Source organism: Podarcis tiliguerta (genome assembly GCF_965153285.1).
Source record: "Podarcis tiliguerta genome assembly, chromosome: 11".
NCBI classification, from domain to species: Eukaryota; Metazoa; Chordata; class Lepidosauria; order Squamata; family Lacertidae; genus Podarcis; species Podarcis tiliguerta.
Genome location: NC_139544.1, coordinates 22,976,395 through 23,226,753, shown reverse-complemented (window position 1 = coordinate 23,226,753; position 250,359 = coordinate 22,976,395). Strand labels below are relative to the sequence as shown.

General features: G+C 41.0%; 1 protein-coding gene across 1 annotated transcript; it reads right to left on the bottom strand.

Annotated features, from left to right (window-relative positions):
* Window positions 1–61,464: 61,464 nt before the first annotated feature.
* On the bottom strand, window positions 61,465–206,701 carry FBXL17 (F-box and leucine rich repeat protein 17). Its single transcript, XM_083404002.1, has 9 exons — window positions 205,574–206,701; window positions 203,402–203,524; window positions 202,469–202,726; window positions 200,325–200,456; window positions 162,059–162,166; window positions 158,241–158,371; window positions 116,924–117,000; window positions 76,181–76,323; window positions 61,465–64,361 (listed from the first exon to the last, which is right to left on the bottom strand). Exons 1-9 carry the CDS (start codon window positions 206,423–206,425, stop codon window positions 64,224–64,226), a joined length of 1,962 nt encoding a protein of 653 aa, XP_083260128.1. The 5' UTR covers window positions 206,426–206,701; the 3' UTR covers window positions 61,465–64,223.
* Window positions 206,702–250,359: the final 43,658 nt, after the last annotated feature.

Here is a 250,359-nt window from a genome sequence, read left to right as displayed (position 1 = left end):
TCCTCCTCCATTGGTCCATCTGTGCGCCTGCCTTCCTGCCTCTCTCTCCCCATTGGCTGCTTTCCCTTCTGCGTCTTCCCTCCCCCTTTCCCTTCTCCTGTAACTCTGGCCTGCTCTCTCCACCTTTCTTACCTCTGAGCCCCACTCGGTGTCCCACATACTTCTAAAAGTGCTGCTGGCAAACTGGGGAGGGGGCTCCACACAGCTGTTGCAATGGCCCATGCCATTGGCTGGATTTCTCCACTGTGGTGCCCAGAGGAGCCTGCCCACCTCACCCAGCCACCCCGAGTGGCAGAGGGGCAGCCTGGGGAAGATGCAGACAGGCTAACAGGCTCCTGATCACAGTGGAGAGGTGCAATTTTTGCACTCCCTGGGCTTGCACCCTTGGTGGGTTAGCCAAGCTAACCAATGCCTAGCTATAACCCTGACTGGATCCTAACCCACCCCTGCATTGGATTTGGTATTATAATTGCTCTGCTTAAAGATCCTTTTTGCACCGTTAGCTATCAGTTCTCTCTCACTCAGTCAGTAGCAAACAATCTAAGTCACATGTGACATGATCAGATAACCCCATACTTCGCTGGATTGATTTTATTGATTTTGTTTGCAAGGCTCCATGTGCAATTGTTGCCTTCCCTTTTCCTTAATAAGATTCCTTGAGTTTTGACATTCAGCTTCATTGGTCTTAAAAGTCATTTTTCTGGCATTTTCCACTAGCATCTTGCCCACTAATGCTACTCTTCCTGATATACAAATGTTTCATACAATTTTGTTAAGGTCTGTGCCCATTAGGCTTTGGAAACGTAAATCTAAAGCTGTTCTCACTTTTAGTATTTTCCTAGATCTGGGCAGATTAGGGTGTGGCAGCTGATTCATCTTGTCTAGGGGCAGCCTATCACAATCCTTTTAAAGGGTTGCGGGACTCTGGTACAAAAAGGGGATCTGCCAGTACAGAAAAGTCTCACAAGCCTTCCAGTCAAGGTACAGCAAATTTGCCGCCTGGCCATGTTCTGCCCCAGAAGGAAATGGCAACTCTCCACTCCTAGGGCTGCAATATGTCCAGATTTTCCTGGACATTGGCAGGATTCCAAAGGTGGAATTGGCATGGGGGGAAGGGGATTTCTGAAAGGTGGTGCTTTATCCCGGATCTTGGGCAAGTCAATCTTTTGGGTGTTCCCTTAAAAAAGCTCAACAACTTTCAGGGTATCCTGGTCTTTACTCTTTGAAATATAGCAACCCTATCAATCCTGAATTTACCAAATTAAATATGAGACAGTGGCTAAAGTGCTGAGCAAGCTACCTTCAATCTCCACTCAACCAGGAAGTTCACATGGGTAAAGTCATTGATCTTACGGTTGAACCTACCTCACAGGAAGCTAGTGAGACTGAAATTCTGCTTTGGGAGAAGGTTAAAAGGTAAAGGGACCCCTGACCATTAGGTCCAGTCGTGACCGACTCTGGGGTTGTGGCGCTCATCTTGCTTTATTGGCCGAGGAAGCCGGCGTTCAGCTTCCGGGTCATGCGGTCAGCATGACTAAGCCGCTTCTGGCAAACCAGAGTAGCGCACGGAAATGCCGTTTACCTTCCCGCCGGAGCGGTACCTATTTATCTACTTGCACTTTTGTGCTTTCGAACTGCTAGGTTGGCAGGAGCAGGGACCAAGCAACGGGAGCTCACCCCGCCGCGGGGATTCGAACCGCTGACCTTCTGATCGGCAAGTCCTAGGCTCTGTGGTTTAACCCACAGTGCCACCCATGTCCCTATTGGGAGAAGGTTGGGATATAATAATTATAACCCAGTTTAGATGAATCAGGAGTAAATGGGATGGGAGCAATCCATCAACCATCCACATTAATGAAAAATATCCTCACTATAACTGGCTTCATCTGACAACATCTTACCATGCACATCCTCCTTCCTAATACAGGAGGGTTTGTTTGTGCAGAATATGTATTGTAACAATGGTGGGAAAAGGTACAATACCTCTCACTTAAATCCTGAAGCTAAACATTGCAGGTGATGGCACCCTGCCATTGTATTCTTTCGGAGACAAATGAAAGAGACACGACAAGGCTTGATTGGCACAGTGCAAATTGTCCAAAAGGGCAAATGGCAGTTTGTTGGCATCACCCGTCAGGTGACTCAGTGCCACACAAAACTTTGCAGGACAAAAGAGATTGGCCCACTTCAGCCCCTGATAAACTTATCCTACTAGATGTTTGGTTCCCACCACCCCCACCTTTCCTCACATAAAGCTTACTACAATACTTTCTCCCACAATTACATATTCCTCATTCATTTTAAAATGCCCACATTTTCCAGACTGTACCTGACTTGCATCTCTGTAACAGTCTGCGGAGGAAAATTACTTTCAGTAAATGTCAGTACGGAATGTCTGGTTGATTCTGCAGTGTAACATTTTGTCTCTGCTAAGCCAATTTTTTTAAAAAATGTTTGATGCTGGAAACAATTTAGATCATATTATGCTGAAAACAAGTTCAGGGGCAAGTCAAATGCCACTTAGACCAGAGTTGGCCTTACTGTCAACATCTAAACCAGGGGTAGGACACTTCAGGCCTGTGGGGTGAATGCAGCACTCTAGATTGCTCTGCCTGACCCCCCTGGACTCTCCCCTGGCCACCCCACCTCAGTGACCCCACTCCACCCCCTCCTCAACTGCTTCTGGATATGTCCTTGAACTATGATAATACTTCTTGCTTGCCAGGAGGAAAGATGGAGACGTGTGTAGGAGTAGAAACTTGTAGAAACTTCTGGCTTTGACATGCATGGAATGTAGTCTCCTTGTACCAAGCTAAGAGTCACAATTGCCCACGCTTGCCTCTGGCCTCATGTGCTTTTTGGCCATCTCTGGCATGGGGCCTCCAGAAGGTTGTCCATGAGAACATACAGCCCTTGGGGCAGTAGAGGTTCTCTACCTTGATCAGGGCTTTAAAAATAGTGGGAGGACTGATCTGCAGCCAAATCACAAATGCATGATTGCTAGAGAGTCACAAATGTGGGACTCTATGATGTCATGTAAATAAAACATTGTCTCCTACTCATCAAAAGCCACCCAACATTTTCCAGCTTGGTAACATTTTGTAGATTGTGTAAGAGCCTCATCTGGTTCCCACTGGGCACTTCAGTAAAAGGGTTCAGACTGTTACAATTATCCTCTTCAACTGCTACTTAGAGTGTAGAATTCCTACTGTATAAAACCATGCAATTGTGTGTGTTTACTTTATTTAAAAAATCACTAAGTGGTTTACATAAAATAGCATAAAACATTCATTAAGAATAGTGATAGGCATTAGAAACAGCAGACATAATACAACTATCAAAATACAGATAAATCAAAAATTTTATTAACAAATGTACATAATAAAATCACAGGTCTGGTTAGGCTACCATAAACAAAAGAGTTTTCAAGTGGGCTCTCTTGCCATAGGAGAATAGTCTTCATTATTTCAGCGCTTATTGAGGCTGGGAATTACATTTACACTGAATCAGAGTAATGTCTTATCTAAGCCCACCCCGGCAGTACTGCTTCAGGATTTGGGGCACAGACTTTCCTCCAATAAGTTTCTTCACTGTCACAGCAGGCAGGAAGCCAAAAACACACTCAGATTTAAAGCAGACACAATGCATCCTTCACTTATTTGGCTCAGAGATTCGTTAGCTGGAGATTGCAGGGCTGATATGACATTTATTTGGTTATTTAAACTGCAGGTGTGAGATCATTTGCTTGTCTTTGGAAGGGGAAAGAAGTATCATATTATCTCACTATCCTCTCAGTCTGTTTCCCATCATTCTGGCACAAGGGGTTTAGGGCTGTAGAGGTGCTGCGTTTAGGGTCTCACATTTATATGGCTGCCGCACTTAGGTTTTGCAAGCAAATGTCAATTCCATTATATAACGTTTGCCTTGACATTTGCTTGCTCGCCCAGCAAGGGAGATGTGTGCAGAGGCAGCTTCTGAACATGGATTCCTTTGCTGGATTTGGAATCATGTATGCCATCTGAACATGGATATTCATCGGGGTGGCATCTCTGCATTGCAATGAAGCTGAAGAGACAGGGCATCCAATATGGCATTGAAAGGCCAAGTGAGGGATAGAGGAAAGCCACAACATTTAGAGCTCCTGAGTTTAGGGGGGACGGAATAAGTAAGATGGAACACAGAAGTTTATTATTAAAATTATATATAGTGTAAAGGCCATGGATAGAGAGTAGCATTTTTCTCCCTCAAAAAATTGAAAGGAAAGGTCAAGTGAAGCTGACTTACAGGAGATTCAGAAGAGACAAAAGTAAGTCCGTCACCACACAGCTCGTAGTTAAGGAATTTTCTGCCAGAAGCTGTAATGGCTGTTAGTTTAAATGGCTTTGAAACTAATGGAGGATGAGTCTATTAATGGTTGTAAGTCATGTTCTGCTACCTACAGATTGAGAGGCAGCATTCCTCTGAATTAGCAGTTGCTGTGAAACAACAGTGGGAGAAAGGACCATTGACTACTATTGGATAAAGGCTCCTGGGCGAGATAGGCCTTTGGTCTAACCCTGAGTCACTTCTAGTATGTTTTTATGACATTCAGCAATAATAACACAATAACAGAATTACATACATGTTGTTGTTGTTGTTGTTGTTGTTAAAGAATACTACAGTTGTACCTTGGATCCTGAAAGCTTTGTGAGTCAAACGCTTTGGCTCCCGAATGCCCCTTGCTGCTTCCACGACTTCTGATTGGCTGCAGGAGCTTCCTGCAGCCAACTGGAAGCCTCACCTTGGTTTCCGAATGTTTTGGAGGTTGAGTGGATTTCCGGAACAGATTCCGTTTGACTTCCAAGGTACCACTGTATAATTGCCCAACAGGTCCAGACCAAAGATCTAACTTGACACCTTCTCTAGCTCTTCTTTGGCCAGACAGATGCTTTTGGGGTGCACACAACAACAATGTTCCCCTGTGGATTGGTCTGGTAATCTGCTTTTGACTCAGGACACAGGAATCATATAGACAAATCTATACTGTAAATCTAGGCTACAATTCTATACCCGATTACCTCAGAATAAGCCCCATTGAAATCAGTGGGTCTTACTGAGGAATAGGCGTGTGTATGATGGCACTGTAATTCTTTTTACAGGCAATCTAACCCCATAGATACATCATATCATTACATATATTTTGGGGGGGGAAGGGAATTCCAGAAGTTAATTATGTATCGTATAGAGAACTATTTCCTTTTGTCATCCTGATCCTTCTGCCAATCAATTTAATTGGATGACCTCAAGTTCTAGTATTTTGAAAGAAGGGAGCGAGAAATTTCTCATCTCTTGAGCTTTCTTTCTAGGGAAGATGCCCTGATCATTTTAGTTGTCCTTTTCCTGTATCTTTCTTAGTGGGGAACTGAGCATCTCAGAGGATTCTAAATGCGGTTTTACTCTAGCTTAATATAATGACCTTACACTGCTTTCCCTTTTCATTTTAATTCACCCAATACTTTGCAACACGGACAGCACAAACTTAGGCATCTCTACTTGGAAGCAAGTACTACTGTTTTAAATGGTGCTTCCTCTAAGATAAGTGTGTTTAGGCTTAAAGCCTTAGGTGGCAATCTCATGAATACTGCATGGAATAATTATATGATGTTATATCATATAAGCTGCCCACAAACAAATTGGAATAAACACTGACTTTATCTGGGATAGCCAACATTATCTACCCCCTGAAACAAATCAGGATAAATGCTCAATAAACAGGTCATTTGAAAGTGACCAATGTTCCTCGACAACTCACAAGGGGAAAGGGGGCAGGATATTAAAAAAGGTAAAGGACCCCTGGACGGTTAAGTCCAGTCAAAGGCGACTATGGGGTTGTGGCACTTGCTTTCAGGCTGAGGGAGCTGGGGTTTGTCCACAGAAAGCTTTCCGGGTCATGTGGCCAGCATGACCAAACCATTTCTGGTGCAATGGAACACTGTGATGGAAACCAGAGCGCGCAGAAATGCTGTTTACCTTCCTGCCGCAGTGGTACCTATTTATCTACTTGCACTGGCATGCTTTCGAACTGCTAGGTTGGCAGGATCTGGAACAAAGCAATGGGGGCTCACCCCATTGTGGGGATTCGAACTGCCGACTTTCTGATGATGATAATGAAGAAGAAGAGTTTGGATTTGATATCCCACTTTACCACCAACCTAAGGAGTCTCAAAGCGGCTAATAATCTCCTTCCCTGCCCCCCCACAACAAACACTCTGTGAGGTGAGTGAGGCTGAGAGACTTCAAAGAAGTGTGACTAGCCCAAGGTCACCCAGCAGCTGCATGTGGAGGAGCAGGGAAGCGAACCCAGTTCACCAGATTACGGGTCCACTGCTCTTAACCACTACACCACACTGGCTCTCAGCAAGCCCAAGAGGCTCAGTGGGTTAGACAACAGCGCCACCTGTATCCCATATACTTTTATAAATCCATGAAGATGAGAAGCTGAGGCAAGAGCAAGGGCTCTCCCACAAATGCAGAATCCACCCCACATCCTTAGAGACCAAGAGAACATAAGAAGAGCCTGCTGGATCAGACCAACAGCCCAGAATTCTGTTCTCACAGTGGCTGAAACCAGCAAGCAGGCTTCAGGCACAAGAGCCCTCTTCCCTCCTGTGGTTTCCAGCAACTGCCATTCAGAAGCATATCTGTCTCCAACTGTGGAGCCAGAGCACAGCCATTCCCTCTCCTCCATGACTTTGTCTAATCCTCTCTTAAAATTGTTGGCCTGCACTGCCTCCTGTGGGAACAAGATCCAAAATTTAACTATTTGTTGCCTGAAGCACTTTCTTTTGTCTGTCCGGAATCTTGCAGCACCTCAGCTTCATTAAAAGTAAAGGGTAAAGGGGACCCCTGACCATTAGGTCCAGTCGTGACCGACTCTGGGGTTACGGCGCTCATCTCGCTTTACTGGCCGAGGGAGCCGGCATAAAGCTTCCGGCTCATGTGGCCAGCATGACAAAGCTGCTTTTGGTGAACCAGAGCAGCACACGGAAACGCTGTTTACCTTCCAGCTGGAGCGGTACCTATTTATCTACTTGCACTGGCGTGCTTTTGAACTGCTAGGTTGGCAGGAGCAGGGACCGAGCAACGGGAGCTCACGCTGTCACGGGGATTCAAACCGCCGACCTTCTGCATGGCAAGTACTAGGCTCGGTGGTTTAACCCACAGCGCCATCCGTGTCCCTTTAAGCTTCATTGGATGCCCACAAATTCTAGAATTATGAGAGAGGGAGGAAAATTTTTCTCTACCCATTCTCCCTACGCTGCGTATAATTTCATAAGCTTCTATCATGCCCCCGCTTACTCACCTTTTCTCTAAAAAGTCCTGACTGCTGCAATCTTTCTTTATGCCTCCCCACCCCCTTGTATGGATGCAGTTTCAAGCAAACTACAGTTGCTTTAAATGTATGGTGCGCACACAGCCCTACTTGTGTGTTTCCCTCCCCAGCTTTGCATGCACTGAATATGGGAGCAGCCCTGCCTGTGTAGCAACCATGTTATCCCCACACCGGCATAATATAAATATGGGATTACTCTTCCTATGGCTGGATTGGTGCAGGGCTTTGTTTTAGTGCCGTCTATATTTCGTCCTAAATAGTTTTAAAATGCTGTCGCCTGCCACGAGGCTTCAGAGATAAAGCAGGTTAAAAGTGGAACGGAAATAAATCAAAGCCCCAGCTCAGACAATGCAGAGCTTGTAAAGCCTATCTGGGGAATAATATATGGCCAATTTTAAAAACCTCTTTGGGCAATTTTGTTCAAATAGCAGTGTCATGGGCAACTCTGCAAAGAGGTCATAAACACTTCTTGTAATTGCAGCCCTCATCGGAAGGAGGCAATTAGGCACGCAGATAAATGGGGCAAGTAAAGAAAATGCACGCTGGATCAGCTTTCTTGCACAAGTGACTGTATGCTTTGCTTTCCTATTTGCTCTTGAAACATTTGCTCTACAGAAGAGAGGCGAGACCTCAAGTCCAGGGATCTAAGAAGAAGAAGAAGAAGAGTTTGGATTTGATATCCCGCTTTATCACTACCCTAAGGAGTCTCAAAGCGGCCAACAATCTCCTTTTCCCTTCCTCCCCCACAACAAACACTCTGTGAGGTGAGTGAGGCTGAGAGACTTCAGAGAAGTGTGACTAGCCCAAGGTCACCCAGCAGCTGCATGTGGAGGAGCAGGGAAGCGAACCCAGTTTACCAGATTACGAGGCTACCGCTCTTAACCACTACACCACACTGGCTCTCCTGGTCTTTGGTTCTCTTCCCAGGTCCCACCCTTCACTGGTCCTGCTTCAGATCCCAAGTGGTTTTGCCCAACTGGAATACAACTCTCATAATGCTTCTTGCTTGCCTAGATAGAACCTAAGCAGAGGTGTGTGTGTGTGTGTGTGCGTGCGTGTGTGCGTGTGTACGTACATACATACATATGTAGAAAGCCTTCTAGCTTATTATACAAAGATGCAATTTGTATTTATTGCTTCATCCAATTGTTATATTTTGATGTATTATTACAGTTTGTGCAGTTCATGTTGATCAGATGAAGGACAGGCTTCATTGGCACCCATCTGCCTCAAGAGATAATGGAGTGACCTCTCTTGGACGCAAGCCTGGACAGGGTGTATGGAGGTCCTGGGCTGTCCAGATGACAAGACTCACCCTCCTCAGCCTTGCTAACGTAGTCCAAAGGAAAGCAGAGCAATACGATGGGGGGAGGGGGGACAACAACAGCCCTGTCCATTTTTCCTTGTTTATATTTTCACTGTGAGGTCATGGCCTTCTCTGCTGATGAAATTTGAGGGCGCTGACCACAGCTGTGGAAATGAGGTGTCAAATTAAAGCACACGCCATAAGGATTTGCATGCAAATAGTGCGGGTGGGGAGAAAATAAAGGACAAATTCCTAAAGTGAGCACAAGCTAGCTATTACCTATCAGTCCAGGAACCTCCCAAGCTATTAGATTGTCATGGAAATCACAACGGCAGAGAGGACAGGTTACTGAAACAAACACATGTTAATTCTAGGCATCCCTATTTGTATGAAAGCTTGAGCATACCAAGGTGAGGAAATGGGTTAGGATGAGTTACATAGCTGATGAGTTGGCTGACAGACAGGATTCAATAAAGGAGGAAAATATTGAGGTCTGGTCTATAGGTCACATGGACCAAAGTGGGAACAAGACGGCAGCCATTTTTTAATGTATATACAACCACACAGGAAACAATGTGCATTCATTTCCTGAATCATGTCAAGAAGTGTTTTTACCCGAGGTGATGGAGGTACCATTCCAAGCTGCTTTGAAGTTTATAAAAAACCAAGAAAGAGACAGCAAGACCTCAGTTCACCACATGCTGGCAGGGCTGATGGAAATTGGAATTCAACAACATCTGGGGGGCACAAGGTTGGGGAAGGCTGACTTTCCCTGGGACAGAAATAATGCTTAACCTGCATCATATCTGCATTATTGGGTACAGAAAGAGTCTCGCCAGAACACACACAGAGAATTCGTAGCTAATGTCTCCTACCAAGCTTAAATGAGAGGAGAAAATGGGAGAACTAAACAACAAAAGTTGAAATTCAAAGTCAGTTTTCAGACTCCCGTAATGACCAGAGACAACGTGACACTGGAAAGCAAAAATAAAAAGGCCATCTTCTAAAATGGCACCAGGTGAATATAATGTCAGAGTTTCTATGCACCTTTTAACTTGACTTTTCTTACAGAAGGAAGTTTGCTACTGCTGTGGAACTGAAGGTTCCTAACTGTAAGGAAAGTTAAAGAAGCGGATTAAAAACTCCTTTAAGATCTACTATTAGGAATAGAGGAATAATAATAGTAGTAATAATAATAATAATAATAATAATAATAATAATAATAATAATATAAAAAAATAAAATAAAAAAAAATCTCTAGGCAGCAGCCAGTACTAAAGATTTCAGAAAAGGGATTGTTGGAACCATGTTTTTTAAATTGGCTGCTTGAAACCCCAGGGGTGCAAAGCATTCAGAAGTGATTATCTCGGATTCTGTGAGAAGTTTGCCTTTTGGACATATTGGAGGGCAAAGGGCAAGGAGAACAGCTCTGATCCGATGTACCATGCTTGAAACATTCAGTGTCAGGGGTTAAAGGTTGGGATCTAGCCAGATTAAAAAAAGGGAAAGAAAAGCAACAATAGAAGATAAAGGAAAGTTTCTCTCAACACTAGAGAACCAATTTAAACCGTCAGTTTACCAACATAGTTTGCCAAGTATTGAATATAACAAAACAAACAATTTCTGCAGAGACCAGGGTTTTTTTTCTTCTAATCATGTAACATTCAATAACCGAAACCCTATATTGCTTTTTTTAAAAAAAGTTTTAAAAATACCTTCTTTATGCATTAATGATGGACCAACTGCACTGTGGCATGCAGTGAAGGAAACTGAGAGGACCACAATTAAATGGGTTATTTGAAGCATCATGCTAATTGCCATTCATATATAAACCAATATGTACCAAATAATATTAAGGATTGCCTACATGAAATATCTCCCAATGTAATCAATGAGGCTTTGGCGTTGGAAGTTTGAGGACAAGGGAGAGATCAAATACTGCATTAACCTGCAGATTCTGTATTTAAATGAAGCTAACTCCCATTTCCAGTTTAATTATAATTCCTTTTTTTAAAAAAATCATTGACTAGAAAGGTGCCCAGTTAATTGGACGGCAGTGTGTGTGTGTGTGTGTGTGTGTGTGTGTGTGTGTGTAAAAAACCTAATTACTGTTTGTGCTTGGGAACTATCTTTCCTCCCCAAATTTAATCAAACTCTTAGGATTAATCAATGAATGTTTCTTTAATCAAGCAACAGTCCTACTTACGCTTCTTTTGAGGAGATGTGTTTAATCACAAGACCCACTAGCCTCTCTTCAAAAGAACATGATGACTGGCCCCACTCCCATTTCCACACACCCAGATACCATTGCCACTATACCTCCAGACGTTTATGTTTCGGGAAGAAGGTCTAAACACAGAAGCTATGTGTGTTCAGGTGAACACATGTAGCCTTCTCCGTGTAACCAGGAGCCCAAATCATGCAGAAACCCCGGTAACACGGAGAAACCTACACCCATTCAACTCAATGCATTTTGGTTCGGGGTGGCATAATTTGTTAGCATGCTTCTTTTCCACAGTCGATTGTGCCCAAAGCAGCTTGCAATAAACATCAACTTATCATCAAAATTACAACATCACATTCCAAAAAAACCAGCATGTTACAAAACATTGGCAATCTCAAGGAGGGGAAAATCAACAATTCAGCAAACATAGCATAAATATGTAAAAGTCTGGGTGGATCCATCAGGGATGGGGATTTGGGTCCCTGCTTATTGTGGTCCCCCCCCCCCATGTTATGGCCATGTGTGGAAAGTGACCTCTGAAAAGGGCTAGTATAGTCTTCTGCACCATGAGTTCTGCTACCTCAGAGTTAGCTGTGGCCATCCAGATGTTGCAATTCCAAACATCCCTTACCATCAGTCCTGTTGGATGGGGGCGATGGGATTGAGAGTCACCTGAAGGGCCACAGATGCCTCAATCCTGAAGGAGAGTCTCCACCCCCATTGTTCAGCCCAGACATTTAGGTCCAGTTGCAAAGCGGCTCCTTCATTGTGAGGTTACAGGGAAACAGGCAGAGGACCTGCCCTGTGGAATGCCCTCCTGTCAGATGTCAAGGAAATAAACAACGATCTGACTTTTAGAAGACATCTGAAGGCAGCCCTGTATAGGGAACTTTTTGATGTTTGATGTTTTACTGTGTTTGGTGTTTTAATTTGTTGCAAGCTGCCCAGAGTGGCTGGGGAAACCCAGTCAGATGGGCGGAATATAAATAACATTATTATTATTATTATTATTATTATTATTATTATTATTCCTGCTGTCCCTCATCATAATGGGGAAAGGGGAGCAAACATGTTCCTTCCATCAGATAATCATGGCAGCAGCTAAAATGCAGTTATTGTGGCAAAACGTCTCAGCACGTGAGACTGTTGTGGGCGCACAGTTTGTATTTTCCTAATACCATTGCATCTTAGTTTTGCCATACATTACTTCTTCAAGTACACTCAGAGAATGTGTATTGGCTTCTGCTATTCACACTATATTCCCTCCCCTCCCTTTTTTTTTATAGGTAGAATCATTCTATATTCTCTTTGGGAAAGATTCAATTTGGGATGAAAAAGAACAGTGATCTTGGTGCTCACTCAAATGGCAACTCACCCAATTAAGCACTTGGGTTGAGTCGGACTATGAATATATTATATATACAGCCAGGAAAGGATGTTCCAGTTGCTATCAATCACTTTCTGTTTCAAGGTATCCTTGCCAAGACATGCCTGTCTCAAAAACGCTGCTTTTCACTTTCAGAGTTGTACAAAAAGCACCATTTGTTCTGTTATGACAATCCTGCGCTGGCCTTTGTATGCTTCTTGGTTGACATTTAGCACAACCAGTCCTTGCAAATCGCATGGCACCTGTGAAAAAATCATTAGGGGTGCCAATTTTTTCATGAGTCTCTGCTTCTTTGCCTTCGATAGCAGCCTGATCTGAAGACGTAGCAAACAATAATGCTTAGCTCCATACTACCTGCTGATTCCTGCAAATCGGAAATCACTTGTTAAAAGCTGTCAGGAGCAAGCGAGACAGGCTGGTGTGGGTTTTTTCCCCCCTGGCCGACTGACAATCTTACAAATTGCACAGATCCCCTGTATAGTCATGTAACTGTTTGGGGGACTAGTTAACATAGGCAGCGTCCTGCCGGATTGGACCAACAGCCAATGCAATCCAGTTTTCATTTTCTAAGCTTAACTTGTCAGATATTCCTTGGAAACTCACAGCTAGGGTGCAACTGTGAAGCTGATGGCGTTATCTGATTGTTGGTGCCTAGCATTTCATAATCCATGTTGGCAGAACATGAGACTCTTAAACTCAGAGTCGTGGGTTTGAGGCCCATGTTGGGCAAAAGATTACTCAACAAACACACAAGACGTAACCAGCTGTGTTCTTAGATAAATAAGGTAGACTATTCATTGTATCAGGGATGTGGGTGGTGCTGTGGGTTAAACCACAGAGCCTAGGACTTGCCGATCAGAAGGTTGGCGGTTCTAATCCCTGCAACGGGGTGAGCTCCCGTTGCTCGGTCCCTGCTCCTGCCAACCTAGCAGTTCGAAAGCACGTCAAAGTGCAAGTAGATAAATAGGTACCGCTCCGGCGGGAAGGTAAACGGCATTTCCGTGCGCTGCTCTGGTTCGCCAGAAGCGGCTTAGTCATGCTGGCCACATGACCGGAACCTGTATGCCGGCTCCCTCGGCCAATAAAGTGAGACGAGCGTCGCAACCCCAGAGTCGGCCACAACTGGATCTAATGGTCAGGGCTCCTTTACCTTATTCATTGTATCAAATCATAAATTTCAACAGAAGTAACTCATAAAGTTCCACAAACAAACAAAGCAGGAGACCAAGTGGATCAGACCATTCTCTTGCCATTTCATGCATAAGGTCCATCCGTGTAATAGTGTCTATTCCTCCTGTCTGTTCATAAGGTCCAAACAATCCACATGAAAGGTTGTTACAATTCCACAGAATCCTTTCACAGAGTCTAAAGACAAGGATTTCTGGAATATCAGCCTTGTTTCACCGTCCTGGGCTTCATCAGTAGTTAAAGCTCATACGTGATATTACAGGACAGTGGGCCTTATGGCATAGTAATAGCTTACGTGACCATAGGTTTGTTTGTTTGTTGTTTTGCTAGGGCAAAAGATCACTGCATTGCAGGGGGTTGGATGAGATGAACCTCTACGATTCTATGAACATGGAGGCTTTGTGCTGAAAACCCACCCCCATGGTGCCGTCCAAATGCAGGAAGAGTACTGTTGGTGCGCACACGTACACATTCACACAAATATACACTGTGCGATATCTTTATCCCTCCCTCCAAAACTGTTTCCCCCTTGTTTTAGAGCAGACTGCACAACACAAAATGCGGGGAGCTTCCACCTGCCCTTAATGCCCATAATGGGGGGTGGGGAGGGAAGGACCCTGGCTCCAGGTTCAATCCAAAGCATCTCTATGTACAGCTGAGCAAGACTTCAGTCTGAAACCCTGTAGGAGCTCTGTCAGTCAGAGTAAACAGTACTGAACTAGACTGGCCCATGATCTGACGCGATACAAGGCAGCTGACTCTGAACGCTTAAAAAAGAATACGAAAACACCCTCTTCCACTGTTCCTCTTCGAAGAAACAGAAAGGGATACATATATAATCCCTGTAGTAAGATTGCAGTTTATCAGACCGCCCCCACGCCCCACCCTTCTGTGTTAAGGACACTCCCGTGAAAATGATTCATTCACGCAAGGACTTTTATGATAGTGCCGAGGTTCAAGTTTTCAGCTTTTAACATTCTCGCTCTGTGCATACTGATCGCATTACCTCTGGGAAAGCTCTTATTAATCTCGGTGTCAGAGCTGTTTCAACAAATCTACTGTAATAATGAAAAGTCATCTTATCACATTTTCCTCTCAGTAAATTTACTATTCTTTGATAAGGTTGCAAACAACTGGTAAGTAATTGATCTGTAATTAGTGTGGCAACTGCGCAAGATAGACTGCGCTGGGATTTCCTCATTTATCTGCCTAGTGCTGTGCGTTCTGCTCGGCAATAAATTATTCAGCCTCTCCTTTAAATACAAACGGTTTCATGCAGCCCCCGTTATTTAAGGCACTTTCTGAAGGTGGGAATGCCATTTAAATTTCTGATTATCTGTCACCAATGGAATTCTTGTAGGAGAGATCATTTTTCACACCCGACTTGCCATGCACTTACTTAGCATGCCATTCCCTGCCTGATTCTTTGAATGGAAGACTAAGAGGGTCTCTTTGATCTGTTCCTGGCTTGCCCCATTTATCACTTGGCTGCACTAAGCTTCTTGATAAATGTCATTTCTTGGAGCTCAGCTCTTCCAGAGCTACCCCGGCTAAGGAGGCACCACCACAATACAGGATAGTATCGCCGCATTGTCAACAGAGAGTTTTCCATTACTTAAAAAAAGCTCTATCAGCCATGATAGTTTATAAGAATATGCTATGTGCCAAAGCTCAAAGAATGGCCCTTTGACCTGATATTTTCACAACTTGGGACTTTGATCACTAGACAGTTGGCCTTTTTCAGTACTCAGAACAACTCCTTGATAGATATTTAAGGAATGACTTGAGGCCATCGGACAAGTCACGCAATGCCCAGGAGAAAAAGCACTGCCAACCTTGTGGGAATACCCCACGCTAATGCTTCATAAGGTTTAGGGAGGCAACAGGTGCTAGCTAGAGGAAGATCTACTACTTCCTTCGGGCAATGGAAGCCAGTATTTCCCATCAAGTAGCAGCTGTTCACTGTCAACAGCTGATTCACAGGGACACACGCCACTGGTATGTCCTCACAGGCGCTGTGAGAAAGGTGGCCTAGGATGTTTTTAGCAGGCGAGTCTGAATTCTATTTTTCATTTCCCAATGTCCACAATGCAAATTTAAAACCTGCGTAGGCTGCAACACTGGGTCAGTTAAAAATGAGTGGTCAACTGTTTTCCACCCTGGGTGAAAAATATTTGCACCAAAGGTTCAAAGACTCTGAAAGTGCCACATATGTATGTGTTTTGTGTTTAAGGGGAAGGGTGCGGAATGGGCAGAAATAAGCTATGACAGGCACATCCAACAGGTAGATTGTGATCCACTGGTAGATCACTGGCAGATCACTGGTTCCCCCCAAAGAAGCTCAACAAGTTTGGCTCCCCTAAAAAAAAAAATGGGGCTTTCCTCCCCCCTTAAAAAAAGCTCAACAACTTTGACTTGATCGCAGTCTCTTGGGAGTTGGCCACCTCTGAATTATGAAAATCACTTTTAGGATATTGTGGGGTACATATAAATAGAAGTGTGTGTGTTTTTGAGAGTGAGGGAGAGGTTTAAAAAGCATGCCATGTAGGAATATTCTAGGCTTATTCACACACGGCATTGAACACAGGTACAAACTGTCTCTGCGCATGGGCAAGTGTTTGTGTGGAAGAATATGCACTTGTTTATTTGCACAGTTCAGCTTTTGTGTGCACAGACTGTACACCTGTCGAATGGAAGATGTGAACAGCCATTATAAAATGGGACAAGGGGGGTCTGGAGAATCATGAAGCCAAAGGGTACAACATTATTAATGAGGCCTATGAGAACAAGCAAAATGTAGACTGGCAGGAAAATTGACAGAGCTGAGGGAATATGAGAAAGGAAAGTTGGGTTTTCGTTTGCACAATTCTTTCTTCTTGAGTGATGACAGTTCATTTACAGGAGTAGCATTTCTAGCGTTACTCGGTTCCTTCTTGCAATATTCTCTTTTTCACCTGACCAAAATCATTTTGCGTCTGTTGCAAGTATTGGCATTCTTCTCCCTTTTCCAGTTCATTATTGGTAAATGTAATATGTGTGGGTTACACTTTGGTATCCTGTGGTGAGCACCACTGTCAACCACAGATTAAGATAGCCATGTTTCCCCCCACCCCCTGTATTGGCTTCTTGCATTCCTGAGTGCATGAAGATAGTTATTTATTAATATATCATGTTCTTTGTTTGGATATCACACTCATATATGTATCCGGGAAGAAAATGCAAATCTTTCTCCCAGTTTGAGCTCCTTTCACAAGTGTCATATTAAAAAAAACTAAAACTGTTAAAAGCGGCTTTTAAAAATGCATTAAAAATTAAACAACACCATAAAAGCAAAATTTAAAATGCTGCAGTGCAGTATAAGCAGATAATAAAACAGCAGAATGCAGCAGATTAGCAGATTTAAGAGTCACACATGAAAAGTGAGCTAAATTGTAGGAGATATTGGAAATGTCTGAAAAGATGGAGCCTAGCAGATCTCTATGGAAGTGGCATTCCACAGTCTTGGTAACGTGTGCATTTGATTTCACCAAAGGATGGGGCAGAGAACAGGGCCCCTAAAGCCAGTGATTAAATTGTGGACAGGCTCATATGAGAGTAGATTGTGCATGAAAATGGCGGGAAGGGGCAGTTCTTCCCTCCCTCAGATGAACTGTAATATGCAGTTCCTCAGCTTGCATTTACAAAAAAGAAGAAGTGTACATTTCTAGCATTTGTAGAACCTGAGATATGACACAAAATGTGCAGGTACTATTCTTGTTTTTTTGTGAGAAACTAGCCCGCTGCTCCCCTTTTCACTATTTTACATCCCGTGACAATGGGAGACAAAGTAGAGATGCGCTCCAATCTTCAGATCCCGGACAACGTTATGAGTTCTACCTTTTGGACTAGTTGAAGTGTCCTGTCATTGCAACTGGGAGGGGATAACTGATGCCTAGCCTGTTTTCTCCAGAAATTATCTCCTCTGGCAAACCAACCACAGCTGGTAAAAGCCACTTCACACAACTGCTGCTGCTTGAGAATCCAAGAAAAGCACTTGATCAATGAGCACCCACAGACTACATACCTGCTCCTTTATGACATGTGCAATCCCATCTAGAACAAGCTGTATAACCACTCTCAGAACACTAGAATTCCTAACCACAGTATCTCTGGATTAAGGTTCCATTTGGTCACCTGTATGCAACCCTGAACTGAAGCCAGGCACGGTTTTGTCACTGCTACTGCTTCCCTGGGACCACGTGGAAGAACTGAATGTCATTAGCATACTGATGAAATGGGAGTAGCATTCATCATTTCATGTTTTGAACGTGAACCAGCTTGGCCAGAATGAGAAGCAGATGTGCTTGTACTGCGTCAGATTTCAGGTACAAAACCCAAGGAGTCAAGATGCAAAAATAAGAATGTGGGGGACACCTGTTTAACAGTCCATTGGTGCACTGTGGAACAGAAGCATGGGGCAGGGTGGAGTTTAATTTATCAGGTCTTATTATTCTGTGTGGTGGTGTTGAAAGCACAGGCACAATCCCAAAACCAACAACTGGAGAGACTCTTAACACACACATCCCTGTGCTAATGGTGTGTGTGTGTGTGTGTGTGTGTGTGTGAGAGAGAGAGAGAGAGAGAGAGAGAGAGAGAAATGAAACCTGAATGATATGCACAGCAAATCAGTTATTAGGCCAAAGATGCTTAGAATGTGAAATTAAATGGGGGTGGGGGGAAGCTTTGAGGTCTAAATAGTTCGATCTGCTTTGCCCTTTGCTGTTTTCCCATTAGATTTAGCTGAATTTGGCGCATTTCAGATCTGATTGCATGGAATATCTACCCTTCTCTGGCTCCTTTGGTGTTGCTTGTTCAGAATTGCATATCAAAGTCAAACAGCTGTAGAACCTCATTAATCGGCACAAATGGGAAATGGCAAAAGGAATCCCAGGGTGCTTAATGAATGACTGATATGTGGTGTTTGTGTGTGTTTGTGTGTGTGTGTGTGTGTGTGTGTGTGTGTAGGGAATCCCTCCATATGAGCCAACAGGAGAGCGATGAGCATCACCGCCTGCCACAGAAAAAACAATGGCACTGGGAGCGAGATACCTTTGTTAATCCTAGACAACTTCTTGTGGCTAACCAGACTGGGCAGAACTATGAAAGCATCATTCAGACCATGCATAAAACCACCAAATGGAGTCAAAGCAGGCTCTGTTCCCTTTTCTTCAATGGCATTTAAGAACAAGCAGCCATTCTCCAAATTCTTTATTATATAACGTTTAAAGATTGGAAAAGCCTAAGTGGCTGCACTAGCCTTGGCTGCTATCTATTGCTAACACTTTCACAAACCACTTTTCCTGCAGAGAGCTCTGGTTCTGTTCCTACCCATTTTATCTTCACAACAGCCTTATGAGCTAGGTTCCACTGAGAGAGACTGTGACTCGCCCAAGTAGACCCAGAGGGTTTCATGAATGAGCAGGGATGTGAACCCTGGTCTCCCAACACTGTAACCCCTAAACCACACTGCCTTAGCTTTCTGTTAGTAGTCAGGTTGTGGGGGCAACTCTTGTGCTTCTCTACTAAGCACAAGTTGGTGGGGTATGGGCTTTTTCATTTTTTGGGGGGGTACAATTCTCAGCTAAGTTTACTGGCTTGCGCTTGAATATATTCAGCATTCCTGCTACATAGAGAGAAGAAAGAAAACAGAGTATTTTGAAGAACATTTGCTATGCTTACTTGTTTATACCTCATAACTGCCTTGGCGATGTAATTCCATATCTAACCATCACTCCCACCTTTTTTTCTTGGCTGTTGTTTTTTAGAGCAGGCAATGGGATTTGTGTTTTTTTGGAATCCACTGTTTGCAGTAATTGTGTATGGAACTAGTGGAGAAGCCAGGAATGTAGGTGTTCTTGAGGAATAACAATATACAGTTTTAAACATTGTGGGGTGGTGGGGGGATATGCACTTCTCCTTAAATGGCATCCCCTGGGTTTATATATTTAGATGTGTGGTGCTGTGGAGCTAGCAAGTGGGATTTGAGACTAAACAGAGCAGGATGAGTCAAGATTTTCCTTCACTTTTACCAGAACTTCTGCAGCTGCTTTTACTGTAAGTTCTTTCGGTGGCGATTAATTTTTGAAGGCTCACTCACACATCCAAGACATCACTTGATGCTGCAGTCAACAAGGAATGAACACAAGCATGAAAAATGGCCTTTGGACAAATGGAGTTGTGTTCAGTGTGGACATGGCATTGGCAAGGCAAATTGTCTACTATTATCTCGTGAGAGAGAGAGAGAGAGAGAGAGAGAGAGAGAGGACAACATGCTTTCAACCATCTTTGTGGACAAAGAAGTAGATATAGCCCCTCAGCTGTTAATCTTTTCAGCATGGGGATCCAGTTGCCAAGAAAGCTATGAGGTCATGGCTAGGGCTGGGAGATATCAGCTTTTCAACATCACTATGTACTGTGATACATCGTGATGTTGAAAAGCAGAGGGAGGAACGATCTGCATTGGCCCCAGCCCTGTGAGGTACTGGGGTGAAAATGCCATCACTCCTGAGGGAGCTGAAGTTTTGTCCAGACTTCAACTTTAGCAGAAGTCAAGGTTTGTTCTTGGCTTACCACTCATGGCTTGTTTGGGGAACCAAACCATCAACCTGATATTGGACAACACAACAGGCCAATCCACAGCTTATTTCCCAGTGGCAGCCATGTTTTTATTTTATTTTATTTTATTGCATTACATACCTACACTCTGCTTGTTCATGTTAAACCATTGTTTATTTTAACTATACTTTAATATGTGTGAGCTAGGTCATTAAAGCAAAGAAAATGTGGACACAGTGGCATAGCATGGATTGCCAGTGCCCGGAGCTGTGCAGAGGGGTGGAAGACAGGAAGGGAAACAGAGTATACATGTGCATTCAACTGCCTAATGGGGTCCACGCCACCCAGGAGATTGCAGCCACAGAGATAAGAAAAGAAGAGCTGTTCCGTTGTCTGAAGAGGTAACTTCCTGGATTGCATAGAGAAGCAGTTTCAATGGAGCTCAACAATGGAAGCGCGCAACTGTAATGAGGCAACACCATGTGTTGAAATTTTGCTCCCCTAACAATTTTGCACCTGTGCCCCCTCCTCACACTACGCCACTGAGTCGACAGGCATCCAATAGCTGTTACAAAAGCATAAAGCAAGTGCAAAAGCGTCAGTCAGCAGCTGGTTCACACACCTGAGCAAAGGGGCATATAGCCAATCACTGGATTATTGTGATAAGGGTGGTTTTCAGGATAAGCATGGTGGGCGTCTTCCATTTCTGGGTTCTCCAAGTGAACCCAAAGTACAGCAGGTTGGCTTCCACAGCCACAGCCTTCTTAGCGGTTACATCCCAATTGTAGGATGCGCTCCGCACAATAGCTTTCCTGGCAGCTACCTTTTCACTCTATCTCATCTGCTTTACCTTGACTAGGTTTTTTGTTTTATGTTGCTCCTAGTTATTTTATTGTTTCTAATAGAGTATTTTGTTTTGATGTATCTGATCTGTTTTAATCTTGTAAACTGGAATGCTTTCGAAGCATTCAAAATAAACCATGTTATGTCTTGATATAGAAGGCTCAGGTACAGATTGCTAGGCTTAAAACTAGACCGTGTGGATGCTGAGGGGTTCTAAGAGCGCAAGAAATAACATTTCCCTTAACTTTTCTCCTCTATAATAAAACTTTCCCAGTTCTCTTCTACTGTACCTCGCATTCTAAGTGCTTCATCATTCCCCCCGAATCCTCTCCAAGGCTTCTTAATTTGTGTCAACCGAACTGAACATGATGGTCCAACAGAGACCTAAACAGCGTTGCGTGGAATGGTGGCATTATTTACTCCCCATTACATCGATGCAATTTTTCTGCTAATTTATCCCCAAATGGTGTGTGCCTCCCCCCCACTCCCCTTTGCAATGCCATTAAACAATTCAGACGCAACTGTCACATCTACTTTCAAGGAAAGATAATAGGCATTGAAATGTGCATGAAAGTAAAACAAGTTTTTGTATGTTGGGAGGACTGAGAATTGGTAATTAAGGGGTTTCTTTGTGTCTAAGTCCCTAACTTAAATCAAGCTCAGAATAGTAGTTACTAAGATTTGTTAGTCCGTGTTATCTGGGGGTTCTATTATCAAAAAGACAAAAAACAAAAATCCCAACCCATTTGTTTGGAGATCTAAACAGATAGATTAAGGGCTGGAAGAGCAGGGAGCTTCCACAGAGGATGCTGCCAGTCAACGGAAATGAATGTTAGACAGTGGTAACCGGCTTGCATTCTCCGCAGAAAAATACTGAATGAGCAGCATTCCCTAGTAGAGAATTTGTAGGCAAATTCCAATGACAACGATATCAGAGTTTATTTTTCATGTTTTATATCAGCTTAAGGGCTACCATATGTCCAGATTTTCCTGGGATTTCAAAGGAAGAATTAATGTTTGGGGGGGCTGAACAACTTTTGGGGTGTCCTGGTTTTTACTTTTTAAAATATGGCAACCCTACATCAGCTCTCCCCCTCCAAACAATATAACCAAGGTTCCTCATTGAGAAGATCAAGAAATGGCAAACATCTCTGAAAGATGGTTTGCATCCACCTCTGCTGACATTCTCCTGCAATGTGTGGCCAAAGGAATGTATTTAACATTTTCTGGAGCACTCTCTTGGTTCATGCAGGGCGAGAGTGAGACTTCACAGGTCTGCCAGGATTTCATGCATAGCTGTCAACTTTTTTCCTTTTTTTAAGGGAAATTCCCTTATTCCAAATAGGATTCCTTGCAAGAAAAGGGAAAACTTGACAGCTATGATCTCATGTGAACCTGTGCAGAATATGCCACAGAATCCTCTGCGTAGCAGTTTCACCTATCACAAAACCTGTATCATTCCTATGGGGCCTTTTTGTAAACCAAACCATGAAGAATTACATATTTTTCAGTACAGACCTCTGCCTCCAGCTAGCCATAAAGTCAAATGTAAGACCCTAGATGTGAGAGGCCTTCCTCTTCATTCTGGTCATAGCAACACCATACATTTAAAGCAGATGGCTTTCCCCAAAGAATTCTGGGAATTGCAGACCTGGCAGGGGGAGGGTTTGCAAACTACAGTCCCCAGAATATTTTGCAGAAAGCCATGTGCTTTAAAGGTATGGTGGGGAACCGGTGTCTGAAAAACAACAACAACACTAGATTGAGCATAATAAGTGAGCGATCCATTTTGATCAGCCTAGGGGTTTATTTCATTGGGTATCAGTTAACTGAGCTGAGTTTCGTTTCCATTAATATTGCAATATATTATGCTGTAGGAAACATTTTCTTCTTAGAAATGTAGGCTAGATCTATGCGCTATTATGTGACACCACAGTATAATACCAAAGTGGCAACTGGCAGATAATAAGCTTGGTTTAAGTCCCATGGACTACAAGCTTGGTAAGTCCCATGGACTGCAAGAAGATCAAACGCATCCATTCTTAAGGAAATTAGCCCTGAGTGCTCACTGGAAGGACAGATCATGAAGCTGAGGCTCTAATACTTTGGCCACCTCATGAGAAGACTCCCTGGAAAAGACCCTGATGTTGGGAAAGATGGAGGGCACAAGGAGAAGGGGACGACAGAAGACGAGATGGTTGGACAGTGTTCTTGAAGCTACAAACATGAGTCTGACCAAACCGCGGGAGACAGTGGAAGACAGAAGTGCCTGGCGTGCTCTGGTCCATGGGGTCACGAAGAGTCGGACATGACTAAACGACTAAACAACAACAACAAGCTTGGTTTCTTAGCATTTTAGTAGGCTTCTCGTAGCCCAGAAAAGTTGTAAGGAAGGTGTGGTGAAGGTTTGGCACAAAGTTTCAATTTACAGTTGTTAGGGCTGAGATATAGGCAGCTGTTACAGTAGAATCAGGGGCCAGATATCAGAAATCATGCACTAGGACCCAGCGGTTATGCCAAGAGATCACAGATGATCGATTCAGAACCAAGGAAACACTGGAAAGCCTGGAAAGCCCCCCAAAAGAAATCAATCCTTCATACAATTGATTTAATCATGTGTTCACAGGTAACAAAAGATGTGCTTTATAACCTATCCACCACCCCATAATGCACATGCGGTGATAGAATGGAGTCTAAAGCAGAAAATGTTGTCTGAGGAAGCCACACCAGGGTTGATAACCGAGCACAAATCAAAGCTGATTACATTAGATACAGAAGAGACAAGTAAGAGGGGATTGCAGCGAAAAGCAGCAAACATACAGGCCAGCTATTTAAGTGAGAGAGAGAAATGAAGTCAAATTCAATGACCTTTATTTTCATTAGCTCTAAATCTGATGCCCGGACAGTGGAATGCACTAATCTCACCACCACCAAAATCAAGAAAGGCATAAAATCTTCCCAGGCCGGTGAAGCTAAATACAGCCAGCCTTCCATTTAATCTTCCCCTCCCACAGTTCCTTTCCAAATAAAACTCCAAATCGCCTGATGCTTTGTCAAGGACTAATAAATGAACAAGAAACTTGCAATTCAGTAAAGCACTTAAAAATGCGAATACTTCTGACAGAAAGAGAAGTTCACTCAGCAGAGAATTGTGAAACACTGGGGGATACTTTTTCATATTAACAAAAAGAAGCACTTTCCCTCCATATAAATATTTGCTTTATTGGAAAGCTTCTCAGTTCATTGTTACACCATTTGATATCCCCCCGCTGAGTGATATGGGACTATTATTAGAAAACATAGCAGCAAGGGGATTTAACAGAGTTCCAGCACTAAAAGGTCTGCTTCCATTTTGTGAATGCATAATTATGAGTACTGTTGGTTGTCTTCTTAAATTTTCACACATAGGGTACTAATTTACACTCATATCGCACCTTCCATGCGAGTATCTCAAGATACTTTGCATGTATTAATAACCTGCATCCAATGGTGAGCTTGTCTATTTAGCCCTATTTTATAAAAATGGAAATTCAGTATAGAAATGTATACGGTAGATTACTCTGAATGATGCCTGCTCTGTAAGGCCTAGAAATCTTGACTCTTCCCCTCAAGCCAAGTGCAATGATCTACTAACAGTTGTTTCATGAACTACTAGTAGATGAGATAAATGTAGCAAATGCTTCACAATTTGCTTCTCTGTTAATCTAGCTTGTCTGTTTTCTGACCACCTGGTATCACAGATGGGGGAGTTTCCATGCCAGCAGCTCTGGGTACCAAAAGTGTGTGGCCCTCAGGAACTGCATTTACTGCCTGAGGCGAATCAGCAAAAGGCATCCCTATCCAGTCAAGAACTGTGCATAGAACCCAACGCCAGACAAATTACTGAGGAACTCGAGACAGATGAAAACCCCATCCAGAGACCTTCTCTGGCTATCTTGTACCTGTATTGTTGGAAGCAGTAGGCCTCTGAATACCCGTTCCTGGTATCCATCATACAGGCTGGACACTGAGGTCCATTTCTGAGGGCCTTCTGGCGGTTCCCTCACTGCAAGGTATCCAGGGAACCAGGCAGAGGACCTTCTCAGTAGTGGTGCCTACCCTGTGGAATGCCCTCCCAAACAGATAAACAACTACTGTATTTTACTTTTAGAAGACATCTGAAGGCAACCTTCTTCAGGGAAGTTTTTAAAGTTTGATGTTTTACAGTGTTTTTAATAATTTGTTGGGAGCCATCCAGAGAGGCTTGGGCAACCCAGTCAGATGGGCTGCAAGTTGTTGTTCCTAGAAACTGCAAGTAGGGAAAATGCTGTTGGACTCAGATTCTGCTTGTGGGCTTCTCATGGGCATCAGATTGGCCACTGTGAGAACAGGATGCTAGACAAGATAGGCTTTTAGCCTGATTTAGTAGGCTCTTATGTTCTTATGCCACATCACATATGTCCAGTTGTTAATCTGCAGTTCTACTCAAGACATTCAGTCTATACCCAGCACTGATTACTGCTGAACAACATAATACAGTCACAAAGCTGCACACAAGAGCCCTTCTTCAGATTCCTTTAAAAAAATCCATGATGTGCACTCCACTCATTTCAGAGGCTCAAGCTTAATGCTGCTGCAGCCTTGCTTATTACTGAAGCACACTTAATGATCCTGCCCCCTTAGCAAGGAATGCATTCAGCAATCACAGACTGAAACAGTGAGAATTTGAAGACTCTACGGAAAATAACAATGCAATTCTATCCAATGTCTATCAGAAGCAAGTCCTCAAGTTCAATGAGACTTACTTCTAAGTAAGTGGGTGTAGGACTGCAAGCTAATGGGGCCTTTTGCTATTTTTATGAGTGCCCTAGAGAGCTCAGCTCAGGATCTGAGCTGCCCAGAATCAGGACCAAGCAATAGAGGTTAAAGGAAAGCATTGTCTCCCTTAAAATGGCACTTTCTGTTGTGAAAAATGACCTTCACCAAAACCCAGTGCAGCTCTGCTTTTAACCACCTTATCTAGTAGATATTTCTTCCCAAAGTGGTCCTGTACTGTAACACCTAAATTCTATCATGTCCTGTGTTAAAAAGCTCTGATTCTGATGAACCTGTGATATATCTCTGATCTGACCACATAGGAAAACTTCTAAGAAATGTCAATGATATGAAAACTATTGGCAATGGGGTAGTGTTTTCACTGTGCTAGAAATTAAGATTGTAATTTTTACTGTTAGCTTTGGTGTATTCTAATACATGTCTACTCAGAAGCAGTCCCCATTCAGTTCAATGGGGCTTATTCCCAGATAAAGTTGTTTCAGTATGTTTTAGGTTTTAATGAGTCTCAGTAATGCCCAGTTGTCTCTGAAGAATGGTAATAATGAAATTGTTGTTTCTTACCTTGTGTGTTAAGAGATGCAGCTTTGCGCATTAATTGTAGCTATTGTGCCAATATATATTTGAGGGGGGAGCTGCATATATTTCCCGGGATATAGATACTTTGAGTGTGAGCAGATAGTGGCTAGATTCCAAAAGGATGTCAGAAAAATATGTCACAACAGGCTTGCCATCAATGACTTATTGTCAGGACCGCAACATGCTTCCCCTTGTATAAAGATATATTGAGTAGGGGAGGAATACAATAGTCTCTTAAGAGGTGAGTGAAATTGAATGATCCAGCAGAGCTACTGACAAAGGGAGCATGTAAGAAAGCAGCAGACATGGCTTGGTATTTTCTCATGCCACTGTGAGATCTCAGCATGAGATTTCTGATTTTCAGGATAACAGTAGATCAGAACTCATGCACAATGGAAAACGGTTGCTCAAGAATAAGCCTGTAATATCAAAAACACGGATAGGCTTCAGAATAAATTCAAACGTTTAACTGTTTGTCACCAAGAGGCAAAGTAATCAACAACAACATATGGTTTAAAATTGAATAGGTATTACTCATCATCTGTCTTAAGGGCATCTCCAGATATCATTTTTATTGCGTATTCATTATGATTTGTCCTCATGATGTTATTGGGGCAGTCACACACAATCCCATTTTCAATACTGTTTGTGCCTGCAAAATTTTGGGGACTGAGATTGCAGTGCTTCACTGCAGTGCATATCCCATAACTTCCTAGTAAAATCCCATACCTTTTATGCCACAAATGTTCTGTTTTATTGTTGTCCTTTTTTTGCCCTCTGGATAGCAATAATGTAGTAGCTGTTGTAATACACTGTGAGACACTATCCTAGGATGAGCTGGCTCCAAGCCAGGTAAGGTGGGAAAAGTCCTGCCCCCTCCTTCCTGGAAAGCAGCATCAATTAGTGTCACCATGACAATATAGTTCACTTTTTAAGATGTTGATGAAGATAGTTAATTGACCAGCTAAAGTCATTATCTTATAAAGAGACTGGTGTGACTGGTTCAGCAGGTTCTTCTATTAGATTCATGGATACAGATACACAGATAAACATCATATAGAAAGGCAGGCCTGGAAGGGATCCACCAACATTGTCCAGACCTCACACACCCCTGTCAATCATCAACATTGGGATTCTAGTGGATATTAAGCCCCATAATGTGCTACTGGCTTTTACTGTTTCCCCAGCCCACCCTACCAATTCACAACTTTCCTTGGGGTATGAATACCATAAAGTCTGATTGATTTTCAAGCATTTCCACACTCAGATTTACTATTTTATGATATCTCATTAGTGGCTTTTACAGCTAAGATGTTTGCTTAACCTTCTTCCCACATGGTGTTAAATCCATGCTGTTTTAATAGCTGCAAGTTACAAAATCAGATCACTCTTTCGGAATATTTATATGTGAGGTAAGATGATCCAATTTGCCAGCAAGTGAGGTTGCAGTGCCTTGTTAAGTCACTCATTTTGATGTTTACTTCTTCTAGAATTGCTCCCAGGGAGTAGATCTCCTTTGCCCCAAACAGATCCTGAATTTGCACTCCATAAACTGCTTCACCCTCTCCACCAGTGATTGCTTGGGAGTAAAGAGATTCATTTCTGATTCTCTTTACACTTTCACTCTTTTGGAGGTCAGTTTATTTGGACTGAACTTTTTGCATACTGGAACTTTTGCCAATCTGATGCATTCCATACGCTTTGGATTACAACTCCATGGGTCTCATGTAGCATTGCAGTGGTAACTCAGGTTACATACTCTTCAGGTTACAGACTCCGCTAACCCAGAAATAGTACCTCGGATTAAGAACTTTGCTTCATGATGAGAACAGAAATTGTGCTCTGGTGGCACGGCAGCAGCAGGAGGCCCCATTAGCTAAAGTGGTGCTTCAGGTTAAGAACAGTTTCAGGTTAAGAATGGACCTCTGGAACGAATTAAGTTCTTAACCCAAGGTACCATCTGGGTAGCATCAGCATGGCAATGCCTGGCATATTGTATAAATGACAACCACATCATAAAACCATCCATATCTTTCCTGGGCTCTTAAGAAGATCTGACCTATAAGTTTTTGTATGGCAAAGATCCATACTTTCTAGTAGCATCCTACAGAGTGATCTATATTGATATAGGGCTCCAGTGCCTTGCTGTGGCAACTTCTCCTCCAGTTGTCAAATGGAAGGAGGATGACTAGACTCACCAGGAGCTCTCCAAGGTGTTGATGTGGTTTCCTCAACTTGTGAGCTCTGTGACTATATTCCTGATGCAATTATCCCTGCTGCGATTGTAGAGTGGAGCAAGTACCCACTGTGACTACACCTGATGTGACTGTTGCTACTATGACTATATCTTATGTGATGTGAACTGCTGAGTTTCTCCTCGAGTCCTGGAGCCTTTCAAATGAGGATACCAAGATCATTTCTGATCTTCCTCTTTCCTTATTCTTCTGCATCTGCTCTGCCTCCTCACCACACATAAAGTTGGTTTTGGCTTACAACTTTGTAAATTTTGGGTTACTTTTCGAAATTTTCAGTTAATTTATTATACACGCTGCCCGACACTTGGTTTTCTTGGGCTAATCATTCAGGATGATCAGTTGCTAGTTCATCACTGGGAGCAAATGGCATGCTCCAGTTTCATTTCCGGGAGTATCAACGTTCCCAGCTGAAAGGTTTCAACCAAACTAAGTGTCAGAGAAACAGCCCAATATAGTCCTTTTAGCCAGAAATCCTTGTTCCCTCAATTTTTTTTAACATGCAGTTTGAAGACATGGAGATCTACCTTGGAGCCTACCATATGCGTTGGCCTCGTTCCAAGCTGAGGACCCTCTGCAGCAGCTTTGAGAAGAAAATTACATTAGATTTCCCAACCACAGCTCACCCACATAACTTCTAGTTAGGTCCCAATATATCTCAGTCTTGTTTCCTTATGATGCCAGTCACAGAAATAGTTCACCCATCCATGGAACCTTAACTACAATGGTACCTCGGGTTACGTACGCTTCAGGTTACATACGCTTCAGGTTACAGACTCCGCTAACCCAGAAATAGTACCTCAGGTTAAAAACTTTGCTTCAGGATGAGAACAGAAATTGTGCTCTGGCGGCACGGCAGCAGCGGGAGGCCCCATTAGCTAAAGTTAAGAACTTCAGGTTAAGAACAGTTTCAGGTTAAGAATGGACCTCCGGAATGAATTAAGTACTTAACCCGAGGTACCACTGTACACAGTAGGATGCTATATCTCACTATTTTATTTATATGCTACGTTTGCACACACAATCATGCTAAAAGTGGCTTACAACAAAGCAAACAGCAACGCCTCTCAAAATCAAAGCAAGAAATATTTCATGTCAGGCATAATAAAACATCCACACAATAGCAAATATAACAATATACAAAAATTTCAACCAGCAAGGCATTAGCAACAACACACCTCCTGTCAATAGCAAAAGCAACAAGAAACCTTCACAGTACCACTTTTGTCTGAGAAACACCCCTCCCATTACGTTGCTCACAGTGCCCCTCCTGTAGTAACTTCTTACGACACCTCCAAAGGCAGCAGGTGGGACAGCTGGAAAAACCCTTCCATGATGTTGCTTCCCTTATAGATGGGCTTTTTCTAGAGCCCGCTTTGAGACAATGCCCTCAGCAGTGCTGCACGGCAAATTCACGCGGGTACCAATGCATGCACGTCTCTGCCCCTGTATGTCTAATAAGGTAGAATCTCTCACACACATCCTTCTATTTTGCAAATTTTATAGTGAAGAACGAGTTCAATTTATTTTCCCGCTTTTATCAAAATTTATACCCCTACAACATTATTTGGAATCCTCCCCCGAAATTTTACGAAAATACCTTCTGGAAGATTCCTCAAGCTCAATATCATATGAGGTGGCCAAATTCTGCACTTTGGTAATCAGGAAACGTAAATCTCTTCTGTTGAATGGCACAATGCGAAGTTCCCTTGTGTAATCCTTTTTTTTTTCCCCTGATGCCATTGTTGAATTCTCTTTGTCTGATCTTATGATGTTTAGTGTTACTGGCTTTTGCCGCAATAAAACTTGAACTGAAACTTGAACTGATGTTGCTTCCATACATTCAACTGTGTGAATGCATCCTGTCCACTTGGAAGCCAAAGAGTTGGGTTCCTGGAATGCTTGGAAAAGGGGTCCCTGGGCATCTGCTCTGCTTGCAGAAGGTTCCTGGTTCAATCCTCAGCATCTCTCGGCAGAGCTGGTAAAGGCTCCTGCCTGAAAACCTGGAGTGCTGCTGTCAGTGAGTGTAGACAATACTAAGCTATATGGAACAGTGGTCTGGCTGACTGGCAGCTTCTTATGGGGTCCAAAACCAGATGTTGTGAACTAGACATGGCTAGGGAGTTTTGCATGTTTTCAATTCTGCTGGAAGAATTGTGAAGATTTAAAGCTGATGTGGAAGGTAAGACTAAAGCAAAAATATTCCTGGTGAACTGAGGAGCTGAGTGATTGAAACCTATCCAGATGTGCATATTTAGATAGGATCTGCCTTGCATCACAGAGGCTGTAAATAGCCCCCACAGGGGCACTGCCAGAAGGCTGAAGTGTTTACAAGACTCCAGATATTTTCACCAAGTTCATCATTCCTGTTGCCACAACTGCTGCTGTTATTGCGGGATGCGCTCGTTAAAGCCTGAAAATAATTTTGTTTCTGGATCTTTTTGCTATCGCAGACAGTTCCTGAGAGGGGAAATGGGTGTGGAGCAACATGATTTTTAATGTAGGCTTATTACACGCCGTTATACTGCCAAGTCAGAAGAGTCCTGAAAGGTATGTTTATAAATTGCTAATGGTTTCTCTGCTGAGCTGCAAACAGCAACTTCTCACTGAAGCATTTAGTAACAGGCACAACTCAGGAGAGGAGGAATACACGAGGGAAGTGAAACCCTTCACTTCTTTCAGGAGTGTTTGGCCTTTAAGTTTCCAAGCAAAGAAGCAGTTCAGGTAGGCTAGAAGGAAAATCACTGCAGCAATTGCTTTGGGCATGAAGAGTGAGAGAAACAGCTCTCTCTTCCCATCAAACCCTAGTGAAAGTGAGGCTTCCCTGTACTTCGTGGATTGTGGAGTATTGCTTTCCTTGACATCCCTACGCAGGATGTTTACCTCAATGATGGCTTTTCTTGCTGTGCTAGCATGGTTTTGTGGTGCATGCTCTAGTTATCTCCCGCTTGGACTACTGCAATGCACTCTACGTGGGGCTACCTTTGAAGGTGACCCGGAAACTACAACTAATCCAGAACGCAGCAGATAGACTGGTGACTGTGAGTGGCCGCCGAGACCACATAACACTGGTCTTGAAAGACCTACATTGGCTCCCAGTACATTTCCAAGCACAATTCAAAGTGTTGGTGCTAACCTTTAAAACCCTAAACGACCTCGGTCCAGTATATCTGAAGAAGCGTCTCCACCCCCATCGTTCTACCCGGACACTAAGGTCCAGCGCCGAGGGCCTTCTGGTGGTTCCCTCACTGCGAGAAGCCAAGTTACAGGGAACCAGGCAGAGGGCCTTCTCGGTAGTGGCGCCCTCCTTGTGGAACACCCTCCCATCAGATGTCAAAGAGAACAACAACTACCAGACTTTTAGAAGACATCTGAAGACAGCCCTCTTTAGGGAAGCTTTTAATGTTTGATGTATTACAGTATTTTAATATTTTTTTGGAAGCCACCCAGAGTGGTTGGGGAGGCCCGGCCAGATGGGTGGGGTATAAATAAATTATTATTATTATTATTATTATTATTATTATTATTATTATTATTATTAAACTCACAACCAGGCTGCTTCAGACACAATGCTAAACCATAGTTTAGCAGTATGAGAAGAAGCCAAGCCACTTCCCGCCCCGAGGAGGCATGTGGAAACTTTAACTTGCATTATTAAATAATTCTGTGGAAGTCTGAACCCAGACTAACTATGGTTAATCTTTACTATGGTTAATGGAAACAATAAAATGTGAAGCCTTAGTTTATGAAGCTGGTGTTTTTTCGGACCACACTTTCCAGGCTTGTGCCCCAGGGAGGTCACTTTGGTGTCGCTGACATGGTGGTTTGACTCACCCCTGGAGGTGCACTGCATTGTCTCTAGAGAAAAATGGGTGTCAACAAAAAAATGAGGTTAACTACCAATTAGTGCCATCATTTAGGATGACACTCTAGACTGCAGTTAACAGAAAACAGAAGCAAAAACTTCCCAATCTCTTCCTTGCAATCACACTGGAGGAGAAGAGGTTGTGGGTGGGCAATTAATCCCAAGAGAGGCTAGGCTCATTCTCCTTAAAGCTAAACACTAAATATTGTACAGTGGTACCTCGGGTTACAAACACCTCAGATTACAAACACTTCGGGTTACATACTCCGCTAACCCAGAAGTAGTACGTCAGGTTAAGAACTTTACCTCAGGATGAGAACAGAAATTGCATGGCGGCAGCGTGGCGGCAGTGGGAGGCCCCATTAGCTAAAGTGATACCTCAGGTTAAGAACGGTTTCAGGTTACGTTCGTAACCAGAGGTACCACTGTATAGCATTATGTCTGACCCTCAGTCAGTTGTATCTTGACTGGGCAGAAATCCTCTCTGGTAGCTAGACCATAATGGAGGTACAGTCAGAGTATTGACTCCTTTTCACCCTCATTTAGTATAAATACTATTCATTTAGTACCAATATTTCCCACCTTCCTTCCAAAGAGCTCAATGTGGTTCACAAAGTTCTCTTCCCTTTTTATCCTCATAACATACTGTGAGGTATGCCAAGCTGAGCAAGAGAGAGAGAGAGAGAGAGGCCCAAGTTCATCCAGCAAGTTTCATGAATAGTGTGTCCAACTCTCTAACCACGCCACCCCACTGGCTGTTATGACTTATCATATGGTGGGCTGGAAGGATTGTATAGCATCACCATCGAGCTTTTCTTAGACTGTGTTTAGATGTTACAAATCAATGCCACCAGTGATCTACATTGTCCCATTTGATAGATACAGCCTATTTGGGTGCTTCAGTGGGCAACCTGTTTAGAAAAGTCACACTAGGCACCCCTTTGGGACATCTTAAGGGGGGAAACGATCAAGGAGACTGCACAGGCTCAGTTTTGCAATGACTGTTTGTACCTCCGTGTAAGATTAACTACCATCTGCTATAGCAAAGAATCTTGGAGCACCTTAAAGATCAACAAATTTATTATAATAATCCTTCATGGATTGCAGTCTACTTCATGCAACGGATGGACATGAAAAACTATGCCAAAATATTTGTAGGCTTGCCTTTTAAGGAGCTCCAAAATTCCTGGTTAAAGGTTACAGCTGGCTGTCTCAGTGAGCAGCTAAGAAAGTGGTTCAGGAACCTCTACCCAGTGCAGGGAGTGAATCTCAAGGTGGGGGAGAAAATCTCTGTGCACAACAAAAGTCAAGAGAAAGTGGTGATATCTGGTGTTAAGCTGGTTGCATTTCTCCTCAACAAGTAGGATGTGAACCCTGAACACAATGTTGGCAATGGAATCCATCTGCTGGTGAAAATGAACACAATCTGGATGGGGCTTCAGGTGTTTGCTTTTGTTCTTGCACCAGTAACATTAAGACAGCAGGGCAGATACATCCTAGATATCCATTGAATTATACAACAAAAACAGGTGCATTCCTCAACAAAACACCAGCCATGTGGTCAAGGACATGCCTAGTGTCCCAGAAAAATGCCACCAAAGAAACAGAACAAGGCACAAGAGAAGCAGCTGGTGGACAAAAGTCCTGCACCACTGGTTGACCATCAGTGGGATGGTGGGGCAGAGTGGGAGAGGCACCTCCTCATCACCAGCATCACTGCAGCTTTTCTGGGTGGGTGTGGGACAGGCCAGCAGTAAGGCTGTGGTTGTGTGGGTGAACTGGTGGGAGCATTGGATTGGTGCATCCTCTGGTGCACCCATGCGGTCCAGAACTTGCTGCTGTCCTGCTTCTCCCCAGCTCTGTCTGGGTATGTTGCAGTGGCACTGATGTTGTGGTGGGGGCGGGCAGCTCTGTCCCGACACATGAGCCACCACTGCTCACCACCACCAGTAAGTGGCCCAAGCAGAACCGTGGAACCAGGTAGCGTAAGCAGGATTCTCATTTGCCCTACAGCAGGATGGCAAGTCAGAGCAAAATGACTTGGCCTGAATCCCACAGCTACATCCTTTTTCATTGTTCCAAGACCAAGGGATGAGCGGGATCTCTGGGTTAAGACCCGGCAGCCCTTAGTGCAAATGTTCCTGTAATAGGTCCAGGGACCGTGCTGAGGAGGGCTGCGCTGAGGAGGAATGCCCCCTGCTCCTGATCAAGATCCTGAATCTTCCCAGGAACAGTGGGACAGTATAGATTTGGAACAGTGGTTTGCAGAGGGACATAGTTCAGAAGACCGAAGTTGGGAAGAACTGGGTGGTGAACAGCTAGGAGAAGCACTGAGAGAGAGTTAACAGAATCGCTTTCACTGGAAAGCATCCATCCGCTCAGCCCAAGGTCAAGGAGAGCAGATAAGGTGGCTGCACAAAAAGCACAGTGGTTGCGAGATCAGGTTTCAAGACGCGGAAGTGAAGTGGGTGACTGGGGGGGGGTGGAACCCTTAATTGGGAGACCTTCATTCCTAGAAATGGATTCTTTGTTCTCTCGCTATGATCATTAACATTTCTAACTGGTAAGAGACTCCTTCACTTTGCTTTGCTTATTTACTGCCGGGGGGGGGGGGGGGGGAGCTGAGTCCCTGAAGCCTGACATTTGACACCATTTTCACATTTTAACCCTTAGTGATTCTCAGAACTGACTTGGGAGCCATGTTGAAAATTCTCTCTCACCTAAATATACGAAAATCTGAAATCAGTCCCAGATTACCTGTTTGATGAGCCTTCATCCTGATTTCTTTGCATACGTGGTGGGGAGGGGGTTAGATTATGTCAACTATTTATTAAGCACTCATTGTGACTTGTCTGCAGGAAGTTTATGCAACATTGCCTCAAGTTGTTGTTCCACACTTGCATTTCTCTGTCACTTTTCTTATTGCAAAAGGTCTGATTTTTTTTTGGGGGGGGGGGGAGTTTGTTGCTGAAGAGGACCAAATTAACTATGGTTGCACAATTTGAAATTTCCAGGATGTGATTGAATCGCACAGTGATTTTCTAGATCCAAAACCACTTGAGACTGCCTCAGTATTAATCGGACCTGCAGCAGGCTATAGCTGGTTTGTGGTATGCTTGGAAAATACCCATAAATCTGTATTTAGTGTTAAGGAACACTTTAAAGCCATTTCCCTGCTTGTGTGAGTTCAGCAAAGCCTGAAGGTTTCGCTGTTGCTGTATGTAATATTGATATCAGTAAGTGTCTGCATTTCCCCACCCCCTTTCCAAAACAGAGGCATCCCTGCTGGAGCTGCTCTGCTAACCTGGAGTCGGCTATGCCTAAACAATTTCCCATTAATTTTATTTGAAATGCAAGAAGGGTGCCTAGACTTGAAGCATATTGTATCCAGAGCTCTAAAAGATGCTGCTTCAGGGTATCAGTGCCTTCATGCTGTTATTCTGCTGCTGTTAGCTGAGTGCAATCATTTTCTAATTTCTAAAGCAAGAGAGGGGGATGGACAGCTTTGGCAACAGAGTAGGGCAGGCTCAAAGAAATAATCACACGGCAAGAGAGGCAGAGGGAGAGATCAGAAGTATCTTCTCCTCTTGTGGCTTCCTCTCAAAACCTAACTATACTTGATCTCCAGTTGGGGAAGAAGCAGCAAGCAACCCCCTCAGTAGGCCTCGAGAAATATCTTGTTTGTGCTAGCTACCAGGAGAGCTGCCACTCTTAACTGGCACAAATGCAATTCAATCAGAAATGCTGCCGTTTAGGCATTGAGGAATTAGAAAACAGGGTAATTAATACTTCGCATTTGTATAGCACTTCTGAGTATTTGCTGCACTCCTCAAACACTGTTTCGGTAATCCTTAAAGGGAACCCAGTAATCATCAGGATTTGTTTGTTTAACACATTAATCAGCCACGGTTCAGATGACACTCTTTGCACAGCTTACAGAATGAATGAATATTTTTTTATATAAAAAAAAATATCACCACAGAGCAAAACATAAAATAGCAGGCACAACCCTAGTCCAATTCACACCTACAAAATAAAATGGCCTAAATTAAGGCCAGACCACATAGACGATTTCAGCAAGTACCTAAATGACAATGGTTCCTCCAGGTCTGCCTGTCTGCCTGTAGTTGAATCACATGGTTTTTTCCCCACCCCATGTAAGTGTTGGAGGTTCCGTACGACCAAGTTGAAATAGCTCTCTTCCACAACGTACTTCGGAAGCCATCAGGCTCTCCTCCTCCGATGGTGATTAACGACCTAAGCCTTTGATGAGGCTTCAGGCAAGTTCACCCATTCCGCAGGGTATCCAAGCAGCAGAAGGGTGAGAAATATGTGCTACATCACTACGTTTATTTCTAACTATGCAGGACAGAAAAGAATATGCATCTGCTCTCTGTGAGAGTCAGTGAACAACTGGAACAAAGAAACAGGAAACCAGTAACATCAACATCCGTCTCCCGTCTCCCGTGAGACTTCCAACAGTCTGGAATGTAAACAGAGTCTTGTGACTTCAAAAACTGCACAGTGGCATAAACAGAAACCTAACAGTAAGACCAGGGGGCCCTCTTATCCCATACCTATATTGAAGCGGCCAGTTAGTAATTTTTTTCCTTTGAATTGAAGAAGTAACCACACAGTATGCTTTTCCTCTTTCTCTCTTTCACTATAATCCTAATAATGCCATTTTCTGATTTTTGTCTACCAAATAGGGCTCCTACACTTTATAATTTACATGATAAGTTATACCTGCTGAAATCTCCCCTTTTCATAGCTATTTGTTGTGTCTCGCTTTGTACCTGGACACCCTAACACCACATGCCAATCTGTGACTTTTTTATATATAAAAAGTGTGTAAGAAAATCTATATCTAAATATGTCAAAGTCAGGGTGCTACTATCACATCATCCATGACAGGTGTTGCCCCAGAGCTCTCTGCCTCTCTCAGCATCTCCCTTGGCCTTGAAGAAATGGACTCATTACACCAAGCACCCACACCCAGCACCCAGCACACAGATAGCGACACTCTGTGAAATACATTGGATAGTGCCCCTTACTAGCGTCATAGCTATTTTTGTTTACTGAGCTTATTCATATTGACTGAGTAATATGACACTGGATCAGCTCTTTATGTTTCAGCACACAATAAGTTAAAAAAGGAAGAAAATGGAAGGGAGGAGACAAAAGAATTGGCAAAGGACGAAGCAGTGTACAAATTTGATGCTCGGCTCTCTGAAACAATTTGGCAATAAAAAATCAAATGTGACAAGAAATTAATCCATATTGCGTTCTAATTACCATTTGAAAATGGAGGAAGTGTAAGATGTCGGAGGTACTTAACTTTGAAAGATGACTGTTATGAAAACTTTGTATTTACTACTTCGGGTAAGAACATTTACAACTCTTTGATATAAATTACTTCAGTAGCTTTTCAGATGGTATGCACAGTGACAGCCCCTGCGCTCATTGCCTTCAATGGGATTTCAACAGCTTAATTGGGTGCACAATTACGGCCCCATCAACATGTCAGTCTAGTACAGGGGCCTCTTATGCTGTATCTTGGCATGTGGGGGTCACTTAAGATTCCAGATTTCTGCCATCATTCAGAATTCTGAAGCCACAGCTTAATGGCTTTGCATGCAGAGGTTCCCTTCCCAACATCTCCACATAAGGGCTGGGAATGTCCCCTCTCTGAAACCCTGGAAAGCTGCTGCCAGTTATTGTGCAGGATACAGAGCTAGACAGAACCGAACCAACCATGAGGCAACGTGAGGTGACTGCCTCGGGTGGCAGAATCCACAGGGGCAGCAGATCCAGCCTTCAAAGACTGCATCTCCTGCTGCTGCAGTGATGCATTTCCTAGAGTTCAAGCCTGCCACCACATTGACAGCCCCCCACCCATCAAAAAATGCTGCCTCTACAGCAGTCTCTTGGCAAAGAGGAGGAGCTGCTGGTCTCCTCTCCTGCTTCTCTCACTCAGCCCTTCTTTCCCAGGCGGTGGGGAGGGAGGCCACAGCATTCTGCGGTTCACCTCAGGTGCCCAAATGCCTTGGGCCAGCCCTGGAGTCAGAAGACTTAATGGTCTGACTCATTGTAAGAGAGCTTCCTATGTTCCTAACCTTATGCTGAGATGCTTACAGAGCAAAGAACACAAACCTCCCATCTTAAAAAGTCAGACAATCCCTGTTGGATTACAGTCACATGAATTGGGAGGCTGGGGCTGAGCCCCCTGTTGCATCTCTGTCAACACCTTCCATGCATGGTGGGGAATCTTAAGGGTTCTTAATCACATGGGGATCCTACAAATATGGAGCAATATGCATGCTTCAGATACTTGGTGGGGTATGTTAGGGGTGGATTCAGCCAGTGCAGCTCTGTTTTCTTGGGGTATTGCAACTGCATGAAGAATACCCAAGTAGGACTAAAGTAGAGTTGCCATATGTCCTCTTTTCCCAGGACACATCCTCTTTTTCATGGGTATGTGAAATGAGAGTCGTCCTAGCAATCCGTAGCTAAAAGTGGAAGTCGGCAAACATGTCCTCTTTTTTGCTCTTCAAAATATGGCAACTTTGGGTTAAACCTCAGAGTCTCTTGGGCTTGCCGATCAGAAAGTCGGCTCACCCCACAACAGGGTGACCTCCTGTTGCTCAGTCCCTGCTCCTGCCAACATAGCAGTTTGAAAGCATGTCCAAGTGCAAGTAGATAAATAGGTACCGCTCCAGCGGGAAGGTAAACGGCGTTTCTGTGCGCTGCTCTGGTTCTGGTTCGCCAGAAGCGGCTTAGTCATGCTGGCCACATGACCCGGAAGCTGTACGCCGGCTTCCTCGGTCAATAAAGCGAGATGAGCGCTGCAACCCCAGAGTCGACCATGACTGGACCTAATGGTCAGGGGTCCCTTTACCTTTTTAACTAAAGGAACAGGGAGACTTGCTGTGTATGTAACTAATCCTACTTGTTGACCCTGCTCCCTTCAGTTGGACTGTCCCAAGTCACTCAGTGAAGGGCAAATGCTTTTCTTCTTTCTGAACCAAAAAACCATCTAGGCATACAAATGTCTGCATGTGTGCGTGCGCGCGCGTGCACACACACACACACACAATCTGGCAGTTCAAATGCAGCTTGTAACTTTGCACTTACATGACAAGCTATTGCCTTGAACATGTCAACTCACCTATGAGGTGCTCAAAAACAAAGCAATAGAAAACGCATCCAGCTCAACACACCCGAGTGACAGTAAGGTTATGAATCAAGTTGACAAGAGTCTGCTGACACCAGGAGTATCAAAATGACCTGAGACAGGACCTTGAGGAAATAACTCTGCAATTTCCTGCTGAATGGCCCAAGTACTCGGGCAAGCACCTTCCATTCCCTGCTTGCTCTCGGGCATCCTGGCAGCTTTGGCGTGGTGAGACTAAAACACTGGAAGGGAAAAGTCAGTTTAGAGCAATTTATAGATGAAACATCTTGAGATGGTTTTTTTCTGACTCAGGCAGTAAACTTGCCACCCAAGTTTCCATTGGGTTAATTTAGACTTACGCACTCAGTTTCAGGCATTCTTCAACTGCAAGAGCCTGTCATGCTTGACTTGTGGGATTGAGTAGGTACAGGGTCAACAGCATGGAGCTCCCAGCTGGACCCACCCGATGGGGGAATTTCCAGGGAGGGAGCCATGCTGTTTACTCCTTAGAGACCTAGGGCCATGACAGACATCAGGATCAATACACCCTTGCACTTAACAAGCATTTTTTTAAATGCAAATAGTCCCTTGAAAGGGGCTGATAAATATCAGGAACACAGCAAGTGGTGGGGAGAGTTTAACCCTTTCCTTCTCTGCTGCGGTCCTGATGGAAATAATTTCTTTGACGTTGATATTTGCCTTGGGAGGAAATACTCCCTTGGTGTTAGTGCAAATAGCAACTTCAAAAGAACCATTTCTATCAGCAGAGAATGAAAGGGTTAAGCCCCTCCTTCCCTACTGCAGCCTCAGTAATGTTCACTCACATGCACCCAGTTTCTGCTATTTACGTCTTCTGTTTTTAATGTCCACATTAAACACAAAGGCACATTGTGGAACCATAGTGATTTGGTTTTACCCAGGCCAAGAACTGAATGGCAGATGTAGAGAGCATGTAAGCAATGAAGAGGAAATATAGCATTCATTCACTAGTAGTGAATGGACTCTGAAAGGACTGATCACTTCCAAGAGGTGTAGCCAGAGGTGCTGATAGGTTGCATAGAGATGATGGTTTTGCAGCTCTAAATCTGCCAACATGATGAGGATGCTTCAACGACGCATTACTCTTATTTTCTTTTATTTAACTAATTGCCAGCACACCTTCTCCCCCATCGTTACTGGGATCATAGCACACAATATTCCTCACTTCCAAAATCATCCCACCTTCAGCTGTGAGGCTAAGGGATGCTAAGTGGTCTAAACCACTGAGCCTCTTGGGCTTGCTGATCAGAAGGTCAGCGGTTCGAAACCCCGCAACAAATTGCTCTGTCCTGCCAACTTAGCAGTTTGAAAGCACACCAGTGCAAGTAGATAAATAGGTACTGCTGCAGCGGGAAGGTAAACAGCGTTTCCGTGTGCTCTGGTTTCCGTCACAGTGTTCCGTTGCACCAGAAGCAGTTTGGTCATGCTGGCCACATGACCCAGAAAGCTATCTATGGACAAACAGATCCTGAAAGCAAGATGAGCGCCGCAACCCCATAGTCGCCTTTGTCTGGACTTAACTGTCCAGGGGTCCTTTACCTTTACCTAAGGAGAATATGTCCAATTAGGTAAGGCATACCTCTCCCATCTGCTGGCATCCCAGGAACAATCCTGTGACAGTAATTAACTAAATGGAGGGGGAGAGCTATGGTTGCACAATACGCATTCAGCATAAAGTGTCATTCGACTCCAAGATATACTGGGATCCCTTTTCATTAGACTGCTGTGCCAATAGTTTCATGCAGACTGGAATGGCAGCACAGCTACTCTGATAAACACCCCACATAGCTGGTCCTGGAGGCTACCACGGTCAATGCATGGTGTCAAAAAGTCGCAGAGAGATCAAGGAGGAGAAAGTTCACACTCCCTTTGTCCCATTCCCAGTAAAGCTCATATCTGACCTCCACGGCTCACAAGAGGTCCATGCCCCCCTCTCCTCTCCTTCCAAAGGATGTGATAGTCCTTGCTGTATTGCTAAGGTATGTTTTAGGACGTTCAGCTAGATCAGCTCAAGGTTCAGTGCTAGCTCAAAGAGGGGAAGCTATGCCCTCGGCTCCAGGGTCCCTGTGTGCTCAGGAAGCAACACTGAAGGATTAGGAAATGTGAATTCTACACAGCAAAAAAAAGAGGAAGTCATCCAAGTCTGAAACTCAGCAATCTCCTGTTATTCAGAATTTATTGTAGCTGACTTTGTGTCTTAGCATATATGGTAGGTCTTTTTCCATTTCCAAAGTCTAGTAAATATTGGAAGAAAATAAACAATAGTCATTACAGCGGAGGAAGTAGATTTAATGGGGGAAATCCTGTTAAGAGATTAGAATTCAATTTCCACTCAGCCATTTAACTGATTTCCAATTTCCATTTCCTTGTACGCACTAATAACCTAATTTGTGGTCCTGGAAATATACATTGCGGGTAATGTAATTTTTACTTCAAAGCATTACTTTATGAGCACTCTACCTTTAGAAATACAGGCTCAAAAATACAAGCACAACTTTCTATATTTGGTAAGGAACCTTTTATCGTGAATATTAAATTACGCTTTGAAGCACTTTTTCAGGTTTTGTGCACTTCTACAGAAGCGCGCCTGTCACCTTGCACCTGGTCACAGAGCATGTTGACCTTAGTCCAAAAACAGGTGCAAAGGGTGGCCTTTGAGTCTGATCTTGCTCAAAACTGCAAATGAATGAGAAAGGAAGTTCATGTCACATTTGTTTCATTGCATAACTGTAGCTGGCCAGAATGGCCTCTCACTCGGTACAGCAAAGACTGCGTGCTTCAAGAAACAAACACACAGTAAGGACAGAAACTGAAAAAGAGACGTGCACACGTCACACCTTTTCCTTTCATCCCATGTCTATTGCATTATAAACTTGTTGGTGGGGACAATTTCATTTCTTTAAATCTTTGTATAGCACATAGTTAATTTTAGGTGCTTCATAAAATAAATGCAGAAATGCAGAAATAAAAATGGTATCCATCTCTGCCTCAGTGGGCTTCCGATGGTGCAACAGGACTTTTGTTTCATCTTCCCACCCCACTCAGCCAATAATTTGTAAGGGAGGGTTCCCGGATCCTCTGGAGCTGATTTTGAGGGTGCATTGGGAATCAGGAGAGGAAAGACAGGAGAAGGGGAGGGAGTTCCATTGCACATGAAGGTCACTTGCACACAACCTATTATTTATTATTATTATTTATTGAATGTATATACTGCCCTATACCCGGGGGTCTCAGGGCGGTTCACAGAATAAAATCAAGATATAAAACAACAAAATACCTAATAAAAAGAAAAAACAGCAACCCAATACTCCCCCCCCCAAAAGAAAACACATTTTAAAAGGGCATAGGATGTAAATCAGATCAACCAAATGCCTGGTTAAAGAGGAATGTTTTTGCCTGGCACCTAAAGGTGTATAATGAAGGTGCCAGGTGAGCCCTTCCACAGGGGAGAGCATTCCACAGACGGGGAGCCACTGCAGAGGGTGTTGCCACCCTCTGAACTTCTTGAGGAGGCACATGAAGGAGGAGGGCCTAGGAAGATGATCTCAGGGTCTGGGTAGGTTCATATGGAAAGAGGCGATCCTTGAGGTATTGCGGTCTTGAGCCATTTATTAACGACAACAACATGTGTTTATCAATGTGCAGTTACACTCTTTCTCTCCTACCCTTTCCAAAAAGAAAGGGTTTATCACATGTCACTGAACATTGCAAATGTCAGTCTTGGTCTTGGCATCTGCCTATGGTGCTAAACCTGCTTATTAACAGCTCATATTTGGATGGTTGCCAGTCCGTTGGCTGAAGAGACCTGGATCCGGTCCTTACGCAGCTTATTTAGCTCTGAAGTCTTAAAGGCAAACTCTGCCCTCTGTGGTACTGTTGCATATATGATGTGGTTCCTCTGGCAGCAGTGAAGTTACTGAGGGTTTGGATTTGTAAAAGCTGTAACGGTATTTGATCATTAAGAGGTATGCTCTCTGATTTATCCATGCATGTAATTTCCCTTGACAACCCCTCGAGGGGTGGGGTCATTTCACCCTGACATGAAAATAGACATCAATATGGTTTTATGTGACCTTTCGGGAGTGCCATATTTTGTCAAGCTGTTCTTTCATTAGGGCTGAAACTGTAAAGAAAAACAATAGCCTTTTCCCTTCAGAAAGCTGAGACTTTGGAGATGACTATATAAATAATTTCCCAAAGTAAAAAAAAAAGGGGGAAGACAATTCTTGCTTGTTTACCTTCAAATAAAAATCCTCTCAGAAGAAAAGCAGCCCTCTCCGGCCACCAAAAAAAACCACGAGCAAAATGTGCTCCATGATAAACAGAGCGCTGAATTTCAGGAGCTTCCTGCCTTGATTGCCACTCTGAGATAAAAATCATTCCTCACACTTTGAGACAAAAGTAAATGGCAGTTTGCAATGTTAAGAACCCCTGTGGAAATAAGATGAAATGAGACGAGGCTTCCAGACCTGTGAGAAAAATCAATCTGATGGAAAATTGACAAACTTGTTTAACGTGTCGGCACAAGATCCGAGAGCTGACCCGTAGAGACCTCCACTTAGACACACTGTGAAGTTACTGTCAGTTCTCTTAATCTGTTCAATTACACAACAGGATCTCAAAGGGGAATTTTTACCAAACATCACTTTAAATTAACTTTTTCTCCTCTGTGTTTTAAACCCCCAGCCTTACCTCCCATCCCAAATAATGCCTCTCCAGCATCTCTAATAATTTTTTTTTCTAAACCCAATTGCCTGTCAATGAGCATTTTACAGGAAAATCAATTTCATTTTTTTTATTAGTTGGAGAGGAATCTACGAGGCTTTATTTTTTCAAAACAACAACACATCACATCAAAAAGATGAATTTCAATATTTCATGACAAGTTTAACCCAGTGCAACATTGCTAACTTCTCAGCTATCGCTCATATTCACGGATGGGAAAGTTATTAACAAACAATCCTATGCATGCCTACTCAGGAGGAGATCCCACCGAATTCAACAGGACTGACTTCTGTGTAGACATGCATAGGATTGTGCTGTAACAATTTCTGCAGGGTGGATAAAATAAATGTCATTTGCCGGCGCTACAAGGCAAAGTCACAGAAGAGTCTGAGAGAGAAGGAAAAACTGGTCTGGATTGCTCCCAACTGCTTCTGAGTTTCCTACTATTTTTACATAAATGCTCACTGGGCAAGTGAGGTTCTGAAATCATGAATGTAGCCCTATGCATCAGTTACTGAAAAGTTAAACTCTCTTTAAAGAATGAGGTTGTAAAAGTATTGAAAAGAAACTGTCCTGGATTCACAGAAACAAATTCCACACCACACGTTCCATGAGATGAGGGCATTGGAATGGCCACATCAGATAACGAATCAGAAGAAACCTTGACTACAGCTTGTGGTTAGTGATAAGAGCACATAACTGTGAATCTAGGTTTGAATAACATGCCAGGACAAGCCTTGACCTAGTTTGCTGTGGCACAGAAAGGGGAAGAACCAGGGAGGAGCAAAAGGGCTGCAGGCTGTTCTGCAGGAACCCACATGTCCATGCCATTTCCGTAAGACGTACAATAATCCCTCGTTTTATGTTTGCGTTGTTGTCCCTGCTTGTTTGTACCAGGGCCAACCAAAGATGTCTGTCACCTGAGGTGAACCACAAAATGGTGTGTCCTCCTTCCCACCAGAGAAGAAGGGGTGAGTGAAGATATACAGGTGAAACTCAGAAAATTAGAATATCGTGGAAAACTTCATTTATTTCAGTAATTTAACTTAAAAGGTGAAACTAATATATGAGATAGACTCATGACATGTAAAGCGAGCTATGTCAAGCCTTTATTTGTTATAATTGTGATGATCATGGTGTACAGCTGATAAAAACCCCAAACTAACAATCTCAGAAAATTAGAATATTAAATGAAATCAGCAAAACAAGGATTGCAAATAGAGCAATATTGGACCTCTGAGAAGTAGATGCATGCATATGTACTCAGTACTTGGTTTGGGCCCCTTTTGCATCAATTACTGTCTCAGTATGGCCTGGCATGGATGTGATCAGCCTGTGGCACTGCTGAGGTGTTATGGAAGACCAGGATGCTTTAATAGCAGCCTTCAGCTCTTCTGCATTGCTCGGTCTCATGTCTCCCATCTTTCTCCGCTCCGTTCGTGTCTCTGCTCCTCCACATGCAGCTGCTAGGTGACCTTGGGCCAGTCACACTTCTTTGAAGTCTCTCAGCCCCACTCACCTCACAGAGTGTTTGTTGTGGGGGAGGAAGGGAAAGGAGAATGTTAGCCGCTTTGAGACTCCAGGTAGTGATAAAGCGGGATATCAAATCCAAACTCCTCCTCCTCTTCTTCTTCTTCTTCTTCTTCTTCTTCTTCTCAGCCTGTGATACTGCTGAGGTGTTATGGAAGACCAGGATGCTTCAATAGCAACCTTCAGCTCTTCTGCATTGCTCAGTCTCATGTCTCCCATCTTTCTCTTGGCAATGCCCCATAGATTCCCTATGGGGTTCAGGTCAGGCGAGTTTGCTGGCAAATCAAGCACAGTAATCCCATGGGCATTGAACCAGGTTTTGGTACTTTTGGCAGTCTGGGCAGGTGCCAAAGTCCTGCTGGAAAATGAAGTCAGCATCCCCATAAAGCTCATCTGCAGAAGCATGAAGTGTTCCAAAATCTCCTGGTAGATGGCTGTGTTGCACAGTGGACCAACACCAGCTGATGGCATGGCTCCCCAAATCAACACTTCACACTGGACTTTAAGCACCTGGCATTGTGTGACTCCCCATTCTTCCTCCAGACTCTGGGTCCTTGGTTTCCAAATGAGATGCAAAAGTTGCTCTCATCAGAAAAAAGGACTTGGGACCACTGAGCAACAGACCAGTTCTCCCCCCCCCCCTTTAATCCAGGCAAGATATTCTAATTTTTCGAGTTTCACCTGTACATCAGGAACAGGGGTGGTGGTGGTAAAAATCTCTCTGGAGATGTCCTGCCCCTATAGATCCTGTTGTCTGAGGCAGTCGCCTCAGCTTGCCTCACAGGTGAGCCTGCCATGGTTTGCAGTGAACTGTAAGCCTCTTAGGGAGCCTTTTTGAGGCAGAAGAGTAGGCTAAACATTCTTTAAATAATAATATAAAAAGAGGAGCACATATATGCACCCAGCGACTCTAGATGTGAAGAGATTTTGTTTTGTTAATCCATCGTGATCTTTTTGCTGATATTCTTTGGCTCTTAGCGGTGCAGTGTACAGGCAGGAGCAGTGGAAAGGTATCATAGAAACACTTGTACTTTTATTACAGGGACACCACTGGGATGTCTCGGGAGGAAGTCACAACCAATACCAGTCCACTGAATTTCTACAAACTGTGTGGACATGTGTGGGATACTCCAGTACGCATGTCCTATAGGGATCAGTTTCTCTGAAACAGTCTATCTAGCCAATATAAATTGCAGCTGCCTGAATGTCCCCGAGATGGAAAAAAACTGCTTTAGTCTAGGGGCAGCAGACAGACAGACAGACGTGTGATATGATAACAGTCCTGGCCTTCAACCAGTGGAAATATTTAGCTAAACGTAGGATAAAACTAGACAGCCTAGAGGAACCCTGAAGAAAAGGAACAGCTGCAGGGCCTTCATGAGGCATAATGAGCATAAAAGAACTTTCCAAAACACCTGGATTACAAAGCACCTCTGATAGCAATGGAAACTTCTCCAGGCAGACACAAAGAGTTCTCTCTCATATGCAAAGCAGCATTTAGACTTTCACATCAACCTATATGCAATTTGCTGTACACACAATGTCTGTCACTTGGCCGACAGACTTATATTGGCTGGATTGTTTCAATTAATATTAAAAAGCCGCTTGCAGTATTTTCCTTCCTAAAATATTGCTTCCATTCAGCAATATGGTTTTACCTGACTATACTTCCAAATAAGATGGAGGAAGAGTTCAGACATCTTGTTTGTTGCAGCCTTGTGGCAAAAGAAGCCAAATGTGACTGGAACATAGCTGTCAACGTTTCCCTTATTTTAAGGGAAATTCCCTTATTCCGAATAGGATTCCTCGCAAGAAAAGGGAAAAGTTGACAGCTATGGACTGGAATTGTCCTCCGCTGAGGGTCACTTTAAATGACTCAACCACATTTACAGGGATCAATTACATGGCATAAATACAGTAGAAATTAAAGTGTTACATGAGTGGATACATGTATGTTGGGGAGAAGGAGACAATCCTGGTCCCACAAGGTAAGTTATGTCCACGATTAGTTTATTTAAACCAGGGGTGGGTAACCTCAGGCTCAGGGGTTGAATGTGTCTTCCAAGCCCTTTGGGATTCTCCTCAGGCCACACCCCTCATTCGCCATACTTTGCATCCTCCTTGAGGCTGGCTTTTTCACTGGTGGTACCAGTGTTACGGAATGCCCTCCCTGCTGAAATATGAGAGGCCCCATCAGTGTTGGCATTCCGCCGGCTTGTCCTTAGGCAAATAGCCCCTTGAACTGAACTTTCAGTGTTATGATTTTTTTAGAAAAACCACAAGCCAATAATGGCCACTTACCTGGTACAGAAGTGGGCAGTGGTTGCAACTCAGCACGGTGTTTCCCCTTCCTTCTGAAGCCATGCCATATTTGCCTCAACTGTTGGCTCCTCTCCTCTAGCCGCCGTGGTGCCTGCTGGGTTCCTGCCAAACCCAGTTTTAAATTTCTGGCCAATCCGCAACAGCCTTGGGGGCAGGGCAATCGGAGCGGACCACACCGGAGGGGGCTTCACTCTTATCTGCTCCAAGAGAACAGTCGGCCCCAGAGCGTCACCAACCCAGCCCACCCTCTAATCTTGTTTTTTCTTCCCAGGCATGCAGGCATTGCTATGGCTGTACGACGGCTGCTGTTTTTGCAGGGTCTGAAAGGAATTTCCCCTGCTCTGCAGGCTTTGCCTTTTCCATAGCAATTGTCACCACTTTGGTGGTTTAGGCCTTAGGTGGAATCCTTTAGTCAAGCATCTGAAGAAGGGCTGAAGTGGTGACTCACTCACTTCCTGCAGTGGCGATAACAGGGTACCCCATTAGAGGGGTCATGAGGGTAGTCTCTGTCCACAAGCACATGGCAGAGGGGCCTAGAGCTACCCTCAGCAATTTGGGGAGGGACCAGCTGCGTAAAATCATGTTTTGTGTTGGTCCCATATTCCCCTAACTGACCCTGACATGCTTCAGACCCCCAGCAAGGGGTTGAGAGGGATACACACCCAATGCCTATACCAAGGTTTACATACATCCTTCCACTTGCCTTGCCCCACTCCTTGGTCATGGGACTCCTCATAAGGAAGCTGTGCCTGGAGGAAGAACTGTGAGGGGAAGAGACTTCATCAGGCAAGGCCTCCTTCCACCTGCCTTGCCCCACCCTCTGGCCCTGGAACTCCTTATAAGGAAGCTGTGCCTGGAGGAAGAACAGTGAGGGGAAGAGACTTCATTAGGCAAGGCCTCCTTCCACCTGCCTTGCTCCACCCTCATCCAGGGGTTGGCAAGGTTTACCTCACCTGGGCCGTTCACTCCACGGAGATCCCTCTGCGGGACGGATTGCATGCATGCCTGCGATTTCCAGCATCTGCATCTGCACAGATGTGATTTCTGACATTTGCGTAGATGTGCTTTCCAGCATCTGTGCATGCACAGATGCAATCTCCGGTGCCACAAAAACAAGTCCCCGCGCCATGCTGTGCCGGTTTAGCGCAGCGCACAGTGACTAGCTGAGTGGGCCGCTCGGTTTGGGGGCAGCTTGTGGGCTGGTTAAACGACCCCCATGGCCGCTTGTGGCCCATGGGCCTTAGGCTGACTACCCCTGCTCTAGTCTCTGCTTCTCAATCTGTATTGTATTATTTTATGTACTCTGGTTTGCCGTTGTTTTATTGATTATAGTTTAGAAATTATTTATTGTAACTGTTGAGTGGATTTCTGTTTAACTTTTATATGTTATTATTATTTTATACTATTTTAATAAGTGTTGAATGTTACTTTTTGATGTAGGTTGCTTACTTATTTTAAAGTTTTGTTTTATTATTACATTTTTGTATTGCATTAGATTATTATAAGACGTACAGTGGTACCTCGGGTTAAGTACATAATTTGTTCCGGAGGTCCGTACTTAACCTGAATCTGTTCTTAACCTGAAGCACCACTTTAGCCAATGGGGCCTCCCGCTGCTATTCTCATCCTGAAGCAAAGTTCTTAACCCGAGGTACTATTTATGGGTTAGTGGAGTCTGTAACCTGAAGCGTATGTAACCCGAGATACCACTGTACATTTTTTGTTTCTTCAGCTTGTAAACCGCCTTGAGTATTGCAAGATAGAAAGACGGTATACAAATTAAAAATGATGATGATGATATGTTGTTGTGTCTTCTCCTTTGACTGTGAGGCCTGGCTCCTGGGAGAGGGGGTGCTGTGGCTACGCAATAATCATGCTATGGCAGAGCTAACCGGGTCCTGTTAGCTGACTGTAGTGTCCTTACTATGCAGTACATAGTTAAAAAAAAGTGGAACAAACAATATTCTCTTCCATCCTTAATTGCATGTACCTAAATGAATTCAGAATGTTGATAGGAATCCAGAGGCCTCAAAGGTTTGAGTACACTATTCATATAGTCAGCATTTACAGTGCATTTATAATGAATATAATCTTCCTAGAAAGATAATAAAAAACAAAACCAGAGATTGAGTAAATACACTGCTCCAGGCATAATCAAGCTTTGAATATCAAGGGGCCAGTGCTTTTAAAGCTACGCTCATACCCATGTTCCTTCCGAAAGGAAAGAAAGAAAAGGTTGCCTTGCCATCAGTGTACCCATGTGCATTGCTCCTTGTTTGAATTATGCTTGTGAAGTGCACATCTAAGCAGTTTATATGGAGGGGGGATGAAGATAATGGCAGAGCTCTCCCTCCCTCTCATCTGTTTCATATGGATGGGACACTATGGTACTCCTCCAGAAAAAGGGGTCTTACAGGGAGTGTCATGCTTAGGGTAAGATGTGGCCACTGAAATCTGCTTTGATTGATCATGTGGACAAGCCCTTGGCTGGTGGCAATTGAGAATTACTGCCCCATAATTCAATCAATGCCTTTCCTTTATTTTGTTCACAATGAAGGCTCTTAGTTCTGAAAAGACGTACAATTCAGTGTCTAAGAGAGAGACGGGGAGAACGAAAAGCAAGTTCACAAGAGTAAATCACTCTTTGCCTTACTATAAAATTAACTACTACAACAGAACACTGGGGATGAATGCAACTATTTTAATGCATCTCTTGGGGGGAGGGGATATCGCACCAGCTGGCAACTGCTATAAAAATGCCAAGATATTAGCGGTGGCTTTCCTAGGAAAGAAACATCACTGAGTGTAGCTCTGATAACAAATGGCAGGATTTCAGTGGTGGCCAAGGGCAAGTCAGTAAATACAAGAACGGAGACAATCTTTGCCTTCAGTTCGCCTGTCAGCATGTTGATTGATTGTTGCACAGAGCCTTGAATCCCACTCTTGTTGTTATTTGCTTCATGTTTATTTAAAAAAAGGATGCCAGTGGGTAACAATCACATTGGCACCAGGAACTTTCAATTATGCAGGCAGGGAAGGCAGAAGTAAATGTCTTGTTGCAGGCCATCCCAATCCCAGAATGATGTGTGCAAGATTCCGGGGTTCCAAGCATTAACGCCCCAAAAAGGTCTCATTTCTCCCATAGACATGGCCTTGGAGTCAAACAGAAATCGACCATTGCTCAGCTTCTCTGGCTTTCCAGGCTGCAGCTTTTCTTCTGGGTCACAATTACAGCAAACTCTCAACTCAAACGCCAGCTTTGTTGGTTACAGCATGGTGAGGGCAACGCCAAGGTTGCAGGTTTGATCCCTATATGGGACAGCTGTGTATTCCTGCATTGGACTAGATGATCCTCGGGGTCCCGTCCAATTCTATGAGAATTGGGGGAAGCCCCCCCCCCATTTGCATTTGGCACAGAATCCCTTCTCTGTTTGCTTCCTTAATGGCCCATCACCTTTCCTTTGTTCTCTTAATGACCCATCACTCCAGGCGATTATCTCAACCCATGGAGCTAGCCTGGCTTATTTAGATTTTAACACTTACTGGATCCAGGAATTATAGGTGTCAGGCACCCACAAACTCCTAACAGTATTTAGCTTAACCTGTGGATTTGCTATCGTCATTGTGCCTGCCACAGTGTTTTTCTATTTCTGTGAGTCGCCTGTCTACCTGCACATTTTGTGGTTCTGTTACCCAGGAACTCCTGTGTCAGATCCTATGGTCAATTGCTTGCTTGATTTCATGGAACTGTCAGGGCTGGGCTATTAGTACAGTGGTACCTCAGGTTAAGTACTTAATTTGTTCCAGAGGTCTGTTCTTAACCTGAAACTGTTCTTAACCTCAAGCACCACTTTAGCTAATGGGGCCTCCTGCTGCCTCCACGCCACTGGAGCCCGATTTCTGTTCTTATTCTGAAGCAAAGTTATTAACCTGAAGCACTATTCCTGGGTTAGCGGAATGTGTAACCTGAAGCGTATGTAACCCGAGGTACCACTGTAGTAGTCTGGAGATAGCCAAGAACTGGTCCAAGGGCAATCAGGATTGAGTAGAAAACCAGAAGACTGGAATGGAGAACAAACCAGGTGTCAATAAAGTAGAGCAGGGATGAGGAACCTGTGAGCTTCTAGATGTTGTTGGCCTAAAGTTCCTGTTATCCCTGACCATTTGGCTTTGCTAGCTGTGGTTGATGGGATACCAAGAATACCTGGACAGCCTCAGGTTCCCATCCTCACAGTAGAGGGATCAGAGGGTAAATCAGAGGAGAGGACCAGTAAACAATCTGGGAGTTAGGACAAATAACAGAAATGCAAAAGACTAGATTTCTGGCTGACCTGAGTGCTCAAGCAGGGCTTAGCTAGAAAATGAAGTCTGTTATATGATCCAGTGGCCAGGCCAGATCTGGAAGGTTTCTCCAGGGTCAGCGGACAGCAGTTCCTGACACCAACAAAGACAACAGAAGAATAGGGAACACTAAGGAAGAAGAAAAAGGGAGGGGAACAAAGCTAATCTGTTTCAAGATGGAGCTCATGAAAACTGAACAATGGGGTTCCATGCAATGAATGTGTTCTTAAAGATTCTGTTTCCACAGCGCAGGTGTTTATATAGAACAAAAGGAGAATGTTCTTGGAAAAGAGGGATCCATAGCACCTCAGGGTATTGGGGAAGCTAGTTCAATACCAGTCTCCTGGCTATTGGTATTGTGTGAACAGGTTGGGATGGGCTCTTTGTGCATAATTGTACAGGGAGTCAAATGAATAGAAGATTGAGGGCAGTGGTGCTATTGAACTATTGTTGGATTTCATGTGCAAATCCTGGGTGGAAGGTCATTACCTTTGGAGGCAACACTTGCTGGCATGGAGCTATATTCCCATCAGAATGATCAGACAGAAGAGTGTTCTTATAGTGGCTGTGTGTAGAAGGAATCACATGCAGAGTAATGTATTTGCATATATCTGAAGTCCCTACATCTCCAATGGCTACAGAGGGTAATCCTGCCTCCTGTTATGAAGGAGAACTAGAGCCCAACGTTCTTCACTTCCAGTGGAAGCTGGTCCATTAGGACAAGTGGAGCACTGCCCCTCCAACCTACAAAGTGTTAGAATCTTATTTGGAAAGACTTGCACAATTTTTTCAATTGCCTCTTCTCGCTTGCTTGCGGTCACCTATGATAAATAGCTTTTCTTGATGTTGGAGAAAAAAACACTTGAGATTCATTCAAGCTCTTGCCCTCAGAAGAACAGCTACCAGATATATGTTACTTTATTCGCCTATATTTACGATATTGTGTCAAACAAGGTAGATCATTCTCGTGTTTTAAACAAATGTATTCTGGCAGCATTTTATTTTAAACCCTAATATGATTAATATGGGAACCTCGCAGGGTGCTCCCGGTTGACATTCTCTGCTCTCAACCTATGTACTGCTATAAAGAAGAAAGAAAAATAAGATGTTACTCCAGGGCAGGCATCAATCTCCATAAAGAGTTGCTGGTTCATCATCAGCTATCTTGCATTGGTCTGATGTATCCATGATGGGAAGACCCCAGAAGGAGAAATTTTTAGTGTGGTCCCTAAATTTTCTTCATATTGTCATATAAAAGAAAAAAGAAAAAAAGCTCCCCACTGATTTTTCCTTATTTTATTGCATTCTTCTTGGTGGAATAAACAGAACCTGGAGTTTTCAAATATGCAAAGGTTGTAGGGAACAGTGGCCCCAATTCTCACATCACTCAGACTGGGTTACCTCTGAAGTTACTTTGAGAAGTGTCGTCTATATGGCCACTTGTGCTTTTGCTTGATTTAAAACTATGCCAGAGACAAGATACTATGCTGAGGGGGCAATCTGGGCTCTTTAATACACCCTAGAGGACTCTGGGCACATAAAATAATAAATAGATTTTTTCTTTTTTCACTATTTATTTCTCTTTAGGTGTCTATTATAATTCTTCACGCACTTCTTGTTTGAACTAACAATAAAAACAGAAATGACAGATTGTTGGTCCATTGATCGAAATAATAACAACAAAGCCACAATATCTAAGTTATCACAAAGCAGAGAGCAAACTTTTGAATTCTCCAGACAATGTATATCTGTCCTATTGAAATCAATGGGACCCAGAGGTACTTAGTCTTGGTTGGTTTGAGTTCCATGCCATTTTATTTCGGTTGATAGAAGACCCACCCTAAAGGTAAAGCAATGTATGGCAAGGCAATCCTATGCATGCTTACTCAGAAGTAAGTCAATGGGACTTACTCTCAGGTGGCCATACATGCATGTATTTCCAAACTTGGTGTCCTCCAGAGGTTTTGGACAGATTCCATCACCCCAGCCAGTATGGTCAATGAGTAGGGATGATGGCAGTTGTGCTTCAAAACATCTGGAGGAAGCCAGGTTGGGGGAAGAAAATTGTTGCAGTGTAATTGCTAGACCCTGCTACCTCCTTGTAAAAGTTACTGAAGTCCAGTTTTTGCATAGCTTATTCAAAGCACTATTGTCTGCTGAAAGATAACCCCCCCAGGGGTTGTACTAAGTAATATTGGTATTATTTCATGCTGATTAAATTGACATCCATTCAAAACAATTACCCAGAGCTAGTGCTTTTGCAGTTGTTATTGGGGAGAGATTTGCATGTTGGATGGACGCAGCACACTACAATTGGGGGGGATCGATCCAGCACTACTTGCGTATAGTTGTATATCCATTTATCTCTGTGACATTATAGTTTTATCTGAAAGGCAGCAAACTGAAGTTTGGCAGAAGAAGTTGTCTTTTTCCCCAGCTAAGTTCTGAATTCCTAAGAAGATAAAGCGAGACATCAACTATCTATAAAAAACAGGATATTGCTCTTACCGTCCCAAAGAGCAGGTCCAGAAGCATTAAAATATCCTGAAAGGCAAGACCATCATCAGCTGGCAGAGAGCCAGGCATGTCCAAAGTCCGTTTTGGGGGCCTAATCTGGCCTGCTGGTCGGTTTAATCCGGCCCTGTGGAAATTTATTTCCTGGGGTAAAATCATAAAAAAGCTCAACTTCAATCCTAAAAAAAGGTTGGCCCTTTGGTCAGCCCTCACAGCCCTTCATCAAATCTGGCCCTCTTTGTAATAGTTTGGACACCACTGCTTTAGGCACTTGATGAGGGCTCATGATAATAATAATAATTTATTATTTGTACCCCGCCCATCTGGCTGGGTTTCCCCAGCCACTCTGGGCGGCTTCCACAGAGACCAAAAATACACTAAAATGTCACACATTAAAAACTTCCCTGAACAGGGCTGCCTTAAGATGTCTTCTGAATGTCAGGTAGCTGTTTATTGCTTTGACATCTGATGGGAGGGCATTCCACAAGGCGGGCGCCACTACCGAGAAGGCCCTCTATCTGGTTCCCTGTAACTTGGCTTCTCGCAATGAGGGAACCGCCAGAAGGCCCTCGGCGCTGGACCTTAGCGTCTGGGCAGAACGATGGCGGTGGAGACGCTCCTTCACTTTTGCAGGTGCTCCTCCAGTGAACACCAAGCAGTTGTTATAGGAATTGCTTACAATGCTTTGCAGGAACCAAATGGGCAATTGCAGTGGCAGCCAACTTGCATTTATCAGAAACGTACTGATGCTTCTACCGCCTTCCCCGACTCCATTTCCCTGGCTTGTAAGCCTGCCAACTCCCAACTACAGGAGGAAGTAAAGGGGAGGAAGAGGAGAGGCGCCAGTCATCCGGCACACGCTGGCATGGTGGACTTACAGGAACACTGGGCTCCCCTTGCCCAAGAGGACAACATGCTCAGAGACACCTCAAAGTTTCAGAAACTCATCGCTGTGTATGCTGTTCTCAAAATTAAAACATGCTCGCAGCAGCTCACAAAAGCAGAGGCTGCGTAAGATAATCCACTAACAATTAAGAGACACGACAAAACTTGTATAGCTATATCAACTGCAGTTTAATTAAAACTTCTCATATTAATAAATGAATAATAAAATTCAAAACCCCACTGATGCTGTAATTCATAAGGCCTAACATTAAAAATACAAGAATGTAATCCAGATAACAGCAAATAATGCATCTCCAAAACTGAATATTGACCCCCAGCAACAACCGCTAAACAATAACCCCACCCTGATAGGCTCTAGGCTCTTTTCAGTAGCAGAAGCAGAATAATCACAATAATCCCAGGCCAGGTGGAAATGGACAGAGAGAAGGGGCAAGGTCTTATAGGACTCCCAGCCAGATGGTCTCTGGCACCTTCAATATAATTTTAGGGTCCAGGTATCTATGTATAGTTGTGGCCCCTTTTGTATTTATTTTTTAGGGGGGTGGGTTGTGTTGGAGTTGCCTTTTTTCATATATGTTATGTTACATACATTTTAGATATATGTTATGGGTGTGTTTTGGGGGTTTTTTAATACTAGGTTTTGATGTTTGTATAATTTGGATCATTTCTTATGAAAGAAGCGAATAATAAATATATAAATGGAATGACTTGGAAACATGGCTCTCAGCTGTTTGGGTCTTTAAAGTTTCATAGATGCCGTTTGAATTGAGCCTGGAAATAGACAGGGAGGCAGCACAGATGACAAAGGGCTGGTATTATATGATCCTTTTTGTTTGCTTCACTGTTTTGGACAAGCTGAACTTCCCTGACCATTTCTAAAGCAGTGTCATCATAGTTGGTATATCAGCTGAAGCTGATAAAAGGAATTCTGAGCCATGAAATTCACCTGTTCCTCAAGGGAGTGTGATGGCAAAGACACACCAGATCTTGGGGGGGGGGGGGCAGCTGCCGGTCCTCACAGAACAGTTTATACACCCCTCAACTGATCAAGCAAACCACCCACTAACAGGATACACAGTGGTATCTAGTAAAGTTTTACTGAGAGTTGATTTGAAATTAATGGATCAAACTTAAGTCATGTTCATTCATTTCAATGGCTCTACTTTGAGTAAAGCATAGTTGAAGACCACTGGAAATACTATTGCTATTTGTCACTGGCTGTGCATTAATCAGCCTATGCTTTTTACAGTCTCAGTTCTAAAATATCCAGGACACATCAAATAAAATTGTTTGATAAGCAGAATGAGTTGAAAAGAAGTGTGTAGCCTAGACTTGCAGGTTCCGATTTTTAAAAGAAACTCAACACATGTAAATCAGACGATTGTTCTTTTCTAGACTAGTCATTTGGGATTTACATTTTTGCCCTGTTCCAGCAAGAGATATCCCCGTGTTTACCTGATTCAGATTCTTTTCTGGTCACCACCCAACTTGATTGATGCATTTGCTTGTATATCAGCCTTTGCTAACTCAGTTTCCTCCAGATATTTTGGACTAGAGCTCCCATCAGATTCTGCCAGCTGCCATAGATGAACATGCACATGTCTACCTGGGACTGCTAGGTCCAAAGCATGGTAAGATTTGGATGGAGCCATTCTGTTCTAGTCTGGGTTTGTTTGCTTTTAGGTAAAAGAAAAATAAAAGAATTTAAAACTAGTATATGAAAGACTTATTGATCCATGTCTGTATGGAAAGGTATCTTCCCTCCCATTCAGCCTATACCTGGTCTTTAGCCCCATGCCAGTTCCCAGCAGTAGAGACAAAATGACAGAGTAGCTGGAAAGATTACAGGTGTGTGGAAGGTTTATACTTACTTTAATTTTGCAGCATTTTAGTTAGCTACATGGTTTGTTTCCTGTAATCACACTTTTCTACATGAAGTTTCTACGAGTTTCTGTGGAAAACCCAGGTAGATGGGTGGGGTATAAATAATAAAATTATTATTATTATTAGTCTACCAAATATTTTTAAAGGCCACAATTCAGTTTCAGATTTTGTTATAAACCTAAATCTTGCGCTCTTTAAGGCTGTGCACATCTTAACACACAACAAGGCTGTCCTTTTCCTTAATTTGCATCAAAGCTGGTTTGATGGGAAATGTATCAAAACAAGATAGAAATGAATTGTGGTTCATGTTGTGTGTATACTGCTTCCCAAAACACTGCTGGGAGCACACTGGATGCAGAGTAGATGGGGATAACAGTATGTATATGTGAATGCCGGGACTAAATTAGTCAAGCAACTCTTTAATCACCTCTTTAGATACTTGCGTGGGACGCGGGTGGCACTGTGGGTAAAAGCCTCAGCGCCTAGGGCTTGCCGATCGAAAGGTCGGCGGTTCGAATCCCCGCGGTGGGGTGCGCTCCCGTTGCTCGGTCCCAGCGCCTGCCAACCTAGCAGTTCGAAAGCACCCCCGGGTGCAAGTAGATAAATAGGGACCGCTTACCGGCGGGAAGGTAAACAGCGTTTCCGTGTGCTGCGCTGGCTCGCCAGATGCTGCTTTGTCACGCTGGCCACGTGACCCGGAAGTGTCTCCAGACAGCGCTGGCCCTCGGCCTCTTGAGTGAGATGGGCGCACAACCCTAGAGTCTGGCAAGACTGGCCCATACGGGCAGGGGGGTACCTTTAGATACTTGCACCAAAGTTAGCTTTCACTCATTGTGAACTCAAAGCCAAATCAATTGGCAGTGAACCCACCTAAGGCTAAATCAAGAGAGATTAACACAGAATCATTCAGCTGCCCAAAAAAATCAAGCTTTACGTCACTCGAGTCTTAACAGCAGATACAAGACTGCTGAGCCATAGTTCTCCTTATGTGCATTCATCCACCCACCTTCCTACCCTCCCATATACTTACTCCTGAGATTTATTTATTTATTTATTTTTAAAAAAAGGATAGAAAAGCTTCTCCTTATCTCACTCAGTGCAAATAAATAATAGCCAGTTTTACATAACATTTGAAAGGCTATTTGGGTAAAGCTGTAACAGTTAAATTAAGGCTTAAAGCTGAAGCGGGCTAAAAGTTTCACATTTGAAAAGCACAAATTTAGATTGCGGCATGAAATGATGTGCTCTCATAATTTGTTGTTGTTGTTTAGTCGTTCAGTCGTGTCCGACTCTTCGTGACCCCATGGACCAGAGCACGCCAGGCACTCCTGTCTTTGAACTTTTTAAAAAAAAAAATCTAAAAATGTACTTTGTGTTAAATTGAAAGGGTTTTTGGAAACCGTCAGTAAGAGCTTAGGGAAGTGCGAGGTATTTTGCCACAGGAAAAGTGTCCGTAATGATGGAGGAGTATCTTAGGGTGCTCTGTGGCAGTTCCTGAATCAGTGAGGTGAGTCAATGGAGATTTACGAAGCTGATGACTGGGCCACCTATAGACCGGGTGCTCTAAAAATGGGCTCCATCTATTATAAGGCTGGCTACAGCCAGAAAGATAGCTGGAATCATTTGAAGACATGCAGAGATATTGAGAAGTTGAAACTGTTGCAGTGATAAGATTTGTGTGTGTAAACTGTGTGTGTGAAATGAGAAGTGGAGATAACTGCTGATGAAGGTAGCTAGAAGACAAGAAGAGGGTGACATCATGCAAGGTAAAGAAAGCAGAAAAAGATGCAGGGGGTGGAAGCATTAAAACAACTGAAATGAATGTGGGATCCCCTCTATAAATATGGATCCCATATATATTGCATTCAACCAATTACTTATCCTTGAAGGATTTTTTTTGGGTTGGGAAGGGACACAGCTCAGTGGTATAGTGTATGATAATGCATGCAGAATGGCCAGCAGGTGATGTAAAAACCCCTCTTCCTATGACCCAAACAGTCAGAAAAAGACAACGTTGGATCAGATAGTATAAAGCAGCTCCACATTTTGAAGTTATGAATTAAATCAAGATCAGAAAAATAAAATCAGCAACTAAAACATGCTTGCTTGCCTTCAATCTAATCCAGATTAAGGGCTGAATTGCAAGGATCGGGATAGGCAACAGATCCAAGAAATCTCTTGATGTAAACTTCTCTTTTATAAAGGAAAAATACTCTAGAGGGGATAAACCAATGCTTTTAAGCATTTCTTTTGCAAATACCAAACCTGCAAGTCTAAGAAAGCTCTTCAAAAATTCCTCTGCAATCAACTCACCTTCTCCAAACACTTGGGGGGGGGGGCAAGGGGAGAGAGAATAGTTGCCTGTAAAAAATGAAACCATCAACATTGTGCTGAAGCAGGCCCCTCTGCCAAATCTTTACAGTACGTCAATCTACAAAAATGCACACATAAGTCTGGAATGTCTTGTTTGTATGTTTGCACTTTGAAGAACAGACTCAGAAATCCCTTTTCCGAATTTACCAATAACCAAAAGGAAAACAAAACAATCTGTCTGTGTTGTCAGTTGTGTAAAGTGAGGGAGATGGAGAAGAGTTATTTCCTCATTTGTCAGGGATTTTCTATCGGCACCGAAACAGGAAAATTCAATAGTCCATTACATTCGGCAGATCTTGTGAGCTGAACAAGTTAAAATTCACTGTCATGCAAACATTTTAGATGCTTTCTTAAATGGACTTGTTTTAAAGCTGGGTTTGTTTGTTTGCTTGCTTAATGCAAGGCTGGCATTCATCAGGAGGTCTGAGAGATATTAACAGCAATGCCAATTCTGCCCGATTTTCTTTTGTGGCTTTGCATGCAACGACACTGAAAACAGTAGCAGATGTTTGCCTTTCCAAGTGATGCTTTGTTGATGTGTGTGCGTGCGTGCCCTGGACCAACAGGACCACCTTTGCATTCCACAATATTCTGCTTCCTTTGTAAAAATTACAAAATGGGTTTTTTTCTGTGTTCAACTTCAATACTTGAGCAGACCAAAGCTCCTCCTTCTCTGCCAACCCCCCCCCCCCCGGGCTACTGATGCCCAGCAGGCAATCACACAGGTAATATATCATTCGCTGTTGAGGGGAACTCCTACAAAGCTGTCTGTGGTAAATGTATCATTTTCTGCTGGGGATGATGAGATACGCTATATTTTGTTGTAATTGATGCATGGAATGTGCCATTTGTCATCGAGAAAAGGACCCTCATCTGAACTGCAGGTGGCATGGTGGTCTGGCTGAGAGGACAGGGAAGTAGATATGGTGGCAGATGAATCCCATATTTAATTTGGCCCAGCTTGAAGGGGACTGGTCTCTACTTAACATGGGGCCATCTTATTTAAGCCGGGCTCTTTTAATTTTCAAATTCTCACCCCCCCCCCATTTCTAATACTTGCCTAATTCCTGAATGAAACAAGAGCAAAGTTTCATGAGTAGCAAAAATATAGTTCCCACTGTGTGTTTCTTTTTTTTACAGCTAATTACAAGGTTAAGAGCAATGCAGAACAACTGAAATATATTAATTACAGAGATTGGTGCACTTCTAAAAGTGAAAAAATGCTGAGGCATCATTTTCATTCATTGTCTTTATTTGTGAAAATACTGCCACTATTTAAGTGGATATAAAGCCCTGCATTTATATGCATTCACATACGTTTGTGACATGCCAAGCAAAATCCACTGTACAGGGTTTTTGTTCCTTTTGCAAAGGCTTTTAGTCTCAATTTGAAATATCTAATAAGAAAACATTCAAAGAACTGTCACGGAAATGACACAGCAAGCCCTTTCTGTCCTCAGGAATTGATGCTGCGAGACTGGACTTGTGATTTATACAAACATACTAATGTTGTTTTCAGAGCTGTGCTGCCTAAAGTCTTCTAGATTAGCCAAACATTTTGACAATAATGGCAACTCTTCAGGTGAAGCCTGAACATTTGATATTTTGGATTAAAACACTTTAACCTTTAAAAAACAAATACACAGTGTTGCATGGGAGGGGAAGAATCACCCTTTATCAAATTGTTACATTCTAAAGGTTACTTATTGCCCTGTCTGTGTTTCCAGTGTCTGCTTGTCAACTATCTTCAAATTTAACCCTTCACAATAGTTTAACAGGCTTAAAACTAACCATTTCATCACAACATTCTCTGCACATATAAACCTGCTTTGGATTCCAAACGATTTGCACTGTGGCAACTTCAGGTATGGCAGAACAGTTGGGCAGCAGAAAATTATACCCTGGAACTGGGCACTTTCAAGACTGGGTCTTTAATTAGCTTAACAATAAAAACCATAATTCATTTGTTTTAATTCAGTATTTACTAACCAGCGATGACAGAAGAGTAAGGCGCAATACTACACATGCCTATTCAGAAGGAAGTCCCACTGTGTTCAATGGAAGTTACTTCCAAGTAAGTGTGTATAAGGATACCTATCTAAGATAACTTTGTTATTAGGTCAGTTTACAGGGGCACATTTCTCCAGCTGAAAATAAATCCAGATACATGACTGCACAGAGAAAGATTAGTTTAAATACATGGCTGTGCTTATGCTGAACTAGCAAGCATTTCTGTGGGTCTGGAAAACTGTAGCGAAGAGTTCACACTAGACTTTCTCAATATGATCTATACATGTGATTGAGCAGAAGAAGGAAACATTATGAATCCACTAAGCTGTATATCTGCAAAGGCATAGATCAAAGAACCATGCACAATGTTTTAAACACAGATTGGGGGCTCTCATACTCCTTCCCACTGCAGCTTCCATCCACCCTGAAAAAACATGAATTGATATATGATGTAGCATACAGCCTAGGGAAAGGGATTAGAGAGAAACCGCCTGCCATAAAGGAGCAAAAATGCCTTCCACTTGTGCATGGGTCACTTGGGACAAGCCGCAATATGTAACCTGGCAAGTCTGAATGTAACAGGAAACTCTGAATTTTTACGCGAGCCATTTTAGGTTCTGGGTTCATGTGTTTCCCCCTAGCATCTGCTTTTAAACAAACCATAGTTCTTCACTACATCCAAACATGGGGAACGGTGGCTTCTTTTAAACTACAGTGAGTGAGCATGTCAGCATCAGGAACCACTTCTGGATCATCTGAACTAACTGTAGTTTTTAACTAACCAGTGTTCTCTGAGTTCAGGTGCAATGAGGAACTAATGAGGAACTATGGTTTGTCTAAAAGTGGAACCAGATACATCCAACTGCCTTTGGCATGCCCCAGGAGAGGTGAAGAGATATTGTACAGACCAAGGCTCACCACAGTTCTTTCACAGAGTGGGAAAAACTATGAATTTTTATCTCTGAATTGGTCATTTATCTTTATGTTTTTCAGATTTGCTTAGTGAATATTGTTAAAAATGAAAACATTGTGGGAAACTGGAAAGTGCAAGCATGGAGAAACCAAATGAAGGGCATATTCAGCCGGGAACAACTGCTACAGAAGCCTGTCTAAAATAACATGCATTCACAAGATACTGAAAACTAGATGCAGGGCAAAAACATCACTTTGGCAGCACCAACAGAAACCAGCAGGATCATCTGCTTAAATATCCATTCCACATGAGTCCAGCATTTATTAAAGAGTCCATCCAAAATAAAGATTTGTCATCAAAATGTTATATTCTTGCATCACAGTTATCTGTGAATTTTCACAACTGTGCAGCTCAAACACACAAATGTGGGTAGCATCCATTTAAGATCAGTCTCTAATTTAAGTGAGTCCAGGAAAGGAATCAACACTTCCTATCGGAAAGGAAATATGAGCAGCAAAAATAAGGAAAAAACATGAAAGAAAAAAGTGTGATGTATTATTACATTGCTGAAACTACCCACAGAACTAGAAGAAACCCACTTCAATAAATTTGCCAAAAGGCTTTTAAACATCAGATTTATGTATAGAAAAATCTTACAATGCATCTTTAAAGAGTTGTTTCTATCCTGAACTTGTAGTAGGAAAAAACCACACACATCCAAATAGTGTTTCTATTTTATGTAAACTTACAGTTATGTTGCATCAAAAAAAGTTGCAAACCCTCTGCAACATTTTACTCAACTTGCAGATGTTTAGGTCGACAAATAAACTTTCCAAAAAATTAAATATATCTGATCAGGTTTCTCTTTCAATATTTCCACGAAAAGACAGAATAGACATTTCCCACTACATTGAACGATACATACATATATGTATGTATGTATGTATATGTATATTCAATATTAAAAGCTTAACATATATTTAATATAAAGCAAAAATATTCATAAAAAACTCAACAGTGTTCAAATGTTCAGCCTAAATCTGCCGAGTATTTGACTATCACATCATGAATTAAGAGGCGGTTGACATATTGGGTGTCCAGCCCATCTGGTAAGCCCGTTCCAAAGTTCTCTTGCAGTCTTGTAGTACAGTACTGAAAGTGATGTGCGGATGCTGCTGCACTAGTTGTTCCACAGTCACTTCATTCACCTGCAAACAAAAGAAATAATCTGTCACTTATGTTAAAAAAGGGGGGGGGGAGTCAACAATGGATTCGTCATGTGGCTGGCTAATTTGGATCTGAGTAAAAGAACAGTGATTTGTTAAGAGGATCTTCACAAATATCTTCTCGAGATGGTTTTCGTTCTATACTACTTGGTGAGAATGAAATTAGAATTAAGGTCCTTTTTTGGGTAACAGTTGTAATGTCGGCCATCAATAATTAAAATATACAAGCCACACAGGTCAGGAGCATCCTTGCTAGACCTTATCCAGAGATCCCACCTTTGTCCCTTGATCATACAAAGCAATCAGAAAGACCTAATTAAACTTAACACCTTTACAACTGCTGTGCTCCGAGGGGATTAATTTGTCAATTATTTTAAAGCTGATTGTAGTTTATATCACAGAAACAGACAGCTTCCATGGTCCTTTTAGATAAATAATAGATTAACCTAAGAACCACAACTTTTAGGTAGCTTTCTTTGGAACCTTTATTGAACATATAAAGATACATCAATATTTAATTTAAATACTCAGCTGCCTAAATCTGACAGAGTGTCTCAGCAGAACAACTGCTCACTTTGCATTTCCTATTTTCATGCCCTACGTCCAACTAATACGAGATAACAAGCCCAGTAATACCCACGACAACCACTTTCCATTCTTGCCACAAATAAGTATTCACTTTCCTTGAATTCCTCCTTGGCAGAAATCTTTTAAGCACAACCAAAACACCTTAAATATCCACCTACTTTCAACCTCCCCCCCCCCCAAAAAAAGAATCCCCAACTGAAGCAATTGTGCTAGGCAGTGCAGAGAATGAACAGTGATTGCATTTTATGACAGGGATAAATGACGGGTTTAATCTACAGTTCTTCTGCTTTGATAATAGAAACACTCAATCTTCATTGGGAGATTTGTCAACTGAAGAGCAACTTGGATAGAAAATAGGTTTAACTTCTTTTCCAAGAACACAGAGACCCTGCAAGCTCTAAACACTTTTGTAAACAACTACATTACAGCAACACCAAAGGTGTCTAAAAGGAGCAACTGCCTTTTAATAAATCAGAATGAGATCTGTGATGGTACAAGCCCCTTAGTAGCTTGCACACATCAGTAAATCACATTTTAAAAGCTGAGAAGAAAGTAGTCCCAAGAATGCCTTCTGCTCTGCTTCAGCATCTGTTATATGTGGATGATAATTTAGGCCCTACGAAGTTCTTGCAAAGATTGCTAAAATAAGGTTGGGAAAGTGTTACGTGAAAACAAAGTATTAATTAGCATTATTAAGGGTAATTATAAAGCCCACAACTCATATAAATACCCCAACCCATAAATACTATTTCTAAAAGATGCACACATCTAAATTGCTAGTAAAGAAAAAGAGAAAAGATTTTCCCTGGTATTATATGAAATATATATGATGTCATAAGCCTCCATGTATTGCTTCTGATGAAAACACTGTCATATCTCAAACACTGATGGAGAAAACATCTCAGAGGAGCGAGGGGCAATATATAGCTATCTTGGACAACAGCTCTTGGATATGGGAAGGCCATTCTAACCAATTCTTGCAAGAGAAAAGAACTACAAAAGAACGCAAGTTTAACATTAAATAGCTTGCACTTTCTGCTGAATTTCCCAGTGGTATTTAATTGTGAAAATAAGAGATACAAAGCAGTTTTAATTTATCAGGTCAAACTATATATATTAGCATTGTTCTATAGCTTAAACCTGTGAAATGGGACCATCCTTTTTAAAAACAAAACAAAACCCATATTTAAATATGCAAAAATCCTTTATCAAGCCTAGCTGCTTATTTGTATGTATTTTTAAAAAATTATATATGGATGTTTTATGATGACCTATATTTGTAATGCCTAATAAAGGTTTGGCAAAGTAGAAGCATAAAGCCTAAAAGGATCCGCTCAAATCCTGAAACAGAGGTTGATTAAAAATAACATTTAGTTAGTTAGTTAGTTGTTTTTCATAGTGAATATATCTTCTGGAAAATCTTATGTAAAGCTCTGTAGTTTCTTCACAGTGGCAAATAAAAGATCTATAAAAGTCATACAACCAGGTTAGTAAACAAATTACAATTCACATACTCATCAAACTGGGATGAGTACCTGCAAATGCATATTGAAATGTGAGATTCTTCACCCTCAAAAAAGGGCAAGGTGTATATAGTGAATTAGGGTTTGGATAATCTCTCTCTTTTTTTTTTTTAGATGTTTATCTACTTGGTGATGTTGATGAGTAAATAAGGTTTAAAGAGACTAAGGTAAATAAGTATAAGCAGTGAAAGTTGGAAGGAATTTGCTGACTCGATTAACAACTGGAATACAAAGAGGGAGGTGGGAGGAAGCCGAGAAAGTAAGTTATGAAGGATGGATTTGGAAAGGTGGAATCTTTCTTTGTTTTGAATGTTTTTGCCTAATTTTTGGTGTTGGTGGGGTGGGGAAGGGTTTTTTTATTATTATTATGTATTTTGGGGTATTTTTTTTTCTTTTTTTCCTCTCTTTTTATCGTTTCTGCTTTTTCGTTTTTGCAGTTTGGCTTCTGTATTTGTGGAAAACTTAATAAATATTATTAAAAAAAAGGGCAAGGTGAAAGTGGGCGTGCATATACATGAATAACTATGTCACATATCTCCTCATAAGCACAGAGGAAGCGGTTCATGCCCACTGCACATACAGGAGTCCTTTATCACTGGGGATGTGATCTACACCTGTGAAGGAATTTGTTTTTTCCTATACAAAACACCTTTCTGACCTAAAACAGCGTGAAATCTGTAGATAATCATGCATGTTGATAGTATATACATAGATTTCGCTTCTGTACCTTCTATGTAGCAACAAGTGAAATCTGGGAAGCTGCCCAAAATAAGGAACTCCATTTGAAAGCCGGAGAAGTACAGTGGTACCTCAGTTTTCGAATGTTTCGGGAAGTCAAACATTTCGGTTTTCGAACGCCAAAACCCCAGAAGTAACTGCTTCGGTTTTTGAATGCTTTTCGGAAGTCGAACATGCCATGCAGCTTCCATATTGCGTTTTCCGTAAGTAAATGCTTCCGTTTTCAAACATTTCGGAAGTCGAAGGGTGTTCCGGAATGGATTACGTTTGAAAACCAAGGTACCACTGTACTAAAATAAATAATGGCTAACCACTAGTGCCAATTTGTGATCAACTTTCTGTTGACAAAAAATATTTTTGACAAGCTACAATTTATTCATTAAATTCCAATAAAAACTAGGAGATGGTACATATATATGGTACTAGCACTAAAGATGGAAGGTCTTCAGTCCATAGGCAGAAGCGAACAGTGTTCCTCTTGCAGGTGTTTTCTCTGTGATATTTGATTCCAATACTCATGGTGAACTCTGTGGACAGAGAAATGTATCCAATGTCCAACTCTCACATTTGTTCTGGGGTGAAAAACTTGTATGCAACCACCACCTTTGCCTTGCTTACAATTAATGGACTAGGCAGGTTTATGTGCTATCCTGCTGCTCTACAGGTATTATTTCCTCAAGTCATTTTTTTAAAAAAACAACAACAAATGTTTGACTTTTTAAAAACCTAATAGTTGAATGAATAACATTCTCAGGTGGCCCAATTATAATTCCTGCCTGTAGCTGCAACACAATGAAAGGTTTGTGGAGTCATTTTGTGTGATGTGCTAATGCACTTGATCTGTTAAGGCCGATATGTTCCAGAGAGTTTCAATGATTACCTCAGTGCTTAGGGGCTTAGGACTAGTTGAATAACACACACAGAGAGAGACACACACACACACACAGCACAACATCTGCATTCTGGATTTCCTGAATGTTAAGGCAAACAATGTGCTTCGATTTAAATTATGGATCGAAAGCAACAGCAGTGGCCTGGTAATGAATGCACCTGGTGAAAGCCAGTGTTCACCAGAATACTGATGCAACACTTTGTCAAAATGAATTACAGAAAGGGCAGGATTAAGACCTTTAGAGGCCCTAAGCACTGAAAGGATTATGGTGTCCTCCATATGTAACACGAAATAAAAGCAACACTAAACCATCAAATAAAGGATTATTCTTTTTAAATGACACAAATATTATGCAAATCTAGTCTGTCCTGAAACGCTGATGTTCACGAGAGTTTTTTATTCTTCTCAGCTGAGAAAGAGAGTTTTCTGTGGAGCAGTTAGTAATTATCAATGTTAGAAAAATATGCAGTGCAATCTCTCCATTTGGAAATACTCTTTGTATTCCCTCTTTCACTCTTGTGTCATGAAGTGACTGAATTTCACTTCTCCTGTTTCATTAAACTTTGTGCACATATAACAGTGGAACTGCTGCCGTTCTCCATATGTTCAAGTCAACAGGGGCTTTGTCATTAGTGGTTATTAATGGTCTGCTAATGATTGTCAGAGGTTTGGACTATTAAGGAATGCAGTTAATGAGTTAATTTTCCATGAGTCAGCAGAGATGACTCATTCCCCACAATGCACCTGCAGACATCTTGTGACTCTCTTATCTGTGTTACTGGGCAGAGTTGGTAAGTAACTTTGCATATAAAAGGGATTAGGTTACAGCATACTGTTCGGCCCATGGTAGGAGATTGCAAGAAGTGCTGAAGGCATTGTTGAAGGTTATCTGTTAGGACTGTGGATTCGAGTGAAGACTAATTGAAGTGATCTTCAGAGGAAGAAGTTCAGTACTCAGTACTTTGCAAGGACTTGGTGTTCTCTCTCTCTCTCTCTCTCTCTCTCTCTCTCTCTCATTTTTATACATTTCAAATTAAACATTTTACAAACGTTAAAATATCCAATGACTTCCCTTCTTCTCCTTCCATGGTTCATATTAGATACCATACTTTCCTGCATATTTTTACTATAATCATTCAAATCAATTTTACACTTTTACATCAATCAAATATTGTTAACTCTGTTGAATTTATCTTAATTCTGCCAGTGCTTTCAGCTTTGTACAATTATTTTCCATATATTTAATAAGTATTTTCCACTCTTCTTTTCTGGCACCTAGGAATTTCTGTCTGGGCTCTGGTTTTTTGGGGGAAGGTAAATTTAAACATTTTTTTCAACTCATTATAAATTATTTCCCAATATTCTTTCACCTTTCTACATGTCCACCACATATGAAAAAAGGTTCCTCCCATTTCTTTACATTTCCAACACGTATCTGAGTCTGCTTTCTGTATCTTAGCCAGTCTATTTGGAATTAAATACCATCTATGAATCATTTTCAAGCAGTTGTCTTTCAGGAAATAACACACAGTAAATTCCAAAGCACTTTTCCAAAGTTTCTTCCAAAGGTTTAGGTCTATATTGTGTCCTATATCTATTGCCCAGTATCTATTGCCCAGTGTGTCATAGATGTTTTAACTAGCTCATCATTTGTTTCCCATTCTAATAAGAAATTATACATTTTATTCAGAAGTTTATCCTTATTTTGTAACAGTTCTTTTTCAAATTGTGAGTTTTGGTCCACCCCCCCCCCTTTTGGGGTCTACCTTAAACCTATCATATATCAAGTGGTATTGTAACCAATCCGCAACTTGGCTTCTTAAGTTCTCCATAGGTTTCAGTCTGGGTTCGCCCCTTGCAAAGTCAAGCAATTCCCTGTAAGTCGCCCATTGTCTGTCCATATCAACTCTCTTAATAGTAATTGCTTCGATGGTGTCAGGTGGTTGAGGATCCAACCCCCACAGCAGGATAATACAAGGAAAAGTTCTTACCAACTGCTTTTTATTCAATATACGGGTGCTGAAAAGTGCCCTCTGCCTTTGAGTTCTTTGCTCTCCTACTTCTAATGCTCACCGGGTTCTGGGAGAGGGGGATCTGGAATGCTTTCTAAAGACACTGTGTCCATCAGCTTTCGCCCTTCTGGTGCTTCCTCTTCCTCCTCCTCCTCTCCCATTATTTCCCAGCTTTTCCACTCATCTGCCTCTGAGCGGTGATCTCTCTCAAACCCCTGAACCATCTTCTTCTCTGGAAGGGTCAGGCTGGGGAGGTGGTATCCACCACTCCTCCTATGCCCAGTCCCTGACAGTAACCTAGACTGGCACTTATATTTCTTTTTAAGGGTAAAGAAAGATATGGGCTTAAACTGACCTTAATAGAGGTTAGCCAATGCACTGGTAATTTTGGATTAGTAAACCAGACTTCCTGTCTTGCTGCAAACAATTTAAATATGTAAATGTCACTATCATTATTTGTACCCCTGCAATATGACATTGTAAACCACCCACAGATGTTTGAAACCCAATTTTGTAACGTATTAGCCTCTTTATGCTTTGTTAAGTTCAGCTAGATAGGCCCTGAAAAAATGGAGGCCCTCTTATGAAGTTTCCTGTTCATGTACAATATTGTTAAAAGCTCCAAATAATTATGCTACTAAGTAAAAGGGAAATGCTGGTGTCACCCACAGCAATTGCAATGTTTGCAGCTGTCATAAGAAAACCAAACGGATGTCTATAGACTAGCTTTCCCTGTATAATTTCTCTCTCTGAAGCACTGTGTATTTATGTAGGTCTATAGCTGTACTTTGAGGGTTTGTAGTTATTAAAGGTTTGTGGTTCTTTTACCACTTCACTTCTAATTTACAGTAGAAGCAAGACAAAAAGAAATGTAAGTCATCTATACTCACTTGTTTCCTGTTTATAGATAATTTATGAAAAGGGATTTATTAGAAATTATAAACAATGTGGGGATGAATTGGTTAAACTGGAGATGTGAAATAATCTGTCTAAAACTTCTCTTCCTGAGCAAGTCAGTAAGCACTTTTCAGTCATAGACTTAATAGAAAACTTCTCCATTTCCCTTCAAAAGCATATTTTGTTCTATCTTTTAAAAAGCTAATGTTGCAAATCTAAATTTAAAATAAGAACATGTTGGATAGGGTTGGAGTGGATGAAAGCATTGAAGTAAATTGTTTTCTAATAGGATTCTCTGAGTGAGAGGATCTGGTATACCCAATATTACACACAGTACTCCATATTACACAATATTGCACACAATTGCTTCATATTTGATTTGAACAAATTACAGCCATTTGTGGCTGGAAATAAACGCTGCATACTTAGAAAAGATTAGGTTTTGTAATTCTCTACAAGAACCACAAGTTATTTCAAGTCTTTCTTTTTTGTTTAAACCCATTTTTTAAATACTGTTTTATTTTAATATTTACCAGCTTACTGAGATAATGTGAAGGAAACTTCTGTACTATCTACCAGAAATAGCCACACGACTTGATATTGACATCAACTATCTTTTTAACAGCTCTTTGTCCTTTGATATTAATATGGCCAAGTTATACAATGGTACCTTGGGTTAAGTACTTAATTCGTTCCAGAGGTCCGTTCTTAACCTGAAACTTTTCTTAACCTGAAGCACCACTTTAGCTAACGGGGCCTCCTGCTGCTGCCGCGCCGCCGGAGCCCGATTTCTGATCTCATCCTGAAGCAAAGTTCTTAACCTGAAGCACTATTTCTGGGTTAGCGGAGTGTGTAACCTGAAGCGTATGTAACCCGAGGTACCACTGTATTAATGATCAGATAAATATGATTCTCAGGCTTACAGTTAAAAGCACAGGGAAGCATTTCCCACTTGCAATGCATCATAAGATTTACTTCAGATCCTAATTTGGCACTTGATTTGGGAATCAAATTTGATTTGGACCAATTCAGAAGCTGCCTAATTTGACTTGGGTCCAAACCAAAACCCCAATATGGAAATCATATCCATTAACTATTATGAAGAACATTTTGTAATGGCTGTAACAATTTTACTTTTGGAAATAACTGCGTGAAATTTTTGTGGTTACGTTTGATTATTATTTATTTTGTCTCGCCAAATCCATTATAAAAAGTAAAATATATAAGACATAATAAAAACAGAATAAAATACATTACAAAGATAAAATAATTACTTTTATAAAAGAAGAAAGAAAGTGTGGTGAATACTGCAAATTTTCAGAAAGATACCTGCTGTGCTTTCCTGTAAGGACAGTAGTTAAAAAGGTAACCACTTAACACCCCCTACTGTTCCATATAAACATTTGTATGAAAATAGCATACAGTACAGAGGTACCTTTAGGTAAGAAACTTGCTGAAATTCAGAAGAATGGATAAGGCATTTTGTACTAGGTGCCTTGAAAATTGATTTGGAGGGGGGTAATAAAAGGGATTCACTTCCCTCCCTGTGGTTTTGTGGAGAAGAATGTTAGTATGAAAACAGTATGCATCATATAGGAGATCCTAAGAAAGTAACCTGCAAAATTTCAGAATCCTGAATGGAAGGCATAAAGAGCTATGATGGATTGCAGGCAGGGGAGAAACAGCTCATCAGTTCTGATGTCTGGCTTAAACACTGAACAACAACGCAAAAGACAAAGTTGCTTCTTTGCACAACCTGAGGGATATAATTACCAAAACATTGTGCCATCATACTACAATGTTACAACTAATGAACAATTAGTGTCATTCAAAGAAAGATGTACAAAGGTCATGTTACAGTGCCAAAACATTATGGATTGTATTGAACTATTGAAATTAATGGACCTATGTTAGTCATGACAATTAATTTCAATGGGTCTACTGTGAGTAGGTATAATACTGGATACAACTAAATACTTATGTGGCTAGAATAAGGACTTCATACCCTCTGCTCCAACATGTCTACCCAGAACAGCTCTGGAGAGTTGAAGGTTTAGGAGTGTGTGGAAGGCGGGAGGGGAGCCTCATTGCATAAGAGGACCATGCTCCATGCATAAATATTCCACTTGCTGCCACACTGAATTCTTTCCCATAAGTTTATGATGCAGACATGTATGTGGGAAAGGAAGAAGATGGCCCAAGCAGCTTGAAACTGAGGCCAGACTGTGACTGAAAATGCCGCATTTACAGGGTTCAAGAAGGAATATAACAACGGATTACTTCTTCACCAGTGTGGCAATATCCAGCAAATTTGCGATGAAAACTTGACTCCACTTGGAGCATTGGAAAATGTACAGTGTTTCTCTCCAAATGTCTTTGGTCTGTGCATTTTAACCCACAGTGCTTTGGAAACTGAATGGCTATCATGTGCCAGAAGATACAGGATGGCCCTAACTTGGACGGCTTTAAGATTAATGAAAGATAAACTAAACAACAGAACCATGTTTTACTTCCACTGTCGGAGGCGGTACACCTCTGGCTTCGGAATTGCAAGTGAGGAGACTGCTATGGCGCTCAGTCCTGCTTGTGGACTTCCCACAGCCATCTGGCTGATCACCATGCCTGACTAGGTGGATTTTGGCTACAACTCCCATCATCCCTGACCACTGATCCTGTTAGCTAGGGATGATGGGAGTTGTAGTCCCAAAACATCTGGAGGGCCAAGTTTGGCCATGCCTGCTCTAGGGGTTCAAAATGTCCTTAGCTGTTTACTTAGCAACTATGCAGCAGCAGGTGACATGGTGGGGGATACCAGTGTTGTTGCCTCTTACTGGGACAGTGTGGGGATGGGGCAGGGGCAAGGTTGGGGCTGTATAGGTGCACAGACAGAGCTAATTCCTGCACTGTCCCAGTTGTGGGGCACCTCATCTGGGCAGCTGCACAGTTTGGCTTCTGGCTCTTTCAAGAAGGAGTAGTGATTGATGTTCCTGTCTCACCCTTGGGGAACAATGACACAAGATGTCATGTCCTTAGTCATTAGGTGCTACTGTTCTTAAGAAAAGATCTTCAACTAGGTCTTATATCATGTTCCTTGAAGCTGAGCCTCCATAACTGGGCAAAACAATGAAAGTAATTTTAAGAATACTTGGTTTTAACTGATAAAACAACACTTAAGACTTCATGGAGACATAAAATTGCTATTTCTCATGGTCCTAAGATTATGAAGCCAGTTCCTAACCCCTTATAGCAGTGAATGTGTTGCTTCCAACACTGTACTTGGAAATCAAAAAGACCACAGTAAATGGCAACTTAATGAGAAATGAATTAATCTGATTATTTTCATGGTGTGGATCAATAGAATAGCCACTAGTGACATCTATAGCCTAGAGGCAGTTATATAATCGATGGAATCAAACAGAGCCTGCCTTTACTCAGCCCTGCAGTTTCTCTGATCTTTTTTGGCAAGGCCCTTGACGCCTTTGTAATTCTAAATTTATTTCAAGTGCGTTTCAAAGAAATTCTGAAGAGATGATGTCATGAAGAGTATTTTGGTATTGATTGCTGAAATCTATTGCTGTATGCCCCATCTATTTCTCTTTGTTTCTGAGCTCCTTACTTGCATGTCAGGCAATGCCACATAAGAAGGGAATGGCTATCAGGTATAGCAATATTAAATAACATTTGGGAAAAGGCTAAGAAGCACCCAGGGGAGGGGCAGACTGGACCAATGTGTGGCCCCCACCCAACTTTATGAAAGAACATTTTTCTGCCACAGTGGCATTCGAAAACCCTTCTCATTAACGTTCTGGGCGCTGGCATTTGGAAGAAGAAATTAGTTCTGCATGAAGTTAGAAAAGCGAAGGAAGTGGTTTTGTATGATAACTTCTCTATTCTCTGGATGTGGAAGAGGCATGTAGCTTTTAGAGCTGCCAACACGGCATTTTAAACATTTTAAATTCAGGATAGAGCTTCCGAAAATTTGTTCTTTTTACGGCTACTTTCCTCATTCTCCTGCACATAAGAGGTTTAACAAGCAAGTTAAATGACCCCCAATGGTCCCCCTAATGCCACACTTTACAGCATTCTCATCAAGATACCCAATATACGTTTCCCATTAATCAGAAACAGTTTTCCCCATTTGTGCTGCAGCCGTCTCGCAGATTTTTATTCCTGCTAGCTCAGTTGTCTCCCTACACAGCATGCAGTCCCTTTGTAGGAAGCCAGGAAAGCGTAAGCCAGCAATTAAAGGAATAAAGAATATACAGTATGCGTAGTTTAACTGATGTTGTACTAAAAACTGTTTGCAACATCAAGGTCATTGATTGTCTTTAGCAGCTCAAGACAGGATAAATATATTGCTTTTATTAAGTCTTTCCTGATTGTACAAGCTGTTTTAACTAAACCCACAAAAGATATGTATGTAAAATTGATCAGGTGATTCGGGGTCAAATCTAAATCCCAGGGTCAAGTAACCCTTTGAACAGTCTAAGTAGATAATCTTAGCCCAATTCATCAAAGGAGGCTCTCACACACTTTTCTTCTCTTGGCTTTTACAAAACATTCAAGTTTAAGGTATTATGTTCCATCAATTCACAAAATAGTGGCTCTTCGGCTCAGAAGCTAGACTTTTTATAGCTTCATATTCACAATTTGCTTTTGTAAACAAGAGAATGCAGGAAGCAGGAGCTTCTTAATGTGTTTCTAAACAGGAAAGGAAAAAAATATATGGAAAATTTAAGAATCAAGGCCATTGAGTTGAAGCATTTCTCCTCTGAGTGAGCTACACAAAGCTCTTTGGTTCATCTGTTTCTACAATGAGGATTTGTGATCAAGGTTACTGAGCTGAAAATTATTTCTTTTGAAAGTCAGACGGCAGTATTTTTTTGCTATTACTGCATTCTGTGTTTTAAGACAAGACAGACTGCTATATTAATGTCATGACCCACTAAAGACAGAAATTATAAAATTCAGAAAGCAGCAAAAAAATGTACTAACATCACTGACTCAGTATCAGAGATGCTTATCATATGTCCAATATGCATTTGCTGCTTTTTTTTTTTGTTAATAACTGCTAATGTGAATGCAATTGTGTGGAGTAAATGGACATGCCACTCTTGCCTATGTAACATGCAAAAAAACCCAAATTCTTACCTTATCACATCGCATTAGTCCCAAGTATCTGAGCGACTTACTACTTTGAGCAATTTGGGTGGCTCCCTGATCTGTGATTTCTTTGCACCATCCCACATCCACAGTCTCTATTGTCATACTGTATCGGCCAATGGCTATCAGTGCTACAAAACATAAAAAAACACAAGAGAAACAAAACACAGGGGTGAAATGTTAAGCAGCGGAATATTTTAAATATTATATATTTCAAAAAAACAAGTTTATATCGTCAAACCATATATACATGCATGTATACAAAGAACAGTCTATACCAAGTTGCATTTTCCCCCTAACACATTGAAAGGTGCATATTGCTATAAAAATGATCAAGCTGCCTTTTAAAATCACACAAAAATCCCTTTCATAGGTAAGCTGCATTGCCCAAAACAACACAGAGTCTAAATTTCAAGGATTGGAAAACGGCATACGATTTATTTTTATAAAATAAATTAATATTTGGGTTTGGATGAAATATTAACACAATATTAATAATCATTTGTTCCAAAATGTCTTAAGAATTCTTTGTGTAGAAAATCATAGGAGCCATGTGTGCTTTCCCGAAGAGGTTTCCTGAATCCCTACTGGCTAAAACTTGCCAGGTGATTTTTAAAAGGAGAGCATCAAGATAATTTTAACATATAATGAAGAAGGTACACAAAATATTTACTTAGCATTATCCCAGTCAATGCTTTTGCACTCTGTAGTAGCAACTTTGCCTTTATTGGCAAGGCAGGATTTGTGCTTCTGACTATCAGCTGGTACCAAAAGATCTCCTCTTCCTTTTACTTTAATTTGGCCAACCCAACTTGGATGTTCTTATTTGTGATGGAATGAAAACTGCTCTATTAACTACCAACTCCCTTCAACTAGGTACTTGGTTTTATTTAAATATTATCAATGGAAGTTCAAAGGTTATGTACATTACAGTGTCTACAGACACGGCTCAATGAATTACATTGTATATTAAATCTCTTGTCGTTTTCCGATGAGTAAGAAAAATTACCAAAGACTGCCTAAAAGCCAATTTAACAATTAGCTAGGATAAAACTCAGTTATTCTCTCAGGGCAAGAAAAAAATTTTTTTGCAGCACACACATGGAAAATATATATTTATATTTGGTTTTGGACATACTATCTCCAGGCTAACCGTTAATCTTGCAAAGCCAATTCTAAGCATCATGTTTTGCAATGTGATGTCATGAATTGTAGCACTCTTAATATTATTTGACATATTGACAAATACAGTGGTGCCCCGCAAGACGAATGCCTCGCAAGACGGAAAACCCACTAGACGAAAGGGTTTTCCGTTTTGGAGGTGCTTCGCAAAACGAATTTGCTATGGGCTTGCTTCGCAAGACGAAAATGTCTTGCGAGTTCCTGCGGGGTTTTTTCCCCTCCCCTCCTTTTTCCCAAGCCGCTAAGCCGCTTAACAGCTGATCGCTAAGCCGCTTAACAGCTGATCGCTTAGCCACTTATCAGCTGATCCACTAAGCCCGCTAAACTGCTAACAGCCTTTTAGCAGCTAATCCGCTAATCCCTTAAGCCTTTAATAGCCGCTAATAGCCGCTAAACAGCTAATAGCGCTAATCCGCTATGCCGCTAATGGGCTTGCTTCGCAAGACGAAAAAAACCGCAAGACAAAGAGACTCGCGGAACGGATTCTTTTCGTCTTGCGAGGCACCACTGTATGCTACTTAAAACCACCTACACTTTTAAAGGATTATTTCTTTTAATGACTGTGATTCTGACTGTGTGTTTGCATTGGTGAGCAAAACCGACAAAATTTCCTAGGTAGAACAAAATGATATATTGGCGTAAATAGCCAAACTAGCAACACCTGTAAGATGGAAGTACTTGCTAAGAAAATGTTCACGTTACGACAGGGCTGAAAGCCGGATTGAAGGCCAGAACTGTTCCTTACTCCATGGAACACTTTGACTTTGAATGCACTCCCGATTCTTCCTTTTGAACTTGGTGCCACACGTTATTATGTCATATGATGTCATATGATGTCATAACGTGTCAGGTAATGGACAAGTGGCTGTGGTTTGGGGCTAACTGGGGCATTTTGTGAGTGTTGCTGTTGTCAGCAGTGACTTGAATGCTCTGACACAACTCGCTGAGCTTTTATTTTTAGTTGATCAAGAAGTGTTCAGTCAGTTAAGATAATCCATCAATCCCCTAATTGGATCCCACTTTATTACTGTATATACACCAAATGATAGAAACCCTGTACTACAATACTCACACATTGTAAATACCAGAGGGTCTGCGTGTATTTGTGTTTTTTTCCTATTGAAGGACTACTATACCCATGAGCACCTCTCCAATTACTATAAAGGTAAAGCCTAGACCCTGTGGAGCTGTTCTTTTCCCCAGTCCCACTACATAAAATGTGAACAGGTTAGGAATACGACACCTGAGCAACAATGAACAACAAAGCAAGAGCTTCTCACTTTCCATTCCCTGCAGTCCCTCCTGTCCATTTAAAGGCAACATGGTACCAGTAGAACTTGCTTTTTTGTTATAAAATAAAGGAAATCTAATTTATATAAGTTATGTATCAACAAAAAACCAGTACTGAACAGCTACTGATAATGGTCTTCTTCTTATGGTGCTTGTCCTTAAATTATATTTACTATAGTCATCAGTTGGCCAATGAACTATCAGGTAGCCTATGATAGCCACTTACAAGAAAGTGCAGGGCTTTAGTACAAGGAAAATTGGAAAATGGTTTAGGGAAGACCAGTGGGAAATAGCTGGTGTAATAGAATGGAAATGAACTAAGAAAACTGTAGACCCATTATTAAGAACTTTTTATAATGGATCAACTGGACAGTGGAATATTCATCTCTAGGGAAGTAGCAAGTGTCTCGCTCCTCAAGTCCTTTAAAATATGCTGACAAAACTCTTCAGATATTAAACTGTAAAAGGCCATAGTAGCAGTTTTTGAATAATATAAAAAGCTCACCAACTTTATTTCTATTAAAGGAGTAAATAAAAACCCTGTGTATAGTGCAGTTTCATATAAATTTCATATAAATTGATCCTTGATGCAGTGGTTAATGCCAAAAGGAAAATGGCTTTGTTTGTGGGATTCAGGAGCACGGTTCCTTGTACGACAAATTCCAAGCTGCTTTTTTATCTACCTGATCAATGTGCTGCAGCTCAGCACATTTCTCAGCTCAACCAAGATTTCAACAGCACACAAAGATTATGGAGATGGCTGTGGTGTTAAGTCCCAGTCTTACATAATAGTTATGTCTATTCGCAAAGTTATGCAACCAAAATGGCATCAGCTTTGCTTAAGAGGGAGGTAACAGCACAATTTAGTCCAACAATAGTAGAAGTACAAAATAAATTAAAAAATATTTTGAGCTCTAAAGAAGGAAACCTCTGTGAAGCAGGAGAGGGGTAATGGAATTGGATGGTGAAGAGAGAGTAGCTGGCTGTCGCAACCCAGGAAGCTTCAAAATGTTTGTGATCAGCTGGCAGACAGGCAGGAGAGGCTCATAAGATAGGTAAGGAAGATATTAGAAACTGGGTAGTTGTATCTCGTCTTTCCTACTCAGCTGTCCTTTGCTCTCTCCCCTTTTCTTTCAACTAGCACAAGAAATATGTGATTTTAAAAAAGAAAAAGAATATTGGTTATTGAAAATGGGAGATGGGGTGGGTTGGATTCGGTTTACCAGAGCCCCCAACAGTTCATAGGGTTTGGGAGGAGGGCATTGGTGGTTTAGGAGGTGAGGATAAACTACATTTTGTTTTAGATCCCATTTGTAATTTGGATTGCCAATCAATACACACATGTAAATTTGAACATATTCAAAGAGAAATACAATTGGGCAATAGTTACTTTCTTCCTGTCTAGGAGAGAAGGTAAATCCAGGTGTTAACATAGCCTGTTAGTGTAAGGTTACCAGACGTCCCCGTTTCCTGGGGACAGTCCCCAGGTTTAGAAATCAGTCCCCTGACAAAATCCATCTATTTAGGAGGAAGTTGAAAAGTGTCCCCGGATTCATTTTAAAAAATCTGGTAACCTTATGTTAGTACATGGCCGACTGACAAATAACAGATAATTTGTGAGGATACTGGGCAAAAGAGCTCTTGTTCAGTTTTGTGGCTTGATAAAAGGATTGTGCTGTTTAGAATCCCCATATGAACAAATCCTGGTTATTAATGTTCTAGCCTGTGTGAACATTCCAGAGAATCTAATCCAGCACAAAGCCTCTGCGCTAATGGGCCACCTAGAGTTGTCTTCTTCACAGGAGACCACTGACTTCAAATAATGGTCTTCTTCACACCTACTTGCAGCTGTGTGAGAGCTGCTTCCCCAAGGTGCTCTCTGATGTAGCTGCAGTATGAGTGAGATTGCCGCAGCCGTGTGGGCGGAGCCAACTGCACGAGTCTTTTCTAACTGATGGCTCTCATGAGGCAGTCCAGACATGTGAAGGGGGCTGCTATGCCATCCTTGTTTTATGCCCCACACCATCTTTTAGAGGCATCAATTCACTATGTATGCAATTTACTCAGAAGCAAATCACACTGGCAACAATGAGACTTACTCCCATGCATATGGCAGGATGCTCAACTCACATAAAAAGAGAGTCACCGTGGGCTTTCTGATTTGAAACGCTCAAACAAAGCTCATCTATTATTTTGCACGGTGATATAACTCACAAGTGAATAAACTGTCTTCCTTACAAGCTAAGCCGAACAGAAGATAAATATTTAAATGTTGCGTTTGTAATACATTGTTAGGAAACATGGAAATTCTATGAGAGAAGAAAACAGATGACCGAGATATTGTCTGCACACATTTTCATAGCAGACCTACCATCATTTTTTTTAGATGGGAAGAATGCTGTAGTAAGAAAAGCTGTATGCGCCACCTGCCTCAGGCTGCTCGAGGTCTCCTGTGGTAATTTTGTAGTTATACATTTGTGCACATGTGGACGTACCACAGTTTGTAAAAATGACGTATGGGACCACAGTGAAATACAGAGGATACAGGGGCATGACTATGCTGGGAAGCCAATCTAATATGATGCCCTGAGGAAATGGAAGGAAGTGAGTCAGACTACATCCCTATAGCAGCCAGTCTAGTTTTTCTGAGAACTTTAGCAAGTCTAGTTAAATTCCCTCTTTCCAAATGCATATTTTGACCTTCACTGGGAAACGAGGCGACAAATTTCTCAACTAGTGGCCAAGGAGCAAGAGTGAATCAATAACTTTGCATGGACGGATAAAAATACTTCTACATCTTTATTATTCAAAAGATAATAAAGCAGTCAGAGATCTGTTGAAACTAATAATCTAAACTGTATTTTTTTTTTTTTACATGAAATTCAAAATAAATCCAAGCCACACTGCACAGCTCACTGTAATGGGCTTTTCTTCTGCCTACATCTCAGGTCACCGAATAAAATGACATAATATGGGAATTCATCGCAACATATCAGTAGATCCAAGGGAAATAGGAACAAAGCATGAGCCTTAATTTCAAATTTTCTTGCTTCTGACAGTTGGAATCACTCCAAGCCTCATCATGAATTAATCTTAACAAGGCTTTTGTATTTGTTCATAACCCAATGTTCAGTGACACACACACAGAGCTCCAAATTGAGGGGCACAGCCAGTGACCACGATATTGTATCTTGCCATTAAGTTAATTATGATTAACTAAACTTGAGTTGATCTCATTTGCTCATATAAATCAATATAAATGGATGCTTAGATTGTGTATTACTGAGACTCTGGGTAAATTGAACAAAATTAAAAAGGGCTTCACACTGTGAATCATCACAAGTAGACTTAAAAAGTAATGAAGGAACTGTTTCCAGACACCCCCTTCAGAGGTTCTCATTATTAAACCTTTCAATTTGTGTCCTACTGAACCCAGAAGAACTACTGAGGCTGTGTTGTCAATGACATGCATGAGAGAATTTACAGCAATGTATTTTCAGTGGACTCATCAAATTACTTCCAAATAATGACAGTTACAATACATATCCCAGGATAAGGTATAACTGGATAGACCTTAATTGCATCTTCTGCAGATTAATAAAGCTTCTAACATTAATTAGCTGTCCTGTATAAAGAATGGGATAAAACTTCTTGAAAATAGTTGCGTGTAATCACCCCGGGAACTCTTTAAACAGTAATTAACATGATGGAAATGCAAATAAAAATGTTGAGTCCTAAGGGCTTGAAAAAGGCTACTTTCTCCTAAAGTATTTTTCAGCACACTTCAGATTTAGCAGCATAATTTCAGTCTTCAAAATATTCACTAATAAGAATCATACCCTGAGGGAACATGCAAAAAAAAAAAAAAAGCAAAAAAAAAAAAAAAAAAAAAAGCAGCACTTTAACATGGAAAAATTCCTCTTCAAGAGGAGAGACAATAATACCATAGGTAGTGATAGTGATTTTATAATCCTATTGAACAGAAATTTGGTCAGATAACGGTTGAAAGATGCATACTGGCTATATGTGCCAATTTATCCAAGCTACCGTATTTTTCGCCCTATAGGACGCACCGGCACATAGGACGCACCTGTTTTTTTGGGGTGGAAATCAAGGGGGGGGGGAATTATTCCCCCCCTCCAGGTTTGCGCAGCCATCCCCAAGCTAGAAGAGGGAGACGGAGCGCTCCGTCTCCCTCTTCTGCCTTCAGGGACAGCCTCTCTAGCCTCCGTGGGGCAGCAGCTTGCCCCACTGTCCCCTGAGCTTGTGGGGCTGGCGATGGGAAGAAGCAAGCTTGCTTCTCTCCCCCCCCCCCCGCCAGCCTCCAGACCAGGTCGGGGAATAGCGGGGTGGCGGCGCTCCACCTCCCCGCTATCCCCTGAGCTTGTGGGGCTGGCGATGGGGAGAAGCTTGCTTCTCCGCACCGCTCCGCCTCCCCGCTGTCCCCCGAGCTTGTGGGCTGCAGGCTGCTGCAAGGCTTGCATGGCTTGGAAGGCTTGCGGATAGCTTCCTGAAGCCTGGAGAGCGAGAGGGGTCGGTGCGCACCCACATTTCCCCTTCATTTTTGGAGGGGGGAAAGTGCGTCCTATAGGGCGAAAAATACGGTAATATAATGTCCCGACAGAAAAACAAGAGATAACTAGGCTACAATTTCTTGTTTCAACCGTTAGTCACAATAAAAAGGTAAAGGTACCCCTGCCCGTATGGGCCAGTCTTGACAGACTCTAGGGTTGTGCGCCCATCTCCCTTAAGAGGCCAGGGGCCAGTGCTGTCTGGAGACACTTCCAGGTCACGTGGCCAGCGTGACATCGCTGCTCTGGCGAGCCAGAGCCGCACACAGAAACGCCGTTTACCTTCCCGCTAGTAAGCGGTCCCTATTTATCTACTTGCACCCGGGAGTGCTTTCGAACTGCTAGGTTGGCAGGCGCTGGGACCGAACAGCGGGAGCGCACCCCGCCGCGGGGATTCGAACCGCCGACCTTTCGATCGGCAAGCCCTAGGCGCTGAGGCTTTAACCCACAGTGCCACCCACGAACCTTTAGCCCCCCACTAAAATTCACAATAAAGTGGTCTGCCAAATAAATGTGATGAGGTGGCAAGCCTTCTAGGCTTGGCAACATGCATGCATGGCTTGAAACTGGGCTCATGTCGTGTGTCCAACAAGGAGTTAATCTTGAAGCTTATTTATAAGTGTCAGCTAACAATGCACACCTATGTTGTCAACATCCAGGAAACTTGGGCCTCTGACCAGGCCAAGTGGTTCTTCCATTGACCAGAATTTTTAAAGATGCCAAGAGACGAGGAAACACTAGAAGATAGCAGCTGTACCAAGCGATGCGTCCCTTGTTAGTCACAATACTAAACAACTAAAGAAAGAAAGAAATGAATGGATAATTTAATAAAGGTGACAACAGCTATGGTGGTGGCAGTGATACTAAGGAATGCCATACTGTGGAAAAAAATCACTATGGGAGGCAGAATTCAAACTCAAATTTTAAAGTATCAATTGGAATGATCTTTCTAATGAACACAATTGATAAAGATGTTTAGCTTTGTAATTTCTGAATAATTGGGAGATAATCATGTTCACAGCACTTTTCATGCTCATAAACTTTTATACAAATGCTGTACAGTGCTTACTTTAACTATAATAACTAAAACCAGTACCAAGAAAATGTGGAAGTCTACCTTCATAAATTCTTAAGGCTACTCTTTATATGGGAGGAAAGCTGGCCTGCAGTTTACCAACAGTTTCAGTCAGTTGAGTGGATTTCAATAAAGAGATTTTTGTATTACCTTGAGTTGTATCCACCACTAGTCATGTTCATTAATTTCAATGTGTCTGCTCTGAGGTGGGTTATCATTGGGTACATGTAAAATTATCCATACACTTGAACACTTTGAATCTCATGTTAGTTCTACTCAAGAGTAGATCTACTGAAATTAATGGAGATGCCTAACTTATATCCATAATTTTCAGTGAGTATACGCTGAGTAGGACTTTGTTTGACACAACTCTGTATATTATGCTCAGCAAGTAAGATTATGCTGGCAAAATGGCGGTGAGAATATGCCAGTGTTTGAATTATGCTAGTTGCTTCTTTAAAATCTTACAAGGCTTATATTGTAGTATTGCGCTTGTCCCAGTTATTTCAATGGGCCCATGTAGGAAAACTTCCTTGCAGATGCCCACAGTCATTAAATATAATTGCTCTGCATATATGACAGCCATAGAATTAATGGAGAGATGTTATCACATTTTTATGACAGCGAAATTAACTTACAGTTGAAAGTTTTGTTTATCTAAAGAAAGGCAGCGGGTCAATAGAGTTACTGCTTGAAACTTAAAACTTCAGTACCAGTTTACTTCAGTAGATTTTTTTTCTTCCAAGGAGCTATAAAAGTAATTATTTTTACTCTGTCTGCTAGTCTGGAGTTTCAGTGAACATTGCTCACCGACAGCAACTGTCCTGGTCCAGATAATTTTCAACACTGAGTGCACCTTTGTGCATGTAGTGTAAAAAAGAATTTTGATCCTTGTGATGGATCAATACTTTGTTTTTCTCAGCTGTGAGCATTGCTCGTATTTTGGACATTTCTCCTATAGTACTATATTGAAGGAATTATATCCCCAAACTGAGATGAGCTTCCACGATGTTTTACTGTTATTGCAATGTGTCTTAGTTCATCTCTCCCTTACTTCTCAATCATATGGACAAAAATAGTTTCTAAAAAGTTTAAACGTCTTTTAACTTTAAACAGTATTTCTGTCACATCTATCTTTACTGGCTCCATTGTGTGCTGCAATTATTTCACTGCATTCTTTGCTCATTTAAAGTGCTTTGTTTTACTTTGGGAAAACCATTAACTAATCATCAGATGGAAGGAATGTTCGCTAAAGGTGAACTCCAGATCTTTCTTCTTTCTTCATACAAGCAAGCAATTTCAGATAAGACCACCAGAACAATTCTAGTAGATCATACCAATCGTCCACTTAGCTCAATATCCTATCTTTCACAGAAGACAGCACTGGATGCGAAACGAGTATTCCAGCTTGCATTTCCTCTTCCTACCACCTCTTTACCTGGTATCATTTGCTCACATAACCTGCTAAAGGGATAACAGTAACACACTAGAAACACAAATTGATTAAACACTACTAAATGTGTTGATAAATAAAGGTTAGGTTATCTGATTTCTAAGAGCATTGCAACAAAAATGCTCTGCATATCTTTTTTTTGGAGGGGAACTATGAATTTACATTGATATTCTGTCATCTGGCATATATTAGGAAGGTAATAAACTAGTTTCTGTTAATCTAGTAAGGTGTCCCCTTTTGAATTTTTTAAAATATATTGCTTTGTGGACAAAATGAATGAACATGTGCAGAGGTTCCTTCTCCTCTGAAGGGAACTTTAGGTTTTAAAAACCATGCATAAACCAAGATTCCCTTTGAGAGAGAGAGAGCGTCCGCATGCACACATTTTCTCTCAGGCATATGCAGCTCAAACATATGTCTAAGCTAAGGACACACAAGTCCGTATAGTTAAAGCCATGGTTTTCCCAGTAGTGATGTATGGAAGTGAGAGCTGGACCATAAAGAAGGCTGATCGCCGAAGAATTGATGCTTTTGAATTATGGTGCTGGAGGAGACTCTTGAGAGTCCCATGGACTGCAAGAAGATCAAATGTATCCATTCTTAAGGAAATCAGCCCTGAGTGCTCACTGGAAGGACAGATCGTGAAGCTGAGGCTCCAATACTTTGGCCACCTCATGAGAAGAGAAGACTCCCTGGAAAATACCCTGGTGCTGGGAAAGATGGAGGGCACAAGGAGAAGGGGACGACAGAGGATGAGATGGTTGGATAGTGTTCTCGAAGCTACCAGCATAAGTTTGACCAAACTGCGGGAGGCAGTGGAAGACAGAAGTGCCTGGCGTGCTCTGGTCCATGGGGTCACGAAGAGTCGGACACGACTAAACGACTAAACGACAACAAGGACACACATTTGTATATGCCACTGAATAACACACCCATTCCATGTAGGTTATATGCAGCTTTTTGGCTATTTGAAAGCATGGACAATGCTAAGTCAGATATTGGTTTTTGGCCAAGTACATGTTCAGGAGGAAAAATCACAATGGAAGAAATGGGAAGGTCTATTCAGTTCTTTGTGGGCAGTGGAAAACTATTTTTTAGAAATGGATTTGATATTGTTAATGATTACCATTAATATAAATACATATTTCCTGAGGATTATGATACAAATTAACAGGCTTTCCCCTCTCAATTTTGTTTTATGCTGGTATTACTAAGGATACATTCCCATCACATCAGGCATATTCCACAGTATGATTGTCATCAGATGCAAGACACACATTAAGTCAAGGGCTTTTTTGCTTTCGTTTTAACCAATGCCTTACACATTGAGAAAACTGTCTGAGGACAAATATCGGCTCCCTCGGCCAGTAAAGCGAGATGAGTGCTGCAACCCTGGAGTCGTTCGCAAATGGACTTAACTGTCAGGGGTCCTTTACCTTTTTAACTACAAATGAACCAGAGTCTCTTAAAATACGAGCATGGGACCTCAGTTCATTTTCAAAAATTTTATTCCAAGTCAGAGGTACTAGTCAATAATATCTATATATTCAATGAAGAGCCATTGCAGACATTCTCCCTATGTGAAAGCCAGTCACAATTATTCTCTAAAGATAAATCAAGTGCAAGGAAGTGACAAGTTAAGAATCATGAAGCAAAGAGAGAGTTCTGAAGAAGTATTCACCACTGCTTCTCAATTTCTATCACAAAAAAATAACTCAGGAAAATGAAACAAAATCTAAGGAATAAAATAAAAAGAACATTGCAATTCCAAACACTTATGTCCAATTAGACCAGGCATAGGCAAACTCGGTCCTCCAGATATTTTGGGACTACAACTCCCATGATCCCTAGCTAACAGGACCAGTGTTCAGGGATGATGAGAACTGTAGTTCCAAAACATCTGGAGGGCCGAGTTGGTCTATGCCTGAACTAGACCAAAAAAAAAGGAACACCCCAATCAATGCCTTGTTCCAGTACAGTCGTACCTTGGAAGTCAAATGGAATCCATTCTGGAAGTCTGTTCAACTTCCAAAGCATTCAGAAACCAAAATGAGGCTTCTGATTGGCTGCAGGAAGCTCCTGCAGCTAATTGGAAGCTGAGGAAGCCCTGTTGGACGTTCAGCTTCCAAAATAATGTTCAAAAACCAGAACATTCACTTCTGGGTTTTGATCGTTCAGGAGCCAAAACGTTCAAGAACTGGGCTGCTTGAAAACCAAGGTACGACTGTATTACCAGGCTACCAAGAAGATAAAGAAAAAAAGAGGTTACAAAAAGAGGTTAATCTGAGTACAGATTAAAGTAAATAAATATACCCATTTATGCATTGCTTCCTACGGAACATTTTGGAAGTGATTAACAACCATAACAATAACAAAACAATTTTGTATATAAAACAATTATGCAGTATTGCAGAATCCAATAAGAGTGACCCTCTAAAGCCAAATAGCAGCTGGGGTGGGTGATTTTCATCTGGACTACAGTATTGGTGGAAAGGGTTACACAACGCTCTCCAAATCATTCTGATCTCCCTTTCTGACACACGCACACAATTTCCAAGTGTCACTATTGTGATAATTTTCATCCAAATAGTTACTTGATGTAGATGTTTGTTGGGACTGTGATGGAAAATGGTTAACCCCTCTCCGATCCTTATGTTCCTGATACACTTGCACTGTGGCTGCTTTTTGCATTTGTAAAAAGATTCATGTATAGCGCTTGGCCCTTCTAGCAGACAACTTGCCCTGGAGAAAGGAACACGGTTGAGTGTTATGTTAAGTTTAGCCTGAGATGTAATCATATGATACGTTCTGGAAAATAGGCAGCAGCAGCAGCGGCCGCACTGAAGTCAGTGTAATCCCAGCCACCACTGCCACTGTCAGAAACTCTTCTTCCTTTCCCTGGGAACTATTCTCAGTCATGGTGGCAAGAAAGGAAGCTGTAGTCAAGACAGTTTAGGGACAACTACTCCTCATGCCAGCACTGGCTTCTCCTCAACCACATGACCTCAGTTTAACATTGATTTCTGTGCAATAAATAGAATGCCACCCAGCGCAGTGTTTTACAATAGCTATTATTTTCTATGGAATAAATCAATTTTAAAGAAATTGCTCCAGGAGCTGATTTTCCTAGTAGCATACTAGTCTCAGAGTGTTATCAAAGGTACATCACTAAGTCATGCTCTTCTTTTCCTCTAAGAATTAATAATACTTTTCAGTAGCTTCCTATTGTGTGTTGCCAAGCTTCTTTTCTCCTCTCCAGATGATGAACAAAACATAACCTTCTAAAAGTCAACAAGTCTCAAAGCAGAATCCTTCAGACTGTTTATATGCTTCTTGAATAAAGTACTAGATCAAAGATGCTGCCTTCTGTGTAGGCAAAATATGTTGCTACTCAGCAAATACAATTTAAAGAATTTTTTTAATAGTGTTGAGTATGCACCATATATTGATTGAAAAGAGAAGGATTTGGTTTTGTAAATATTTTACACAGTAAAGACACCAAAATATGTTTTTTAAAAGGTTCTTTAGTGTGAAATTATCTGATACAGTGATAAACCCTATTTGAAAGGTAAATTTAGCATTCACTAAGGATGAGACTTAAAAGGTCTCCACAGCTAAGCCTGTCAGGGCTACAATAGTTTATTGTGATTTTAGAGGCATGGGCATTTTTGCAGCTCCAGAATCCCTGTTTCCACAAAATTCCAGCATGCATTTCACAAACCTAGACTCGCTTTCTCCTACATAAGTATATTATGCAGCCTATAAATTTAAATAGGGAATTCACATGAATCATCAGCTTTATCCATTTAGCTGTCTGTAAAACATTGCTTCCTGAGATAACGAACTACAGTACCCAGAGTAACAAATATCCTACAAGGCTGACCACTACAGAAGTCACATCCACTGAGACAACATGAACACCAACCTTTGATCGCATTTGTAGATATTCCATATTTGAGAACCACAAAGATAAAAAAGGGATTCAAAATGCTACATCTGGATGGCGTATTCTACAGAATTTGGCAGAAAACATAGCTAATGGCAGGCTGTGTGATGAAAACATGCAATGCTTTTAATATTGGAAAGTAATAGAAAAAGTAGCAATAGAAACATAAGAGAGATGGGTTGCAAGAATCGAAGTTACTTTGCCCCTTTGTTACAGAAAAAAAATCCCACATCAGCTGCAGAAGGGATATGGGGCAATGCTCTTAGAGACCAAACTGTCATAGGAACAAATTTCAGTGACTGCCCATTCAGCCATCCTCTACCTAATACATCTTCAGGGAACTCAGCAAGCATAATAAGAATCCATTCCATTAAGTTCTCTTCCAGTGTTGCTCACATCAAACAACTTCACAGACAAAAAGGTGAATGAGGGGTTTGGGGGGGGGGGTTGGTCATGATTAAAGGGCTGAAAAGTTTTCAAAAAAGACAGTCCCTTCAGTCCTACAGAATGGCTAAAAGGGCCATCAAGCTGAACAGACTTTGAGACTTTAAAAGACAACCTCAGTACTACGCAAAGCCCCTAAGGGTGTGTGGGATAAAAACAAAATATACCCAGCGGCTGAATATTATGTAAAATAGCTCAGCCTACACTTCGTTTCAATAAGATAAAATTGACACTACTTTGTATTTCTGTCAACACACACTTGTTATTGCAAAAACAAAAACACAAAAAACGTTTGATAATACTATAATGAAAATACTTCATCTTGTAAGAAATGTAAAGAAAAGTTTGGCTAATGTCAAGCAAAATGGAAATGTTTTGAAGAGACTATAAGGAAGGACCCTTATTCAGACTAAAACTTGTGTCAATTTTAATATAGAGCAAAAAGAAAAATCTGATACTGTTAAGGCTTTGTTGAAATAAGGAAAACACACAAAAGGAGTATTTGATTGTTTGCACAGTAGCAAGAAGTAACTGTACGATCTGCTGAAGCACGCTCATGGCTTTTGCAGATGGCAAAAAAACACACCCTGACTTTAATTCAAAGAAAGGCAAGATATATAACTCAATGACTGTCTCCCCTCATATGTACCAATTCAGACTCTGCAGTCATAATCTGATGCCCTTCTTTGGTCTAGAAATCCAGAGGGTGGCAACCTGAGAACGGGTCTTTTCTGTAGTGGCTCCCCATTTGTGGAATGCTCTCCCTATCTTTAGGTTCCAGGTGAAAATGTTTCGCTATAAACCAGGCTTTTGGCTGATTAACATTATATACCCTTTTAAACGTCAGAGGGGGTTGTTGGTTTGTTTTTGTCTTGTTATGTATTTTGTATTTCCAGCTGCAGTGGGGGGAAATGCTCTGCCAGGGTCTAGGGGCATGGATAGGCAAACTAAGGCCTGGATCCAGCCCAATTGCCTTCTAAATCCAGCCCACGGATGGTCCGGGAATCAGAATGTTTTTACATGAGTAGAATGTGTGCTTTTATTTAAAATGCATCCCTGGGTTATTTGTGGGGCATAGGAATTCATTAATATTTTTTTCCCAAAATATAGTCCGGTGTCCCACAAGGTCTGAGGGACAGTGGACCGGCCCCCTGATGGAAAAAAATTGCTGACCCCTGGTCTAGGGAACATATGCTGCCTCCAATGCCTTCTGCTGTCCTACCCCATGGCAAGTTTCTGGGGGGTTGGGGCATGGTTAAGAGGGAAGCAATGGAGCATGCACTGGGAGCACCCTCTCAATTTATTTATTTTTTAAGAATCTGCATTGAAGTCGAAAGCTTGAGCTTGCAAAGGGTGAGCCATGGTGCTCTTATGACTTCTGTGCAACATGTACTCTGCCATCTATTGCTTCAACGCAAGACTCTGGGAGCTAGGCCAGAGTTGTAGTGTTTTGTATGTTATGTAATATGTTTTAGTAATGGCTACAGACTAATCAGTTAAAGCTCGTTTATGTCTCTTCCTTGGTTATTCCTGATTATTTACAATGACTTAAAACACTGGTAGCTGGGATTGTTGCAAACATCAGCAACAATAATGGCGCACGGGCTATTTTTTATGCATGGAACAGGTACCATGAGTTGACACCTGTAGGCCAGTACCCAAACCTTCATGGCATTGGTTCCGTATACTTAATTCATTCTAGAGGTATGTTCTTAACCTGAAACTGTACTTAACCTGAGGTACCAGCTTTGCTAGTGGGGCCTCCCACTGCCGCCACCATGCAATTTCTGTTCTCATCCTGAGGCAAAGTTCTTAACCTGGGGTACTATTTCTGGGTTAGTGGAGTCTGTAACCTGAAGTGTCTGTAATCCGAGGTACCACTGTAGTTTGCTTTCCTCAGAGCCCTGAATTGGGCTTTTATACTTGTTGGGCTGAGGAAAGAGCTGGAAAGAATGAAGAGCCAATAGCACTAGTAACCACCCTATATCCAGCCACCATAGACCTCTTGAGAGATACAGCAGACACTCCCCCCACCCTGCCGACATGCTATTTTCCCCTAGTAAAACCTCTGCTACCAGTAGCATGCTTTGTCTGAATCTGAATGCTCCACACACTACAACCATATGCAAACCAAAGAGAGCCCCACAATATAGAATGTCCTGGGAGATGCTGACGACATCCCGTTACTATGACCCACAGAGGTGCACAGTGGCACACCTGACTTGTGGTTGCAGGGTATAGCATGGTTTTTGTATAGAACCACATCCTTAAGGCTGGATGGCTGTGCAGGCAGCATATATGTGGCTTCTTCACATGCAAAAGCCTCCATACCACCTTCTTTGTTCCTGCAAACATGGGACTCTGCTGCACTCATAGGCTTTAAGTCAGGCATAGGCAAACTCAGCCCTCCAGATGTTTTTCTGCCTACAACTCCCATGATCCCTAGCTAACAGAACCAGTGGTCAGGGATGATGAGAACTGTAGTCCCAAAACATCTGGAGGGCTGAGTTTTCCTATGCCTGCTTTAAGTAGACTGACATGCAACTTCTGTTCCTAGTAGCAGTACTTTGTGATATGCACATTCCTAACCATTACGTTTAACGGTGAATGATATCTTGATAATAAGTGCATCCTTCAGGACTGATCCAAGTGCCTAGTATTATCATTTAAACTATTAAAAAACCTAAGGAACCAACCTGAAACTCATTTATTCTTAACATTTGTGAATTTAGGATCGTACTCCAGAAAATGCAGAAATTAAATTAACCGTTCAAAGTCAAAGTCATTGAAAGCAAAGTCATCCAGCAAAAACCTGAAAGGATTATGGATAAAAGCATAGGTGTTCCCATTCATAGTTTTATGAAGGCTCTAAAAATGCTATTTTTCTTAAATGTGATACATATATATCACATTTGGTTTCCAACACATTCCGTTCATATTGACATGCATTTCGCAGCTTGAAATTCTTTGTAATTTAATATTGTATTGTTTTCTGCTGTGCTTTTATCATTAATTTTTCTCCCTTTAAAAGCTAATGAAGAGCAAACTAATATACTGAAAACTGTTAACAATCTTTTCCTCTTTCCTCTTTCAAATTAATTATTTTGTACATTTTATCATACTTTTAAGAGTAGCAATGTGAATAATATGTTTTACCATATTATTACTTGAATCGAATAATATTGGTAATTAGGAGTATACATATTAAGTACTTATAAATCCAGTTGCACCTTCCATTCCAAGTGCTTTGCAGAAGCCCCTGGAGGAAATTTCAGTGTTGTCCTGGAAAATTAGCCTTTGTGGATATCTGCCTACCTATAACAAAGGAGATTCTAAATACGATGAAGTGTGAGAAAATATTGTTTCTTTGACCACTGGTATAGGAAATTGTATTATAGTGAGTCTGGTGCAAAAGAAATGCCTGGAGAAGCAAATAATGGAAAAACAGGACACCTGTAGAGCACATTCAGATCTATGGAGCTGCCTTTCACTAAGGCTGAAAAGGGAAATGGAACAAAATCCTTTCACCAGCTTTGAAAAGAACTCACGGTACATACAGTAGCAATCTGTTCCACTCTTCATACTACTAAACCCTGCATACTTTGAAACTTGCATTCATGCAATGTAGCTGTGATACTAATGTAGAAAGCAGTTAGCTGATCCTTAGGGCTAAGCCCCAGCTCCAGATATTTAATCATGGAACAGTTTGATGTAGAACTACTGCATCTATAAAGTTGCTAATCTGTAACATTTTACTGCTAATCTGTAATATCCATTGTCATATGGTGAAAGGTCCATCAGACTGAGGCTATTCATCCAGCATGTCTGCGTAAACCACTAACATTACTTTCACAGTCATCGTCATATATGCCATTCCGGACATCCTTTACAAAGATATGTGCAGCCACTTGGCCAAATCCATCGTCACGAAGGCTTGGTACGACTGCGAGAAATTGTTCATTCTGATTTGGAGATATACACACTAGCTGATGTGTGTATCTCCAAATCAAGCTCTTGGGAGGCAATTATGTACAAGTCTGACTTAGACACGTACTGAAGGCGTCTTGTATACAGACAACCAGCCCACTGAGAATTAACATGCGCACACTCCAAGAATAACCATTTTCCATCTTTGATTTTTGACCTAAGGCTTATCCACACTTGTACTGCTGCTTTCCCCTGGGGAAAACCGCTCTTTAGTGCTCAGTCGGAGCAAACAACAATTTGGGTTTTCCATGGATTGGCATTTGTTCTGATCTCTTGTTAAAGAGTGGATTTTCCTCGGAAGCAGTGGGGCAAGGGGGGAAACACTTGGACCTGCACCTAGAAAGCAGCGGCAAGTAGAAAACCACTCAGACCCATGCTTTCTAGGCACACCACATGTGAAAGTGTGGATGAGCCCCTACTAGTATTTTCTGACTTGTATTCTATATATGAAACTGATTATATGGGTTCTCACATTAATCTTAGGTCTTTCTGAGGCTAACATTGGTCAATAGGCTGTGCTTACATCTGAAGGAATGTCAGAGATGCCTGTAATAATAATGCCTTCAGTGCTGAAATCTGTCTAACCTGAATGTTCAGCAAAGATGTGTTTGATGAATATTCCAATACTTCAGACAAGTACTTTGAAATACCATGTTCCGAGCAAAGATATAAACAAACAAGAGAATGTCAAGCAGTTGAGTCAAAAAAAATATTAAAACAAATATTTGATTTATCTATATAATTCTAGCATGCTGTGGAAGTTTATATATTGGGTTTCGTTAGACACTACAATGTCTTTCTTGTTGTGAGCTGCTCTGTAGGCCTAAATTGGCCACAGGGCAAGATACAAATCCAATCAGTTGATTGAACAAGTTGTCATTTAAATAAAATGTTCTGGTTTAACATCTGTCAGTCACTGATTTCATGATCTTATTTGAATAGGAATTAGAAGATCATCTTGTGTATGAGGTTGTATCACGTGATCACTGTATAAATGCACATTCCATATTCCAAATGATTTTGTGTCCCAGTTTATCCCAGGCTTCGTCTTGCAAAATAGTTGATACTGACAAAACCACTGAAAAGACTGCAAGATACATGGTATATCCTTGGATGACATTTGCAGGCTCATTTTTTTTTGTCCCCTCTCATTTGGGCTCCCAATTCCCATCAGCATGGTCACTTGTCAGGGATGATGGAGGCTAGCAACATCTCTGGAAGGACAGAGGATCCTCACCTCCCTGCAGTCTACATTTTTCTCTTTGGGCATGGAGAAGCAGAGATAACCATCTAATAATAAAAGCATGTAATTTACAGTGAGCACTATAAATTTGAAGAGAAAACCAATCAGCATTCTTGCATACAACTTCAGAGCTCCTACATGATGCCTATTTGCTGGTCACCAGCTTCACTTAATAAAGACATGTTCCATACCAAAATAAAATAAAAACTTCAACAGTTGATTACCTAGGTTATGGGGAACAGTGGGTAGCATTTGACTATGTCATACTCTGATTAGGCCCATTGCAATCAATGGATTTTGGAAAGTCAAGTGTAATTTATGTTAATTAATTATGTCTTAAGTCAAATGCCATCCAATGATGTTCTTATCTCATTTTATCTTTCTGCATCAGGCATCTATATAATTTTAATTCCTTCAATGTAATTCAGATTAGTTCTTAAATTATATTTCCTAATAGATTTACTTGTACACTGCAATGCCTTGCTCCCTAGGACAGGGTTCCTTAAGTTGGGAGTTGTCCCAGGAAAATCTGTATTGTTACAGTTATGGTAAAGATTTTTTCTAGTGTGTCACCTTGTGTGAAAGGCATTACAAAACATAAGCGAAGAGCCTGCAGCTTAGTGCTATTATTGTGCAACAAGACAACAGGCTGCTTAAGAGATGAATGAGACTATCTTATTGATAAGGTCAGAATCGATCTGCAGTGGATTTTTTAAATTAGCAAAATGTTGCAGCACTTTAGTAAGTGTCACCAACAGCCCTCCTTTGTGAAAAATGTCCTGGCTTGTAAGAAAACTATAATCTGTAAGTTTAAGAAAAAATTTCCTCATAATGGCAGTTTTGCAATTCACCTTGTAATTGTAGCTAGGTTTTACTCTTTTTATTTGCTAGCAGATATAAACTTGTGGGATCCACTCCCCTGACATCACATTCTCCCTTTTTATTTTCTACTCTAAAGAAGACTCTACAAAGTATGCAGGATCCAAGAAAAGAAGAAATAAAAATCCTGTAGATGACTGGTATACAAAGAAATTAAAATTGAAATGGGAACAAAGTACCATTGACCCCCCCCCCCATAACATAGAGCAGGCATGTCCAACAGGTCGATCACTATCTACTGGTCTATCGTGGGGTTTCCCTGGTCAATCCTGGTCGATCTTTGGACCCTCAGTGGTTTAACCCCCAAAAAATAAAACAACTTTGGCTCCCTAAAAAAAGCTCAACAACTCTTGTCAATCCTCCAATGACAATGGGTAGATCACTGCCAGGTTTTTTTATACTGTGAGTATATTGCAGTCTCCTGGGAGCTGGACGTGCCTGTGTGTGTGTGTGTGTGTGTGTAGGTTGTTCATCTTTAAGATTTTTACACAAATATATGGGGGACGGTAGTAACTAAGAAGGCAATCTCCCTACTGACACTATTGCACTCAGTGCTGTTAGGATCTAATGTTATGACCAGTATGATAATGATGTTTACATAAAACATGGTTTCAATATGAGGGAATAAGAAACAAAGGAAAAGGAAGAGTGCATCTTTCAAGGGAAATGCAGTCTTTCATATACTTTAAAAGAAAGCCACTCTGAAATGCTTTTGCTTCGGATAAGCTAGGGCCTCTTTAGTTTCCTTTAAAAATTGGTTTTGAATCTGAAATCCCAACTGTCAAGGTCATTTCTGACAATTTAGCAAACTTTAAGGGAGCAAAGGGCTTGCCAAAACTCCGAAAAAAGGCCTTTAAAAACATTGTTGTAAAACATATCAAAGTCATTTTAAACTTTAAATTGATTTCTGTCCTTCATAAACAATACTTGAAATACTCTCTTGTTGATTTTGAAATAACAGAACTTCAATCCTGATAAGGCAGTAACTACAAGATAGGATATGCTGTTTCTGAGAGGTGTTCATCTCTACCTTAGGAACAGTTTGATCCTATGTATGCTCACTGAGTTAGATGGAAGGGATGCAGTCAAGTACCCCCAAGATTAAAAGAAACTGCAGGCAAAGGTTTAATATCATGTACTAAGAGATACAAACCTCCCCCCCTTTAAATAACATTTTTGAATATGCAGAAGAGTTCTGTGTATTTGAAAACCGCACATACTGAATTGTCCGTCCTGGTAGTTGTATTTTACTGACCCTATAAAGTTCATACTTATATTTTTATACCAAAGCTTTAGTATCTATTTCCTCTACTGACCTATATCACCAAGTACATCGGGGTGATTTATTTACTACACAGTCGAAACATTTTCTCAATATTCATTCCTCTACACAACTAACTCTGACCTTGCAAGACCTCATTTTGCATAAAAATAAGGAGCCACTTTGCTCAGGTACACCAATCAAAACTAAGCAGAAAAAAAGCTTTAAAAACACATAATCTCTTCTTATATGGATTTGGTCAGGGATGACTGGCTAATTGGGGGAACACATGAAAGCACATCACTATCCAATTAGCACTTCAGTGCAATTAAATGGAAGAGGCTTTGCTATTCTGTGGAGATACAGCTTTGATCTTGCAGTGAAAAATGTCCTTCTCTACAGCTGCTGTTTTGATTTTTTTCTCCATAATTAGTACTAATTGTGTGCCCAACTCTGACCTGCCACAAACAGAGTGTTTTGCTGCATTTGACACAATGACCTTAGATCAGTCTTCCATTTTGTCTATATTGTACTTGCTTATTATATATACCCTGAACTTACTATGCTAATTGTTAAATGCACAGTATAAAAGAAGGCACTGAAGTCGGATGAAGCCGTTTAACCATGCTTAATACCTTGGGTAGATGTTTTTGCTACTTTTGTATACATTTGGGATTTGAACAAATGTGGAGCTTAACTCGGGCATCAAACATTTGTGTTTTACTTGTCTTGTTTTCTTCTAGAAATGCAATGCAATTCACCAGCCAATCCTGGGATTCTATAGACCAAGTTCTGAAGCCTAGAAGCAGAGCAACATCAACATCTAACCGTGAGCCACATCACATGTAATCTCTAACTATCACAGTGGTTTCTCCAGCTCTCCCTACCCATTGCTTCATCCAACCACTCTCCAGTCCTTCCAGTGAAAGTGTTTTCCTATCTTGTAACCTCAGTGAATATTAACCACAATGATGTGCACTTTTGCAATAAGGATATGACACCCAGCCGTTTCTCTCTGTTCTATCTGAATCAGAAGACGTGATTGAGGTGTTAGACCAATGTTTGGAGGCAGTGACGAGCTGGAAGTGGGCCGATAAACTGAAGCTGAGTCCTAAGAAGACACAGGCATTATGTGCCCCACGTTCTCACATCTGGGAGGTGTCCTGGACACGGTTGCACTCCCCTGGAAGGAGCAGGTTTGCAGCTTGGGGTTGCTCCTGGATTCAACATTGTCACTGGAGACACTGGGTGGATAAGAATGCCTTATTCTAGCTATGGCTAATTCACCAGCTGCAGCCCTTTTGGAAACTATTGACTTGGCCACTGTACTCCATGCTCTGGCCACTTCCAGATTGGATTAGTGCAACCTGCCCTTGTAGATAATTTAGAAAGATCAGGTGGTCCAAAATACAGTGGTCAGATTACTTCTGGGGTTCTGTTTAGACATCACAGAACCTATTTTAAAACAATGGGCTGCCAGTTCTTTTCCAGGTCCAACTCAAGGTGTTTGGTGTTTAAACAACTCAGGCCTTAAATACCTGAAAGACCACCTTCTTTCCTACTGACACTTTTGGGTGTTTATATTGGCAAAGCAGGCCCCATGGACTGTTCCACTGTCCTCAGAGAGGTGCATCTGCCATCTTCATTTTACAGCATTGGGCAAATGGTGAAGATACACCTTTTTACCCTGACTTTTGACACTCGAGGTGTTTATATTTTTAGGACCCACCTTAATTCTGTGACTGTAAATTGTTTAAAACTGAATTTAGTATTGTGTTTTAATTGTTGTAACTTGCCCCAAAACCTTAAAGTGAAGGGCAGGTTAATAATAACAACAGCAATAAATACCATCTTATTACTTAGTTGGGCAGATATTTAGTTACCAGACCTTTACATTGACAGATCTAGTGTTGATTGATAGTTCCTACCGACAAAAAGTTGGTGCAGCAAAATTTGTTTCCACAAACCAGCAAACTGATGCGATCTAAGCATAGAACATAAGTACAATACTAAAAAATCTGAACTAACAGTATGTGGTGTGTAAACACAATTCGATATTGAAACTTAAGCTAATATCTATTTGATCTCTACTATTTAAGACATAAGACTTTTCAGAAAATGTGTGTTTACTAGTCACTTGAAAGCCAAACCAATTAAGGCCTAATCCTGCAGCAACTGACGTCAATGGGAGTTTTGCCATCAACTTCAGTGCAGAAAATAAAAGGCCATTAAAACGTAATTTTACTTACCATCAGTCTTTACACAAATTGATGGAATGACTCATTCAAATATCCGATTCATTACCTTTTAAGCACTTATATATTTGACATGGCTTTAAAATAATTAAGTTTTAGGAGTATCTTTTAAAACAACATTTACCCTGTTTGAATTGGAATTAATCCAGCACATCTCTTAGGCCTGAAGTCTTGGTGCATCACCGAGGGTGAAATACAAACATCATGGTTTGGTAAGAAATATATACTTTGATAAAGTAATAAATTAGATTCCTGAATTTCCCTCTGATGTAACTCAAAGAAGCTCCATTACATTTGTGTCCACTGCAGCTGACTTAATAAGGTGGGGGGTCAAGCAATACTGAGTCTGTACTGGCTTAAATCTGGAGTGGTTATACATCAGACAAAACAAAAAGCTCATATTATGCTCTGTGCTTGGCTTTCTAGACTGCATTTCAAGCTGTCTGTCTTTGAATTTGCTTTGATATATCTGTGGGAAAGGAGTGTTGCATTGATTCCTGTTAGTCCTAAGAAGGGAGAACCTCAAGCAATCCTTAGTGTTTCAGTTTATGGGTACCATGGTGCTACCACTAGGTTCTATTGTGCTGTGGTGAGAGAAAAGAAGCTAGAAGTACTGTGCAGGAAATATATAAGTATGATCACATCAGATCAATGATACTCTGTATTAATAACTTCTCACTGTTTGTAGGTTTTGGTTTTGTCTGTTTTTTTGGTGGAGTCCAGCTTCCATCAGCCCTAGTCAGCATGGTCAATGGTCTGGATGATGCATGTTATAGTTCAAAAATGTCTAGAAAGCACTATGTTGGCTATCCCTGGCTTAACATATATTTAGTTGCTGCAAACATACTTTATTCTGTTTACACCATTTCTACATGAACACTTAATTCTACATGTTATCCCCTCTGTGTTCAAGCTGTATTAGGAGTGCTTTTACATTTTGCTGGAAACCTTGCAGAATAACAAAACAAGAGAAACAAAAGGAAATGTGTTATGCATTAAACAGAGCTCATGCTAAAAGCATTAGATGGGAAGGCAAATCACACATGCTGCGTACAACGCAGAGGCATTGTTGAATACACATTTATGCATGTGAATGATAAAGGCACAGTAATACTTTCTATTTACTTTCTAGAAGTCTAAATCTGCATTCAGATAAACCAGACAGCACCTTTGCAATTTATATAAAACAACTTTTCAGACCCCTGCTTCACATTCAGGAAGAAAATCAATTTTCCAAGGCACAGTGGCCCTACAGAATTGTGAAGATCCTCGTGGTTTAATGGTCTCAGCTTGATACCTACAGTTATTACGCAATGCAGTCAAACGATAAAAGTTATGAAAGTGAGGATGAAATTGCCACTGTGAAAAGTCACAACAATGAACAGAAACAGCAATAGTCCCTTGTAAATATCTCAACAGCATCTTTTCTTTTTGTACTATAAAAGTTAATGTTTATTCCTAACTAAAGTGTGTGTGGGGGGGTAATGTTGAATTTTGTACATTGATTTCAGGGTCTACTCTTTCTTGGCTATTACCCCTTGTGTTTAAATATTCTCTTAATTTAAACCATTAAAAAGGTACAATCATCAGTCTATAGATTTTTATGGGGAAGGGACTAACTTCTGATTTATAAATATGCTTCCTTGGATGCTAAGAATCCTTTCAGGATCACATCTATGTCCCTTTAAAGATGTTTTGTTATAGATTAATTGTGCAAATGATTCCACATTGTGGTAAGAAGAAGAAGAAAAGTTTGGATTTGATATCCCGCCTTTCACTCCCTTTAAGGAGTCTCAAAGCGGCTAACATTCTCCTTTCCCTTCCTCCCCCACAACAAACACTCTGTGAGGTGAGTGGGGCTGAGAGACTTCAAGGAAGTGTGACTGGCCCAAGGTCACCCAGCAGCTGCATGTGGAGGAGCGGGGAAGCGAACCCGGTTCCCCAGATTACAAGACTACCGCTCACAACCACTACACCACACTGGCTCTCAGTAACTCCACCTGCAGCCTAATCCTGTACTCCTATGGACTTTCTGGTAGCCATGGGAAATATTCCTTCCAAAGCCTGGTCACTGGGTCCCTCCTGGCTTGTATTTTGACTTGTAATAAACATGCCTATTTTGCCAATGAAAGGTATGAATTGGTTTGAATGTCAGCAATGAATCAGGTCACAAGGGTGAATGCATTGCAAGATTGATCTCTGCCAATTATATGCTGGCAATTGCATAAGGGAATTGCTAACAACAACAACAAAAAACACAATTGTGTGAATTGCTGGTAAATTTTCTTCTTGCAGCAGGTAAACTCAACAATGTGATGATTCTGTTTAAAAAGAAAGTGGAAAAGAACATTGAAGAATCAGGTCCCCATTACATGCTGTTGTAGGGACAAAGATAGGAAACGATCCTTACTTAAATTTGGAAGACATAGGAGGTTTGTGACTCTAGAGTTTAATGCATGAACAAGAAAAGCCAGTATTTGGATTAATGAGAATGTACACATTTCTGCATATTTATTATAATTCATTCCTGGATTTTATTTTTAAAAATTCAAATAAATAGACATACCAGGTAAAGAGATTTATTCCTATACTTGATGTATTTTAACCCATATAAAGACAAATAACTTTAGAGGTCACCATTTTGCCATCTTTAAATGGGAAATACAAAGGCACAGATGTCTCCATGAAAAAGCTAAATGGGAATTTGCTTTGTTTCTTTGACAGACAACAGCAATCAATCTTTAGCACTCACTACCCAGTTGGAAGGCAAAGATAAAAAAATGTTAAGGATATGATCTTGGTTAAATAACAAGCTTAGTACACAAACTATTTTATACGACTCTGGCTTTGTGAAGCATCTGTCTAAGCTACATTTCTTATTTGAAACAAAATTAAAACTGAAACATTATAAGTATATATGTACTGACACAGATACAAAACCACAAATATACACATATAACAATATATTTTTAAAAATTTAATTCCACAAGTAAAAGGATAAAATAGATATGCACTGAATGCAGTGCTACTTGGCTAATTGATGGACCTTGCGGACAACATTTCTATAAACTATTCTTAATGAGCACATGTACCAATTATAATGCCGTGCTAAAAAAATAGGCCACAATTTGTCTTCCTGTCATATGCAATAGATTTTCAGCAAACAGCCTACAGGTACCACTTGAAACAGGCTATGAATAATAGTGATGCCCTGTAGCATCTTCACAATTAAGATTCTGTCAGCATTTCCATTAAATTCAGTGTATATCTAATGCAGATGTTAAATGTTCAGGTTACTGTTTTAAAGTCCTAATACCTAGGATTCAAAATCACTGGGACAGGTACAATGTGCCAATGGAAATCTGAACCTAATATACAGAGTACACATTTAATTAAACAAAACATAATATTCAAAATATTCACAAGGTAATAATAAACTGATTCTCAGCTGAGGCAAACTCATACATATCATATATTAATTTCACCCATGCTTTAGCTCACACACCAGCGTGAACGAAATGCAACCAAGAGGTGGAATTTTACCATTTAAAAAATGCATGTTTATATGCTGGGGCATTGCCGTTGAATTCTGGGACCAGGTCTAAAGGATCAGGAACTGGTAAAGGGTCTGGCATGTTTCTTCTAGTTCTATTGTCTATTGTGTATCCCCTACTTTCTTCACCAGATCTAAATAAGCATCAGCTTTAACCATGTTTAACACTCAAACCTTTTTTTTTTTTTTTTTCCAAATCTTGGATATCAGTACATTGCAGTTAGCATTAACCATGGCTAATGCTGGCATGGACATAAATCTGAAGCGTCAGTAGAAATATGTGTGCCACAGGAAGGGAGAAATACCAAATCCTGCAGGCTGCTCCTGATACCTAAAACAATGGCTTAAGTAAAGGTAAAGGTAAAGGGACTCCTGACCATTAGGTCCAGTCGTGACCGACACTGGGGTTGCGGTGCTCATCTCGCTTTATTGGCCGAGGGAGCCGGCATACAGCTTCCGGGTCATGTGGCCAGCATGATTAAGCCGCTTCTAGCGAACCAAAGCAGCGCACGGAAACACAGTTTACCTTCCCACCATAGCGGTACCTATTTATCTACTTGCACTTTGACGTGCTTTCGAACTGCTAGGTTGGCAGGAGCAGGGACTGAGCAACGGGAGCTCACCCCGTTGCAGGGATTCGAACCGTCGACCTTCTGATCGGCAAGTCCTAGGCTCTGTGGTTTAACCCACAGTGCCACCCATGTCCCTAAAAGAATCATTATTCTGTTTTCCATGGTAAATAGAAACTTTTCTCATGAAAGTAACATGATGTATGGTTACTTTTAATAAATAGTTCTGAAGTTTTTCTTTACAACCAAGCGGGTGGGGGTGGCATCAGAATTGAAAAAAATAGGTATTCTAATCAAACTCATGTTGTACCAGGAGAAAGCAGTTGTTCCTTAACCAGCAAAGGACCACAGTGTTTTATCTTGCAGCAAGGAAAGTTGTCTTTGTTTTGGCCCCAAACTGTGTCATGCTAGACCTATCACCTGTATTGTGCCAAGAAAACCAATCAAAAACTCAGTCCCCGAAATACTTTGATTTCCTGTGCTAGATAGCTGGTGCTTGCTCTTTATGGCAAAAATCCTTATGTGGTCTTTGGGGGCTATCTCCCCCCCCAAAAAAAACAACTTGGGTGGGGCACACTCCGCTGCTGCCCTTGCACACTGGTGCTTGGAATATTTAATAAAATATCAAAGTTGTTCTGTTTGATGTTTAAACTATCAATTTCTCAATTTTGGGTTCAAAAAAATAGGGCTCGTCTTATACATGGGAGCAACTTATACACAGAAAAATACGGTATGTCTACCTAGGTCTTTTTCAATTTAGTATTCCATGTTCAATAGATTTGGCAATATATGCATGTAACAGAACCAAGATGACAGAAACTTTGACCAAATTAGTAGCAAGTGCCTCACTCTTGCAATACCTAGTTGAGTTCTTGAAAGGACGAGATACAAGTTCATAGCAGTCTATGAATAAGGATGATTAGCCCTCATACTCCTGGCATCAGGTTGATGATATGGCATCCTGCCAAATGTCTTAAGAGGATGTTCAGTACAAGTAGTACAGACAGCGAAGCAATTCCAAAATTACCTCCGAGACTACTCTGACTTTTCTGCTGAAAGCCTGTCATTTCTTGATTACATGTTAGAAACTACTCTCGAAGTATCTTGTGAAATTGGTCTCTCATGCTTTCACCCATTATATCACAAACCAATTAGAAAAGCAGCAAGATCTTCATTCTTGTGTAATTGAGTAACATTTCTGTCTCTTTGCTCATGAGTAGTCTCTGCTTCAGATGGTTTATGCTCTTCACTCCGATAAAGACTTTTTAAATGTCCAAATAAAATATAATTTACTCAATCTTAAAGGCATTTTGGCTATTGTTTTGGAGTCAATGAGAATTAAGTAAGCAGGGTGAATTTCTATTGGATTCAAAATGAGAGAACACTAGGCACTGTATCTGCTAACTGTAACCTTCCACTCCAGCAATTGCAGCCCTGTCCATCCTAAAATTGATATAAGTCACTCCAGATGTGCTCAACTGGGTCTCAGGGCCCTAACCACACAATGCAACAGGCATGCTCCACTTGCCTCTGTTTTCTCTCATTAAAACATTAGCATATTTTGAGCCTCAAGGGCCTTTCAGTATTTCTGTACTGAGGATTTGCTGACTCAGAAGCACCTACTATTAGCTTGTTTATCTCAAAATCCCTCAAGTCACACAGTACTATCAGAGCTCAATTTATTACTGAAAGAGGCTCATATTAAGGAAGATAAAAATGTATAATTAGAATGGAAATGAGATTATAGCAAGCATCTATCCACACACCAAAGCTGCTAGCCTAAAATCTCAGTCCCCCTACAAGCATACAGACAGATAAGACTGTGACTGTGTCTTAACATCAATGGCTACTGGAATGAACTTCCTTTTGTAGTGTACCAGTGAATCGTTATTCACTACGTATTACAACCACACCCTTATAGGATACCATTTATAATATTCAATGACTACCATGTCATTTCTTTTCTTGTATTCCAATGATGCCCCAGCTTACTAGAGTCTCTGTACTAGGAAATAAATTGATCTAGTCTCAAGTGTGGGAAAAGGCACACTCTGCAGCTTCTCTGCAATAACCCCAAGGGTATATGATGACCCACACATTTTTTTTAAAAAACCTAATATGTTGAGATGGCAACAGAGAGGGGTGGCCCAGATTGAACATACCACAGTCATCAGCCCTGGAAAGCACAGGTTTTCTCAGTTGGGACTCCACATGGGAAATGTGGATTTAAGCATGAGACACTCACTATGCTCTAGGTCAGAAATGGGCAAGATGTGATCTTCCTGTTGCTGCTGAACTTTATCTCCAACTTGCCCTAGCCAGCATGATCAACAGTCAGGGATGATGGGCGCTACAGTACCAACAGCTGGATACAAATTCCTGCTCTAGGTCCTTCTAACAACAGGTTTAAACTCCATTCCAATTTCTAAGGTGTCTTCTAAAAGTGCAAAGTATCTCAGAAACAAGCTCTACCGATTTCACTGCTTCCCATTGTTTTACATCTTACAATAATAGATTTGCATGTAAAACAATGGGAAACAGTCAAAAACAGGAATCTGACACATTACATTGTCTACAGGAGTGTCATGACTCCCTTGGTGTCTTCAAGCTCACACCCAGGATGGCAGACTCTGGAGGAAGGCAAGGAGGTAGATAAGGAAAAATGGGAGAGGAAAACTGGAACGGTATTTCAACAATCAATGACATTTCAGAAGGAACGTTATTTTTAAAAATGTATACCTTTTTCCTCCAACCAAATTTTAATGTTAACTGTATCCCTAACTTGGTTGCGGTGGCAATTATCTAGCTATGGAGTTTACAAACTTCTATTCCTCAATAAAACCCAGAAGGGAGAGCCATGCTAGCCTTTTGCAGCACAATAACAATTCCCAGTCACTTACTTGATATAATCACAATGAAATTTGCCATATTAAAACTTATTTTCTTCGTTGACTCTGTGAAATTCAGAAATGGAGCTGAACAGAACTGCTTTTATTGCTCAAGTTATTTCTTTTGCTCAAGTCATTTCTCTCCACCTATTAAACTGTTTTTGCCCCACTGTCAATTGTTATTTTTTATTTTAAATCAGGAACTGCTCTGTTGTCCCAGAGGTATTTTCTGAGAAGCCTGCAAATAAACCCAGCTATGATTTTAAATCAAAACTTCAGGAAGCTATTTTCTTTGAAGAATATAGAGTCCATCCCTCATTGCCCTCCAACAGCTTCACCATCTATGTAATTTGTTTCTGTGACTCTTTCCCCATTTTGCAACCTCTATCCTAGTGCTCCCTTTTCTTTAACTAATATATTCAGCAAAACTGTTTTACAATAGTTTGTTCTGACTGTTCTGCTTGGATCGTGTTGTAAGCTGCAACCATTCTTCTTTCTAGATCAGTCACTCGGCAGGTCAGCTCACCTAATTGGAAAAGACTAATGCAGCAATACCTTGCATGCATCGTCACTTCCCCCTTTTTGTCTAAAAAATGATTTCACAGAGACTTACTTGGGGTCAGAGCAGTGTGGAAAAACTATCACTATTGCCCAGTGGCTCCCCCCAGCCCAAGTGAAGAGTGGAAAAATTGCTTTCATGGTCTCTATGCAACAATACAGTACATTTTTTGCACACAGCACAAAGATCCACATCTCCTCGGTGAAGCAGTACTTTATTCACAGCTTCAAGAAACACAGACTGCTTTCTTACTATTGTTTAGGCAACTGATGAAATAGACTTACTTTACCAGTTCTCGTTTTTTTCTTTACAAAGGTAGTCAAATGTGTTTTCATTTCAGCAGCCAACAGCAATTAGCACTGCTTTGCCTTAACTATGGACATAAACAATTGTTTTATTGCACTATTGTAATGGTTCTAGGGGTTGCTCGTGTATAAGCCTGGCTGGATTGCTGGATTGCCTGAGTGAACCTTTTCTGTCCGGACAGCCACTCACCCGTGGCTGTCTCAATCGCTGGCAGAATCCGTCAGTGGGCGTTTCTTAAACTTCTTCCAGCAAAGAAGCTCTTTGACTCCTAGTCTCCTCCTACTCTCTCTGCGCGAAAGCCTTCTGCGCAAGGAGGGCGTAGGCAGCGGAGGACCTCTACTCTCCCCGCTGGTCCCCGGCAAGGAGTCATGGGACCGCCTCGCCGCTTCCCCCATCTGCCTCCCTTCTCCACTGGTGCCACGCTGATTCTCTTCCCCAGAAGATGGGCTGCCTCTCCCAATCCCGGGACGCTCTCCGGAATCCCTCTGGATTTTGCTCTCTCCCTCCGGCACTGATGGCAGTTCTCTGACAACTATGTTCTGTTTTTATCTTTTGATGAAATTAATAGCAATAAGAAGCTCTTCTATGCTCACCAAGAAGTATCCAGAAGTTTATGGTTCTTATACTCCCAGGATATTCAAGATTAATAGAATTGAAGCCTCACATGAGAGTTGGGAGGGGTGTGAGTTGAACAGATGAGCTTACAGACATACCTAGCTAAGGTGTAGGAAATCTTTGCTTGTCATGAACTACCTCTCCATATTAGAGGACTTCTGGTACAGCGCCAGCATCCTTGGAATATAGAGATTTCATCAGATAAGAATAGGGCTAAACTAGTGCTTTATGGGAACTGCTCTGCAGCCAACAAGTTAAATGATACTAATCAAAATGTATATGTCCTTATAATGAAATACCTCTTTCTGAATTTATTAATTTAGAAACCCTTGTATATTGTGGAGAGATGGTTGTAAATCAATAAAATTCAAGAAGCAAGTTTTACTGATGAGAGCTAAGAGTCCAACAATAAGACTCCTAATCAAATTAGCTGGTAGCCTACTAAGGGTATACATTTCAATGTGTCAGTTGTTGTACTTCAATAATGAATTACAGAAAGAGTTAAAATAAGTTAGGGTGTATATTGTCTAATAAAAAGACAATTCGACTTTAGTCTTTAGATATCCAAAACTGCCATTACAGTGGATATTATATCACTGCACAGATGTGCAGCGTGATGCTTTAGTACTGTGAATATATTTAAGGAAAACGAACAAGTTATGCTAACTTTTTTATTTTGCCTTTTCACTCCATTAGAAACAGAACACTGTTGATAGAATGTAACAATCAATTTTGGTTGTTGTTCGCCTGTACATTATTATTTCTATTTCTGTTATAATAAGCAAAAAGAAAATATGCTAGTAGGATAGGCCAGTTATCTAGTCGACTTCTTCATGTATTTAAAATATATGGATATGGCTTTATACACATTTATCAAGAAATAAGTTCCACTGAACTCAATGGCTGCTGTTCTTGAGTAGATGTGTAAAGGATAGCGCTTTTAAAAATGCAACAGACACTCGCCTCCCACCCCCAAGACATGCACGCTAAATGTGCTTTGAATACTATAAGTGAAGCTGATCATCAGCCTGACTAAGAAGTACAGTCTTTGTGGAAAAGTATAACAATTTATATATTTTCACCCAGAAGTTAACTAAAAGGGTACAATACAATGAAGATTATAAAGAAAATGAGTGTTTATTGTAGAACTGATGAGCTTTGTCTTAAAAAAAAACCCCATGCTGCAGTAGTCCCTACATTATCAGCATAATGAAGGCTTGATTTCAATGGTGTCCTTCCACCGTGGAAGGTTCATTGCTCCAGCAAAGGTTTCAATGAAGGGGAAGGGAAATGATTTTCAAGAATTTCTGCTTCTTCTGTACTCCCATGTGCTACTTCCTGTTCCAAAAGGTCTCCCAACCCCTTAGTGCAGGTTTGGAGGGGTGCAGCAGAATGAATGGGTGAGTTTGTAAAAGCTTCTCCTCTCCTCTGCTCACAGAAGGCTCAGCTGAACCAAAAACCCTTCTCGTGAAAGGAGGACATAACTGGATACAACCCAACAGTTTCCTAGGATGTTGTAACACCTCATTTATTTTAGGCTTCCGTTAAACAGTAGCATAGGGAAGTAAGGTAAAGGTAAAGGGACCCCTGACCAAGAACAGCTGGAGACTCAAGTTTGGTAAACACTGCACTAGTGCAAAGGATACAAACAATTACGATCTTTTCAACATCACAGAAGTGTCTGTCTTTCAAACTCTAAGGTTGTTTCACTCATGAGGACACACTTTTTGCTAAAACAAACTTGGCTGCAGCTAATCCTAGAGGATTAATAGATTTAAGATGTTTATCATGTCTCATCAATATCTTTGGAAACAATTATAAATGATGGCCTTGCATCCCAACACCAGTATGTAGGAACGTAATGCTCCAGATGTCTACCACACAGTTGCAGCTAAAATCTTTATGATCTTAAAAACAACATAGCTGCAAAGGAAAAATAGCTGTAAAGAAAAGCAGTCTCTGTTTCAGTTGCTCAATGAGGATTCCTTCAGTCATGAGGATTCTGCTCTTTCCTAAGGCCAAACCTGTACAGCTATGGTAGACACTGTCTTTGGGAAGTAATAGTTTATTTGAATAATAAATGAAATTATCTAGCTCAAGCTCCCAGATTCTCAAGCTATTATAACAGTATGCATGGCCAGTTATCTCATGTACATGAAAAGAAGTTACAGAATTGGAAGGGACTAAAAAGCCATCTACTCCAGCCAACTGCTGTGAAGCAGTATGACTCAATCGTATAAGGCATTGCAAGTTCACTTATACAAAAGGCCAATATAAGTACCTTAGTATAAAAATATCATTCTGCTGTTGAATATTTACAACATTAACATCCAGTTAGTAAAATGAAGCTTAGCTGATCACTACACTAACATTGTAAAGATAAAACAGTGAGTGCATGATGGAGAAGGAACAAATTTCAGCATTTTTATTTTGAATTAATGAAATACTTGTTACTCTATGTTTCTAGGTAAATAACAATTATTAGAGCAAGTGAACAGGCAAACATCTGTAAGTGTCTGTGTATTAAAATGGATTCTAAAATGTGCTGTTAAAAGTACTCCTAATAGGCACCAAACCATAAAGCTGAAAATACCGCTCAGAAACACATTGTGCAGTTCAGACTTCAAAAATACAGATATTTATTTAAACTTATTGAATCTTCATGTAAATTGAGCAAATTAATATTGTGTTGCTTCATGAAACAAAGTGAAAACAGTTGTAAAGCTGATAACACAAAAACAACAACCTTAATGGAACAATCAAAAACCTTCAGGAATCTGGTGGGGCTGAAAAATCCAGATAAGTAAATGGCGCTGACACAATCATAACTTACACCCAGCATCTGTGAAACAGCTGATTGTATTTAGAGTATTATTAATTTTAAAGTATCAAGCCGCCTTGAACAGTTTCTCTCCCTCTCTTTCAAACAAATGGTCTGATTTTACAGGCATTATTTCATCCCTGAAGTACAACGGGTCTGGGAGTGGCCTGTTAGTACCTCAATTTAAGACTACCCAGGACGGAAACCAGATCGTCCATCCAGAGGAAATTCATTTATCTATAAGATGGCTTTGCACTGCCTTTTCTAAAGAGCACAAAATGGCTAACAAATTCAAAATCAATAAAAGTATAAGCAAAAATTACAACTCAAAACAGAAGACAAACAGTAGGAAATGTTCACTGATAAGAAAACAATCTGCGGAAATGGCACTTTTACAAGTGCCACATAATTGTCCCACACTTGTAAGAAATAGCTTTTTTTAGCACAACAGCATCTGCACTCTCTGATTCCCTGCCTATTGACATCAAGCAGTTGCCTTCACTGTACTCTTCCTGATTGCAGCCACAGACAGAGCAGGAGTGGGTTAGTTCAGCCCCCCTTCATCAAGAGTTCCCAGACTCAGATAGAGCAGCAGACTTGGAAAGCTCACAGGCAGAGGGAGGGAAGGAGGCAGATGACATTGAGAGGGTTGCTATGCAACCAGGAGGTAGGCAGCGGTTAGCAGGATCTTTGTTTGATGGAGCTGAAAGGGTTTAAATGCAATGGAAATACAAGAGAGGAAGGGATGAACTTTGGCAACCTTCGTGCTGCAAAAGGGACGGAGACTCAGAGTGACCAACTTGTAGCTAAGAGCGCCAGGCTTGGAACTGAGCTCTGGATGTAAATTGTAAATAAACATGCCATAAAAGTGCCAGAGTCTCATTAGTTCTTATCAGGGCTTGCTTGCCTGCCTGAGATCATTACACCATTTACTCTTTGACAAACCACATATATAGTCAAATAGAAAAGACTACCCAGGTTAATTAGGTTAGGCACACAGGATTTTAGAAATGTTTAGTCTTACAAATATTTAGCTTTTCAAAAGAAATCTGTGCTCTTGTAATTTTACAGTTTTCAAGCCACTTTATTTTCTCAAAGACACTGCTGAATCTCAGGAGCTATTTTCTTTATTATAGAAATTGGCCACATATCTTCTGCTTGAAATATTCTCTTTTTTGTGTACTAAGGCCCAAGTGGTTACATATTTATGGAAGCATTTCTTATGAGCTCTTGGCATTTTGTAATTAGATGCAATGTATTTCAGTATGTACAGTTAATAAATAAGCAAGAATAGGGCACTGGATGAAAGAGAATTGCAAATAAAGTATGCCATTAGCTTAGTTAGGTCAAAAAGATCCCTGACATTTCAAAAACTAGAATCATTCCACTTGACTTATGGAAGAACTAGAATACATACATTTAAATTACTTTGGATTTTTTTTTTTTTTAAAAAAAGGCACTAAGTTGAGTTCTGTAGCTTCAGTTCAGCAAGATGAAATGGCAATTCACTGATGCTGCTTAGTCCTGAAAGGCAAGGTTTCTGGATCACAATAACTGAGCCTAATAGATTCACAAGTGGCAATAGGGAGAAAAATAGAAATACAAATGCACTTGTGCTTAGACTTGCTGCCACAAGCCGTAATATACAAAGAGGCAATTTGCACTTCTCATTTGGAAAAGGATTTTTAATTGAAAAGCTGACATGACGATCTGTTAGTGAATGGGTTTTCAACATTTGCATACTATAAAAGCAAGTTTACCTTTTATTTTACATTATCTGTTTAACAACTATTATTTTCCTATATAAGTAAAAATGTAAAGTTGTTGTGACGCTCTGCTATTTGCGTGGCCGCACCAACTTCAGAATGCCGCCAGACCAGCAGGAAGGAGGGAGCGTGAACAAAGCAGGCAGGCTCCCTACCGCTACAGCAGCATTTAACAGGCAGCGGCAGCAATGGAGACAACGGCACGTTAAGCTGCCACCGAGAGCTTACAAGCGCCACCAGCCCAACTGCACAAGGGCAGGTGGCCAGGGGGCAAGAACCTGAGAGCCACTGGAGCCCCTAGGATGGCATACCCACCAAAGCCTGGAGCTACCCTAGCTGGGGAAAGCGGCTGGCCGACCGGTGTGACAAGGAAGAGCTACAGTGACATGACCCTCCATGACAGACTGCTACTGCTGGCAACTGCCTGCTGAGGAGGTGGCGGTTTCATGTCTGAGGGACTCCTGGCTGAACGAGAGGAAACAACACTCAGTGTGCTGGTCACAAACACACCAATCGGGAATGGGCCGGATGGGGAAGGAAGCAGGAAGGTGACAGGGACTGCGGAGAGTCAAGTTGGAAGGTGCGGCAGCTGCTCAGGTGCAAGGTGTAAAAAAAATGGAACCACTCTGTGACACTCTAAAAATGGAGGGGACTAGCTCCTCTCTGAGCTCCCCCACCTTTAAACAGAGGTGGGGCTTGGGGTGGAGATAGGAAAGGGATGGGTGAGGTGTAAAGTAAGCGTTTTGGGGGTCAGGTGTAAAGGGAAGAGGTGTGGGGGGAGGGGTGCAGGAAGGGGGTTAGCAAAGAGGTGGCTGTTCCTAGTACTATGATATTTATATTATTTTAACAAAATCAGTTTATCTGTGGTTTCTCCATTCAGTGTTATCTAAGACAAGTAGAGTTGTTCAGACCTACTGTAATTCTATTCCTCAGATGAGGTGCCCTCTTCAGCTATCTACCAGCATTAAGTTTTTTGTTTGTGAGGACAGCTGCCAACAGAATGGGGACCCTGCTGCCCAACAGTCGCCCTAATTGAGCTAGCTGGGTAGTCCTAGGCATGGAATCTGCCAGATTGATGGTACTGAGTGATTTCCACTTCCGGGCAGATGCTTCATAGCTTTACTATATGTTGAGTTGAGAATTACAGGAACTCCTAACTTCCACAGGAGAGAGGACCTATTAAAAAGAAGTAAGATGGATCCCAACAGTTTTCTGGGTGCCTTGGGGAAGTTTCCTATTTTGTCACTTGATGATTCTGTCAAAGCACTTATCAGTCTCTAGGATGGGGAAACGACCAGGAAGTTTGACATAATTGCTCCTGAATATCCTGTCCAGTTGAGGCAAACAAGTTACCTGGCTTTACAGAGATCTCATAGCAAACTAGGTAGGGGGAGTAAGTCCCTGTTGGATTTGCTGGACCTCTCAGCAGCTTCCAGTCTGTTGACCACCATATTCTTCTGGACTGTTTGGCCAGGGATGGCTCTGGGGAGCACTGTTCCCAGTCTTTCCTTAGGGGTCAGTTCCTAAAGATGATGTTGGGAAATCCAGTTTGACAATTGGTGTATGACGTCCCTCAGGAATTAGGGAACACATTTTTAGGAGGCTTCTGCCTAGTACCTGAACTTTTATTTACAGGTTGTGCTTTATCTGTGGTCTCTGACTACAGAGCAAGTGGATAGGCAAGCAGAAGGAGTTGCTTTTGTGAGTTGGTATCTTCACTATCAACCAGCTCTGGAATTCATCTTCAACTCTTTCTACCCCTCCTCCTGCAGGGAGAAATCTGGATACTTGCCTGTGATTATGTCAAGTGCCAGGGACCAGCAGAAACAACCCCATATGAACCCCACACACCCACAGATGATATTGTACCTTTGAATAGATTTGAAGTATTCTATATTTGGATGAATAGTTGGATACAAACCTAATAACTAAAATACAATAAAGTAAATAGAGGTCACTGATTCCCCCTCCCCCCCGGATGAAGCAATTGCTTGGTTTTTGAGGTAAAAATATACTTTAATTTTTTTATATATGAAAGAGTTGTTAAGAGATTCTAGGACCCTGGGGAACAACACTTTAGTTTTAAGAGGATGAAATGTTAAGTTAGCATTTAATGTTGCGTTTTCAAATATGTCAATTCCCACAGTTTGCTATCCAGGAAGCAAAATAAAACCTCAGAGGAGAGAAAAAAATCACTTTAGAGGAATTTAAATGAAGGCAATAGATGCCTTTAAACAGGGAGGCATATACGAGACTTCTGCAATGGAATGTAAAATATAGGTAAGAGCATATGGTGCTCTAGTTTGGGGCATAGTGACAAGCCACATTCAAAGTACACTTTCTTCCAACCTGCTATTTCCCTGTATACTTACTTAGTGGGCGAAGAAGGTGCTGATAATGGGGGCAGTGCATCATTTTACATTTATCAAAAAAATTAAAAGTTCGGCTTAACTGTCTTTCTCAAATTGAAAATCCTCCATAATGTACCACTAGACAAAAGATCTGCAATTCTTATAGTTGAGAAATATGCTATTGCTGTAATTTACCTCACTATATGGGGCTTTGAGATGCACAGTGGCATTCCAAACCAACTCTCAAAGAAAATTGCCTGGAATTTTCATGACATCAGGAGTATTCTTAGAAGTTATTTAAAGAAAATTGATTTCTGATAGTTATGAATTACATATAGCGCTGGCAGATGGTAGAAAATGTTCTTTTTGCATGAGTGATTGTTAAGAATATTGTCAACAAAGTTTTAATATAACTTTCTTTTTTAAAGGATGATTTATGTGATTTACAGGCTGACTTGGGTGACTACTCTTTATCTGTCATACTAGATATCCTAAGACTTACAAATAAAAGTTACATTATTTTCAGGCTTTTGCGGGACGGTCAACAGTATTATTCCTGGAAGTCAATATTTATATTAAGGTTTTTAACATGCATATATCTGAATAAATATACGGCTTGACTTCTTGACAGCCTGTCCCAAAGTGAGAGTTTAGCTTAGCTGGAAAGTGTGCAAGTCAATCCAACTAAACTTAAACCTAGTTGGTTCTGTGATCCAAAACCTATTTAATACTTTACACTCATCTTTTAAGTGCTGAAAATGTTAACTTGGTTGTTTCCCATACAGTTCTATTATAAAAGCACTAAACTCTGAAGTGTCCAAATCTCCCCTCCCCATGCAAAAAATCTATCTATACAAACCATGGAAAATAAATTCAAACTCTTAGACCACTTAGCTGCTTTCCCCATTTTTCTCCCCAAGTGTTACTTATCTGAGTCATATTTAATTTAAACACGAATACACACATAACATGATTGGATAGCAGCCCCACACCATATTTCAAGCTTGCTATGTAATGCTTGAAGCTGCCTTAAATATGTCAAAGATGTGTTTAGTTGAACAATGAATTAATTGAGACATTACACCAAATCCAAGTTAAGAAGCTTTGATTTAGCACAATGCTCTATTGAAAAGCCAGTTATTTTTATTGTTCGATCACTGGAAGCCACTGCAACTAGATATGGAAGTGCTTAGCGGTTCTCAACCCGTGGGTCCCTAGATGTTGTTTGACTACAACTCCTATCATCCCTGAGCTCTGGCCTTGCCAGCTAGGACTGATGGGAGGTGTAGTTCAACAACATATGGGGACTCACAGATGGAAGCAAAGGCAGACTTGTAGTTTAAAACCACTGGTTGCCTGGAAACTCACAACAAATACAGTGGCAACTTACGCATTGCCCGAAAGAGAAATTGAATCTCAAAAAAAGAGAAAAGAGGATACCAATTAGCATAAAATGTGCATGTATTATTATCAATAAGATAGTTGCAAATTTAGGCATAATTATTATCATTTTAATATAAATGCAATACATCTCACCATAGTGGGCAGTGACTGTGACCAAAAGATTACGTTGCAATTGCTTACAAATAAGTTGTGAAGCTACATATTTATGATGAACATTTCCTCAAACTTTTCAGAATGGAGAAATCTAAAAATATCAACAACAATTAACTCTTCTTGATGGCATAAATGTGTTTTAAAAATGAATATTACATACCATAGTCTGTGATCTTACAGGACACCAAATAAAGTTCTTTCAAGTTCTGCCCTTCTTTAGCAATGACTTCTACACATCTGGAATACATAGAGATCTCGATTAATGAGTGCTTACATACAGTAATGAGATTTTTAGAATGTAAATTACTAACTGAGAAATCAAACTTTTAATTTGTTGTGTTTATATATGAGGCTATTTCAGAATACATTACAGCCTTACTTTTCAATCCGAGTGATTCTGATCATTTCAACAAGATGGAAAACAGAAATTTTGACAACATAAATGATTTTAAAAAATCATTCAGTCCTGTGTTTTTAATTTTGAAATATTACACAAATATTTCAGACTGATAACAAAATGTTGAATAGTAACACAATATTTGTAACAGAGTAAAAACAATAATCATAAAGTATTTTAACCTTCATCTAACTTTGAGATACTATTATAATGCAGTTTACAATTTTAATGGAACTTCAGATACTACTCACAATAATTACAAATTAGGTACCTTGATTCATTGCTGTATGTCCAAAGTGATTATTACAGACGTCAGCAAACACCCAAGCATGAAATATCACCCACCACTTGAGCACAAATGTTTAGCTACAGAAACATGCATTAATTAGAATGGAGATTTAAGTTCCAAAGTATTTGTTAGTTTGTAAGAGAATTATAGAATTGTGTTTATTATTATTATTACATTTTGTAGCCTTTTCTTGAAACTTATAAAAACAAAAACATAGGAGTAAACACAATCAAAATTCCATTGTGTGAACCATTTCCTTTATGTTATACATTTTAGAAATGGCAATGTTTGCTTGTTTCAGAAGAAACACTATGAATTTATTAACAAGGTGCTCAGCTTATAATTAAACAGTTGCAACATGTAACAATCACGTATTGTACCTATTGCAAGTTCTCCACAAAGTTTCCATGTTTCTATCTTGAAAACCACACAAGTGAGAGTGGTTTGAACTTTTTTACAACCCAACTGGCACATATAGAAGAGGAAATATTGCTCCCAAAGCTATAAACCAAATGATGTCCTCATATCAAAACATACACACATAGAGTTACTAAAATTTGTAACATTAAATGTAAGAACAAGAACCCCATTTCCAGTTCTGCACAACTGGAAACACAACTGCACACACCCTGATCAGCATAGTTATCAAGTCACAGAAATATGGTATCGTGCATACTTGCAAGCTAAATATTACATTGCATGTGACTGCAACGCACCTCAAATGCAAAGCATTGAATGTCACTATGTAACAGAGCAATACAGTATAGAAAGAATATCACACACACTCATTCTTCTCCTGCCAAAATGTAGTGGTAAACATTTAAGAACACCACTTCCACTTTGGTGCATTTGAACACTTTAGCAATTCTACTATATTCATGCTTTCCTGTTTTTTTATGCACTGAGCATAATAATTTAAATGCTAAAATAAATATTTTAAAATCAAAGGTTGATGCTGTCTATTGTGCATTACAATTTGTGCATTTTTCCTAAGATGTTTCTTCCTTATATTCAGACTTGAATCTGGGTGAATGTTAACTAATTAAACTGTGTAAGCCACAAGCTATCAAATGGATTCAAAAGGATCTTGAATTACAGAAAATAATTGTCTGTTCTACATGCATATAGTTTTTATGGGGTTTTTTGGTCAACTTTGCAAAAGCCTGGGACATGGCATTAGTGACAATTGAAACGAGCTAATGAGGAAATATGACTACACGGCTTGTAAGGAAAGTGGTCCTCAGAGACCTTGTTACTGTTTGTGATGCACTTCAGTTAATAGGAGCTGCCAGACACTGGTTTAGGACATTTCACTTTAAAGAACTGCATTTCGATCACCTTGGTATGAAAGGAAATGACACCATCAGAGCCACAGCCTGATGAGATTTGGAATGAGTATCAGAATGCACATGCCACCTGAACGTTACATTTGAACAAGGTAAATATATTTTCTAAACAGAAAAAAACTCATTTAAAATGCAAACAAGGAAGCATGAAAATTCACTGCGAACAACATCTAACAACAAAGATGAGCTAGTAAAATGTTACCCCCTTATACAAACCTCACTCTATTAACCGTTAATCGAAAGAGAACTTTCGGAAATTCACCCATCTCTCATTTTTACTGAGGTTGTAAGCTTTACTTGGGGTGTCCCGGGGAAAGGCCCTAAAATGTACCTGTTCTAAATAGAAACCCAACATCCCTAAAAGTTGGCAGCCCACTAGTAAGATTACAGCTGTCACCTTCCTATGAGTCCACGGTGAACAAGATAGGAGCTTCTGTCCTGTAAAGGACAGTAAAGGACGAAGCAGAAAAGTTTGTAACCCTAGAAGCCAGGGTGGCTATCTAAAGAACTTCTAACTGAGTTAAGATTAAAAAAGGATGTGTACAAAAAATGGAAAAGGGGGGAAACCACCAAAGAGGAATTCAAACAAATAGCCAGCACATGTAGACACAAAGTCAGAAAAGCTAAGGCACAGAATGAACTCAGGCTTGCTAGAAAGATTAAAAGCAACAAAAAAGGCTTTTATGGGTATGTTCGTAGCAGAAGGAAGAACAAAGAAACAGTGGGGTCACTCAGAGGAGAAGATGGAGAAATGCAAACAGGGGACACAGAAACGGCTGAAGTCCTAAATGCCTTCTTTGCCTCAGTCTTCTCCGATAAAGAAAACAATGCCCGACCTGAAGAATTTGGAGGAAATGATTCAGCAGAGGAAACACAGCCCAGAATAACTAAGGAGATAGTACAAGAATACTTGGCTAGTTTAGATGTATTCAAGACTCCAGGGCCAGATGAACTGCATCCAAGAGTATTAAAAGAACTGGCAGATGTGATCTCAGAACCACTGGCAGTCATCTTTGAGAATTCCTGGAGAACAGGCGAAGTCCCGGCAGACTGGAGGAGGGCAAATGTTGTCCCTATTTTCAAAAAGGGGAAAAGAGAGGACCCAAATAATTACCGCCCAGTCAGTCTGACATCAATACCCGGGAAGATTCTGGAGCAGATCATTAAGCAAACAGTCTGTGAGCACCTAGAAAGGAATGTTGTGATCACCAATAGTCAGCATGGATTTCTGAAAAATAAGTCATGTCAGACGAACCTGATCTTGTTTTATGACAGAATTACAAGCCTGGTAGATGAAGGGAACGCAGTGGATGTAGCCTACCTTGATTTCAGCAAGGCATTTGACAAGGTGCCCCATGATATTCTTGTAAAGAAGCTGGTAAAATGCGGTCTTGACTATGCTACCACTCAGTGGATTTGTAACTGGCTGACTGACCGGACCCAAAGGGTGCTCATCAATGGTTCCTCTTCATCCTGGAGAAGAGTGACTAGTGGGGTGCCACAGGGTTCTGTCTTGGGCCCGGTCTTATTCAACATCTTTATCAACGACTTGGAGGATGGACTCAAGGGCATCCTGATCAAATTTGCAGATGACACCAAACTGGGAGGGGTGGCTAACACCCCAGAGGACAGGATCACACTTCAAAACGACCTTGACAGATTAGAGAACTGGGCCAAAACAAACAAGATGAACTTTAACAGGGAGAAATGTAAAGTATTGCACTTGGGCAAAAAAAATGAGAGGCACAAATACAAGATGGGTGACACCTGGCTTGAGAGCAGTACATGTGAAAAGGATCTAGGAGTCTTGGTTGACCACAAACTTGACATGAGCCAACAGTGTGACGCGGCAGCTAAAAAAGCCAATGCAATTCTGGGCTACATCAATAGGAGTATAGCGTCTAGATCAAGGGAAGTAATAGTGCCACTGTATTCTGCTCTGGTCAGACCTCACCTGGAGTACTGTGTCCAGTTCTGGGCACCACAGTTCAAGAAGGACACTGACAAACTGGAACGTGTCCAGAGGAGGGCAACCAAAATGGTCAAAGGCCTGGAAACGATGCTTTATGAAGAACGGCTAAGGGAGCTGGGCATGTTTAGCCTGGAGAAGAGGAGGTTAAGGGGTGATATGATAGCCACGTTCAAATATATAAAGGGATGTCACATGGAGGAGGGAGAAAGGTTGTTTTCTGCTGCTCCAGAGAAGCGGACACGGAGCAATGGATCCAAACTACAAGAAAGAAGATTCCACCTAAACATTAGGAAGAACTTCCTGACAGTAAGAGCTGTTCGACAGTGGAATTTGCTGCCAAGGAGTGTGGTGGAGTCTCCTTCTTTGGAGGTCTTTAAGCAGAGGCTTGACAACCATATGTCAGGAGTGCTCTGATGGTGTTTCCTGCTTGGCAGGGGGTTGGACTCGATGGCCCTTGTGGTCTCGTCCAACTCTATGATTCTATGATTCTATGATTCTAATATGTGCACTAGTTTTTATAGTCCCGCAAGATTCTTCATTACAGATTCTTCATTACAGTCATACCTCTTCTTGCGAACGCTTCATGTTGCGTTTTTTTCAGGTTAAGAATGTGGCAAACCCGGAAGTGATTTGCCACGCGCGCAGAAGCGTTCTGCGCGGTTCGCGCATGCGCAGAAGTGCTCTATTGCGCCGCTCTGGTTACTGACTTTTCGGGGTGAGAATGGCACCCTGGAACGGATTGGGTCCGCAACCAGAGGTACCACTGTATTTATGAAACACACTTTCACCTGCCATAGATGTTGAAAGTTGCTGTAAGCAATATAAAAAGGAAAATTGAAATAAATAAATCCAGGCATAGGATTCTCTGCATAGCTGCTAGAATAAGCTAGTTAGATCAGCATTAAGGATCTTTACCGTTTTGGCCCCTTTATCTCTTATTTTTCTATCCTCAGAAGACTGCAGAATAGGTAGACTTCTCATAGTAGACTATAATTCCAGGGATTAATGCTGTCTGTTTGAGCTTGATAAAAAGTAACAAAGTGCTATCCTTGGTTGGATAAATTTTGATTTCTCTCTCTCTCAAAGTGTTGTATTATAAGTAATTTGCACTGGCAAAGGACTTAGCCTTGAACAGGCACCAGAGAGAATTCAGCAAGTGTGGAAATGCTTCTGTCTTCTCATCTAGATGCAAAAAACGACTCTCCTGGCTGGGAGTTAATAGAAAGCAGGCAAGATGCATAAGCCAGGATTGCAGGAAAGAGATACACTAGCAGTAAATACTTTGAGGGCACACATTCACTACTAGCAAATAAATGTTTAAATAGAAACTGATATTGCTTCTTAGCAATAGAAAGAAAATGTGAGAAACATCATATGAACAAATACCCTAAGTGTCAATCTCCATAGAAAGATATAAGGCACCTGAAATAAATTATTTAATTAGATATACATGTAGAATTTCTGTGAGATGCAGTTATAAAATGTAGACGAAGGAGCATATTTTAAAAATCAGCTTACTACTTTGATTCACATACAACTAAGAAACACAATGACAGCCAGAAGGGGACAGGTAAGTTGAGCTGTTTATCAGCTACAGTTGGAGGTGTCATAAAGATACAAAACACCTAATCTATTTGCCCCACTACAGTTAAAAAGGCCTTGAACAGAAAAAAAATAATGGGATGCGGGGGGGGGGGGGAGAGAACGAGTATCTGCAACATAAGCCGCTATAGTGCTATAAAAATGTTCAACTCTCTTCGTGAGCCACAAAATAAAGACATGGCTTGGATATATTTACTTTTGTTGGCTGAATAATATATAAGATGAAATGTAAAAAGTTGCTGTCTTGCGCCTAGGTTCTTCCCTTGGGAAGCCCAGAAGCAAGATTGCTACACAGCCCAAGAGCTGCATACCTTCAAGGCACAGTTTATGACTAATCATGAGTAATTTTAGCAGCTCCCAGGTAAATGCCCACTTTCTCCACAATTCCGGGCTCACAGCCACTAACTAGGAGGCTTTTTCAATAGCTTTAAGCCACCTAAGCAGTTTTCACAAAGGACAAATGTCTAACTGGGCCACATGGTGGGTCTGAACCCCAGTGTGCCTGGGATTTCTAGGGTTTGGCTGTCGGAAATTAAGGGGTGAAATGTACATATATAATCCATTTGTGGGCCAGGTTCTTATCATATTGTGCCAATGTAGTGCTGAGCACAGAATTGGGTTCTTATTTGTGAACATAAAATGAATATTCTGAACCTATTAGCGAAGAAATGTAATTTATTGGCCTGGTTCGCAAACCACATTAAACTGTATTTAAAAACAAACCATGGTTTTATGTGACCGAGCAGCAAGCAGGTGGATGATGCTCAAAGGTTCTCACAGCACTCTTCCCCCACTCTTACTGTAGTAGAATAAACCTTGGTTGTCTGTACAAACACCGGAGACAAACCCAGGTTGTCACAACAAGAGGCTCTGGCCTGTTTTCTAGTGGTATAGATTTTGTTTTACACTAAGGTGACATGCGGATATCCCAATGCCTATGTTTATTGTTTTGTGTATTTCCTTTTATTTTTTGTATATTCTGGCATGGTGCTTTGGAATGTCAATATTACCACCTCTTTACTATCATTAGACAAATTTAATTTCAAATCAGAGGCACCAACTGTTATCCAAAATAAACCATTCTAAACAATTTCTAGTCCTAAACCAGTAGGGGTGAGTAGAATTTAACAAATGAGGTAAAGGTTAGACGTTGTAACTCCTTTCTTTCTTACAAATCGGGATTATTTTACTGATTCGTACTTTTACCTAAACCGCCCCAACCATACGCTTCATATGTCGTGCTTTATCAGACCTCTAAAACAGCCTTGGAAAAGCTATATTTACAGTACTTTTCCGTGTATAAGATGAGGTTTTTCTACTCTAAAATAATGTTTTATTCTGTGATGCATGCGATTGGCAGTGTTTGTCAGTCGGGTGAGTGATTTTCGGCATCCCCCTCCAAAAAACTCTGGGCCATCTCCCCCCATTTTCTTAAATTGGAGTCCCCAAAAGTAGAGGGCATCTTTTACATGGTGGTGTGTTATACACGAAAAAATACGGTACTTTGCCAGGTTCACTATAGTCCTGCAGTTATAGATATTTCTCTGTAAAATAGCTGAATGTATGTACAATAGATTACAGAAAGCTACATGATGATTACCAACTTTGTTCTAAAGCTGGATATATGTTCAGTGAAGCCAATCCAGTAAGGTCAAGGGGCACAACCCCACAGACCAGGCTATCCATCCTTCTGCCTGCCACCACTGGTCAAAGGATGCGGCTTTAGCTATCACCCTCCACCTTAGTCGGACTCAGACTTGTCCTGGAGGAACTCAGCAGGCAGTCTTACCCTACAAAGGTTCACAGGCATGACTGAAGTACCAGCTACATGCTGAGGTTTGAGGAGCAAAAGAAACAAAAACAGAGATTACATTTGGGAGGGGAAAGGCTGGACAGGAGGAGAGGAAATACTAGCAAGTTTTAAGGGATTTCTGGAAAGCTTTTGAGTGGAAACATTTCCCCACACCTTAAAGCATGTGTAGGCAAACTAAGGCCTGGGGGCTGGATCCGGCCCAATCGCCTTCTAAATCCGGCCCGCGGATGGTCCGGGAATCAGCGTGTTTTTACATGAGTAGAATGTGTCCTTTTATTTAAAATGCATCTCTGGGTTATTTGTGGGGCATAGGAATTCGTTCATAATTTTTTTCCAAAATATAGTCCGGCCCCCCGTAAGGTCTGAGGTACAGTGGACCAGCTCCCTGCTGAAAATGTTTGCTGATCTCTGCCTTAAACCTACAAACAATCCTACCTACACACACAAATCCCTCCATAAATCCTACAATTTTTTTGTTCTACATGCATTCATTGCCTAAAACAGTCGTATTAATATTAATTGCATTTTTCTTGCTTTTATTTCTTATGAAATTTCATAATACTCCAAGTGTTTATACAATACAATACAATAAAATAAAATATAAATAAAAGAAGCAATAAAAATACAATATCCAACACATCGCATTGCAAATTTTGCAACAAGCCGAGCAATTATTATCTGGGCCTCACAGACGCTCAGCAATTTTCAAATAGTACATGAGGGGAAAGGTTTAGGAATAAAGTGAAATAAAGATTACTTAGATACTTGGTAGATTGAGAGAGAACATTCCAAGAATAATTAAGACAGAAGGACCAGTGACTGGCCTACCCAGAAGTGCAATTAAAGAAAAGACCAAGGTGTTACCAATAACAAGACACAATGGTTATAATTTAAGTAATCCTTGGGGAGTAACAGTGAGCACATGTAGTCAATAGTTTATCACAGCAGAGAAAGCTTCTCTCTCTCTAGTGTAAATTTCTAGGAATATAAGTACGAATGGGTTTCTTTTGCAATATTATTACAGTTTTTTGAAGCTCTGTGCCAATACTACAGAAGATAGATACTTCTCTTAGTAAATTGATTTGCAGCAATGTACACATGCCGTTCAGATGTCATACAACCATACACAGAACAAGTTCATTGTTGTACAGAAATTATTGGGGGTATTATACTCTTTTAAATCTTTACAATGTTGATTGCCCTCAAATGCAAACATGAAGGTTTGCCAAGAAGAAGAAGAAGAAGAAGAAGTCTGCATTTACAGCTGATGTAAAGAGCCGTTTGAAGTTTTTGAACCTGATCCTCAATTGCAATTTATTTTCTCTAAACAGCTGTATCTTCGTACAAACATTCACATTCAATGTTAGCCTTTTTTTAAAATGAACAGCAAGGTGTAAGCCTAACTGGAGCATAACCACTCACATACTAAAGTTAAAACGAGAATTTATAATATGTAGCAAATAATAGGCCTTCTGATGCTTGTTTGTTCATTACTAGGGTCTGTATAATTAAAGCTATGGTTTTCCCAGTACTGATGTATGGAACTGAGAGCTGGACCATAAAGAAGGCTGATCGCCGAAGAATTGATGCTTTTGAATTATGGTGCTGGAGGAGACTCTTGAGAGTCCCATGGACTGCAAGAAGACCAAACCTATCCATTCTTAGTGAAATCAGTTCTGAGTGCTCACTGGAAGGACAGATCCTGAAGCTGAGGCTGCAATACTTTGGCCACCTCATGAGAAGAGAAGACTCCCTGGAAAATACCCTGGTGCTGGGAAAGACTGAGGGCACAGGGAGAAGGGGACGACAGAGAACAAGAAGGTTGGACAGTGTTCTCGACGCTACTAAAATGAGTTTGACCATACTGTGGGAGGCAGTGGAAGATAGGAGTGCCTGGCGTGCTCTGGTCCATGGGGTCATGAAGAGTCAAACACGGCTAAACGACTAAACAACAAGAACAGGTGTGCAGATTAGTATCGTTGCATCAGGGGAAGTGGCCCATGCTGCAATACTGATCCAGATTAGGTCCACCCATGACTGATAAAGGATCCATAAGGGGACATTAGAAGAGTCTGCTAGATCAGACCAACGACCCATCTAGTCGAGCATCCTGTTTTCACAGGAGCCAACCAGATGTCTGTGGGAAACCTGCATACAGGAGCCCAGCACAAGAGCACTCTGCCCTACTGTGGTTTCCAGAAACAGGTATTTGAAAGCATTATTGTCACAGAATATTATCACAAGTTGTAGCCACTGATCAAATCAGGGTGCTGCACCTCAATACTGAGAAGTTTGCTATTAAGACATATCAGTCATTTCTCAGCAAGAGCTGCCATCTCGTTTCTTTGCTTATAAAAGAGTGGGTTAATTACTTAAATTAATGTAATTAAAAATAATCCACAATTCTATACATATCAAGCAGCGAGAGCCTAATTAGGGGCACAAAAATCTTATTACAAAAATCTGCCTGCAAAATTTAAATGTATAATTACAGACTCTCCGAGACTAAATGGCCAATGTAGCCAAGCGGCATCTACCGCTATTTTGTGTGTACAAGCACTGAGGTTTTACAGATTATTGCACTGGGGTTTGTGAATTATCAAATGCCTCCTTGTTTATTACAATGAGCCTAATTTGCACAACAACTGCTAAACAGAAACTATTTTGAAAAGTAGAGAGAGATTAATTGACTTGGCTCAAGGAATGCAATGTGCTACATATATATTGTTCACTTCAGCGTTAATGCCCCCTAGAGCATAAAGCCAATTAACAAAGCAAAATAGGGTTGCAGACATTTAGGAATGGCTTTTCTGCATTACACAGCATTTTCTCATGTTGTGCATAAGCAGCACAGTGTCAATCTCCTTTGTATATCTTTGGAATATTGGGATTGAGAATGTGTTCTCATTTTATACCACTGCATTTAAAGATTGTGTTCGCAAATAATTAGGAAGTTAACAGTTACCTTATAAAATTGCTGTTGTGTTCAGGTCCTTTGGTGCCCCAATCTGCCTGTGAATATCTCTAGAATATGACACATAGAAACATGCTAACCGGATACCTTGCAGACAGGTCTAATTGCAAGGGTTAATTAGAAAATGTAGAGGGGTCACAGTAAGCTGTTCTGTGGACAGCAATATACTTTGAGCTGAGGACTGAGAGCAATGCTGCCTTCAAAGCCCACATGAACCATCATTTTGACATCTGGGAAGATGTAGCAGCTGTAGTCAGGATCCCGGGACAGGATGCTACAATGACCATTCAGTTGGTATCACAGTAAGTTAGTTGCTGGTTTATCCCAAAGAGATTAAAAGAGTTTCCTCATCGGTGCTATAGTTATAATTCATAAACATTTCTCGTTTTACTGCAAAGTTTCTCTACTGCTTTCCATCATTGCTGTCTGTAACTGCTTCATAGAAACATGAAGGGAGTTCGAAGGGACTTCAAAGTTCATCCAGTCCAGCCTTCAGTCTGTAAACTAGACTGCCTCCATTTTATTGTTTACTAAAATATTTGCACAATTCCCAACAGGCCACTTATTCTCAACATAATCCCAATCTGGCATATTACAAACTACAGCTAAGTATGTACTTCCCGATGTGAAATGCCTCACATTATAATTTTGAAAAGAACGAATTGCAAATGCTCTCAGGTGCACTGACCACAAAAAGGATATTTAAAGGGTTATCATGTCTTTGTACTTCACAATTCAAATTGCCAGTGCGCAGACAGCAGGAGGTTCTTGAAGTCGTTAATACAGCTCTCTTTAAGCAAAATGTGGCGCTGAGAGGTAAAGAAGTTGATAAACATACTCACTTTCCTGCTGATCTTCACTGAAAAAAAATTCCTGAAAATTCATTGTTTGTGTCTCTTATTGCAAAGCAGAAAATTTATCTTTTATGTTGTTTATAAAGTTGCTCTCCCCACCCCACTATCAGTAAAAACATTGACCTTCTTCCGAGAAGGTTAAACTTCCTGCTTTGTTTGAAACACCAGAATGCCTTTCCTCAGAAGAAATGCTACATGTTCATGCCGCAAGCAAAGAAGAAGAATACACTATCGTTCCAGCCCTTCATTAGTCAGAGGATCTTGGCAACAGCAACGCTGCTTGTATACGATCCCTGCATGAAAAACTGTTTTCAAACATAACCTTGCCAGGAGCTATGTTCTATCTTGGCAAAAGGAAGCAAACTTTGCTTCTTTACCTATCGGCTCAGTCTGCATGAAAAACAGGTGTTGTGGTAGGAAATGTTGTTTGAAGAGGGAAGAAAATAAAATTATGTGGTGTGTTTTTTTTAAAAGGGGGGGGGGATAGAGATAACACTGCAGGGCCCAAGCATTTGGGAAAAATGCAAATCATGAAAACTGGTTAAAGGATTAAATGCTCTTTTGCAAAAAGTGACCACTGAGATTATAATCATTAATTAAAATCATGTAAATAATGTTCCAAAATAACTCTTTCTTTTTATCTCACAGGGTTCATAAAGCCTAATGGTAAAAAGGTTTATTCTCAGAAGAACGGCTCTAATTAAAACTAAAAATCTAGTACAATTAATAAGCTTGCAATTCACCTAACAAAGGCAAATTTTGAACACTAAAGTCATGCAGAACCCCCATTTTTCAAACTGTAGAATGATATATACATAATTTATTTATTTCCTATCTGTTGATTTCTCTACCAAACATTTACCAGCAATCCTTAAGTTTAGTGCATTCTAATCTTTCCTTTGGAAAATCTGAAAGTATCTTCTCAACAACTTAGTCCCATTGATTTGCTGCAGAAAACCGTAATCAATCATCCACACATATCATTTGTCCCTACACAATTCCACACACCTAAGACTATTCACTAGTTTGATTTTGTTCCCCAAACCTCACATGGATATTTTTAGGGTTGCCATACGTTTGGAATTTCCTGGACATAGTTGGGATTTGGCTGTCAGAAGGTGTGCCCGGGCAGAAATCGCTGAAATGTCCAGGAAAACTCGGAAGTATGGCAACCCATGTCGGTAATGTCGATTTTGGCAAACTTCCTTAAAAGTACCTCAAAAACGGCTCTTTTTAAAAAGATTTTGTAAAAACAAAAACAAAAAAACTCAACAACTTTTTTGTCTGGATTTTCACCTTTTGAAATATGGCAACTCTAGATATTTTACATATTAAGACATAGTTTAAATATTTAGTTTTATGTCTACATGGAATGGCTCATTAATTAGGCCAGAGGAGTATTTTTGGAGCATCTATATTTATTTAAATTTTCATACAGCTTGCTGAAATTGTTAGCTTTTTTTAAAAAAAAAAAGTTTTATTTTAAATTCTGTGAAGTGGATTAAAAGTCAAAAGAATGACATGTATGAGTGGACATCTGCTTGCGCAATGAGTCTTCTTCCTTCCCAAAACCCTGCTCAGCCCCATACCCTGTGAATCTTCTCCAGATGATCCCAGATTTGGGGGGCTACAGAGAAATAGGAGGAATCCATCCAAACACTGGGAGACAGCACTGCAATTCATCCCCTACAAAATTACAGAATATATATTTAACTGTATGGCCTTTACTTGTATTTTAAAGTAAGTCCTACCTAAAAAAGAAAATGCCAAATTTTAGTCAAAGCTTGTTTGTCTTTCCGAATGAGAAATCTTTTTTTTCCTGATCTCATCCAACCCCCAATCAGGAAAGGATTGGTGTACAGATAACATGATAATTATATAAGGATTGTGTGTGTGTTTGTAGTTAACTGAAAGTAAATGTTTAAAAGTTTACAAGCAAAAATTTACAAAAGCAAACACAATTTCTATTCAACTTGAATCTAAAAGAAACTGGGGGAAAATAACTCACTTTTTAATATACAAAACAGGAACAAGAAGGCAATTTCAAAAAAATGATGCAAGGTGCTCTTTCTCAGGATAAATTAATCTAAGGACTAATTTGCATCCAGGTGAATAAGTCATTAACTATAAGTAAAAAATGAGAGTTGCCCCTGAGCAAATAGCAAGGTGCTACAGGTTTCTCGTCAATCTATACCACAAAATTGCAGTTAAACCCAGGAGTAAAACAGGTCAGTAAAGAATATAAGATATAATATTGTCCAAAGGCAACTGCTAGAATTCAAGGTACACCGAAAATACACAAGGCGCAAAGCCAATCTGTGAAACAAAACTAACAACCTAGTATGCTTTTCTTTAAGTCATTATTTTCTATACAAATTAAGTGCTATGAGACTAAGTTAAACCACTGGGGTAGGACTCTGGTACACAAACAAGTTACAAAAGTCCCCAAGGTTTTTAACATACAAAATTAATTATATGATTGTTTATATGCTTAGCATATAAATGCTGCAAGTCTTTTAAAGAAATCTGGCATTTCATTAATTATATCTAGAAAAGAACTCTCCTAAAGTTCCCATGTATTAATGTAATTTAGAAATTATTTTACAAAGAAAGTGGTTTTTTTCCTTGACATATTTTTAAAAATGTAACATGGCAAACTATTCATGAACTTAGCATGACACAAATTGCCTCCTTGAATCAAAAGAATCTCCAACTTCACATCCTTAGAAATACAGCTAAGACGTTCCGGGTGCCCAGTGAGGGAAAGAGGAACTTCACTATGCAAATTGATCCGGGTGCAGAATCTCCTTGCCCCTGGGCTAATGCTGCTAATATTAGAGCTGCCCTCTCAAATTCTCAAATAATAATTTTCTACAAAAAAAAAATATAACGCCTGGAAATTCCTAGAGAGTCGACTGAATAGGAAACACCGAGTCACAGTTGAGCAAGTCTACCTGAGGCAGAAATAGAGCAATTGCGCTGTTGTTAACAGGAACCTGACATACAATTGTCCATGCATTGCTTTGACAGATGACAGCACCAGAGGAGGCTTGTTTCTATCTGCAACTGTAATTCTGACTGAAGAGAAGAGAGTTTCTGGCCTCCTTTAGGTGAGAGCTAACACCTTAATAATCTGATATTAGAGTCCAGAGTAAAGGCATTTTGACCCTGGAATGATGATTGTCAGCCTCTATAGGCAAACCGGGGGGGATGCTGAGAAACAGGCCCCTTTAAGTAAATGAAAAAAGTGCCTGACACATGGAATTGTCAGCAGTTCATAGTTTAAAAAACACACACTTTCAGCCTTAACGTTCAGGATGCCTCTCATATCCTCTGAGCTGGCATACCCAAAAGAATTCCAGAACGGGCTTTCTTCCACTGCTTCTACACAACCATCTAGTTTGGACATAATGCTAAAATCATGGTTTAGCATTATGTGCACAAACTTCAGGCCCTTTTCCTGGTATAACCGCAAGCTTCTGCTTCGATTTTCAATTATCTGTGGTTTGTTGTTATGTCTGAACCCGGGACTGTGGCTAATCTTAACAGTGGTCTTGGGAAATAAGTCAATACTGAAGTTGGCTTGTTTCCCTGAACAATAGTTAAGACTAAACAAAATTTGTTCAGGTCTGGACATAACAAATAACTGTGGTTAGTTGAAAATCAAAGAAAAACTTCTGACCGTCTCTTCATGGCCATACCAGAGGAGGAGACAGGAGGGAACAGCCCATAAGCCTGAGATTCCTTGGTGTAACATTAAAGCACAGTTTCAAATTACATCCAAATACAGTCAAAGACTACATTCAGATGATCTTCCAACAATAGTATGGAAGATACTTTTCCCCATACACCTGTGACTTAAATACTTCCCAGTTTAATTGGACCATAATCTGCAACATTTTGATGCAACAGAGAAATTTGATTTGATTAAACTAGGAGGTATACCCACACATTACACTCAATTTTATTCATACAAAATGCCTTAGAGTGAAGGGGGCAGGGATGACTGCTGATTATGTGCCAAGCGAGTCAGTCCCTTCTGCCCTCTGCAGGCAAGTAATTCATTACTGCCACATAAAGGAGAGGCAGGGGGAACTTATGTACATAAAACTGATTTGTGGCCCTCCAAAACATAGTTTGGAGGATCATTTGGATGCTGGGTAAGTGGTCTAGATGCATCTCAGAGAAACTAAAAATAGAATAAAATAATGCACATTGTGGAAAAAGAAGCATATAGCTGCGGTTGCTTTATGTTTTGACCATGGCTGTTAGAGGGCTAAGAGAACCCACAAGCCTAACTGTTAATAAAACTAATCGGCAATGAAAAGTAAGATATCAGGGGGTGAATAAGTGGTTTTCCAATATGTCAAATGCTCCTAGATAGACTACAGAGTACACAAGAGATGTGCCCCAGGTGGAACAAAGCTGCAGGCAATGCATTTCTGTTAGATGTCAACAATTCAGGATTGTAAAAAATGGAAAGATGAACATATATTTCAATTATTTTAATTTATTTAAATAGCAATCACTATTAGTAAATTAAGCTCAAAACCAAGTTTCTAATATATCCCTGGTCTAAGTAAATGGTCACAAAGAAGCGAGACAGCTTTTGAGTTCATCAAAACTCTTCATCACACTAGATGTTTAAGCATGAAAAGAGAAGATCAGGGGTGGGGCGAAGGATGTTACCAGACATTGTTAGTAGATTGTTACAGTCTTCAAAGGAAATGGGAAGGTGTTACTTAAATCAGGTTGGACTGGTTTGCTGCCCCAAACCCACAAAACCCCCTCAAATTGCACCAAAGGAAAATATAAAACTCCTCAGTTATTTAGTTCTCTCTCTAGCGCTAACTGGAACACTAAGTCCCTTAGTAGCACCAGCTAGTTTCCTTTTGCCTAATAGGAGGCTCTAGCTTTTAGGAAAAATAAAAATACAGCTGAGATGCTGATGATACATTAATTCTGAGTAAATAACATATTTACTGTGCTTTCACAGACTCCACACTGCCACAGACTTGCCTTCCAACAGGTGAGAGGATAAAGGGGGTTGAAGGAAGATAAAGCAGTCCATAGAAGTGGCAACCAAAGCCAAAGCAACGCAAGCGACTAGGCATTGGGTTTATTTAAACACACACAAAAAAAGCATTTTGTCTTTGAAGAACCCATTCATACAATATTCAGAGGTTACCTCAGGGTACTACAACCCCTATTTATGCAAAACAGGGATTATACAGGTCCTGTGAAGATGTTATTCTGTCCAATCTCCTGGACAGGGTTTCAGGCACTGTTATATGTGTAGCTTCCACATTATTTCTTCAGATCTCATACTTATCTAGTGGTCCTTCACTGGCCACTTTGTTTCTTCATGGGATTATTAGACCCTTTTGCCTGCAAGAGACAACCCTGCTTTTGTTTAAATGAACTTTTATTTCAGAATGAAGGAGAGGTGAAGCAAGCCTGTCATCTTCCCAAGGGCTGCTGACTGGCTCTAAACTCTCCTAAGATACCCTTCCAACACGCAGAACAAGAGAACAAAGTTCTGGAATTGTTAAGCCGCAATAAGCGATTGTGCAAAACGGAGTGCACACCAAAGGCTCGACTAATATTTTCAGTCTGGTTTTGCAGCGGTGATTCACTAGCCATCGCCATTAATTTACTCTGTTTTGCTTTTTGTTTCAAGGGAAAGCTTCGGTTTTCAAGGGCACTCCGTCCAAACAACAGATTGACTTCTGATTTATTCTGAAATAAGCAGAAGCACCACTGAAAACCGAGGAGGCATTGGAGACAGATGTGTCACAAAACATGAATACTATTGCAAAAATCCTTTTCACAGCCTTGATGCTAACTGCAAATAGCCATAAATTGCCTCGCTACTTTTCAGTTGTAACTATATCTAGCATAAGAATTTGTTCTTGGGCCTTTTGATGTGAACCGAGGAATGTTACCAAATAAAAGGGAGAGGGGCTATGTCATCCTTGCATCAAATGCTTGCTTCGGAGGCATATTTAAAGGCGGAGGAGGCATTCAAGGATCTCTTCAGAACTTTGCTTGAAATGTTTAATTATGAATGGATACCACAGCAAACAGACAAAGAAATTCAATGTGTGTACACAGACCTAATGTTAGCCAGCCAAGATTTAATTTCCAAAATGACACAGAGGCTGCTCACTGAACAATGCCTGTGTTTAGCTCATCATACTGAGACAGTACTTGTGCCAGCTCACTTAAGCCTTTTGCTCTTCCACTATTCATTACAACAGATATCAATATTCTTCAGTTCCTGCCAAGGTTGACACAGAGCTCATTCAGCATAAGCTGAATGTTAGGCTCAATCAAAGGAGTTCAAGGAAAACATGAAAAAGTGTTTTGTGTGCAGATTTCAGCCGCTGGCAGGGTGTGTTAATGTAGTACTATTTCCAGCTAATTCCACTCATTTAAAGAGCACAGCTTTTCAACTAAATTGAGTTACCTCTGTTCTTGAGATGTTGTTATCACTAAATATTAGGAGGAAAAAAACCTCCTTAAAGCTTGGATTCAAAAGTCCGTACTTACTTAAGCCAAATATTTTCTTCATACCAATCTACACTAATACGTAACAGAAAAATCAACCACTTTCTTAATAATCATATTAAAAGAAGAGCAAATGTGATGTGAAAAATAATGTTAAAAACATATTACATACCATCACAGTGCATTAAAAAAACAAAAACATTATTAGTAAGGGGAATCAGAAACAGGTAGTTAGAAGAATTTTAGAAAAGTTATTATGATTATTAATTATTTTAACAAACTGCACCCAGAATACCTTAAAGGTACCAAAATGAAAATGTAATCATGACTTATGTCCCATTGATTATAATATGACTGAAGTTTAACTAACTTATACTATCCATTATTTGGAAGAAGACGTTGAGTCTCGTGTGACCTGGATATAGCACTCAATCAATTGATGATTATTGATTTAAGTATAAAGCAACATAATAATAACTTCAAAATTACAGCTCCAATCCTTTAACCAAAATAATAATTCTAAGAAAGGGTTTCATTCATATTGTCCAAAATTCTGATTGTAATTCAGATTCCCCACAATCAGAAAGGAGGACTGTGCATATCCACCTGTTTATTTCGCAGGCATGCTTGCTTTTCTGGCTTTGTGTTGGTGTTTATTGTTCTCTTCACCACCTCTTTTTGTCTATGAATGATATATTACATTTATATTCTGCCTTTTCTCCTAGGAGCTAAAGCTGGTTCAAGTGCCTCCCCTCTTTTGTTCTCACAACAACCCTGTAAGTTGGCTAGGCAGAGAGCTGGTGACTGGCCTAAACCAGTGGGAAAAATCAACAAGTTTAGTGAGTTTAAAAGGAGAAGCTGCACATGATCAGAGGTTTAACTGATAATGTTTGGCACTTTCTTTCTTTTTTGCTTAAAAACCATGAGTGGCGTATTACAGTCAAAGCATGGAATGCAGGGGGAAGAATGCCTGCTTTCATGGCTTCATATATATTTTTAATATGTCTCTAAGCTGAGTCTTCCATTTCCTCTTTTGGGGAGAGAAATCGAGTAGGTGCCAGGGTGCTGCCATTGCAATACTGGCCACATGACCTGGAAAGCTGTCTGTGGACAAGCGCCAGCTCCCCTGGCCTAAAAGTGAGATGAGTGCCACACCCCATAGTCGCCTTTGACTGGACTTAACTGTCCAAGGGGCCTTTACCTTTTACTTTACTCTTAAATCTCATCCGCATGTTAAAGCTCTTTAAACACAAACTGATTCTTGCGATCAATTAATTACGACTGAATCTTTACTTTGTCCACTGGTTCAAGCAAATGAAGTTTACTTCACATGAAAAGAAATGCACACAATGATAATGTCCACAATCTGGATGTGCTCTAGCAGCTATGCGTTTGACAGTAGAGGAGCTGCTGCACACATTCAGAGGGCTGCTTTGTATGAAGTTGACTGAAACTTCCAACAAAGAGCTCTGAATAAGCACTCTGCCTGAAGGAACTTGTAGATTTTCAGAGGAACATAAAAATATGAGCTCTCGTCTCCCGAGTGAAGCATCACTGGAGGATGAAAGGGGAGGAAGATGTATAGAGCAGAAAGACAATAGGAAATACGGGCAATATTTGGAAAACACACCTCACCTACTTTGTGTTTGTTTTTTTTAGCTACAGTATTTATAAGCAGCCCTATAGCAAAGTTCTCAGGGTGGCTCACAACAAGAAACAAAAAAACTAAAATATTAATTTTTTATATATAAAAAAATAACTATAGTCTAAAAACGGTTGCAGAAATAATACTAAAAAAAAAAAACAGTTTAAGGCTAAATCGGGTTAAAAGACCTGGGAAAACAGAAAAGTTTTTTCCTGGTGCTGAAGACACCAAAATAGGCACCAGGCAAGCCTTCTTGAGAGGGAATTTCGCAGCCAGAGTTCTAGAACTGAAAGTCTAGAAGGGGTGGCACTTAGAGACAGGCCTCCAAAGAAGATATAAATGAATTGAGCAAAGTGACCCCTCAGGAACTCATGTCAAGAAGGGCCTTAAAGGTCAAATGCAGCACCTTGAATGGGGCCCTAAAAGGATCTGGAAGCTGGTGAAGATGAAACACTGGCATGATGGGTTCAGTCAAAAATAACAGCCTTGTACCTTTATTCTGAACTTAAGAGAAATTTCTTGATTGTTTCAAAGGTTCTCCCAAGCAAAACACATTAGTGTATAGCAAATGGGAGGTTACCAGATTATGGATAACTGAAACAAAGCTGTATTATACATGATGTAACCTTTTAAGAGATGCTCTGAGCCGCAGGAGATCAACAAACATTCCCCCATCCCAGTCTACAACCAGATCTTCTAAAAAGGCTTTTACTGGGGTGGGCAAACCACCTCACACCATCTCTACGAATGACGTTTGTCTTGTTTCGTGAATACATCTAGAAGCACTGGAGATAAAATAAAATCATGCAGTATCTCAAGCCATAACAGCTAAGGAATCAACCAGAAATCCCACAGCACCATGTTCTGGAATTGGTCTTCAAGGTACGAATGAAATGATTGGAAAGTAGTATCCTCAGCACCCAGCTTAGGCAGTTTCTCAAAAGGAAACCATGGTTTATGCCTAGCATGGGAAACCCTTGACCTGTGGGCTGGTATTCGATTTTATCCAGATCAGATCTATAGAAACACACTTTTTTCCTAAAAAATAAAATAAGTTCTGGCAGCATTAGGGTGCTCTCTCTGTTGGGAGTCAAAATATAACCAAATCACATTTTACAATGGCATTAACTTTTCACCTAAAAGGGAGCAGCCAGTGTCTGCTAGCTCCATCAAACACTATTCTGCTACTAGGATAGCACTGGAAGAGGTTGGGCCTACAAACTCAATAGCTCGTCCGATTAATTTCTGCCCTGCCATATTCCAAGGATAACATCACCACAATTTGTGATACCTAGGATCTTATGTAGTACATTGCAAATACAGATAGTGAGGGGGAAAGGGGAATGCTGACTTGAGCAAAGGGCCCAACACCTAGCTCCAGACTATGTTTGTATTACTCATTTCTTTGGCTCAGTCAGTAGAGCATGAGACTTTTAATCTCAGGGTCATAAGTTCAAGCCCCACATCGAGCAAAAGATTCCAGCATTGCAGGGGGTCGGGCTAGATGACCCTAGTGGTCCCTTCCAACTCTATAATTCTATTATCTTCCCTCTGCAAGCATTTAAGGTGCAGTGCCTGTCCAGGGGTGGAAGCTTATGGATTGCAGCCTGGGGTTTGTCTTCAGACCTAGGAAGCCACTAAAGAAGCATCCTCATTATACATCTGAACACAGTTCTCAGAGTACTTGGATGTATGAAGATTGTGTTGCTTGAATGCTAATTTTGTGTGCAAATAACATTGTGTGGGTGAAGGAAGGGATCTTTGGAAATGCAGATACAGTAGTGACTTGTCTAATGTTATCCACTCTATTTACAAGATGTAGCAACTGTAAAGACATTTATATACAAGTCTTGCCTCCTATGAAGGTTAACATTCCAAGATAGAAGTTGCTCATTCACAAATAATGTACCACACATATGGTTTCTTTGTACTATTTGTTAACAGTATGGGAAAGCTTTTCCTTATTCTAATTTCTTTACAACTACTGTAATTGGACCAACAAGCTAGTTCTGTGACAAACTGAAATATGATTTTTTTTTTGTAAATGTAAATAGTTTGATGGTATTTTTTACCATACTCATGGGAAAATAGCTTTCCCAATCTCATTGATGTGGATGTGCCAATTTATAAGAGTATAAAATTCTGAGTCTCTTCCTAAGCATCAATTATAACTTACACAGCTCCCTGAACAGCATTTAAAACACAAAGAACGGAAAACAATATTCTGTTTGCTGACAGCACAGAAAACTAGCTAACAGCTTCAGAAGTTGGTTTGCTATTAAATACTGTAAATATCCATCCCCCACAGGCCTGGTTGGTTCAGGAAACTGTCCCAGCTCTGTGCTTTTCAATCAAGTGGAAGTTGTTCTAATCTCATCCATGCAATGATTATACTAGGCCAGCACTTGTTAAAAGCTAAACGTTGCATTAGAGTGGGTGGGCGAGATATAGGAAATGAAACTGTTCTTTCCAATTTTTTTTAAAGAAGCATAATCATCCATTCCCTTCATCATACATTCCCTCCTTACAGGGTTTTCCCCCCTTAAATATTTCTATCATGACAAAACTGTCCATTAGAATTCATAGCAAATTAAATAGGTATTTAAAATATTTATTTTAAAAGGGAAACGAACAATCTTAATTAATGAACATAAAAATTGCTACACACAAACAGGCTGGCAACTGACAGGTTCCACTTTTGTGCAGGCAGAGGAAAAGTAGGGTGAAATAGACCCAATGCCTGGTCACTGGATCACTAAGTAGCAATTGCACTGCATTTGGGCTGCCTTGGTTGGGTGTGATGGTGGAGCTGCGTCACTGGGTGCTACACTGGTAGCAGCAGAGAACTTTAGATTGCCATGAAATTATGCTTAGCATGGCTGCATAAAGGCAAGCAGAGGGATAGTGTTGACTGATGCTATGAAATGTATTCTCACCATGCATTCAGCTGTAATACAAAAACAGTTATATACACAGGAGTGTTCCTCTACACACACCTGTATTTGTAGAAGACCAGAAGACCAAGGAGGAAGTCTTCTAAACAGCAGGCCCTAGAATATTTTTAATGCACGAATCATAAATGGTTATAATGGTTATAAATGTGCAGAAGTTCTGGAGACAGCACCAGAGAAAAGGAAATGTGTTTAATTATTTTATTTTGATATCTAAGTTACAACCAAAACTCAAAGTAATCCATTTAAAACCAGGCTGAAAGAAAAGGAAAGCATGTATATGGTTAACAATATTAGGGCACAAACTAATGGTCATTAAAACTCATGGATAGAAGAACATTTTCTCATAACTGAGAGATAAAAGGTTAATAATAGATTCTAGTGATATATGATCACCAGTTGTGCCCAAACCTAGTTTCAAAGTAAAATAAAACATAAACATAATGGGCATACAGTAATAAATGCTCTTTTTCAGATAACAGAAGATAACAGCATATGACTTATATTTAACAACACAAGTCTGACAAGATTTTAGTTTTTAAAAATCCCTTCAAAGGAAACTATTTTTAGCAAGGAAAAAAAGAATTGGGAAAGAACCTTCAAGCAGAAATTTGTTGCTTCTGAGAAAAAAAACCTTTAGTTTTCAAGGGTCTTTATTTGAGATGTTTTGACTTTAATTTCATGAGGATTTAAAAATATAGGTTAATATGATCAAACAACAGTTTATATTCGAGTCATCTGAAGCTATGAAAGCAGAGAGCTTTTGCAAATCAAGCTTTATTATGCCAAGGAAGGAAGTCACAAAAATACGTGCTTGAGCCTAACAGTAGTTAAACCTTTATGGTGACCTTTTCTAGATAGTACACTGATTGTGCAGCTGTGGTCACATCAACTGACCACCTTAATTTGCCTGGGTAGTTCACCCTATCACTCAGTTGCAAGTAGTTAGTATTACATTTCCCTTTTACTGCTTTCTGGCCTCCCTCCCAACAATCCCAGAAACTGATTATGTGTGGGCTATATACAGAGTCTACATAGATGTCAAGGGGGAAAGCACAATGTTCCAAGTTTAGTGTATTGTGGTGTGAATGGCACAGAAAAGGGGAGGCGGAGGAGCATGTACTTCAGGCATCCCCAACCTTTGGCCCTCCAGATGTTTTGGACTACAATTCCCATCATCCCTGACCACTGGTCCTGTTAGCTAGGGATCATGGGAGTTGTAGGCCAAAACATCTGGAGGGCTGCAGGCTGGTGATGCCTGATGTACTTAATTGTTATGATCAAATGTCAGCTCTATTCTCTGTATGTGGGTGGGGTATGTTTGCAGCCCCAATCTTATTTATCACAAATCTAAGTGATTTGGGGGAACACCAAGCAACTATGCAGATCTGATGCCATGCATCTACGGGAAGATTTCAAAAGTAGCACACACAGATGCTCTACCGTCTAATGAATATTAATTTAGAGGATAATTAAATCATGTGCTCTCTACTGTAGAAAGCAACTGCACCAAAAAAAGGATGTGCATAACCTTAAAACGGACCTTGGTGGCTGTCTGATACTTTTGGATGATGTACTAATACCTGTATCAAATGAAAGGTACTATATGTTGTTATATAACACCGATACAGGCCATATCCTAACTCCACTTACCTGGAAGTAACATAAAGGTAAAGGTACCCCTGACTGTTAGGTCCAGCCATGACTGACTCTGGGGTTGCGGTGCTCATCTCGCTTTAGTGGCCGAGGGAGCCGGCGTTTGTCCGCAGAGTTTTTCCAGGTCATGTGGCCAGCATAACTAAGCCGCTTCTGGTGAACCAGAGCAGCGCACGGAAACACCATTTACCTTCCCGCCAGAGCAGTACCTATTTATCTACTTGCACTTTGATGTGCTTTCAAACTGCTAGGTTGGCAGGAGCAGGGACGGAGCAACAGGAGCTCACCCTGTCGCGGGGATTCGAACCGCCAACCTTTTGATCGGCAAGTCTTAGGCTCTGTAGTTTAACCCACAGTGCCACCCACGCAGGCCCCAATTAATTCAATAGGACTTACTTCTGAGTAGACAAGGTTAGGATTGTCACTGATAATCAAGTACTGATCAGGATTGTCTATTGACAACTACTGCTGTTAAAAGGACTTCATTTCTGCAACAGACATTAATAAGCCACATACATAGTACTGTGCTCTTTCTCACAGTACCTTTTGCATCTTCATAATTTTGTTTCTTCTCTGCTGTATAAAATTAAATACTCTTTCTATTAATAACTAGAAAACCAGTAGGTGATGCAACTTCTGCTTGTCCTAACAAGTTTTAGTATCATATTAATTTTAATACTGGTGATGAAATATCAATACCGCCCTCATTGTCAATGCTTCTGAAACCCTGAATCTAATAGTAAAAGTGGTCTTTGTGAACTAGACAACTTTTCCAATGTGCTGTATTTTACATTCACCCATAGAGATTTGCAGTTCATCAACGCTATTTCACTGTTGAGAGCTCCCCCTGCTGATCAATGTGACTTCTTTCCAGTGCTGGCTAGTATTTTATGGCAAAACCACCCACCTATGTGACATCAGGCATATATAGCATTTCACATGCAGCATGTTCCCATGTTTCATTAAACAAGTGAAAAATAATTTCCTGCGGACCTACACAGAATGCATTAAGTGTTTCAGGTGCCGGCGTAGAATAAATTAAGAGCTCAATATTCCAACAAGCATGCACAGTTAACACAACTCTATATGAAATGTCAGGCTTGGCATTATTGTTCATTGATACAAAGTTTCAAATTTTGGGATAGAAAAATAACTCCTACACCCAACGACAGCTTCACAGAATGGATGGAGGTGAGAAAACCTACAATCAAAAGCTACGTGTGTCTTCATAGGCTCTGCATTAAAATCACCAAACATAAAAGTTTTGTAACATGATACATTCTTCCTGAAAATCTTTGTAAGAAAACAGCCAGGTCTGATGTAAAATTATTTGGGTGCCAGACAACATAAATATATGTGTGTGCATGTGTGTGTAAGATATGTTTTACATGTCTGTGCGTAACCTGCACAAACCCACCTACAAACCCACTGCACGGGAATCCTAACCTAATCCAATAGTCTGTTTCCTGAACCAAATCCTACTTATGACAAAAGACCTGGAATACTTTATGAACAGAGACCTCAGTTCTCTCATGGCTGGCAGGATCTTATGCCCACACCAATAATCTAGCTCTATGGATTCTATGCAAAGCAAGAACTGAAATTTCTGACTGGCTTTTTCCATAAATTATAGCTATTGATGACAATTCTGCTGGTGCTGTTGGTATTCCATTATAAGACAAGACCACTTTTTGCTGCCACTTTTTGAGTATTCCCAGGCACTCCCAGAACTGTTTGTATCCCCACCAAGAGGTGTTTGTAGGGGAGCTAATTCATTTAAGAGTCAGATTAAGGTAGTTTAAGTAAACAGACTGTGTTTTACTCAACAGGAGAATGTAAAAGTCACCACTAGCATAGCCCCAAGGAAGGAACATTTCTCAACCACATATGTGGTAGGTAATATGATTTGAACATACCAAAATTGCTTGAAGCATAACCCTTTGTGAAAGTCCCCTAGCCTAACATTGCCAAATACCACTCCACTTCAAATTCATTCATAGCCAAAAAGGTAAACAAAACAAAACAGCAGCAGCAGCAAAGTTGATCTCCAATTATTTTATGTTTTTTCAGGTACATTCGAAGCACATTCTCTCAAACATTTGGAATAATTCACGACATCCAGTTTGATCATTTCTTTCAATTCTAGGTTAGAATAATCTGACTGTAATCACACTGCATAATTATTAACATGGGCAATCACATCTTATATAGACTGCAGAGGCCTGCAGTGAAAATTCAGGTGGCCTGTTGTGTACCCATATCTAAAAGTATGCATTGTGCACTGTGAAGAAAGAGAGGCGGTAAATTATCATGTTAACTGTCTTTAAATGTTTGTATGTATTGATTGGAATAAAACACCCAAATTATATCTCTCATGCAAGTCTTATCATTTCTATAATCGGCACTCAAACTGTAAAAAGCCACATACTAGTTATAATTACTTTGCACACCATTTTTGCTTCCCTTGTAATCTTTTTGCAAACAGTAATTTTTCAAAGACTGTTTGGAGATTTTCCCCACTTGCAACTCCCAGCAGCAGGTGAATTTAAAAGGAATTTAATGAGCTAAATCTGTAGCCATGCCCAGAATGATAAGGTGAAACTGTGAAATAATTTGTGTCTAAAACTTACAGATGCTCCATTTTATGTTTTCTTTTTTTAAAAAAAAGTCAGCTCAATCCACAGTCTTTCAACCCTCCAGAGATTAAATCCACAAATAGCAGGCTATTATAACTATGAACTTTTTTTTCTTTTTTTACAATTAGCTAATTACTTTTATCTACACAGTTTACATAAATAACACTAATTGCAGTCTTTTGGAAAGTAATTGCAAGTTTAGAAATATAAAAAAAACTAAAAGAACATTTAATGAATGTTTTTCTTTTGTTTTTTTCAGTCATTTTGGTGTTTTTCAAATAAAACCAAAATTAAAAGTAGAAACAAATGCTCATAAATTCACATTACCTCCCATTTTTTAAAAATAGATGTTGCAACTGGTCTGATACAGGACCAAGGTTCTGAAAGTTGTGCATATATCTCATGATGCTATTTGAGAAGATAACTGATATAATAAAGAATTAAAAGGTAAGTGATGGGCAACACATATGTGAAAGTAATGTAACAAATATTTCTCAAAAGATTGACCTAAAGCAACCTTAATTATAAGACTCATAAATGTATGCTTTAGGCACTGATTAACCTCAAATTCAGGTTCATAACGTATCTGTGTAATTATTATAAAAGCCTTAAGGACATTAATGGACCATTAAACTGATCGTGGTTTTTTAAACATATTGTTTAATACGCCTCTAATGACTTATAAAAAGAAATTGGCAGTTAGATATGAATAACCTCATTTTTTAAGAGATTACAAGTTGGAGTCAACAAAATGAAATGCATTCTTAATATTTCATCCATTTTTTGTGTGAAATCTTGCATAAGTACCCCAAGGCTGTTCTGTACTTAAATGTGAGGTTTGGTTTTTCTTTAATCCCCACACCCACTAGTTCAATGAGTTATGCAAGCCATAATTCAGTGTGCTTAAATTCTCTACTAATGGGCTCCCCTCCAGTCAACCTTTCCTTAAACCAGGGAAATAAGTAACCAGAGTGCAGGTGATCTTAGATGAATGTGTGTTGAGGATAGGACAATCAGAGAACAGCAGCCCCACTGCTCAGTTAGCCACATAAACATACCCCTGGGTTGAACAGAATCTGGGTAAATCTGTCATGAGCATTTCTGACCCTACAACATGAGAAACATTCTGGTGGTCTTGAACAGGTGATTTTTTTTTTAATGGTTAATCTTTATATTAAATGAAGTCCCACATAGGGATATATGATTCTAATGCATTTTCTTTAGGAACAACACAAAGTATTATTTTTATCACATCTGACAATGGAATGGAGAACAAATTTAGTAGCACAACTTGTATTTCTACCCGAACAGCAGCATCTAATAGGTTCACACACACATTAAGCACTACTGCTACTATTCAAGTCAGCCAGTATTAAAGCAGTCTTAAAGAGACAAAGAAAAAGAGAGAGTCAAGACTGCAGAACATCTTTTTTCACACCGTGAAACACATAACAATAGGAGGGTCAAACAGCCATCTGGCACATCCATTTCTACTCATTATAGCTGCCAGGTTTTACAGTACATGAATCCTGAGAAGAGACACACAATGAAAGACGGTGCAATTAATAGATGTTGCTTAGGGTTATCTCTCTACTACAGCACCAACCGTCTGTAATGGAGCAAGTCTGAACTAATACCCAAGAAGATTAGATTTATATATCCTCGAAAATGTGTTATACGCTGATGCACAACATAAAATTGACATAATGACTCTTCGGGGCCACAATGCAGCTTTCCCCCAATTTAATTGGTGACGATTAGATTGACCTTTTCTTTATAATTGTAATGATAGTAGAGCAATTAGAGAAACTACCACCTCTACTGTTTCACACATATATTAAACCAAAAGAGCGGAAGGGATTACCAGTTTCAAGCTTTTAACTGCAGTTCAGTCCAGGGAACAAAATTTAATTTCCAGAGAAAATGGTATGTGTGTGTGTGAGCGCACCCACCAACCCTATATACATTTTATTGTATTGCATACTATAATGAAAAACTCCAAATGTTATGAGTACTCAAACACTTATCACCATATTTACCACGACATCTACCTCTTTATCCTGCTGCTAATGGCTGATAGTGTCTAGAATTGTGCTATCAGAAAATGCAGGAACAAGTTAAAGACTGTCAAGCCTAATAAAATAATAATAATAATAATAATAATAATAATAATAATTTGCACCCCGCCCATCTAGCTGGGTTTCCCCAGCTACTCTGGGCGGCTTCCAACAGAGATTAAAAATACATTAAAACATCAATCATTAAAAACTTCCCTAAACAGGGCTGCCTTCAGATGTCTTCTAAATGTCAGGTAGTTGTTTATCTCTTTGACACCTGATGGGAGGGCGTTCCACAGGATGGGCGCCACTACCGAGAAGGGCCTCTGCCTGGTTCCCTGTAACTTTGCTTCTCGCAGTGAGGGAACCATCAGAAGCCCCTTGGCACTGGATCTCAGTGTCCGGGCAGAACGATGGGGGTGGAGACGCTCCTTCAGGTATACTGGGCTGGCTCCTAATGCTTATTCCCCACCATTGTGATAAGTCCCATTCATCTGGAACAGCCTTTGTGGACTGGGATGGTGGTAGAGAGATGAGCTGCTGGCATCCCAACCTCTGCATGTGCCTAGCGGGGCAATCACTGTCCCACATAGCGATGCCAACAGCTGGAGGAAACCTGCGAGACCCAGGAGCTAATCAAAACTCAGTATGGGATCCTGGGGGCAGAGCTCTGGTGCAGACCTAAGCAAATAATCACTTGGGGTGCACACCTCACCAAAACACTGCCTCCTCATCTACAAGGAGGCCCTCTGCTGAAATGCCATAGCTTGTCTTAAAGGGATGGTATCACCATATAGTATAGTTTCCCATTCTTCTTCTGTCTTAATCCCTTGTTGCTTTTTAAAAAGAACTTTGAAAATGTTCATTGTCCCAAAATATGGAGCTGTACTAACCATGTGATCAAGCCTAGCAGCTTCCTTGTATCATGGGCTATAACTGACTTGGTGTAATAAAAGAAATCACTATTATACAGACTTGAGTAAAATATCCCTGTACCAAAATGAAGCCCCAACCACCGGTCTCCATCAGGATCTCTTCCCTATGAATACAACAGTGTATATTCCCCCTTGGTTCCACCCTGCCTGGCAATAACCCAAGAGAGAATCCTTTTCAGTTTACATTTCTTAGTCACTTCCAATGGCTATCATGTGCACCTATGATCTGAGGAAGGATGCTAAATTGGTTGGTCACTTGCTCCTGCCTTTCATCTGCCATTGCCTCTGGAATACAGCATAAAAACAGCTATTTGTAAACACACTTTTGCCTTTGATGGCCTGGGGGAACCCTTAGGTGGAATTCATTCCATCGGCATGAGTTTGCATACTTTCATATGCAAGTCACTGGAACTAAATTTAGGCCCTATTATCTAGTGTAAGGGTGAGTTTATACAATATTATTCAGCTCTCGTTTTCAGTGTAACTTGCCATTTCTCTATTCTCTATCTAATGTCTTTAAAAGAAAAAAATAATACTTGAAATCAGAAGCCTGAAGTTGACAAACATTCTGTCTAGCTATCGGATCAGAATTTAGAAAAGCCACATAAAACTGTTGGCAAAGAAAAGCAAGACTTGCTCTAGTGTAGGTGGAATGGTGGTTTCAATCTCACTTGTGCTACAGGACTGTTTGGCATACAAGGTCACATAGCCTTGGTCACATGATTACTATAACTCTATATTTTGGGGCAAAAGTAATTTGCATTTATAATGGGATTGGTTCTTAATATATGTTGCCCAGGCTGGCTAAGTAGTGTATCAATTTATATTTCTGTAGAAAAGGGAAGATAAAAAGTTGTTTATTTATTTTGCACAGCACTTGCGACTACAGAAGACTTTTAAGATGGAAGATTACATTGCCATTCCATCGACTCCAATATTTCTTTAACCCCAAGGCTGTCCCCTGCTGCAGACAGAACTGTTCCACCAGGCCTTTGGCCAGGGCACAGCCTGACTCCCTCCCTCGGCAATCTTCGCAGAGCTCTGGCCCAATGGTTGCCAGTGGCTTGAATTAATTAATTTTATAATGAATGATTTTAGAGTGTTGTTTGTGCTGTACTTTTGTACTGTTTTATTGTTGTTAGCCGCCCTGAGCCTGGCTTCGGCTGGGGAGGGCGGGATATAAATAAAAATTATTATTATTATTATTATTATTATTATTATTATTAGATGTTTCATAGCTTTCACATATTTGATTTCTGATACCCTACAAAAAAAGCACCTAACAATAATATTGGTGTTCCCAAGCAACACCAACACCTGTAAGTACAATGTACAAAAGTCCACTCTAACAAACCAATTTGTTTTAAAGAAGAAAAGCAACAAGTAATACCACCTGTACATCTTTTATATGCACACATATTTGCCAATGTGCTAGCTAGGTCTCCTTGTGGTAAACAGTTGCTATGGGATGGATGAGAGAATAAAGGAAGTGTGAGGGAGAAGTAGTAGTTTCAGAGAAGAAATACATAAAAGGGATTTAAAGGATGGGGGGACGGGACAAAGTAGATATAGCAGGTAGAGCTGCCAAATGTTTTGCCCAAGGCACATGTAGAGGGTTTGCCAAATTTCAAAGAAGTCTTTGCATGCTTTATTAAATCTTGAACAATCGAGCTCTGCTTCTCCACTTGCCAATACATGATTTTTCACCCAATTAATTCCATGTTTAAAAAGAAGAAGAAAGGATGGCCGGAAGCATTAGGACTATATGGAAAACAATGGTGGAACAATACAACCAATATTAAATAAATTCTATTACATTTCACCATCAGCATATACTAAATGGATAGCAACTTTGAACCAATCATGTTTAATGTATTTGAATTTCATTTTGTCAGAAACCAAATAGACATAAAAAACCTAGTTATTGGCAAATCAATATGGGTAGATGGGTGGGGTATTATTTTGTTATATATTCACCATGCATAATTTAGGATATTTAGGAGCTAAATTCTCAGTATAGACAAGTGACTGACCCTTTTAATCAGATGACAGTAGATAAGGAATCAATATTTTAACATGGAAGCACCACTGACATGGGCAAGAACCTTTGCTGTAAACATTTTTGTTTAGGCAAGACTACCCAGATATGTATTTTAATACATAATTTTACTTTCTAATTTATACTGTGCGACTGCTGATTTTATTTATATATATTCTATAGGTTACCTTCTTTTTAACAATGGACTGTATTCAACTTTATTCAGTGTAGACTCACTGATGTTAATGAACACAACTAAGTTCGAAGCATAAATTTCAATAGGTCAACTCTGAATAAAATCTAGTTGAATACCAACCTCTAATTTCTACTTGGTAATTTTAAAAGGTATTTTTCTTTTTGTAAACCCCTTAGAGGTATTAGGTGGCATACAAATTCTGCTAAATAAAACATAAATAAAAGAAATGTTATGTGAGCCTTTTCAGTCTGTAATGTAATGGGGCATTGATTCTAAGGGCCGAAAGTGGCATGATGCAGCAGTTATGCCTAAACATTCCAGACATGGTTCATCATGTTCAAATGCACGTATCATGTGCTCTGTATGTAACATCACCATCCCAGTAGCAAGTCCACCTGGACCACTTTTGCTGCCATGCTAATGTTACAAAGGGTCAAGGGGCTTCAGTGTACGAACTCAATTCGTTCCGGAAGTCCATTCTTAACCTGTAACTGTTTTAAACCTGAGGCGAGCTTTTGCTAACGGGGCCTCCTGCTGCCGCAGTGCCACCAGCATGCGACTTCCGCTTGCATCCCAGGGTAAAGTTCTCTTCCAGGTTAGCGGAGCTTGTAACCCAAAGCGTTCGTAAGGAGGATGGTACTCAACCCGAGGTTCCACTGTATCTGAAAGTGGAGACATGTGACAGTAGATTTACACAGACATTGATTTTATCCATAGTCTGTGTACATCAGCTTCAACCCTTGGTATCAATACCAAGTCCACGTTGGAAACTGAAACTGATATTACATTGACTACTGTGTTCTGCTTCAAAATATTTTACTTACTATATGTCCTAGTTCACAATAAATATATACACTCAGTTCATTTCTTGCTTGCACTATTCCCCATCCCAATCTAAACCTGCCATGAATTCTGAACGTATGAGCATTCCAAGTGCGTAGCTGCCATATAAACACATAACTAAATTCGGCAGATGCAGACTTAGCATGTGCTATCTGGAAGAGTCCCAAAACTGGTATCACAGATGTAATGTAAATCAGTACCAAAGTGATTCAGGACTCCTGTTATGTGGTACTTTGCGCAGCTTCTTCCCAGACTTTGTCAGCTTCCAACCAATACTAATCCTTCATTTTTATGGAGAAGCACATTTCACATGTGCACACATATACACAAATTACAAAATAATTTACATTTCAGCTGAAAACTCATGTGCCAAGAGAGAGCCCAAGGCAAATTTAAAAGATGAGTTATGCACCCTTCAGAAATGTTGTTTATAATGAAAATACTGACAGACCTTAAACAATATAGTCAGTGCAGTAAATCATCACGACAGCCATCACTTTTTTCCTTTCGTTTTTGAACTGAATGGCCAGGGTAGCTGTGCAGTTAATTATAGGAAGTAGTTTCAAACTATAAAATAATTACAAGAGATTAGATCTTGTTATCAACGCCTTTGTAAGGCACTTTATACTGTTTCATACTACTTTACGTTGTAAGATCATAAATATTTGGTATACAGAAGAATGATATATAGAAAGCCATTTCGGTTTTAATTTTGCACCGAAGACTTGGATTTATAATGCTGTGTCATGCCAACCAACTGCTGTCCTTTCTTAATTTCTGTGCAGAGTGTCATATACAGAACAGACATCCTGATCTGACACAGGTTTCTCAGAAGTGCCATCTCATTCAATAAGATTTACTCCTGAATTAGTATGTATATAATTGGATGACACCCAAGTCAAATCTGCCATTTTTTTATTACCACCAATCTAAGCCCAAGTAATTTCTCCTTTAATTTAACATCTACATAGCTATCTTCCAAAAATATTTATGCCACAATCCATAAAGCGGTGAAGGCTGATGCTAAATCCTCTGAACTAAACAACTAATTCACAGGAGGTGTTTACCATCTCAAAAATCCTACATGAATATTGTCAGAATTAATCACTTTTCTCACATTTTCACCTTGTGTACCACACATTCTAGCAGTTAGTGAAAGTAGTGAAAGTAGCTGTCTTCCACAATTTTCAAGTTTGGCCAAAAGAAAAAGGGGGAAAGGAGGCTTTCACCAGCACAGTTGTAAAAAGGGGTTGGGTGGGCAATCCTGTTCAGCACCATCATGTTTCTAATCAAGCTTTTTGGGGTGATGTGTGGCTTATTCTTTCCTGGTCTAGGCAACTGGGAGTTTGTAAAATGTTTAGGCATTTTGGAGACTTGCAATGACTAGCTGATATCGACTCTGAAACCCTTGTCATTACAGGTTGCAAACACACTTAAATGAGGAAAAGGACTACAAAATACATTCTCACCAACAGCCAACCTTGCTACCTTGTTTCCAAGCTTCCTCCTGGGAAAGCTTTTTTATATACAGTATAGTATTTTCGTGTGGTAAAACCAGAGGTATATTTATAGGGCACATCCTCTTAAATCAGGGGTCAGCAAACTTCTTCAGCATGGGGCTGGTCCACTGTCCCTCAGACCTTGTGGAGGGCAGGACTATATTGAGGGGGGGGGGATGAACGAATTCCTATGCCCCACAAATAACCCAAAGATACATTTTTTTAAAAAAGGACACATTCTACTCATGTAAAAACACGCTGATTCCCGGACCGTCCGCAGGCCAGATTTAGAAGGCGATTGGCCTGGCTCCAGCTCCCGGGCCTTAGTTTGCCTACCCATGTCTTAGCTTGACATCAATCTGTTTTTGGGAGAAAGACTCCTTTTAGCTGCATAAAGGTGTCATCTGATTAAAACAACAACAACCAGGAGGGAGGTTTCTTTCAGATCTGCCATGTTCAAGGTCCCATTCCTGCCCTCCGCCCCCTAGTTTTGGGGTCGATGCCCCTTGCCCTAAATCCAAGCATGTACTTAGAAAGTAACTTTGATCTTCTGCATCTCATGGGTACCCAGAAGGGAGGGTTGCCACTGTACACTGTACTTATTGGGAGGGAAAGCGGGGGTGATGAGGACCCACACAACACCAATTTCCTCCCGTCAGCTTCCTCCCTTCTTGGTAAGCACAGAGACATGCCTGACAGGAGGCAAGATGTGCAACAGAATCCCTTCCCACTGACCTCCCCCGATCAAAGTTCTGTATCTATTTGGACTGTTACCAAAGGTAACTGAAAAAACTGAACAGTTCAGTCTCTTCCATATCATACGCATACACTTATATTTGCATATATTATTAGTTCCAACATTTTATTAGTCAGAGGATGAGGACAGTGCCGTCTCCCGAGACCCAAACAATTAACCTGTGATTGTTTTGTGAGAAGCTTAAGTGTCTCGCTCTCTTTGCTATAATTCTAATAAATTAATTCTTCAAATCGCTGACCACTCCGAAGGCCAATGTCAAAGCAAGTATGATAGATATCAACATTTGGGAGCTCAATGCATCAGGCAGACTTTGATGAAAAGATTTGTGCCAAGAGACTGTCAATACAAGTGTTTGTAATAAATGTAGTTGTGTCTGCCGGTCCAAGTTCAAACAGATCTCATCAGAAGCCTCAAAAACTAAGGACTCAAGCTGAGAACAGCTGTGCACTCCTTTGCCATAACAACCAGGACAAAAGGCAGACCACAGAATTGACCAAGTCTCCCCCCCCCCCCGCTGAAATATCCAGTTCCAATCGTAGTTAATTTCTGGACTCTTGCTCTTCACCATATGAGCAAAATGCTTCTTTAAAATCTGCCAAGACAGAGCATATGATAATCATCTCTATTCTTCCTTTTCAACCAATCCAGAAACAGATATCTCAAACCTGACCCAGTGTATCCTATTCATGGCATTATGGACAACAGCTAATAAATGTAATCCTAAAATGGAAGCAGAAGCTGATTAATATTCTACAGCTTTTTAAATGTGTTTGTGGCAGGGGATGTTATTGTTTTGCTGTTTTTGTTTTAAGTATTTATTTGTGCTTTTACCTTATATTTTTATTTTGTGAACCACCCAGAGATCTTGGGATGAAGGGCAGTATATAAATCTAATAAACAATAATAATAAGTGTGGAGAGAATTTTTAGCAAAAGAACATCAAATTCAACACAACAGTTTGCACTGATCCTACATTCGTTATTTGTTTTATTTTATTAGATTTATATACCGCTTGATTGTAAAAAATAAAATAAATAAAATATTCCATCAAAACTGTTTGCAAAACTCTTTGGTAAAAAAGATCTCACAGAGGAAGCTATTAGTCAATAATACAAATTTAGTCAAAGAAGAAGTCAATCCACACAAACACTCCCAGATAACCATGGGAAAGATTCAATTAAAATTAACTGTGAAGTTTTACCCTGTTTCAGGCTCAAACCCATGGGGATATACTGGGCAAGCACAGGAAGAATTCAGCATAGTCTGTGTATCCTTATGGGTTTGGGAAGGAAACTCACTATGTTAGGAAACCCAGCAACAGGTCTGTTCTAATACAAGGAGGCAACAGGAGTCAGGATAACTTCAATACTTGTATAAATTCATGAACAACAGATTAATAACTCAGCACAGCAGCTAGTGCTTGCTAAACAAGCAAGATCAAAATACCTACTGGTTCCCTCTCAGCTATGGAAGGGACCATGCCCAGAAAGTGGGAAAGAGTTTCAATCAGGCACCTCTCTTAAAGAGGCAGGCCACACACACTACAGCAGGGGTGAGGAAACAGGGTAAAACTTCATAGTTAATTTTAATTTAATCTTCCCTTAGTTTGGGAGTGTTGGTGTGGAATGACTTCTTCTCTGACTGAATTTGTATTATTGATGAGATCCAGATCTGCTTAGCTTCAGCAAGGGTACCAAACCATATGCCTTAAGACTATACTCTGGAATCTGCCACGTAAAGGTAAAGGTAAAGGGACCCCTGACCATTAGGTCCAGTCGTAGCTGATTCTGGGGTTGCGGCGCTCATCTCACTTTATTGGCCGAGGGAGCAGGCATTTGTCCGCAGACAGCTTCCAGGTCATGTGGCCAGCATGACTAAGCCGCTTCTGGCGAACCACAGCAGCGCACGGAAACGCCGTTTACCTTCCCGCCAGAGCGGTACCTATTTATCTACTTGCACTTTGACGTGCTTTCGAACTGCTAGGTTGGCAGGAGCTGGGACCGAGCAACGGGAACTCACCCCGTCACAGGGATTCAAACCGCCGACCTTCTGATTGGCAAGTCCTAGGCTCAGTGGTTTAACCCACAGCGCCACCCGCGTCCCTAAGTATTCTCTTGCATGTTGGCAAAATAATATGAAACAAAACTGAAACAAGTTTAGAATGCACAAGAAACAGTTATGTTCTGCCAGATTAGCAAATCTCTCCCTACATTGACTAAATATCATGACTTCTAGAGATAAATGTATCAAAAATGACTAACTAAAACAAGAGAACAATATTTGTAAACATTTGAGATTACTTTTCCAATAAAGGTTCCCTACGAAATTTACAACCACTTTGCATTATCTCCAGATGTGAAGCAGCAAATTGTTTTTGCAATTTTATTTACCAAAATGGTGCATATGCTCTATGCATATTTAGAAGAGTTTAAACACCTGCTGAGACATTCAGCATAGTTTAGACTGCCCTAATAAGCCATTTAAAAATAAACTACATTAAGGATGCTTTTTATTACTCAACATCTGTGAAACATGTTTGCTCATCCTGATGAAAAAGTAGTTTTCTTCGCCCATTAAAAATAATTCAAAGCTATCTTGCATGAACATGCTTTAGCTCTAGGTAAAAATAAATTAATTTTCACTACCACACACTTGCCTTGAAGTCACAGATGTTTTAAAACAAAACAGCTTTTAATAAAACATGAAGTATCATCAATGGCTCTTTTATTAAAGAGAACTGCTTAGAGTCACAGCAGCAAAACACAAGCATGTGAGCCACAAGTCTGAGCCCAGTAAAGGTCGGCAGCTATTGAAAATAAGAAATTCAATGCAAATTGCACAAGGCGAAATAATGATGTGGTACAAAAATGCATAGGATATTTTATGGGTGGCTGTAATGTAGAAATAGCAAGGCAATGGTTTAATACAATGTCAAAAAATCAGATTCAGTTTTGTACAAGAATTCAAAGATGACATAATCTAGCATTAATTTTGGAGTTTTGGAGTGTGTGGTCAGCAACAGACTGATGATACACATGTTCTACTTCTATGCTCTGCAGGTGTGCAGTCAATGTGCTGGACTGAAGTCTTGCTCTGTAGCGTACTGGACAAAAGCCAATAGCCTGAAGCTAAATCCAGGCAAGACTTAGGCTTTCCTAAGTGGGTGCTTTCCTAGACCAGATGAGTGGGATGAGCCCAACTCTGGAAGGGTTACATTCCCTCTGAAGGAAGAGGTTGTGGCTTGGGGGTAGTTGTGGATTTATTCTGGCCTCAGTAGCATGGACTGCCTTCCATCAGCTGAGGCTGACGGCCCAGCTGCTCCCATACCTGGACATGGACAACCTGACTACTGTTGCCTATGCTCTTGTTACTTCTATGTTAAAGTAGTAATTTTCTTGTTTAACAGAAACTTTAACTGAGAGAAGTTTGATTTCATATTTGGAGCCCAATTGAGGAAAGGACCAAAAGAACTTTGTTCCTTTACATCTCCGTTTTTTCCTTCGCATATTTCATTCCCACATTTTTCCTTCTATGTTTTACACTCCAGTAAAGATATCAAAAATAAATAAAAATACAGTGGACGATGGAAATTCTTAGCTACAAGAAAGGCTATTAAAATTAAGTGCATCAAGTTATATCAAGCATCTGTGTTACCAGGCTATCAACAACATTTTACAATTCAGTCCATCACACCGTCCTCAATTTATTTTCATTATCCACTTTTCAATATATGTTATAATATGTTGCATACTGAATAAATATTTCATATCTGAGCCTTAATAAAAACCCACCCACTAGAATCATAGAATCACAGAATTGTAGAGTTTGAAGGGACCCTAAGGGTCATGTAGTCCAACTCCCTGCAATCCAGGAATCCAGCCCATAGCTCGGACCACCAACTTTCTTGTCAGCAGCCAGATGCACTGACCCACTGTGTCACAGGAGATGGTTAGTTGTTGTTGTTTTTAAAAAAAGATAGTTTAGAGACAGTATTTTTTAAAAATGGGCTTGGACACTTTGATGTATAACAAGGTGTCATGGGAAGGGGGAAACATTTCCCACGGAATCTATAACATATGGAATTGATTTTAAAGAAAAGTGACCAAAGAAGAGTCTTGCAGTACCTTGAAGGCCAACAAATGAATTCTGGAATAACGCAATACATTTGTTAATCTTACAGGTGCTATAACACTCTTCACTGTATCTGTTGCCATGGACCAACACAGCTACTACTAGAATCAGGGACCAAGTAAGATTTACATCAGAATGTACTACTAAAATTACCAAGATTTAGCAAACATTCAGTCAACTTTTGCTCAGAGTAGACCCACTGAAATAAATGGCCATGACTAGCTTGGGTCCATTAATATATTGATATCAGTCTACTCCGAGTACAGGTTAGTGGAATACAAGCCATGATAAACTTCAAAAGGGAGGCTCAACTCTTCCACTGTGAAAGCAGGCGCAAATACCCCTAGATAATGAATGCCACTACCCTGTCAATGAATCAGAGGCTGGGAGAGTTGTCTCACAATATTATAGCTAGGAGGTGCAGAAACACTGTAAGTTCAATGTGCTTTTTCATTACTGCTACTATTATTAAAATCCATTTCTGAGTCACCTTTCTACTCAAAAGCTGAACAGTTGGTTTCCACAGGGTTCCCTGCATAAATGAATGGCATTATAGTTATGCAGCTCCCCCTGCACACACATAAAATAACAACCTTCTGTCAGGAAGCAGTGTATCTAAAAACTAACACTGTGTTTTCTGGAAGAATTTCAGTTCTTGAGGACAGAAAGGTTTAAGATTGAAGTCCACAGCATAACTTTAGAACAGCGTTCACCAACCTGGTGCCCTTCTCAAGTTTTGGACTGCAACTCCTATCGTCCCTGTCCATTGGTCATGCTGCCTGGGGCTATTCTAAAATATGGTACAGCGTGAAACCAAATATGTGATAAGATAGCTTGTGGAATACATCTTGTCAATGCACCATGACCTGTGAGGCTGCTGTAAATGCAGATGCATATCTTCACTTGGCTCCTCCACAACAGGGAAGCTTATGAAACCAAGCCTTTTCTAAAACTATTTTTAAACTCTTCTATTTGAACGAGTTTATATTGCATAAACAAACCTGGCATGAGGGCAGCAGGGAGTTCACTGATTGGCACCTCAATTCTAAACATTTGCACTGGTGTATTTGTTTTGTGATGTTATTTTCTGGCACGCATCTTTGAATCAGCTAATTAATACAGCTGGAACAAACAGGCTAAATTATTTTAATTCCAACTAGTAGAGTATAAAGCTTATGCTTTGATAGGAGCCCTTATATGGGTTTCCAATTTATTTAGTGTGGGTTTTTAAAAAAATGATATGAAAACATGTTTTCAAGATCATAGCCAAGGCTATCCTTTAGAAACAGAGAACATTCTACCATTTCCATTTAATAACTTACATCTAATAATAAACACCTTTTTATAGCAGCACCACAGAATCGAGTAGAAAAAAGACTTGAGTAAATAATCCATCGAGACAAAATTCCTTCCATAAGAAAAAAAACACACAATTGACTAACGTCTTTTTGAGAAATATCCAAGAGAGGAGAAAATTTTCCAATCTTCCAAGGCTCCTCCATTTTCATATTTAAAAGATTTTTCCTAACCTAAGATCTAATGTCACTTTAAACCTCTATTTCTTGTTTGCTTTTAGTTGATCAAAGATAGCACAAGTTCCTCTTCCTATTACTGGTATTAGCTTTTTGAAAGTCACCAGTAATTTCTCAGGTTAAACACAGTTTCCTTTCAGCCTTTCCACTCAAAACACAAATTCCCCAGCCACCCGCATGCACAATCCCATGTATGTTAACTTAGAAGCAAGTTCCACTATATTCAGGGAAACCTACTGCCTGGTACGCTTTTTTAGGATTGCATCCTTAGAGGTGGTTTGTTACACAGTAATGATTGTTACATAAATATCATGTGTGGCTGGTTTAAAATCATCCGAATCTGAGGTTGTGGTTTGTTTCCTTCCAACAAACCACAAGCTTCATACCAGGAACAAACCTCGCTTATCTGGAAACCCTGAGGCCATGTTTCAATGACAATGGCTTACTCACAGCAGTGCAGTAGGAGAACTAGAGGAGGTGCAACATGATCACAGTCTCTCTCTAGGAGCCCACAAGCTTGTGCACTCACACTCAGCCATGGTTTGGCTAACTGCCATGGGTGAACTGGCTCAATATACATACATCTACCTTTTTAGCAAGGGAGTTCAAAGCTGGAAGTCTGCATTCAAAATTCAGACCTACAATCAGATTTACTAATAGGCATATCTATTTTTAGGCATGGATTCTCCTTCAAGATAGCTAATGTTAAAATGCACACAGCGACATTATTCTAAAAAGACTGTGCTGACTTTTAAGATTCATTTCTTCCCAGCTTCATAAAATTATCAATTATTAATCATATTTAACACAATGGTTTGACTTTGCTTTTCTATGATGAAGTTACCTGTCATTTATAATCCAGTTCAGACACAGATTGAGGGAGGTAAGGTTTTTGCATCTCTTTACTATTTCCATCACTGTTTCATTATCCAGTTCTGTGATATGACGTAGATCCAAGCTGGAAAGGTTTCTTAGCTATTAAGATAAATACAATGGTAAGTTTTATAATTCATATATAAACTATTTATAGAATTAATTGCAGTTTTGATCTGCTTGAACCTGCTTTTGTCCTTTAATTAATGTTATTTTTTTTCTACCTATGCAATAGAAAAGCTGCAAAAACAAAGAGGACTTGCTGTATATTTTTATTTAAAAGGAGTATCTTTGGCTCTGTTCTTCACCAATGAATGAACTAATGGAATTAATGTAATATTTTTAATGTAATTATTAAAAAAAATATGCTATTAAACTTTTGAAATGAAGTTACAAATGAAGGCCTATTGACAAAACTTTTTTTAAAAAAATCAGCCACAAAGCTACACAGGGTAGTATTCAATGGTATCCATCAGCAGAATCGAAGAGGGAGGCAATTTCCATCTATTTCCCCTCCTGTCTGTAACTTGTGCCTCACTTATTTGCTCCAGCAGGTTGGGTGATTCTCTGGAGAAGAAGCGAGAGCATGGGAGGCTGCAGAAACAAGAGGAATCACCAAAAAGTGCCTCTGCCCTGTTCTGCTGACAGGTTCCCTCCATCAGGACATAGATCCTCTAGGGTACCAACCACAGTAATTAAAGAAAAACCCGGATAAAACTTATCATACCCAATGTGAAAAGAGTAACTATGATATATTCTTGCAAAGTAATACTGGAAAATAAATAGTCATTTGCTAAAATTTAATATATCAAGTACAAAAGTCCCATTTGGGATCCTTACCAAGCTAAATAGCATCATCATCATCATACAATCTGAAGTTTCCTACCCATATGATTTGATACTGATGAAAAGCATTCACTATAACTCAATAATTGTTAGCATCAATTATAATAAACATGAACATATTAGCATTTGCATTAATTCCTGTATTTCCAAGTATGGATGTCAGTTAACAAAATAGTCCCTGCTTTCAGGCCTATTATTTAAATAATACTGCTGTACTGATATACAGTGGTACCTCGGGTTACAAACGCTTCGCGTTACAAACACTTCAGGTTACAGACTCCGCTAACCCGGAAGTAGTACCTTGGGTTAAGAACTTTACCTCAGGATGAGAACAGAAATTGCGCACCGGTGGCGGGAGGCCCCATTAGCTAAAGTGGTACCTGAGGTTAAGAACAGTTTCAGATTAAGAACAGAACAAATTAAGTTTGTAACCCAAGGTACCACCATACAGCACTCTATAGATGTTGTGACAGGTGTTTAGAGCGACAATGTTATAGATATGACCAAAGAAAATCTGGGAGCTCTAGAGTGGCAATCATAACTAGCTAACAGGTAAAAACTATATTCAATAATCACTTGTAAATAAGGCAGGTCCTTCTTACATAGACACAGTATCCAACTACAAGTAATGCAATATTGTCCCTGTCCAAATGTGGCAAGGATGTCTCTAGAACCTCCATTGAGATTAATAACAAGCTAACACAGATAGAAGTTGAGAGCTCATTCAAAGGAAACAGCTTTAAGTGTCAGTAAATATATACGTAAACTATACTGGGCAAGATAGGCATTTGATAGCGACTTTCACAGAGAAAGGGCTTTCTACTAGAACTATTTAAATTAAGAAGTAGAGAGAAAATATTTTCCAAGAATAGGAAGAGTCAGCAGCTCATGAGAAGTTTTGCAAAAAGAATGGAAAATCATGACATTTTCCTAGAACTGAGCTATAGTTGGGTTAGAGAGGACATATATTTCACAAATTAAAAGGAGTAGCAACTGAGGTAATAGCAGCTTAGTGAGAAGTGTTCGTTATTCAACTCCCAGAAGAACCAGCTACAGTGGCCCCTCACATTCACCCAAACTTGAAAGGAAAAAACCCAAAAGTGCAGCTTGTGAAGCAGCACAGGATGAAAATAATGTTTACCTCAGCTGGGAAGAGCATAAAAGTTAGCTACATACAGCAAACAATGACTTTGGGCCCCGTATTTTTCTTGCACATTAATTCAGTACATTTTTTTTTAACATGGAGAAAAATTCATAAATATAGTAAGCCAATCAAATATTGAGGTTACTAGAGAAGCTCAACACAGCAATAGCAAATGACCCCTTCGCTCAAGCCAGAGGACAGTTGAAATTGGGCAATTTGGCAATGAGTGGTACAAGCAGCCTTGCCCACTCATTGTCAGATTAAATCACAGCCTTTTCTTCTGGTTTTAGAGGGGACAGTTGGTGTTGGTTTTTTGGCCACCCATCACCAAAAATGAACCCCGACCCAAATTTCCTTCCCAGACTTCCATATCATACCTATACAAGCACTTGCTCACTGCTTTTTTCCCCTCCCTCCCTCTGAATATAAATCTTAACTATGTATATTCAAAGTTAAATTCCACTGATTTCAATTGTTTTTAAGTGGAATTAGGAATTAGGATTACACACAGTCTATTTGTTTGTTAACTCAATATAGCTGTTCCAGAAGGCTTTGAATTGAGTTGATCTTGTTGTTTTAATTAGGTTCATCTCCATTAAAAACTTGATGTTTGATTTTCTTGTAATTTTATATTGTATTTTAAATTTATTGTGTGTTGCACTTTTATAGAAGCTGCCTTGAATTCACATTATGCAAAGGGTGGGATATAAGTATTTAAAATAATAAATAAAAGATTAAGATTGTAAGCAAAACAGTAAATTAAAACCCAAATTGCATATAACCCAAGCAAGGTGCCAATTAATTTAGGGTATTGAAATGCAAGTTCAATTTTTGAAGAAAACCCACATCATGGCCCCCATCTGCAACTTCTCCTGAATTAACTGCATTTTTTTTTGTACTGATGGTTGGTTGGCTTCTAAAGTGCCCCGTACATGTTAAAAAGCAATTCTACTCATGCAAGGTAACCTTCCCAAACTCTGCCCATTTCTCCTTTACAGCGCCAGACCCCATCCCACCCCATTTCAGAGGGTGTGCAGGCCCTTTTAATATTTCTAGTGTGTGCAGGAAGCTACCGTGGGGAAGAGAGGGAGGAAACCCCACTTATAAGGGAAAAAAACACCACTCGCACTTCTCTAGGTCTATTGCAATGTGTCCAATTCTTTGTCACCTTCTTCCTGCTCTTCCTTTACTTGATACAGCATCTATATCCGTCACATTAATGTGACATCCACTATTTCCAGTCTATTGATGAACAACTTAGGAGACGATCCAGAAAAGGAATAAATATATGTGAAAGATAATAAGCAAAGCCATGTTGTTGTTTTTCACTTTTCCCTGCAACCAATTGCCAATGGTAAACAGAAAAGGCCCACTGTGCACTTGATTTATCAAGTTTTTCTGGTTGTGGACCTGGATATTTTTTATTTGGTTCTTAGCTATCACCTATAGACATTCTTAACATTTCAATAAAACACCTTCCTCCCATCACAAAATTGATCCTATTTCTTAATATACACTTCTAATTGGTGCAATCTGGCTGGCGTGCACCAAAGCTGCCACTTGAATCAGTTTTGTGTCTCAGCTAGATGTGCATAGTTAAAGCTAATATTAATAATAAATGAATGCATCTACAAAACTGTTATCCGTGTTAAAAAATGCATCCCTAATATTGCTTCTAGTATGTAAGATTACCATAACTGTATAATTTTGACTCTTTGAAAAACACCTCTCAGTTATGTCTATTATGCAATATTATCCTAACTGGAAATGACAACAGAAAACATTGTTGCTGTACTTACATTGGTAAGGTGTATGACTCCTTTAGATGTAACAGAACAGCCCATAAACCCAACATACTGCAACTCGGGACAATGTTCAGCGAATGCTTTAACCGACTGATCTGTCACCTGCATAAAGAAAGAAAAAAGCAAGTTGAAGGTGACACTGAATATTCAAGTACAATGAAGTTTGGGGGCATCATTGCAGCAGTGACAACCTGTAGGTTCAATAGTTTCTTTGCCTTAACGGCATGAAGGATAGAGTAAAGTGTGTCTAAAAGGACTCTGGGGAAACAAGAACATGATGAAAAGGGTTCCTCTCCTCCAGCAAATGACAAAGGAAGTACCAGATGATAGAACAAAAATTTAAAATATAAGCACTGAATATATCTGCAGGGGTAACTCCCTGCAAGTATTCTTTGCTTTTATAGAAGCTTGAAACTATAACCAGAAGCCAACAGCTCTCCTCTGTCCCCTAAACTGTTAGGCAGCACATGAAGTAGATTATATTTTAGCTAGCGGTTTAAAAAATAAATAAAGACAATGTATTTACAAAACTTATTACCCTACAGTCTTTTCCCATTATTCAGAGATGCTGCTAACCAAACCAGTGTAACATATTGATATGATGGGGCAAAAGTAATAAAAGTAATACTTAAAAAAATTACATAAAAAAAATTATCTTTCTATGGTCTGAGAACAGTAAAAAGATGGATTTCAGTACCTAATAGACATTTAGGAATGTGAAGGATTCTGCCACCAACATACCACAACCAAATCCCATTCCAAACTTATCACCATTTGAAACGATGGAAAACACATGGAATAACAGCATGGGCATAAAATCCTTTTGGCACTGCCAAGAGATAATTCACAAGACCCCATTGTGATACCATATTGCAATACCACTGAAATGCCATTTTGCCACTTTGGGTTTCTTTTGGGAGGAACTACAGAATATAATCATAATAAAATTAACAAATTACTTTAAAAAGCAAATGCGGTACATTTCAGAGCGAAGAACAGAGCAAAGGGAAATTTGCTGTCTCTGACATGCCTTTTACCTCCAGAACCATTTCTGAACTTCACTTCCTTTATGATATGTACTCACAGTGTTCCCTCTGTTCTTTATGCTACTTTAAATGTTGAACAAACAAAATAGTCAAAATCTAGTTGCATTTTGAAGCCTCTACTCTTTTCAGCAAACATTAAGAATATGTAATGTTTCCATAGTTGTATTTAGTTATGTAAAAATGAAGTAAGTTCGTGTGTGTGTACACACACATATATATAGTATATACACACATTAGATATTGTGTGTGTGTGTGTATACACATGTGATTTCTCACTCATGTCGCAATCTATGTTATGCTTAATTAATTTCTTTGCCACCCTTCAGATTAAAAATAATACATTAAAACCACCACATCCTAGTAATTGCAGAGTGTGTTGAACTGGAATAATTGCACTGGAAAAAATAATTACTGTTTGATTCTTTGCATGGGTTTATCCTTGAGAGTCTTTGCATACTCTACTTTTCTGTAAGTCTGCTTGCATTTACATAGGAGACTAAGATAACCTCTTAAGTCAGTGCTTTTTTTCTAAAAAAAAAAATGTTTAGGGATACTCTCATTTTCCTACTCATACTGAAATACTGCCCCTCAATGAGGCCAAACTTAGAGTCACAAAATGTTTATGGGTATGCATACTCCTGCGTCCCCCCAGAAAAAAAGTACTGGTTACAGCAGTTTATTCTTTGAAATGTACAAACAGCAGCAACTCCAAAAGTGACTATGTAAAAAAAATTGAGACCTTGGGCTCAGTTATACAATCTTTTGCAGCCAGCCCACAGCAAAGCTACAAACTGCAAGATTAGTTGGATCTGTAAAGAAAAATAGTGAAAAGTCTCAGTCAGCGCCTGCAGTATCCTTGTCAGCATTTCTTACCACACTAATATAAAAAATTAATGTATTTTCTCAGCTCCAATACAGCACATAGCAATGGATATTTTAACTCAGTAGTGTCTAGTAAAGTGCCAGGGGATTTCACTAGATATTCCAATCTATCATCATTCTATTCCCTGGCTGTAGTTTGAGAGAGCTTCCAACTAAATTGATTTATTTTTAAAACTCCAAATGGTGTTAATGAAGACAAAGACTGTTGTGAAGGAAAGTTAGGTACTCTGTTATATGGATGTTATATTACAGGTTTCTGATGCAGGAGAACCTGGGACTTATTGGAGTAGTTCCTTTGAAATCTGACCATAACATTTCACTTTACTATCATCATTCAAGACTTTGGTATCTGAAAAGATGTATTTATCATCTTGTGATGGACAGCTGGGGACTTCATAGAAATCTGGTTTCAACCCTGTTTAAAGACAATGCAGTTAAGGCAGCAATGTCTGATTTGCCTTTCTGTTCAAAGCAAGGCTTCCTTCTGTCAGCCAACAACTAGATTTCATAACTCCCACAAGTCTTTAGAGGAGGAAAATTTAAAGGTACTATAAGAAACAAAGCTACACTCCAAGAAACAAAGCTACACTCAAATGCACAAATTAGGTTTTTTGATGAACTTTCAAGTAGAAATGCACAATGTGTGTGTGTATTCTTTGCATAAATTCCACACCCACCCACACCCATTACTCAATTATCCAATTCATATGCACACATTAAACACACCTTACACACAGAGATCACTAACTCTCCCTCCCCCTTAGTCATACACATTTATTTTATTTATTTCATATAGGTTAGATATTGCTTTGCCTTGCTTTGCCCTATTTATTTAAAAAGGTGGAACTATAAACTGAAAATGTGAGACAGCTTAGCAGGACAATGCACTTACTTAGGGCCACAAATTAGGGTTTGGTAGGCAAGACAGTTACCCCCTCACTTCCACCCAATTAAGAACCCCGTTAACTTCTACATATTCTTTCCTTGACGAACTGGTACTGCTTAGAAGCATCGCCACAGTAGGGTGTCATGTTGCAGAGATAATTATTATTATTCATGAGCAACTTAATAGATAAGTTATTATTGTAACTGAAACTTTTAACATGGAAACCAGTCACCACACTCTGCCATGCACAACTTAGTCAAATCAATCCAAACTGAGCAAAGAATATACTATAATTTTACTAAAAACGAACCCTTGTGAATGAGGGCACAGATATTCACAACTAATCACATTATAAAGGTCCATTAGTGTTCACTGAGGAATCAGTAATAATTTGATTGCCTGTTCGACCTTCAGTGACTTTCTTTTATTCTGCCTTATATTATGTTAGCCTTGCTTTGAAAAAGTCATATAAGATGATGAAAAGAGATTTATAAGCTATGCACAAAAGCACTGAGAGTGGGAAAGACATCATCCTGGAACTAATGGTGCAGATATTAGACACCCAATAAAAAAAAAACCTATCATGAGTTTGGCCATTTTTCTTGAGCATATTTGACTAGTTTGATGCTGCAAATTTAGATTACATTATTAAAGCTCAGTATTCTGGGAATGGTAAACTTTTTTCTTGGTGCTCAAGTTGCCCCAAAGAACTGTGATTAAGTAAATATAATGACATAATTCAAGCCATTTGCTGACATAATCTCTAATTGCTATAAAGTGAGCTGCAGAATTTTGCCAAGACACTTTTACGGTATTGTTCTACTACCAAGATAACCTCCCACCACAGCAAAATATCATGTCACAAGGTATAGAAACTATTAAACATTTCAGAACAGATGCCTATCCCCAACAGGTTAAGTCCTGAAAAACCAAACCATTCCAGCCTTGATTCCAAATTACACATTAGAATCCCTCCTGCACTTGCACATCTATATCCTCACAAAGTCATACCTATACAGTTCCCTAAACCTATCATAGAGATTATGTAATCAAACATTTCATTGCAGTTTACCATCACCCAAACTCCACAGAGTTTATGTAGCCTCTTAATACTGATGGTGTTAACAATCCCTTATCCGAGGGATTTGCAGGTGCCCTCAGGGTCCTTGCTGAAATTAGGTTTGAAAAAAGCATCCTATTGCAGGCAACAGAATAGGCTGTGTGGTACCCAAGACTGTTTCTTCAGTTTGTAAATGTGCCCATTGGCCCTAAAAGGATGGCAAAATCTCCTTTATCCAATTACTTCCATTAACATAACAGGAAAACCACATGCCAGCAAAGGTTTGAGTTTCCTTACAAAGCACAGCTGAACTAAAGGTTTCAGGGCAGCAGTACTTAAAATTAAGATGCGAATATATTCTTATTGGATTCTGATTTAACTTATCATTATTCTTATTTTCTGACACTGAGGTATTTGTGACTGGGGGGGGGGGGAACCCTCTGATATAGTTCCAGTCAAATATGGCAAACTTAAATTATTATGCTTAGGAATTCAACCATTTATCTTCTTTTCAACTACTAACATTTCAGCTTCTTTTCAAACAGCACCACAAATACCGTAAAACTTCATTTAAACCAGTATTACTGGTCATTCTGACTCTGATGATTTTAAAGAAACCAAAAGGGTTACAGCTTTTAAGCATAGTGCACTGAGATTATTAGAATCAAATAAGCAAATCAGCTCACAACCTGGTTCTGGTGCATTTATATGGGCTCTACCACAATAAAATTAAAGGAATTTATTTTTTTCATGTATACAATTTTAGCATGCCAATTAGAAAAACACATTATACAGGAAGTCTGTCTAAATACTGCAGCCCATCAATTCAACAATTTTCTATTTTTTCAGATACATCGTTATTTACCTTAAATATCTGGTTTTAGATTAAATCCTTAACTAGAGATATTATGAAAAGATTAATTACAACTAACCACACTTTAGTATGATTAACACAGTCGGGGGGGGGGAACAATGCATGACCAATCAGTAATTTTAAGAGGTCTCAAATAACCATTTTAATCAAAAGAATCACAAAATAATAGCTAATCAATAAACCTATCATGTATTATCATGTATTTGAGTATTTTATACAGAAGACATAAAAGTTCTAAAACTAGTTTACATTATTTAAATATCATTTTTGTGCAAAATTATTCATTGTCAAAATATTATTTATTATGGATTGGGTTAAAAAAAATCTGCTTCCAAAGCACAATATTTAAAGTTCCCTTAGAGAACAATTATAAAGAAAGCTGCTAACTTTTGGAACTGTAGAAAAACTGTTTTAAAATTAAATTGCAGGTGGTTGGCAGCAGTGTGTTCAAAATGATCTGCAGAGATTTGCAAGCTAGGTATATGATTTATTCACTATGGACTTGGGGAATCTAATGTCTGCAAACTGAATGCCTTAGTTAACAAAAGTACTCTGTGCAGATATATTAAAATAGTACACACTTGCTTTGAGTTCTGGAAGTCACTGTTTTGCTTACGTAAACGAAACATACAAGAATGTCAAAAGATGAAATATTCTCTAATGGTTATTTTCCCAATTTAATTCATCTCTTGCTGGCAAGTGAATACCACAGTGCTATGCACTATGGGAGCCCAATTGCTTTATGCAAGTAATTAAAACATGCCCTGGAACCACAGGAGTCATATACTCCTTTTCTCCGCCACTCCCAAATATCAATTCCTTACAGCAATGAAGAGAATTCTGAAAACAATCACTTTACCTAAACACTTCCACAATGAAATCATTGTAGCAGAATACAAATACAAAAGTATCATGCCTATATCCACAGAAATAGACAAAAAGTGGCTAGCATCTGTAGGCCAATTGTCCAAAACATAATAGCAAATAGGGAGAGGTAAGGTATTATAGAAGCAGGGAACAGAAATACAGTACTGAGGTGTATGTGGCTTATTAACTGAGAGACAAGAGAGATTTATGGCTAATATGAGGGTTCAGAGGAGAACAGAGAGATACAAGGGAGAAGCTGGTTATTGGTTCCTAGCTGCTTATCCCTTATTCCCACGATAAAACAGCTCAAAACAGCTGAATTAGCAGCCTCAATACAGAGCTGAAGTTCATTGACTCGTTGGCATGCATCTGTCTTGGGAGACAATGGAAGAGTGCTCCTTTGGCGGTAAAGTCAAACCATTGGAGAATTACAGCACCTGCTGTGGCTGTAGAAACCAATATGGGAGGAACATGTTTTATTGCATGTGAGGCAGATGAAGGTGTCCGGTTGTGCTGCTACAGGTGCACCGTGGCATTTCTTCTTTCTGTGCTGCTCCCAGTGGTCATTCCTCCTCTGGTCACAGCTGTGGATACACAACCTGGCTGTCTGTCTCCTTGAAATCGTCTGCAAGGGATTTCCATACAGTGGGGTTAATGTTGCCAGCCTTCATGTTACATCTTTGTAATGAAAAGTTGGTCTGCCAACAGGCCAAGTGCCTGAAGTCAGCTCCCTGTAGGGCACGTCCCTGGGGATCCTGCCACCTTCCATTCTGTGGACATGATCAAGCCAGTGTAGAAGCCATGTTGGGCTTAGGAATGCACATCTTCGTCTGAGACTCTGTCCTGCCATGTGATGCCCAAAATCTTCCTGATGCAGTGCATACATCTCTCCTGACGGGTGTGATTTGCTCATTGCTCATTTCCATAAAGTAGTGCGCTCAACAAGCAAGACTGGTAGACCGTCATCTTGGTAATGGTTGTTAGCATCACATTCTTCCATACCCTTTCGGACAGGCGAGATATTGCTATAGCTGCCTTGCCAATGAGCATGTCTAGCTCAGTGTCAATAGAAAGGGTGCTGGTTATGGTGGAGCCCAGGTAGACGAAATCATCTACCACTTGTTTCGTGTGGTCACCAGTGCTGATGCATGGAGTGATGGCAACAACCTGAGCTTTATTTTGGCACAATACCACACTGCCCCATGCCAATAAGAACCAACATTCATATAAACGAGTAAGAAATTGTCCGCATGTACTTCACAATAAATTTAGGACCACCAGCATTAAAGAACATTGTGCAACAATAAGCTTTTTCATCTGATAAAACTGTTGCAGATCTCAAAACTAGTTGCTCTGTAATGGATATACAGGATATGGAGTCGCTGACATTTATTTTGGACTGCAGGGGCATAATTACTTCTGTTCCTCATTTCAAGCTTATGAGGAAATAAACATCTGGAAATTAGTAAGCAACTTCAGCTCAGAAGAACATGTAGAAAGTGTGTGCTGCATAAGCTTCATATGTGTGCATGATATTAAGAAATTCTATTTGTTAAGCAGATCTATGTTTGCAAAGTCTGCTGTTTGATAGGCAGACAATTAGTATTATCTTCAATAATACACTTCAAACAAAAATGAGCCACAGCTTCAGCCCAAAATTAACTCTTTTGAAGTTTTAAAGTGCCTGGATACTCTTCTTTAGTATAGTAATATTGTGGCCCAAGGCAATTTCGTTTCAGTATTTCAAAGAGAACGTTCCTTACCTTTAAATCAGCATTACTGAAGCAGACATGCATAACTATAAGAACTACCTAATCAATTCTATGTTCTGTACAATGGCTTGGGTATCTTAGGTGCTAAGTATCTGCTGAATAATAGTTTTAATAACATCACTCTTTCAAATACTTTTCTTTTAATCTCACTAGCTCCGAACCCAGTTGTGGTTCCTGCCAACAAAAGGGGGGGATTTTCACTGACTCCCCTTCCCCCCTGCAGCCCCCAGAGCTACCTTCCACACTATTCTAAAGGGTTTGCCCAACGTCCTGAGGTTTGTGGTGGGGTATATGGAGCTGCAAGATAATTGGTGATAACTGATTCCCTTCCCCTTCCCTTTCTCATGCAGTAGCCTTCACTGGATTGGAGCCAACTTGTCTTTCTGGTGTGTGTAAGCTTTTTACACACTTACAGCTTTTTAATACAAGCTTGCTTTTTAAAGTTGTTTTTTTAAATTGAATTTTCCAGGCAACTGATCTTGCTCTATATCAGGGTGGTCCAGCACATGCACCGTTCGAAATCAACCAGGTGCTGGGCGCACTTTGCAATAGAGGGTGGTCCAATTGTAAGCAATTTGAGAAGACTTGTTGCTATGTATGGTGCCTGAGGCTCCAGATTAAAATTGCCACTGCTGGTGCTGCTGCCCAATTGGTCTGCCACTGCAGGCATTCGGAGACGGAAACAGGGAGGGAGCACAAGAGGTGGATTAGCTGTTCAGTGTTTGCCAGAGAGGTGACACTTTGAAAAGGAGACAGAGCCAGTGAGTAAGGAAGGGGTCGCAATGAATGGGTTAGCTGCTGAGTCTTTGGCGGCTTGCAGAGGAGGAGAATGGAACAAGAAAGCCAACCTTGGACCTTGAACTAAACTTGAACCTGAAGACATTCCTGACCAGTGTATTTAAAAAAATAAAATAAGGAAAACATATAAAGGCAAAAGTAGTACAAGAATACTGAACACAATCATAAGGATTTGAAAAACAAACAGACAAATTAAACAAAACAGCCAACATACAATGACAAGACAGTTTCATCCAGTAGGGTGGGAAAAGAAAAAGCAGACAGCCTTCATCTGCCTCCATCCCCAGTTTGCTTTTTAGGGAAAAGGTTCACCATTGTCCTTCTCCCTTCTTGCCCAATACTCAGCATCACTCCTTTCTTCCTTAACACTGGGAGCCCCCTAAGCAGCTCCTTTCATTCTGCCTATTTTTGTTATTCTGGCATCAGTGCCACAATATTTTGTGGGGGCCTTACTTCCAAGCAAATGCACCCTGTACTGGCCCATGGTACAATATTCACAATATGCTAATTTAATTCAGTGTGTGGTCCCTGGGTTGTGTGTCAAAGTACTCTTGTGGCTCACTTGATCTGAGAGGTTGAAAGTACAGGGCTTTTCAGCAATCTTTCTTCAAAACACTAGTGATGGTGCTGTTAGGCTCCAAATTTTCATGTTTTCCTGTGTATCCCAAGCTTGAGGACTTAACACTGGAAACTAGCATGCCCTTGCTACTCATTCTCTTTCTGGGTTTGTTACAACAGACAAACCCAAATGCCTCCTCTGCTCCAACAGCCACTAAACTAGCCGCTGCTGACCTGAAAATCACACTTATTCAACAAAACAACTGTAAAAGGAGACTGTGTAAATTACTGAACTAACATTTACCTGTTACTACCATTCTCTTAATTTGGAGCTCAGTCATGACCAAGGTAAAGACAAGTGTTAATGTAAAGGCAAGTCATAAAGACAAGTGTTGGTGTAATGTAGCAAAGGTAAGCATTTTGGTTTTCACCAATTACTGCAGTGGGGAAAGTGAATGATCACTTCACTTATTCATATAGGGTTTTCATAAAAAATGTCACAGGCCATACCTCTTGCATTTCATGACCTTTTAGTCCCCTTGTTTCTATTTTCTATACATACATTCTTTAGTAAGCACACTGTCATGTGTGAAGGAGAGTGAGTGTGCATAATCTTGACAACTATACACCTGATAAATACACTACTACTGCACAATACAATATCCTTATGACTCAGTGGGATTTAGTGCAAAAATAGTTCATGCCACAAAGAACCCCAAACACTTAAAAAAAAAATTTGCTGTAACATTCCCAGCTACATCAGTGACATTTACACTACTCTTTCTAGCTTCTAGGATTTTGCAAAATACTTTTGTCTTGAAATTAGTAATTGTTTTAAAACAATAGCTGAATATAAGCCAAACTGCTGCTTCACTAGTCCAAAAATGAATTAGGGCTATTATTTATTTTCTCCATCCCCCATTTAATTGAAGACACTCTTGCTTAAAATAGACCACTAAGATAGACAAGTTTTTCACTTGGGAGATACAACCTAAAAGAAAACTTTAGGTGGGGAAACTAACCTCTCAGAGACCCAGAGCAACTGATTTATTTACTATACATTACTAATGGATAAAGTTTAAGACTTTGATACACCCCTAGTACTCACTTTGATGTCAGCAGTGAAAAATAACAGCTCCTTTTGTGCTCACTTTTAAAGCACGGCATATATTTTTAATGCCTTTTTGACAGCATCAGTTCTGAGTTTTCATGATAAGACAATGCTAAGTAATACAATGCATGTAAAATTTTATTTCCTGACATTGTTTCAAGATTTTGAGGAGGCAAAACATTGGGGAAAAGCACATACACCAAATTAATTCAAAGCTAGGCTACAAAGAAGGCAGAGCCAAACAATGTGAGGCGAAGTGTTTTAAAAAAAGATGTAAATTAAAGATTGAGGGAACAAACTATACTACAAGCAGATATATGGGAATGTTTTCTTAAAAGTTCCTGCTCATCTGTACACTTGTTTTAGGCACGTCCAAATGATGAGTGATCACCAACGCGCAGGTCCTTTTGGACCCAGAAGAGGGCAGGATGGGAGAGGAGCAGAATGGAATGGGGTGGGGCGTAATAGGGCAACCCCACACAAAATGGTCGTGGTCTGTAGAAGCAACAGAGGCACAGAGTTTTGTAATAGTATTTCTGGCTATTGCTATGTTACATTACACCTGAGGGAAACAAATTTCTGGGCATTTGCCTTCATAAAAGGGGGGGTGGGGTGGGGTGGAGGAGAGGTTGCTCCCTCCAGGATTGAGAAACAGAACTGTGATGGTTAGTTATAGATTGTAGGTCTATTATCCAAGAACATCAGGTATGTCGAACTTCAAAAACTTCTTGTTTTGAATGCAATGTCTGAACTTTTAATTTAACATATCACCCACACCACTAATAGCTTTCACCAAACAAGCTTCCATTGTCTTCACATGTAGCTAGAGGTTGCTTCCCATAAGGATAATCTGGTCATTTCCTCCCCCCACCCCAAACCATGAGAACTTAGCAGGAGGCAAGAGGCAGATACTTTTAAAAGGCAACCAAGGGAAAGTAATGCCTTGGCATTTGCGTTTCTAATAGTTGGCTTGTTGGTAGCGACATGTATGGGTCCAGCGCAAGAAGTGCTGTGGATTAGTAATTTCCTTTCCTTCTGACTTGACTGTTTACAATCCCTGCCCTCACCATATGTATATATTTCTGTATCTCAAGACTATACTTTATGAATCTGATGAAGTGGACTGTTGTCCATGAAAGCCTATGATAAACAGACTTCTGCTTGCAGAATTGGATTTCTCCTGCTCCCAGGGGTCCCCCAATCCTGCAGAGTGTGGGAGATTAGAAGCCAAATCTAACAATGCATATTATTGCTAACTAGCATGAGAAGCATTTAAGACCACACAGCTGTACTGCTGATTGGCAGACCATAGAAATGTTTTTAGTCGGTTCTGTGTGACGTCATTTCCGCTTCTCCCCTGAGGGGGGAAGAGCATATCGTATTTTCCTGTCCTCTCCCCCCCCCCTTTTTTCAACCACTGATGGCAGCAAACATATATCTAACTGCTTCAGTCACAGGAACACGCCTGAGGCTGTTTCTACTGTAAATATAAGTATTTTACCTGCATGGTTTTTACTGCTGCAGTTGCTGAGAGCCAATGCATGTCTATGAGTAAGTAAATCATATTTTAAACTCAATTTTCAGTCTGTTGTCTGATTCTTTGTTAAGTGAGGTAAGAAAAGGGGAAGTCAGCTTGATTTGGAGCTGAACCTATTTAAAAGAAGGCTTCAAAGCCTATGCCTATATGATTTCCATTTTTCTCCCATGAATAAGCCTTTAAACTCTGCTCAGTGTATGCTCAACCCACACGTGGGCACCTGGAGGAATAAATTGCAATTAATGTATCCTCTCCTACCCATTAAAACTCATCCCACACAGAACAGATATTTGGGGGGCTGCAGGGAGGCTGGTATGTCTGCTCATGTGATGTTTGCTGTCATAGAGCTCTCTTGCTTTCCCAGAGTAACTAAATTCTTAAGAGCATCCATTTGCAAGATGTTTTTTACATGCTTTCAATCTGAACCTATGAAGATCTCTCGTCATGTTAATAAGACTCCTACAGTATTCCCATAAACTCTCTATTCTTGAATCAAGATATGGATCAAACATGCCTGAGAGATCAAATACCACAATCTCCCTCTTTTAAAATATATCAAGCTTTTTGTCAACTTCTAGTTATGTCCAAGAAGACTGCTACGGCCAAAGAAAAATACAACTTCGTTTCCCCCAAAAGTCCACATGCCACATGGCAAAGCACTTTTGAAACTTAAAAAGCAGTTTGTGGTATGGCAGGGTAACATCCCACTCAAAGGAGGGGAGAGTAAAATACAACCTCCACGGCAAACCCAAACAGCACTTTAGATCCCAGCCAATGCCTTGGGTACCATGTTTCCCCAAGTTAAAAATACGCCAGTTAGTTTAGTAACCTTTCTTTGCAAAGAATTGTTGTGTTATGTTTGCAGCAACAAGAACAATATGCGCTATCTCCTTGGCTGGAGACTAAACTGGTTTGCTGTGACATAGAACATAAAGAACACCAGCAATGATCTCTTCTTCCCAAAGGAGCAGCCATAGCAGCTCAAACTAGAGAGGCTGGGTTTCATGCAGTCCTCTTATTGTTATATTCTGATACCTCAAAGAGGATTAATTGATCAATATTTACACAGTTCTTTCAAAATATAAAGTGCTAACAGCCCAGATTACATCACAGAGGTCGCATAGGGTCACAGAAACGGTGACCTTTCTTAACCATGAAATTGTCAATCCTTTCATTTTTCAGATCTGGGCATGCTCAAGACTAAAAAAAAAAAAAAAAAGTATTTGGTCAGACCATTAGGAGCAGCTGTAATATAAGACGGTCGAGAAAAGAAATCTACCCTAATTCTCGATTCTTTACCACTATTACATTGTGCGATCTACAGCCGCTAAATGGACAGAAGAAAATACACTTTGAATGAATGCCATGGATTGGAAGAACTACTTGGAAGACCATATGAGAAGGAAGATGTGGGAAAGTTCTTTATTCCACTACTGATTTTAAAGTACCGTTTTTACAGAATGCCACAAAACTGGTTTTCAACACCATTTTGCACCACAGTCATCAAAACGTAGCATGAAAAAATATTGACCTATCAATCAAATAATCAAAGGTGTTCCTTCTTAGAAACTGAGCTTCCCCTCCACCTGTCACCACAGGGCTTTTGCAGAACTATCTTTCCCTGAGGGAAGTTAAAAGAAGCCGTAAAGCTGCTTATAAACAAACAAGTTGTCTTTTCCATTTTATTGCAACTTTTTTTAAAAAAATCAATACTTACTACTGGAAAAAGTCATATGTAATCCGCTTTGCAAGATCCACCTGAAAAGCTGTTATGCAAATATCCTAAAATAATGAAGTTGGGCAATTTCTTGACCTGTCATATTGAAGCTGTTTTTTCGGAGTTATAGAAACTTTGTCGCACTGTTTTATAGTGGTTGAGCAGTTAAGCCTAAAATTGTGCATGTTGGGTTACAAGTATGAAATTTGGCACACAGATGCGTTGTTCCACACTAAATGTTTTTCTATGGATCCGCTAAGCAATGCCCTCTGGAGGATTACAACAGTAACAGGAGTGGTTAAGACTAAAATTGCACAGTTCAGGTTAGAACAATGAAACTTGGCACACTTATTCACCAGCCCATGCTGAAACTTATTTATACAGATCCCACTAACAATATGCACTTCTGCCTTTAAGTTCTGTGATCGCTGTAGGGTTCAAGAAATCTCCAATGATCATACCAGCCTCCAGGGATATAGCTGCTATCAGCTCACTGCAGCCCCCAGCCTCATAAGGACCACCCCTCCCCTTTCTATCATCATTTGTTCTCCTCGGGATCATTTCCTGCCCTCCTCAGCAGTCCTTGTGCTATAGCAGAATACTAGTAGGGGCTGCAGTCAGTGCAGCTTTGAAACAGTTTAGTGTTATAGGATTAGGATTTCCTATTACATTATGAACATGCACAGCCTACGTTTCATTTTTATTGTCTATGTACATCCATTTTACATTTGTCATCTAATTTTACTAAGAATTTACCACCACCACTAGGAACTTTCTCTTGATACAGAGAACATTCGTTCACAAGTGAACTGTGTAAAGATTGAAACTTATTTATTTGAAAATGAGAATAGGGTGGGTCATTATCAGGGAATGTTTAGGCATTATCACTGTATGTCCATGGCAAGGTTTGATGTTTCTAATTGAAAAAGCACAATTTGGTCAAATATATTGGCTTAACTGCTCCACTACAGATTCTGTGAGGTAGACGGCTACGCTACTGCTCAAATTTTAATTGCTGTTTCAACTTTTACTCATAGTAGACTAATTGAAATTAACAGACCAAGTCATGGCCATTAATTTCAATGGGTCTATTCTTATTCTTTTTAAAAATAAGCATATAAACAATTGCTACAACAGTAAATAACAAACAGCTTATACCAATAAAATCACGGACATCTGTCACGCATTATTAGGTTATTCTAAAAGGTCGTGCCACATTTCCCTGGGGTGTGAGGCGTTACTTGAGTACAATCCTTAAGGTTTGCTTGAAAATGTTTATCAACATTTATGATTGAGCATTAATGTCTATATTGAGTTTTTTGTTTTCTCTTTTTATTTCATGAACATATGTGTTTGTCCCAGGAAACCTTCAAAACTGCTTATAATATAAAAACAGTGAAAACCAGAAAAATTAAAGAACAATAGCTTAAAACAGGTTTGATGTTTAAAAAATAAATAAAAATTGGAAATTGGTACCAAAAACTAGAGGTGGCCTTTCAAAAGTACAAGAGGAAACTAATTTGCATATTCTGAATATTTTAAGCCATTGTGTATATTAAAAACAGTGGGAGGTAACCAAAAGCTATGCAAGTGCAAGATTGCTCATAGAATAATTCCTTGCCTCTGCTCACAATTCAGCCAACTGTGCCCTTGAAAGGCCTCTCCTGAGGGCTTGGAGACCATAAATAAAGGCCTTATGCAGAATAGAGAGCTATACTAAGAAGGAGGGGTAGGAATATTCCTCTTCATTTAGCATCCTTAAGCTGTCAAAGATACAGCTTTTCGCTATCCCTCTTCTTATGAGCACAACAACTCAGCCGATATCCTGGACCTTTTTTAAGGTTCACCAAAGCCAATGCATTAATCAGCTCTATGATTCTATGATCTATGACCCCCCCCCAAAAAAAAATACATGCAATGTTGCTATATTATATACAGGCACAGCTACATAAGAACACCATGTTTGAACAGCAATAGATTTGATGTGCTGAACTGGGGTAAATTGGTTTTTAAAAAACCCAACCTGCCTTTGAAAGCTATTTATTAGAACATTTTAAATGAGAAAGAATACTTTACGGTTCCTGTTGCCTCACCTCCCAAAGGATACTGTAGAGCTGGGGAAAGTTCTGAAAAGGGCACCCAAAATGGTAAATAGGATGGAGCAACTTTCCTATAAAGAAAAGTTGAAGCATTTGGGACATCTTTGAGAAAAGGCATGTAAGAGGTGACATGACTGAAATAAGTATGAAATGGAGAAAATGGATAGGGAAAGGTCCTTTTCCTTCTCACATAACACTAGAACTCCTATACATGCAATGAAGCCGAATGTTGGAACATTCAGGACAGGTGAATGGAAGAGCTTCCTTAAGTAGCACATTGTTAAACTATGGAATTCACTTCTGCAGGAGGCAGTGATGGCCAGCAACTGGATGGCTTTAAAAGAGGATTAGACAAATTCATGGAGGCCAAGACTATCAACAGCAACTATGGTGGCTATATTCTACCTAGACCATGAAAGGTAGCCTGCCTCTGAGCACCAGTTAGTGGGGATTAAAGATGGCCAGGGTGATCTCGCAATCAGGTCCTGCTTACAGGCTTCCCAGATGCATCTGGCTGGCCACTGTGAGAACAGAATGCCATTGACCTGATCTTCTTATGTCCCTATACCAGACCATGCCCTAGGGTTCAAAGAGAGCAAAGAGGAGCTGCCTAGGTCAGCTTTAAGGCACCCTGTGGGTCTGGTAGGCAATGAAAGGCACATGTGCTGTCAAGCTACTTGGCATCTTTATATATCTGGGGCACAGCCCTCCGGAAAAGTGTGTGGAAGACATGGTAAGCCAAGTTACATGCCCCTACAGCATGTCTCTGGGCTGAATCTGTGCACAGTGCAAACAACAGAAGCCTGCCACAATCTGCTATGAATATGTTTGACACAATCATGATCCAGTTGTGTCTTGGGTCAACTTTCCATCCAGCCAACAGAAAGTCAACATATCAACCATAAGAAATCTGTACACCTTGTTGACCTCAGCTGTGAAAAACAAATATTATTGAAATGGTAATCCAATGACAATGCAGCGTTCACCCAGGTGATCTTAATGGACATAAAAGTACTTGCTGAGTATAAGGTAATAATGATGCAACATGAGATTAAAGCGTTTCCCTGAACTGTGCAATGCAAGCACCAATCTGGAAGCATACATGGAAAGGAAGTTGTTGTTTTTTTTAATTCTTCCAAATGTCACAGTATCAAAAACTCACAACCAAGATTGCTTTTTTAGTAAGAATGCCCATCTTTGTATACTCTGAAAAACTTTTCTTTCTTTCTTTCTTTCTTTCTTTCTTTCTTTCTTTTTCTTTCTCCAAACTGTTATTAGGCATTACAGATATAGACCATCTTAAAGCATCCATATACGGCAGGCTTCCTCAACCTCGGCCCTCCAGATGTTTTGAAACTACAATTCCCATCAGCCCTGACCACTGGTCCTGCTAGCTAGGGATCATGGGAGTTGTAGGCCAAAAACATCTGGAAGGTCGAGGTTGAGGAAGCCTGATATATAGTGGTACCTCAGTCTACGAACAGCCCTGTTTACGAACTATTCAGTTTATGAACTCTGCAAAACCGGAAGTAGTGTCCTGGTTTGCAAACTTTACCTCGATCTAAGAACGGAATCCAAACAGTGGAAGGGCACCGGCAGCCCTCATTAGGGAAAGCATGCCTCGGTTTAAGAACGGTTTCGGTTTAAGAATGACAGGGTCATTCCGGAACAGATTTAAGTTCGTAAACCGAGGGACCACTGTACCAAATTTTTAAAATATATACAAAGAAGCAGCTATATAAGATATATAGTAACAGAAATTTTCATTGGAGTGTCTTCCTGCTAAATCGTGCTATTCACCACTCTAAGAGATACTATTGTCAGAAACTCAGTCATCCTTGCAGTTACCTCTGGGTTAATATCAGACAGGTAGAATCTGGTATTTGCATTGTGCCATTATGTTAAACTACCCAAAAAGGGGGATAACATGCGTTTACGTAGATGGTTGTACAGTGGACAGTAGAAACGGGGCAAGAATACACCCTTGTTTTACACCTTTCATGTTAGGAATATCAGAGGAGAGGTGACCTTTGATTTTGAGTTTGATTTGGGAGATGTTAAAAGAATATATATTCTGTATTCAGATCAACAAATGTTGATCAATTCCTAACTCTGCAAGCTTCATCCACAATATCACACGATCGACTGAATCAAAGGCACCATGGAAATCTACGAAAAACCACATTTTGTAGAAGCAGCTCAATTCAAAGACATGAACTTTTAAAAGATGCTTGTATAGATTTTGAATTTTGAATAAAACTGTCAAGAACGAACCATACATCATTATGTACAACATGACAAGTTTTCCCAACGATCAATTCAAAATGATAGCAATATTAATCACTTGCTTGTGTCTTTTTTTAAAAAAAAAAGGTCATTAAAATTATGTGCAAGAATAAAATAGGAAAAGGTTGACATGAACTCTAAAGTACGGCATTCTTATTGACTTAAGACAAACTCTTCATTAGCAGAGAAGATTCTGTGCTTACTTCTTTTTAAATAAGCTATATGCTTGTTAGGCTATGCTATTATTTAGATGCTATCAAAAATTGATTGTTAGAACTACACAGCGGGTGCTATTCTTTCTTTAAGTCCCTTATTCATAAAATCCATTTTAAAAATCCACAGAAAGATAAATGCCAACAAAAATGAGAATCACAACGAAGTCTCCCAGAGTTACTTACTGAACGGACTGGGTAGCGAACATATGCACAGGAACATGAAATAAATTTTTAAAAGTGAAACAAACTTGAACGAAAATATTTATCAGTACTGTACCTAAATCTTTAAAACTTGAAAAGGGCAATTTAAGTGGGTGGGCAGAAAAATGGACCACAGGGCTACTACTCAGGAAAAAAGACAAAATAATTTCAGCTCAGAACTTAGTTTAAAAATGTATTCCTTACAAAACACAATGATGAGAATTTCCACCACAGCAAATAAGATTAAGCACTGAAATTTATAACACAGTTGATGATCCGAATGGTGGCTGCCTAGGAGGTAGCTTGCTGAGTTTTTCCATTCATATAACTGAAATATCACAACCATACTATATGCGAAGTTTCTTGCATCACTTTGAGTGTAATGGATTCTAAGTATTTATTTTTTTGTCAAATTGTACAGACAAGGGTTCCCCCCCCCCTTTCCTTCCTAAATAAACTGGAAGGTTACTATTATATTTTGTTTATTTTTATATTTCATGGAGGTGCAAACATTTTATGTAATTTACATTGTGTGATTTGCTTGAAACAGTAATAATTCAAGACTTGCTGACAATAAAGATGTGGACTCTGATACCTCACTATAGTAACAGAACAAGGCATAAAGATTATCATCATGGTAACAAAAAAAAATCTGGCACTAACTAAAATGTAAACAAACATTTGATGGTTTAAATAGGGTGCATTCTTCAATATTTCATTATAAAGATGGGCATCTCTCAGTTTAGAAACATTTACCCATTTGTACTGAATATTTTTATAAAATATAACATAATTCCAGTGTCAAACAATAATTGGATGATGTCATTCATCTGAGCAAATTAGAATAAGTTTTTAAAAGAAGGCATGGTTTTCAGGCACAATGTGTTTATTTAAGTCTACTTCTCATTAACAAGAAAAGAGCTTATTAATAACATTAAAAGGCAATTTTATCGACTTCTACATGTAATTTATTTCAGCAGAATCCAATTTTTGAATTTCAGTAGCAGATGCTCCAAATCTTTGATGTTCAAATGAAACATTTCAACTTATAGTAATCACATAATTAGAAATATGACTAGTAGAATTATAAACACCTAACCCCCAGTTTGATTAGAAATAGTCCAATTAGAAATAGTAACAGTTTAAAAGACCTTCATTTCCTTGTGCTAAGAATTGATGCTTCACATTTACTATTCTTTAAATTTCTCTGTACAAAAGGCGCAAAATTGAAACTATTTTAACTATAGTTATATGTTGAAATATAATATAGCTATAACAGAGCCTGGGCTTATTTTCATTTGAGGAATCAGGCTATTATGCATTTATTCATTTGAGAACTCAAATCTGTACAGTCAATTGTTAAAATCTATGCCCTGAAACCATATGCAATTATGAAAAGATATTCAGGTGGCTACAATATGAATGTCTTTACTATTAATTTCTATTGAAGAATATTCAAACAAAATATCTTAGAAAATATTTAGTATTATATTAATTAGGTATACTCACTGACCAACCACAATTATCCACTTTTTCATATTTCAAATTTTCATCAGGTTTGGTTATAACACAGTTTGAGATGGTTGCGCAATAATTAACAAAGCAGTAATTAACAAAGTCATACATAGTAATTCTTTACACCTTAAAAATGTCTATCTTACACTCCAAGCCTTACACAAAATAAATTGTGTATTTAGGATTTTTTTCAATTAACTAATACAAAACAAGAAGTAGATTCAAAAATACTGCGGAAAGACCACAGCACAACAACCAACAAAGGTAGCAAAGAAAATGACATTTTATGTCATGCAGACCTAAAAAATTATTGTCCCAAACATTGTTGGACACTGTCATTAAAAAAAACCAAAAAGTGCATCATTAAGATAACTTTTTAAAAATGTCGGAATAGGCATATCTGTTTATCTTGACACGTAGAACTTAGAAATGCCACTATGGAACCACATTTAAGTTCTGACAATACAACAGTAAAATAAAACGACACATTCTCAATCATTATCTTTTTGTAAACTGCACTCATCAGCACAATCCTAAATGGTTTTTAAAGACTATTCAACTACCAAGCTAGAACTGAAAGACAAAGACATAATTCTTGCTGGCCCTCTCATATAGGTATAATCTATGGGTACATGCAATGCTCCGGGAGTTTTAGAGGACAGGGCCTTTAGTTGTTTTTCGTCTGAAAGAGATTGCTTCACATTATTGCTTTGCTTATTTGTTTTGCTAACAGAAAACCATCAGAGCTGTAGAATTTGCATGGACAGACAAAGTGCAAACCAAAAAGATACCCTACTTTATCCTTATTGCTCTCAAATGCCTCTTAAATTATTCTGCAGAGCATTCAAAGTTAGAGATTATGTAAAACTCTGCTGACCCATTTACATCAACAAAATTCACTATCTGTCTGTTATCTGTATTTTAAAACAACTGAAATAAAGATCAGAGTGTTAGTTTGGGGTGGGTGGAAAATCTAATATGTATATATATGAAACAACAGCATCTCTGACATTATGGAATAAAGATGGATATTCAGAACTAAGTGTAAGAGATTGGACTACGCTTCTAAAAGCAAAGAAAAAGCCGTAACATGAGGTAGATGGGGAAACTTTTTAAAAAAATAATAATGCAGCAATTGTTCTTAAACCCAATTGCACTATGTCCATCCTCCACTAACCTGGGAAAGTAACATTACTATTTGGAGAATGAAGGAACAGAATACTGTACATAGATTTCAGACTTCAGGAACTCAACTGCAACCTAATTGCTGCTTTACACATATACGTTACTATCTATTCTTTCCATCTACTGACAGCTCTAATTTTAGAGAACCTGCCCTGCTCTTCACCATTCAATAGCTCTGAATTAACTTCAAATTGATTTCCTCCTCTTTCTGATGTATGCTCTGACACCATGTCTCCATGTTGCAAGGAGTGCTCCGATTCTACAGGGCAATAAATTTAAATCCATGGAAAGAGTTTACTTCTGGGCTGCAAAAATATAATTTTGGCAGCAAAGTGGTGACGATACATTGAGTTTAACATAATCAATCAATTATTTAGATTTTGTACCTTGGTGATGTTCAGATTCAACAAAAAATAAAGTATAAAACTCATGCCGAAAGTTCGTTAAAACTAGGTTGCTTCCTACATGCTTACAGAGAGACAGAAATGAAACGACTGACTGACAGTATTCTGCGTTTAAGTGCATGTTTTGCATGCAACATTAAAAAAAAATCCAAATTTATGTCTCAAAACTACCATTTAAGGAAGAGCAACAGAACTGGGGAAACAGACACATAAGCTTCCTTCAGATGGTTAAGCAGCACATATGATCAACAGAAAGCTGCAGACATTCAAACCAAAGATTTCTGAGCAAATAATCCCTTGACAGATTTTTTTATTAAACAATCAAAACTACTGTTTACAGTTTAAGCATACAGGAAAAGAATGTTTTCCTTCTCTAGCACATCATAGCACCAAACTGCTGCTGTGCCATTTTTATCTACATTTCAAATTTTAAATGTTCATACATCAAACTTGTGAAATTTATAAAAAATTTAACTCACAAGTGAGATATGATTGTGGGGTAAGAAAAATATGACAAATATTGCAGATTTCTGGGATGCAAACATTCTGTATTTTATACATGTAACCAGTTGAATTATATAAATCTTGCCCAATACAGAAAACATTTGAAAATAGGAAGAGACATAAACTTCCTAATTCACATCAACATGGCCAAATACGAGATAAAAGTAGTGTATATACTATGTATGACAAAATATACAAACCAATGAAAATAAAAAGAATTGTAATAAGCAACATATAAAGTCAACATCTGAGCTTTCATATTAAACACAGCTAATTAACAGTGCACTAATTATTTTGACATATTACCATTTTCTATTACAAAGCACATTCTATTCTATAACACTACTAGAAGGCTACTTGATATTATACTTATTTATCATATAGTTTCAAGAAACATTCAGTATTTAGCGTAAAAATAATGTTTGGTTTTCAAAATCAAGTATTCTTCAGAGTTGTTCTAAAATATGTACCAGTATATTTTCCCACTGCTTGGCACAATCTCTACCCATATGTTTACTGTGCAGACAATATACATTTGTACACAACATACACAATACTATGAAATTATATATGACCATTAAAAAACATAAACATACCAGAGACCATTGTTTACTCTCAATTTTCCTGTATGTTTTACCTTTCCCCTAAATGATGTAATTTGCTGCTTTCTCTCAGTTAAGAGTAAGCAAGTTCTACATTATGTGAAGGCCTTCTAACGCTGGTCAAATAATAGGTTCAGTGTGTAGGGGGTGCTACAACTCAATAGGGAAATGCTCCAGCTTATTACAACATCTCATAAACATACAGCCTTGAAATCTATCCCAAGCCACTTCTTTCCCACTTGTCCTCTGAAGTCTAGAGGAAGAGATAAGGAATTTAAACAGGATCAACAAATTGAGCTCATCTCAAGGGCTTCTGGAATGCAACCAGTTATAAATAGAGCCTTCAAGTAAGCTGAGCACACACAGGAGCTTTCTTGAACCTAATAAGGCTTTCAAGAATTGTTTTTCTTCCCTGATTTATTCATTTCTGAATAAGATCCATTTCTTCCATAACAGGCTGTTGTACATATTCTAGCAGATTTGCTTTCTGCTTCTCTCTTATTGTCCTATAAAATTGTTTGCCAATGCATAATTGCTGCCAGGGTGGCTTTAACTTTTTAAATCCAGTATTTATTACCTACAGTTTAAAATGAAAATGAAAAGCTTACAGACAAAGTTAATATAAACTCCTGTATGCTGGAAATACTGGAAATTAAAAGGGAGGCGATTAGAACTCATATTAGGTGTATATATCCAGTGAAGATATAGAGACTACCAAAAGGCAGAAATTGGACATTTATACCCAACTTGCAATTGCTTGAATCAATAAGAGTACTGTTATATTGGTATAATATATTTGATATTGCCACAATAGTTACTCATTAACTTGAGTATAACAGAAAAATTTCCATTGTTAAAAAAGTAATAGTGCCATCTAACAGTGCAACAAGCTGACAGATCCCTTCCACACTGCAATTATTCCTTCTACATAAAGGATATGTCTCATATAATTCCAAACACACAAATATTATGTGTAAATAATTCCTTTGGTTACATTCTTTTGAGTTTGCTCCTGTGCCAAAGACTATTCCAGTGTTTGTAGTTCATCCAGATGCTTAGCTTTCTTTTCTACTTATCTTTATATTACCTAATGATTATCTCCAGCTCCCCAAACACTTCCATCCTCATCAAATTTCCTTATTTTTTAGGCATTTCCAATAGTTGCCCCTCCCTTTCCAAGGGATAGTCAAGTGCCCCTAACTTTAACATTATTCTAGTGGTGCTGGATAGTCAACAACGGCGTTTCTTCCCAGATCACTAAGTAATGCTGCCATGTGGGAACACTTTTAAGCAGTGAAAATTGAGTAAGTGATCGTTTGTTTTCATATCCCTTTGTCTGAGAAAGGAATGAAAAGGCACATGCATCTCCTGCAAAATGTTAAGGATAATAAAATTTTGTACCTCAGTGCTGTCCTTGGAAAGACCTGGGAGGAAGTATTGTAGACAAGGCAGACAAAGAATGGTGGCATGAAACATTGTTTCTTAAGCATCCCCTGACAAGACCATGAATATCCATTCCACCACCACCCCCCCAAGATTTTTGTTCCTACTTTTATAATCTCCAGGTTTGGACTGAATTTTTATTCACACCTTGCCTTTTAACACAGATTGCTTTACAATATAATGCATACACATTCTGGTCACTAGCAGCCCACACCGATTTCAAGTTGTCTAAAGACAGAAGCTCTAAAGTCTACTCTGGATAAAGAACGTGGAAAGTGCGCTGGCATAAGAAAATCCTTAAAATAAACTTCTAATGAAAAGAATTCTTCACTGTAACTCAGGTTGTACAGTGGTACCTCGGGTTACAGATGCTTCAGGTTAAAGACACTTCAGGTTACAGACTCTGCTAACCCAGAAATAGTACCTCGGGTTAATAACTTTGCTTCAGGATGAGAACAGAATTTGCATGGCAGCGGGAGGTCCCATTAGCTAAAGTAGTACCTCAGGTTAAGAACAGTTTCAGGTTAAGAACAGACCTACAGAACAAATTAAGTTCTTAACCCAAGGTACCACTGTAAGTGATAACCATAAAAGCATCCTAAAACGGCTAAACAAACCAATGTCAGTCATACTTCAAGCAATTTTGCATATCAGCATTTTGCAAAGAACAACCAAACAAGAGTAAGAATTCAGAAAACTCTCACAAATGGGTAATAAACACTTCATGGAAACTGTAAGAACACCATAAGTTCTCCAAAGCTACATGGTGACTGTGTTCACATGCCACAATAACCCACTGTGAAGGAACAGAACTTTCAGCAATTTTGTGTCTCAGTTTTTGTTATAAAATTTTGGTTGTAAAATGACTACTTGTGCTTTAGACACCAGTTTGCACAGGAGGGTTGAAGTTCATACAATGTTTGAAAGTACAAGGGACTGTTTTCTTCATGAAGTTTTGCACAGGTCAGAGGTTCATCCCAGGAACAAGGCAATCAATTGGGGAATAAAATCTAAACCAGGAGTCTACTTTGCTTCTTAATGGCTAAGAGGTTAGGAGACAGTGCTATGGGATGGAGGGAAGGTCTGAAACACTTTAAGAGAGCTGAAACATTGGGAAGTGTTAAGACCACTGTAGCTGCAAGGAGCCAGGAGAAGACCTCAAAGCGACTCAGAAACTTGAAGGATGTGAGTTAATAAAGATTGGCATGGTTAGGGAAAAATGTAGAATAGGCATCTCTCATTAGGTCACATGGTCACACACACACACACAGCTTTATGGAAACCCCTTAAACTGTAAAAATAGTGTAGGGGGATTTATTTATTTATGAATGAATGAATGAATGAACGAACGAACGAACGAACTCTCTGGGAACTTTTTAACCAAAAGTGTTTTTTTCATTTTTGAAAAAAATTAGGTCCAAGGCCTTGTTATTCACCTCATGCCTAAGTATAATACCAGTTTACCCAGTAAAAGGAGAATTTTTTGCCAGTAAAGTAGAGAAGGTTAAAGGGATGTTTAGAGAAATAAGCCAGATAAAAGATAAAGATATCCATTTGGTGGCAACTCTAGCAATAATCTGCAACACAGTCTCCCTTCAAACAATGCAATGATGATTCAGTGACACTATTTATATGAAAAAAGGGGGAAAAGGAAAGTGTTAGTTGCTAATTAAGAAAAATCAAACGTCGGTGTGTGCGTGCATGCGCAAAACAGCACAAATAGGAAAACAATGTATTATACTGAACTAGCTTTTAGTTTACAGCATATTTAAATACCGAACATAAGCCAATACTGATGTCTAACAACTTACATAGGCACACATCTTAATATGAGTGACTATTTTCTCCTTAGTTATTTTAATCCAGGTTTGAGTATGTTTTACAGCACAATCCTAAACGCACTTACTCTTAGGAGTAAGTCAAATGCACTCACATGGATCTGTGGTTGCAAGAAAATGACACAAGAGCATTGCCTTTCCCTCCTAATGTAGTTAAACATTATTTCTCACAAGAAGAAACAAGAACACTACCTCCATGGAAACATTGTTAATGTATTCAGTAATAATAACTATTAATAATAGTGCACAACTGCTACTATAAAGTTCTCCTTCGCTTTGCATATGCTTCCCAAGTCTGAACATTTCACCCTTTGAGGGGACACTGACAAATCTTACAACAGGAGCAGAGCCAATATTAGTGTCATGTAACAAAAGCACATTTAATTGCGCCAAGAGAAAAAGGAAATCAAAATCTTCCTCTCTCCAGTTCAGCTTCCATCTTTTCCCATTCACTGTACATCAAAGTGAATTAGCTCCACCTGACACACAAGGCACATTTCCCCCACTGATCAGGCAGGTGTCAAGGCCAAAAAGCAAGCCTATTTTCCACAGCCCCTTTACCTTGTTTGATCACTGGTTACTTTTGATCTGACATTGCCCTCACTCGAGTAATGACTTCCACCTCATAGAACCTACCTCACATCTGTCAGAAAGAATAAAGGACCTCAAACTGAGTCCTGACAAGGCCTATGGGCCATGAGTTGCGCTGCCAATGGAACATTCCCCAGCTCCCACAATTTCCAATTCAGTTTCTTTTGTTCTGGTGGGTACAGGGGTTAGGGTACCATTGAGAGCATGAAGGATTATACACACACTGTGAAGCCAAGTCTTCATGAATTACTATCTTTTCATGTCAGCTTCTTCGTCCCCTTAAATGCTGTGAACGTCATGGTAGTTACTATGAAACAGACTCTACAAATACTGTTATGGGAAGTTTGTTTAAATCTTCTTTGAGATACTGAATGTCCTGTCGCTGATCTATAGGGCTTTCCCCCCACAAAGTTTTCAAACAGGTGTAATATTAGGCCGCTTGAAACCAGCTGGCCACTACTATTGTATGGGCCGTTTTTCAGAACGCCATAAAATAAAAACTGAGCTTTAAGGCATTTCAGCATATAAAATGAGTAAGTTTCATGATAAAGCAGATAGACTAAGCCTATTATTTTGACTTCATTCCCTCTGCATTTCAAGTATTTCAGTTCCATAAAAGATAATAAAAAGGTAAGTAATAAAACAAGATTTTTAATTAAAATAAATTAACTCTCTCATGGTTAATTCCTTATACTTCAACTATGTTAAACCATAAAAGTGAGAATATTTTGTCTGTTCTGTGGACACTGCATCAGAAATCTAATTGAAATTATAATGCACTTGATGTCACACCAAATCCCTTGAATCCCATGCTTCCAAAGACTCTCATTTTTTTAAAAGTCAAACATTTTTGCATGCTATGTTTTACATGGCATAACAGAGGGTCTGTTGAACTGTGGGAAGGAACTTTATAAATAAAACTACAAGCAACCGTATCACTGCAAAAGTATCTTTTTTAAGCATGCTGAGAGCTGTGCTATAATCATATTCCTGGTTCATTAAGGCCTATGTTAGAAGCTGATGTCTAAACACTCTTTTTAAGGTTACCTTCTTAAGCACTATTGCTAAGGAATTTGTCACAAGCAACACACTATGCTGTATGCTGTAATACAGTTGGCCAGCACAGAGCAAAAGTTTTATCTAGTGCAGATTCTTGGATCTTTTAATATTTTCTCTATACATTTAAATAAATCTTTATTCAAAACACTACTTCAGTCAAGACTTTTTACAAGTTTAATTCAAGAGATAAACCCATTAAATATTGCTAGCATAAAATATTATTTTAAGATTCCAAATCTAAAAAACATAGAATCTGCCTGTGAGCCATTTTAAGATAGGTAATATAATGTTAGAATACTTTATCATCATAAAACATGATGTTACCACTGCTGCTTTTATTTATCTTACGACTGTTTAATTCAAAAGATGCTAAATAAATAGTAGCCAAGATAATAACATTTCTAGAAAGCAAATTATAAAGAATTAATCATCAAAATATTAGCTCAAAAAATACCAATCAGTGGTTCAGACATTGATATCCAGCAGTAGTTACTTAGGACCCATTGATTTCAATGGGGTCAACTCTTGAGTTGGGTATCACCCAGTATAGTTAGCATAAAGTTAGAAGAAAAATTGTGTGTGTTTTTTCTTTTTCCTTTAAGAATATTTTTTATTGGGTTTTACAAGAACAAATTTTTAAAAAATGAAAATAAAAAAACTTTTAACATATCCATATACAGTATGAGATTCTCTGAATCTCGTGACTTCCCCCCATCCCCTGCAAGGGTCCCTAAAATAATTTTTCTAAGACTACATATTACGTTCTCCAGTTTCCATCTCTCTAAATTATCTATGTCTTTTGTTTCTTTTTTAAAGTCCAGCTAACATGTTTATTTGTTTACAATGGTCTCCTAAGTAAGTTATGAATTTTCCCCATTCTTCTTTTAAAGTCATAATCTTCTTGATTATTGAGTCTCACAGTCAGTTTTGCCATTTCAGCATAATCTAGAAGTTTGGTTTGCCATTCTTCCCTAGTCCGGACTGTTGGTTCCTTCCATCTTTAGGCTAGTATAAAAAATGTTTTTCTTTAGCCTCAAAATTAACATGCAAAGCTATGTAAATATAAGGCAGAACTATGAACACTGGTGAAGTTAAACATACTCCTGTATTGCAGGAGGTTGGACTACAATAAATACATATGTACACCAAAAATAATCATACGTCAGATGCACATGATATGAACACAACTCATGGAGATGTGAACATGACACGTGAAATTCTAATAATACTCAATACGCTTTTCCAGTGGGGAAAAAAATACACAAACAAGTAACAAGTTTTTGTTCCCAAAGCCTCTCTTACACTGTTACAGCAACAGAGAGAGATTGTCTCTAGATACGGAGTTAGCCCCCAGCCCTGTTTTTCTGCTACCATGCTGATAGTTACAGATTGTTAGTTACAGATGGAAAGTCGCTGAGTTTGCAACAGAATTATACGAAGTAATTGTATATGAAGATGTTTACTATACATAATTTACTCCAACTACAGATTTTTCCTGGTTTTGCTTGTTTTGATGAAGACCACGTAAGGCTATATAGCGAACTGACTTCAAGAGGTATCCATGTGAAAGGTTCACCAGTGGTAGTGCCCAACTTTCAGGGTCTCTTTTTCAAAGAGTATTCAATCATTAACATTATGCAGATGCATGCTAAACCATGACTGAAGGCCAACAATGGAAAGGAATTCACACTACAAGGAAGGAGGGAATGTATGTCCCCAAGGCTGGCTCCTGATGCATTACGACTGCAGTAGGCTAGTTTGAAAAGCATAAATAAATGCTGTTCATGTTCCAAGCCCAAACATAGGATTCGTTCATTACAAATAGAATCTCCAAGGCAGATATATCCATGTCAGGTGGCACCCTGCCCAAAGTAATGTCTTTCCTTTTGGTCCATCCACCCTTACCAGTTTAACAAAGTACAGGTATGTAACTGCAGTCACACAGCAAAAAGCAGAAAATAATATGCTACTTAATTATGCATCATATAAAATTATTCTTTCTATGCATGCATTTCAAGAGTTGAAATATCTGGATAAAAGCTCTTATTAAAAATGCACTTTACAATAATTAGAACACACCTAAAACATAAGCAAATGCTAAGGCATTAAACTTGATTTTTATGCAGCAATGATACTTTTGCACAACACTGGCTATAAAAATGTACCTAACATCAAAACAGGTATGAAAATTGGCTACAAAAAATATCTTTGATCAAGGATTTGTTTAATTTAAGGAATTTCCCATGCTTATCCATCAGCAGTGATTACAAAGAGAGATTACATGGAGCTTTAAGAAGGCATTTAATCAAAGAGTTTACCCAGTAAATAAGCTTGGATCAAAATCTAACTGAAGACCCACTTCCTTTATCTTCCGGAGGAGCAGACAAACTGACAACACAAACAATCCAAACATCCTGTTAGCATATCTTATTATTCAGTTACTGCTTACATGTGAAGTGCATGTGTCAGCATTACACTTTGTTCTGGAATATTTGCATAATCAGAAAAACCAAGGGTTTTTTTCTACATTATGAGGGAAACTTAATTAAAATGCTTAACTGTTTTGAGAGGATGCTGGAAATTCAGTATTTTAACCAGCACCATCTCAAAGCTCCTGACAAACATAACTTACTACAAAAACAGAAAGATTCAACAAGAGATCTCACTCACTGCACCAGTGATTTACAAACTTTATGCTTCCAGGGTGTTCTTTTTAGGCACTATCAACGAACCCCTAAATATCTGCCATGGAGTCCCAGCATCTTTCAGGAAGAGTCTGAGCCACGATGCATGCTCAGTTCATGCGGAGTATTGGCAAAGTCACTTTGACGCCCCCATTTGAACAGAAGGTGTGACCTAAAACAAAGATCCACCACTCTAATTGTTGTAATAAGCAAGCTGTGTTTCAGAGACACTTGTTTTCCCTTATTGATTTTTACACTGAGGACTTTAGGAGGACCTAGGAGCAAATGTTGAAACCCATAATGTTTTACAGAATACGTATTTTATAGATTGTGCATTTTAAAAGCTTATTACATATGCAGGCATTCTTTTTATGCTGTTTTTCACAGAATTGTAGAGTTGGAAGGGACCCCCCCCCCCCGAGGATCATCTAGTCCAACCCCCTGAAAGGCAGGAACATGCAGCTGTTCTATATGGAGATCAAACCGGGAGCCCTGGCATTCTCAGCACCATGCTCTAAGTAACTGAGCTATCCACCTGAATCATGTTTTAATTGCCATTTGTTTTCATTTTTCATTTTGTATTTTTTTTTGGGGGGGGGAATTACTGTTTATTCATTCAGTTCAATAAATAGGTCCATCTACATAGCGACTGTTGCTCACTGAGTCTATGAATGGTGTAGCATTTTAAATAGGTTTAAATCATTTCTAATTAGGTGTATTTTGTTTTAATGTATTGTTTTTAATTTTATTCTGTATATTATCCTGGCATCCTACAGGATAGAGCATTCAGAAATGTACTGTGTATCTTGTAAGAAACCACATCTTCAGAAGAAACAGCTTCGGAATATAATTTGAAACGTTTTTTCATAAATTACAAGTTTCACTAATAAACCTAACTATTCTAACCTAACTTTTTAAGCTTGCGTTTAACCCAAAAAATAATAACAGAGCAGCAGTATAAAAGTGTTAAATGGAGGATTCCAGTAGTCCAAACTATAAAGAAGTTGGAGGTGGCCAATGACAGACAGGAAAGAAGTAAAAATCTGATGTCAGGCTTGGATGCGCTGAGGAAGTATGGCCTTGACAGAACACGGGAAGGAGTAAAATTAGGCATAAAGAAAGATTGTGAGTGAATGCATACACAGGTGTGAAAAGCCTAGTTTTAAGCTCTGAAATGTATGGCACATCAGGAGAAACAGGCCTTTTCATCAAGAATGCATTTTGCAAATCAGTGGCCTAAAGGTCACTTCAATTTTTTAAAAAATAAAAATTTCTTCCCGCATCATTAGCATCTCTCAGTTCTAGGCTACTTCCCCTAAACAGGTCACAGCTGTAGTACCATTTTCATTCTTAGGACAAACCCTTTATTCTAATTTCCTGTTGACAGCCACCAGATGCCAGCCACTGCTCTATCATGAAGGCACTGAAACGTGTCACACCCACATTTGAAATAAAAAGCCAGAAAGATCTTACACAAATAAATTCAATCCTGATGTACATTAGTATTTGTTTCACTGTATTTTGCACTCTGAAGTCAAACTAGACTTCAGGTCCTTAATACATTAAGCTTAAGAAGTATATCTAGGAATCAAGTTCTTTTTTTGAAGGAGGCATTTAGAAAGTTACATATATGCATGTATATTCCATTATATTTAATGGAGGAAATATTATCTTCGTACCCCCTTTACATTAGGTACAGCCATTTTAAACTTTCAGGACCTAAAATAAAACAGTATTTATATGCTGTCGTAGGATACAATGCATTAATCAGTTTGAGTGCTGTTAAGTGTTGGATTTGAGACTCAGGATAACTGAAAGTTCACAACCTTCAACCTGTATTTTAGCAGTTCAAGCCTGGCCTAACTCCACAGAGAAGGAAGCTTTGACAAGTGTTCAGAATAAGATGAGCTGGTGATTATGGCCCACTCTGTGAGGTTTGGGAAGGACACATCTATCCCACTATTGAAAGGTTCCACTCCAGGACAAGAGTTGCAGCATTGTAGATGGGGTAGGAATAGCAAAGTATAGAGTAGCTTGCAGTGCAGATGCTCATGCTGATTAGTGAACAAAAGGGGACTTTAGTTTCCACTGCACTCCATCTGGAATATTTTGCAAGGAATATCGAACTTTATACCAGACAAACCATATTCAATTTGCTTTTCAGGATGGGGCCAACCAGCAAATTAAGAGCTGCAAAAAAAGGCAACAGTATTTCTCATGTGCAGAAAGTGAACTCAGAAACAATCTGCCAGGCTGTATTTCATACTGATTTATGGCACTATATATGGCCACTGGTCCCACCACATCCTGGCAAATAGAAGGGGAAGAAATGGAGGCATTGACAGATTTTACCTTCTTGGGCTCCATGATCACTGCAGATGGTGACAGCAGTCACAAAATTAAAAGACGCCTGCGTCTTGGGAGAAAAGCAATGACAAACCTAGACAGGATCTTAAAAAGCAGAGACATCACCTTGCCAACAAAGGTCCGTATAGTTAAGGCTATGGTTTTCCTAGTAGTGATGTATGGAAGTGAGAGCTGGACCATAAAGGCAACTAATTGCCAAAGAATTGATGCTTTTGAGTTATGGTGCTGGAGGAGACTCTTGAGAGTCCCATGAACTGCAAGAAGATCAAACCTATCCATTCTGAAGGAAATCAGCCCTGAGTGCTCACTGGAACAACAGATCCTGTAGCTGAGGCTCCAATATTTTGCCCACATCATGAGAAGAGAAGACTCCCTGGAAAAAACCCTGATGTTGGGAAAGATAGAGGGCACAAAGAGAAGGGGACAACAGAGGACGAGATGGTTGGACAATGTTCTCGAAACTACCAACATGAATTTGACGAAACTGCAGGAGGCAGTAGAAAACAAGGGTGCTTGACGTGCTCTGGTCCATGGGGTCACGAAGAGTCAGACACGACTAAACGACTAAACAACAACAACATAATATTTAGAAATACTGATATCCAACTCATTTGGAAATTGTTGTTAAAAAGGTATTAATCAATAATTGCACTTACGCATGATTAGATAGGTCATTACCCTGAAAAAATATTATTCAAGTGCAGCAAAGCATATAGCTTTATGCTTTAGAGCATTAAAATCAGTAGTACAAGTGCAGAGAACAAGAAAATACACACACTGGCCATTGTAAATAAGAAAATTATGGCTGCATAGTATCATTTTTTCCTGTATTTGTAATCTACTATTTCCAGGCATTTTATTGTTGTACCAAGGACACAAAGATATTTTAGTAGCATCTCTAACGTCAACACTGCCACCTAAAGGTCATAAGAAGCAAATACATTTTTCCAGCAACATCTGCAAATCACAACACTTAGCATTTAAAAAACTAGTATGTTATATTGTACCTGTTAGAGACTGTTGCCCACACAGATGGGAAGAGTCACATTTTGTGAGAATAAAAAGAAACTACAGACCAGATTGTTATCAATTGTACTGGTTCAATTATTAGTTTAAGTAAGCTATGTTGGTTTAGGAGCATTTCAAGCATATCTTAAGAGTATTTGCTTAACTGTTCTTGTAACATTTTAAAGACTGGTTAACTTGTTTTAATTAAACTAGGCTTCTGGGAAGACTGTTTCCATTTCAATTTGGAGCAGTAGGATAATTGCTAATACAGCTAGCAAGTCTCCACAGATTTTGAGCAGAACAACTGGTAACCCAAACACCCAAAGTTTTCATTAAACTTATTTTCATAATATTTAAAAAGGGAACACGTTCTCATGTTTCTGACTCTTGTTTAGCAGAAGCTGACTGCTGAAGCCCAGGAATTTCAAAAGTTGGGGAGGGATGTGGGGGACAGTGGGGGACGGGGACCCAGCCAGTGCAGATATTTTCTTATGAAAGATAAATACAATGTACTGGATAATATATTAAATAGTGTCTATAGTAACCCATAATGTTCCACCAAAAAAAAGAGGAAGAAGTTCACTCTGAACAATAGCGGAACTACTCAGGCTGATCATGCCTCAGGATAGCTAAAATGGTTATCAGCTTGTTTTTTATGTTGTAAGCTGCCTTGAGCATGGTTTTAACTATGTATGGAAAGGCGGGATACAAATGAAATGATGTATGCAGGTATATACTTTTTACCTTGTGTTTACCTGGTGTACTGCCCAATATTTGACACCAACCATAAAGGTAAAGGGACCCCTGACAATTAAGTCCAGTCATGAACGACTCTGGAGTTGCGGCGCTCATCTCGCTTTACAGGCCAACGGAGCCGGCGTTTGTCCGCTTCCGCAGACAGCTTTTCCAGGTCATGTGGCCAGCATGACTACGCTGCTTCTGGCGAAACCAGAGCAGCACACGGAAACACCGTTTACCTTCCTGCCAACCTATTTATCTACTTGCACTGTGTGCTTTCAAACTGCTAGGTTGCCAGGAGCTGGGATTGGACAATGGGAGCTCACCCCGTCGCGGGGATTCAAACCGCCACCCAAGTGACACAGTGGTTTAACCCACAGTGATACCAACCATAAAATAGAATAAATAAAAGAAGCAAGGAACGAAATACAAGAGTAAGCTAAATTTTAAGATTTCAAATCCCACATTTCTTCTTACATGCTAAGATTCTAGGCACATGTGTTTTATGGTGCATTTCTGAATGTTTTTCCCCCTTAACAGAGGTATAAAGATATAGAACTGCATTCTAGATATTCATTGCACTCTTTATTAATCAAAACTGCCTAGCTACTCTGCTAACATGCCTCTAACAGCCTCTGATGCACGTTGACTTGGCTGTAGGATGCTGCTGAAGTAGAGTGCCCTTAGGCCTGAAACGAACTGATAAATCATTGTGTGTAAAGAGTATTCTGAGGAACTGGGTACGAAGAATTGTTTTGTGGCAATGAGACGATGGCATGCTCCAGGCTGAAAAACCTGAGAGCCTTCATGACATGTCAGCATGAAGCTATTGCATTTTTATTACATACGCACACATTTCTATACTGCAAGCACAGTTCAGGAAAAAAATATTCCATCACTGAACACAGCGGTGCCAGGGAGAAGCAGAAAGCCAGTACAGTGAATGACCAAAGGCAAAAAAGGGTCACTATGTGCACAGTAGAATACAAGAATGGCAATGAGTTCTCTCTAATCTTTACATCAATCATCAAAGCTAGGCTGATATATTTCCATACTGCATAAGGGAAGAGGTGGTGAACCTACGAGAGAAGCTTACTTTCTAAAGCAAGGATAAGAACCTGTGGCCCTCCAGATGCTCTTGATTGCAACTCCCATCATCCTTGGTCACTGGAGCTGATGGGATTTGGACAACAACAGCCAAAGGACCACAGATTCCCAATCCCCATTCTACAGGCTGGTGAAATTGCGGGTGAAGCAAGATCTGAACCAGGCATGTAGTTGGTCCCTACGCTCATTCTCAAAACAAGGATATATATTTGTATAGAAGCAGCAGTTTAACTAAATTTACTCAGTGGTGGTCTTCACATGCAGTAAATTATGATTTGCTGTTATGTCTTGGGTGCTTTCTCATGCACATACACACCAGAAGAGATTGAAAGCTTCCCTTTTAAATAAACTGCAGTTTCTTTATTATGCTCCAAACTGGGGGGAAATTTCAGTGATATCCAATGATGTCCAGGCTCTGGAACAGATTTTTGGGGCATGCATGGGGGCTGCAATGGGAAGGAGGGATAAACCACACTGAGGAAGCAGGCTGACAGTGTTGGATGTCAACCTCTGGTTTATCCTGTGGATTAGCAAAACCAGAACATCAAATCATGTTTTGTTAACTAAACTACAATTTCCTACTGGCAATATATTCAAAAGTGAAAGCTCACTGTAACAAAGGAAGCTTACAGAGCTCATTCTCATAACTAACCATGGTTTGTTGTTATGCATATAGAATTTGACTGCAGAATTATTATTATGGGGGGGAGGTGCCACAAAACGTGCAGAGTCTCTACCACACTACACCAAGCACAAACAAAACATGGTATGTGTCCAATAAGTCTTTGTTGCTGACCTACTAGCAGACAAATGCTAAACGTCTGCTTTGAGTCACCAGGTGTGGTGCCTTTATAGGTTCTTATGCTGCTCATAGAGAAGCAGCATATTTTCTGGTGGCTTCCAAGTCCAGCTTTGCAATTACAACTGAGTTCTTGTCACATAAATATAAATTAAATAGAAAACACAATGTAACTGTTCAATCAGAAGCCCATTAACTGGCACTATATTTCTATTTTTATCTGAAAATTATCACAGTCGTATATTTTTGTGCCCCAATACACCACTTTTTGGCCCTCCTTTATTTGGAGAAAGTTGGATACAGTGCTCAATATTTCAAAATCACAGATACAAACAGGACTGCTCTGAATGCCACACAGCTCTAAAAACTTTAGCTACCACTTCTTTAGGTTATGTATACTCTAAACTGGGACCCTCCAAGTTCTTGAGCATGAGGAGGCATTTTTTGTACTTGAATTTTTATTATCTGTATCCTTTAGATTGACCAAGTCTCCTTTACTCTTCCCTTCATTGTGTGGGGAAACAAACCAGTAAGTCACAGTAAATCATAGCTTCTCGTTATGTGCAAAATGAGAACTACGGTTCGTGACTTCCAACAAGCCATCTAGCTTAGTGTTGTTACATTAATTGACAGTGGCTGTTCAGAGTTTACAAAAGGGATATTTCCCAGAACCACCTGGAGATGCCAGGAACTGATGAAGTCACTGTTTAAAGCTCTGCTTTTGAGTTGGTATCTGAACATACTGAATTTTTCTTAGAAAGTTTAGTTCTTTCTTTGAAGAAGAAATGAGTCACAATGTTTCCTATTCTTGATACACCAGTGAAAGAAACTTTAATGTACTTATCTAGTGCCTTGACAACTATACAGTGATCTTTATGAGACTTTTCAAAAGGTCAGAAAAAACGAATCACTTAGCAGAACATGGAATCAGCAGCCTATCCAGCACAGAAAACATGAAACTGATTGACCATTCAAATTCCTATGACTTCCGTAATAGACATTTGATTGACTTGCAATGAAGATCTAATACACAGGAGATCTAATACAATTATTTTGAGTTTTGGAAACTGTTCTAGTATTTCAGCAATGGTTTGTTTTTCCAAAAACATCTTCAGAAGTTTTAGCTTCACTCACAGTAAATTATTTGAACACAAAATGTGTTTTTGCTTGCCAGCTTCCAATTCTTTCTTTACAGTACACTGTAAAGAGTGCGTGATCCAAAAGCTTCCACTGAAATGCTGTTGAGGGACTTCCTTGGAAAACTACATCAGAATGAAATCTAAGTGTTTTCTAGTGCAGCCTATTTTTCCACTTTTTTAAGGTGAATGCTGGGATGTAATAGTCATATCCTAGGCTTGGCTGCCATGAAAGGAGTTGCAGCAAAATTAATATCTTAGGAATAATGAAACATCAGATTTAAGTAAAAGAAGCTTAGGATGGCCATAAGGAAGTGTTGATTCTCCAATTTCAACTGTTGTATAAGAAGCATCAATTGAAGAGTGCCAAGTTTCACACCTAAGACTGATTAATGTCAATGTTTTCAAAATTATCACAATAAAATTACTCCGAGTAGGCCCACTGAAATTAATGGGCCCAAGTTAATCATGTCCACTAACTTGAATGGGTCTACTCTTAAGTAGGATTAAAATTGCTCCAAGTCAGGGAAGTACAGCACTATGGATTGTATCCACCTAGTCCATCGCAGTTTTGAACAGAAATCTTAGGCGCAGTACTGTGCCCAGAGTTCAGAAACTGCTTGTGCCAATGAAATTCCCTGTCGCAAAATGCGCCTAGAACCATGGGAGTTTTGAACACGGCTACTGTTAGAAGTTAGAAGGATATATATATATATACATACACACACACACACACACACACACACACACATTGATGTAAGTTAGAAGGAAGTTCATTAACAGGGTACAGTTGTGACAGCCATCTGTTTGTACCCAGCATGTTGTATCCGCAGAAATATTGCCATTCTACGCAGAAGTTCCATTTTGCTGTTAATGTAGATTCCACCATGAATCAGACTATTTATTTTAACTCATCAAATCTGGTAGCCAACATGACACCTTGTAGTCATATAAAGCAGGTTCTTCACATGCAAACATACATGTTTATAAGCTAAGCCCGTGTAAAGTTTAAACATGGCACTGCAAAAGTATACAAAGATCTTGAGAGAATATTTTGTATCCAACAGAATAGAAATGCTTAGCTAGCATTATTACTTTTCTATCAACTACTGAATCACACAAGGCAAAGCCAATTCCACAATTAAGTGTAGCATGTTTGCCCAAAGAAAAGTATTAACCAATATGAACTGAATTCTAAGAATTAGCTTTTTAATCACTATGTGTATTGTAGGTTAATACTCTCAGAATATGGACATAGGTTTCTAACCCTTCAAAAATCAGTTAAGATACACATATAAAATGTTGGATGTGGGCAAGTATAAAATAGGGTGTAGTCATTTTTAATTTAAATACACGAGACAAAATACTTACTAATTTGTTTTCCTGCATGTATATTCTCTGTAACTTCAGGCATCCTTTAGCTATGATTATCATTCCTTCATCTGAGATCTTGTAACACTGCCCAAAATGAATATCTTTCAGTTCTCTGCACTCTGATCCGAGCTGCAAATGAAATTAACACACACATAAATATATTACACTAACATTGCCTTCAATCTATGGTGTATATACAAGCATTACATTGCTGAACAATTAGTTCAGATTTTAACTAATGCATTAGCCAAGAGGCCACATTGCTCTCAAAATAGGAAATTGAATGACAGCATAGATTTCAGCAGTCCAAGTAAGAGAACAGGTCTATTATATTTAGCCATATCCAACATGCATCAGTAACCAGAAATAAATTGTATTGTGCACACCAGAAGCTCAGAATTCCAGTTATCACCACCCAAATCAATAAAACAGTCTTGTCTGCAGAAGCTGAAAAGTTGTAAAGATGTCTCTAACTTAAAAAGTTACTGTAGTCGTCAAGAAAAAAAGAAGGCTTACAGTTAGATTTCAAGGATACTATTACTAGCAAATGCAACTTTGTTTTTAACGGAAGTGACAGTTTGACAAAGAAGGCTAAATACAGTCAAACCTTGGTTCCTGAACTCCTCGTTTTGGAACGTTTCGGCTCCTGAATGCTGAAAACCCAGAAGTAACTGCTTTAGTTTTCGAACAATATTCAGAAACCGAACGGCATTTGTCATTTTTTCCCAGTGACTTTGCAGCCACCCCATTGATCCTCCGTTTCCAAACTTTTCAAAAGCTGAACAGTCTTGCAGAACGGATTAAGTTCGAAAACCAAGGTTCCACCATAGTATAGTTCTTTCTAATATACTCTGCTTCACCAGAACAGAATCTGTGACTATTTGCAAAGTACATGGAAAATATTCAGCCATCACTTAAGAATGTATCTTCTTCTTCTTCTTCTTCTTCTTCTTCTTCTTCTTCTTCTTCTTCTTCTTCTTCTAATTGGTAGGTTTAAAAAAAATAGTAGGTGGGCAGGATAAAACTTTTCACTTGGATCCAAACTCACCCTCCATGCATGGAATAGATCCTTCTGCCCATGGAACACGTTTGATCTACCTGAGTGATTCAACCAGCACCACCTCCTACACTCTTCTGGATGCTCCCTCAACTTTCTAAAGCAGTTGTTCAAATGGCACAAGGGGGCTGCAGGAGGGAGGGAGGGGAAACTGGCTAAAGTAATCTGTTCCTCAAGAATGCTGCTCAGGAAATGTTCTTGCCCATTGGGAACAAAATACCCTAAAGTACCCACTAAGATGCTATGTTATGCCAAGTTCAGACATGTTAAGCGCAGTAATTCTGATGAGAGGGGAAAATTTGTTTAGAACAGGTAAAAGCTTCACAGGGGGTACAAGGAAGTAATGACTAAAAGGCAGGGTATAATATTGTAGGACACCCCACCCCCCAAAAAAAGACCATAATCCACTGAAAATAGCTCAAAACAGTGTTGTAGGGCTAAGAATTTCACATTTAGATTCAAAATGGCCTGCAAAATTTGCAGGTCTCTAATAAACATATAATGCCACTAGTGTGTTAATGTTAATAGTGGCTGCAGCAGAAGTTTGAGTGGCTCAGAAAACACCCAAAATGGAGCTTGCATGCACTATTCTAGACAAAAAGCCCCAAAAAACTGTTTTCTGGGTTCTATAACTGGGGTTTGCACATAGCACAATTAGAGCTAGTTATGGCTCATTGGTTGTATTCAGTAAGAGCTATGGATACACAGCTAAAGAACTGTGGGTACAGACAATTTTTTAAAATGTTCTTCCGTGTGCTGAGATTCCTGCATTGTAGGGGGTTGGATTAGATGACCCTCATGGTACCTTCCATGATTCCCAGAAGAGAAAATTCAACTTCTTTTAGCCCTTGATTTGTCCTTTTATTTTACTATCATATACCATCTAATGTATACCTTTGAGGTCAATGTAAACTGGAAATATAAGCAATTTGTTCTGACAACAACAGCATACTCCTAGACATGTTCCCGAATTTGGGTAGGAGCTACTCCCAAGTGGACATAAAAGTGCAGCTTAAAATATTCAAAAACAATGTAATTTTATATATATATATATAAAACACTTTCACCAATATTTAAAGTTCACCTGCTTGAGTCCTTCATCAGTGAGTCGATCCTGGTTTCCCACATGTACTTTCTGCAGTTGAGGACACTGTGAAGCCACTGCAATTATAGACGTATCAGACAGCTGTTTACATCTATATGCAGTATATCTTAGAAGTCCAGGACATTTAGATGCTAATATACATACTCCTGTATCCGATACGTTACGGCAATCTGAAATATTGATTTCAGTTATATTCTGGCTTCTTGATGCAATTCTTTCCAGTAACTCATCGGTGACCTGTCAAAAACAATTTGAATAGGTAGCATTCATATTCTCAGTTTTATCTGTATTTTTAAAGAAAAAAACAAGCCTATACATTCACAACAGCATTTGTACCAAACCAAGTTAGTACTTTCACTACAAGTTTGGCCTCCATGCATTCCTGCTCAACTTAAATTTTAGGAGCCTTTTGCTGCAAATAATGATTCTTTTTTCAGCACTATTTCTGACCAATGGATACCACCTCAATAGCCCCTCCTGATTCCCCCCCCCCCCAAAAAAAACACCTGCTCATCAGATTTGCCCAAGGCTGCCACAACAGCTACAACAAAGGTACTGTTGTTCCCTTGAACTGGGAACAGATACGTAATCCTTTTTCAGATAATCAGGCTCTAAGCTCCTTTAGATTATGAAAAATGTAATTCAGGTCAGGTCATTATATAATTCACCATCATACTAAATATGCATCTATTCAGTCAATGAAAGCAACTTAATATATTCATGTGTGTGGTTCAACACAGGCTTTTAAGACAGCCAATCACTGTGAATGAAGGAATTCACAAAACTCATTATGTTTTCTATAAGATATATGGGCTGAAAAGTGAAACAGGTATCACTTTTATCAGAGGAAGACAAAGGAATTGTTTTAATTTGATTAAAAGAATTCAGATTTCAACGTAGCTTCCTTCATACCTGCTGACGACTACTGAGATCCAATTGCTTCCAAAACTGGAAATCTAAACAGAGGTCACGCCAATATTTACAAACCAAGGATGCTGAAAGACATCGCTCGTTCAAAGATAAGTTGGAAAATATCTATGAAAGAAAAAAAGGAAGAGTTAAGAGAAAGTGAAACACCTTTCTTTCCAAAGTTATTTCCAAAGACATGTCCTTTCTATCATTTCTATCACTTTTTTTCCAAAGTTCTTTCCAAAGACATGCCCTTTCTATCATTCTTCCAAGGCTTTCATTCTTCTAATAAGCTTTGGACAAATATATTTGTTTAAAACAAAGAAAATGGATTTCCCTCCAGCTATGCATCCCTCATTATTCCCCCAATTTTCTACTTTCCATTAAGTAATAGAGGTGATGACAATTTTACATGTGTTCAATTGACGCATAACCAACCTGCGGGTCCTTTTGGACCCAGAAGAGAGCAGAATGTGAGTTGGGTGGCAAAGAACGGGGCGGGCTTATGCATGCTCCGTCAACATGCACAGAAACCAGGAATGCAACACCTGTGCAAATGGGGGAGGGTTGTCTGTGTCTACAGTGATAAGCATTCAACTTGATACTATGAACAATCTATATATTAGGTAATTTGACTGTCTCATGCAGATGAGCAATGCCTTCTTGAGTGAAAACCTTAAGGCCCTGGTCAGCAACTAACTGTCCTAGAAAGCTGATGGGGAAGCAACTCCACCCACACCTCATAAAATGGATTGCCAACAAATACTGTTACCACAGACAACATTTTCTCATTTCATGCTTTGTAACTGAAAAGTTGGGCAGCATTTTTTTTGGCGGGGGATTCCATCTACCTAATTCATTTCTGGAGTGTGTGTGAGAGTGATGGTTGCAGTTTTTCTGTGTGTGTGTGTGTGTGAGAGAGAGAGAGAGAGAGAGAGAATAAGTCATTCTCCCCAATGTTATGGGTGTCCTTTTATAAGTGAACTTCATCCTGAGGCATAGGGAAGGCTTGGACAGGGTCCCTGAAACAATCACATGCTCCTCAGCATTTTATACATGCATCACCTTGTCAGGAAATAGTCTTCCACAACATCCCCAACCCCTTTACACAATATATTCTGTGCTGTTGTCAGCCAGTGCAGGGAAAGCAGAGAGGAGCAGACTGAAAGCAGTTCCAAGACTTAACCGACAGGGGCTTTCCACCTTTAGCTCCCATTTACCATTTTTGGGGATATATCTCATAGAAAACTACCACAAACCAAGATTTTAACTTCGGTAAGCCATATACAGTGATTACTCTGTTCTAAAGCTCCAAGCTATCTATTCTCATGAGGCCTTTCCATAGGCTTTTTCAAGAGCTTCATGCACTGATGTGAGATTCAGCTATCCTGAGAATGTGCCCAGAAAGCACTCCTTGGTTTTTTACTTTTTTTTAACCCTGCAGGTCAGAAATCACCCTTTCTCAACTTATCAGACTTCCTCATTCCACCAGCTCCAGTCCAGTGTAGCAGGCTCATCTAGTACTCACACCAGTCGTTGAAACTTAACTACTCAGGTGTTCCCATAATACTGTTTTGTTTTGTTTCATAAAGGCAGGATTACTACAAAATGTGCCTCTTTGTGCTGTTAAGCTATCAACAATGCTATTAAGCACTGTTTCCATGTGAACCAATTCTAATTATATCAGCATGTGCAAATAACTTGGGGAAGTCACTATTCCAGATTAAATGATGTGACCAAGACCAAGCTGTATCAAGACAGGGACTCCGTTTCAATAAAGAACCATTACTATTTCACCTTCAGCTGGATTAGCGTCTAGTGTTTTAAGTAAAAACTTATGAACTTAGTAGAAACGCTTGTATATGCAACCAATTTCCAGGATCCCCATCCATTGCCAGCCAAAACTGAAAACAAGAAAAGGAAAATTATAATTGGGTGAGGTCTTGTATTGCCCCTATAACGTGGTCCTGGGCACCTTTGCAGAGTAAACTCCAGGAGACCAGGCCTTAAGAAATGGGGCACTTAAGCTGTACATGGAAAAACACACAGCCAAGAAACTCATGAAGAGGGGGAAGGCAAGGGATGCAGCGACAGGTGTCCAAAAAAAGGCAGGCAGCCCCCAGCCTACCTTGGCTACTTCTACATCCCGGACACCTGCCAGCTCACCAAACCCACCTTGAGGAGGATGGAGGGCGGCAGCTGGTTGATGTCGGGCGAGGGGGGCTGCGGCTCCCGGCAGCAGTCCCCAGGGTTCTCGGGGGGCTCCTCGCAGTCCGGCTCGCGGGCCTCGCCCTTCTCCCTCCCGTCCAACTCGGGCAGCTGAGACGGGGAGCCCGCCTCCGCCAGCCCTTCCCCATCGTCCCCGTTCTCGCCGACGGCGGGGTCCTTCGGCGGCGAGCCTCCCCGGGCGCGGTCCGAGGCGCAGGGCAGCGGGCAGAGGTGCTGCTCGGGCAGCGAAGGAGAAGCAGCGGCGGCGGCGGCGGCAGAAACCTCGGGCGGCGGCGGCGGCGTGGAAGCGGGGCTCCCGGCCCCTGTGGCTGGGATGGCGGCGGCGGCGCAGCGGGGCTGCTTTCGGGGCGGGCAGGGGAGCAGCCGGACGCCCTTGCGCTTGCACACCATCTCCGGGGGGGCCTCGCTGCTCTCCAGCGCAGGCCCCGCTCTCCGCGCGGAAGGCGGAGGAGAGGAGAAGAGGAGGCCGGAGAGCAGCAGGCGGCGGCAGGAGAAGCGCAGCAGGCGGCGGGCGGCGCGGTCCTCGGGCGCCTTCAGAGCCGCGTAGAGAAGCGGAGGAGCAGCAGGCGGCGGCGGCGGTTCCTCGGAGGCGGCGGCGGGCGGGCTGGCGCTGTGCACCAGGAAGCAGAGCATGCAGGGACCGCGCAGGAAGCAGCTCCGGTCCCGAGGCGGCGGAGGAAGAGGCGGCGGCGGCGGCGGCACTGGCACTTTCCCCCTCAGGGGGCGGCGGCGGCAGCGGCGGCGGCGGCTCCTATCCGCGGTCTGGCTGGTTCCCTTCCGCGAGAGAAAGTGGCCCATATAGGAGGCGCCGCCGCCGCCGCCGCCGCCGCCAGCAAGGTCTTCTTCCCTCGGCGGCTTCAGCTGCGCTGCCTGGGCTTCATCGCTCGCCTCCGCCCGCCCGAGCGCGGCAACGGCGGCGGCGGCGTCTGAGGAGGAGACCGGCAAAACTCTGAGGCCGGCAGTCACAACAAGGCAGGTTCCGGGACGTTGGAGGAAGCGGAACCGCCGGAACTTCCGGTTCCCTGACCCCGCGCGCGCGCGCACTCGCCCCAAGAGCTGCTGTTCGGCCGCGCAACCCTCACTTCCGGGTTCCCCGTAGACACTTCCATGTGCGGGACGAGGGTGGTGTGGAGGATTGGGAGGGTATATTATATTATATTATATTATTTTATTTTATTTTATTTTATTTTATTTTATTTTATTTTATTTTATTTTATTTTATTTTATTTTATTTTATTTTATTTTATTTTATTTTATTTTTTTTATTTTTATTTTTATTTTTATTTTTATTTTTATTTTTATTTTTATTTTTATTTTTATTTTTATTTTTATTTATTTTTATTTTTATTTTTATTTTTATTTTTATTTTTATTTTTATTTTTATTTTTATTTTTATTTTTATTTTTATTTTTATTTTTATTTTATCTCCGTCCATCTGGCTGGGTTTCCCCAGCCACTCTGGGCGGCTTCCAACAAAACACTAAAATACAATAACCTATTAAACATTAAAAGCTTCCCTAAACAGGGAAAGCAGCTGTTTCGTCATGGCAGTGTTCTGACAGGATTTGGCTCTTTTTCTGACACCCCGCTCCGACCAAGGAAGGGGATTGAGACTTACAAGGTGGTATAGGGGCTGTGCTGGCAGGCGTTTAAATGTAAATGAGAGATAATTGTTACTTGTCTCTCGCTTTTTTTGTGGGTGGAAGGCATGATCATTTCGAAATGGGGGGGATTTGGGGGGGTACTGTAGTTGCAGTTGCAGGGGGTTGGACTAGATGACCCTTGGGATCCTTCCCAACTCTACAACTCTATGATTTCATGGAAACATTGCAACAAATGGCTTGCCTGCTGTATCTGTGGGTTTTGCACCAAAGGCTATGTATTCCCACCACTCTTGCCCCACATGTGGAAGATTCTGCTTACTACAAAATGGGAACCAGGTGTACTTTTGGAGAACCGTTAAGACTGCATCTCTTGGACTCTCACAAACAGCTGTCAGAGCAAAGAAGGACCTCCTATCTCCAGCTTTCAGCAAGAGGACTGAGCCTATCTCTGCAGCAGCTCTGCCCCACTGTGGCATGGCGGAAGGACTGTGCCTATTCGGCTTTATCCTTCACCAACGCAAAGAGAAATTGGCCAGAAGGATGCTGTACCTCACAGAAAGGCTCAGTCATTGTGCAATTTTTAAAAAAATGCATATCTGCCATAGTCACAGGTAGTTTGGCCCTGGAATTCTTTACTGCTTTTGAAACCCTTTAAACCCAGTCATCCCCAGGAAGACAAGTTTTGCAGTATTTGTTTTTATGTTGATTTTCAAACCCATCTTGAGCATACGAAGCAATGCTTTTCACCTTGCCAAATAGGAATCAAAGACTGACTGGGTCAGTTAAGATAAAAATATAGGTCAGTTAATATAAAATATAAAGAATTAAAAGAAGATTAAAAGCAATCCAAAGAGCACCGGTAAGCGCGATTTACCTCAGCGCCATGTTGGTTCACTCTCACTCTTGCCAAATAGGAATCTTTGGATACCTATGAGACCTCATGTCTCTTTGCCCAGGAACTTTCCCGAGAACGCCAGCACCCTCCTCCTTGCTTTTCTCTGTATCCATTTGCTGTTCAACTCCAACAGGTGCCCTCAACTCCAACACATCAGTCATCCTCCTTGCAGAGATGAGGAACATGTATTAAATGTTTCTTCTCTTTCTTCCTTGGCAAGCCATCAACTGGCAAAAACCTTACTCTCTCCCCCTTCTTCTGTTTTCAGCCCAATCACCTCCCAATTTCTTAGGGAAACTTGTCCTTTTCTTTCCCCCGCCCCTCTTTTTATTATTATTCTAGTTGATTCTAATAAAAGTATTACCCAACTGCTATTTTTCAACCTATCTAACTATATTTTCTAAAAGGCCAAAATGAGTACAGTGGTACCTCGGTTTAAGAACAGCCCTGTTTATGAACTATTTGGTATACGAACTCCTTAAAACCGGAAGTACAATGGTACCTCGGGTTAAGTACTTAATTCGTTCTGGAGGTCCATTCTTAACCTGAAACTGTTCTTAACCTGAAACACCACTTTAGCTAATGGGGCCTCCTGCAGCTGCTACGCCGCCGGAGCACAATTTCTGTTCTTATCCTGAAGCAAAGTTCTTAACCCGAGGTACTATTTCTGGGTTAGCAGAGTCTGTAACCTGAAGCGTATGTAACCCAAGGTACCACTGTAGTGTTCCAGTTAGCGAACTTTACCTCAGTCTATGAAGGGAAGCCGAACGGTAGAAGGGCACCGGCAGTGGGAGGCCTCATTAGGGAAAGCGCACCTCGGTTTAAGAACAGTTTTGGCTTAAGAACGGACTTCCGGAATGCGGAACGGATTAAGTTCGTAAACCGAGGTACCACTGTACTTTACAAAAAATAACGGGAAAATTCAAGACTATGGCTTGTAACTTATCTACTTTGTCACTAGATGGCAGCATAGTTTAAGGTGAAATAAAGGCTTGCAGGTGGGGCAGGAGTGATTGGCCTCCCTAGTGAGGAGTTCTTGTTATTTTAATGTCAGCAGCAAATTATTACTAACTATCCATTTCTATATAATTACTGAACATGTAGGATGGAACTGAAGACCATTCTCTAAATTCAAATGCTGAATAACTATCTGAGTCAGCAACATACGTTTTGATGATGGCATTTAAAACAATTTGGTCTGCTCTGCCTAGTATATTCATGAAGGAAATTATCTACTGATGGTGTAATGCAAAATGTTCTGAAGCCCTTCACATTTATGTCAAAGAAGTGCCTGGATTTTGGCAATGAATTTTGCATGTGTTCATGCATATGTCTGTTCCATCCATTTGCACATTAATCTGAACCCTTAAAATCTATACCCCAAAATCATATTTAAATAGATTCATCACAAAATATGGTCAGGGGTCCCTTTACCTTTACCATCACAAAATACATATTTAAACACACGTTTTATCTCAAGTGTATGCATTTCTAAGTATTTCTTTGTCCTGAAATATGCATTTTGTATTCATTTTGGTACTTTTTAAAAAAAAGTTGCTAGCTGTATTGCAAAATTTGGAGAGTAATCTGCAGAATAATTATATTGCAATCCAGATAGCAGTCTGAGAGGTGCAAATGAGCTCAGTTCACTTTAAAATGGGGACAGAGGAAATGTATCTATCCCTGCACCTGCTAGGGGTGAATTCCTCACTTGGTAGGAAATGTAAGTATAAGGGAATGAGACTACGGCAGATTCTTTTTTCAAGTATGATTCTGGAGCCATTGCTGGCGTGGCTGTGCGACTGCTAGTTAAAAACCTTTACACTAGACTCAGGGAGGTAATAATATAAACTGGGGAAATGTAGCAAAAAAGAAAATCTGAACAATAGTATGGGGGAATATTGGAGAATATTGGAGAAACGGAAGACTATGGGGGAATATTGGAGAATATTGGAGAAAATTGAAACAATAGTATGGGGAAATATTGGAGAAACGGGACATTAACTGGTGCATGGAATTTGCTTCTCAGCTTTCAAATCTCAGTGGCACACCTGGCACCTGTTAGCTATGGGTTGTGCTCATAAACTTTGAAAGCTTTACGAAGCAGCAAACCATTGTTGCAGGAGAGATCGTGCCTGTCTGCTTAGCCAAGAGTTTGAACAGTTGGTGCATAACCTAACAGAACTTGCTCCAGCATAAGAGAGAATCCCTTCCCGCCATTCAATTTATTTTCATTTTTTAAAGGTGGCCTCAATAGGGCAGCAATATATATCTAAGGGGAAAAACAGTTAACATAATCACAGCTGAACACAGGCACCAGCAAACACCATGTAACATGTATATGCAGTCTTGGTAGCAACAGCCCCTATAAACCCACATGTACACTCTTTTGTTCCTGTTCCCAGCTTCTTCCAGTACGTACCGTATTTTTCGCCCTTTAAGACGCACATTTCCCCCTCCAAAAATGAAGGGGAAATGTGTGTGCGTCTTATGGGGCAAATGCAGGCTCCTTGGCTTCAGCGATAGCAACGCAAAGCCTCCGAAGCCTGCGCTCAGGAGGCTTTGCGTTGCTTCCGCAGAAGCCAGGAGAGTCTGCTCTTTGAGGCTGGCGGTGGGGGAAAGCAGCGCCTCTTCCATCGCCAGCCCCAGAGGATGGGGGGCAGCGGGAAGGCGCACGACGCCATCCCGCTACTCCCCAACCCGGCATTGAGGCTGGCGGGGGGGAAAGCAGCGCTTCCCCCCTCGCCAGCCCCAGAGGATGGGGGGCAGGAGGATGGCGCGCGACGCCATCCCGCTACTCCCCAACCCGGCATTGAGGCTGGCGAGGGGGGAAAGCAGCGCTTTCCTCTTCGCCAGCCCCAGAGGATGGGGGGCAGCGGGAAGGCGCACGACGCCTTCCCGCTACTCCCCAACCCGGCATTGAGGCTGGCGAGGGGGGAAAGCAGCGCTTTCCCCTTCGCCAGCCCCAGAGGATGGGGGGCAGCAGGAAGGCGCGCGATGCCATCCCGCTACTCCCCAACCCAGCATTGAGGCTGGCGGGGGGAAAGCAGCGCTTCCCCCCTCGCCAGCCCCAGAGGATGGGGGGCAGCGGGAAGGCGCAGGACGCCTTCCCGCTACTCTCCAACCCGGCATTGAGGCTGGCGGGGGGGGAAAGCAGCGCTTCCCCCCTCGCCAGCCCCAGAGGATGGGGGGCAGCGGGAAGGCGCACGACGCCTTCCCGCTACTCCCCAACCCGGCATTGAGGCTGGCGAGGGGGGAAAGCAGCGCTTTCCCCTTCGCCAGCCCCAGAGGATGGGGGGCAGCAGGAAGGCGCGCGACGCCATCCCGCTACTCCCCAACCCGGCATTGAGGCTGGCGGGGGGGAAAGCAGCGCTTCCCCCCTCGCCAGCCCCAGAGGATGGGGGGCAGCAGGAAGGCGCGCGACGCCTTCCCGCTACTCTCCAACCATCCTGTAGGCTTTTGCGGGAGATGGGGGAATTCCCCCACCTCCCGCAAAAGCAGGCAAAAGCCGCGCGCTCTTTAAAGGGACTCCGCGGCTTCTGCTGGCTTTTCCCCCCACCTCGTAGAAAAGCCCGTAGGAGCCGCGCAGCCTTTAAAGAGCGCGCCGCTCTTGGGGGCTTTTCCCTGAGGAGGGAGAAGGGACTGACTGGCCGAGTCCGTCCCTTCTCCCTCCTGTGGGCTTTTGCAGGAGATGGGGGAATTCCCCCACCTCCCGCAAAAGCAGGCAAAAGCCGTGCGCTCTTTAAAGGGGCTCCGCGGCTTCTGCTGGCTTTTCTAGGAGGTGGGGGAATTCCCCCACCTTGTAGAAAAGCCCGCAGGAGCCGCACACCCTTTGAAGAGTGCCCCTCTTGGGGGCTTTTCCCCAAGGAGGGAGAAGGGACTGACTGGCTGAGTCCGTCCCTTCTCCCTCCTGTGGGCTTTTGCGGGAGATGGGGGAATTCCCCCACCTCCCGCAAAAGGAGGCAAAAGCCGCACACTCTTTGAAGAGTGCCCCTCTTGGGGGCTTTTCCCCAAGGAGGGAGAAGGGACTGACTGGCTGAGTCCGTCCCTTCTCCCTCCTGTGGGCTTTTGCGGGAGATGGGGGAATTCCCCCACCTCCCGCAAAAGGAGGCAAAAGCCGCACACTCTTTGAAGAGTGCCCCTCTTGGGGGCTTTTCCCCAAGGAGGGAGAAGGGACTGACTGGCTGAGTCCGTCCCTTCTCCCTCCTGTGGGCTTTTGCGGGAGATGGGGGAATTCCCCCACCTCCCGCAAAGGAGGCAAAAGCCGCACACTCTTTAAAGGGGCTCCCTAGCTTCTGCTGCCTTTTCTAGGAGGTGGGGGAATTCCCCCACCTCGTAGAAAAGCCAGCAGGAGCCACGAACCCTTTGAAGAGCGCGCCGCTCTTGGGGGCTTTTCCCCGAGGAGGGAGAAGGGACTGACTGGCCATTTCAGTCCCTTTTCCCTCCTGGTCGAAAAGCCCGTAGGAGTCGCGCAGGGCTCCTGTGGGCTTTTGGGGGAGGTGGGAGAATTCCGCCACCTCCCGCAAAAGCAGGGAGAAGGTCTTGGAGTAGCGCACAGGCTGCGTGCAGCCTGCCCGCTGCTCCCAGAGCTGCGGGGGGGGGGATAATATTTTTTTCCTTGATTTCCCCCCCTGAAAAGTAGGTGCGTCCTATGGGCCGGTGCGTCCAATAGGGCGAAAAATACGGTACTTCATCTCTACACAGAAAGTCTTCTGTCCTCTTTTCCCTTTCTATGCATGGTTACAAATGTAGAAACCTCTTTAGGACTGGTGTCCGGAATTGATAATTAGAGTACTCTTTTAACTGGGTTCCAAAATGCTAACTTTAAAAAAAGAACCATTTAAGCCACATACACTGTTATTGGGATTAATAAAATGTTCTCAGGGCTTTGTTGTGCCAAGTATGTTTTCATCTTAGAAGATGGAAAGAAGCACTTAGCAAATGATAGAGCTTTACTTTGAGTCCTTAGGCAATTGTCTTTTATGTCCTGCCATATGATTTATGAATCATCACCTAGAAAAGTTCCTGAACTATGAGGAAGTAGAGTTCTAATTAAGATACAGAAGGGAAAGACTAAAATCCATAATTTCTTATCTCTTCTGTATTGGATTTGGCATTATTTCAGTGATCATTGCAAAGGAGATCATTCTTCCAAGCTTTGAAGGATGTCTAACCTTAAGAAACCTTCACCACTGCTTCAATTGGTGCACAAATGATAGAAGAAATATTTCCCGTGAATTGCATGGACCTGTCTCCACCCTATCCAAGGTGCTTTTCGTGCTCTCAATTCATGCTCTCTTATTGAAAAGAGAAAGTGTCCCAGGGTTCTTAGCACAGAAGTGTCTAAAACTGACGCAGCTAATTTTTATAAACAACAAATTTCCACCTTCTAAACATTGCCAGCAAAAGATTACACTGAGCAGATGTGCAGTTCAACGTATAGATATAAACTATAGCTCTGTTATGCATGCTTTAAGTCCAGCGAATATATACATTTTGGGGGTAGGCTGTCTAGTCGCAGAGAAGGCTAACAAACTGAAGGCTGCAATCCTTACAGACACTTCTCTAAGTCAATGGGACTTAGATCTGAGAATTGCACTGCCAACTAGAAGGAAATGAAATCACTCTCCTGGGATGTTACTGTTGTTGTTGTTTAATCATTTAGCTGTGTCTGACTCTTCGTAACCCCATGGACCAGAGCACGCCAGGCACTCCTGTCTTCTACTGCCTCCCGCAGTTTGGTCAAATTCATGTTGGTAGCTTCGAGAACGCTGTCCAACCATCTCGTCCTCTATCGTCCCCTTCTCCTTGTGCCCTCAATCTTTCCCAACATCAGGGTCTTTTCCCGGGAGTCTTCTCATGAGGTGGCCAAGGTATTGGAGCCTCAGCTTCAGGATCTGTCCTTCCAGTGAGCACTCAGGGCTGATTTCCTGAAGAATGGAGAGGTTTGATCTTCTTGCAGTTCACGGGACTCTCAAGAGTCTCCTCCAGCACCACAATTCAAAAGCATCAATTCTTCAGCGATCAGCCTTCTTTATGGTCCAGCTCTCACTTCCATACATCACTACTAGGAAAACCATAGCTTTAACTATACGGACCTTTGTTGGCAAAGTGATGTCTCTGCTTTTTAAGATGCTGTCTAGGTTTGTCATTGCTTTTCTCCCAAGAAGCAGCCGCCTTTTAATTTAATGACTGCTGTCACCATTTGCAGTGATCATGGAGCCCAAGAAGGTAAAATCTGTCACTGCCTCCATTTCTTCCCCTTCTATTTGCCAGGATGTGATAGGATCAGTGGCCATGATCTTAGTTTTTTTTATGTTGAGCTTCAGACCATATTTTGCACTCTCCTCTTTCACCCTCAATAAAAGGTTCTTTAATTCCTCCTCACTTTTTGCCATCAAAGTTGTGTCATCTGCATATCTGAGGTTGTTGATATTTCTTCCGGCAATCTTAATTCCGGCTTGGGATTCATCCAGCCCAGCCTTTCGCATGATGTATTCTGCATATAAATTAAATAAGCAGGGAGACAATATACATCCTTGTCATACTCCATTCCCAATTTTGAACCAATCTGTTGTTCCATATCCAGTTCTAACTGTTGCTTCTTGTTCCACATAGAGATTTCTCAGGAGTCAGATAAGGTGGTCAGGCACTCCCATTTCTTTAAGAACCCCCCATAGTTTGCTATGATCCACACAGTCAAAGGCTGTTGCGTAGTCAATGAAGCAGAAGTAGATGTTATTCTGGAACTCTCTGGATGTTGTTGTTGATGGTATTTAAGCCAAAACTCATAAAGAGAGCCTTGGTATGGCTGGAATCAGGGGATCAAAAAGGGGGAGCACAGACAGAGGAAGTGGGCTACAGTCATCCCACGCTTTTCGTTGATCCCAAACCTGCCGCCACCACCATTGTCGCTGAGAAACAGTAGTGTAACATCAAGATAAATTCATGAGGCTAGTGGAGTAGAGTGATCCTATCCTATTTAGGAATGACCGAGTGCATGTAACTCAATTATCACACAGTTAGATAAGCTATATACTAGATGCTGTCAGAATACACATTTAGTAGTGTCCATTCAGAATTTTCATTCATTCATTTTAAGAACTTCGTCCTTCCAAAGCCAGCTGGCCAGCAGACTCTCAGATCAGCAAGAATAAAGCGTCAGGCCTGTACACACACTTACCTTAGAGTAAGTCCCATTGAACTCAGTGGGCCTCACTTCGAAGTAGGCATGTATAGGATTGCGATGTAAGAATGTGAATATTGCAAAACTACAATCCATCATAAACAACATTATTTTCTTGTGACACATGTTACTTGGTAAAGTTGTGAATTAAAGTAAAAGTCTGTGAAGATAGTTATATCTCAAATGAAATGATAATTCCATAACTTGTAGAGATGTTTGGAATTAAATATTTGACAGTGGCACAAGTGAAAATTGCATACCATTGTTAAAACTCTTTAATTCTTGATGATGAAAGCATGAATTTTAGTCATTGAAGCATAAACTGTGATTCTCCAAAAAATTTAAAATTGGGATGCTATAGAAACCTAGCCAGGGTAGATTAGAGTTTGTTATATATTTGTCTTTTTAAAGGGCAATGTTTTTATTTGGACCTTTAAAAATATTATACTTTGGAAACAAGTGTTTTCCCTTTCATTTAGATTCAGATTTTATTGCTGCTATGATTTGGTTTTCCTAAAGATTAAAAGGACTAATGAGGTTGTCTTGTCCCATTAAGTAAGCATCGTGAACTTGGAAGGGAGATGGTTGTGTGCTGACCTCTATTCCCTCGTGTCAACATTACTAATGGATTTTGTCTCCAAGTGAAAAAGCTGCTGGGCTACAGCAAATTATGTGGCACCTTTGGCTGAATGGCTAGTTGTTACCTTGTCAATTTCAGTGTTCCTAGCCATTAGGCAGAAAGACCAAGTAATATACTGTTTACAGCCTGCACTTGCTTCTCCCCCTCCAAGCATTTTTACTTAAAGAAAAGGGAGGGAGAGTTCTGTCTCATTGATGTAATCTTATACTTGGAATTTATTCCCCGACTGTTTTGGGGAAGAAACAAAATAAATAACGTCGTTAGGCTTGGAACCTTACCAAATGGCTTTAAAACATTTTAATTTACCTAAGTACTGATATTTCTTGGGATGCGGGTGGCGCTGTGGATTAAACCACAGAGCCTAGGGCTTGCCAATCAGAAGGTCGACGGTTCGAATCCCCGTGACGGGGTGAGCTCCCGTTGCTCGGTCCCTGCTGCTGCCAACCTAGCAGTTCGAAAGCATGTCAAAGGGCATGTAGATAAATAGGTACCACTCCGTCGGGAAGGTAAACGGCGTTTCCGTGCGCTGCTCTGGTTCGCCAGAAGCGGCTTAGTCATGCTGGCCACATGACTCAGAAGCTGTACACCGGCTCCTTCGGCCAATAAAGCAAGATGAGCGCTGCAGCCCCAGAGTCGGCCACAACTGGACCTAATGGTCAGGGGTCCCTTTACCTTTACCTTTACTGATATTTATAAAGCCCAGCATTCCAGCATAAGCAAACCAGATGCTGTTGAGAGAAGCTAACAAGCAGAATATAATGGTAGTTGCCATCCTGTCTTACTTATTCCCAGCTTCTGATATTTAGAGAGAGACTGATTTAAAAGCTTGCAGATCATGGAGTTTGGACGGCACATAGCTCAATGGTACAGCATGCAATAAGTCCCATATCCAATCTCTGGCAACTCCAGGTAGAGATAGGAAGACTGCCACCTGAAACACTGGTCTACTTTGGCGTAGGGCAGCTTCCAATGAGATTATATATATTTTCCGCAGTCATTGGTATTTGCCACTGAAAATTCATCCTCCATGATTTTGTTGGTCTCTTCACCAAATCCTGTGGCAATAAGTTAATTATGTGTTGAATTAAATTATAACATTAAATTCTATTTTTTTTGTTTATTTGAACCTAGTCCAAATTAATTCACACTGAATCACATCACCTGTTCTCTTATCATGCAGTTTAACTATATCCTCTTGTTTCTATACGTTCAGTTTTAAATGATGGCATCTACACAATTGGCTGCCTCGCTGCCCAGCCCTGACTCCAGATAATTCATAAGCACAATTAGTAAGTAGCATTAATCCTGTACAGATGTTTGGGATGACAAGGGTGGAGTATGCTCAGTTCCATGAGAATGTCTATTCTCTTATTGCATGACTGCTAGGTTTCCTTATCTAGAGGGTCTTAAATGCCCAGTTTCCCAATCCAGGTAAAGGCTATTCACACTTGGAAGCAAGCTTCTTCTTGTGTGTACACATTCTTCTGCTTGCACAAAACTTCTGCAGTCTTGTGTGAAAACTGCAATCCATTGTCGAATTGGGATTCTAATGGCCTGATTAATTTGTAGCAGTTTTCTGAGGAGGTCCTCCAAGAACACTGGCAGATTGCCTTTAGTTCGAATTTTGCCAATGCCTACTCTGCGAAGCTTGCGCCTACACGCCTGTTTCTCCAGGACTGTTATTCTGTTGTTCAAGATATTACAATTGGCTTCTGCCAAGGCTTCCTGAAGAGCTAAATGTTTCTCACAATTCACTTGTGTGTTTATTTCTGTTACATCTCATTTAATCTGAGCCATTTCGACTTTCAGGCTGGATGTTTCCTCCTTACGATCAGTAATTTTTGCATCTAAGGCTGAAACCTTGACATTCACCTGAGTTAATTTATCTTGCATTGGTTTCAGGGATTTAGTCTGTGACACAATTTCCTTAAGCGTGTCAGCAATGAAACTCTCCGACACCATCTCTCTCTCATTCCCAGCCTCTTCCATTTTCTGTTTTGCTATTTTGCTGCATGTAGTGGGAGCAGAGTGGGAGGATGGGCTGGTCGGGGCTTGACTTACCATCTTTTTTACTTGTCTTGGCTGACATTGATCACCTTGCTGGTGACAAGTAGGAGATAAGGAACTTCTAGGAGCTTGTTAATTGCCTTTGAAGTTGAAACAGGCTGATGATAAGATTTATTACGAACTCTGAACTTAAGAGTGCGCAGGGAGCGTGCTACTCTTCTTCTTTTTTTCCCCTACTCAATTTTATTCAAGTTTGCCAAACATCTAAACATAAACACCAAGGCTTAGCATCACCAACTTATCATCACACACACCCTTTTCATGAACGTCGAAAAGAGAGAATAAAACTAAGAACTAAAAAAAAAAAAAAATCAGATGTACCCTATTGAGAGAACAGAAAAGGTGTAATGGATAACATTTGCAGCTATGGCTTTTTATAGCAACTGAACATCATCTGGTATGTAAGAAAGAGAGCAAACCCTGCTATATTTAATCAAAGAAACAAGTAATTAAACCACATGTGAAACATGCCTTCTAGTATGTTACATGAACAATACTACTCTGGTCTCTCAAGGCTATACTTCATCCATTCTGGCTTACCTGTAAATGTAGCATAGTATTCAGATAGGAAACATGTACCATATATATAGCAAAACAACTTGTCAAAGAGTCAGTGTGACTGTTGTACTTAAATGAAAGGAAAACCCTTTCGCACACTACATTCAGTGCAGAACTAACTGAACTAGGGATATTGTGAAAGCCAATAGCAGAGCTGGAATAAAATTATTTTTAAAAAAGGATTAGATAAAACCATGAAGATTGGTTTTAAGAACTGTGAACTAAACAGTTAGAAGCTGCGAATTTGCCTGCCCAGGGCAGTCTTTTCTATTTGTTAGAAATAACAGAGGGAGATTGTTCTGTAACTGTCCTATGTTTTGCAACTTATTTGCAAAGCATCCATCTGGCAGAGGTCATTTTCAGAGCCAGGATATTGGCCTCAGGGGTCACTGAGTCAGCCCTGTCTTCTAGTTCTTAGAAGATCTAGTTAGGTCAAAATGATTCAAACTTGATGCAGGTATGATAGCTGCTTGTTGAAGTCGATGGACCATCTTCAAAGCCAGAAGTGCAAAGGCTTTTCACACTTGGAAGCAGGCTTCTTCTTGTGTGTCTCTAGATGTCCACATTCTTCTGCTTGCAGAAGAAGCACCAAACTTTTGCAGTCTTGCGTGAAAACATGAAAATGACACAAACATACCCAGCTCAACTCTCCTCTCCCCCTCTCCCCCTCCATCACTACTTCCTTGTTTTTCCACTATTGTAGGGTATGGTCAGAGTAAGCACTGAGGGCTCTGGGATGTAGATAAAACTGCAAGTTGGATTGTTTGTTTCCCATGTGCTAGGCTTGTAATTCTGGGGTGCATTTAAAATGCACCCCAACAATAAATGCTTTACTTGTATCTAATTTTCAAGAGATAGTTTGAAAACCCAGACATTAAGGGATTGAAAACTCAGCATTTCTGTGCACAATTTAACAGAAACAACACTTATAACAGGAATATAATGGCAGTTGGTTTTTTAAAAAAACCTGAATTTAGAAGTGCATTTATGTGTTGAGACAATTGTACAATTCAGAGAATTGTCCAGTCCTGGTAGGGTTAGATTTACAAGGGCATTGGGTTCGGCTAATTTACCAGGTCATCTGGGAATGCCAGCAGGAGTGATGTACTCAGAAAATTATCACTAAACTTCAGGATACATTGGTCATACTTTTAATATCCTTTGGGGAAAAGGAGCACTTTGGGGGGAGGGTTAGCAGGAAAGCAATGCAGGCCCCCAATCCAGAATAGCAGCACATTACCAGATTGGAGCCCCATAGCTGCTTTCCCTGAAAAACAAAGTTTGCAGTATTAAAGCATTTAAGAAGTGTATTTAATGTAATGTGCAGCTTGGCCTTCAGTCAGGAGCCAAAGAAGGCCCATAGACCAGAAACTCGGAACAGTCAGAGAAAGACCCTGCAGCACCCTGGACAGCTCCAAGAGAGCAGACCACTTGCTCCGATAAGGTACTTAATCAATTTGTGAGCTCTTACATTTTGTTTTATTTATTACATAATTTCTATGCTGCCTTTCCACTTCAGAATGGTGTGTTCAATGCACATAACACTGAGAAACTCAATAAATGCCATTTATTTAGTAACCCATTCAAAGTAACCCATTCAAAGCACATTGAAAATCAAATGACAAATGAAATCCAGGAAACATTCCAGAGGGAGAACAGCCAAATCAAACAGTAGACAGGCCAAATGACAGCTGTTTGGGGGAGACATCCAACAGGTGACTCCCCTACCCCCCAAATGAAGAGAGGACTAGATGAATCTGCCGGGGCAGGGAATTCCCAGTAGCTGCCGTCCTGCCGCTGGGGACACGGCAGCTCACCTGGATGGGAGAAGGTTGGCAAGATGATGCTGCATAAACATGCAAGTAAAGCTCAGCCTGTTTATCCATGAAGTCCTGATAGCGTTTAGATCAATGTGTGGCTGCCCCATGTGGCAAACCACCAAATTGCAGGTTGCAACAGTGAGGTACCATCAGGTCTTGAATTGATTCTGCCCACCCAGGCTAACCATTTTCTCCTCCTAAACAGGAAAGAGTATAAGATAGCTTCCTCTTCTAGCTAGGCCTTTCCAGAAAAACAAAGTCTTACACATCCTGTCCTGCCTCCTGTTTTGCCTTTTTGTTCTGGCTTTGTCCTCTGGCTCCGAGTCTCTCCTGTCTCTTTGCTTGAATCATAGAATCATAGAGTTGGAAGAGACCACAAGGGCCATCGAGTCCAACCCCCTGCCAAGCAGGAAACACCATCAGAGCACTCCTGACATATGGTTGTCAAGCCTCTGCTTAAAGACCTCCAAAGAAGGAGACTCCACCACACTCCTTGGCAGCAAATTCCACTGTCAAACAGCTCTTACTGTCAGGAAGTTCTTCCTAATGTTTAGGTGGAATCTTCTTTCTTGTAGTTTGGATCCATTGCTCCATGTCCGCTTCTCTGGAGCAGCAGAAAACAACCTTTCTCCCTCCTCTATATGACATCCTTTTATATATTTGAACATGGCTATCATATCACCCCTTAACCTCCTTGACTCATCACACAACGCTTGACTCATCACACAAAAGGAAGCAGGTATGGGAGAAGGTTCTCTAGCCAAGTATCCAGGGCCCAGACTGCAAGGGGCTTTGAAGTGAATCACCAAAACGTGAATTTAATCTGGCAACCCGTGGCACTCATACAGCTGTAATGTGTCTGGACACGGGCACAGGAGAGTTTAGGAGCTGCATTTTAAGTTCCTTGCCACCCGTGTTTCCGGATTGTTGCACCACAAATGGAAAGTTATGAGGTGGCAGTTGGAAAAAGATAAAGGCAATTCTTAGGTTTGGCATGAATATACTATAAAGAATGTTTCACTCAACGATTTGTGCTTTTTTAACATTTTTTTTTAAAAAAAATGTTATTGCCATATATCATTTTGGAACTGTTGGGGTAGCTTCTAATTTATTCAATCAAAGTAAGCTGTAGTGAATAATTACACACCCTGGAGTGCCTTCAGTCCCAAGAAGGATGAATCAAGCTCCATCAGAGATTTGCTGAAGGGAAATTCTTGAGAAATATGACATTAGTAAACTTTTATGATTCCTTGCATTGCATTTCATCTTGATGGCGCAGACTGCGGGTGAATTCAGCCCGGAAAACAAGAAGCTGTTTTTTTCTTGTGACTCCGGTGACAGAGTGAAAAGGGCCCACCAGTAATGCCCTCTCTTTTTCTTCTCAAACCATTTCCAGTCTGTTCCCAAGACCTGAGAAGGCTAGCGAAAAACTTGAATTAAATTCCCTGAGGACGACAGGCTGCATATCACAAGTTAATGATTCCTCCATGTTAAATCAGAGAGTTGTTTGTGGAAATGATCCCCACAACTCACTTCTTTAATCAACAGCTTGCTTATTTATTTATTTATTTATTTATTTATGGGGGGGGGGGAATCCCTGTGACCGAAGCCTTCGCGCACACGTAAAATATTAATGCAGCTGACAGAAACTGCCTGATCCTGTCGCTTAAATAAACAAGTGGGATACTAAAACTGCACAGAATGCACAGAATACAGTCAGTGTTGATTTTATTATATTTATTTATTCCTTTTTTTTATAAAAATAAAGCTGGCTGCATAATATTGAAATTAATATGCACCACTATCACATTGTGATTAGAGGCGCCCCATTGGAGATCCAGTGTGAGGAGAGAGATGGGGCATTAAGAGGCCTAGACTGAGGAGTTCTGGGTTCAAGTCCTGACTCAGCCAAGGAACTCACGGGGCGATATTGGACCAGTTCCTCCTCCTCCTCAGTTTAACCCGACTCAGCTTTGTTGTGTGCAGTGCAATTCATGATTACTAGAAGTCATTCCATATGAATTGACTGAGGTTTAGTCCCCAGTAAGTGTACATTACAACCCAATACTATGCATGTTTACTTGAAAATATGTCCCTCTGTGTTTGGTGGGGCTTACTTCCTGATAAAAAAATGCACAGGACTACAATTTTAGAGAGACCAAACCAGGATATGTGGCTGGATTGTTTAAAATGGATTTATTTCAGTATCTGGGAAGAAACTATTCAAAGATTATAATAAAGTTGGCTCACTCATGTTTACAAAGAGATCATTTGGAGTATGACCAAAACCTTAATGAAATATATTGTTGCAACAGCACAAATTTGAGCGCAGCCAATAATTAAATCATAATGTTCAGGTTTATGTGTTGGTCATGTGCTAGATCATCAGCAGGTTGCACCTAACTAGATAAATGATTTGTTTGTGGTAGTCCTTTGGTGGTCAGTATGAATACTCCAGAGTAAGTAGTCCGAGACAAGTGAAGCCAGACTTGTTAAACCCGCTTGTCATAATTACAGAAACTAAGTTACCATGTAAACACTTTTGGGAAGTGATGAAAGTCCCCCTAGGCATGGGAATGCTTACAAATTAATCAGGAATGCAAAACAATGCATATTTACCTGGGTGAGAATCCTGTGAAACTCAGTGAGACTTCCCTTTGATGTAAACATGTTGCATTGTGGTGTTATGATAAGGTATAATTCATACTTGATGGTATCTGGGCCTTTAAAAAAAAAAAGAAAAAAATTAATGAGTAAATGACTAAAACTTGCTAAGATTGTGTTAGCTTTCATGATAATTGGCCCACAATCTAGAATAACTAATTCCACCCATGTCTAATGTATTTCCCCCGCAAGCATTTGGGTTTGGTGGTATTCCTTCCTGACATTTTAGGTTTAGCAGGAGGTTAATTAGACTCAGTTTCAGCACTACTGAGATGCTTTAGGGCACAGCACAACAGACCAGTTTTTAAATGTCTGTATTTTAGAAACCCCAGGAGACACTGGCACGAAACCTGTAGCACATTGAAACTACAGCTTCTTCTGCACAAATATATTGAGTAGAATAGAATTTAGTTCCCAAGTATAAACTCTAATTGGACAAAGTTGTGTTAATGATGTGCTCCTGAAGGGCATAATGAAATATCTGACTTTGTAAGTGTGGCTTTCTTTTTAAATGTTATAGCTTTCAGGCACGATGCAAATGTTAATATCCAGATGTTCATATCCAGCAGGGATCAAAGATTTTCATGCTGAATACAGAATGTTGGCCATCCTGGTTCTTACAACTTAGTTTGTATGCTTACATTTGTACACTTAAAAAATATCGAGTAGAGATCAAAGAGTAGTGTTGCTTTGACATGCTAATTTCTGGTTATCGCACGAATGTTTCTTAGTATTTTACCTCAAAGGCAGAGAGATCATAAATCAAACCACTATCTCGGAATAACAACCATATCTACTGCTAAAGAGTAATGGAGGACGGTGCACTAGATCGCTCTTTTCTCTTGCAGACGGGAGACAGTATTGAAGATATTGATGAACTGATTCCATATTTATAGGTGTAGTGCCTGTGAAAAGGTGAATCAATAACAACCTACCATAGCTAGAAAGTAAATCAGATGAAGATATTTGAGCTAGGGTGCCTGGATGCAAAATGACAGTGCACTTGTGCCTTGAATAACTGCAGAGAAGCCATGATTCATGCACTTGCTAGTTCTCATATGGAGGTGGAGGAGCAAGCCTGGCTTGCCCCATGAAAATAAATCAAGCATGATCCATGCAGACCTGGTTTGTGTGGTTCTTCTCCATAGAGACAAAGAATCCTGGGCTTTTGCAGAATTGGGCATTAACGCTTGTGTTACTGGACACCCTTGGCTCAGCACCTCCAGCAATTCTCGCCTTCAGTGCCTCTCCCTGTCAGTTAGCCTTGTCCCTCAGGAGAGAGTCCTGCTGACAACTCAGATGCCAAGCCAGCACTGACTGCCCCTCTGTCTCCTGGGTCACAGAGATGCCAGTGCAGGCACAAACAGCTCAGGTTCCACCCACAGAAGTATCTGTTTGCTTGCCCATTCCTAGGACTTGCTGTGCTAAGCGCTGTGCCTGCCCCACTCTTCAAAAGGGAGAGAGGGTGTTGCGTGTTGCATCAACATCTTTGCTTATGCTTAGCCATGCAGTTCATCTTCTTTCCCTTTTAAACCTTGCGTGCATATCATACTGACGGAAACATTAAGGATTTGGGCAGAAGCAGAAATGAGTTCAAGATCCTGGTTGAGTAGCAAGGGCCAGGACATGGAGTGCCTGGTCCACATTTGATTTTGTTGTGCTCTGTGCTCAGGCAAGGCAAAACTCATGTGGGATACAGAGTAAGGTTGAGGCTGGGTACCAGCAGACTGAAGCAAGGCTAGATGTAGGGGGGTTCCTGCTGAATGCTGTGGCTCAAGCTTCAACCACAAATCTCTTGTGCTGCTTCAGCAGAGAACAAACCGAGCCTCAGCCCTCTATAGCAGCGGCACAGTTGCCTCCTAATTGTGAGCCCTGCCCATGTTTTTTTACTTACAGGAACCAGCCCTTTCGATTAGTCTCTTGCTGTGACAGAGCTGAGAAGTCTCTGTCTGCACTGGATCTTCACCAAGTCTTTTGACAGAGCCACATCCTCTGACCAGGGCCACAACGGCCCTGCAGAGTCCTCTGGTAGCAACACTCCTGGGTGTGCCCTGAATGCCCTTCCCCTTCTGTTTCAAAACCCTCTGCTTCATCACCTGAAGTGGAGCCTGATTCCTGGTCCCCCAACATCCTTGAAACAAGTGTTCTATTTGGAACTATCCAAGGTCCTGAAGCTCCAGCCTGAATCTATCTGACTGATGCATTAATCTACTCCCAGGTATCTCTTGTGCCCCATGGACCCTCATTTGTGGTGAAGTCTCTACAAATCATCTTCTGTGTGAGCTCTCAAAGTCCCTACTGCTGTTTCACTGACTTGCCCACACCTGGTCCCCGTGTGCCTTCGTCTGTCTTTCTTTTTTGGCCTCTCTCCTTTCTAAGGAAGGTCAGTGTGCTGGACCCGTGGGTTATCTGAGAGGCGAGGTCCAAGTCCGGTCCGTGGTCAAAGGTGCAACATGGAGGCAGTCCATAGTAGCTGAAGCTGGGTGCAGGCCAGGGAGTCAGGTGAAGTCAGGAACAGGCATGCACGCAGGGAGCCAGGGCTGGTCAGGAGCTCTGGCAGAAAAGCAGGACAGGGTTCAGGCTGGAACAGGCTACCAATAATGTTCCTCCCACAACTTGGGACTGGGGCTGGCCGGCTTTTATCTGCCCCGAGGCATAGGGCGGCCCCAGTCCACAGGTGACTCGCCTCTCCTGGCCTGGAGGTGAGCACTCCTCCTGCGGGAACTTAGTTCCCTCCGCCTCTCTGCCCTGAGCCTCTGCAGCTCAGGAGAGGCTGGAGGGTTACCGGACCCAGAGGCAACCTCTGCTTCCTCTGACAGAGCTGAGAGTGGCACACCTGCAGGCAATGAGTCCTCCATCACCTCAGGAGCCAGAGCAGACTCAGCTGGTGCCTGCACCTGAGGATCCAGCACAGGTGAGGACCCTTCAGGCTCATGCCCCAGCCCTGGCTCAGCTGGTTCTGGAGGCGGGGAATCCTGTGCAGGCTGGGATCCCTCAGTTGCAGCATCCGAGTCTGAATCCCAGGCCATCACATTCAGTGTGCTTTTCCAGGGTCGGTGTCACAGGTCCTAACACGGGAAATATAGTTTCAAGATTAAACTGTCCTGTTACTATGAACCAGGATTAGCCATGCTGTCTGGCACTGATAGGACTTGGAGTTCTATAGCATTTGGAGGCCACTTGTTTCCAACCCCTGCCTTACGGGAAACCAACAAATCGGACAAATATCCCACTGTAGTTCCACCAGAACTGGTATACAGAAGTATGTTGCCTCTAGTTCTGGAGGTATTACACAATCCTCATAAATGAGCCCTACTTTCATTATGTGTACATTTCCCTCTGATGCTGAGAATTTGTCTAATATCTTTGCTGATTGATTACTGGGGTTTCTCACGCTGGTACCAAATCAAATAGCTTGGTTAATTTATATTCGGTTCAGAATATTTGAATACTGATAGATCTCCGTGACACTTGAAATATATAGTTCTGTGAACTGAATCTGAAAACATCATTGCCAAGCAAGTCAGTGATAAATAGCGTTAGTAGAATTTTCAGATAAAATACCTACCTAATTCGCAAGCCTCACAGACAGGAGACCCCTGTCAAGATATAATAGCTGTTGATTATTCTTTATAAGAAACGGGAGCCGCAGAACTAATTCAAGATAATGCGCTCCGTGGGTACCACACATCTGTAAAAAGGTAAGCATACAGACAGAGGCAACTTCGGAGCAGAAAGCATCATTCTGCTTTCTCTGCAAAAGAACAGCTGAAGGCCAGCTAATTCAAAGTTAACTTTAAATGAAAAGGCTGCTATGAAACTGCTGTTATTTCATGTATATTTAAATTGCATATCCTTTCAAATGATGCAGTGAAGTAACACACATAAAACCAGGAGAGAGAGAATATTGCAAGGGCCATATCATCTGCAGTGGCTAATAAATAATGCACCATAGCTGTAGGCTCTATATTTATGTCTAAAATCAAGGCATACTTTCAACATTTTAGTATGCAAAGGACTGATGTTGGTGCCTCTCAACAGTGGGGGGCCTACTAGTGTACCAATCTTGTCAAACCATTCAGCAAAGGGTGTGGCAGGTTTCATCTGAGAGATGAAGTTGATAAGCCAAGAGGCAGAACCTGGTGTCTTAAGAGGTAGAGTCTGATGGAGCCTTGACAGGTCAGCTGGTAGACCCTGGGAAGTTAGGAGGTCATTTGTAGAAAACACCTGATTCGTGCAGTTATTACATATACTTTCAAATGTTTCTGTGCAAGCCAGGTGTGGGGAACCTTTGGCCCTTCAGATGTTACTGAACTACAATCCCCATTGGCTCTAGAGAGCATAGCCAACTGCAATGTGAACGGGCTTTCCAGTTCTGGTTTGGAGATAAGTTGTAGCTGTTTCCACATCCACGTGAATAAGATATGCTGTAGCTAAATGGGGAGAGGGGCTGTGCCACTGATCACAGTACCTGACACCATGCATACCACTGGCCCAGTCTGCAAGGGTTAGCTGAGAACATGGAGGCACCCCCTGCAGTCGGTGCCCCAAGTGTGTAGAGTGTATATGAACATTCAGCTGAATTCACCTTGTCGTATCTCAAGGAGACAAGGGGCAGGGGCAGCTGTGAGGCCCCATTCCAGTTTGTTTTATTTATTAGGCATATTTTAAACCCACCTTTCATCCTAGGAGGGCAGGCTACAGCATTTATGTTATTTATTTCATGAAATGTATATACTCCTTGATTGTTTAAGAATAAGAAAAGCCTCAAAGACGTACACAAATGGAAAAGGTCATTATTGCAAAGTTAGCTAGAAACAATTACAAAAATAAACGTTGGGTTAGTGATAAGAGCAGCAAATTTACAAAGGATGCTAAGAGTCGTAATCCAACAACATCTGGAGGGCAGAAGATTGGGGAAAGCTGGTGCGGTGTCTGCTATTTTGAGGGATGGGGGCGGAAAAGGCAGATTGTCACTAAAATTTCCACCAACCATTTGTATGTCTTCCCTGAAGTTAAGCATTCATGGTATTTCCTTTGAGGCAGAGAGGAAGACGGTTATTAGACAAACACACTGGATTGTCCATCTGTCCATTGCTCCTGTGATGAACCATTGAACTGGCAGGAACCTATATTGCTTGGATGTGGGCACTCTTCAGACTCTCCCTTTTGTGGCTGTTCTGCCATAAAAACAATGAATAAAGCTTCCACAACGCCATTATGATTTCTGTGATGGGACTTTCAGGCAGGAAGCACCTCTGATTCAGCCATTGGAGTAGGGAAACTCAATACCCTTGCTCCATTTCAAAACTTGTATAATATTAATACTAATCATTGTTTATTAAGATTCCGACATGTTCACAACTGTTCTAACAGCTGAGTGCCTGTAAGCTAAATTGATTTTAGCCCTCAGACACCCATTAACAACTCTGCTTCCCATTTAGATAATGGAGTACAGTTGTTTTGGGCTGCTTTGTGAAATGACATCCATTTGATTTATAACTGACCTTGGCTGAATAAGGCTGGTTGCATGCTAGCATTCAAATGAACAGAAGCCTCATTTGATTACTAAGTGGGGAATGTGACTCTTGAGAGAGGACAGGAATCCAAAAACACCTTAAACATCAATTTCTCGTTCAGTCCCTTCATAGAGTGGCTGGAACGTTTTTAAGACCCTGTCTTGTACAATAGAGGTGGGGGGCCTGTGGCCGTCAGGATAGTGTTGGACTTCAACTCCTACCAGCCTCAGCCAGCAGGACCAATGGTTAGGGATGATGGGAGCTGTAAGCCAACAATATTTGTAGAGCCAGTTTCCTCACCCCTGCTGCACACAATTATCTGGAATTAAGGCACATAGAATTCATTGGTGCTTAGTACTGAGTAGACATGCATAGGATTGTACTGAAAGATACTAAGGGCCAGTTTCATATTGTACTTAGGTGTTGGACTAGGACACACAGGGGATTCAGGTTTGAATCCCCACTCAGCTATGAAGCTGAGTGACTTACTCGGTGACTTTAAGCTACTACTCGGTGACTTTAAGCTACTACTCACTGTCTCACCCTCATTTACCTCATAAGTTTGTTGTAAGGACTAAAGGGAAGGACGGACATCAACACTACACTATTATTATTTTATTACCGTATTTCTCGCTCTATAAGACGCACCAGACCACAAGACGCACCTAGTTTTTGAAGGAGGAAAACAAGAAAAAAAATATTCTGACTCTCAGAAGCCAGAAGAGCAAGAGGGATCGCTGCGCAGTGAAAGCAGGAATCCCTCTTTCTCTCCTGGCTTCTGGGATGGCTGCGCAGCCTGCATTCGCTCCATAAGACGCACACACATTTCCCCTTACTTTCTAGGAAGGGGAAAGTGAGTCTTATAGAGCAAAAAAATACAGTATTTATTGAATATATATGCCACCCTATACCCGGAGGTCTCAGGGCGGTTCACAAAACAAAATCAAAATATAAAACCACAATATATATAATCAAAATAAAAACAACCCAATAACACCCCCCCCAAAATACCACATTTTAAAAGGGCATAGGATGTCAGTCAAATGAACCAAAGGCCTGGTTAAAAAGGAACATTTTTGCCTGGCCCCGAAAGGTATACAGTGGATGCTCGGGTTGCGAACGTGATCCGTGCGGGATGCACGTTCACAACCTGCAGCTTTCGCAGCCCGCAGCGGCGCATCTGCGCATGCATGGGCTGCAATTTGGCACTTCTGCGCATGCGCAAAGCATGATTTAGCGCTTCTGTGCATGCGTGACTGTCAAAACCCGGAAGTAACCCGTTCCGGTACTTCCAGGTTACGGTGCATCCATAACCCGAAAAAAATGTAACCTGAAGTGTCTGTAACCTGAGGTATGACTGTATAATGAAGGTGCCAGGCAAATTTCCCTGGGGAGAGCATTCCACAGATGGGGAGCCACTGCAGAGAAGGCCCGTTTTCGTGTTGACGCCCTCTAGAAGAGGGGGCCTTAGAAGATGATATCGGGGTCTGGGTAGGTTCATAGGGAAAGAGGCAGTCCTTGAGGTATTGCAGTCTTGAGCAGTTTAAGGCTTTATAGGTCAAAACCAGCACTTTGAACTGGGCTCGGAAACTAATTGGTAGCCAGCGCAGTTGGACCAGGATCAGTGTAATATGCTCAAACCGTCTTGCTCTGGTGAGCAACCTGGCTGCCGAATTCTGCACTAGCTGAAGTTTCCGAACTGTTTTCAGAGGCAGTCCTACGTTTAATGCATTGCAGTAATCTAACCTTGATAGTAATCTAACTACACAACACCACTTATGCCGCTCATCTGACTGGGTTACCCTAGCTGAGGGGACTTCCAATAAATTAAAACACAGTAAGACATCGAACATTTAAAACCTCCCTATTCAGGGTTGCTTAGCCTAAATACACGCCAGCCCAAGACTGTAGTCCAAACCCCACTTGTCTTGTAATAAGCCCCACTGAATTCAGTCAGACTTCCTTCTGAGAAAACATGGTTAGGATTGCAATGTAAGCTTCCAGGAAAAATGAATTTCTAGTGTTCTGAAAACCTCACGCAGATCAAACTTCAAAGAAGCATTCATTTTAGGAGTTGATTATATACCAAAATGTGAGGTGTTACTCATTGCGAGGGGCTGTGTATCTTTAAGTATAGCTACTTAGGAAAAACCACTGACATATTTTTACAGAGAGATCTCAGCTTGTCGCAACAATAATGCCTCTCAGCATTGTGTTAGTTTTTAAATAATAAATGAAGCCAGAAACTAAATAATTAACAACATGTTTGTTTAAAATAAAATCATTTTCCCTGGATATTTTTGTCGCATACTAGCAAGAGCAGAATGTTCCCCCTTGAAGCGGGTATTGAGGGAATTCTCTGCACACAGACATTTGGGGGCAAAGGTGGTGGAGCAGCTCGTGAAGAAGGTCTCAAAAGCTTTATGCGTGAATCTTCGCAAATATTTAAGTTTTCGGGAGATACTCCCAAGGCCAGCCTAAGATATTTTGGTACCTGAGGCAAACCAAAAAATGGTGCTGCCTCTGCCCCCTGCCAGGGAAGAAGAGCTGAGCAAAGCTCTGCATCAGAAACAAGGAGGAAATAAAGATCTAGACTGGGAACAAGGTGGGGGGACAAATCGACCTCGCTCGACGGTTGAAGTGGTAATCAAAGGAAGCTGTGGGGTGGTGGGGAAGGGGCCACTCTGAGTCATTCTGGACAGAGCCCAGAAGACCCCATAGGGCAGCCCCACCAATTTCTCCCTGTGGGTGGGAGGAGACCAGAAGCACCTCCTATTCGTTGAGAAGATACTGTAGCAGTGCCATTGGATGGGGACAGGGCTGCCAAGATGGCGGCAGAGCTGGCTTCCAATGAGCAGCAGCAGCAGCAGGCAATACATTTCTTCGAGGTCAGATCTGCTGCCCTTGTGGATCCTGCTGCCTGAGATAGTTGCCTCAGCTTGTCTCATTGGTGGGCCAGCTCTGCTCACCCCACTGGGCTACTGCTGGCTGGCTGGCTGAGCAAGCATAACCCTAATTCAGCTGGAATGAGGGTGTTACACTGGGCAAGATCTGCCTATCCCAAACTCACTCAGCCTGGCAGATCTGGGCTTCGATTGCGCTCTTAGGCATCGACGGAAAGCATGCTTATTTTGCATGTGGTGTTTTTCCAAGTAAATGAAGTCCAAGCAATCTCAGGGCCTTAGCTCTTATCCAAAGTTGTAGTTCTCAACTGCATGTCAAAACCATAGAGATCAATGCTATCCCCTCAGGTTACAAGCCAATGGGTTAATGGGCATGTTAGGAACTAACTGGTTCCTCCAGGTGATCTGTTTATTGAGCCTTCATCCTGATTTGCCAGCAAAAAACCTACACAAAAGCAAGGGTGTGCTTGGTCTTAACTGAGCATTCATTCTGATTTGTTCGCAGGGTGACTAGAAGACAATGAGCATCTATCCTTATTTGCTTGCAGGGTTTTTGTACATCCTTCCATTAATCATTCATCTCATACTTTTCAGTGCATATCCCACAACTTTCCTAACTGCAAAAAGTATATATTTTTTTGGCTTTTTAAAAAGTAGATTTGTACCCCCTCAGGTATGCCTGAATAAGTCCAACTCCTGAATTTGCAAGTTAAGAATCATATATAAGAAGTGAGGCGTGACTGCACCTGGCCGTTACTTTTCCTGGAAAAAAAAAATCTGTAAATAAGATGAGACAAAAGTATTATATGTAATGTTCAAATCTGTGCAGTTACCAGAGAGAGCAGGGCAACTTTTGAGTTCTGGTGTCTGACACCTGTATCCAGTCCAACCGCAAATGGCAATGACCTGAAACTCTACTCAGCACCAAGTATCACTTAATTCAGGTTCATCACCTTTAAAGTATTATTTTGATGGAAAAGTGATGGAGAAATAAGCCAGTTTTGAATGGATGAGTTGTGAATGTTGCATTGTTAGCTGCAAAGCAGAGGTGTGTGTGTGGAACAAACACAAGAGAATTAAGACACACTGGATTTTCTGTGTAGAGCTGCCCAGAACCTGGAACAAATGTTTCTGTCATAGTTCTATCTACATACACACAGCCCTGCAAACATTAGCAGTTTCAAAGCAGCCTCTGCAGAGCTCCCAAATGACCGGAGGTCAGGCAGCGAAGCAACGTTCAAGATCTTCTGCTTGATATGAAGAAAACTCATCATGAAAATATTGCTGCGAGTGTGGCTGGCTCAGTCACTGGGTATAGGTGCTTGGGGACTTGGCAAAAGAAAGTTAATGTTTCTTTATGACTGTGGGTAGTTCCCTGACTGGTGATTCACCTGGATGGATGGAGGGGGGTCTAAGACAAATGCTCGGCAGGTGTGTTTCTGTGTGTGGAAACAAAAGCAGGGAATGGGCCATTAAAGGCAAAAGGGTTTCACATATATGCTGATGAGGTCTGAGCTAGCAATGACTGATCAGGAAAGAGGTTTGGGGGAAGTGAGAAATTAACTCAAGGAAAACAGCCTTGATCCAACATGAGGATGCTGTGAAAAAAAGGCAACTTGTGTGTTAAGCTTAACTGGGAGAGGGAGTTCTGCTTTTTGCACCCCAAAATATATTGTAGTTTATATAAATAAAATTTTATATACTGGGTTTTCCCAGTAGTGATGTATGGAAGTGAGAGCTGGACCATAAAGGTAGCTGATTGCCAAAGAATTGATGCTTTTGAATTATGGTGCTGGAGGAGACTCTTGGGAGTCCCATGAACTGCAAGAAGATCAAACCGATCCATTCTGAAGGAAATCAGCCCTGAGTGCTCACTGGAAAGACAGATCCTGAAGCTGAGGCTCCAATACTTTGGCCACCTCATGAGAAGAGAAGACTCGCTGGAAAAGACCCTGATGTTGGGAAAGATGGAGGGCACAAGGAGAAGGGGACAGAAGTAAGTGTAATGCCTCATATTTTTTTTCCATGTGACATTTTTACAAATCCGTTTCATTTGTTGAGGCATTAGGGGCAGAAGAAAAAAGAAAAAGAAAGAAAAAAGAAAAGGGGTGTGGAGGGAGGGAAGATGGATGGGGGTGGGGTTGGGTGGCGATGTTTCTATTATGCTTAATGTATATAGAGTTTGGTGTCAGCGTTGCTTGTGTTGTTCACTTGTGTTCCTTTGGTGGTGAGAGAGGTTGGGGTTGGCCTAGGGTGTGATTGATTGTTTGTGATTGGCTGTGGTGATCTTTGTTTTTGTGTGTCAGTGAGGTGGGTGGGTGTTTTGGATCAGGTTAGCCATATTGATTTGTATTTTGTTGGTGGATTATTGTCATTGTCTTGTTGGGCTTTGTATGTGATAAAGGGGAGCCATACCGGGGTGAAGGCGTCTTCTGTTTGTCCCCGTGTCAGTTTCAGTTTATTAGTTAATTTTTCTAGTAGGGCTGTTTCCCATTACACTTACTTCTGTAAAACAAGAAAATCCTTAATAAAATATTAAAAGCTACCACAAGGAGAAGGGGACGACAGAGGATGAGATGGTTGGACAGTGTTCTCGAATCTACCAGCATGAGTTTGACCAAACTGCAGGAGGCAGTGGAAGACAGGAGTGCCTGGCGTGCTCTGGTCGATGGGGTCACAAAGAGTCGGATATGATTAAACAACAAGTCTTCTAAAATTGATTTCCACAAGGTTCCTCCAAACCTAAATTCATATGCTAAATAGCTGGATCATGTCCTAAGTTTATAGAAGATTTTGTATATTTGAATCCATAAATTAATTCAACATTATACAACTGAAATATTCTTCCTGAGGGTATTTTTCATCCATCAGTCTTCAGCTGCTGAGGAACAATAGAAAATGCAAGCTCACTAGATTCTTATGAATTGTCTGTCTGTCAAGGCTACATTGTCTGCCAATCTCTATGTGGGCTTTAGGGACGCGGGTGGCGCTGTGGGTTAAAGCCTCAGCACCTAGGGCTTGCCGATCGAAAGGTCGGCGGTTCGAATCCCCGCGGCGGGGTGCGCTCCTGTTGTTCGGTCCCAGCGCCTGCCAACCTAGCAGTTCGAAAGCACTCTCGGGTGCAAGTAGATAAATGGGGACCGCTTACTAGCGGGAAGGTAAACGGCGTTTCCGTGTGCGGCTCTGGCTTGCCAGAGCAGTGATGTCACGCTGGCCACGTGACCCGGAAGTGTCTTTGGACAGCGCTGGCCCCCGGCCTCTTTGAGTGAGATGGGCGCACAACCCTAGAGTCTGTCAAGACTGGCCCGTACGGGCAGGGGTACCTTTACCTTTTTAATGTGGGCTTTAAAAAAAAAGGTCTCTGTGCAATGTGATTTTTGTGTCTTTGAGAATGAGTGTGAACTTTACTATTGGGGCCAAAAATTAGGAAGCTGCTGTTTATTTCCTTATCTGTGTTTGACAGAGTGATCTACACTTACTGAGCAGGAAGGAGGGGATCTGTTCCAATGGCAGCCCATTAAGATATTTAATTTAGAACATCATTCCTGGATATCTGTTTGAATTTGTGGCTCCACCTTAAATTTCATCCCACACACTCTTCTTATATTAGTGTGTGAGATATGGTAGTTTTTGTAATGTATCAGACAGCACAATCCTAGGCATGTCTTCTCAGAAGCAAGTTCTACTGAATTCAATGGGACTTGCTTATAGGTACATATGTATAGGATTGTTAGATTACCATTCCAGGCCTTCCTTCCTTCATTTCCCTTGTATAACAGCCTATATTTCAACAGAAATCTCTATGCAGTTTACATATGCCAACAAAAATGAATATATATTTTTAAAATGCAGTACAAATTCCACATTCAACACTAAATGAAATGAGCATGGCTGCTGGCGATAGTAATAATTCCCCATTTTAAGTAACACAATGAAGCAACAATAAATATATAAAAACAAATCACATGAGTACATAAATAATATAAATAAAAACCACAAAAAAATTAAACATGAAGCATCAAAATGCAACCGAATTACAGGCTATGATTATGTAACTTCAAGTTGATTGCAAAAGCAGGTGTGTGTGTGCTGTCTTTGCTCCCAAACTGTTGGAAGATGTTCTCTCTGGATGAGCAATGCTGCCTTTTGGTTCACTCAGTTAAGGGGACTGTTCATGGAGCTGAATCATGGGAGGGAGGTTCATTGCAGTGACATTAATTAGGCACTCTCTGTTTATCGCAAGTAACTTCTTAATCGTATTCCTAAAGAGACATAGAAGCTCAAGTGCTGTAGCCAGAATCGTCTTCTGCTTCAAAAATGACTGCTAGCCTGTGATGGCCTGGGATTCAGACTCGGATGCTGAACCTGAGGAATCCCAGCCTGCACAGGATTCCCTGCCTCCAGAATCAGCTGAGCCAGGGCTGGGGCATGAGCCTGAAGGGTCCTCACCTGTGCTGAATCCTCAGGTGCAGCCTCCAGCTGAGTCTGCTCTGGCTCCTGAGGTGATGGTGGACTCATTGCCCGCAGGTGCTCCACTCTCAGCCCCTTCAGAGGAAGCTGAGGTTGCCTCTGGGTCCGGTAACCCTCCAGCCTCTCCTGAGCTGCAGAGGCTCAGGGCAGAGAGGTGGAGGGAACTAAGTTCCTACAGGAGGAGTGCTCACCTCCAGGCCAGGAGAGGTGAGTCACCTGTGGACCGGGGCCGCCCTATGCCTCGGGGCAGATAAAAGCCAGCCAGCCAGCCCCAGTCCCAAGTTGCGGGAACAACGTTGTTGGTAGCCTGTTCCTGCCTGCACCCTGTCCTGCCTCTCTGCCGGAGCTCCTGACCTCTCCTGACTCCCTGCCCTGCACCCAGCTTCTGCTTTTACGGACTGCCTTCATATTGCATCTTCGACCTCGGACTGGACTCGGACCTCGCCTCTTGGTTAACCCATGGGACCAGCACATAGCCTTCTCTAACAAAATTAGTAGCCCTGATCAGATGATCATATATTGGTCTAATAAGCTGATATATGCACAGGCCTTATAACAGTGTATGCAGTTGTTTCTCTCCTCCTTTCAGGGCACTCTGTAAGTAAACCCAGAATTAGCCATAGTTCCTTGTGTCATCTGAACCAGGAATCTACACTTACCAGATTCAGAACAAACCAGGATCTTAAATCATGGTTTTAATTTGGCTTAAGACTCTGGTTTCTTCTGATGCTGGTAATTATAGGGTGGGATTCAACTGCTAGTGGAAGCCCACGCATGGACTTTTGCTTGCACAGTGGGGCTTCTCTGCTCTCCTTCGCATGTACAACATGAAATTGGTTGAGGGGGGGATGGCAGAACATCCAGAACGGTGTGCGAGAATGAAAAGAGGGGTCATTCTGTCCAGCAAGCGGAAATACTTGCATTGACAAAACGATTAAAAAGAACGCAACATTTAATTCTGCCCATAGTTTCCTGGTTTAGACAGAATGGGAAACTATGGCTTGCTTTCACATTTGATTGAGATGCAAAAGGAGGAGAGGTGGAACTGTCCCATGGGCAAAGAGCCAACGTACATTGCAGCTTACTATGCTGAGATAAGGTGGTCTGAACATGTTGGTGGCAGAGGGGTTGAGGGTTTCAAAAAAGTGCTTGTTGCAGCCATTTTTTCCTGAACTTTTCTGCTAGAGTCAGGAGCATTGCTATATGTGCATGTATCAAGAGAGGTGTGGGAGAGCAATGAGTCACATAAGCAGAGTACCATATGGTGGAATATAGACTATGTACTCCTAATGTGTTGAAATGCTTCATTTTATTTCTGTACGTGCCTCAGCCATGTCAAGCCATTTCCCAGAAAGGGGTGTTTTTAAAAAACTAAAAACAAGGACAACCGATGAGGTTTATTTTTAGCTCTGCCTTGATGGAATCAGGATGACAGTTGGCTGAACTAAATCTATAGGGATCATAGCTCTGTTTGGATATGATATGAACATCTGGAGAGGGGGCAGCTGGCTTGCAGATGCCAAACCTCCACAAACATTTATCAAGTCCGAAAGAGGCCCCCCCACCTTGTCAAATTGTATGCATGGAAACATCTAGGCAGTATTTCACATTCTTCCTATGATGTTTGACCCTGCAAAAAAGGAGAAAGGTAAGGAGAAAGGTGGCAACTGGTTTATTTTGTTGTTGGCTTGTAAATAAAATGTGCAGCCTGGGTGGAACTGGTGTGTTTGTTTGTCTGTTACCCTTTCGTCCATAGAGAAAAACCCAGTTTCAATGTTATAAGAACACATGGAGAGGGTGAATGGCTTCACTTGTGCCCAATTATGCATTCCCAAGGGGAAGAAATGGAGGCAGTGAGAGATTTTACTTTCCTGGGTTTCATGATCACTGCAGATGGTGACAGCAGTCACGAAATTAAAAGATGCCTGCTTCTTGGGAGAAAAGCAATGACAAACCTAGACAGCATCTTAAAAAGCAGAGAGATCACCTTGCCGACAAAGGTCGATATAGTTAAAGCTATGGTTTTCCCAGTTGTGATGTATGAAAGTGAGAGCTGGACCATAAAGAAGGCTGATCGCCAAAGAATTGATGCTTTTGAATTATGTGCTGGAGGAGACTCTTGAGAGTCCCATGGACTGCAAGAAGATCAAACTAATCCATTCTGAAGGAAATCAGCCCTGAGTGCTCACTGGAAGGACAGATCCTGAAGCTGAGGCTCCAATCCTTTGGCCACCTCATGAGAAGAGAAGACTCCTTGGAAAAGATCCTGATGTTGGGAAAGATGGAGGGCACAAGGAGAAGGGGACGACAGAGGACGAGATGGTTGGACAGTGTTCTCGAAGCTACAAACATGAGTCTGACCAAACTGCGGGAGGCAGTGGAAGACAGGAGTGCCTGGCGTGCTCTGGTCCATGGGGTCACGAAGAGTCGGACACGACTAAACGACTAAACAAACACACAAAAATATCAAAGAGTCCCCACACATACACTGGTGCATGCAAAAGACTCCATGCATCCAAATAGGAGGGGCATAACATTGTCTCTTGAGACGGACAGATGCCAGCAACAACATGGAAAGCAAAAAGCAAAAAAAGCTATTACTGTAAATCTTGAAGCCTTTTTCAACACTGGTTTTTAAGAAGTGATGTTTCTGTTGGCCACAAGGTGGCACTGACACACATATAAAGCCACCCAAGGAATTGGACACTCTAGCCTGGGATGTGGGATACTCTAGTTTCAGATATTCTATGCTTCTACAACATCCAGTGCCATTGTTGAAGCCCAAAACGAAGGTGTTCTAGACTGTGTGACATGCTACATTCACAGTACGCATTGCCTGCCTGCATGTTCATACAGAGGCACCCCAAACACATCAGCTAGTTAATGAGCAGACCCAGGGAAATTCAAAATGAAGCAGATTTATGCTAATATTACCATCTTGATTATCTCTGTACTATTTATTTCCGGTGCAAAGTGTTGATTTCTGCCTTCTGTAGAGCAGAGAGTGAGAGAACACAGAGGTGCAGAGGGGATGAGGAGGAGACATAACAGATCAAAATGAACTTTGCTGTCACAAACTGACAGGATAACGGGGAAGAGGGCTGGTACTGGGACACATGGGAGCCAGCAGGGGATAAGGAAGGAAGTATTCACAGGGTGACAGGGGGTGTTGAGGGGGTGGGGATTAGTGAACAGGAACCAGAGCAGCCGGATCCATCACCAGAACCAGAGGGGCCAATGTCTCCATGAACACGGCGGGCTCTGAAGCATAGGAAAGCAGCAGGAGGGACACTCTAGGAGGCTGAGGCAGGCAAGGACCCACAGCTCAACTTTCTAGCTGGCCAGGTGGGGCTCGCTTGCAGTTTTAGGGGTTGGTATAATGGGTGGCGCTGTGGGTAAATCCTCAGCGCCTAGGGCTTGCCGATCGAAAGGTCGGCGGTTCGAATCCCCGTGGCGGGGTGCGCTCCCGTTGTTCGGTCCCAGCGCCTGCCAACCTAGCAGTTCGAAAGCACTCCTGGGTGCAAGTAGATAAATAGGGACCGCTTGCCAGCGGGAAGGTAAACGGCGTTCCATGTGCTGCGCTGGCTCGCCAGATGCAGCTTGTCACGCTGGCCACGTGACCCAGAAGTGTCTCCAGACAGCGCTGGCCCCCGGCCTCTTAAGTGAGATGGGCGCACAACCCTAGAGTCTGTCAAGACTGGCCCGTACGGGCAGGGGTACCTTTACCTTTTATAATGGGTTGCATGACAATTACAGTTAGGTCAGTGAGAAAAAATTGTCATGATTAGTAAGTCTCATTGATTTTAAAGAGATTTGAAGAAGCTTATGTCCCATGGATTCCAAAGAGCAGCATATTGAGAAGGAAGAAGACCAACATTAGCATGTTATCAGTCAGTTACATACCCAAGAGTAAATCCCATTGAACCTAGTAGGACTCGTTTTTGAGTAGACATACATAGGATTGCCCTTTAAATCAACCAACAGCTTGCAAATACCCTAGGCCAGCTTAATTTTGAAGACTTTCATTTTCACAACGTCGAAAGTCTCACTACTCCTGAAAGAGTAGGAATAGTTATTTTCTGCTACAATGACTATTCGTATTAGCTAAGGTCTTTGTAGATGCAACTTCCATCCCTCCCTTGTTCTATCAACTTCTATTTCACATATATAATAATAATAATAATAATAATAATTTTATTATTTATACGCATCTAGTGGGCTTTCCCCAGCCACTCTGGATGGTTTCCAGCACATATAAAAACATAATAAAACAAAAATTAAAGTGATTGATACAAGACTGAAACTGCTGAGGCGGGTATAATGAGGATGGTAATGATTTTATCAGCAATGACCAGACACATTCACACTCTACAAGAAAAGTAAATTTGTCTTTGAGAAGATTCTGCACACAGGTGAAGATCACTTTCTCTTTGTTTGGCCAGGTGACTGCAGAATGCCTGAGCTGAGGCATGCACGCGTTTTGATCCTTTAACAAATATGAAAGAGGATGGCCACTTTGGTTAATGGCTTTGTATATGTAGGATATATAAATCTGGAATACTGTCATTCAAATGACCTGCCATTATTTATACTTTCCTACTGTAGCTGATATGCTAGCCTTGCTCCACTAATTCTCAGCTGGCATATGGTTCCTTAGAGACCACAGTCAGGCCAGCTGGTGTAAGTTAGACTCCGAACTTGTGCCAATCCTAATGATGTGACCAAAAAACAGCTAATGGATCTGGTGTTTATAACAGGCTGGCTGCCCAAGTGCACAAGAGAATCCTTTCCCAGGAGTGTATAAACAGAACAACTTTGCAGCAGAAATACATGATAGTTTAGTAGTTCCAGATTGAGTCTCATTTCTTCGTTCTGTTCTCTAGTTTACTAAGACATAATGACCAATTGGAAAAGAATTTCCTGGCAGCTAACACTGGGATCAACATCCAAGACAAATGCAGCCATTTCAGATGGTCAATATCTGCCAGGAAATAGCTGACCCCGAGGTCATTATTTCTGGGAAATGTGTGTGTGTGTGTTTCTAACAGTGCAATCCTATATGCCACAGTTCAGAAGTGAGTCTCATTGAGTTCAGTTGGGTGTATTCCCAGGTGACATAGGATTATAGTTCATTTATAAGTTAAATGTCCTCACAAATCAGCAGGGAGACTCACAGGATGGAGATGCTGTGAAACGCGGAAACTTACCGTATTTTTCGCCCTATAGGACGCACCGTCCCATAAGGCGCACCTAGTTTTTTTGGGGGGGAAATAAAGGAAAAAAATTATTTCCCCCCCAGGCGCGGGGTTGGGGAAGCCCGAGCTTCCCCCGACCCCAGCCCCCAAACAGGCAGCTCTCTGCAAGCCGTGGGAGCCCAGTGCTGGCTCCCGCTGCTAGCGGAGAGGTCCGCAAAGCCTGGACGCGCTGAGCTCAGCGCGCGCAGGCTTCAGCATGCAGGCACCCCTCCGCCAGCAGCGGGAGCGCTCCCGCTGCTGGCGGAGAGGTCCGCGAAGCCTGGACGCGCTGAGCTCAGCGCGGGCAGGCTTCAGCATGCAGGCACCCCTCCGCCAGCAGCGGGAGCGCTCCCGCTGCTGGCGGAGAGGTCCGCGAAGCCTGGACGCGCTGAGCTCAGCGCGCGCAGGCTTCAGCATGCAGGCACCCCTCCGCCAGCAGCGGGAGCGCTCCCGCTGCTGGCGGAGAGGTCCGCGAAGCCTGGACGCGCTGAGCTCAGCACGCGCAGGCTCCAGCATGCAGGCACCCCTCCGCCATCAGCGGGAGCGCTCCCGCTCCTGGCGGAGAGGTCCGCGAAGCCTGGACGCGCTGAGCTCAGCGCGGGCAGGCTTCAGCATGCAGGCACCCCTCCGCCAGCAGCGGGAGCGCTCCCGCTGCTGGCGGAGAGGTCCGCGAAGCCTGGACGCGCTGAGCTCAGCGCGCGCAGGCTCCAGTATGCAGGCACCCCTCCGCCATCAGCGGGAGCGCTCCCGCTCCTGGCGGAGAGGTCCGCGAAGCCTGGACGCGCTGAGCTCAGCGCGCGCAGGCTCCAGCATGCAGGCACCCCTCCGCCAGCAGCGGGAGCGCTCCCGCTGCTGGAGGAGAGGTCCGCGATGCCTGCATTCGCCCCATAGGACGCACCCAGATTTCCCCTTCATTTTTGGAGGGGAAAAAGTGCGTCTTATAGGGCGAAAAATACGGTAACTGAACGAAATGTTTACAATCTTCTATTTGTCTATGTCCGTATGCCTCATTCATTGAAGGCTGAACAGCATCATGCTGTGGCAATATAGCAAAGAGGTCTGTATTGTAACCAAAGGACCAAATTTCAGACACCTTCATTAAAAAAGAAGTAGTAAAATTACAAAAGAAATTGGTGGGAAATCTGTACATGATGCATGCAGTGGCGGACTTTGGGCTCTCAAATTTCAGTGGCGTCCTGTGTGACACTAAAATTTGGTGGTTCCTCCAGCCTTTCGGACTCTGTTCTACAGCATTGTTCTGGCACCCCCGCAGCACAGCACCCAGTGTGGCCGAACCGGTTGCGCTGCCCTAAAACCCCCTCTGATACAAGAAACATAATCCTCCATTGGTTATTTCCAGAAGTGTCAGGACATTTTTATTTTCTTCTTTAAGGAAAAAGGGTGCCGGTACTCACCATTAAGTTGTTGCAGTCAGTGCCTAACTTTTTTGGGGGGAAATTTCTACCAGTACTGTGTACCTGAGTACCCCAGAAAAAAAGTGCCAAGAAGAGTCATTCTCACTAATCACACTAAAAAAACCTGTGCTAGATGCACTTTAATGCCTTGATCTTTAGTTGACATTTCAAGTAATTAACTGACAAAGATGATTATGCAATGTGTGGTTCGAAACCTTCTAACTATGGAATGAATGAAATGAAACTGTATTAAAGTACGTTTGGGGTACATTTTGTGATGTATCTGTATGTCACTAAGCATATATTTAAGGTGTGTGTGTGTGTGTGTGAAGTCTGGTTGGCTTAACAACAATCAACTATTTTCACATTAGTGTTGTTAGTGTTCACTGTCCCACATGATCCTATCCAACAATTGCCAAAGAAGCATGCAGAGGGGAGAGAAATTCAGTTCTGCATGTGACAAGAGCATACAACACATGCCACCTGTTTTTCAGTGTGGTCAATTTGTGTGACCTGAGGGTGGGGATTATTGCAAGCTCACGACTTGCTCCAGGGCCTCCTGCACCTAGAACAGTGTTGGGGAATCTGTGGCCCTCCATATGTTGTTGAACTCCAGGTCCCACCTTCCCTGGCTGGGGAGGATGGTAACTGGAGTACGACAATATCTGGAAGGCCATAGGTTTCATCCCTCTCTGAATCTCTAGAACTTGCAAGCCAGGCTTGTGTGTCAACTAAACCTTTGGGTTTTTTTTTAAATCAATGACTTAGTATGAGAATGCTTCTGACCTGCTGGTTTTCTGGAAATGTTTTCTTTCCAATATTCTTTGTTTTTGCCTCTCTCGCACACAACACAAAAGAGTGGAGGGCTGACAAGATGGTCAAAGAACAGCATGGCAGGAAGATCAATGTAATTAGCATTACTTTTAATTCACAAAATAGCAAATGTCCATCTCTGTTAAGACTATGTAATGAAGTAAACAATTCCCTCCTTGTTGAAAGGAAAAAGCGAGGGGCGGCGGAGAGAGCTCTAGAAGACAAAACAGCCTCAAGTGACTTTCTTTTATCACAAAGGTACTTCACATGGTGGGATGCAGGTTGCACTGTGGGTTAAACCTCAGTGCCTAGGACTTGCCGATCGTATGGTCGGCGGTTCGAATCCCCACGGCGGGGTCAGCTCCCGTCTTTCGGTCCCTGCTCCCGCCAACCTAGCAGTTCAAAAGCACATCAAAGTGCAAGTAGAGAAATAGGTACCGCTCTGGCGGGAAGGTAAACACCGTTTCCGTGCGTTGCTCTGGTTCACCAGAAGCAGCTTAGTCATGCTGGCCACATGACCCGGAAGCTGTACACCGGCTCCCTCGGCCAATAAAGCGAGAAGAGCGCCACAACCCAGAGTCGGTCACGACTGGACCTAATGGTCAGGGGTCCCTTTACATTTACCTTTACCTCACATGGTAACTTTACATGCAGATTTCTCTTCCTGAGGTGTCACCTTCAACCTGAACTTGCATTAGTTCTAGGAGCCAGGCTAAGCTATGACCTTTTGTTGCCTGAGGCAAAGCACAATATGGTGTCTTCTCTCATTTCCAGGCACAAAAGCCAACCGGGCAGGCGGTGGAATCATATTTCAACACGGGTCACAGGATGGCACCACACCTGAGGGCAGCAAGCTATTTTATGGAGGTGCAGGTGAGGTCATGTGGGGGATTGCAAAGGTGCAGGACTTCTTAAAATGGCTCACCCCCAGAGGCTTACAGAAGCCAATGGATTCCTGAATCCAGGGATGGGGGATTGTTTCCCATTAGTCAGTACTGGACATTCTACTGGACATATCTGACAGATTTTCTCCAAGTATAGTGGTACCTCGGTTTTCGAACGTAATCCTTTCCAGAAGACCGTTCGATTTCCAAAACATTTGAAAACCAAAGCATTTACTTCTGGAAAACTCAATACGGAAGCTGAGTGGCACGTTCGACTTCTGAAAAGCGTTCAAAAACCGAAGCAGTTACTTCCAGGTTTTCAGAGTTCAAAAACCGAAACGTTCGACTTCCGAGATGTTCGAAAACTGAGGTACGGCTGTAGTAGTAACTTGAGCTCAGATCAACCTTTCATGCACACAAGTGTGAGTCATTACAATAGGAAGAAACACGTTTGCTTCTCTGAGCTCCTTAGAGGAAAAGAAGGGATAAAATAAGCAAACCCAATCAGTGTCTCAGGAGCAGCAACCAAAACAAATATGTGGGCTGGTTCCTTATTCTGAAAAGGATGCTGTTGTTGAAATTTATAAGGGAGAACAGTACCCATTTTAATCATTATGATTATGTTAATATCACCTTGGCAGTCCCTTAACTTTAGCTCGGGGTCATCTTGACACCTCGCTGTTTGGCTGTAATGGGCTTGTTGAGTTAAATGGCTTTGGGAGGGAGCTGAGCCAGACCCACACAGCCAAAGATGCCCCAGTCACATGACTCCTGCCTAGCATCCACATTCCCCTTTTGGGACTCCTGCCTAGTTCTCTCACGCTGCTGCGTGGGATGGTGTAATCAGCAGCTTTCCTCCTGTCAAAAGCACACAAAAGCCAATGCCAAGCCAAGTGTGTGAACGAGGGGTTTGGGGGTGAGGAAATAAATGATAATGGCCTGTTTATGAGTCTCATCAATGCTTCCCACCTCTCCCTACTCCCTTTCCATTGCTCCCGCATTTCAGCTGCAATATCATATTTTTAGTGTCTGCTTTAACAGGCGGCTTATGCAGCAGCAGGTCAGAATTTTGCTTTTCCTCAAGCACAACCATTGCAAAATAAAATATGAGAAGATAAAGGAAAAGCAATCAGAGAAGTTAGGAGAAAGAACTCCTATGTGAGTGGGGAGAAGAGAGAATCTGGACTTGCCTGGAAGTGTTTTCTGCAAATCACTGTGGCAGTTCACAGGGCTTCAATTGCTTTTATATACACTATAAGCGATTTTAAAACAACTGTGAAAATGTAAGCAAAACCTGTATATACCCAGGAGTAGATTATTTCAAGCAAGCAAGCCTCCCAGCAGCCTTCGATAATGTTTTTAAATCCCATTCTGTGGCAGCAGTTTCGACACTCTTGAGAGTTGTCATTTTGCATGTTATTACTTTTTAAAAAAACCAAACCACCCATGGAGAACTGTGCAACTGCACAGAACTCTGAAAGCAACTGTACAGGAAAATGTAGAACTGTACAGAACAATATCCCGTTCCCCCAGTCACAGCAAACAAAGACGAGAGAAACTTGACTACCTTTTATGACAGATCTAGCTGACTGAGGCAGCAGAGGTATGAGAAAGAAATGGGAGAGAAACACATAGGAAAATAGGAAGCTGCCATATAATTAGTCAGACCATTGGCACATCTATCTCAGTACCGCCTACACTGGCTATCAGTGGCTCTCCAGTCTTTCTGGCAGGGATCTCACCCATCCGTATCTGGAGATGTTGGGGCCCTCACCTCTGCCCACAGGATAACACCATAAACAAGATGGGCGAGTACCTAGCTGACTTGGATATTTTGATGATGACTCCAGGTTCTGAGTTGTGCCTGGGGACCGGAAGAAACCACCTGACCCACAATTCCAACCAGACTGCTTTCTGTCGCTGTGCCCAAGTGGACATACTGTTTGATGTTTGGAGTATGGCCGCCAAGACCATATAACACCAGTCCTGAAAGACCTACATTGGCTCCCAATATGTTTCTGAGCCCAATTCAAAGTGTTGGTGATGATCTTTAAAGCCCTAAAGAGCCTCAGCCCAGTATACCTGAAGGAGCGTCTCCACTCCAATCGTTCAGCCCAAACACTGAGGTCTAGTGCCGAGGGCCTTCTGGCAGGTCCCTCACTGCGAGAAGTGAGGTTGCAGGGAACCAGGCTGAGGGCCTTCTTGGTGGTGGCGCCCGCCCTGTGGAATGCCTTCCCATCAGATGTCAAGGAAATAAACAATTATCTCACTTTTAGAAGACATCCGAAGGCATCCCTGTTTGGGGAAGTTTATGTTTGATGTTTTACCGTGTTTTTAATATTCTGTTGGGAGAATTCCAGAGTGGCTAGGGAAACACAGCCAGATGTGTGGGGTATAAATAATAAATTATTATTATTATTATTATTATTATTATTATTATTATTATTATTATTAGGGTTTCAGTTCTGGGATGCCCCTCTCTTTTCTCTCTGCCACCATTACTGTTTGACAGCCATGCAAAAGTTGAGTGAGGCTGGTTTTCTCATTTATATTTCCCAACTTTTATCTCCTTCTGCTTCCCAATCTCCTGCTTTGTTGGTGGACGTTTCTGCTGCTGGTTATATGTGCTTCAGGCTTCCCTAGTTGTGAGTCCTTGTACAAATGGAACAGACTTCTGCCCATGCTCCAGAACTTTCCCTTCCTTTTCTTCCCCCATGCACATCCATGCATAGTTCTAGGCATATTTACTCAGAAGTAAATTTCACTATGTTCAATAGGAAGTGTGTGTGCCTAGGATTGCAGCCTTTCCAGGGGGTAAGCCCATCAGATACAGTAGGTCTTTCCCCCTAAGAAATCATCCATAGGACTGCATTGACCTTTTATTGTTATTATTAAGTCATCATTGCTAAGGCAACTTTAGTCTAATTCTCACTCTTAATTTAGGTACTCCTGCAGTTTGGACTAAAAGAGCAAATTTGCCTTTTACAATGTACTTCTAAACCTTTTGGACAAAATTTAAAATATTATGAACTTCTCTGTTATTAAAACAATGTAGAATACATAACTAGTGCTGCCTAACTCTGATTTGTCAGCAATTCCTTTATTTGCTATGAGTATGAAGATAAGTAAAGATTTAATGCCAAACAGGGATATAGTATATTCATTCTACAAGCATAAAAGGACAGATTTAATTATGTTTTATCTTCTACCTTTTTCACCCCAGCAAAATCCTATTATGTACACTATTTATGTTTAAAAATAAAGCAATTATTACCTATTAAAGCAGAAGAGGAAACGCTCAAGAGGTGATTATTTCAGTTTTTCAGTAATGTGGACTGCTGACCACTGTAAACATTTTACACTGTACCTTTTTTACCTGTAGTGTTTTTGAGGCTACAGTTGTACAATGCATCTGTTGTGCTAATTACTTCTCAATGCAAGATTTCATTTGGAGCTCTCTATGGCCACTAGTGCCTTTCAGCAGCTTCAAAGTAATTAAAAATACCAGTCTCAAAGAAATGTCATAAAATCTAAGTTGTCTGGTAGGAATTATAGAAAGCTAGTTTGTGCCCATGACAGTACTTTGCCATTTGCACACTGTAAGGCCCAACACCAATAATCTAAATGAAGAACCAAGCCCACGACAAGTTTCAAGATGAAAGGAATGAAGCCTTTATTTCTGCATATGACGACGCCTATTTCCCTCATAAGCCATCAAGTGAATTTGTAGATGAATGTGACTTTGCACCCTCCACCAAAATTATGTTGGATTCCCTGTAGTGCCATTTTCAGACAGCTGGCTCTGTGCAAGTATGAGGCTGGGTAATAAACTGGATACATAAGAAATTCAAAATGAATGTGGAAGAAAAATGTTCAGTGCACCCTGTTGCATAAGGAAAGACAGTGCCACAGAGATGGCAAGAATAAACATCATAAATTTGGCACCACCCAGCGGCGTCCCGTGTCAAATCGGTCCCCTTCTGGGATGTCCCCTCTTCTATCCAATAGCCAGTGTAGAAGTGAAAAAGTTTATCAACTTTTAAAAAAATAACTAATTTAATTCAACTTATGCATTTATTATGACGCTATTGAGTCACAGGTGCTGAATTATGCAGATGCTTGGGGCAGAGCTACAGATCTCTCTGTTTAAGAGGAAATCATGGATGTTTCCATTAATTTCTTTGAAGCACCTCCTGGAAATGTTGTAGCTTCACATTGTAAGAAGGTCACTGGTCCCCCATCCCTGGTCTACAGCTGTAAGCAATTAACATTTTGTCATGTGAGCATATTGTGGTCTGCCAGGTGTTGGGCATGCAACCTGAACAATAAGTTCTTTATTAAAGGTAAAGGACCCCTGACAGTTAAGTCCAGTCGTGACCGACTCTGGGGTTGCGGCGCTCATCTCGCTTTACTGGCTGAGGGAGCCAATGTTTGTCCGCAGACAGTTTTTCTGGGTCATGTGGCCAGCATGACTAAGCTGCTTCTGGAGAAACCTGAGCATCACATGGAAATGCCGTTTACCTTCCCACCGAAGTGGTACCTATTTATCTACTTGCACTTTGACGTGCTTTCGAACTGCTAGGTTGGCAGTAATGGGACCAAGTAATGGGAGCTCACCCCATCGCGGGGATTCGAACCGCCGACCTTCCGATCGGCAAGCCCTAGGCTCAGTGGTTTAGACGACAGCGCCACCCGCGTCCCGAGTTCTTTATTACCTCTGTATTAATTTGCTCTAGGGAGCACATGGCTAAAGAGTCAAAATCTCACTGAAAAAGAGTCAATTTAGCAAATGGTGAAAAAACTATAAATATTCATTAAAAACAGTGAAGACATTGAATGAAATAAATAGTATAATGCATTAAAGCATAATAAATCAGCATGTTTCTGAGCTCAATAGGAGTATAGCATCTAGATCAAGGGAAGTTATAGTGCCACTGTATTCTGCTCTGGTCAGACCTCACCTGGAGTACTGTGTCCAGTTCTGGGCACCACAGTTCAAGAAGGACACTGACAAACTGGAACGTGTCCAGAGGAGGGCAACCAAAATGGTCAAAGGCCTGGAAACGATGCCTTATGAGGAACGGCTAAGGGAGCTGGGCATGTTTAGCCTGGAGAAGAGGAGGTTAAGGGGGGATATGATAGCCATGTTCAAATATATAAAAGGATGTCACATAGAGGAGGGAGAAAGGTTGTTTTCTGCTGCTCCAGAGAAGCGGACACGGAGCAATGGATGCAAACTACAAGAAAGAAGATTCCACCTAAACATTAGGAAGAACTTCCTGACAGTAAGAGCTGTTCGACAGTGGAATTTGCTGCCAAGGAGTGTGGTGGAGTCTCCTTCTTTGGAGGTCTTTAAGCAGAGGCTTGACAACCATATGTCAGGAGTGCTCTGATCGTGTTTCCTGCTTGGCAGGGGGTTGGACTCAATGGCCCTTGTGGTCTCTTCCAACTCTATGATTCTATGATTCTATTCTATTCTATGATTCAATGAAAAGACCCACAAAGCTCTTTACATCTCAAGACTGCAATATTTTCTGGAACATTTCTCCTATTGTGAACCTCCCTGGACTGCTAGATCTTCATCTGACATTCTTTACCAGGCCCCTGGAGGCTTGGCAGATGATGTCACGAAAAAGGGCCTTTTCAGTTGTGGCCCACCATCTGCAGAACGCTTTCCCTGGTGTGGTCAACCTGGTGCCTTCAATGACATCTTTTAGGCACCAACTAAAAGTGACAAGGAATGCAGGTGGTGCTGTAGTCTAAACCACAGAGCCTAGGGCTTGCCGATCAGAAGGTTGGCAGTTCGAATCCCCGTGACGGGGTGAGCTCCTGTTGTTCAGTCGCAGCTCCTGCCCACCTAGCAGTTCAAAAGCACGTCAAAGTGCAGGTGGATAAATAGGCACCGCCCCAGCGGGAAGGTAAATGGCGTTTCCGTGCGCTGCTCTGGTTCACCGGAAACGGCTTAGTCATGCTGGCCACATGACTCGGAAAAACTGTGCGGACAAACGCTGGCTCCCTCGGCCTGTAAAGCAAGATGAGCGCCGCAACCCCAGAGTCGTC

What these genes read in the sequence shown, in the direction of transcription:
- FBXL17 (XM_083404002.1), bottom strand. Translation starts at nt 206,425, where the DNA reads ATGGGCCACTTTCTCTCGCGGAAGGGAACCAGCCAGACCGCGGATAGG. An exon ending in GAGTCATACACCTTACCAAT is followed by an intron (nt 158,372 to 162,058) that starts GTAAGTACAGCA and finishes TTATCTTAATAG; the next exon opens with CTAAGAAACCTTTCCAGCTT. An exon ending in GACTAATGCGATGTGATAAG is followed by an intron (nt 64,362 to 76,180) that starts GTAAGAATTTGG and finishes TTTTGTTTGCAG; the next exon opens with GTGAATGAAGTGACTGTGGA.